General features: G+C 43.2%; 9 protein-coding genes across 12 annotated transcripts in view; 6 read left to right on the forward strand and 3 right to left on the reverse strand.

The window, feature by feature from the left end:
- tsnax (translin-associated factor X) overlaps positions 1-6,438 on the reverse strand; it is an 11,374-nt gene extending 4,936 nt beyond the window's left edge. The window contains exons 1-4 of the mRNA XM_079512228.1: positions 6,098-6,438; positions 3,552-3,629; positions 3,349-3,463; positions 3,097-3,227 (exon numbers count right to left, since the gene is read on the reverse strand). Coding sequence (XP_079368354.1) covers positions 3,097-3,227; positions 3,349-3,463; positions 3,552-3,629; positions 6,098-6,113 — 340 coding nt within the window. The 5' untranslated portion in view covers positions 6,114-6,438. The remainder of the gene's footprint in view (positions 1-3,096; positions 3,228-3,348; positions 3,464-3,551; positions 3,630-6,097) is intronic.
- Positions 6,439-10,636: 4,198 nt separating this feature from the next.
- On the forward strand, positions 10,637-39,870 carry egln1a (egl-9 family hypoxia-inducible factor 1a). Its single transcript, XM_079511776.1, has 5 exons — positions 10,637-11,795; positions 28,822-28,941; positions 38,844-38,980; positions 39,136-39,203; positions 39,326-39,870. The coding sequence occupies exons 1-5, from the start codon at positions 10,992-10,994 to the stop codon at positions 39,379-39,381; spliced, it is 1,185 nt and encodes a 394-aa protein (XP_079367902.1). The 5' UTR covers positions 10,637-10,991; the 3' UTR covers positions 39,382-39,870.
- Positions 39,871-40,131: 261 nt separating this feature from the next.
- gpr137ba (G protein-coupled receptor 137Ba) lies at positions 40,132-53,439 on the reverse strand. 2 transcript variants are annotated; one of them, XM_079512465.1, is made up of 8 exons: positions 53,412-53,439; positions 48,896-49,433; positions 48,159-48,208; positions 47,353-47,575; positions 44,962-45,108; positions 44,069-44,197; positions 43,799-43,920; positions 40,132-42,579 (listed from the first exon to the last, which is right to left on the reverse strand). In XM_079512465.1, the coding sequence occupies exons 2-8, from the start codon at positions 49,280-49,282 to the stop codon at positions 42,459-42,461; spliced, it is 1,179 nt and encodes a 392-aa protein (XP_079368591.1). In that variant the 5' UTR covers positions 49,283-49,433; positions 53,412-53,439; the 3' UTR covers positions 40,132-42,458. The 2 variants fall into 2 exon arrangements, with proteins under 2 accessions (XP_079368591.1, XP_079368590.1); XM_079512464.1 differs by lacking the exon at positions 53,412-53,439 and having other exon boundaries at positions 48,896-49,590.
- Positions 53,440-58,080: 4,641 nt separating this feature from the next.
- Positions 58,081-85,144, forward strand: nid1a (nidogen 1a). Its single transcript, XM_079512713.1, has 20 exons — positions 58,081-58,402; positions 66,373-66,675; positions 67,063-67,289; positions 67,689-68,014; positions 68,175-68,315; positions 68,547-68,798; positions 69,116-69,316; positions 70,317-70,556; positions 71,466-71,603; positions 72,817-72,945; positions 74,438-74,581; positions 75,873-75,992; positions 77,110-77,328; positions 77,987-78,165; positions 79,653-79,779; positions 79,920-80,091; positions 80,229-80,386; positions 81,247-81,370; positions 83,024-83,136; positions 83,942-85,144. Exons 1-20 carry the CDS (start codon positions 58,196-58,198, stop codon positions 84,061-84,063), a joined length of 3,642 nt encoding a protein of 1,213 aa, XP_079368839.1. The 5' UTR covers positions 58,081-58,195; the 3' UTR covers positions 84,064-85,144.
- A 3,795-nt stretch (positions 85,145-88,939) lies between these two features.
- lyst (lysosomal trafficking regulator) lies at positions 88,940-191,638 on the forward strand. The gene is given in 57 exon segments (XM_079513311.1): positions 88,940-89,465; positions 101,969-102,060; positions 108,098-108,296; positions 117,242-117,332; positions 119,025-119,634; positions 119,636-120,872; positions 122,023-122,294; positions 126,497-127,493; positions 127,973-128,134; positions 130,627-130,783; positions 132,911-133,143; positions 133,738-133,804; positions 135,178-135,287; positions 137,386-137,539; positions 138,083-138,307; positions 138,529-138,688; positions 139,932-140,105; positions 140,493-140,653; positions 142,817-143,007; positions 144,155-144,400; positions 144,673-144,846; positions 148,778-148,927; positions 149,478-149,615; positions 150,891-151,089; positions 152,502-152,633; positions 153,172-153,683; positions 154,365-154,561; positions 155,269-155,452; positions 156,247-156,416; positions 157,178-157,408; positions 159,146-159,312; positions 160,140-160,292; positions 161,514-161,705; positions 162,214-162,446; positions 164,473-164,682; positions 166,545-166,721; positions 167,501-167,577; positions 167,722-167,910; positions 168,536-168,681; positions 169,707-169,803; positions 170,378-170,439; positions 170,772-170,827; positions 171,546-171,698; positions 172,347-172,591; positions 173,560-173,626; positions 176,307-176,463; positions 179,085-179,225; positions 179,457-179,674; positions 180,537-180,767; positions 182,279-182,468; positions 182,662-182,798; positions 183,840-183,938; positions 185,684-185,823; positions 186,194-186,291; positions 186,615-186,771; positions 186,903-186,974; positions 188,356-191,638. Coding segments are annotated over 57 exon segments (11,709 nt in total). The 5' UTR covers positions 88,940-89,384; the 3' UTR covers positions 188,495-191,638.
- A 9,442-nt stretch (positions 191,639-201,080) lies between these two features.
- On the forward strand, positions 201,081-207,615 carry gng4 (G protein subunit gamma 4). The gene is made up of 2 exons (XM_079512188.1): positions 201,081-201,186; positions 207,088-207,615. The coding sequence occupies exons 1-2, from the start codon at positions 201,085-201,087 to the stop codon at positions 207,214-207,216; spliced, it is 231 nt and encodes a 76-aa protein (XP_079368314.1). The 5' UTR covers positions 201,081-201,084; the 3' UTR covers positions 207,217-207,615.
- A 7,241-nt stretch (positions 207,616-214,856) lies between these two features.
- On the forward strand, positions 214,857-228,132 carry b3galnt2 (beta-1,3-N-acetylgalactosaminyltransferase 2). Its single transcript, XM_079513020.1, has 12 exons — positions 214,857-215,161; positions 215,840-215,954; positions 216,893-216,993; positions 218,717-218,916; positions 219,246-219,341; positions 219,640-219,750; positions 219,872-219,950; positions 221,628-221,811; positions 222,441-222,566; positions 222,789-222,948; positions 223,440-223,496; positions 225,853-228,132. Exons 1-12 carry the CDS (start codon positions 215,044-215,046, stop codon positions 225,988-225,990), a joined length of 1,485 nt encoding a protein of 494 aa, XP_079369146.1. The 5' UTR covers positions 214,857-215,043; the 3' UTR covers positions 225,991-228,132.
- A 9,571-nt stretch (positions 228,133-237,703) lies between these two features.
- On the reverse strand, positions 237,704-261,318 carry ggps1 (geranylgeranyl diphosphate synthase 1). Its single transcript, XM_079513312.1, has 4 exons — positions 260,924-261,318; positions 257,970-258,058; positions 256,777-256,847; positions 237,704-240,241 (listed from the first exon to the last, which is right to left on the reverse strand). The coding sequence occupies exons 2-4, from the start codon at positions 258,040-258,042 to the stop codon at positions 239,453-239,455; spliced, it is 933 nt and encodes a 310-aa protein (XP_079369438.1). The 5' UTR covers positions 258,043-258,058; positions 260,924-261,318; the 3' UTR covers positions 237,704-239,452.
- A 2,264-nt stretch (positions 261,319-263,582) lies between these two features.
- The window catches only part of arid4b (AT-rich interaction domain 4B), a 68,492-nt gene continuing 43,716 nt past the window's right edge, over positions 263,583-288,358 (forward strand). For all 3 annotated transcript variants that reach the window (XM_079511602.1, XM_079511603.1, XM_079511604.1), the window contains exons 1-3: positions 263,583-263,777; positions 266,777-266,819; positions 284,550-284,660. In XM_079511602.1, coding sequence (XP_079367728.1) covers positions 266,814-266,819; positions 284,550-284,660 — 117 coding nt within the window. In that variant the 5' untranslated portion in view covers positions 263,583-263,777; positions 266,777-266,813. The remainder of the gene's footprint in view (positions 263,778-266,776; positions 266,820-284,549; positions 284,661-288,358) is intronic.

Consider the following 288,358-nt stretch of genomic DNA (forward strand, 5'->3'; position numbering starts at 1 on the left):
TAGTTTTGCACGGAAAAACACTACTTTGCCTAAATTCGGCCGCCACTTACTTGCCCAAATGTTTTCCGTGTTTTTCGTGCAAAACTAATGCTTGGAATGGATTCAGAATCATGAAAACACCCTAGTTTGACATGTCACATGCTACTTAAAGGATGATGGAATTTGGAAGTTTTACCTTATATAGGTTGTCTATGGTGTGGTATACAAAAATGGCCATAACTTTCTTTTCAAAGTATGCCATGACATCACAGGTCCTCTGTGTAGGGAGGCTGCAGAGAGCTGCTAGCTGGACCAGGCTTAACAGCTTATCAAAGTGCCGCTTTATCCAGGTTATCAGCTGCAATTCTGTTCAAATTTAGCCCACAATATCTTTAATGGACCTTGTTCAAAAAAAGAAAAGCCATTAAACATGACTGGAGACTTATAGTCCAGTGAAGATTATCAGCTGCAGGGCGAGAGAGCACGTACACGGAGCTGAGTCACAATGAATGAAGTAAAGACAATTAAAAAATATATTTTTTAATTTAATCAAACTTTAATTGATGGGAAATGCCACTAGTCACGTCGTCAAGGGATGCAGCAGTGACTCTTGAGTGACCACAATCTAAAAATGACTTCCCCAGCTGCTAGATAACAGCCAGTCCAACTCCCACTAATGTTTTCCTCTAAACTTCACAGACATTTTGGCTACTCTTGCAAAAACTGATATAGTTGATTCTAGTGGGAAAACAACTTTATCAGAGGGCGTGTCCAGTCCACCACGTCAACGGCATCAGTGAGCATACATGTAGTCACTTTCTCACACAACCATGTGGGCCCATCATTTGACAGCAGAACTAAACCACAGAGGGTGAAAAACTGAAAAGGGAATATATTTAATATTGACACAAATATTTCGTAGAAATGAAATACACACTTTAGGTTTACATTGATGGATTGAGACTACAGATTCACATGGATGGGTGTCCGTGGTTACATGTGCAGAATGTTAACAAAAGTCCTTCATACCTAAATCCCAAATGTCCTTGGACTGCAGGAATGTCCAATAAATTGAGGATGACGTTTGAATGCCACAATAATTCATATCACCTATCATCTATTTCTAACTATTGTTGGAATAATACATTTGGGAACCAGTGGTCTACATACCCTCCCCAGACCAAACAGTGGGTGTCAGCTGTGACAGGGACTTCACTATACACATGACGGCCGTGCGTTTGGAAATACCGCACTGGAGCGCACTTGCCTATTAGTTTGCACTGCACAGTGCGCTCAGTGTGCCGAACGCGTAGCCTGGCTAATAAGCCAGACCGAATCAGCCGTTGGCAAAAAAAGAATTGCCTGCTGGCGGATTACGGTCTGGAGAGGCTCAATTGTACGCCCATTTCCTACACCAGAGAACTGGTGTGGCCAATAAGCCTATCTCACAGAATTTCCCCGCCCCCCTTAATACGCCCCCTTTCGGGGTTAGTGGTGATAGCGTGACGTCACTCCATAGACGCTTCATGTTAACAGAGGTAATTTAAGAAGTCTACAACTTTTGTTTTCTCAAGGTAAGGTTTGTTCTATCTGTTCGAGCTGATTTACCATATTGTTTGCTTCATAATAATATTGGTCTGTCACATTTTTACATTAGAAAATGTACTTAGATTCTCCAGAGAAAAAAACGTGTAAATGCTCATGTTAAAGTCACCACTATTTACCGGAAGTGGGCGTGAAAAACGGGCTGTGAGATAGGCCTATCGGGACACGGTATGCAATATGGGCGGGCTTTGGTACAGTGACGTTCAATGCTTGAGACCTTTGACTGACAGTAGCTCTGACCAATTGCATCAAAGAGAAAATGTTTGAACCCGCCCCCCGGGAAACAAGATCCATACACAGCATCTCCAGACTCAAATACCACACGACAGTGTGATTTGAGTCTGGCTTATTAGCCAGGCTACCGAACGCGCCCGGCATGGGGCGAGTTGGCAGTGACTAAATTGGGAGAAAATATGTTTTTAATCCAAAGTAGAGAGGGTTTTACATTTTAGCTTTTTGGAATGCAATTCCTTTATTGTTTTGCTTTTTTACCCAATTTAGTCATTATGCCAATTATTTCCTCCCCACACACACATTTGAGTGTTGGCACTGCTTTTGTAGGGTTTGGGTACTAGAGTTAGTAATGTCCGACATGCACACATGGCCAGTTAAGACTGTGGCGTCCGCGTGCGGTGCCACTCAAAGTTGACTACTGGGTTGGGCTGCTTGATGCAAGGGCCAACCCCTGTTATGTCTGGACTCTGGTCCAGATATAGTTGGCGGCTGATTTCATCCGTGTGCGAGTAGACGCTCACTCAACAAAGCCGCCGGTTGATTCAAACCCACAACCTCTGCAGTGGTAGGCATGCACTTTGCCACAGCACATCCGGAATGTAATATTTTAGCCTTTCCATGGGCTGGATGATCATTAATGTTCATGGTAAAATACCACAATTGTTTTCTACTCAAGTCTGTGTCTCATAGGAGGGCTGTGGGCAGTTCAGAAACCCGTCCACCAGTGACATCATCATTAGGCAGACTTTTTTTAAACAAGATTTTTGTTTTTAATATAGATTTTTATTATCGTGAGAACGATGGCTTCCATTTTCACAAATAGAAAGTCTGCAGTTCCTAACTTCCTATTAGCTTGGATTCCCCATCGATGAGGTCACTGGTGGACGGGTTTCTGAACTGCCCACAGCCATCCCATGCAGGGGTGTCATAGGGTATCTGAAGGTGGGGGGATGAGTGTGGGGAGGGGATTCCCCACGCTCATCCCCCAACGGGACGAAATTCATTTTGGGGGGAGGGGGGTTCGACCTAAATTGAACACAATCAACGGCCAATAGACTTTCATATAGGGGAAACCGAGTTGGCCAATCACAGCGGGGCTTTTCTAACTGCGGTGGAATCATGCTAACGCATCGCGGACATCCAAGCGGGGAAAAAACAACAAAACAGACAGTCAAAGTGTGTGTGTGTGGGGGGGGGGGGGGGGGGGGGGGGGGGGGGTTTGAGGACCAATTATATGAAGATATGTTGGTTTTCTTTGTAGGCTGTATGAAAACTCACCTGGGGTGAAAGCTCTGTGAAATTGATGTATGTCCTCTCCTCTCAACTCCTCAGCAATGAGACCAATCTTCTGCCTCACTCCATCCAATTTTTCATCGGCCTCCTTCAAAATATCGTCGGGATCTGGTACACTACCAATTAAAGAACAGAAGTACTTCATCTAATTGAGAATCAAATGAGTCAAATTCCACTTCAAATAACTGTAATGTAATAGACTATAGATTTTATTTATTTTAAATAGGAGAAAAATACCTTGTCACTCTGTGCAAAAGAAAAATGGTCCTCTTGCTTTCAATGGTGACGTCTCGACTGATCTTGACAAGTCGTTCATATTTATCATGTTTTGTGTCGAGCTCCTGTTGAAAAACTTAAGAATGGGCAAAATTAGATTAAAAACTGCATCCATAGCTAAAGTGCAGAGTTGTGGATGAAAACTGGGACTATGTTCGTGGTACCTTTGAAGGAAGCAATGACAGGTGAAGAGATGTTGAGGTCCTGCAGTGCGTCCGTTCTTTTCCGTGGACATTTGTCACCTGACATGACGAGAAAGTTAAAAGGTTGTAAGTGTCTCCGCAAAAAATAATATTAATATGAATTATTAGTAAGGCTGTCACGATTCTCGATACAGTATCGAAATCACCAACCGACTCGCGATATTTCATTGCATGCGCACGTCCGTCCGTTTATTCACCCCGGAATGTTTCTCGCAGGACGAGTTTCAGCTTGTCGGACCTTATATGCCAGTGCACCAACCAATCATTGCGATTGCAATTTGCGACAACACCACACCCAAATTCACCCAAAGGAAGAAGCCGTTTATATCGCCGTTTATATAGTATGGTTGTGTACAATAGCGGAGTGAAACGTTCCATATGAGGCTGCCTGGAGTCTGGACTGGACTCCACGCTATGGCTGCTTCAACATGTCTCATGTGGGCAGCGGTGGCCGAACGGTTTGCGGAGCGGTCTTGATACCGGAAGGTCGCCAGTTCGAATCCCCGGACCGGCACGTTAAAATTACCACCGCTGAAGTGCCCTTGAGCAAGGCATTGAACCCCTACCATGAAATGTTCTATGAGCAGGGTGTGGCTGTAAACAAGCATCTCGAGCTTAGTCCACTTCCCTGGGTAAACAAAGAACTTTACTTTGCTTTGCTTCGCATCGAGACGAGGACCGCAGTGCGAAGCTGTGTTCGGTGCGAGACATGAGGCAGCCAGCGTGGAGGCTGACGCCAGTCCAGCCCATGGAACCTCTCCCTGAGGCTGCTACATTATAGTGAGCTCCTTTAGTGGGGCGAATGTCAGTCCTCCAAGTAGGAGTTACCAGCTAGCACCCCTCAAAAACAACAACTAGAGGCAAAAACAACAGCTAGCGGCTAGCGCCAGCCGCCCCTCAAAAACAATGTTTTAATGCTTAATCTTTTGTAGTCACTATTCATTGATTCACTGGCATACCTTTGAAAAAAATGTTTCTCACTGTTCAGGTCGAATATTGATATGCGATTAAAATGTGATTAATTGAGATGAATTAATTATAAGGCCTCTAATTAATTAGATTCACATTTTTTGAGTCCCAGCCCTATTATTTTATTTACTTACTTTTATTTTATTTAGTTACTTAGAGTATAGCTTAACAATAATGTTGTCATCTCATCATCTTAAAGAAACATCTCAAAATGATGTTAGGACATAAACCCAAAGTTTATATTGTTGATGGTATTCTCATTCTCATTTGTTATTAGTCAAATAAAAGTGACTGAATCGAATCGTGATTCGTGACCTTAGTATCGAAAGTTGAATCGAATCGTGGATTAGGAGAATCAACATTTTGCCTAGCCCGTCTCCGGACCCCCCGGGTTGAGCTCCTTTGGACCCCTAACCCGTAGGGTCCGGTCTCATCGACTTCAAGCGACGTGCTCATTTCAATACGCAGGCTGACTTTACCCTCTCCGACGGGTCTCTGCGCTGTGGGTATGACGCTGACATATTCCAAAAGAAGCATATAAGAGCTATAGGAGACAACGAACCCTCTGACCCCCCCCCCCCCCCGCGAACGGCGGAGAAGCCGTTAAGTATTTTTAATGTTTGTTAGACCGTTTTGGCAGCTCTCTTCCTTCCTTCCTTGACTTCCTTATTGACATCCCATTGTACCGCCTCCAGCACCGTGGCTGGCTACCTGCGACAGAGGCAGGAACGCGCAGATAGCCAGTTCCGGCGCTGGAGGCGGGACAATGGGATGTCAATAAGGAAGTCAAGAGAGAATGTCAGAGCTGCCAAAGCGGTCTAACAAACATTAAAAATACTTAACGGCTTCTCCGCCGTTCGCGGGGGGGTCAGTGGGTTCGTTGTCTCCTATAGCTCTTATATGCTTCTTTTGGAATATGTCAGCGTCATACCCACAGCGCAGAGACCCGTCGGAGAGGGTAAAGTCAGCCTGCGTATTGAAATGAGCACGTCGCTTGAAGTCGATGAGACCGGACCCTACGGGTTAGGGGTCCAAAGGAGCTCAACCCGGGGGGTCCGGAGACGGGCTACATTTTGCCTTATATTGGTTGTTGATGGTACCCAAACTTTCAGCAGCTGTTAAAAATTCCCCTAGGGAGATTGAATATAAATCAATGTGGGATATGTTAGTAGACACCTTTACAAACACAATGGTGAAGAAAATTCTTGGTAAGAAATGTATTCCCAGATTTAATTAGGGTCCCCCGACTATAAACATACGCCTCTTCAGTACAAATCCTTTAAACATCCCCCTCCCCCATTAACATTATTTACCATTAGAATAAGTAAACAAGCAATCAAAAAAATGTGAATTCACACAACATAATTGCTATCAAACAAAACTATGAAGCGGCTGAAGCCTTTCATCTTTAACCATGGTTCACATGACGCTCGATTATGAGTCTTGACAGCGATGTTTCAGGGCTAGTGCACGCGCGTTGCCAAAATCACGAGGGCTGTAACGTTCAGACTCATACACTGTAAAAATGCAGAACATACCTTCTTGTTTACTCATGTTGCACTTAAAACTATATTGAATGCAACTGTTTGAACGTTGTAAGTTAATGTTACAAGATGTGCTAAAGATTAGCTGCTTCGGCTACAAATGAAAAAACAATCAACTAAAGCTGGCGAGTTCAAATGCCTTGCTGTAATCAAAGCTGATTTTGGTCGCTGAAAACATGTCTGATTTTTCAGGACATGTGAATATTGTCTGGCACATGTGAGACAAATCATTGATCGAAAATATAGCCTACAGAGCAATACTTTGTAGCATATGCGTTTTAAATGACAGGCATGTACAGAGAAGACCTCACTAGTACTGTGTGGGCTTTTGCGCTGTTCATTTGCGTAGGAGAAACGAGTAGTTGTGAGAAATGCATTTTGGGAGATGTAGTAGGCTAGCAAGGCACATAGCTATGGCAAGGCAGAAAGTCAATCTCTTTGGAAAAGTACTTTTTTAAACTTAAGTAAAAGTAGATACTGCAATGTAGAAATACTCTGTTATAAGTAAAAGTCCGGAATACAACATTTACTTGAGTAAAATACAAAAGTATTTGCAATTCAAACTGTACTTTAAAGTACCAAAAGTATAAAGTACTCATGCAGAATGTCCCATTTCACAAGGTCTCATCCGCTAATCGGCCAGGAATATTTACCAGTGAATGAATGAAGAATGAATGAATGAATGAATGAATGAATGAATGAATGAATGAATGAATTTATTCATTTCCGTGTCTGGCTGCCTTTCGCAGCCCACCCCTTGGGATTATTCAGACACACTTTACAATACATTATATTTCCTGTGCCAACACGCTGACACCAAAATATTACATCACACCTGTGTGAAGTAAGTGGTGCAACTCCGTGTGGGGGTCCCCGGGGGGTCCCCGGAACTTCCAGACACGCAGGAACGCACCCAGGGGGCCGGGCCGGTTCCGGGCTCCGGTGAGCTGCCCCGCGTCCGAAACGGTTGAGAAATTACAGTTACCGCGTGGGGGTCCCCAGGGGGTCCCTCTACTGTACTGTACTGTACTGTACTGTACTGTACTGTACTGTACTGTTACACCTGAAATCATCATATATACAGTTATGTGTGTGTTAGGCTGCACAAACAAGGCTCCAAACTTCCCAAAACAAACTGGTCAGGTTACTACTTGGCCTCACTCCATGAACCCAGCTCACCCCTGCCCACTTTGACAGGCTGGAATGGCTTAGGGTTGACGACAGAGTACAGCATCTTGCAATGGGTCTGGTCCACAAGATTCGTTGCAATGGGTCTGGTCCACAAGATTCGATACACCACCAAGACATGGTACCTGTCTAAATACTTCCTTAATGTCAACGAAGTCCACACCCACAAAACCAGAGGGAGTTCAACAAACCATGTGCAACCCAGATTCGGCACAAACAAGGGACTAAATTAATTTCGCTCCTATGCCACCAAAATATGGAACGCCCTACCAACAGTCATTAAGACATGCAAATCCCTTGACTCCTTCAAAACTGCTCTCAAAGGGCACTTACGGACCCCTGCAATTCGAAACTGCCCCACGTATAATATAAAAATGTATATATATTTTGTCCCCTTTTTACCTCATGATTTCCTGTTTTTGGCTATATAGAAGTGTATATTCGTACGTCTCTAAATGTTCTGATGAATTGAAAATGGTGGACCCTATTGTAAACAAGTGTAATGCTTTATGGTGTCGTCCACTCACAGTTAACAGTTTTTGTATTGAGTTGTAGCCTACTTGAAATGTACTGTAATTCTGCACTGTCAATAAATACTTCAATCAATTAAAAACAACAGTGACACTTTGTTTTGAAAACCAACCAAATGCTATTTTCGGACCCAGACAGCCAGAAAGCTACTTAATGAAGTGGTTGCACCACTTAAAAATAAATATCACACCAATGTATATAAGTGCATCCTACAGTAGGCAACTTGAGTATGTATAGGCTATAGCCTATACTCCTACTCACTTGTTATTATATTTATTATTGTGTATTCCATTGACAGGCCCCAACACAAGCTTTATGAACCCCAACTGTTTTAAACAGCAACTGTGATTCAATTTGATTGATTGATTGATTGAAGTATTTATTAACAGTTTACAGAATTACAGTACATTTCAAGCACAACTCAATACAAAAAAACTGTTAACTGTGAGTGGACGACCAATAAAGCAAGTTCAATTCATCATAACATTTAGAGACATACAAATATATATAGCGAAACAACAGGAAATAATCATCATAAAGGAGGTAAAAAGGGGTATAACTCTACTATAGTATAGACTATAGTCTTTTAGTGGCGCAGACAGCCTCCATCTGCCTTTGCAATGCAAATTGCTCCAGGTATTAGTATCTCTACGCCTACGCGAGGCTAATACGAGTCCATAGGCATGGGGGGAGCACAGGCGGGGAGGGGACTCTTGCCAAAGTGTGTACGTGCCGCGCACCTCGCACCTAGTGCCAACTGCTCTTGAGGACACGAAACACCAAGCCCTGCTGGGCGGCTGTAGCATGTAGTCATGTACACACTAGTAGCCTGCTGCGGCGGCCGAATCTATTTTCCGTCCATTCAGACAGCGATTTGTCATTTGTAAATACAAAAAATGCTTTGGAGATCATTTCAGATAATAATAATAATAATAATACAAAAGGGAGAGAGATTAATGACTTGTGAGTTATTGAAAATAAGATCAGGTGCCAAATTAAAGTTGTTTTTCGTGGATATCAAACTTATATATCGTTAACTAATAAACATAATATTATTTTGTTTGTTGTGTGAATGGAATTTCACATATGCACATCTGGAATGAGAGGGGGCTGTGCCCATAGCTGTGACTGTGACGGCTGCCTGTGACTGGATCTGACGTTTCCTGCTGCTTCATTTTACACTCCGTGGTACGACGGTGTCGCTCGCCGAAATTCGCAGATCTACAAGCTCACAGCGTATAGCAGCCGCGACGAACTCGTGAGCATGCAGATCTACTATTTTCCGCGAGCGACACCATCGTACGGTGAAGTATCAGGGCTACAGGGGGCGGGGTTTGTGTGGATCCACATCAGTGTTGCCAGGTCTGCTTATTGTAAGCAACTTTGGGCTTGTTTTTCTGTAGCAGGTTGCTTTTTTTTGGCTTGTTTGTGTAATAGTATACTAATACTAGTAACAGTGTAGTTGCCAGGGCCGGATTATCCATATATAGGCCGTTGCGTGGAGCTGCCCTGGGGCACTTGACAAGGACAGGACAAAGATTTCAATTCACCACTGGTAGAATGTGTATCTTTTTCATATTTATGCATTTTTATGTGTGTGTGACTGTGTACATGTGTGTGTGTGTGTGTGTGTGTGTGTGTGTGTGTGTGTGTGTGTGTGTGTGTGTGTGTGTGTGTAATATTCTGTTTGCATTCATGTAATTTATTGTACTGGGTTCGATCCTGGTTCAGGATAACATTACATTATATCAATGTGCCTCACATGGTGTACTGTATTTTGTTCTTACGGCCGGCACAGAGCCATAGAGTAAGACAGAGTTACAACATTGAGGGTGCAGAAAACAGCCTGCGGTCATGTGGTTCATATACTCGCGCAAGCCCATAGACTGATTAGACTCCAAAGCATTCCGTAAACTTCAGGGACAAACCAGTCTATGTAGAAGAGCCTGGCCCCATGAAGTGAACTGAGTTGTCGTAACTCTGTCTTACTCTATTGCTCTGGGCTGGCCCAGGCCGAGCTGTGCTGTGCCAATTGCTGCGGAAAATGTTATAGGACCTACAGGTATATGTGTATATTGTGTTCTATTGTGGTTCTATTGTAACTAACTCAAAGTTAGCAGTGGTTCAGGGCTGGCTGGTAACCGCAAGGTTGCCAGTTCGAACCCGGGCTCCCCCAGAGTTAGTGTCGAAGTGTCCTTGAGCAAGACACTGAACCCCTAATTGCTCCTGATGTGCTGGTTGGTGCCTTGCATGGTTTCCGCCGCCATCGGTGCATGAATGTGTGTGTGAATGGGTGAATGCAATGGAATACTGGACAGCAATGCACAATCTATGTAAAGCGCCTTGGATAAAGGTGCTATATAAATGCACCATTTACCATTTAAAAAAATTATCTGCACAAGGGCCCTCGTGGGGGTTAATACGGCCATGCTAGTTGCTTATTTGGGCTTGTTTCCTATAATGTTGTAATGTAAACCCACCTCACCTGTGATAAACCAGTGGTTCTTAAACATTTTCATGGTCAAGGACCCTAGATTAATATGTATTTTGTCCACACAGACCGTCCCCCCATCTGAAAATATATTGTGCCCACCCAGGGCAAAGATTTGTGTAGTTCAAATATTCCAAAATGACTAGATTTCAGTTTTTCTTTTGTGTGTGTGTGTGTGTGTGTGTGTGTGTATAGCACATTTACAAGCTCACAAAAAGTCGCACTGCGCACTTGTTGTGAGCTTGTAGATCGGCTATTTTCAAATAGTCCGTAACCATGGGGCTTGTTTTATTTACAGACCCCTGGTTGCTTATTTCTCTCACAGCGTCTGGCAACACAAATCCACATCGGCGTGGGGGACGGGAGGGCGCAGAAGCACAGCGCCATGCGACCGAGTCGCACCGATGACTAAACCCCCGAAAATCTCCTCCGAGATTCGCGACCTTGTCGAAAATGCGCTCGAGTGGACTTATTATTTGATACCCTTTGATTAAAACGAAAGAAGGCGATGACGGGGCGCACGGTTTCAAGTTGCGGGGGGAGCTGCTCTCTTTTCCTCCTCGGAGAGTGACGGTGGCGTAGCGTGGCGGAGGAGGAGGACTGTGGACAATTTCCAAAGTTCTCGTCTGTTGTAACAGGGGGTTGGAAATTAAAGGCGCAGTGCGCACCTTTTTCAAAATGTCAGACGTGGATAGCAGCACGCAAAGTGCGCTGGAGCTGGACCGGGTGGAGCGAGAGCGACAGTATTGTGAACTTTGTGGGAAGATGGAGAACCTCCTGAAGTGCGGTCGCTGTCGAAACTCCTTCTACTGCAGCAAGGCGCACCAGAAGCAGCACTGGAAGGAGCACAAGCTCATCTGCAAGGAGCCGGACCACAAAACGCAGGGTTTAAAACCACAACAACAACAACAGACGCCCGAACAGGCTACGCCGCCGGCCCCGCCGCCGCCGCCGCCGCCAGGGGACAACGAGGGACAGGAGGAGCGCTGCGAGCAGCGCGTCGCCCCGGCGGACACTCCGGACAGTGCGTCGCCGAGTGGCGAGAGAATGAAAGGGTTTATTACGAACGCAGAATCCCTAGATTCCCTACGGGGTGGTGACAAAGGGGCGGCGGGTGACTCTGACAATTGCAAGCCCAATGGGGAGACCAGACCATCTGCTCAGAAACTTGCCGTGGAATATATTGCCCCGTGCATGGCCAAGCATGGCATCTGTGTTGTGGACAACTTTCTGGGATTAGAGACGGGGAAGTCTATTTTAGACGACGTGAAGGCCCTGCATAAAGCTGGCAAGTTCACGGATGGCCTGCTCGTCAGCCAAAAAAGCGACTCCACAAAAGACATTCGAGGGGACAAAATAACGTGGATAGAAGGGCGGGAGCCAGGCTGCGAGAAGATCCGCTTCCTAATGAGTCGTATGGATGACCTGGTCAGACATTGTAACGGTAAACTGGGAAACTACACAATAAATGGAAGGACGAAAGTAAGTAGTGTGCAGCAAAACTCTTCCCAGAAACCGATTAGCATATTCGACTTACACTGCTTATTTACAGGGAAAATACCGTTATATGCTAATATAGTGCCGTTTGGGTGCAGGTGTTTTGAAATTACTTGGGATATAGCCACACTCAAGTGTAGAATTCAACTAGATACTTTGTCAGAGGCGCTGATAGATAGGTGATGCATGTCACCATGTGTGATGGCACACTAGTATGTATTTATGACTGTGCATCTCAACCTTTCTCAACGAAACTATGTATAGGCTAAACCTTTTTATTTATATTAGTCTGACCGGTCAGAACAATAGGTGCTCTCCGGCCGGCCACAAGTCCACGTGTGACCAATGCTATGAGTCAGCGCTGTGCTGTGCTTCCCACAAGGCATCTTGTGTTCACTGACCTGCCCTGACGTTGCTGTTACATGCCCACCACAGCCAGGGGGTCTAGACTAGAGCGGTGTCCTGTCCAATCCATACAGCTGACACTGACAGGCGGATATTCCTGCTTCACGACACTTAAAAAGCCAGACTTGAATTCATTTTACTAATAAATAAAATACTTATATTTTCAGAATACTTTCAGACACATTGAGCATGTCTTGATAATTGCCATATTCAACAGATTTCCTTCATATTATTTGCCATTATTTAATGAAATCCTGAGTTGATTAATAACTTAATATACACATTGGGGAGTTTAATAAATTGCTCAGTAGTTTATTTGATCTTTATTTATGCAGGTTAAGTCCCACTGAGTGTAGCATAGGTTTGTTTGAGTTGAAACATTTATTTTGGGCATTCAAATACGTAGAGGGAGACGGGCAACCAAAGGCAGAGACATGCAAGACAAGACGGGTCAGAGTAGTCTTCATGCTCACAGGGAGCATAGATGTTCTGTGTGGCTGAGCCACCAGACAGACACCACAGATTCGTTTAGACTAGACCTGTACGTGCCTGTCGGCCACCGGCCTACTTCAGAACGATGCAACTTGGGAACCTAATAATAACCCGTTGTCAAACTTGTCATAGCACCTGTTTTAACTATGTGTCTGTGTCCCCTTTGTGCCCATACTGTATAAGTGTATATGGAGATATATGTATCTGTCTTTCTGCCTGTGTCTGATGTGCAAACTGACTGTGAAAAGTGGACTGGTTAAGTAATCAATTGGCAGGTGTGGGGTTGCCATGGCACTCAATTGGCTGAGGCAGAGGCTGGAAATTGCACAGGTGAGGGGACACAGGTGAGGGACAGAGCCATTTGTGGTCTTTCTGGTCAACCGTGTGTCCCACAGACTTGAGTGGCACTGCACTCCCTGTGGTGGTTTGGAACGCATGTGTCGAATTTGAAGTGGGTGGGGCAAACGGTTCTCGAGTTACGTGCATCACACACACGCACGCAGACAGACGTGGTGCATTTATAGAAGGATGTTTCACTTTCATTACCAATAAGTTATCAGTACTCAATACTCGGTAACGATACGGCAGCCTTGAGTATCGGTCGATACTGATACATATCCGTTACCAGCGTGTATTTCTGTCTCTGATATCAGGCAGGCACTAGCACACTTTTTTGTGATATCACTCAAAAGGAGAACACAATATTCTTCCCCAGAATAATAGTCCACACGTAAAACGGAAATGAGAAGACCCTGTGTAACAACAACACAGACACTTTTAACATGTCTGTAGTGGAAAAATAATAAAGCCAGTAGTCTAGCTATAATGTGATTGATCTCATTATCAATCACAGTGTCTTGCTCAAGGACTCTCACTCAGGGGGTGCCTGGGATTGAACTGAAAGCCACTGGTCTGAGTCACTCCCGGCCCATTTTCCATTTCATCTCGTGCAGCCCTAGCATAAAGTAGTAGTTAGCATGAAATATTAATATTACAAGATGTTAAACGATGTCCTGAGATCCCCATCAAGTTATACTGTACATCAGCAAACCTTTTTGGCCATGCACCCTCTGTTACCTCCTGACCTTGCTGACGCCCCCCCCCCCCCCCCCCCCCCCCCCACATGCACATATATGAACCTGAATATGGCATATACTGTATAAGCAGCATAGGCTATATTCTGCATATACTTGCCATATATTGGCATAATATGTTAATATATTTAGAATAAAACCATAGCACCACCTTTTCATGTTGCGCACCCCCTAGAAGGCGCTCGCACACCACAAGGGGTGCACACACCACAGTTTGGGAACCACTGCTGTACATCATAGTCATAGGTTCAAATGTGAAAATATAGTTTTTGCTTGTTTCAAAATGTTCTCTTATGACAAAAAGGTGCCCGCCCGCCCCCCCACCACCCAAAACATACCCAATCCTAGTGAAGAGGGGGGGATATTGGCATAACTAACATAACAGTGTCAATGACATCGCTTTACTGTCAGGTGTCTCTAGTAGGAGAGATTTCCGCTTTCTTAAGGAAACTGACATTTGACCTACATTTTATAGAATCATGTAAGTAAGCAAGAGGAAGTCAGTCATGTGATGACAGCTCCCTGGCTGCTACAAGCCACTATAGCAATGGCTGTAGGATTCAGTCGATTCTTACAAGTAACGTTAACATGCAAGGCACACACTTTTATTTATTTTTTAATACAAACTAAATAACACAGGTCACAGTCTTGCGGATACTGATAGACCAGAAGCTATCTGGTATCACAGTAGTCACAGCAGACCTCCCAAAATGATGAATTTGCATGTTCAAAACATATAAAACCGTATGCTTAATTGTCCCGAGAATCTTAATTGGTATGTAATTGTACAGTCTGTGGATCACTGTGATATACATGCAATTGTGATTGTCTTATAAATATGTCTGTCGCAGTGGGCACAATAAGAACAGTGGGTCAGTAGTAAAACTGACTGCTATAATGGCAATAGTCGAGTAAAAAAATGTTTTACGTTCTACTAAATTCCAGCATATGATTGTCCCTCTGTTTACTAATGCCATGGTTCTCCAGGCAGTCCCTGGCCATGTTCCAGGTGTGGCCTTGAGAAAGAGGTCTCCTGTTTTGACTGCTTGCAGCTGTAGAGCTGACTGAAAGAAGACAGCAGAATCAGGATGAGGGCATAGCTAACGCCTGAGATAGACAGAGAATACCTGCCTAAAGCAACCGCTTACTACAAAGTGACTAAAACAATCATGGCTACTACCCTTCAAGGTTCAGCCAGGGTGATTTATGCGAACAATACAACAGGTAGGTAGCATGATTGTAGGCAGTGAAATTATGCAGTGCTTCATGCTGCCAAACCCAACATTAGAATCCTTGCCACAATATCAAGGCCAAACTCATTTAAAACCACCATTATGTGGCAACGTTTTAAACTTGAAGTGTGATTGTTGCATGGGTCTGAAACTACTATCACTGATCGTTAAGTAATAGTATATCAGTGACTATGATTTTAAGGCCCTCACACACTTTCCTGACGTCACGAGTGTCAGAAAGCATGTGTGTGTGCGCGAGCGGTGTGTACAAGGCCGTCGGTGTGTCGCGTTCGACAACCGAGACAGCGCTGTTGGTTGTCATCCGTTGATAGCAGTGGTGTGGCAGAGAGGAGGGCAGAGCTCTCTGGATGACTGTTTAGCCTTGCAAGGACGGGGTGGGGGCACTTTCGTCGCAATGAAGGTGGTAATGGCGGTACATAGACACACAGGTGCGTGCGTGCGTGCGTGCGTGCGTGTGAAACACCAGAAAATGTTCCTTGAAAGAAAATATAGTGCTTAATGCTCAAATGCATGGATAAACAACATTGTTTTTTTACTCACTATGACTAGGACTAATGCTCCGTCGGAATTACGTGAGCTCCCTGTTTTTTGAGTGGTGCTGTTTTTTGAGTGGTCCCCCTCCCACCCCCGGGGACCCCCACATGGTAACTCTGTTATTTCTGTACCGTTAATGACGCGGGGCGGCTCGCCAGAACACCCTGGGTGCGTCCCCCCCCCGGGAACCCCCACACGGAGTTGCACCACTCACTTCAGACGGGTGTGATTTTTACTACTTTCCATTGGTTCAATACTTTCTAAACAACACACAGACGTAAAGGGTGTTCAATAGCACTGATTTATCAAAAACCTTAAAAATGTAGTTATGAGGTTTCCTCCCGACAGCAACGATATACTAAACTAGATATCTTTGTCTCCACCAGGCCGAAGGCATGGGAAGAGAGTATGTTTTGCACTCCGTCCGTGTGTCCGTCCGTGTGTCCGTTCGTCCGTCTGTGAACAGCTAATCTCCGGCACCGTTAACCCGGCCGATGCCAAATTTTGCACACACACTCCCTGAGTGCCAACGATGAACCTCTGCCCCAAAATTTTCAGAACGGCCTGTTATAGCGCCACCAGGAGGCCGCTTTGTGCAAAATAAGTTTTTGGACAGTACACCTACAGAATTTGTCCAAACATCACGCAAATTGGTACACAGTCTCTCTAGAGCCATTCAACAAAACGGGTCTTTCAGACTCCATCCTGATTGGCTAAGATTGGCTTCCAAAGTTCGCAGGACTGCTCAGTTTCAAACAAAATGCTGCAAATCATGAACACATCGTGTGATTTCCGTGAAATTGCGCACGCACATTCCCACTAGGCCGAGGAAGAAATGCCACGTGAACATTTTCAACTCAGCCTCATGGTGGAGGCCGAAAAGTGTTTTTACCTCCAACTGCACGGATTTGTGGATAACTTTGTATGCCAACTCCCTAGAGGCCAAGGAAAAACCTTTGCCTGGAATTTTTCACATCTGCTCTTTATAGTGCCACCAGGAGGCCGACATATGTAAAGCACATTTTCTAATATTACTCCTTCAGATGTTATCCAAATTTCACGCAAATCAGTGCTCTCCATAGTCATGTGATCAAGACGGGTTTGTTTGATTTCTCATAATCCACCTTCATTGCCTACAATTGGCTTCTAAACTTTTCAGGAGTAGCCCGCTTTGTACCCGTTTTGTACAAATCGCCACAACTACTCAACGCAGCGTCCGATTGCGGTGAAACTGTGCATGCATATTCCCACAAGGCTGAGGAAGAAATGCCACTTGACAGTTTTCAAATCAGCCTCATGGTGGCGCTACAACAGGCCAAGCCGTGACACACACACACACACACACACACACACACACACACACACACACACACACACACACACACACACAAAAAAAACATGTTTATATTACTCCTAAACATTTTGCCAAACATCACACACTCCTATCCTCCTGGTGGAGACCTGTGCACAGAAGGGCACTTTTTCTAGTTCACTTTGTTTTCACTGTCGTAAGACTAGTGCTCATTCTCCAACAAACCGATGGGACAATGAATGGATACAGCATAGATTGACTAGATTATCTATTAAAAATGATGATGATGATGATTATGTTTGACTGGATGAGCACAAAGCTTGTGAATTCCTGTTAATAGTCTAGATATTGCTCAATAGCTGAAGCAAATTGACATGATGGATGTGTGTGCGCACTGTGCTGCAGGCACGTACAGTGGTGGTATTTATCTTTTTAACTAATCAACAACATTACATAATAGCGATACTATAAATACACAGTAGGCATGCGTTTAACATCTAGCCATGTGTCTGTCCTGTAAGTCCCCTGCTGTGCAGTTGTCAGTGTTTTGCTATGGTTTGTCAGTTTCTCTAGTGATTTTGAATTCATGAGATTGTGCAGTATCAATGCTGCAAGCCCTGCACCGCAGTTAAGCCTGCAGGCATCATGTTCATGTATTTCTTGTTAAGCGAATGTCAAGCTTTATTCAATTATTGGCACCTTACCAGTCAACTGTGCAGTGAGTAGAGACTAGAGAGCTGCATTCAGCAACTTTTTCCACACCTTTCACCCAACTGATCTTCCGACTTCACTTCACTTGACTCACTCTCTGTGGTAGACTAGACGGGACAACAAAGTTTGATGTGACGCACGGTCGCACGCTTAATGAGCTTGTTTTCTTTGTCTCCTTGTATTAATGAGGCAGTGTTGTAGCAGTACACCAGGCCTCTAGTCTGTCTGTAGCAAGACCCATGCACATGACTTGTGCCATATGGCCTTCTTATTCTTGCAACAATTATCTTAATTATTGCAAAATGAGTAGCCAATTGTATTTGTATTGTATTTGTTATGCCAATGAATTCCTCCCTGCACACTACTGTCTCTGTGTTGTCAACTTGTCACTGCTGTTGTACCCTACTGGCTCACCTGCCAGTGAGGAGCCCCCCCCCCCCCCCCCCCCCCCCCACCGGTCAACACACCTGGGGACAGGTGCCACCCCAGCCCGTAGAAGTATGCAGTGACAAATATCACCATGACATGTGTTGCGCAGTGACAAATATGACCCTCCCCCCGCCCGGCTCCCCTCCTCGGACTCACCATAGTGGATTCAAACACCTAGGCTCCGGTTGTGGGCAGGTACTTTACCACTACGCCCCCCGAACGTCCTTAGCAATCATTCTATAATTGATAACCTTTTTTGATTCGTTGAAGTTTCTTAAATATTATATAAATATATTTTGTATTTTTTAATATCATATGATCAATTCGATTAATCCTATTTTATAATTTGCTGTACAACAGTGTAATGCAAACATATTGATTTGAAATCTACAACTTGTGAGCTTATCTGCAATGTTCAATATTTGTTAAGTTATTGTTGTTTAATGTTTTGCCTATGACATGCCCAAACTACTAGGGATTGATTATTGATCGATAATGTTTTTGATTATCAGTTATTTGTTATAATTGATTAAATCTATTGGTTTGATTAGATTAACTATTGCACCTAATCAAGAATATCATTGATCAATGAATACAATTCTTCCACTGTGCTTAGCACAGGAGAATGAACAAGATGAAACACACCTCTTGGGTTGGAAATAAGCCTCCTCGTCCCAAGTGATTTCCTTAGTTTCTTCCTTTTTTACACTTAACCAATCGAAGAGAGGAAACCAGAGGCCTCTTCATCTGTGTGGATCTCAGTTGTAAGCTGATTTCATTGGATGCCTTTTAGCAGCCCACTCAGTTCAACTCATGTGCACTTTATTGTTTTATCTTTTGTTTTATAACGCGATATATTTTTTTCAGTGTTTCAAATTGCACAGATTTTAAAATACTCGGCCTGTACTATAATCTTACCAGTGTTACCTTGCCGTGTCTGTGTATTTCTCCTGTGATGTACAGTACAGACTGTATCTTTCTATTGTTCTTTGTCTGTCTGTCAAAAGAAAAGAATAAACTAGGTCAATAATTTACACAGGGAGTTCCTCGGTTGGCTGCATCCCTATCTTACTGATAAAACAGCAAGCTATACTAGGCTGGGCTCAAACTGTCACGATTCCCACACTCCCCAACACTGACTGTGTAGGGTCTCTATCCCAACTGTTTGTACTCATGTTTGGATAAGCATCTTTTCCGTTAAGCAGTACCCTCAGAGCTTTCCCTTTGTCCTTCCCACATTCAATGCTACATCAATAATTCAATATGCTTACCAAATTTGAACTGATGACATTACATTACTGTCAGAAATGTCTAGAGGCAAATGGCCTGTCAGCACAGATTGAGGATGTTTATGATTTTAGATTTAGGTTGTTACAGTTCAACTTTTAGCAATATGCCCAGCTTCAGCAGCTTCTAACGATACATTGTAACAGAGATACGATACACATCACAATTAAATACATGGTTGACGATACGATACATGGACTTTATTGGTTCATTCATGACGATACATTTCAATGATTTAAAATCGATACAGTAACTATTTGGCAAAGAAAATGTGTGGATAGTGCAGGTTTTTTTACACTTTATTATGGATATAAATATGTAAACACAGGGATTCTGTGGCAAATACATGGACATTGTATTTGAAGAAGTTTTCTAACTATAATTCACTCAGTGTCTGAAACACTGTCGTAGCTCCTCACTGGATGCACCAATCACTCTGACTTTTCACACAGGCATTGACCATAATATTATTTCAATTTGACAAATTATTAATTCATAATTACTTTATTACTGAATTAAACTTTCCCATCGACTTACATGGGACAATGCGAAAACTCGCATCAAGTATTTTTCTCTCAGAAACCGTCGGAGCTACAGTTACACTTGGAGGAGAGGTTCATAATAATTATTAAAATTAATGTAATAAATAATTACATCAGTCAGCCTCATGGTGGCGCTATAACAGCCCACTTTACATTTCGCCTTATAACTCTTGCACCGTAGGTCGTACAATCAAAATCTCACTTTCCCTGCATTCCTTGGGTCATGACGCATCTCCCATGTAGGCCACGCCCATTTGCGTCAGGATAGATTTTCCGCCATTTTGACTTCTCTTCAAAACACACTTTTTGCTCTTCCACCTACAGCTTTTGTGCAAATCTCACAAATATCGGTACACATGATCTCTGGACCTATGAGATTAAAACACCACAGGCAGAATTTCCATAGTCCATATCGTTCGGCTGTAATCGGCTTCCAAAGTTAGTGGGAGGGGCCTGTTTTACCAAAAATGACAGAATATGAACAGAATGTCCAATCCACCCCAAATTTTATTCACATGTCGAGGGTGTTTTAATCAACGGAGAGCCCAAAGCAATTCCATTTTCATCCATAGGGGGTGCCACAAATGTGGGGGAGCCACATGTGGAGCCAACCACACTTGGCAATTTCCCCAGAATTGCACCTTTCCTGTACTACTTGCGGGTCCATTATACATACCAACAGTCCTACAGTCATGAGTCCGAGACCCTAACCTAACCCTGGACGCCACGGTGAGATTTAACCCACAGCACATGTCGGGAGCCACAGGTGATTTTAAACCCGCAGCACAGGTTACTACATTAGTCCGACGGTGTTGTCGGACTAATGACTGTAGGACTGTTGCAGAACAATATGATTATGTTTGTATATCGACATAGTTGTATATTTTAGTTAAGTTTTGCTTTAAAAGAAGAATATATATTCAAAGATTTGCACAAATTTTCACGTTTTTTCAAAAAATACTACAAGTTTGTTCGTATCATGGCACGAAGTCAAACGCTATGATCCTGGCCGTGTCTTTTAGCGCAAGTCCCACTTAGCGTAGCGTCACCTTCAGAAAACCTGGTTTCTATTCAATTCATTGCTCAGCAATTAGATCCGGTCTATAGCCCGCCTACTGTATTATAATCAGTACATCAGTATGTCAGTAGAGAAGACGCCAGCCTCCACGCAGCCTAACAAGACATGGACCAGCTTGTGAAACAAATGTCGCCATCCAATCATCACCACTGTGAGTCTTGCTCATTTTTGCTGATATTTTATAGATAAAACTAGAAAAAGTGCACAGGTCTCCACCAGGAGGATAGGAGTGTGTGTGATGTTTGGCAAAATGTTTAGGAGTAATATAAACATGTTTTTTTGTTTGTTTGTTTCTTGCAACAATTTTCTTCATTTTGTTGAGGAAATGCAAAGCCAGATCACTCATATCATCTTGAGGATAGAATTCTGGATGAGCAGGACACTCCGGGCTACTCCTGAAAACTTTGGAAGGCAATCTTAGCTAATCAGTGTAGAATCTGAGAAATCCAACAGGCTCGTCTTGATCACATGACAGAGATCATGTGTACCGATTTGGATGAAATCTGTGCACTAACATAAACAATGTGTTTTGCAGAAATCGGCCTCATGGTGGCGCTATAACCGGCAGATGTGGAGGGATGCAGGGAAAATGTTTTTCCATGGCCTCTAGGGAGTGCGCATACATAAGTTGTATACAGATCGATGCAGTTATAGGTGAAAACAGGAATTGGCCTAGTGGAAATGTGTGTGTATTGTGGCATTTTGTTCGAAACGGACTAATCGTGAGCTTTGGAAGCCAATCTTAGCCAATCAGGATGGAAGATGGGAAATTGTGCAGATCCGTGTTGATCACATGACTATGGAGATAGTGTATACCGAATTGTGTGATGTATGGATAACATGTGTACGAGTTATCTACAGAAATGTGTTATGCCTAAATCGGCCTCATGGTGGCGCTACAACAGGCATGGATCGGGCCAACGGTGCCGGAGATTAGCTGATAACGGACTGACGGAAGGACGGACACACGGACGGAGTGCAAAACATACTCTCTCCCCATGCCTTCGGCCTGGTGGAGACAAACATACTCTCTCCCCATGCCTTCGGCCTGGTGGAGACAAACATACTCTCTCCCCATGCCTTCGGCCTGGTGGAGACGATGATAATTTGCTAAACAATTGCTTCATAGCGTAACATTTTACTACCAGTTCTTATTGCCAACACATGTCAATAGCTTCACATTTGCGATGCGACGTTGGGAAATGGGTCAATTATGGGTCAATTATACCTAAAATTATACCCATATAACGTATAGCTGACGCAATATATCATGTACAAAACGTACATTCCTCGTACAAAGCAAGACACTAAAATGTGAAGATTAACTCCATAAACTGAGCAAAAACAATTCAATTCAATCAACACAACTGCAGATTCTAGGAGGCTCTTCCAGGGGAGTCCAGGCTACGGCTCTATTGTGCTGTTGTCCATTCCATCCCTGGCAAAGTAATGCATCCCATCGCTGAGAAAGCTTTCACTTTCCATCCTGACCCAATGTCAAATTGAAACCGTCTGAGTCTGGTATGGTTTGCTCTTCCTGTTCTCTCTCTCTCTCTCTGTCATTGCCCTCATTCATTCTGTAACTCTCTGCTGTGTGAATGCCAGTTGGCCTCTAAAGCGGGTTCTTTGGAATGTAAACAAATGGCATGGCTAGCGGGGTCAGCCTCCTAATGAGGGCCACCAAGGAACGCGGAAGGACATAAGCAAGAGGAAAGGAGGCACAGACAGGGAGAAAGGTCAGAGGTCAAAGTAGTGCAGGAGGAAATCCTCCAGGCTTCTGACGCCTCTTATCTTCCATTGAGGAAAAAGTGCTGATGGTTGGTTAAACCCAGTCCTATAAATGCAGTATTTCCTGCATATTGGTAGTTATATATGGGAAGGAATATTTTTCAGCTCTTTATAAGTGATAGCAAAACCTTTATAATGTGAAATGGTATAATTTATAGGAAGGGGATCAGCATTGTCAGGATTCATGCACAGTAAAATATGTTAATTAATTTAACTTTAAGGAGTGTACAAGTGTAACCAAATGGATCCATTTGAGGTTTTAGGATCTAAAAATAAAATCCAGATTTTTTTTTCTCTGAGGTAAAAGGAATTCATGATTGTTTAAAAAATTGCAAACAAATAATACGGGGCACGGTGGCACAGTCTGTAATGCTGTCGCCTCACAGCTAGAAGGTCCTGGGTTCGAATCCCGCTGGGCATGCTGTGGGTGCTGGGGGCGTCTTCTCTCCTCCGCGTCATCAGTGCCCATACCCGAGGCGGGGTTGGTGAAAGGTCCTTTCTGTGTGGAGTTTGCATGTTCTCCCCTTGTCCCCTAGGGTAGGTACTGTCACAAAAACATGCAGTAATCCTGGTCTCTAAACTGCCTCCCCCTGGCCAGCCGGGGTGCCTAATGGAGGAAAAAGGAACTGGTCGGAATAACGTGTTCCTTCCACGTGCTACGTCCGACTGGGGAAACTCCCCCTTGTCAGGTGAAAAGTAGCAGCTTGGACTCCTCATGCATAGAAGGAAGCATGAGGTCAGTCCGCTGCCCCCCCAGGTTGGCAGAGGAGGTGTAGCGCCCAGGATTACATTAGATAATTGACATTGGGTGAAAAAATGGGTTGCAAAATTGTGGGATAAAATTGCAAACAAAGGTGTAGTGAAACGGAAATGGTGGGCATTCTATTTTGAAGTTTCATCTTTAAACGTTGGCTCTGAAGTTTCTGAACCAATCAGAGCATTGCATCCCTCCAGGCTATGGGTCCTATACGTCCGTCTCATGCACAGTGGTTTGTTTACAAAGTGACGAGAGACGGCAGAAAAGCCAGAGGATGTTTTTCTAACCTGTACACAACCTATATACATATTTTAGCGTGATGATTCGGTTGAAGTCATACAATGTCTGGATGTCATCTTCAATTGGATTAAAAACAGAGGATTTCTGTAATCGGTAGCACTGTTCTGACGGACGCGCAGATATGGGAATCAAACTGGTGAGCTTCATTTTTATTGGCTTTTATTGATGTGGCCCTCAACACGTCATCACGGAGCACGTTTTTGTTTTCAAGAAGTAATTAAAAAAAGATTGTTATGGACTTTTGCTATAAAAACACAAAAATGGCATCCATTGTTAGGTAAAATGGACTAAAATGGACAAGGCAAAAATGGTGAAGGCAAACGTTTCTGAACGTCTCATATCCTGCAAGTTTCTGCATGCTGAAAATAGCAGATCTACAAGTTCATAATGGACTCACGGCTGCGATGTGTTGTGAGCTTGCAGATCAGCTATTTATACTAGGGAGATGTGGACAAGGCAGTGGGACATGTCCCGTGTACCAGCACAGGTACACGTACCAGTGGTTGTGTACAGTCTAGTCTAGCGTAATCACTGAAAACACCAGACGTCCATAGCAGTCACGCGGTGGATAGACAGACATACGTTGTTTGTTGGCGGTCTGTGTGTTCAGAAGGTCTCTGAGTTCATGTCTGAGTTAACTCTGTTGTTGTCGCTCTCTTGGGAGGTCAGGGAGTTCAACACTTGATTAGTGCCTGACACAGAAATGATCTAAACTGGGCCGGGCGGTTAGCTCAACTGTCTGGGCACCTAGGCTGCTGAGCCAGCCTGACGGCGTGCCGCGGGTTCGACTCCCGATCCCGACGGCCTTTGCCACGTGTCTTCCCCCATCTCTCGCCCCATTTCCTGTCAGTCTACTATCAATCTATCAATAAAGGCAGAAAAAGCCAAAAACTGGATTTAGTAAATGCTTATCACTTGAAGCAAAAATGTTAGTTTTTTTTAAGCTGATTTGTAAGGTGATTTTTCCCTAGACTCGTATCTATGTCCATATACCACCGGTGCTTTTCATCAGACAGTTGAGTTTGGCAACCGTATTTTAGCACAAGCCCCACTTGGCACACCCCCACATGTCCATAATTAAGCATGTGCTGGAGTGTTTCCTGTAATGGTTTAAGCCGAGCCCTGCTCCGTGTTAAGACGAGGGGATGTTGCTGCCTCCGGGTTGTGCCAAATATCAGCGATCTCACACCTTTGGCCATTACACCCTACTCTCGCATCACGTTTGCACGAACACACTCTTCCTGGCGAAGACGAATATATTTACACTTTATGGCCTCCCGAGCTGAGCAGTGAGGGGGGGGCGTCACTAGCAGACTATTGGCCAACCTCCCTCACGCTCTGCACGTAGCAAGACCATTAAGATTACTGCTGCCTCTGGAGAGAGGCCAGGAGTCAAAGTTTACATCTGTTGACTGTCTTCTGCTCCCGCCCAACCTCTTCCCTTTTCTCTGTCAGTGCCTCTGCCTTTCTCTCGCTCACACGCAAGCACAGTACGTATGGACACACATGCAGGACCTCTAAACGGCATAGTTTGTCTGAGTGACAGGAAGCCTTTTGTCAGTCAACATGCCCCTCACCCAGCTTGAACCCCAGGAGTGCTACAGCAGGCCCCACCCTTCTCTCTCTCTCTCTCTCTGTGTGTGTGTGTGTGTGTGTGTGTGTGTGTGTGTGTGTGTGTGTGTGTGTGTGTGTGTGTGTGTGTGTGTGTGTGTGTGTGTGTGTGTGTGTGTGTGTGTGTGTGTGTGTGTGTGTGTGTGTGTGTGTGTGTGTGTGTGTGTGTGTGTGTGTGTGTGTGTGTGTGTGTGTGTGTGTGTGTGTGTGTGACGTGCTTGTGGAGACGTGCTTCATGGAGTAGTTTGTCAGGCATTTTCACTGAAGCGTGACTCACACCCAAACTGGATGTGGGATGTAGTTTTTTTTGTTTTGTTTGTTTGACACAGTGCTGATACTATGCATTCCGGTGATAACCTGCATTGTTGGAAAGATGCAAGAGAATTGTGGAATTTGACACTTAAAAATTTAACGACGGTACCCCCAACAAAGGAATGTTGATAATAAACAATCCGTAATAATAATAATTCAAGCCCGTCTAGCGCCACAAAAAAAGAAAAAATCCCCCAAATAATAAAAGAATAAACATAAAAAAAGTGATGATGATAATATTAAACTTTATTTGCACAGTTCCTTTCATACAGTACTTATAGGTGAAATATCTTTTATGTTAAATAAGAAAAACAAAACCGCTAACTGGGACAAAGAAAATATGAGAAGTGGTGCTATATAAAGGCTGTGTTAATGTTTATAACTTATACATGTTGTCATACACATGTCATGATAATACCGCCAATGGCCTTTGCTACCTGCAGGTTTGCAGCTAAACAAATTAAACTGCTTGTTGACGTACAACTCTGGCAAATGGGGTCAATCAGATTGATTCTGACTTTGGTCCAGGACGGTGAAGACGTTTAGTCTGCAGTGCTGCATGTATTTATAATAACCTTGCTATGGTTTTGTGGATCCAAGTGCCTGGAAGAATGTGGGAGAACTCGCCCATTGTTTATCATTATGACTTGGTATATGGGGGCTGAACTGACTGGCTGCCCTTAGTGCCCTGTATGCAGGGACATGGGGTATATGGGGGCTGAACTGACTGGCTGTCCTTAGTGCCCTATATGCAGGGACATGGGGTATATGGGGGCTGAACTGACTGGCTGCCCTTAGTGCCCTGTATGCAGGGACATGCAGAGAGTGGTATATGGGGGCTGAACTGACCTTAGTGCCCTATATGCAGGGACATGCAGAGAGTGTTACAAACAGTGGCAGTGTCTGAAACCCCTTAAGAGGGCACTTTTGGACAAAAGATTGCGAAAATGGCAGATCTACAAGCTCACAATGCGTCGTGCTGCGACACGTTTAGAGCTTGTAGATCAGCTATTTTCGGGCCGCAACCCAGCACTCTTTATCTAATGGAGATGCGGTGTAACGACATGGATTTCGAAACAAATTTGTTCAACGCAAAATTCGGCGTTCCTAGTTCAGGATACTTTGGAAAAAAGCAATTCTCCTGAATGCTGCCTTCCGGCATGGCATGGAAAGGAGTGGCATTTTTTTTTCACCGTAGTAAATGCCTGGAATTTATGGTGCATATGCATGGTCTGGAAAGGACAGTTGTTTTGACGGGTAAAAGGGCAGGGGCTCAAGCCCCCTTTGATGTCTATGTGTGCACGTCCCTGCCTATATGCACTTTTAACATTGTGGCAGTGCCGCTGTAACGGCGCTGTTGCACTCCTCACTTCATCTCATCTCATTTGCCTGCTTGGCGCTGAAGGAAAAAAAGACAAAAAAAAGTTGAATCAAATCTTTTAAAAATCAACAGGACCTTTAGAACAATTAGGATATTTCCCGTGTGCTCATGTCAATCATGGGGGGCACAGACAGCTGAGTGGTTAAGGCACGTACCACATAGGCCCTTACGCCTGACGGAGAGTTCCGGGTTTCATTCCCCAGCCCGACAGACCGTTGTTGCATGATGTCACTCACTCCCCAACACTCTCCCTGTTGTTTACTGTGTCTCGTCACTGTCAATAAAGGCAGAAATATGATATATACAGTTATACACTAGTCTCAATACCTGTCATTTCCACCCACCGTCCATCCGGGCTATGGGACTGCAACCACAATGATCCCATAGTCTGCTTTGTCACACTCTTTGTATGCCAATGGTCAATGTGTGTGTGTGTGCAAGTTGAGGTCCGTACTATGATCAACCCACTGAGGAGAGAACGCGGTTGAGGACAGACGGGTTTCTCAATTTTATTGTGCGTTTATAGTAGGGTAGTACTAGTAGGGTATTAAAAAAATCATGATGTGCTGGTATTCTGTATACATTCAAGAGACTACAAATATATGAAAGTACTTTATGGAACTTGGATGGACATTTGTAAAAAAAAAAAAAAAAGAAGAAAAAAAAACAGATCTACAAGCGCACAACACAATACGATTTAACTGCAATCACACATGTAGATTGGCTATTTTATAAACAATGTTTTTAATTATTTGGATTATTAAAAAAAAAGGAGTGGACCTCGTATGGAACCCTGGGTGCTCCAGTCAGAAAATAGACTTGCTTTGGGAATGTTAAACCCTGTACACTTTATTGTGTACAGGGTCTGTGACAGTGCACGTGCCGTGCACCCACTCACTATTTACACCACAGGTTTACAGGGGCTTGCGGGTTGAATGGGTTCAGTGCCAACACCCAAGCAGATCATGTATGAGCTTATTAGAGCAGGAAACTACAAGGGGAAGTTGACATGCACCACATGTCTCCGGTTTATTTTCCCGCTGGTTCAGAGTTTATAACATAGTGGCCGATTTGTAACTGAGCCTCCTGGTGACAGCCGGCACCGTCCTTGGCGTGTTGATAATTCATTGTCTTTGCCTCCCAACTGACTGACTCGTGCACTCGTGTCTGCATCAATATTTCCATCCATCTCCATGCAGTTCTGGTTAGAGTTGCCCCGATACCATTTTTTCAGACTGAGTACGAGTACAAGTACTTACTTTGTAGTACTCGCCGATACCTAGTACCGATATGAGTACTTTTTACCCACTTCTCATAGATACAGATGGATCTCAGATCTACACTTGTCAGTTGTCATTTATGCTTGTAGATCGGCTGTTTTTGGTGATTTTCTGCAGTATTGGGTCAGACTTGCTCCCGTTGCATTCGTTCAGCCTAGTGTCAATTGGATGTTTTGGTACTTGGGTCAAAGTATCAGGGCCGGTTCTGAGTACCGAGTACGAGTACTTGAGGGTGGTATCGGCCCGAGTAGCCGATACCAGTATCGGTATCAGAACAACTCTAGTTCTGGTAGTTCTGCATCTTGCTGCCCAAGTTGATTGATTTCACGCATACCGGGCGGTACATAACAAGTTTCCCAATTCCAGTAAATGTAATTACGTGCTTCAATGAATGTCGGTCTGCACATCCTTTTCTAAACATGGGTTTCTTTTTTCTGTTTTTCAGGCAATGGTAGCGTGTTACCCAGGAAACGGGACCGGGTACGTGCGGCACGTGGATAACCCCAATGGAGACGGAAGATGCGTTACATGCATTTACTACCTGAATAAAGATTGGGATGCCAAGGTATGTGAATGGATTGTGCAGGGGGAAATAATCGTCCTCAAAATCTAATTGTGTCGGTCCGCTATATCGAGTGCAGGGGTTAATGCTAACGGTTGCCCGAGTGCCCGTGGAAAGTAAATAAAACGTTCGGGCAAGTTTGCTTTCAGGTTGCCTGACGGGCAAGTAGTGCATTCTGTCTTCATTAAATATTATTAGCTATTCATATCTGAAGAACAATGCAACTTTTTTACAACTGGCAGTTTCAGTCATTCTGTTTTTTCCAAGTGACTGTTGCCACTCGGAAGTTATCGATTAGATTTAACATTGTTATTTTTTTCAAGCATTTTTTAACCTATTATTTCATAATGGTAAATGTACATTTCGGGCAAGTGGTCATGACCTTTGGGCAAGTAGAACATGACCTGTACTTTGGGCTCTGAGACCTTAGTATAGTGTCAACCCCCTGAAGTGCCAGCTGGATCTTGTGTACCGACCAAGTGGGCCAAATCTCATCTTTGTCACTGATCCCTGACCCTCCACTTCCCAGCAACCCCCGCTTACACTCAAGCCTCACTTGCCAGGTCCATCCTACACAATTCCACCATAATGGATGAAGTGGAAGTCAGTACGTGCAGCTCGGCCACTCTCCCTTTTGATATAATCCCATTAAAACACAGGGATCCTGCTAATTCAAGCCTTGCTTGGATAGCAACAGAAAGAACTGTGTTTTTCACATCGCTCATCCTCCGCCAGTCAATGTCATGGAGGCGCAGTCGGTCAGGTTAATTAATGAGATGTGTGCCGTGCAACTTCATTAGGCGTGCAAATATGCTGCCAGAGCACATTGTAGGCATTTGCAAAAACACTTTCAACCTTTTTGGAATGTCATAAGCAAACATTTGTAAAGATTTGTAAATGGAACATCTACTTGTACATCTATTGTCATTAATCCGACACGTCTTAAGACGGTATACTACAGACAGACAAATACTTGATTTGACCACACCAATAATTCAGAAAGAGAAACCATCACTAAAAGGACGTACATTCACGATTGCCTAAACCTTTTATGATATTATGTTTTTCTTCTTTTGTTCAATGTACATAGTACATACAAAACAACCCCCTTTTCTCACATGTTCAATGTACATAGTACATACAAAACAACCCCCTTTTCTGGATTTCCAGTCCAGTAGAAAAATCAGATGTTCAAGAATATATATATTTTTTTCTTCTTTTTCTTTTAGATACTAGAAAACTATTCAAATGGCTTCACAAGCGTGTAGTGAGCAAAAAACAGATGTAATCAGTTTTTCGCCTAAGCGTTGTAATACACATTTTATTGTGCATCATTCCGGTGCTCCCAAGCAGGTCAAAATAAACACTCTGACCCAGGGGAAAGTGTTATTATGAAGCCTATCGAGATGCAAGTCCCCCACACCATAGGTCTTCTGTTAGTCTCATGTATTTTAAAATGGAGGCTGTCACCACCAGAATAGTAGAGGAGGGGTGCAAATTGCAACAGGTAATCGAACTAACCGATTTTATTATAAAAAAAAAAACTAATGGGGGATTTTGGGGGAACATGTTTACATTTCTCTTTTTTTCCCCTGACGATTCCCAGCTCACCACACTTTGCAATTAAATAAGGCTAGTCAATTAGTAATTCAATTTTTTTTAATTTGGTTTCTGTTTTGTTAGACTTTCTTTGGTTAATTCAAAAAAACGAAAAAAAAACAAAACGTATTAATTATTCGATAAATTGAAGAAGTAATCAATAGAATCTTTAAGCAAAGAATGGATAGTTGCAGCCCTACAGAAGTGTTTGCTATATCTTGCATTAAGACACCAAATTCCTTTAGCCTTTTTGAGTCAAAGGTCACTGGCTGAGTGGATCAGGAGCTACTAGACGTTTTGACGCAAAACAGGATGCTCCACTTCAGCAAAGAACCATAGTCTTAATAACAAAACCAACAACTGTAAAATGGAACAATTGTGTTGAGTGTTTGTCTGAGAGGCCAGTGACAGGAAAAAAAAAGGCACGTAGGTATGGGAGGGATTGCTGTCTGCAGCCCCCCTGTCAGATATAATACTCGACCTCAAGACCTGCTTAGGGAATTATCTAATTACAGGAAACACTTTTTTTGCCTGTAGAAGTGTGTGTGTGTGTGTGTGTGTGTGTGTGTGTGTGTGTGTGTGTGTGTGTGTGTGTGTGTGTGTGTGTGTGTGTGTGTGCGTGTGCGTGCGTGCACGCTGCAGTGCATTTACAGAGGAGGATGGTCATTATAGGAATCATCTCTGAGAATTCCAAGAATTAAGGCGAGATCAATGAATGTGTAGCTTTTTGCAGAGATCCAGTTTTGCATTTTTTGTCCATAATTTATACAGTATCTTTCTATTAATATTGACAGGCCCGACCATGGTGTGTGGCCAGCCTTGTCAGGGGTCTCACATACTACTACTGGGTCCACGGTCACCTGCCACAAATATTAATCAGTGGTCTGGCTAGGACTTGTTTCCCCACCTTGAATGTATTTCCAAATTGTACAGTCTGTCTGTTTTGTTTGTATTTTGGCCAGTAAGTGGCATGCATTGCGCAGTAGGCAAACAGAAGCGTAACCTCAGTGGTCCTTACGCTTCGCCACCTTCGCCACCGTCCCCTCTAACTCACTTTCCCCCCAACCCCTCCCTCCCATCCAAGCCACGCCCCCCCCACCCCTCGCCACCGTCCCCTCACACTCACTTCTCCCCCCAGGCGATCCCAGTCTGCTATTAAAGTTCAACTGCATGCAGTGGTGGAAAGTAACTAAGTACTTAAAGTACTGTACTTAAGTACCATTTTGAGGTATTTGTATCTTTACTCTTTACTTGAGTATTTCCAATTTCCAATAATTTTACTTCTTCTCCACTACATCTCAGAGCCAAAATTTGTACTTTTTCTCCACTACAATTTTTTGGAAAACTTTAGTTACTAGTTACTTTGGCAATTTTAATTTTGATTAGAAAACATACATTAACCACTACAACCCTATACATTTCGGCCATTTGAAAATAGCCGATCTGCAAACTCACAATGCGTCGCAACGCGACACATTGTGAGCTTGTAGATCGGCTATTTTCAATAGATTTTGTACACATTTTGAACTTGTGGAATGATACATTCTACAATATGAGTACTTTCACTTTTAATACTTTAAGTACATTTTGATGACGATACTTTTGTACTTTTACTCAAGTACATTTTCAATTCCGTACTTTTACTTGTAACGAAGTACTTCTAAATTGCAGTATTGGTACTTTTACTTAAGTAAAACAATTGAGTACTCTTTCCACCACTGACTGCATGCGGGAACACACAAACACATTTGTATATTAAGTTATACTTGCATCTACTATAGGCCTATACCTAATTACCTATAATATGTCCCGTAGCAATATACACACTTTCCCTCTATCTGTGAGCAACTCCTCACAAATAAACAACCCCTTTCTCGTGGTCAGAAATCCAATGTGAGTGGGATTAAGAAAACACTCCCGCGCAGGGCTCTACTTGGCACCATTGTGCTCGGTTCTCCCCTTGGTAGGCTGTTTCATCGTCGTTTGTGATGATGACGCCTATCGCCGTGGTGTCGTGATAACGGGCCTGTTTTGCTACTACTGTACTAAATTATGTATCTGTCACATTTCTCATATTCCATTCCGATTGGCTAAGAAGTGTGCTCCGAGGTAGGAGTGGGGCGATAATGGGCACAATACGATATCTATTCTGTAGCGATATTAGGTCCTCGGTAACGATTATATCACGGTATTCGATATATTGCGATATACAATATATTGCAAGAGATTTCATCAACGATATATCACGATATCTGTCACTTTTTTTTGTGTCACAAATTTGTTTGGGTCACAAACTGGCCAATAAGTACATGGATCTTGCCTCCTCCACACAGTAACTTTGGAACTTGTCCACAACTTGTCTGTCCACAACAATGGAATGGTAGTGGGTACTAACTAATTAATCATCACTAAAATATGTAGTGAAAATGTAATTGACAAGAAACAAATAAAATAAGATGGACACATTAAAAGTGCTGAGCATAACATGCAATGAACCTGGACCGATTTCAGGTATTCATCACCAACTTGTTTTATGTATTGTAAAGTTGGACTCATTTTATTTCGCAATATCGATATATTGGCACACCCCTACTCCGAGGAGCACACTCATCATCATAATTCTTCGACCGCAGTCAAGAGATCATGGATTTCACGATGCCACGCCAGACTTTCCCGTCCTTCATTGCCATCCCCAGTTCCTGCTTACTGTGTGTCCCTAGCAATGACATCAGGGAACGACAGTGCTACCTCTGGTCTGCTTTGAGGCAGGATTCCAGAGAAGAAGGGAAGATATAACCTCATGATCAGCTCTGTAGCAGTGGCCGGCAAACCGTGTTCTTTTGGATCGGACTAGTGAAGAAACACGGGGAAGGTTGCCGTATATTAGATTAGTCGATATTATATTAGCAGCACACTACTAAAGTATGTGGGTTTCCAAGTTAAATATGTTTTGGAGCACAGACCATATCAGTATTCTCTACTAGACCATATCAGAACATTTCTAAACAAGTTGATCTCAGTCTAGACACATTATGCACATCATATCAAGCCATAACCTAGTCAGGGAGGTCAGAAGGCCACCTATTGGCCTAACGTGACAATTGGCTCCTGTCCTCTGTCTTGTGTTTGGTGTCACAGGTGCAGTAAAAGTTATTAGCGTGCACAAGTCTTGCCTTTTTATAGAGGGAACTGAATTAGTTCTACTACCTTCTTTGCTTTGGTGTGTGTGTGTGTGTGTGTGTGTGTGTGTGTGTGGAGACTCTGGAGAGTTTTAGTTTTTCTTTGTTTTTGTTTATAGAACTAGGTTGCCTGGATACTGACTCGCTGTCGGAGAATCAGAATGACATTGCTTTGGAATGTGCAATTGCGTCACTATTTAGATTTTTTACAACAGAATTTGTTGCAATCCCACTGTATGCCATTTCAAATGTAGACAGTTTGTTTGTGTGCAGTTAGTGTGTTTGGTGGTATTTAGACGATGCACGTCGGTACATGTATTGGGTTTAAATGAACGCCACTTCCTGGGATTGTGTATATTCATTATTGTAGGCATTCCACAGCAAGGTCATTCAACTGATTGCTAATGTTCAAGGTCATGGGATGGCCAGCTGGCCAAAACCATTCTGGGTTTGCTCCAAATCCATGCAGGACAGTACGACTGCGACGGGTTTTGAGCTTGTAGATCGGCTATCTTTGCTATATTTGAATTGAAAACCTGCATGCATTACATATGCATTTAGTTATAGTTATGTTAACTTTATGAACTGTTAACATAACTACATTGGACACAAAAAGACAATAACATTTTAATACTAGTCATTTAATACTAGTCATGAATTAATTAAAGCGGGTTTGGAATTGTAACGGCTCTGAAATCAATACTATATCAGTATTCTGATATTAACATGCGGGCCGCATTAAGTGAAGGTGGGGGCCGCATGTGGCCCCCGGGCCGCCAGTTGCCCACCCCTGATCTAATGTGTTGCATACTGAACATGTGCTAACTGTTCGTTTGCCTTAATTAACCACTTACAGGAGCACTTCACCCAAGATTCAAGATTGTGACCAATACGATTAGGAATAGGATTATATCTTTTGACAGGTCTCAAAATTGACCTTTTTGTACTTTGTAGCACTGGTGCTACCAAGTTCAAAATTAAGGAGCGCCAGAAAGAATGTAGGAGCACCCACCAAAATGTAAGGAGCACCAATATGTATAATGCAGTTGGATGGCAGAGAGCGCCCGTTTTGCTACAATCAACTGTTTTGGTCTCACTACAGCAATTATTTGCAGTGGCACTCATGCTCACAATTATATATTTAGGTTGCACAGATTAAAATTCAGGCACATTTGCGACCAAAACAGTCGCAAATTTTAGCCCTGCTTGATCATCTTAATTTGTGAATATGATTGAATATGATTGTTTAATTTGATTGTCAATATTATTATATTCTAATAATATAAAACATAGTAGCCTTAATTAAATGGAGGCTGCAGGTTTGTCTGTGCTTAGGGGGTTATGATTCTATATGCCCACCACAGGGCTCTGGTCAGGGATGACAGCGATGGTGGCATTTATGGATTTTATAGAATGTTGATAGTTGTACAAACAGACAGGGTTGGCATGGAACATACAAACAGACAGGGTTGGTATGGAACATACAAACAGACAGGGTTGGTATGGAACATACAAACAGACAGGGTTGGTATGGAACATACAAACAGACAGAGTTGGTATGGAACATACTTCCTCAAGAACACATTTTGGTCCTCCTGTTTGTCTGTAGCTGCATGTGAACTGCACGGTAGACACAACTTCACAACTGTGGTCCTGAACAACTGAGTGCTCATGCAGAAGCCTGAGCTAAAATATAAACTGGGTCCTAAATAATGGCTATTATAGGTGCCTGAAAAGGCCTGTACACAAAGGCAAAAATTTAACTATAGGGAATTTTGTACAAATAATATTGACAATATAATACATATATTACTGTATATGTTATGTATTATATGATTATTAATGACAAAAACTGCTATAAGCAGTAATATGTCAAAATGTTAATGACCTTTTTGACCTTTTTTGGTATTCAGACTTTAGTATCTGTAACACATCTAGGGGCCGCAATCTGCATTCAAATACTTTCCTAGAAGCTTTGTCATTGGTCGAAAAAAACCCAGTCGAAATAACTAACCAAACAGGAAGTAGACAGGCAAATCGACCAATGACAAAGCTTCTAGGAAAATCTTTGACTGCAGATTGTGGCCCCTAGATGTGTCACAGAGACTAAACATTTGTGGGAGTGTTTTACTCATTGCTGGCTGTCTGAATACCAAAAAAATAAATAAAAACACCCATTTGAGCAGTGCGTTTGAGCGCTGTGTTCTTATATTGAGAATTTGTGCATCTTTTGTTTCACAATACGTTATTGTAATATCAATGGTACTCCTTGAAATATCTATCCCCCCAGAGCACGGGTTGGGTAAGTTCTTCTCTGTTGTTGAGGTTATTAAAATATGTCTTTGCCCAGCTAAGCCAGTGTGCGTGTGAAGAGAGAGGAGGGCCTATCATATCAGCTGTGTGAAAGTTGAACAGTCATACTTGCCGCAATCTGCTTTTTCACTCCCCAGGTCCTTTATCCAGCCAGCACATTTTTCCTGTGGGTTATTCTAACCATCCCTGTACAGGAAAGCCATTCCCTGTCGCTGCTTCCTATCCTGAGTTTTCCCCCTAGCCTTTGGAGAGCTGGACAAAGCCTTTTCCCTAACATTGTCATCTCTGAGTTATTATCACTCAGCAGTCCTCCTAACGTATGGTGTACTTGAATAGTTCCATCTAATGCATGGGTGGGCAACGATGTCGTCCTCCTAATGTATGGTGTACTTGAATAGTTCCATCTAATGCATGGGTGGGCAACGATGTCGTCCTCCTAACGTATGGTGTACTTGAATAGTTCCATCTAATGCATGGGTGGGCAACGATGTCGAGGGCCCTCCTAACGTATGGTGTACTTGAATAGTTCCATCTAATGCATGGGTGGGCAACGATGTCGTCCTCCTAACGTATGGTGTACTTGAATAGTTCCATCTAATGCATGGGTGGGCAACGATGTCGTCCTCCTAACGTATGGTGTACTTGAATAGTTCCATCTAATGCATGGGTGGGCAACGATGTCGAGGGCCAATATATCCTAATGCATGGGTGGGCAACGATGTCGAGGGCCAATATATTTCCACACTCCAGACGGCCACAGTGCATATTATCTTTTTTGAACTTTGTTGGCCACAGTGCATATTAGGCTACTGTCGTAGCAAAAATAGCCGATCTACAAGCTCAAAGTGCGTCGCAATGCGACGGGTTTTGAGCTTGTAGATCGGCTATCTTTGCTATATTTGAATTGAAAACCTGAATATCTTTTTGCTATTTTTGAATTGGAATCCTGCATGCATTACATATGCATTTAGTTATAGTTATGTTAACTTTATGAACTGTTAACATAACTACATTGGACACAAAAAGACAATAACATTTTAATACTAGTCATTAAGTACTAGTCATTTAATACTAGTCATGAATTAATTAAAGCGGGTTTGGAATTGTAACAGCTCTGAAATCAATACTATATCAGTATTCTGATATTAACATGCGGGCCGCATTACGTGAAGGTGGGGGCCGCATGTGGCCCCCGGGCCGCCAGTTGCCCACCCCTGATCTAATGTGTTGCATACTGAACATGTGCTAACTGTTTGTTTGCCTTAATTAACCACTTACAGGAGCTATCTTCATATAATTGGTCCTCACTAATGCTCATTATAATATGGAACCAGGTATGGTCATTTCAAACAAGATTTGACTTCTTATTTTATTTTATTAATATTATTTAAAGACCACTTTGGTAGAGGTTTGGGTTGTGTAGTTACCTTGTCATGATGTAACTATGTGGACAATAAATTAAAAAAAGAATTGCTCCAGTGATTAGAAATTGATAATTCAAAATATGCTCCTCGTTGACTTACATTGTACGCTGAAACCGCTCTCAAAGTCACTTTTAGTACGTAAACAAACACAAACAATGTGGTCTTGCACTTTAAGCAAGAACAATGGCTTCTATTATAGCATGCTAACTTTAAAGGAAGAGAAAGCCTGCCGTTTCTATTAGCTTGGATTCCTCATTGTCATGATGTCACTAGTAGGCAGAATTCTGAACTGTCCACAGCCCTCCTCTGAGACAGGGTAGGAAAATAATTGGTACCATGTTAATGAGCATTAGAGAGGAGAGGACCAATTATATGAAGATGGGTTGAACATGGATAAAGTGGTCCTTTAAGCAGGCAATGTAAGAAAATAGTTGCTCTAGAAGCTCACAGTGTGTTGCAAGCTTGTAGATTAGCTATTTTTGTGATATTGCCCGTCTTCACCTATGATGAAATACGCAAGATAAGGCAGGATGCCAGGTTGAAATTGGTTAATCCATTCTGAATGGGAACCTCTTTTGGTGTTTTAAGCCTTATGTTATACTTTAGCTATTGAAGAATAGCAGATCTACAAGCTCATAGCTTGTAGATCTGCTATTTTTGAAAATTGTGAAAATGTGCCTCAAATCTTTGCATATATATTGTGTGAACATTTTTAACTCAAATCTTTGCTTCTGGGAGGGGGGTCCCTGGAACAACATATTTTCCGATGGGGGTCGGCGGCGAATTTCATATAATCTTTGGGGTCCTTGACATGAATAACTTTGAGAACCACTGACATAGAAACATAGGTTTTTCAGAAAACTGTCAAGATTTAGACGACTTTTGTAGAATCGTCCTCAGTTCTAAATGGGTTAATGCACGGTGAATTGATCACACGCCAAATCCTGGCAGTGCAATGTAAGCTCTGTCTGTATGCCCATATCATCAGTGCAATGTAAGCTCTGTCTGTATGCCCATATCATCAGTGCAATGTAAGCTCTGTCTGTATGCCCATATCATCAGTGCAATGTAAGCTCCGTCTGTATGCCCATATCATCAGTGCAATGTAAGCTCTGTCTGTATGCCCATATCATCAGTGCAATGTAAGCTCTGTCTGTATGCCCATATCATCAGTGCAATGTAAGCTCTGTCTGTATGCCCATATCATCAGTGCAATGTAAGCTCTGTCTGTATGCCCATATCATCAGTGCAATGTAAGCTCTGTCTGTATGCCCATATCATCATTCCAAAATCTTCTCTCAGCATCATTTACTATGCAGCAGCTTCTTCCCATGCAGCATCCTGATTTGTTCTCACAATGAGGTTGTTTCTCTTTGTTCTGGGGTTCCAGGAACATGGGGGCCTTCTTCGAATCTTCCCGGAAGGAAAGGCCCAGTTTGCCGACATTGAGCCCAAATTCGACAGGTTGCTGTTCTTCTGGTCAGACAGACGGAATCCTCACGAGGTCCAACCAGCTTATGCCACCAGGTCAGTTGCACTTAAACACGTCAAGACTGTCCAGCCCACTTGAATAAACTGCATGAAATGGATATAGCGTGCTGTCCTGTCCTGAAATGATTGTGTTTTACAATACACCGATCTCTCCTTATCCTTGACAAACTGTTCTGATTACCCATTCACAGGTATGCCATCACAGTGTGGTATTTTGATGCAGATGAACGAGCCAGGGCAAAGGAGAAATACTTAACGGGTAGGCTTTGAGTGTGTATAAGTTCAATGTTGATGTTTTTTTTGTTGTGTATTGCCCTTTGAGTACCGTTTCCTATTATAACCGGTGACTCTATTTCTCTTTGTGTGTGTGTGTGTGGCCAGGTGCTGGAGAAAAAGGAGTGAAGGTTGAACTGAACAAACCATCAGATCCTAGCTAATGGGACGCCTGTGTGTGTGTGTGTGTGTGTGTGGGTGTGTGTGTGTGGGTGTGTGTGTGTGTGTGTGTGTGTGTGTGTGTGCTGAATGAGACACTGGGTATAAATTACCCATCTGTGTTGAGAAAGGAAACAAACAGTGATTTTTCTATTCACTTTTCTTCAAATCTGGGTAGCAAAACTGACTTTGAATGTGATTACGTAGTAATCCAAGGGACAGCTTTTTTTTCTCCCTTCCTTTTGCCTTTTTCAGTGAAGAAGGAGCATAATTAAATAAAAGAAAAGACTCCAGACAGGAATTGAGACCAGAAAGACTGTTTCACCTTCCATCATTTGCATAGTGGGTTTTTGCAGTTAATTCCTTTATGGTACAGTGTTCTACCAACGCTTATTGTGTCAATGTTTTTCACATGATAAGCTGTCTTAAGCTTTGTTCAAATATGCTTGCGTTTTCGATAAGTGATCTGAATAAAAAAACAAAACACAAATTTATTCCTGATAGTGATCTCGTTGCTTTTGGTTGTTTTCAAATGACTGTGTGCTGCTGTGTCTGCTGCCCTCTATTTTTGATTTGTTGTTTTGTGTTTTCTGTGAGGTTGCTCATGGTGGTATAGTTGGGCAGTTCTCAAACCATTTTCACGTTAAGGAGTCGGCTGAGAGCACAGGTGTTACCGGCATGTTAACGGTAAGCAAGGCAGTATGTGTGAATAGTCTATGGTAGCTTTTTTTGCTTTCTTTGCACCCAGAGAAAGTCCAGTCTCATCCGAGAATTCTATAACCATCTCCGCAAACTGCATTTAGTACCTATTTGAAATGGTGAGTTGAGTTCCTTCAGCAGCAAAGGGCACTCCAGTGCATGCACTGACTTGGCGTTGTTGGGCAAAGAGGATTCATCAGGTGATATCAATAATGATTTACTGTACACTATATATGGATTGTTTTTAAGCATCTGGATGCGATGGATGGCAAGCTCTATACAAACGTGGAAGTAACCTATCATGAGTGTATATGTGTGTGTTTATATGCAATTTATTGAATTCAAAGTTAAACCATTTTAAACTTAAGTATTTATTGTATTATATGAAAATATAACTTGTAATCTTAGAGTCAGGGAGACTCAAGTTTACAAAGTTAAAGGAGAATTCCATGCTAGAAGGCTTTCTTACATTTATGTGTAGTTGAATTGAATGGGGCATTGGGGTGTTGTGCTAATTCGCTTATTTCCATCGCTCAAAAAAAATGTTTTTGTATATATCCTCTCTTCATAATGTAAATAGTATCCCAAGTGGCACACTTTACTACTTATTTTGATGCAAATAAGCAAATTAGCACAAAACCCCAACCCCCATTGAGGGCTTATATTAGGGGAAATAGCCAATAATGCACTTTTGCACAAAATAACACCTGGACCTCTTTGGTGGGGACGTAACGACTACAAATAAAGGTCAGAAAGCCTTCTAGCATGGAATTCTCCTTTAAGGATAGTAATGGTGATTCATAACCTATGAAATGACAGTTGCATCAGGGACGATGAATAGCTACCACCTTTGTCGGAATGTAAAATAAATGCCTGTATAGTAGAAGAAAGGAAGAACTATCTGCCACTAGTATACATGTAGTAGGCCTATATAGACCGCTAACCCTAGGTTAACAAAGTTATTGTAAACTAACTACAGTCGGATTATAAGTCAATTGGCTGCTTAGGTTTTTACAAAAATGTTAAATTCCACAATGCCATTGCATCATTGTATTAGACTGTACTCCATATACCATGTTAACATGATGTAGACAGACTACTGTAGTCTTGATTGGGTCCAAAATAGAAGTATCGCAGCGAGCAGCGCCATCTCGTGGCGGTTGTTAAGCATGCCACATAGAGAGAGAGGAGTGCAGGTTTTGATGATTGTTAATGGACAATGAGTCAATATATCTGCACGGCAGCACTGCGCAAGGCAGGAAACACGACTTTTGGCTATTCAACTGGCCGTGTTGACTCACTTTAGTACATGTATGTACTGTATGTATGGCCTGTTTGGCTGTTGGGACAGAATAGAGCTTTCTCTGCACTCGTATTTTTTGTAATGTTATCCATTTACTTAACCATATAGGTTTATCCATTGTAGATTCATCATGAATCGAGTAGAATTAATCATTCGTGCCATTTATTGTAATCTTACTATTTCGTTCTGCTAAACGCCTAAATGTTGTAGAAGTAATTGTAAGAAAACTAGAGGTTCTCGCCGCTACGCGACCCTCCACATCTAGCCTTATCCCTAATCTTTTTTAATACTACATTCACATAGTTTGGGCCGGTATGAGTCCATCACAGTCACACCACCGATCAGATTCATATGCCCGTGCTGTATATGGAGATCTCTGTCACTCCTTGTCCTTTTAATGGCCATGTATGGAGATCTCTGTCGGTCCTTGTCCCTTTTATGCCACATGGAGATCCCTGATGTCATCAGTATTATGCCCATATTTGGGCATACCCCCTTTTGTGCTGACTAATTGAGTTTGCGCCTGATGATGACGTGAAGACCGATTGAGGTTAGACAACACACTCCGTATTTGGTGATGCGAGCGTGACACGTCACCTGCCCGCCGGCCAGTCCTCCCTCAAGCTGATTTGAATATAGGATATTCTGTATTTTGGGCAGAGAATGCATTTGGTATTTCTTCATAAAACTAAAGAGTAGGCCCTACTACTACAGTACATGACTATGAAATGTCCTAAAACATGACATTACATACAAAGATTACAGAATATATTAAGAATTATCCAACAAACTATATACAGTACAGTGTGTGTGTGTGGGGGGGGGGGTGTTCCAGAGTCAGTCCAGAATATATAACTAATTTGTACAAAGAGTGTGCAAGTTAATGTGCCAAGAAGAGGACCGTATGCAGTGGCCGTGCGAAACGGTTTACTCTGGTGTACAATTTGTTGTACGATGGTGTACACGGCTGGCATCCCTGTGTGCATCAGTCTGAGTGCCCAGGGAAATCCGCAGCCATGAAAAGAATGTGCAAAATAACAAAATGCCACAGGTAGGTCAGAGAGGGAGCCATGGAACCCATTAGTATGGATTCAGCTCTTCTGGGGGAGGCAGGGGGAGGTGAGGAGGAGGCTCTTCCCCGCCGATGTAGGCTGTGATACTGCTGCTCCTGCTCTCCCAGTCATAGCTGTCTGCAGACAAACTGGCAGAGAAACGAATGCAAAGAAGACCATGAATGAAGCCTTTTTAACCTCCCCGGCAATGTATGTTTGGTCACACTATCGGAAGACAAAATGGAGGCATGGAAGTGGAACCGCCTGTCCCCCACAGAGAATCAAACCCTGCATATCAGAATATAGAGCGTCGCAGTCCCGCCCCCTACCATGGCCCAGGAAATGAATCCCAATGCATTTTTCCCATAGACATTTCAAAAAGTATTTATTTAAAGACGGTTACGCCGCGGACAAAGCCAACTCGAGTCGTGACAACTCATGACAACACAAACAATATTTTGGACCAAACAAATAATTACAAAGAAGAAAAACAACAAAAAAAGTGTTGTAACCTGCCGTTTTTTTCTTCTTTCTAATTATTTGTTCGGCCCAAAAAATTGTGTTTGTTGTCATGATTTGTCACGACTCGAGTTGGCTTTGTCCGCGGCGTAAACGTCTTTAAATAAATACTTTCTGAAATGTCTATGAGGAAAATGAACGGAGAATCATTTCCTGGGCCATGGTAGGGGGAGGGACTGCAACGCTCTATTGTATACAATGACTAGAGCGTCGCAGTCCCGCCCCCTTTCATGACAACGCCAGGCCCAGGAAATAATTCCCAATGCATTTTTCCCATAGACATTTCAAAAAGTATTTTAATTAAAGACCTTTTAAGCGTCGTACAAAGCAAACTCGAGTCGTGACAAATCATGACAATAAACACAATATTTTGGACCAAACAAATAATTACAAAGAAGAAAAACAAGAAAAAAAGTGTTGTAACCTGCTGTTTCTTCTTCTTTCTAATTATTTGTTCGCCCCGAAAAATTGTGTTTGTTGTCATGATTTCTCACAACTCAAGTTGGCTTTGTACGACGCTTAAAAGGTCATTAATTTCTGGGCGGGAACCCCTTTTGGTGTTTTACCCCCTCAGGCCGGGAACCCATTTTGGGGTTCTGTACAGTATTCAAAAATGTAAAAATGTTGATGCTGCTATATAAATAGTAGCATCAGAAAACTTAGGTCAGGATTTAGAGGCGTTTTTAGAATCGGCCTCAGGCCTAAATGGGTTAAATAAATACTTTTTGAAATGTCTATGAGGAAAATGAACGGGGAATCATTTCCTGGGCCCTGGTAGGGGGCGAGACTGCGACGCTCTATACAGGTGCCTTTTTAAACCTTTAGAGTAAAAGGATTCTGCAAGTGTACCTGGCTTGGATGTTCTGGGGGATGATGCTCCAGGCCAGGTCGTCATCGCTGTCATAGCGGCGTGGGTTGTCAAAGAAGTAGGCTCTGGATGAGAAGACATGACCTGGGATTCCTGGTCCGCTCTGCAAGCCAAGCCAGAAACCAAACACACAAGCTACAGTATCAACACAGTCCAATCCTCAATGTGTGTGTGTATTTATTCATTTGAAACTCTGAGAGCTTTTGTGCCCTCTCGGAGTTAAATTAAATTAAATGATCAGCATAACTCACTCTATCTTGGGCAGGCCGTCGGACCCTGAAGAAAAAGACCACCAGAGAGGTGGGCAGCAGCTCCCATACAAACAGGATCACTCCAAAGACTACATAGCCAGCATCACCCAGGGTTGACCGCAGATCTGCCTGAAAGACAAGTAAACCTCCACACATTATACACAACATGGCTCAGTCTAGACACTAAAGTATGTACAGTATGTTCATGGAAAGTATTTTAAAATTGACATAATTTAGACAACAATACTATACTAATATAAAAATGTTGTTTGAACCTTGGCATTTTTGTATTTAGTGAAATGTTGGTGTGGTGACCGACTGCACAATACTTTGCTAACAAAGTCCAACATATATAATACAAGTAAAGGTAATACGTTATAATTCAAGAAAGCTAGTAATATGTAGAAAATGTAAAGAACCTGATAATGGTGCAAATAAAATGCATCAGTATACACAGATACTGTATTGGTGTGGAGAAAGATGGCATTATAAAATTACATTTGGAATAGCATCATCCCTCGGTTACCGAGATAGGATGTATGTAGGCTATATCTTTTATTTATATATATATATATATATATATATATATATATATATATATATATATAAATGTTATAGAATTATGTTTTTTTTGTGGCTTTCGCCTTTATTTTTATTTTTTTTATAGAGGGACAGACAGTAGGCTGACAGGAAATGGGGAGAGAGATGGGGGTGTGACATGCAGTAAAGGCCGTCGGGATCAGGAGTCGAACCCGCGGCACACTGCCAGACTTGGGCTACCGGCCAAGGTGTCTGGACCGCTGAGCCACGGCCCAGGCCTATGTAGGCTATATCTTGATAGAAGTTGCAGCTAAAAGGGACAATATACACAGAATACAATACAGTAAGTGTACCTGGTCAGATACATTGTACCAGTCATAGTCAAATGAGTTGATGCCCTTGTTGGAGAGACCCAGGACCACTAGATTGTAGCAGGCCCTTGATGCATACATGAGGATGACGGTGGCTCCTATAGCGATCACCTGGCACACTGATGTCCCCTGTAGAGGTTTGAAACACAGCCACATACATGGGTCACATTTTCAAAATGACACCCGAGGACGATTCTACAAAGGCCTTCTAAATTCTAACAGTTTTCTGAAAAACCCCATGTTTCTGTCAAGTGGTTCTCAAACATTTTCATGTCAAGGACCCCCCCCCCCCCCCCCCCCCCCCCAGAAGCAAAGATTTTAGTTAAAAACGTTCGCTCTGAAAGAATATATATTCAAAGATTTGCGCCACATTTGCGCGATTTCTCAAATAGATCTACAAGCTCGTAGCGCGGGACTCGGTGCCGTGCTACAAGCTTGTAGATCTACTATTTTTCAATGGCTAAAGTATAACATAATTCTTAAAACACCAAAAGGGGTTCCCGCCAGTTGAATTCTAGTATTAATTGGTAGAGCCCTCTAGTGGGCAAGCCAGTGTCATGCAAGTATTTATATGGCCATATCCATTATTGTCCTCGTAAAAATTATGACTAATTTGTGCATTCTGTTTAGTTTTATATTGGATTGTTCTCTGATAATTTAACATTAATGCATATTAAAATGATTAATGTCGGAAAAATATTATTTATAATAATATTATTTATATCATAATTTATATAATAATAGTTTATTAGTCATGAGTTTATTTGTGGACTAATGTTTACCTGTAAAGAACACTGGAATCATAAGTGTATAGTTCATATATAGTTTCCTCTGCAACTAGTACCAAAGTGTAGGCCTACATTGTACAACGGTTTATGTGCTGATGTTCATAATTCACTACTGAGTCCTGTAATCAGGTTCTGATAGTGAATGTAGTACACCTGATGACAACATCTTGTCATAGCTTTTAATTTGAATTAAGAACCATTATGTAAAACTGGTTGTATGATATGATACATTTAAATAACAATTTCAATTTGGTAGTTGTCATAGGGACTATAGCTTTACATGAGATCAAAGTTATGGTACTTTTTAATGGGTAGAAGGTAGCTTGGATCTTGGAATGATAGAAACGAAGAAGAATGAATCCCCCAAACTGTAAATATAATACAACTCGCAAGAGCCATATTGAAATTTGTTTTATTTCAACGGCTTTCTGCTCAGGCAGTCGATTAGAAAACCTTCCACAAATCAATGGTTACAGAACCATGCTGTTTGATTCCTCAAGCTTACAATGCATGTGCAGTGAATAAGTTCAGTCATGCACAGACAGGCCCCATGTGGTGTTGCTAAGGAACACTCACTATCATGTGGAAAGCATAAATTATATGAAGAAGTGCATCTCCTAAGAACATTCAACATCCTGCAGGTACTGTTGGGGGGGGGATATGTTTAACAGCTCCCAAATGATTCCTTCCCAGCAAGCCAAATGACGTCATGATAACGTTATGATGACGTCCTCCAGTGACCCCGGTGACGTTCAGAACTAGGCCAGATCACAGCCCATGTGATCTTTACGTCATTTCCAGGATGTCTTCACTAGTTTAAATAATATAGCTTATTCTGGGCCAGATCTGACTAGTTATGATATGACTTAAGTTGATCTGGCCTCGATCAGACTCTCTCTGATTCATCCAGGGACGTCCGTCTTAGTGGGTAAAATTTATGTTGGTTGAAATCAGGTGATATTCTGGGTCAGATCTAACTAGTCTTGGTTTGACTTGATCTGGCCCCAATCAAGACGACACTAATTCGTCCAGGTCCTGACCGTGCTTGCTGGGTTTCCTTATACTTCAAAGTAAGCGACATGAACCCTAGTTAACCAACACCAGGGATTAATTTGAGAGCTAAAAATGACCAGCTCAGTGGCCTTGTGGTTAGAATGTCTGCCCTGAGACTGGGAGGTCGTGGTTCGATCCCCGGCCGGGTTCGATCCCCGGCCGGGTCATACCAAGCCTCCCTGCTTGGCACTCCGCATCAAAGGGTTGGATTGGGGGTAAGTCCCTGCGACATACTAGCGTCATGTCCAGGGGGTATACTGGACTTGTACATCAAGCTGCCTCATGCTACAGAAACAGGAGATAGGCTCCTGCCCTATGGGCCACATGGCTTCGGCAAGGCTTAGCCTGTTTTATTGGTTTTACTCTTTTAATTGTTTTTCCTAATAAAGTTGTCCTTTTTCTTGTTCCCCCCCCTGGCCCCAACACATGTAAAGCGTCTTTGAGTGTCATGAAAAGCGCTATATAAGTCCCAGATATTATTATTATTAGCCTACTTTGCTAAATATATCTTATTTTTTACACATTTTCTTACCTTGGATTCCAGGTAAATGTTGGCCAGTGACATTTTGGCAATCTTATAAAGGCACAGGGAGAGTGAGACGGCACACAGGACAAACAGCGTGTCATTAATGGTCACCCTGACCAGCACGATGGTCTGTGCCCTGGCAGTGGCCATCTTCACCAGGATGGCACACGCCAGGTTGACCACCAGGAACACCAGGCTGATGACCAGGAAGAGCAGGTACAAGGGAAGTCTATAGGGATCAGACACAAGATTATTATTACACACTTTTACATCCTATAATATATGATATTACACACTTTAATCATGCAATATGTTTTGTTTCAATCTTTTTATTTAACCCATTTTGGGGCGGGAACCCCTGTTGGCGTTTTAACCCATTTTGGGCGGGAACCCATTTTGGTGTTTCAAGCATTGTTATACTTTAGCTATTGAAAAATAGCAGATCTACAAGCTCATAGCGCGCCACCGAGTGGCGCGCTATGAGCTTGTAGGTCTGCTATTTTTGGAAAAATTGTGAAAAATCTTTGAATACGTATAATTTAGCGAGAAAGCGTTTTTAACTAAAATCTTTGCTTCTGAGGGGTTCCTGGAACAACATATTTTCAGATGGGGGTCGGTGGCCAAATACATATATTTTTGGGGGTCCTCAGGTCTACAGTAAATGGATTAATCACACAATTTCATAAATTGTCCATGAAAACAAGTTAAAACAGTCAGTTAAACAAATACTACTGAATTACATAATGATAAGATGTAATGTATTTTCTATTTTCCCTAAAGTTCACTAAAGACTTTCTAATGATTGATCTCACCTGTATTTTAGAAGTTCTGGTGTATATTTGGACTTTGCTTTGAAAACAACCTGTAGAAGGAAAACAATCGTGTCATGCAAATGCGTCACGGGGTTCCGGAGAGTCTGTTTCACTTCTGTATTATCTCTCCTAAGAGAAACTGCACTTCCTAGAAACAGGAACTTCTACTTTTAAATGCTGCCGAGTGTAGATACACAGTTGTCATAACATCATGGTGTACATTACATATGTACATGGTGTTATGCTTTGTGGCCTGGCTTGACTTTTGTGCTAAATCGCCGAGTTAAATCAGTGCAACTAGAAGTGTTGTGCTAAAAATAAGCATATGAGAGACACTATAGAAGACAGAATGTGTGTTTTGCTGTTGGTATTAGATTGATTAAAACATAACACACCACACAACCATTCACTATAGTTAGGTGTAGTATATTGCATTGTATGTACTTTTAATTACAGCATTTAAGCCAATACATCATGTTGTCCCTTAACCTTGGAAAAGCAAACGTTTTGTTGACATATGGTGATTAGTGAGGGATTTGTGAAGTGTATTAGGCTACATCTTAAGGTAAGACTGCATAGCTACCCAGAATCCATACTTTGTCTGTTTTGTTGACACACGGATGAGGATGAAATTAGTGAACCCCTAATCTCTAAACTCTTAGAAGATTATACTTGTCAAGGCAAATAATACAGGTGCAGAAACCTGATATGTGTGTGTGACGGTGTATACCACTCACCTGTGCAAAGTAAAGGTTCATGAGACACAGGGTGAAGAACTGCAGGCAGACAGGAAAGCAGTAGAGGAGCCAGAACAGAAAGGGGTTCAATTTGTTCGCCGCCACAAAGTTCTTGAAGTAGAAAGAGAAGAGCACGGCGCGAAGGGCCGACCACAGCAGGCACAGGAACAGAAACACCGTCTGGTAACTGAAACGCTTGTGTCTGTAACGCAGGACCAGCCACAGCTGGATGTAGATGAAGATGAAGAGCAGAGAGTAGAAGACTGTGTACACCACCGTCAAGCCCAGGGTGACATAGACAGGCACTGCCGGAGTGAGGGTAGGGGGAGGTAGAGACTGGTGGTCCCCCTGCTGCAGCAGCTCTGTCTCCCTCACAGGGGCCTCCATTGCTGGCTCTCCCAGGCCAGGAGAGTTGAGAAGAAAAGCGGGGGGGCCCACTCCTCGCTGCCGGCTTCCGTCCTCACACACAGCCTGCTTAGCCTCCCCTGGCTACAGCGATGCACACACGGGCTGCAGCGTGCATAGAAGAGGGGAGAGCCTTGAGCAGGAAGAGGAGAAAATGAAAAGGGGCAGAAACGCGTGGTGTGAATAGAGGTGTCAGGAGCAGGGGGGAAAAAAAGGAGGAAAGCGGAGGAGAGGAGAGGAGGGGTGAAGAGAATAGAGCTGACTTCCTGCTGCAGCGCTTTGCGAGCCAGAGGCTCAGGCACATGATCAGCATTGAGAATGAGCCGTTTGTGAGGAACAGTGGAGCAGGAAGCTGCTCTGCGCTGTAGCTGGGAGTTCAGAGGGAGGAGGAGGAGTAGTACAGTACCACCTCCCCCTATATCCATTACGTTACGCTACGCATCAGCTGACGCATTCTACAGTACCTTTAACCCTCTGCTGGAGCTTCCCAGACTACGGTGAATCTCCCAAGAGATGCTCTCACTAAGTAGTAGTGATAATAATGATAATAAACCTTATTTGTTTAGCAACTATACTGTATTAGATGGGTGACAAAAAAAATATGTGTGGAGAAGGTCTTATGGCAACTGTATACAGACATGTGACAAAGTAAATAAAAAACCTGTGTAAACATAATGAATGAACAAGGACATGCTTCCCTATGTACTGCATGATACACCCAGCACTGCCTCAGAAAATCCCTGGGGGTCATCAAAGACCCCACACAGTCTGTTCAACAGTGTTGTCATCAGGGAAGAGGCACAAGCAGACTGAAGAACAGTTTCCTCCCCCAGGCTATAAGACTGCTAAAAAAATGAACATCTTCTGTGGTATTACAGCCTTGTATGTTGATCTGGGGTTTTAAACCTTATTTTAGAAATGTTGATAACTTTAGTATTGTTTTTATTGTGCATTATTGAGCCCCCCAACCTATGTTTTCCACAGTGCATCTACTCCTACTCCATCCTTGTGACAAAGAAATAATCTATATAGAACTTCTGGCAATGAAAGGTATTGACTCTACACAGCAGGAATCACCATGTTGATGTGATGTATATTCTTGTGTATATGTATGTTTATATACTCATTTATATGTATGTTTATATATATGAATGTGTAGGTGAATGTATGTATCTAAGGACAACATGAATGTATGCACTATGCAGGTAGATGGATATCCATCAGTCTACATGCACTTAAATATGCAAATGAACTCCAGGGGTAGGGCCCGACAAGCCTATGGCTTCTCCCTAGCCCTTTTTCGGATATTGGACAGGACATAAGCAACGGACACTCAAAAGAAGTAGAAAAAGAAAAAATGGAAATGTGTTTTATGTATGAACTGTATGTCCACCATTCCGAAAATAAAACTGAACTGAACATAAGCAATGGTGACAATGAAAGGGGCATTATTCGGTCATGGGTGGCAGCAGGAGCAGAGACTACTTAATGATTCAGAATCTGAATCAATAGCAACTGTGGCTAAAGTGACATATGCATTTTGAATTGCATGAAAGACATCTGTAAAATACGTTGAGCTCAGAAGCACACATTTGATGACTATGATGCTCATGCATTAGCGCATTATGTAAGGGAAAAACTAGAGTAATTCTTCCTGTTGACTGAGAGTGCCACTGTCAGATTTGATCAGACTGTCAGCAAAAACATTCTAAGTCCCCTTAGAAGGAACAGTCACTGTAAATCAATACAACGTTATTTAGTGATAACCTTTATCTTGTGAAGAAACACTTTTATCTTGAATGGAGTGGTCTCTTCTAGGATAACAATGCCTCCATGCATCCATAGAGCATGAGGGGTAATTGAATAGTTTGCCAAGTAAAATACATTAGGTGAATTATGCTATAGCCTTCGCAGTCAGTAGATCCCAACCCAATTGAACACCTATGGGTGTTTACATTAGATAGACAGCACAGTGCTCTCAAATGAGGGAATATCTTTTGGAAGAATGGTGTTACATCCCTCCAGCAGAGTCCTGGCACGGTGTGGTGGTGGTGGCCCATATATCGTGTAGGTGCTTGAAACTTGCCAATGTTCTGTATGGTAAAAGCGTGTTTCAGAGAAAAATATTATGTTATTGATTTATGTTATAGTCAGGCACAAAATGTGACTATGCTAAGACAATGTGTGTGGAGTTTGCATGTTCTCCCTGTGTCCTCTAGGGTAGGTACCCTTACAAAAAACATGCAGTAATCCTGGTCTCTAAACTGCCTCCCCCTGGCCAGCCGGGGCGCCTGATGGAGGGGAAAGGAACTGGTTGGAATAACGTGTTCCTTCCACACACTACGTCCAACCAGGGAAACTCCCCCCTGTCAGGTGTAAAGGAGCAACTTCAGGCATGAAGGAAGCATGAGTTCAAGTCCGTTGCGCTCCCCAGGTTAGCGGAGGGTGTGTAGAGCCCAGGATCACATTAGATAATTGACACAGGGGTGAAAATGGGTTACAAAATCGTGGGATAAAAAAATAATAAAAAAAAGACAATGGCTGAAATGTGTTTAAATAAGCTGATTACTTCTGACCAAGTTAATCACAGGTCCAATGAAATGTGACTCTATAGAACTTGGTTTACCCAGAGGTTCAGGGTCTATTATGCTCCTCAGCATAATAGCACAGAGTTTGTTATGGTTGGTGGCAGACTAGCAGTGTGGTTTGTTTTTGTTTTCACAGGACTGGGGCATGTGAACATCAGGGTAACCTTCGAGGGAGGTCGCCCCAATTCACATATGACTCTATCGACACATTTTTCATTCTACACCCCCCCCCCCCCCCCCCCCCCCCCCACTGTTTTTATTGTCTTGGGGACTTAATGGAGACTACAGTGTACAATTCTGTGTTGATTTAAAGGGGGCGTACATGATATGTTTTTGTTTAACAGTTAAAGCTCTACATTTGTTATCGTAATCATTGTTATAGAGTGTTTGTTCAGTGACAGGGGATTCAGCATCTCTCCAGCTCTTTAGTAAACCAATTTTATCCATGAGAGAGAGAGAACCCCACCACAAAGATTCTTCGTTTGTTTAACCACTTCCATTTTCTCTGGTTTATCCTCTCTCTCTACCTTTAACTCTGGGCGTGTACAAATACAATCAAATGGACTCATTTTAACACTTGTTACAAATTGCTAAATTATCTCTTTTATTGTGTAGAGAATATTTTGAGACAAAATACGTGTACTGTATATGTGTTAATTGTGTTCAAAGCATTCACATGTGGTCAAACATGTGACTGCTGTGAGGAATTTTGTCTGATAAAATATGAGTGGAAAGAAGAAATTGAAAACATCGCCACCAGCCTTTCTGAGAGCAAAAAGCAACATATGAATGAAAGAACGATACAATTATTCTGTCCCTCTGCGTCATAACATTCCCTACTACTGTATAGCCACATCTGACCACCACAGGGTACTGGTTCCCAGGCAACTTGGACAGAGAAAAACACTCACTCAAACATTAGCAGGTCACAGTTAGTGACATCACTGACCCCAGGTTAAATAAAACCCCTTACTCACTGTAACTCCAAACGAGAGTCATGTGTGTGTGTGTGCATCTTCAGCTCAGAAACATAAATACGTGTATCAGAGATCATGGGCTAGAAACGGAATGTTACCGACAAGCATCTGCATGGTGGGCGGCGGCAGTGGCTCAGGGGTAGAGTGACCGGACGGCAACCGCAAGGTTGCCAGCTCTAACCCGGGCTCCCCCAGAGTTGGTGTCGAAGTGTCCTTGAGCAAGACACTGAACCCCTAATTGCTCCTGATGTGCTGGTTGGTGCCTTGCATGGTTTCCGCCGCCATCGGTGTATGAATGTGTGAATGGGTGAATGTAATGCACAATCTATGTAAAGCGTCTTGGATAAAGGCACTATATAAATGCACCATTTACCATTTACCATGGTGGTGGGCTACCAAAAGTGAGTGAGAAGATATATAGCAGCCAGGAGAATGAGGCCGATCACTGCTAGCACAAACCAGGAGTTTGCTGCCATGCAGAAAGCTTGTGCTATTATGGGAGCCAATTACACACGGGCATCGACCACAAAGGCATCCCACACTTACCTAATGTACTGTATATGTGGACATACAGTACAAAAGAAAGAGATGCTGGCCGGATGTATGAAGGATCCAGATGAATGGAGACGCTGCTGGAGGGCTTAGTCTGAGGGCGGCCTAGAGAGATGAACACAATTATCAGTTTATTTTAACCACACGTATTCTGGGCATATCATAATAGGTGAACATTGGTGAAAACTACAATACAAGCTCACAACATCGTGAGTAAGTTAGAGAGCTTGTAGTTGTACTACCTTTGGTGGAAAGATTTGGAATAATAACCACATGACGTCATGGGGGAATGCTGAAAAGGGGGGAGGAGGGAGGGGGGGGGGCTTAAAGCAAACATTAAAAGTCCATAGACATGGCTGCACATGACGTCATGTCAGAAATCCATACGTTAGATGGGCTAACCCCCCCCCCCCCCCCCTCAAAAAAGGAAGGGACCATGTACAAAAATATATACTCCTGGGGGACCCCGGTCAATGACGTATACTGCAGGGGTGCCCAAAAGGTAGATCGTGATCTACCAGTAGATCACAAAGGCTGTGCAGGTAGATCACATGACATATGGCCATAAAAGTATATATAATTTAAATGTAAAAAATAATAATTTGCCACCTGCCTCTTGAATTAAGGTGACTTGATTGATTGACATCAAAAAGTGCCTGTCAGCTCAAACCCACAATGTAAGACTTTGTTTTCAAGTGTGTTGCTCACAGATGTCAGTAGCATTATACAGTTATATTATATTTTTAAACCCCTACCAGTTCCATTTCCTCCCCTCTATTCCTCAAGTGCACCGCTAGGTACATACAAAAGAAATCAGCAATGGGATAATACTGTTTTTTGGTGGGTAGATCTTGTTGAGCTCGTCATTTTGAAAGTCAAACAAGTGTGGGCACCACTGATATATAGGGTTTAAAGGGGCATTCCACTCATTTTCAACATTTTACCATGTCATTAACATACCTTAGAGCTGTTGTGTGGAAATAATAAAAAAGTCCCCCCTTTCTGTGTTTCCTAGTATGAAAAGTATGAAAAAAATCATTAACATGGTTAAACACATCTTGATGACATCATCAAGATGTGTTTCACCATGTTAATGATTTTTTTCAGACCTCCAGTTCTAGAAAACACAGAATGGGGGGACCTTTTTATTATTTCCACACAACAGCTCTAAGGTATGTTAATGACATGGTAAAATGTTGAAAATGAGTGGAATGCCCCTTTAAACCCTATATATCAGTGGTGCCCACACTTGTTTGACTTTCAAAATGACGAGCTCAACAAGATCTACCCACCAAAAAACAGTATTATCCCATTGCTGATTTCTTTTGTATGTACCTAGCGGTGCACTTGAGGAATAGAGGGGAGGAAATGGAACTGGTAGGGGTTTTAAAATAATATATAATATAACTGTATAATGCTACTGACATCTGTGAGCAACACACTTGAAAACAAAGTCTTACATTGTGGGTTTGAGCTGACAGGCACTTTTTGATGTCAATCAATCAAGTCACCTTAATTCAAGAGGCAGGTGGCAAATTATTATTTTTTACATTTAAATTATATATACTTTTATGGCCATATGTCATGTGATCTACCTGCACAGCCTTTGTGATCTACTGGTATATTAATGACATAGTAAAATGAGTGGAATGCCCCTTTAAGTGGTTAACTTTTGGATGAATATTGAGTGATGTCATTAATATTCCTTTTGACTTTTTGTACTGACAGACATACTTTCATTCATAAAATATTGATTTATCTTATTTAGCCTATACATTATAGTACAATTTTAAATCTTAATTCAAGAAACCAAACATTCCAAGTCCATATCATAGCCACAAGGTGGCACTCTAGAACTGTATTTGACTCTACAAGCTATGAAGTGTGTGTACTACAGTGTGTAAAGAAGAGAGACACTGTGGATGTGAATATAAACAGTAAATATACTGTATTTTACAAACATGGAAATAGCTCTACACTGATTCACAGTTGTTCCAAACCCAGTGTATACAGAAGATAGGTCTGTCTAGCTAGATAGCTAGCTAACTCAGTGTCAACTTTCAAATCACTTTTGAAAACATATTTGTGGCCTGGGCCGTGGCTCAGCGGTCCAGGCACCTTGGCTGGTAATCCAGTCTGGCAGTGTGCCGCGGGTTCGACTCCCGATCCCGACGGCCTTCACTGCATGTCATCCCCCCATCTCTCTCCCCATTTCCTGTCAGCCTACTACTGTCTGTCCTTCCATACAAAATATAAAATAAAGGTGAAAGCCACAAAATAAAACATTAAAAAAAACATATTTGTACACTAAAGCCTTTCCTTAGATTCATCATGTTTCTCATTTTTTCATGTCCATGTGTATATATGCTTTGGTTCTATTATTGTCTTATACTGTCTATTTTATGCATTTCTTTGATTGTTGTTGGTTATCCCTTGACACTGTAAAGCAATTTGTAAACAAACAACGTTTTCGAAAAGCGTTTTTCTTGGGTCTGTATAGGCAGAAAAGTGACGTTTTACAAGGCAGTGGTTCCCAAAAAAATGTCATGTCAAGGACCCCCGAATCGACATTTATTAGGCCACGGACCCCCATTTGAAAACGTATGCCTGCAGTGACCCCGATAAGAAAGGATTTTTACGGCTCTAGCACTGTGATTCCGAAACATTAATTTCATGGACCCCCGCAGTTTCACACGCATTAGGCTATACGGACCCCGATTTAATGGCATTTTTATCTCTGGTACCCCAATTAAATCCACTTAACTGTTAATTTAACTCTGAGAGGGTACAAATGGACCTGGTTCCATTTGTACACTCATAGTTACAGACCCATAAGGGTCCATTTGGTTCCTAACTATCTCTAATTTAGATAGGGACCCCCCTGGAACTCCCTCAAGTACCCCTAGGGGTCCCCGGACCCCACTTTGGGAACCCATGTTTATGAGGCAATTAATTGAACCAAAACAGAACCAAGTTCCACCCATCCAGATTACCACCAGCATGCCCCTCATTATCCCAGCTGGGGTCGTGTCTGATACCCATTGTGGCATGCCTCTCTCTAATGATTAGTGTATGGTACAGTGCCTTGTGAATTGTTGTCCTTTATGCAATGTTTGTTTCAGTCAACGTGGCCTGCATGAGGGGCCTATTGGCAGGAATTGGTCCATCCTCTGATGATGACCATGCTCTGATGGCATCTTGGCATGAGTCCAAAATCTCCCTAATACAGACAGGTCCAGTGTTGTGTTTCTGGAGAAACACTTTGGAACCTGCCAGCTTGAAGCCTCCCACGCACGCACGCACGCACGCACACACACACACACACACACACACACACACACACACACACACACACACACACACACACACACACACACACACACACACACACACACACACACACACACACACACAGGGGCCCTGCATTCTATACCTATATACCTAAATTAAGATTAAGCAACACAGAAAATGGCAGAAATGCATCTTATGGAAAACACTTGCTTGAGTGTCCTATCTCGTCCTCATTATATCCACAATAATCTATTCTGATAATATTCTATATGCACATAGGTGTGTGTGTGTGTGTGTGTGTGTGTGTGTGTGTGTGTGTGTGTGTGTGTGTGTGTGTGTGTGTGTGTGTGTGTGTGTGTGTGTGTGTGTGTGTGTGTGTGTGTGTGTGTGTGTATCACGTGTCATCACAAATTGTGAGCTCAGACCAGAGCAAGAACAAACAGAGATAGAGGGAGAGCAAAAAAACAACCCATTTCACTGATGTGTCATGAAGCAGCACATTGTCAGCAGGCCTACAATATAATAATATTATATTATTATAATAACCCCAGCAACGCACCACAGGGCAAGCTGATATTTGCCCAGGCCCAGTGTTTTTTCCTTTCCGCTTTGTCTATTTATTTTATAGAGGTTATAAATTGTCTGGACAAATACGACCATATATGGGCATGATGCCTGCATTGCCTGACACTGACACACAGGCCATATATGGATGGACAGTCCGATAAAAACACAAATCACAAAAATGCTGTGTTGTAAAGCTAGGCAATTCTGTGTTGTGTGATCAAGCGATCATGCAAGAGCTAGTGAGATCCTGCTTCAGCCGACGTCGGACCAAAGAGATATGCACCAGGCAACCATGCAATTATACTAACCAATCCAAACCAATTAAGCCTATATTGGTCCTCCTGACAATATAGGCTACCGGTAGGCCTAAATTAGGCCGCCTAATTGAAAATAATTCGGAATAAATTATTTTTCATTTTGGTGATGCATACTTATAATGTCTGACTGACAAAAACTGAGAGCCAAAACTGCTTAACAGCATACAAACTGTCAAACATGGTAGGCCTATTAGCTAGCAAAAAAATAAGCTATCAGTGCAATGTCGCACGCCATTCAACTTCAAGTGCCACTACTAGAGCTAAGCTCGAGCCTCAAGAGCACACCAGTTTTGAATCAGTGCAGTAGAATTTAATTTAGGGGGAAACAAGAAAAAGGGAAAAAAAGCACAGAGAGAGCAGCATACTTATCATTTTTTTCTTTCGAAGAATGTCTTATTTGATTGTCCGCGCCCCTCTGAACTCCGCCCCGTGGTGTGTGTGTGTGTGTGTGTGTGTGTGTGTGTGTGCGTCTACTTCCACTGACTGAACTAACTGTCTGCACCACAGAGAGAAGACTGTGCGTCACTCTCCGTGTACCTGGCTTTGAGAGAGCTGCCGACTGACTGCCCAGCGGGTTGTTCTGAACGCTGACAGACAGACACAATGGCTTGGCAAAAGCACTGCTGCGTCGCCTGGTGTGTGTCTCTACTCGGACTTCTAGCCTCCGTGCGTGGCATAACGCGGACAGAACTTTTCCCGTTTGGCTACAGCGCCAGAGACCAGCTACTGGACCAGGGGAATGACCAGACGCACCAGCTTTCCTTGGACAGCCCCGTTTTGTTTTATGATGGAACTTTCGAAAGCATCTTTGTAAGTTTCCACTTCACATACACTAGCTAAACTTTCTTCATTGAACACAATACAACAACCGAAATGCGTATGAATTGTTGCAAGGGTTGTTGTTGCAATGTTGCGCTATTGCGCATCTAAGCTGTTAAGCACCCAGCCAGGACCCAAATACACTGACATCACAGCAGCCTGTGTGTCATTTTGAGTTATCTTATAACTCATTTTGAGTTAAATGACATTTGAAAAGTACAGTGTCTATAGCCGTACTGCCGTAGCTATTTGTTGGGGGTGCATACTTTTTCCCCTGTTACTTTTGAGAAATTCTTATTTGTTTATCATAGGCTACTTGGCTGGCTCCAATACCTTGTGGAATGCATGTTTGGCCGCGCATTCTCACAGCTTCCCCAGGGGTTATCGTTTGACTATTTGACCATGACCAAGCCGGGCCAAAGTTCTTAAGTTAAAAGCCCCTATTTTGCAATCCATCTAAAATACACACACTCGTGATTCTGTGTAAATTCTAGTGGAATTAGTGTTGTTAATTCACTTTAGCCTGCTGTCATGTGCTGCCAAAAAGGCAAAAAATAAGTGCTCTGATATCAAAACACACAGATTTTCTAACCATGTCAAAAATACATTTGTGTAGGTTCTGTGAGTTTCTAGAGATAATTTGGAAATCTTAAGATTGTGTCCTGTGTATAGAATTATTAATGGCAATGGCAACATTTGGCCCAAAGCTGCACTGCTGTGTTGTGTGGACAAATAGCCCTTTATCCCCTGTGCTTCTCCTTTTCAAAGAAAAATGCTGCCTCTTTGTTCTAATTGTGTTGTAGATTATATGGACTGTGATTATGCTATCGGAGTGTAATTTCATACAATAGGTATTTCCATTGAAATCAGGCATTCTGTATTTGCCCCAGACTCCTGTGTATTTTGAAGTAGAGAGGCCCATACCATTGCGCTCTATGACTAATACCTTCATAGTTACTCAGTTCTATCTTTTACTGCATGGTCTAAATGGTAACACGGTTAACTTGCAGGCAGACAGTCATGTCAATGTTGAGTTAAAGGCAATTCCATCTCTGCCAGGCCCAGAGGCGTATCTACAATAAGGCGAGGGCAGGCGGCCGCCTGTCCAAATCCATTTCTCGCCTGGCCAAAATCCATACAATGAGAAAAAAGATGACAAGACCTGAGAACTATTAAAATGGACAGCTGATTGGCCGTTGCGGTAGAGCGCGACCCTCAATCACCCATTGGACTGTAAATGCATGCCTTTCAGCCTTTATATCCCACTCGTCTGGCATGCAGGTATATCTCTTTGAAAACCTTTAGTGCTACGATTGTGCGGGGGGAGACGACAATTAACATATCTTGCCTGGCCAAAACGTAATTCCTGGATACGCCACTGGCCAGGCCAGAACCAATCCGTGTATAGGTGGGCCAAGGGCCCAAAGCAGACACTACGACTATCCCAAATATTTCAAATTATGATGGCGTTATACCAGGTCGCTTTACATTTTGGCCTATAACTCTTGAACCATATAGGTCGTGCAATACCCCCCCTGAATTCCTTGGATCATGACACAACTCTCCATATATTATAGGCCATGCTCATTTGCGCCTAAACTAGATTTGCACCATTAAGCACTTATGTAGCACTACTACAGATTTTCTCCAAAACTCACACAAATCGGTGGCATTTATCAACATAAATCATATAAATGCCATTTCCCCACACAGCTTCCTTGGGTCCTGGCAGCTGCAACTTACACAGCCCTGGGTAGGCAACCCGGCCAGCCTGGCAGAGAAATGAGCACCGCAGACCACCCCTTTCTAGTTGATGGCTGAATTCAAACCCTAATTCATCGTATGACAAATAGTGAGAATAGCTGATCTACAAGCTCATAACGTGTTGTGATGTGATGCCTTGTTAGCTTGCAGATCTGCAATGTTCACTATTTTTGAAAAAAATCACACTCTTGTGAGGTGAGGGACGCTCTTATCATTATACATCATCATTTTCTGTCCTCACTTTTTGAGGGGCACTAGCCCCTGCCTTAGACTAGAGTATATATTAATAGAGACGGCACCGGATTTCTCCTCCCATCCACTTGCATTAAGTTGCTCAAAAGCGCATGGGCGATTTCACTCCTCCTTCCGGGTAGGAACAGAGTGCATTCTGGGATTGATTGGGCCAAACACATGAACGTGCTGGCCGTTGACTATCATTGCACACGTTCAGCGTTCACGTGTCATCATGAACGTGCGCAAAGATAGTCAACGGACCACTGCGTTCATGTGTTTGGCCCAGCGCTGCAATACCAAATTTGGCCACTATGTCCATTTCACCTCAGGGTTTCCTCCGGGTGCCGTCTCTATTAATATATACTCTAAGGCCCCTGCCCCCTGGTGTGTGTAACCCAAAATGTGTCCTAACACAAACATTAAATGCCATTGACAATGAATTGTCAATTTTGAGTGTTTGTGTAAACACAAACATTGCGTAACACAAACATTGAAGACGAAGGTGAGGACGCATATTCTGATTGGCCGGAATGAGATGATGTATGATGATGTACGATGATAAGAGCACCCCTCAATTCACACGGGTGTGACCTTTATCGCTATGGGGTACACATAGCCCCTTTCGGGACCCTCGGTTACCTTTTCTGAATTTTGGACGGCGGTTACCGGTGTCCAAAATTCAGAAAAGGTAACCAAGGGTCCCGAAAGGGGCTAGGGGTACACACAGACACACAAAGCTGGGCATAGGATAAAATAAATAATAATAATAAAATAAAATAAAAGGTTATTGTGGGCCAGCAAATGTTTGTAATTCAGTCATTACAGAGTTGAGTGGGACCTTTAAAAGTTGAGGGATTCATTAATTGATGAAGTTAGACACAATCAGTATTATGCGTGTCTTAAGTACCAGGTCTTATTACTTAACTTAAGACCTGGAGGCGTGGTCAAAGTTGTTTGGCCACTCAGAATAGCCACATGGCATTGATCACGCCTCCAGGTCTTAAGTTAAGTAATACGACCTGGTACTTAAGACACGCATAATACTGCCCAATATGTTTTTTGGGGAGTGTAGAAAATAGTTTTGTCTTTGCAAATCACAAAAAGACACAGCGTTCATGATTTGAGGCGTTTTGTTCAAATGAACCACTCCTTTAAATGCCAATCTTAGCCAATCAGGATGGAATATGAAAAAAATCTGTCTTGATCACATGGCTATAGAGATAGCGTGATGTTTGGACAAAATCTGTAGGACTGTAGAAATGCACGGCAGAGGGTTTTCCTTGGCCTCTAGGGAGTGTGTGCAAAGTTTCACATCGATCGGTCCAGTTATAGGTAAAAAAGATCACACCTGTGTGAAGTGAGGGGCGCTCTTATCATCTTATAACGTACAGTATATGACGTAAATTCTCCATTCATTGTCAACGGGAATTGACAATGTGTAATTGTGTAATTGACTTTGTGTAGAACAAAAATAGCCGATTCGCTCGCTCTTATCATCGTACATCATCATGACATAACATCGATTTGCTCAGACACATATGACGTAAATGCTCCATTCATTGTCAATGGGGATTTGACATTTGCTCGTCCAGGGTTGACGTGAATTCTCCATTCATTGTCATTATCATTTAATGTTTGTGTTAGGACAAACATCTCCTATAGGAGGGGCTAGCGCCTCTCAAAAATGCGAATCTGGGACAGATGTTCTGCTCTGGCATCCAGGGAATGTGTGTGTCGTTCGGGCCAATGGTGCTGGAGATTAGCTGTTCACAGACACACGGACGGAAGGACAGACAGACAGGGGGCAAAACCAACTTCGGCCTGGCAGAGACAATAATGATATGATACTATTATAATAATTATTAAAATTGCCCCAAATAGGGACACCAGGCCCAGGGTTCATGTGGTTAACCACAGTGTTATTGTTCCTTCAGCAAACAGTATGTTCAACTTTACCATTTTGAGAGTGTGTACTTCAAGCCCCAGCTGCTGGAGGAGAAGAGGGAGTCTCAAAGTCCTGGTTAAAGCATTAGGGCTGGCGTAAAGTGTAAAGCAATTCATTCTTCATCATGACAGGCAGGCAGACTGGGAAGCCATTTATTTATTTATTTTCACTTGGAGAGTTAGTAGGCCCCAATTAGGCCTGCATCACTCACCACAAAGATATTTCTCTGCTGCAGTCAGGACAGCATGCAGAATTCTTTCATTCATGAGGTCTATGAAACACAGCCAGTGCCTGCCCTGAACTGTCTGTGCCCTGTGGGGGAACAGTAATGTTTCATTTTTTTTCCTTTGGAGCAGAAACTTTTAACATGACGAAATGTTGTACTTTCTTGGATAATTGTAGGTTTCATTGTCTCTCATCCACGAATGTGATTTGGATATTGTGCCATATGAATGGCTATATGTATGACATACACTTTGGTATATTAAAGCTGCAGTCCATAACATGTCCTACTTTCCCCCACCAGGGATTTGAACCTTTTCTGCCGCATGATAGACCAAAATTCCATCGCTCTTCAAAGGCAGAATACCTATTATTATGTATTGTGTGTAAGAGCTTCAGGTAGTACTATTTGTCAACCAGTAGTTGTCCTATAGAGCATCGCAGTCCCGCCTCCTACCATGGACCAGGAAATGAATCCCAATGCATTTTTCCCATAGACATTTCAACAAGTATTTATTTAAAGACGGTTACACCGCAGACAAAGCCAACTCGAGTCGTGACAACTCATGACAACACAAACAATATTTTGGACCAAACAAATAATTACAAAGAAGAAAAACAACAAAGAAAGTGTTGTAACCTGCCGTTTTTTTCTTCTTTCTAATTATTTTTTCGGCCGCAAAAATTGTGTTTGTTGTCATGATTTGTCACGACCCGAGTTGGCTTTGTCCGCGGCGTAAACGTCTTTAAATAAATACTTTCTGAAATGTCTATGAGGAAAATGAACGGAGAATCATTTCCTGGTCCCTGGTAGGAGGCGGGACTGCGACGCTCTATATCCGACACCAGGGTCTAAATATCTCAAATGCACAGTACAGTAGGTAGGCCACCTCCAACCACTGCAGATGTGCTAGGTATATTGTTTGTATTAATGTTACATACCATACAGATTGGCTAAAATAATGTGTGTTGATTAAAATAAGTTTTAACATTTACGATCAATAAAAGTAACTACACAACACTTTGCGTTTAGACTGGGGCAGTGTTGTTCAAGTTTCTTTTAAAACGTTATTAGTTATAGTTACTAGTCTGAAAAAGTAACTTTACTAGTTACTAAATCATGAAAGTAACTAGTAACTAAAAATAAAGGTTTTACATTTTTTTAAAGAGGTTTTGAAACTCTGTGTCTGATTGGCTTACCCTGGAATGTTACCCTACGTTGACCAATCATCATCGTTATGATGACGTTATGCCACTTTCTCTTTCTCATATGGAATGTGTTTCACTCTGGGAGCGCACTCAGCGCACCCTGTCAGTTTACATGACAGACTCCACCCTGTCAGTTTACATGACAGACTCCACCCTGTCAGTTTACATGACAGACTCCACCCTGTCAGTTTACATGACAGACGTAACGTGGGTAACTACTAACTCACCCATTGAAAACACAGTAACTATAATGGCGTTACTGAATGGCAAAGGGCAATTAGTTACCTTTATAGTTAGTTACCACAAAAAGTAGTTGTGTTGCGTAAAGTAACTCGTTAGTAACTAGTCACAACACTGGGGTCACACCACCAGAACGTTTTCCCAACTCCATCCTGTGTCTTGGCAGGAGCGTTCTGTCATGAAGGTTTGTGTGCAATAATAATCTGCTGGATCTCGGAGCCTGGCTGTCAGGGGCAAGGACAGGAAACGGTGTACTATGGCCTGTATTATACTTAGTCGCACCACGGTGCAGAGCTGACCTAAAACAGCTGATCTAAAAGCTCTCAACGCGTCGCATCTGTGACACGTTGTGAGCTTGTAGACCAGCTATTTCCGGTGTGCGACACTATATTACGACAGAGCATAAATCAGAGCACATGGAACTATAACTGGCCAGTGTTCTGGTTTTCCCTCTCTTGGTCAGGAAGTGGAGGAGGCCCTTGTTGCAGAGTGTGTTTTTGACATGAGCCCAGCTTCTTTCTTTTTCTTTATTTTTTTCTTCTTTTTGTTTTTACAAGCCCCGCATGTGTTCATGTTAAACTTGTGTGTAAAACAGTGTGTGAAATGACATCTTGTTTGTTCATTAGTGCCTGTTGTGGGCCATAGCAGCTGACCTGGATCATTAGTCTAATGAGTTCGAAATAGAGATAAAAGTGGGTCACACAGAGTTCGCCTCTGTGGGTGCGATATATGCCAGTTTCATTAGAATGAATATTTTAAAATCATATGGTGTCACAATCAACCACCTGTGATCTTATTAACGGTCGGAGAGAGCCCAGTTTAATATTCTTCTCACTGTTCCATTACTATTTATTTAGCCTATTTATTCTTAAATATTTGACTCTCTCTATAGCTCTAACATACTTTCACAGAGAAACTTTGCTCAAACCTTATTTAAAATGTTTGCCTTCTTTGGGAATATCAAATACATTTTGAAATATTTTATACAGTTTGAAATATTTAATCCAATTCAACTTTATTTATAATGCACCTTTAAAAATGAGTTGACAAAGTGCTTAAATACATACACAAAACACATACTTGTATACAAATCTCAAAGATTATTCTTAAGACATATTTTAAAAACAGGTAGTGCCGGCCAACATGACATCATGGGGGGTCAACTTGTTCCATAGTTTGGGGGGCTACAACTGTCAGGGCTCACTCCCCCTTGTGCTTGAGACTCGTCTTAGGGATGACAAGCAACAACTGGTCCGCTGATCTGAGAGGACATATGTTTTAAGAGGTGCATATCTTTGGTCCGACGTCCTAACAGTCCAACACGCAATAGTCTACCCCAAACCCTAACCGCTAGTGATGTGCGGGCCGGCACGTTGCCCGCAGGTCCCGCGGGGCGGGCGGACGGTTCAAGGTTTTCAGCGCAATTATCGCGCCGCGGGTGGGGCGGGTCACCCCCCCCCCCCCTTCCCCTTCCCCCAAAAAAGGAGAGAAAAAAGTATTCCGGTATACCTGCTCTCCTACTCCTCCTGCTGAAATCATCAGCTTGTTCTGTTGTTCATCTTATGCTTATGAAAGGGGGCTTAGCCCCTGCCTTTTTGACCATCGGAGAAAAGTGTCATCTCCGAAAAGTGTCATCTCCTGAACTGCATGTTAAAACAATTCCCCTCTCGGCTCTCGCCCCTCTGAGGCTCTGAGTCTGAACCTGGCCGTCATCAGCGCAATGAGCGCATCTGCATTAAATCGTTCTTAATTGAGCCGTGCAGGCGTGGAAAGTGCGCACACACAGAATCATAGGATCTACAAGCTCACTATGCGTTGCAGGCGAGCTTGTAGAGCGGCTATTTTGGATGTGCGGTACCGCTGCCGCGCAAAAGAAAAATAAAGGTGCCTCCTCCCCTCTCTCTCTCGAAAGCAACTGAAGTAAACTTGCTGTTGAAAAGCCGGTCGTTATTTTGTTTTTGCGGTCCGCGGGGTCTGCAGGTTATTGTTTTGCGGGGCAGGTTTTGCGGGGCAGGTTGGTGCGGGCTGGGCGGGCGGGTTATGCAAAAAAGCCGGCCCGCGCAACACTACTAACCGCACGTGGAAGGGCACATGGGTGAGTCTTAACCGGCCACCTACTGTATGTGTCGTAACCGGCCACGGTTGAGTCTTAACCGGCCACGTATGTCGGACTATTGGTACGTTGGACTAACGTATGCCCCCCTGTTTTAAGAAGGTCAGAGGTGCAGGTGCATAACCCATAAAAGAAAACAGAAGACTGGGACTGTTTCTACAGGCTAGCTAGTCAACAGTACCAGAAAGTCCAGTTAATATTGCTACTATATAACCAGAGTTTATTAAATTTCAGATCAATACCAATGGTTTCGTTGCCACGGCGCAACCATCCAGCGAGTCCACATATCTTGGCAAAATGCCCCCAACGTTCGGAATGATTGCAGCTCTGCAAGGCGATCTGGACACCAGCGATGGCGTGGGGAAGGTTTTCTTCCGCCAGGACAGTAGCCCAGCGATCCTGCAACAGGCAGCCGACTATATCAACAATGCTTTTCCAGAGGACGATGAAGTCAATCCCACCAACGTGATAGTGATCACCTGGGTCGATGTCACCACCCATAATGCCCCAAACAGAGGAGATGGCATTGACAACGTGGTGAGTTTATAAATGAAGAGACGTTTTTTGAGTTGTACCTACCTGCTCAGGTGTTGTCAGATGTCCGTTTGTGAGGTCTGTTTAGTGGTTCTCATCGTGGAGCCCGCTCCTTGATTCAGGAATTGATAGTTAGCTTTTTTTACTATTTAAAAAAACCTTTTAAAATAGTTCAAATAGCCGATCTACAAGCTCACAATGTCTCGATGTGTCTGGCTATTTGAACTATTTTAAAATGTTTTTCAAAATAGTCAAAAATGGCAAATACGTTTAGGGATAAGGGTGGCGCAAGATGGAGCCCCCTACATACAGTCTGTCTTTTGATGACTGCGTTGCATGCCTCTCATTGTGATTGATCATTTATATCCTCTTTTATGTTTTATTACACAGAGAGACACCTTTCAGCTAGTGATTGCATCCTTGGAGACCGCCTCGTATGCCATTGTGCTTTACCCTCGTGATGGGATACGCTTTGCCTCCACGCCAGTAGGGGACACTACCGTGCCCATGCAGGCTGGGTTCAGTAAAGGTCTGGTTAAGGGCTTCCTGTTTTCCAGCCAGGGCCCTTATTACCGCACCACTACTGAGGATGAGTCAACTGTCAGGGCTTTAGCGGAGTAAGTGTTTTCACTACCAATTATCTAGAATACAAAAAACGCTCGCCCCTAACCTTATTCCTAACCTTAATCCCAATACAAGAGTACAAGAACCGCTGGGGGCGAGTGTGTTTTGGGGCGAGCGTTCCGGTTACCCTTGGGCACACTAGTGATTTGGGCTGTGAGGATATTGATGAGATTTTAATGATAATATAAGTTTACATTAAAAAAATGAATACTATACTAGTATAGTATAGAATAGTATACTACGTTAGTTCCATTGATCCAAGCCGGAACACAATCAATGGCCGGGTTAATTCACTATTATCTCAAATATTTCACTAGCTAGACAAGGTTATAACTAAGGTTGAATGACTGGAAGATATTTCCCCACCTCACACCTTCCCTTTCCTTCCCTAGGGAAACCAACTCTGGTGTGCGAGGTGTGTGGGTATACGAGGTGGGCACATCTCCGTATTTCTCCAACGTGGCTCCGGGCGAGGTCACGGACCTGCCAACTGAGGGCTATGCGGATGCCCCACAGCGGAGGGCCCCCGAGGGCTATGCGGATGATGCTTTTGACTCGCAGAGGCCCGTATACCACGGGGAACAGCAAGTGGAAATCCCTCCCTATGAACCAGAGGGCCAGATCTTAGTTCACCAGTTAACCCATCATCAGCAACCCAACTATCAACCTGACGATGCTGAGGTGTTGGAGGTAGAGGATGGAGATATAAATGTTGATGGTGCGTCCACAAGAGCAAGAGTTTGACATATTCCTAAACGCTACTTTCAAATGCACATTTGTCTTTATCAATGCAGTAAAATACTGTATTAGCCGACACAGGTATCAATTATTTGCCATAGCTGTAATTTTCTTACTCTGACTATTGTTTACCCTTATAGTGTTTTCATACAACTTTGGGACATGTGCTAACAGTGGAAAGAAGTGTTCCACCTTTGCTGACTGCAGGGACTACTCTAGTGGTTACTGCTGTCACTGTAGGCCAGGCTTCTATGGCAATGGAATAACGTGTGTGGCAGAAGGTAAGGGCCTTTCGTTTGATATTGTGTTAAAAACTGAATATTGAATTATACTGAAACTACCAAAACTTTAATATCACACAGACTTCACAGTCTAACTGGGCTCTTTCGGCTCTCGACTACACTACATCAGTATAGATACAGCCTATGTGTTAATAGAACTAGAGTGACAATATGTTAGCCTGGCTCCAGCCCTGAATCCAGTGTCAGGCTAACAATAATGTGTCTTTGCAGGGAAACCCCAGAGGATGAATGGCAAAGTTTTTGGAAAACTGTATGTGGGCAATTCCCCTACTCCAGTGGAATTCAGCAGCAACGATCTCCACTCATATGTGGTGGTTAATGACGGACGTTCCTACGTGGCCATCAGCGACATCCCGGAGGACGTTGGTCCCTCCCTCATGCCACTGTCGGCCCTTGGTGGCGTGATTGGGTGGGCCTTTGCTCTGGAACAACCTGGCTTCAAGAATGGCTTCAGTATCATTGGTGAGAGAAAAGATTTCTGCCAATGGGCCCATGAGTGGGTGGGTAGAGGTGACAAATTCCAATAATGTGATAATATGAATTGAATAACATTGTAATTAGATTGTTTCGTACTACCATAAAAAAACATGTAACACTGTTATTTGCAACCACACTGTGCAGTTGCAGTTCCACTTAACTCTGTCCAGCTTGAATTCCCCTCACGTTACACCAAGCTCAGAGAGAGTGGACGGCCGGGCCAAAGTTCATTCAGGGCCGACATGTTTGTCTTAGTGTCTCAACAACCTCCTCCTACTCTCTCTCTTGCTGTCTCTTTGTAGGAGGGGAGTTCACACGCCAAGCCGAGGTGACCTTTCTGCCAGGGAATGAGAAGCTCACCATCCGGCAGGAGTTCAAAGGCATTGACGAGCACGACCACCTGGCGGTGAGCACCACGGTGGAAGGGCGGCTCCCCGAGGTGCCTGCCGGCTCCACCGTGCAGATCGACCGCTACTCTGAGATCTACCAGTACAGCAACAACTGTGAGACGCAGACGTTTTATAGTTTTTTATTTTCATTTTTCAACATTGTCACAAATCTTTCAGAAATATGGCCAATCTACAAGCTGACAACGTGGGGCATTGCTTGTAGATAAGCTATTTTCTTATATTGTCCAAAACCAAAATACTAGGGTTAAAGTGGTTAAAAACCACACTATATACTGTATACCTGGGGCACCCGGGCACAAAGTACATTTCTGATGATAGTAGCAGTCTCTCTCTCTCTTATGTTGATCTGTATTTCACATTTTACCATCTGTTTGAGAACGGCGATATGGAGAAGTTGACATGATTAATGTCATGACAGCCAAACAAAGAAAGAAGTTTTACATTCACAAAAGATTACGGTTTGGATGGGAATATTTCTCCAGTAGCATATATATTCATGGACTATATTTTCAACGTATCCGTTCGTGGTGATAGCCCAACATATAGAAAACTGCACAACAGATAAACTGCTTGTTTGTTATGTTAACCCAATAACCGATCTTGTAGGTCAACAGTTTTCACTTGTCGTATGACCAAAACAGTGGGTCTACTCATTTTCTAATTTAATGGGTCTCTCTCTAGTCTCTACCCATTTGTGGGTCGCAGACACATTTTTACGGGTCCCATTATTCTTTTTGTTTCCTACATTTTTTTAATCATTATTTATTTTCAGAAAACATCCCCAAAAAAGCTAAAAATGTCATGACTTAAAAACAAAATTCAATTACTTTTTCAGTAATTTCATGAAGAAATCAAATTCAATCAAATCAAATTCCATAACTTAGAAAACAAATGTTTAAAAATTAGTGTAAATATCCGATCTACAAGCTCACAACGTGCCGCAAAACGCCGCCTTGTGAGCTTGTAGATCTGCTATCTTCACTAGTTTGGGCCCTTGGACAAACGGCTAGCTTAATTCTCTTTTGGGGTCTTGAGCTAAAACGTTTGCGGGAACCAGTGCTGTAGACAGAGAGCATTCCATCCTCTCTTTCAGTGGTCACCTCGTCCTCCACGCGGGAGTACGTGGTCACCCTCCCCGACGGCTCCACGGAGAGCAGGTCGTACCAGTGGCGCCAGACCATCACCTTCCAGAGCTGCCAGCACGACGAGGCCGCCGCCGGCGGGGAAGTGCGGCCCACCCAGATGCTCAGCGTGGATCAGGTCTTTGTGTCGTACGACGCCAATCAACACCTCATCCGCTATGCCATGACCAACAAGATCGGCGATGTCAACGGTGAGGTCATCGGGTTATTTTTGTCCCTCTTTAGATTTCCTGTTTTTTTTTTTTGTCTGTTTCCACTTCCTTCCTGGCCTGGCCTGCTACAACCTCCCACACCCCCGCTCCGACTATGAGGCTGATCCGCTATTAGGACAAAGTGGGAGTGACTGTGGAAGGTTGCTGTGACTGCGGTGAATTAGGCCTGATTAACACAGATCCACAATTTCATGAGCCTTCAAGAAGGGGTCTCTGGTACAACCTTATATTTACCAAAAATAGAGTCTGTAAATACACAGCAATATGAATCCAACACATTATTGGCCAAAGATCTTCTTTCTTTTGTGTATCATCAGATGGCCAACTTGAGGGCAGCCATGCCCTCGTCTCCGGTCCTAAGTAAAAAAGGCCAGCTTCTGAGGGTGGGCTGTATAGGGGGAAGCTTGTGATTATGTGCAAAGGCTAAAGATAATGTGTAAACAAAGTAACAACCATTTACTTTACACGACACTGATGATGGTGCTGTCAAATGAATCTATGAGGCCATCGAGGCTGCAGAATCACACAGGCAACCCCACAAGCACTTCAAAGTAAATCTGTGGAATACTTCTAAGCTGGTCTCAAATCAACGGTCAACAGACACTAACAAGACACAATGGTGGGCTAGCTTTGAAAGCCTCTTATCAAGTTGCATGGAAGGCTTTCTTAAATAATAATAATAATATGCGACACAGTGTTATACAACAGTAGTAGGGGTCCCTGTTTCAGCTCTCTCTAAGCGAAGAGATTGAAGTCCTGCTGCTGACTATATTTGGCGCACAACATAAATCGGCCATTATCATTTCATCACACAGGTGGCATGAGGATGATCACGATTTACTTAACGTTTTTGCTAACAGCATCCTAACATGCATAATCCATGTCCAGGAGGAGAGCCAGAGGAGAACCCATGTTTCACTGGCAGACACGGCTGTGACACCAGCGCTATCTGCCGACCCGGAGAAGGGGTCCTGTTCACCTGCGAGTGTGCTGCAGGATTCACTGGTGACGGTCGCACATGCTACGGTATGATTCTTGGATACGAGGAAATGTGAACGGACTTGCGTCAGTCTGAAGTGCTGTTGGCCCAAGATCCGCTAAACATTCCCGAGAGTCTTGGGAATTCATTCATTGTTTAGCAATAGAATGTTGATTTTGTGGGTTCCAGAAATGTCCCAGTGCCTTCCAGAAAATGTCCCAGGGTCTTTTTGTCTGAATTGTAAGTCAGACAAAAAGTCTGTATCTGTCCAGAGCCATCATTCTCCCATCAAAATAAGTGGCCTTCCTTCCTGGGGAACTGGGTACTCTTGTTAATTAAGACAGGAGGTCACACTGTAAACAGAGCCTAGTTCCCATTTGTCTTTATGGTTCTAGACCAAATATTGAATCAAAGGTCAACGCATCCATTTTGGCATTCACTCCCACCACACTATCTATAGATTTTAGCTTTTATTTGGGCTAGAAGCCAGACAGGAAGGGCTCCAGGGCACATGCAGTTGAAGCAGGAAGGATGTCTTTCAGATACCAAAAAGATCTTGAAAGATTTGTAATTAGGAAATCTGTAATTAAGATAGTAACGTGCATTTGATTTACAAAGACAGACTTCAAAGGTCATAGTACTTTTAAGTACTGAGAGTACATTGATGTTGGGGTCACGGTGGCACAGTCGGTAGTGCTGTCGCCTCACAGCTAGAAGGTCCTGGGTTCGATTCCTGCTGGTGATGCTGGGGGTGTGCTCTTTCCTCCACGTCATCAGTGCCCATACCCGAGGTGGGGTTGGCAAAAGGGCATTTCTGTGTGGAGTTTGCATGTTCTCCCCGTGTCCCCTAGGGTAGGTACCCTCCCAAAAAACATGCAGTAATCCTGGACTCTAAACTGCCTCCCCCTGGCCGACTGGGGCGCCTGATGGAGGGGAAAGGAACTGGTTGGAATAACGTGTTCCTTCCACACGCTACGTCCAACCAGGGAAACTCCTTGGTGAAAAGAAGCGGCTTGGACTCCTCATGCATTGAAGGAAGCATGAGATCAGTCCGTTGCTCTCCCCAGGTTGGCAGAGGGAGTGTAGAGCCCAGGATTACAATTAGATAATTGACACTGAGTGAAAAACTGGGTTTTCAAAATCGTGGGGAAAATATAGTAAAAAAGAAGAGAGTACATTGATGTAACATGTGAATATACTGTACATACACATGATGATGTAAAATGTACTACAAGTGATTTTTGTGTGCATTCCTATCAGACATTGATGAATGCAGAGAGCCTCCTAAAGTGTGTGGGGTCCATGCCACCTGCAACAACCACCCAGGGACATTCCGCTGTGAATGTGACGACGGCTATCAATTTGCCGGTGATGGGCAGACCTGCGTCGGTAAGTGGTGTTTATGTCCTGCCAAGTAGAATTACTCTGTGTTCTCAGCTGGTGGTTTGATGTAAGCATAGAAACATAAAGTATAATAAAATGCATTAAAATATCAAGTGGATAATTAGGTGAACAAGATGTACTTACAAGTATGCGACACACTTTACCTAGTAGTACCTACAGTATGACCTACTTGGGCAAGGTGGTAAACTGGTAATATAATTTGATATGAAAAATAACTTCAGGTTTGATTTGTGTGTGTGTGTGTGTTTGTGTGTGTGTGTGTGTGTGTGTGTGTGTGTGTGTGTGTGTGTGTGTGTGTGTGTGTGTGTGTGTGCGTGTGCGTGTGCGTGTGCACGTGCGTGCGTGCGTGTCTGAGACTGGGTATTTTTTTCTAAATAATACTAGATGGGGGAGTTTACAGCATCAGGAATATTCAAATAGTGTCAGATAAGTTGGCGTTTCTGTAACAAGGACGTTTTTTATGGGATGGGGTTGTTAGCCCCACGCCCAACCCCCAACCTGGAGGGCCAGGTGCTGCTTTTCGTCCGGCCTCTACTCTAGGCCGATCAGATAAGTTGCCAGCTGCACCATGAAGTTAAACCAAGTTAATGGCCTATGCACTCTTCTGGCATTGAATGTCTCGTGCTATGATGCAAATACACCCATGTAGCACTTTTGGAGTCTAAAACACAGCATGACAAATATTTGCCAGTACTCTTCAGGCCTGGTCTGGTCTGTTCTCCCTGCCTGTATGCTCTGTTTATGTGACACATTGATTTAAGAAACACATGTGAGAGCAGTCTTTCCTTCCCTTACTCTGGTTGTGCGTAGATTTGGAACAGAACCAGCATCTGTAGTCCTTCAACTCTTCTTATTTATGGGGTAAACACTGTCATGTGGCATCAATCAGAAGGGATGATGTGATGTCTCATCACGTCCAGATGTATTACGTTACATTTGACCAGTCTCAGAATGTGAAGTATTCACACACTTCACGCACTAAAGGTTACCTGGTTACTGGAACTGTTGCCAGATTTCGGGGTCGGATGCCGAGTCCTGACCTAGACGACTGATTACTGATGTTTTCATAGATACAAGTTTTGATTAAAGTTTATATTTGAGAACATTTAACTTAATAGCAAATCTAAAAATATATAAAAATAACTTTTTAGAGAAAATAGTAAATTGTGTGTGTGCGTGCATGCATGCGTGCGTACGTGCGTGCGTGCGTGCGTACGTACGTACGTGCGAGTGTGTGCGTGCGTATGCGTTTATGTATATAACATTTAACTTTACTTATAACAGACATCAAGTAAATATACAAAATGCTTTATTTTATTTAACTGCTTTTTGAGAAAGAATTACTCCCCTGCCTCTTTCTCCATGTTTGCTATAAAAAGGCTCATTCAAGGCTTGTTCAAGCTATAGACTTTACATTATTATGTAATCCATCATTTATATGAAATATTCATGAACTTTCTCTCTCTTTTCTCTCTAGAGGTGTACCGACCTACGGACCATTGTGAAGAACGGTCCCATAACTGTGACATCCCTGAGAGAGCTATGTGCCGCTACGTTGGAAACTCTGACTATGTCTGCTCCTGCCTGCCTGGATTTGAAGGAGATGGCAGATCATGTATAGGTACAGATTACAGACCAGAGCATAGGGAATGACATCAGTACATTACTGGTACATTGGAGTGGCAGTGACTCAGGAGGTAGAGGACCCCTTCTGGGAGCCAGCTCCTCCTGGCTGCTTGTCGATGTGTCCTTGAGCAAGATACTTAACTCCTAACTGCTCCTGAGTGATGAGTAGGTTGGTTCTGTGCACGGTTGCCTATTGCCTTCACTGCCAGTTTATTTAAAACACTTTGTGTGAAGTGAGGGGCACCCACTGTGGCCTGTTGTTTTTCAGAAAGCCAGACGTTGGAGGGAGGGGCTAGCAAGGGAAAATAACCGATCTATAAGCTCTGTTCTGAGTTCCCAGAACTCAGGATTAGTATCTCCTGAGCAGCGCCCAAATTGGGTACTGAGAACCTTATCTGAATCCGATCCATAGCTTATGAAAACATATCCAGAACCCGACCGTGCACAGCATGTTTCTATTAGTAGAAAAGATCCATGATATTGTCCTTCTAATGAATGGGGAGACATTTTTTTATTAGTTATTACATGGACTTCATGGATTTCATGCATGGACTTAAATAACTCCTTGATGCAACATTAACTTACAGAAAAGTTGAATCAAGCGACTTTAAAACGACACATGTGAACTTTATGCTATTTTCCTCCCATTTTGAACATTCTTTTAAGTTTAGAAAATGTTAATGACATGTCAAATATGGTCAAACCAGGTTGAAAGTGGTTAAAGAGGTTCTTGTTATTGTAGCATTTCCTATATAATTTATCATTTGTGCAATAACATTAGATTCAACACACACAGTTCAGCTTGTTTATTCCCAATGCAAGGAGACTGAGGCAAAGATTACTAAAGCAGCTGTTGGAGAGTAACACAGGGGGGAAATGAGGGCAGTTAGGCAATGTTTCTAGTGTGATTCAACAGTGGGACATAAAAAAGCAGATGGACAATACATCTGCTGAGGTCCAGTTCCAACTTCCAACATAATGCTGACCTGGCACAAGCTCCCATTCCCAGCAGCACTACTCATTCACATTTTCCATTCCTTCCACACTTTATCTACATACTACACACTCAAGGGCCAGTTTTGGGGCATGTCCTGAAAGTGCTCATTTGGATCATGTTCTATATCCCTTTTCTGGCTACGGAACTTGTGCGTCTTGTCAAATGTCCTGACCATCTGTATTATGTATGTGATATTTTAGCCTATTTTGTGCGCAGTTTCATTGTTGCTTGTCCTTTCTCGTAGCCCTCATACTCATACCGTTGCCTGTTTGTGTTTCCCTGCCTGCAGACATAGACGAATGCACAGTTGACAGGTGCCATCAGGACGCTGTCTGTTACAACACTCAGGGATCGTTTACCTGCCAGTGCATGCCAGGTTACTATGGCGATGGCGTCCAATGCTCCTCAGGTAAGAGCCTTGGAATAGAGCGCCGAAGTCCTGACGTAACTCGCTCATCCCTTCGATTCCCCTGGTTCGCGGAAGTCATTTCTCTATGGAGAATAACATGGGCTCATCTTAAAATCGTTTCATATAAGTGTTGTGGTCCAAAAATAAACAAGCTGTCTCGGCGTTATTGTCATGGAGGTGTCTCTGTATCGTTTGCAACAGTCAGTCACTCATATATGATACAATCTGTTTCTAGCGAAAATTTAACTAATTCAGTAGGAGTAACATTAGCGTTTTTTCTCAGTCAGTTGATTCTTAATATCCATATGAGTGAAACGGCCAGGTGACATGTTTATTTTTCAAACACAGTTCTTATATGAGGTGATCTAAAATCCCCCTATGGGGATTATAATGCAAATAAAAAGTACACAAACCTGTGGATTTGCACCCTCTACCGATATTGACGTCAGACGTCGGTGCTCTATGCCATCCCTTGAGCTGGCATCTTGCTTGATTATACAGTGTCCGCAATGCCAGGCGGTTCAGTTTGATATCGTCATCTTACTGAATCAGTCTGAATTTATACACATTTATTTTAGATGTCCGTAATCGATTTGATGGTATTATAGAGAGTTTGAGGGTATGCGTTTTCTTTAAATCTGCATCCATAGCTTTCATGTCCTACTCCACAAAGAAGGTTATACAATGCAGCTTGCATACAACAGTTTAGTATACAACATTTGAGCTTGGTTGCGAACGAAGTGATTGCGAACGAAGTGAGCAATTACTATAGAAGCCGGCCTAGCTTGTCTGTCTGTCTGTCTGTCTGTCTGTCTGTCTGTCTGTCTGTCTGTCTGTCTGTCTGTCTGTCTGTGTGTGTGTCACGCTGTAACACCACCCGCCCGCCACCAGAGGGCTTGTGTGTGTGTGTGTGTGTGTGTGTGTGTGTGTGTGTGTGTGTGTGTGTGTGTGTGTGTGTGTGTGTGTGTGTGTGTGTGTGTGTGTGTGTGTGTGTGTGTGTCAGACTGCCACAACAGCTTTGTCCGCTTCCCGCGTTTACGCGTCTTACTTGTGTATGTTATAGTTAGGGGTGCGTAGATTCATTGATCTTCCTTGTTTTGTTGTTTTTTTTCTGTAGAGAGGACCAAAACACCATGTCAAGAACACAGGGACAGACTTCTGGCCTCTCTTCCTCGAGGCCCCAGACCTCCAGTCGGGCAGTTCATCCCAGCATGTGACGAGCACGGGGCTTATGAACCCATACAGTGCATGGGCAGCACAGGACGCTGCTGGTGTGTGAAAAGCAACGGGCAGGAGATCCCTGGGACTCGCTCTGGGCCTGAAAACAGACCAATGTGTGAGTGTCCATGCACCCTGGCATCCCTATTTTGGAAACAGTAGGAAACAATTGTCTAAAATAGCTAAATTAGCAGATAGACAATATCGGCTATTTTTGCAGTGAGTACAATGAAGCGTGAATTAAGGTTCAAGTGGTTAAATCTTTTCAAAACTATGTTCTTCAAGAAGGTACCACTCTGAGTATTTCCAATTTCCAATACTTTTACTTGTACTCCGCTACATGATGTCAGAGGAAAATATATTGTACTTTTACTCCACTACAATTATTTGAAAACTTGAGTTACTGGTTACTTTGTAGATTTTGATTATTATTACAAAACATATACATTAGCCACTTCAGCCCTACTGTATATACATTTTGGACATTTGAAAATAGCCGATCTACAAGCTCACAATGCTCGTGATGCGACTGTTTTTCAAAATACTTTTATACATTTGAAAACTTGAAATATGGGATATTCTGCACAATGAGTACTTTTACTTTTGGTACTTTAAGTACCATTTTGCTGCCAGTACTTGTGTACCTTTACTCAAGTACGTTTTGAATTCCGGACTTTTACTTTGCAACAGAGTATTTCTATATTGCAGAATTGATACTTTTACTTAAGTAAAAAAAATGTGAGCACTTTTTCCACCACTGGGTATGTCTTTGGTAGGTATTGACCATGATGGTGATGGTGGGCGGCCGCCTGTGGGACCCTCTCCCAACCCTGGGGTTCAACCTCCGGCGTCAGGAACACACTTATTGTTCTCTCAGAGTGGCAGGATAGAGCACATCCCCCTGGAGGGATACGACATGAAGAAAGATGACGCTAAGGCAGTCCTCCATCTACCTGTAAGTTTGTCTAAGGCCTCACTCAGACCTTTACTGCATTGCTGTATGCTTGTTGGATGAATGTTGTGTAGTGTCATGGCCGCCCCAATGCATTTACAATGGAAGTCACATGGTTTGAGGACTACATTTTGGACTACAAGCTGTTGTATGGCTTTCGGCTGTGTTTCGACTGCGCCCCTCCCCCTCTTACAACACAAGTGTTGTGTCAGACCATGCATTGGGGCAAGCTGTGTCACACCCTTTGTATACAGCAAGCATACAGCAATCTGCAGCGACCGTGTGAGTGAGGCCTAATAGTTAAATACCCTCTAACTATCAGGTGGAATTTCTGCACGGGAGCAGACGCTAGTCCGCATGTCGGACTAATGCCCTGTCTGAATTACATGTGGTCCCCGGATGGCATAGCCTTTCATCTCTGAAGGCGGTTTCATTATATTGAGCTTGGATTGGTCAAGGTTGTTCGCAAACATTGCAATGGAACTCGTTGTACCCTTGTTTTTCCCCCTTTTACAGTTATTTTATAGTAGAATTCAGTTTGTCTGCATGTACATACTGTACTGTTACTGTGTGAGTCTATCTGCAAAAAAAAAGTTAGGTATTGCTGAAGCATTTATAAACATTCCTATTTATTTGGCCAAATGACGTGTACACCATCACAACAAGTAGCCTACATGTACGCAAGTAGTCAGGCTGAATAGTGTGGCTTCGCTACTTCGTTCACAAACTACATGCATAGTAACTTACTTTCTGTAAGTAAAGACTGGACAGGGAAGCCACGCCATTATAAATCTCGATTTGTTTTTGTTTAGACTGGGTATTGTGAAGTGCTATAGACCAGACACTGGTGGTTTGTTTGGGAATATTTCACTGTCTGTGTTTGGGTCCATCTGTGGTGTGGCAATATGTTTCTCATAAGGCCATGACTGTCCAGTAAACACTTTGGCTCTCAAGAGGAAACAAACATTATTTTGTATTACAGTTGAACTCTGCCACAGAGAGTTTGAGAGGATGATTCTCTGATATCTATCTGAAGCATGTGTGATTATGAAACCTGTACTGGAGAAATGAATCAAACCCTTCACAACCAGGGCGATGTGTGGGTTTTCTCTCTAGTCAGCTCAACATCTTGCTCCATTCTGTTCCTTTGCCGGTAATTGCTAGTCTGTATAGCACATGATTTTCCCATCGGCCACAGGAGACCTAATCGTTATTACAGCCACATGGTGACATTTGTTCTAATTGCGAACCAGCAGAGCACCACTGGAACTATAAACCGCATTTCTTGTTACACATATCTCCAAACCAGCTGGTCTGAAGTTTGACGGTGGTGTGGGTGGTTTTAGGATTGTGTTTGTTTGTTTTCACATTATGTCTAGACGTGAGAGTGTGAAAACACCGTCCCCATCTGTTGAGTGTTTTACTTCTCTGACCGTCCTGCATCAAACAAACTGCACTTCAAAGATTGCTGACTGTTGACCTCTCCACAGGACAAGATCATCATCGGAGTGGCCTATGACTGCGTGGAGAAGATGGTCTACTGGACGGACATCACTACTCCTTCCATCAGCAAGGCCAGCCTGGAGGGTGGAGAGCCCATTCCAATCATCATCTCAGGTGGGATCAAAAGTCCAATGTTTCAAAACTGTCTCATCAATGTATTGCTCTTCTCGGCTGCTTGGTCAATTTAATTGTACATTTCGAGATTGTGTAACAAATTAAGATCATTGAAAATTCAACATATAACCTCTCCACAGATCTGGACAGTCCTGAAGGCATTACCATCGACCACTTGGGCCGAAATTTGTTCTGGACAGACTCCATGAAGGACCGAATTGAGGTGGCCTCCCTGGACGGGTCCCAGAGACGTGTCATTATAAATACCGACCTCGTGAACCCTCGTGCTATTATCGCTGATCCCCCCAGTGGGTAGGTAACATTTGATGCTAATGTGAACCAAAATATGCATTTGTATAAGCAAGGCATCCCTTGAAATCTTTCGCAGTACCACACTCTTTAAATAACTTTAAATCCATAAATGAATTGCAATCCTGTCACATCAACAGAAACCTATACTGGGCTGACTGGAATCGAGATGCCCCAAAGATTGAGACCTCTTATATGGACGGATCCAACAGAAGAGTGCTGGTCAAGGATGACCTCGGTCTACCTAATGGCTTGACGTATGACCAACAGAGCTCCCTACTGTGCTGGGTGGACGCAGGTTAGTTTCACACTGGTTATCTACTGCAGTGGTTCCCAAACTTTTTCATGTCAAGGACCCCCAAATCAACATTTATTAGGCCACGGACCCCCATTTGAAAACATATGCCTGTGCCAGTGACCCCGATAAGGGAGGATTTTTACGGCTCTAGCAGTGATTCCGAAACATTAATTTCATGGACCCCCAGTTTCACACGCATTATGATACGGACCCCCCGATTTAATGGCATTTCTATCTCTGGTACCCCAATTTATAATGTAAAACCACTGTTAATTTAACTCTGAGAGTGTACAAAATGTATAGCCTGGCTAATAAGCCAGACTCAAATCACACTGTCGTGTGCCAGACTCAAATCACACTGTCGTGTGGTATTTGAGTCTGGAGATGCTGTGTATTGATCTTGTTTCCCGGGGGGTGGGTTCAAACATTATATCTTTGACGCAATTGGTTAGAGGTACTGTCAGTCAAAGGTCTCAAGCATTGAATGTCACTGTACCAAAGCCCGCCCATATTGCATACCGTGTCCCGATTGGCCACACCAGTTCTCTGGTGTAGGAAATGGGCGTACAATTGAGCCTCTCCAGACCGCAATCCGCTGGCAGGCAATTTTTTTTTGCCAACGGCTGATTCGGTCTGGCTTATTAAGCCAGGCTACAAAATGTACACTCTCAGAATTACAGACCCATAACGGGTCCATTTGGTTCCAAACTATCATTTAGCTGGGGACCCCCTGGAACTCCCTCAAGTACCCCTGGGGGTCCCCGGACCCCACTTTGGGAACCACTGATCTACTGCATGTGGTGATGCGTCTATGCTTTATCAATGTCTTCCTCATAACGGATGTAATCTCCTGTATGCAGGGACACATAAGTTGGAGTGCATGAATCCTCAGCAGGGCGACCGCAGGACCATTATCGAGGGGATCCAGTATCCCTTTGGAGTTACTGCATATGGGAAGAACATTTACTACACTGACTGGAAGAGGTATGTATGGCTCTATATGTCGTATACGTATATGGTAAATGGTACATTTACAGTATATAGCGCTTTTATCCAAAACGCTTTACATAAAGGGCTCCATCTTGCGCCACCCTTATCCCTAAACTTATTTGCCATGTTTTACTATTTTGAAGATCATTTTAAAATAGTGATACATGTTGTGAGCTTGTAGATCAGCTATTTGAACTATTTTAAAAGGTTTAAAAAAAAAAAAAGGCAAATAAGTTTAGGGATAAGGGTTAAGGGGTGGCACAAGATATAGCCCAGATTGTGCATCACATTCACCCATTCACACACATTCATACACCGATGGTGGAGGAAACCATGCAAGGCATCAACCTGCACATCGGGAGCAATTAGGAGTTCAGTGTCTTGCTCAAGGACACTGCCGCCCAGCTGATTTAAATATATAGCCCTTTAGCCTGTGTAGTAAGTTTCTTTTCTTTTTTTTTGCGGCTTTCGCCTTTATTTTATATTTTTTATAGAGGGACAGACAGTAGGCTGACAGGAATTGGGGGAGAGAGATGGGGGGGGGGTGACATGCAGTAAAGGCCGTCAGGATCGGGAGTCGAACCCGCAGCACACTGCCAGACTCGGGCTGCCGGCCAAGGTGCCTGGACCGCTGAGCCACGGCCCAGGCCTGTGTAGTAATTTTAACGTTATTAAATTATCCCACAAAAATTCAATGAATGAATACTTTAAAATGATAACAATATTTGTAAGTGGCCTGCAGGCATTACGCGTTACAGCATCAAACAGAATGCTTTATGTATGATTAAGCGTATCTGTGACGCGACTAGCCTCATCTATCAAGGTGCCACCTGGTGTCTGTATTTTAGAGAATTTTTTGACACTGACGAAGGCCTGCGCGCCGAAACGCGTTTGTCTGTCTGGTATGACTGCTGCTGCGGAGCACATTGATCATTAAACAAAGACTCTTACTCGACTGGATGTGCGGATTTTATTCATTTTCTATATGTATTTTAGAGAAAACATTTCAGAATTTTTCTAAATGTTCGAAAATGGCCTATTCACAAGCTCACTGCGTGTTGCAGTGGGACGCGCTGTGGAGTTGTAGATCTGATATTTTGACCATGTGACACCATCGTACGCCCAAGTATAAAACAGGGCTTAAGTGGTTAAAGGTCAAGCAGCTTCCACGCTACACTGAGATCTTGATGTTCTGTCAGCCTGGCACCAACACCCCCCCCCATCCCCCCCCCCCCCCCCCCCCCAACCCCTCTGCAGCTTGTTCTTTTTTTTCCTCCCCATGTTTCAATCTATGCATGTTTGCCATCGGCAAGGGGGCTGGCGGGGGCATTTGGAGGGGTCAAGGAGGCTACTTAAAAAGTGACAGCTGCTTGCAATTTCTCCGTTTCTTGAGTGTCTGTGAGTGACCTGTTGCAGGGCCTCCCTCTGATCTCACCAGGGATTCCACCTCCCCGGGGAGGCTGGACACTTGAGCAGTACTAACACAAGAAACTATGTCGGTAAATTTAAGAACCATAGAGCCTAAACCGCCCCCTCCCCCTCCCCCCCATGATATACCTGTCTATGACATACACACAGGAAAGCAGCTAATATTTCCCAAATGTCGGATAAGCCCAGATTGCTAAATCCTTGTGTTTGTTCTAATAGAGATGCAGTGATTGGTGTGGACTGGTATACTAAGAAAGAGACAGACGAGTTCCACCCTCAGAAACGGACCAAACTGTATGGCATCGCCACAGCCTACGCCCAGTGTCCTTCTGGTATGTATAGTACAGTGTGCCACTTATACACTTTCAATCTGGCGTCCATATTTTTTCATTATATGCAAAACTTTAAAAACATATTTTAAAATAGCCCCTCAACGTGTCACGAATGTTGCACGTTTTCAACGTTTTTAGAATTTGTTTCCAACTTTTATTTAACCAGGTCAGGCTGATTTCTGAATATTGTTTTCAGTATTGTGTATAATGTCTAGCTGGGATTAAGTAAAATCCTCAGCGTTAATTGAGAGCGTACTGTACTAATGGAACCACATGGACCCAATTGTGCCTAAAGGGCAATTCTTAGAAAATGCATGGCCCGGGCATATTTGGAGGTTTGAGTCAAGCTTCACCATTACCTATTGCCATGAATCTTGTGTGCCCTGTGGAGCTGCTGATGCCCTGTATCATGACCTCTGTGAAGGAGATTACAGTACAGAACGATTGCTGGTTATTCCCCCCCAGTGTGAAAGAAACAGGGGATATTCCCTAGCCAGTATATTCATGGTGAAGTGAGGACGAGATAGCAGCCACAGACCTCATCCTCATAACACCCTCCTCCCACCAGATAAGATTGCATAAAGCCAGGGAATGCAGAGCCAAGGGGCCCCTACAACATCTGGAGTCTGCTATGTGGTTCCGCCCCAATTATGCATATCTGTTTAACAAATAAAGAGCAGGATGTTGCCTGAAGTTACCTCTTCTGGTGCCGTTTGTTCAATGACCTCTTTCTGAAAACGATCATTTATTTCATGTCCCGCCTTAAATTTTTTAAATAAAATTGTGTCATATTATTTCCTGCCAGGACAAAACTACTGTGCTGTGAACAAGGGAGGCTGCACTCACCTCTGTTTAGCGACACCGTCTGGCCGCTCCTGCCTGTGCCCCGACAACGCAGGGGGTGTGAGCTGCGTGGAGGGACACTGAAGAGAAGACTTTACCACTTGAACCCCAGCGTCCCTATTCTGGGGGCCAACATTGGGCAAACATTAGCCGATCTGCAAATAAATCTATTTTAAGTGAAGATATTTAGTATAGAGCGAAAAACAGGAGGAGGCCTAGTAGAGCCCATGGGGAATCTGGTCAACTAAAGTATAGGGTTTAAGTGGTTAAGGGTTCAAAGGTGGCACCATTTTAATGTCTGATGGCAAATTTAGGTGTACTAAACTGTAGCTGTTGAAAATGCCACTGAAAACCAGAGGTGGACTGCTGTGCCTTGCATCACTCGGACCCCTTTTCTACCGGTTGGTTCCCAATGGGAACCAGCTCGGTTCTTTTTGGTTCTTAGTCCATGAGCCAGAGCTCAAAAATTGGAACGTTAATTATGAATTGAGTGGGCAAAACCTGTATTAAATTGTTTATAGGATCAATATAAGTAAATTAATATATTATATTTGTTTTGCATATTTTCCTATATAATGCCTCATTTGCATATTACAAATTAAAAATGTGTAATACAATAAATCATTGTCTTCATGTAAGTAATCAACCGGGTAAGTTTCATGGTGATAGGTATGGTTTTGCACACTCAATTCATGATTAATGCTCCAATTTTGGAGCTCTGGCTCATGGACTAAGAACCAAAAAGAACTGAACCGGTTCCCATTGGGAACCAACCGGTGGAAAAGAGGTCACAGTGTTATCCTAAACAGGTCTACTCTTTTAAAGAAAATCCCTATTCCTATTATACATTCACAACTGCTTTAAAGAAGTGTAAATATAAACACCCTTTACTCAATATTTTCCTGAGTGCACATACACTGATGAATATCTCAAGGGATGAATAATTTAATGTGAAATTAATTACAAATTCATTATATTATAACAGGTGGTGGTTGATCAGTCTGTTACATCTCATGTCAGTTCTGTTACTTTGTGTCGTGTTTGAATTATGCCATAGGCTAACTCATGGAAGTATTATAGTTAAAATGACTAAAAGGTATCTATTCAAGCTGCTGCGATGAGTTTACATGCTGTGCAACTAATCAATAAAACATTTTTGTAACAAGTGTGTATGCAATGCCTTGTGAATGTGGTACTACCGCCACCATGTGTTCACTTGGGTAAATTACAGATGTATTTCTTTTTGGCAGGTTTCTCGGTTGCACTGGCTTACGGTAGCCTACTTTACACACTAACTCAATGACTCTGAGGGAGTTCCATGGGGTACCCAGCCAAATGAGCAGTACTTTAATTTCACTATAGTGCAAACAATTTAAATCAAAACACAGTCATATTCCAACAGATTTTATTATATCAGTGGAATCCTTTGAGTTTAGGGTCCGGTCCATGGCCTATTTAAACTCCATTTGCAGGTCCGTTACATGAAGTGAAGGTTTAGGGTTAGAAGAGGGTTTGGAAACCCCTGTATAGTATAAGCCAAGTGGGGCTCACTATTTGCATTGAATCCCAAAATGTTGATGATGAATTAATTCCAGTGAGGAAATCAATCGAAGTGAATATACCCTTATCATTATCACCATTATAAATTGTATGTAGGCCATCTGATCTTAAATCCAAAGACATATCTATGCACTGAGAGATGGCATAGTCTATAATTGCAGTTTTGTAAAACATAACCCAGTAGGCTATAAGCTTATAAGTTATAATATGATTATGCGTACAATATCATACGTTTCAAGGTTTCTTTCTGATTATGTCTTATTATGTAGACATAGGCTACATAAATGTAACATTATTTTGTTTGGGTTCCTATAGACACTTTAGCAACTATTAGGGGTCCTTGGCCTGAAAAGTCACCAGATTTGACCAACCTCCAGCTTTTCACAGAGGAGAAAAACTGAATTTATTTATATTTGATCCAAAATGCGTTAATAGCAGAGGCAGACTCTTCACATACTAGAGCATTTCTGAAATAAATATCAGAGCTGAAATCGACATGTAAATATGAAATAAATGCTTAAACATGTAGCTAGGTGTAATGTTAGAGACCACAGAAGTGAACCTTTCAAGTAAAGCCTGTTTTCTCAACTTGCTGTTTTCTGCAAGACATTAACATTACTCTATAAGCCACATCTCCAAAACTGGTGGTCAAACTGAACAACCAATATGTCAATTTAAGCTATGATTCCCTGCTTTCATTTGACAAAAAAGTCCCTCAGTCAAATTTGGCCATTTTTAATATTAAAGACCCCTATATAAAATAAAAAGCCACTGAGAACTGCAACAACATTATACAGCCATAATGTGGTGTAGTCCATTTTTAATATTGGTCGTGACTTTTCTTTCTTTTTTTTTTTTTTTTTTTTAAGAAATAACAAAAAAAAAAGATAAAACATTATTCAAAATAATTTCAGAAATGTTCAAAAACAATTCTATTAAAAAAAAATGGAACAAGAGGAGCTTGAAATGAACAAAGATCTTTTATTTTGGGAATGGCATTATAGGGGCACATGATGACATTATGGAACACATTGCATTGTGAGTACAAGGAATTAAGGACCCCAATAGAAACAAGCCATAGGCTTTATTGGGTTTAAATCCTCTTAGCAGAGCTTGTATATTGAACTGTACTTTCTTGTTTAATAAATTATTAAATCAATCAACCTTATACATCGGCTATTTTTTATTTGTTTTAATGAAATGAATAGGGTAATAATTTCACTTATGGTTGCTTTATATTGCACAGTTACACACACACACACACACACACACACACACACACACACACACACACACACACACACACACACACACACACACACACACACACACACACGCACACATTTTAATGACGTCATATGATAATACGCATTAATCTACAGAGTTGTACAGTATAGCTATAGCTTGGCATAGTGGGAGGAGTTAGAAAGGGGGCGGTGCAAATGTGACAGGGATCAAATGACACACAGCAGCACTTGCTGCCTGCTGCTTGACATACTGGCTAACGGATAGCGGCTTTAAAGAAACTGGAATTGCATAAGGTATGTGGGGATTGGGGAAATATATGGACACAGAAAGATTATGTCAGTCATATAATGTATTATATAGTATCTAGGCTGTGTCAGTATATCTGTGTGTTTAAGTTAGTGTGTTGTGTTGCCTTCACCTACACAAACAGTTGTGACAGCAGCCAGATGCGATGCATACTCGTGTCATGTATCTCGTGTGTCAGATACAGTAACTCACACACTTTACACTGGTTTTATTCAGACTGTCAGACATGTTATTTGGACTGCAATGCTGCTGGTATTATGGATTTTGTGTGATTATTATATTTATTAAACGTTTCGCTTGCGCTTGCCTTTACATTCTGTAACCCAGCTGTGTCAAAGGAGGAACAGTATCGTATTTGGACTTCCTTTAGGCCTCTTTCAAAATAATGATCTTCAAGACAAACTTCAGCACCAAAGGACTTTGGTGTTTCAAACTATGCCACAGAATACATTTCTGTGGCATATAAATAATTAACCTCTTTAATCCAATAAATAGTAATAATAATAATAATAAAACTTTATTTGTATAGCACCTTTTATGACATGAAATGCAGCTCAAAGTGCTTTACAGAGCAATGGAGAGGAAAAAAAAGAAAAGAAAAGCAAGGCATAAACATTAAAAAACAAGAGCAGTAATGCAATACAGTGAGGACATGAATAACAAAACAATTAAAACAAATCAATTAAAAGCAAGGGTGTAGAAGTGGGTCTTGAGCTGTGCTTTAAAAATGTCTACAGAGTCCTCCTAATGCTGGTTAGGTGCTGTAGGCTATGTGTCATGATATTCTTTCCTTGAAGTAGGCTGTGTTAAATATCTCTCTACTGTCTGTAGGTCTAAATATTCCCATAGCAATGCAAGAGTTTAGTTAACAAACTCCCCATCTCTCCAGCTCTTTAGTAAACAGAAAATACATGTTCAGGTCACGATACCAATTTCATTCAACCAGGACAGCGAACTAACATGCCGGATAAACAAGAGAAATTGGAGGTGACCAAACAATTATAATAGCAGACAAAATTGGAACCAGGGACACAAACTCATAGATAATGCTTCATCCATCCATCTTCAACCGCTTATCCGTAGTCGGGTCGCGGGGGCAACAGCTCCACCAGATTAGTGACTTCCTCCTGGGCCTTCCAAGGCCAGTGAGTCGATGTGTTTCCTCCAACTGCGCCTTGGTCTGCCCCGGGGTCTCCTCCCAGTGGGACGTGCCTCGAGGACCTCCCTAGGGAGACGCCCGAGAGGCATCCTAACCAGATGCCTGAACCACCTAAGCTGGCTCCTTTCCAGGCGAAGGAATAGATAATGCTTGTGGGATGAAATTGTTAATTAACTCACCTGTCATGAAAAAGTATTTTACATTTACTAAAGCGTTGGAGAGACGGGCAGAGCCCTTACTGTACAACACTATAGCAAAAACAATATATATTGAGCTTTAAACCTATTAACCTAAAAATATCACGATCCGTAATCACTATTCAGTATAAAGTCGTAACCTACACATTGCAGTATGTTACAGGTAATTATTTAGGGGAAATGTAATAGGTTTATTATATTTAATCTTCACTATAGAAATGTAATTTAATAGAATAATGCAACCTGTAATAGTAAGGTTGTAGACAGTACCCGGTATTCAATTTAAGGCACATATCCTTTATTGTCATTTGAATGAAAATAAATACGTGCAAATACAGAAACCATCATCAAACGGCAATACTGAGTGACAAATGGATTTCAGAGACTTGACTTGGGTTCTTAAACATAATATTCTGTATGTCTGGAGTCTCTGGACCATTATTTTGAAGGCAGAAATACTAAGTCGGAAGTGGAGTAGCTTCAATCTACGGGCAGCTATAGTCTGACTCTTGCAGGATGCTAACTAGCTGTAGCTTTCCACCCAACGGTGTGTTTGGACTGTTCTCGGTCGTCAATGCGACAGGAGGACTGGCAAACTTATTGCATGACTGGTCCGTTATTACCAGGAGGACCCTAATAAATGTGCACTAATTCCGTGTTGTTAGAGTCCAGAGTTGTATATATTTTATTATCAGCACAGTCCTTTTGATAGCTGTTCGCATTATGTTTCTTTCTCTGCAGAAGGAGCCAAATATAAAAGTGGCAGCAGAACAACCCTCGCATTTGGGAAAACATGGATCTACTATGAATGACTTGGTGGAAGCTTTCGACTTTGTATTGTTGTTGGACACACTGGATATATAAGGATATACCACTTTTTTAATTCGTGACTTCTTCTTGCCATCCTCTGTGGCTGAGTCCTTTCTAAGCAAGACATGGCTAGTCCACACATGGCTGAGCTGTCATTCGCATGGGAGAAGTACATGGACTGTCGACTACAAGGAGCAGAACTACAGGTAAGAACTTACAAGACACGTGACATAATGCAGGAATCATCATGCACCTGCCTGTATATATAGTGTATACGCCAGGCGTTATTAATTTGTCCATTTAACTTTTTTATTAACACTAGCATGTCTGAAGTAAAATGAGACAGAAGTAGCATGTGCTTAAATTCATATTTAGAATTTTTTTCAGATGTCAAAAAATTCTGAGATGATGGAATGGTGATGGATGATGATGGTCATGGAAGGGAAACTTTCTGAAAGCTTTATGGGCAAAGATGATTAACTAAAAAAACGGTCAAAATGACCTCTCAGACGTGCTAGTGTTGGGACAAAGTGGTTGTTATTGTGCTGTCAAAATGGTCAGGTTTAAGTGTAAAGTAAACTATCCTCCAGGGGGTGTATTATGCAAAATTAGATGAGTAAATAAAGAGAAAAACCTTTACTTAAGTTGTGACAACACATATTTTTCAGTGGATAAATGTTGAAGTGTGTCAGCTCAGTTTCTTATGGCTGACTGTGGGTTTAACTGTCTTAACTGCACACATGTGTATCACAGGTTAGGCTCTCACTACATTCTAGATGCAGAGTAACATAATTGACATAATGTTGACTCTTTCACTTATGTTGGCCCCATCTGTGACCTCACCTACTGTATGTGACTCATCCCAAGCTATACACTAATATATATCTCATATTAGAAAATGAAGGCCAGGCTTCACTGCATTTAGAACTGATACAGTGAATGTAACAACAATAATGTAAAATGTTATGTTATGTTAAACAAACTCAACTGATGCATGCGGTCAGTGCAAGCAAGCATGAGTTTGACTCACAATGACTGACTGCAAAGTAGACGAAGCAGGTTTCAAAAACAGATTGCACTTTGTTCGTGTAGATCTGGGATTGTGGGGTTTTTAGTATTTTCCCCCACACATACATCAATCTCTAGGCAGAATGTTCTGTAATCCCCATCAGGCTGCTGTTGCAGTTCCCTGCTTCCCTTCCTCCCTCCCCCTGGGCTGGCCCTCTATCTGTTCTCTCTCTCCCTGTGTGAACTAACAGCAGTCAGATCACGAGACAGAGATTAGGATCGCACTGCAGATCCGCTGGTGATGTGTCTGTCCTCCACACATTGATGTGTTTTTATACCTATCCCTTCCCCTCACACTCCACATGCAAAGACCTACAGTTATACAAATACAAAGACATACATACATACATACATACATACATACATACATACATACATACATACATACATACATACATACATACATACATACATACATACATAGGTATGCGGTCTAGTCTAACTGGGACTCAGGGGGGTGGACGCCTCTGCCTTGCATAGTCCCCAGTGAATAGGCAGGTTGCCCTTCACTGGTAACCTTACTTTGGATTTTTTTTTAATATATTAAGGTATTGTAGGCTGGGATTTTACAAAAAAGCCCCCCTTTTAAATACATACAGACATACAGACAGACATACATACATACTTATAAGGTATGCCATCTGGTGGCTAATGAACCAAACACACATTCTCAGAAGTTGAAGCAGTTTTAGAGGACCCACTTTTAGGCCAGTGCAACAGAGCATGCTTTTGCCTTTTTTAAAACCTTACCCATTTTAACCAAATACATACATACATACATGCATGCATATATAATGTATGGAAACATATTTATGTTTCCAGACTATTACTGCTGTTCTGTCTACCCGCCCCGGGCAGGGTTGCAGCCTCTTGATTTCTCTCTCTGAGCGGTGCCTCAGGGTTAGAGTGGCTGGATGGTAACCGCAAGGTTGCCAGTTCGAACCCGGGCTCCCCCCAGAGTTAGTGTCGAAGTGTCCTTGAGCAAGACTCTGATGCTCCTGATGTGCTGGTTGGTGCCTTGCATGGTTTCCGCCGCCATCTGTGTATGAATGTGTGTGTGAATGGGTGAATGTAATGCACATCTATGTAAAGCGCCTTGGATAAAGGCGCTATACAAATGCACCATTTACCATTTACCACTATTTAAAAAAAACTACAATTGCCCAATTATGCTCAGACATAAACCAATAAATAAACTCTCTTGGAGGAGCAGCAGCCTCCTGGCTTTCTAGGCTTACTGTTGGATGCAGTATACTCAAGTCAATCAAGTCAATAAGCTGAATGGTTTTATGGCTTGGTGCCCAGTGTTTCTCTTATAATTGTACAGGCCTGGTGGTTGGCTACCACGCCAACAAGAAGAACCCGCATCAGGCCAGCTGCAAAACCCCCATTTGTTTTGCCAAAAATAATTATGCCACAACACATATCCATTCATTTAGAAAAAATGTGGCGCTTAGTATTGTGTAATAAATGCAACATACTCTCCTTGTGATGATCAGTTGTTTTAAGTCTTGCCTACAACAAAACATGTAACATACAAATAATATAGATTGAAGACTGCATGCTGTGCCCTCCCACCACATCATTATGCCATCCTGTGGGCTGTGGGTAACTTTTAGCTCATTCAAAACTCCAGATTGAAGCGTTTGTCACATTGTTTGGTTCATGTTCGTGTTCTACGGGCTTTTAGTGGCCTTGTTTCAAGTACTTCATTGTCAAATGACATGAGTCAGTCCATGGCATTTTTATTTGAGTAAATTAAGGACTGGTTTAACAGCCTTTTGTGTGAAACTGAAAAATGAATACTTGATCTTTACTGTCAGCACCATCCTGTGCCTGCTGAATGTTCTGTAATAATTCTGCAGTTTAGTCTAAAAGCTTTTAATTTATTTTACAGCTCATAAGTGTCAGTTTTTCAATACAACTGCCTGACTGTGGAGCCTTGGATCAAGCTTCAGAAAGGTTGAATAGTTTTGGTGATCTAATATAATTTTAATAACAACATTGACAGTATTTCCCTCAAACATGTAGTCATTAGGTTGCTAATCTTCTAGGTGTCTGCTTTACATTCCTTCTGTAAATCTCTGTTTAAAGCAGATTTGACTTTTTGAACAAGTTATGTTGTAGCCTTGCATAACTAGCCTTAAATGTGATCATGAGCTCAGAATTCAACTAACAACACAAAATGTGTGGGTTGGCTTTGACAGGCTACAGGTATTTGTCAGTGTAAAATGTTACACTGACAAAAATCTTAAACATTCAAGCATCTTGACATCTAATTTACTGCATCCACAAAGTCGATTATTAAGGCCCAATTATTAGTTGCAATTTGCAAATACAAAAAAAACAAAACATGTTTTTCCTAAGTAAGCAACTACTTATGATTTAAGTTGTTGATACAACTAGTTATTCAGAGAATACAATAGTCTCTACTTCTTTTGCTGAATTCACCATAACATAGGTGGCTGGGTTTTGTTTTGTGTCGCCTATGGTCCATGCATGATTGAAGACCATGCAGTCTTGTCTTGTGTTCATCACACAATTTCTGATCCATGCAGCTGATTATCCTGATATTATATTTCAGTGTTATCCATGTGCTGCTGTATGAAAAGTCTGTGACAGACAATAACGACTCACTGGCTGACCACAGCCTGGTCATGTCCACATCAGCTTTTATTGTTCAAGCCTTAATTTGAACCCTCTCCTTCGAGTCGTTCTTGGTCTGTCCCAATTGACTTCATCATGAATAATTCATATGTCTGTGTACCTCTCAGAGTCAGATTTCCCAACTCTTTCCGAGTTCTTTTCTAACCAGAGGTTTATTGTGGGTACAAGTCTGATGATCTGTTCAACACAAACATCCTTTGTCCAGTCGTCCACTATGTAAGAGACTCCAAGACAGTCCAGTTCAGTCTACTAGGAAAGGAAGAGAATCCAAGAGAGTTGGTTTTGTTGAATTGTTGGTGGGGGGAATACAGTCACAAATTGCTTTTCCCTGGAAACGGCAGCACGGGAGAGTAAAGTCCTCATGCATTTTCGTTTCCTGCTTAATTGCTCATGCTTCATTGAGCCTTACTACTGTTGAGTGCAACAGTGTGTGGACAAATAACACAAACAAACATGCTTTGCGGTTGCTAACTGCTGGATATCTGTGTCACAAATACTACTAGTCTGTAAAAAAATAGAAGTCTTATTTGTGGAGTTATTTGCTCCTTCTATGTGTTTGTGTGTGTTTGTGTGTGTCTGTGGAGAATGGCTCTGGACTTTTCTTCACAGATTGTGAGGAAATGCGGAACGTTAGGGGCTCCTCATGACGCTCATCACCCAAATGTCAAATTAGATCAACAAGGACCAAAACCGGAAAAAAACGTTACATAAGCACCCTGTCCCCTGTCTCACGAGGACAGGATCGCATCACAACTTCCCCCGCCTCTGTCCAGTTGTAGCTTACCTAATGACCCATGCAAGTTGGGGAGAGAGAAGTCTGTAGTGTAGTGGGTGACTCAGCCAGCCGACTCATGACCAGAGCGCGCTCATGATCAACGTGGATCAAGAACCTATTAAAGCAGCATATATATAAGTAAAGTCACCGCTATCACAATGAGGAGTGTTTGAGGAACCTTGAAATACACATCCTCTTGAGTTGCAACTGACATTTAGGAGTTGCAACTGACATTTAGGATGGTAAAAGACCACAGAAGGAAAAAGCCTGAACTCTAGTAAATTAGCAACAAAGGGAGTCTACCAACGTGCCTCAAGCCCGGAACGGCTGGTCCGGTGCATCACAGGAACAAGGACACATGTTGCAGAAGGAGGAAAGAACACTGGCACAACACGGACATTTTAAGCCTTTTTATTAGGTGCTAGTATACAAAAACGACCAACGTTTCGACCTATGCTGCCTTCATCAGTCATAAAGGTGTCAGCATTTAGGGAGTCTTTAAATACAGGGTAGGTGATGAGAGCTGGGCTATCAATGAGCCAATGATAAATGGCCATGTTACATGTAATAACCACATACTGCAGTGCCAGCAGTCTATACAGGCTATGGAAAAAGATCTGTGTAACAGTTAATTAAATAAAGTAAAACAGTGTATCAACCATATAAAAGCCATGATTTTTTAAAAACATTTTATAGGAACAACAGTGAACATACACAAATAAGGGCCATGAGGCCAAATATATAAAGAAAGGAAATACAAGGGCACATTGAAAACATTACAATAATACACTCGGAGCAAGAAGTACTTTTTATTTGCATTGTAATCAGGGGATTTTAGATTGCCTCATATAAGAACTGTGTTTGAAAAATAAACAAATCATCCAGGCCGCTTCAATACTCAACTGACTGAGAGAAAACGCTATTGTTACTGCTACTGAATTAGTTATATTTTCGCTCCAAACAGACTGTATCATATATGAGTGTCATAAGTGACTGTCATAAACGATACAGAGACACCTCCCTGACAATAACGCAGAGACAGCTTATTTATTTTTGGACCACAATGCGTATAGTAGACGATATTAAGATGAACCCATGCTATAAAATTACCACCTGTGAACCAGGGGAATCGAGGGGATGAACGAGTTACGTCAGGACTTTGGCGCTCTATAAAAAACATGCTGTCACCTTTATGACTCTGATGAAGGCTGCATACTGTAGGTCGAAACGTTAGTTGTTTTTGTATACTGGCACCTAATAAAAAGGCTTAAAACGTCCGAGTTGCTCCAGTGTCCCTGAGTAAATTAGCTTTTCATTTGTTTTTGTTTTTACGTTTAGTGAATTCATTTCACGTATTTATTTATTTAATCGTGTGATTCATCTGTAAACTGTTCATTGTATTTTAAATCCCCAGGCAGTGCCTAGCCCTTGACCTCAAACAATTTAACATGTAATATGATATTACAGGAAATTAGAATGATGTGATTGTATTACTCACCACATGATTAGATTTGTGCATTATAAGGCCTGTCCTATTGTCCCCAAGTGTGTGGAAGATTAAATAATAAAGTAAACTTTTACACAACCACAGAGCGCTGGTGACACACGTCCTCCACTCCATCTAAAAAATGTCCATCTTTTTGAGGGGCACTAGTCCATCCTATTCACAGCTTTGTGTGTACAGTAGGTTTGTTTGAGCACGTGTTTGTGTTTGCAGCATGGAATGTGGTGATTTGATTGGCTGTAAGAGCGCACCTCACTTCACACAAGTAAATTGTGATTTTATTGTTTTCCCTTCTTTTTTGGCAGTTTAATTTTTATTAAATAGGGAGCATTTTTGTCTCCACCAGGCCGAAGGCATGGGGAGAGAGTATGTTTTGCACTCCATCTGTGAGTCCGTCCGTGTGTGGCTGTGTGCGTCCGTCTGTCTGTCTGTTACCAGCTAATCTCCGGTACTGTTAACCCGGTCGGTGCCAAATTGTGCACGCACACTCCCCTCATCGTTACACACTATCTCTATAGTCATGTGTTCAAGACAGATCTGTCCGATATTTCATATTCCATCCTAATTGCCTAACATTGGCTTTCAAAGTTTGCAGGATTGGCCCGTTTTGAACAAAAAGCCTCAAATCATGAACTCTGCGTGCAATTTACGTGAAATCTTTCACAGACTTTCCTACTAGGCTGAGGAATATATCCCACCCTTTATCCCACCAACAGGTGGATTTTTGCAAAACACATTTTTAGAACAAAATGCCTCAAATCATCCAATTGCCATCCAAGGCGTAAGAAGAAATGGCACCCTTTTCACATTGGCCTATTATAGCGCCACCAGGAGGCCACAACCTGACCTGCCCTGTTGGAGACCTGTCCCCCGAGGGGCACTTTATCTAGTTAAAGTAATTGGCTGTACCACCAGGCACCCGGTCCCTGATCACCTGTTATTTGAAAGAAAACTATTAAGAAAGTAATTTTTCCACACAGAAGGTCGCTTATGTATTTTCAGCTGAATTCATACAGAGGTGAGCTGAGAATGTACAGTAGGCTTGATTGATTGAATAATGTATTAACAGTTTGGAGAATTACAGTACATTTCAAGCACAACTCAATACAAAACTGTTAGCTGATAACCTGATCTGCTCTGGTGGAGACCTGTATTAGTCCTTCAGATTTTATCCAAATGTCCAGCCTGGTGGAGACCTGTGTCCCGGGGGGCACTTCTTCTAGTTTTATATTAGTCCTTCAGATTTTATCCAAATGTCCAGCCTGGTGGAGACCTCCCGAGGGGCACTTTATCTAGTTTTATATTAGTCCTTCACACTTCTTCTAGTTTTTCATCAGTTTCTTTCCTGTTTTTTCCCTTCTTATTCTTACCTCTATGCTGTCTCTTCTTACAAAATCACACCCGTGTGGACGGAGTTGTGCAACTCCGTTGGGGGTCCCCGGAAGTTCCAGACCCACAGGACCCACAGGCCCAGGGTACTGGCCCAGTTCCAGCGAGCCGCCCCGCGACCGAAATGGTTGAGAAATGACAGAGTTATCGTGTGGGGGTCCCCAGGAGGTCCCTCTACTGTACTGTACTGTCACTGTACTGTACTGTCACACCCGAAATCATCATATATACAGTTAGTGTGTTTGTGTGTGTGTATGTTAGGCTGCGGAACAGTGACACTTGGTGGTGAAAACCAACCAAACGCTATTTTCAGGCTCGGACGGACGAACCTAGGCAGCCAGCCAGGGACACAGCCAGGGACCCAGGGACACACATAGCTGTCTATAGGAGTGGTTGCTCCACTCAAAAACTAAATGATGGAGCTCACATGAAAAGAAGAATTTACACCGGTAAACCTGTGGAAAAGGTTGATTCTGAGTCTGAAACGTCACATATGGTGTGAACCCAACAGAACAAAGTGACATATTTCCAGTGATTCCAGATACACGATTATTTTCATCACGTCCTGTGTGAACACACCTTAAGATATTCATGATGTCATAACAGAATATCAAAGCACTGATCTCGGAGCACTGTGAGGAGTTGATTAGCGTACCAATCTTTATTCAATCATCAGTATTGGCAATCTGCTCTGTTATCAAATCTCACCAAACCCCTGGCTCTGGTTTGTGTGAACACGGTACTATGAGGTTAGAGCCTCAGAGGGGGAAAAAACATCTCACTGATTGTGTCTTATCTTATCTCTAACCACTTAGTTTCACTTTTACTTTAATGAGAAAACACAGGCATTGGGGGACTTCTTTTAGGCAGTGCGTCTCGTGGAGTTATCGTGGAGCTACACTGACGGCAAAAGGGAATATATATCACTGAATATATGTAAGACCTTTGTTTTTTCTTTTTAACAAATGGGTAAGAAGATCGTTTTTAAGCTATCGGGTTTATTTTGAGTGATTAAAAAGGGTATCTTTGAAAAACAAAAAAGGTCCCGCACACTGTCAGACACTTGCCAAAAAGTTGCTCTTTATTGGGTCGACGTTTCGGTCGATTAGACCTTCATCAGGACAGACAATCGACCGAAACGTCGACCAATAAAGAGCAACATTTTGGTGTGTCTGACAGTGTGCGCCTGTGCGGGACCTTTGCTTTGTTTTTCAAAGATACCCTTTTGCTCTATTGCCCTACGCACCTGTCACTAGCCTTCTGAGGTGTGCATCGGCCTTTTGCTAAAAAAAATATTTGGAGTGATGCCATTGATTGATGGCAAGGCTTCTACTCACTGCTATGCTTGGTTATTCATTAATCCACTCACAAAGCAAATCAATTACGATCTATCTATTCTGCAAACCGCTCTCCCCCTTTTTACCTTTTTATTGTCATCTGATGTAACATTCATTTCTCTCACCATATTATGTTCTTCCATGTTTTGGCCCTGCTGTCCTCTCGTCTGTCTCATCCATGCATTTCTCTTTCTCTTTCCCCCCTTCCTCCTCCTCCTGTCTCCTGCGTGATCTTGTCCAGCCCCCTGGTGTGCAGTGTGACCCTCCCTGTCCCTCCTCCTCCCTTGAGGTAACTCACTGCTGTTCCCCGGGAGGGGAGGAGGGCGGCGGGTGGGCTTCCCTCAGCTGCTGAAGCCCCACCCTCCTCTCTGCCCCCTCCTTCCTCCTCCTGCCCACTGACTCTGGTGAGTGTGTGTGTGGCTGTCTCTGTGCACACTGTAACTGTACTCTCCTCCTGTCACTGCTCTGCATCACAACAACTGTCATCCATTGTAACATTTTTGTCATGCAACTCGTCACTGTCGGGCAGAAACCTCACATTTCATCTTTTTATGGGTTTTGTTCTCATAGATTCTATTTTTTTGCATCTTGTTTGCAAGTAGGCTGTGTAAAGGGCCTTTCAAACGTGAAGCGATATAACGCACCTATAGTTCATTTCAAGACCTGCGTTTTTGCGCAGAGCAGTCGCGGTGCGACAACGCAAGTGTATTTACGTGAGCGCCGCCCTGTGAATTTGTTGCGCGTGTGCTCGTTTCGTGCACACACACGCCCGCGACTCACCAGACCTGGATTTTGTTTAGCTTTTTTTTTTTACGCTTGCGTTGTTGCGCCCCTCTTGAAAGGCCCTTAAGAGTACCATTTTTGTTTTTGTTCCCAGTTACTCAGACATTGTTGCAGCAACGATAAGACGAATGCCCTATTGTTTATTTTGACAGAGTTGTGAAATGGTAGTGAAAGTAGCTGATCTAAAGGAGCTTGCACACTGCTGCGTTTTTCTGAAACACGGTGGAAAAAAACGGCGTCTCTCTCAGAACTTTGTTCCGATATTGGGGTCTGAAAACACAGCGGTGTGCGGGGACATTAATGATTATTTAACCAATGAAATGATTATCAGGAGCTTTTGACTAAATAATAACTACATTGGATCCATTTGGAAGCTCAACACATAGACGTTTTCTTTTTTCATTTTCTGAATACTAACGGTTTCCGAATTAACGATGTGTACACACATGCACACACACACACGCACGCATGCGCGCGCGCAAACACACACACACACACACGCACACGCACACGCACGCACACACACGCACAAACACACACACGCACACACATGCGCGCACACACACACTCACACACGCGCAAACACACACACACACACACACACATACACAACGCCTGTATAAAACTCATTTGGATGTATTGATTTTACAGCCCAACGCTAACTCTGAATTGCCATACAAACACAGGAAATCAAATTAGTTGATCTTCCACTGTGGTTACACAGAGGAAGGAAGCTGACTCACTCACCCAACTGCTAAACAGTTTCGATATGAGAGATGTGTTGTTGTAGAAAGTGGTCAGTTACGGTCAGGATTCAGGAAAACTGAGAATGTCATGGTCAGGTCAAGTATGGGCACACAAAATGAAATGGTTACAAATACCTGGTGCTTTCTGTTCAGTGAAGAATTATACCATACCTACATAAATTAACAGAAATGTTTCCATAGATTGCTTAGTGTTCTGTGACTTTCTAATACAAAACAATTATTAATTACCAGCTGCATTATTTATTATTATCTGCGGGGGTCCGCAGTTTCAGCACAGTAGTTTAGGTAGGAACCAAAATTCTCTAAGTCGCTCCACACGTCCCAAACTCTTCTCCCTTCTGGCTCCAAAACTGTGGAATGCACTTCCTGTTGCAGTCAGAACTGCAGCATCACTCCCAATCTTCCGCCGCAGTCTGAAAACCCACCTTTTCAGACTCCATCATGGCCCATAGCACTTACCCTACCCCCTTAGATAGCATTTGATACAGACTTTTAGCATGTTATGTAGACAGCACTATAATTGCATTGTATGTAGTCATAGCACGTCATAGTACATATGTATAGCTTAGTATAGCATATCTGTATAGTTTCATTATATAGATATTCCACTGTTACGTTCTTAGCTTACACATGTTTCATGATAAATGCTTTTTATATATGTGATGTATTCCCATGCTTTTTGTTCTTGCTTAAGGTAAATCGCTCTGGATTAAGAGCGTCTGCTAAATGCCTAAATTGTAAATTGTTTGTTTCCGCCCGAACATATTTGCCATGCGCACATACGTCAGCCAATGAGAAAACCAGCTGGACTAGCTTGCACATCGATTACAGAACAGACTCAGCTTACTATTGCATAGTAGCTGGTAAAAAAAGAAACCATTAAATAAATAAACCTACAAAGAAATACCGTTCATACATTGTACAGTAAATTGAAGACATGAGAGTGCCAGAGATGAGCACTCGGTTGAGCACTTGGTTTTTAGTGGGATACATTGTAAATGTCAATTGGCATCTATTCTGCATTGAGCGTAACTTTTTTTTTTGCTTGGCTTTTAGCTTTGCATTTATTTTTTAAAATGTTGTGTTGCAGTCTGCCTTAAGACTGATCGGTCACATATATTTAGTTTTCCATGACCTGCTCCATGCGTGGGGTTATTGTAGAACAAGACCAGACTACGTGTAATGTGCCTGGTAGTATTTGCTATCTCCTCTTCAGCTTTGTGACCCAGACAGACAGTGCAGACGGATCAGTGAGGGAGTGTGGCGGCGTGGGTTGAATGAATCCAGTCAGTGGTGTCAGATTAGCAGTGACACAGAGCTAGCATCTCAGTAGATCCTCCTGTCCAGCATATATCTCTACGGGGATAAGGGGTGGGGGTGGATGGACAAGGGCTTGTGGAGATCCCATTATGCCCAGAAGGTATTTACACGCTCACGCCTCACACAGTAACAACATTGGACTTAAAAGGGCTTTTCCCAACCTTCAGGGGTGTGTGTGTGTGTGTGTGTGTGTGTGTGTGTGTGTGTGTGTGTGTGTGTGTGTGTGTGTGTGTGTGTGTGTGTGTGTGTGTGTGTGTGTGTGTGTGTGTGTGTGTGTGTGTGTGTGTGTGTGTGTGTGTGTGTGTGTGTGTGTGTGTGTGTGTGTGTGTGTGTGTGTGTGTGTGTGTGTGTGTGTCTAGAAATTGTAACATGTGTATGTCTTTTCCTCTTGAGTTATTTGTAAAAGAGAGAGCGTGCTATGTGTGCTTGTGACTGAGTGATGTTACCACATGATTTAGTTATAATAAAGTCATTAGTTGTTATTCCTGTTGGAGTCCAACCGATGACATATTTTTGGGTCCAATGGCGATCCCTATTTTGGAGTCTTAAACCACAGTTTACTTTGTATACTTTGTCAAAAAGTGCTACAGTACATTTTCAAATCAATTTGAAAAACATAAACCAATATTAATGTTTCTATTTGAGAACATTCACAACATGTTTGTAGATTGGCTAATTGTAAACCTTTGAAAATATTGGCCTATAATGACATTCCCAAAATAGTGGTTACAAATCGGACACATAATTGCTGATACCGATGTGGTCTAAAGTCAAATATTGTCTGGCTGATATACAGTATCTGCCAAATCGTATATGGATCCGTTTAATCCCTGTAAAAACATAGAATAAACGTTGACAGCGTTTATGTGTACCGTATATGTGTGTGTGTAAACGCTACATACAGTGTGTGTAGTGTATACACACATTATGTGATACGTGTTCTGCATTTGGTTCTGTGACGTACTTGAAAAGGAATGCTCACTGACTGTATATTTCATTGATTGTTTTTCTGCTACTCCTTGTGTAACATCCCATCATTGATTGTTTTTCTGCTACTCCTTGTGTAACATCCCATCGTTGTGTCCTCGTCTCTCGTCAGGTCAGCTTGCAGTGTCTGGAGAACTTCCTGTGTCTCTTCCACTGTGTGCGGCAGCTCCACGGCCACGGCAGTAAGGATGCTCTGAAGTTCTGGTAGGTGTTCACTCTGTTCACTTCAATTGATACATTATAAGGCAGTGGTTCCCAAACCTTTTCATGTCAAGGACCCCCAAATTGACACTAATTAGCCCCGCAGACCCCCATTTGAAAAGATATTCCAGGGACCCCCATGAGATTTTACGGCTCTAGCAGTGATTCTCAACCCATTTAATTTCAAGGACCCCCAGTTTGACATGCATATTAGTCTAGAGACCTCCATTTAATGGCATTTCTATCTCTGGGACCCCAATTTATATTGTAAAATCAATGTTAATTTAACTCAGAGTTAAATTAACATTGATTTTTTGAGCTGGGTACCCCCTGGAACTCCCTCAAGGACCCCTGGGGGTCCCCGGACCCCACTTTGGGAACCACTGCATTAGGGTCCTCACTGCTCTTTAATACAATTCTAAAGTGCTTTATAAATAACCTTAGACGGTACAGTAGAAAAAGAGTTTCATGAAACATGGGAATGATCCATCCATGATGTCACTCTATAGTCTATGCCATCAAATGATGTCAGAACTAAATCACTCAAGAACAGATGGGGAAGATTTTCACAAAATCTGTTGGGAATGATCAGTGTGCTTGCTTAGATGAAAATACTAACTTTGGATTGAAAAGGTCAAACATTTTCATTCAATTCGTCTCTTGATGATGAACTTTTGGGTTGAAAAGTCAAATAACTAGGTCACAAGGGCAAAGGCAAAATTGTATAATTACTCATATGGGATCTCTTGACAGTTGGCATAGTGTTGGAGGAGGTATGCACTCCACTGACTGAAGCTTCTAGTGTGATACTTGCACTAACTGTTTGAGCCACCAGATTGCCTGCAGGGACCTCTTTAACAAGGCACATGGAGTCATGGATAGATCTCACTTTTGGCTTACTGTGGGTAATTACCACAGTAGGTACCACAATTATTGCGAGGTCGCGTGCACGCATCCGCCTGGGTGACGGCAGACTGCTGTACTGTTCTGTACTGTACTGTACTGTACTGTACTGTACTGTACTGTACTGTACTGTACTGTGCGTGCACTGGCGCTTTACATGGGCGGGTCAGATCAACAACATATGGAATTAATTCTGTACTGGCCATATATGGAGCGTGTCTTGAGTGTACAGGGTTTGATGAGGTCAGATCAACATATGGAATTGGGCAAGTGCTGGCGATTGGCATGGGGGGTGAGATCATCATATGGAATTAATTCTGTACTGGCCATATATGGAGCGTGTCTTGAGTGTACAGGGTTTGATGAGGTCAGATCAACATATGGAATTGGGCAAGCGCTGGCGATTGGCATGGGGGGTGAGATCATCATATGGAATTAATTCTGTACTGGCCATATATGGAGCGTGTCTTGAGTGTACAGGGTTTGATGAGGTCAGATCAACATATGGAATGTCGGAACAGGAAGGACGGGTGGGGAAGGATCAACATATGGAATGTCAGAACAGGTCAGCTCCATATATTTTCCTTTTTATAGAGGAATAGGTATACAGTAGGCTGACAGCGCTCATGGAGTGAATTTTCATTTTTATGCTGACGATACTCAGCTATATCTTTCTGTATCCCCGGATGACCCCTCTGCCCTTGACCCATTGTTTACCTGTCTATCCAGCATTCCTTCGGTCTGAGTTTGAACTATTGCCCTCAGGTCGTCGGCTGAGGGTGCCCACTACAAAGACTAATCGGTTCAAACTATCCTTTGTCCCGGCTGCTATTCAACTGCTGAACAGTGAATGTCATGAATTCTCTGTCTCTAGTGCCCTGTTCTTAGATCTAAGTCTTGTATTGAATGTTGTTGTTGTGTGTATTTTTTACTATGATCTGGCTGCAAACCAATTTCCTGCAAGGGACAATAAAGCTAACCTTGAACCTTGAACCTTTACATGCTGGATGAGTGAGAACTTCTTAAAACTATACGAGGACAAGACAGAAGTTCTCATAGTTGGTTCAAATGAGCAATAGGTTCAATAGGCTCGCTTCACTCTTAAAAAAATGTAATTCAATGTAATTTATTTGATACTGAAGTAGGCCTAAACATGTTTGTTTAATTTCAAAGTTTTTATATTTAAATGAGATGAAGAAAGTCCCTACTCACACCACATTTCTCTGCGAATGGTTTTACTACTGCCACATGTCGACAGGTGTGTGTAGGCTAAAGAGGCTTTAGGGAAACAGGTTTGTTTATGTATTCATGCAGGAGGCCTTACGTGCGCAATGAGGACAGGTAATAATAAACTTTATTTATATAGCACCTTTCATGCCAGAAATGCATCGCAAAGTGCTTTACAAGGCAGAGAACAAACATATAAAATACAATCATATAAAATATACCCACATATACATCAGCAAACGAGCAGAAACGAAATAAAGTTGAGCCAATTAACAATAGCAAAGGGCATAAAACCGGCAGCAAATCGAGCAGTTCAATATGACAATAAAACAATAGCATAGATAGAGCATAAAACCGGTGAGTAGATGAATAAGAACACTCAATTAAAAGCAATAGTGAAAAGATGAGTCTTGACCTGTGCTTTAAAAATATCTACCGAGGGAGCCTGTCTAAGCTGAAGTGGAAGTTTATTCCAGGCCGTCGGGCCGTAAAAGCAGGCACCTCGAGCAGGCACGCACCTGAGGACCTAAGATGGCGGCCTGGGACATAACTAGGCAGGCATTCGAGGAGGTAGGAAGGTGCAAGACCATTTAGAGCTTTATATACAAGTAAAATAACTTTAAAATCAATCCTAAAAACAACTGGGAGCCAGTTTAATGAGGCTAGAACTGGCGTGATATGCTCTCATTTTAGTTCTTGTTAAAACCCTGGTATGGCTGTGCTCTAATCTAGGTTGTCTATTTCTATGTTGTTGTGTTTGACAGTGTTTCCCAAAAAAGTACATAGTGTCTGATTGGCTGCCATGCAGCCAATTAGGCCGCACACAGGCTTCTGTTTGCGGCCTAGAGGGGTGTGTTCAAGCTACATTCAACACAAAATGTGCTGTAGGTGTCCATGTGTTTTGAATATTGTATTGAATTAATTGTCTATTAAATATTTACAGAACATTGCCTTCCGAAATATTTTCATGCTCAAATATAATTATATTCCTAGTCTGCTGCCTTCCTTTGGTGTTATTTGTCTGCATATTTAATTTTTCATGTGCAATATTTCTCAAAAAACCTCTAGCTGATCAAGTGTGTGGTTGAGTCTCTAGGCTTAGCGCGGCTATTTGAATGATCAAAGCATATCTGTTGATAGTGGTTTGTGTGGTTGGCTAATGAAAGATTCCATGGACAACACACCCTAGTTCTACCTTTAAGCGGGCACCAGATAACTTTCTACTTGTTTCATTCGTCAGAACATGGAGTACATTAAGATAATTATTAAGATAATAAGTATTAGTTGTGGTCACAGTGTTGCCCAACGTTGGACACAATGCAGCCAATGCATAAATGCAATAAAACTATGTTCACCTTTTTACCAACCGTTTAGTTTGATTTCTGTCCAGAACCTTCTCAGACATTTTCATAAAGTGGCCATAAATCTAGATATATTATGTAAAGGGGATTAAAATAATGTCATGAATCGATTCATGTAGGGATACACAGACACATGTAGCTTTAATGCTGCTATGTGATAGCATGTCTATTACAGCCTCTTGGCTGTGACTCTGAACATTTTAAGTGTGAACTGTGACAAAAAGATTTTCATTCAATTCAAATTTTGTAAAGTGAAAGGAATTTGTAAGATTGAAAGGATATCAAATATGCATCAAAGATTTTATATTTTCAAATGGTCCTGATGCAGAAGATGAGATGAAGTGAACATGAGTGTGGGTGTGTTGAAAAAGTGCGGGTGAAAGCCGGTCATGTCCTAGTAGTGTATTCAAAATTGTCGACAACTGTGGATTCATTGTCACTGGCATATGTATTCACGTTCACAGTCAGGAGCCATGCTTCTGTTGAGATCTGAGATCTCATCCTATGGTTTTCAAAGTGCGGTTCAGGATCCTTGAGTTTATTGCAGAAAGTCTCCGTATAAGGAAGGACTTGCAACTTATCACAGCTCTAGCACTTGTATTTTATTAAGCTGCCTCCTCCTAGCAGACATGGGTGTCCCATAGTTTATGGAAAACCTATTGTGGTGTTGGTAGTGTCGAGGTCTTGCAGAGGGCAATGGGGGCTTGTCCATATGCCTGAGGCCAGTCCCAGTTACCATGTGACATCACATGCTTTCATGTGATACGCTGATCAACTCCAAATCTGGAAAGCTTCCATTTGAAATTCCAATTTAATGGAATTTGTGCTGCAGAACAGAAAATGCAGTCATCGCTCCTGTGAGGAGGTATGCGGACACAGGCCGTAGAGCTACAGTTAACCTTGGACTATACACAGCAAGATGAATGGAATAAAAGTGCTGGTGGTTCCAATATTTGGTGAGATGATAATGACTGTATTATAGTTATGCAACTTATGTTTTGTGATTATGGCCTTATGTGGGGAATGGAATGGATGCGTCTTTAATATTCCTGTTAGACTGGCAATGAAATTTGTCTTATTCTATTGTAGTAATGAGATAAGAGCATTAAATCGACAATTGCAGAAATGTAAATTTATTGTGTTTGTTCTTAGTAGCAAAACTGTGACTATTTTGTCATAATATAGGGGTGTGTGTAACCAAACCAATTGAATGGGGAGGTGATTGAGGCGTGTGTAACGCATGATTATGTTTCAAATACAGTAAGTCTTTGCGTGGATGGTTTAGTTAGTGAAGCGCTAGGAAAGTATCAATGTAGCCAAATGGACCTAATGTCCATTTACATTTGTACACTTTCTGAGAAATGTATACATGAACACAGGGATTTAGCTTTAGCTATATTAGCACAATATAGGCTGCAGTAATTTCAGGCTTGGCCTACATGGTTGGTGTAAGATTGGTGTCCTAAGGTCGTTGCTGTCTGGTGGAAACCTTGTCGATCGCCTATTTTCACTACTTGTGTATGACACTCTTGTGCATTAGTAGGGTATAAATTTACGAAAAACCCCCCACAAAAAGGTTGAAATGGAGATACAATGTTTCTGCCCGACAGTGACTAGTCTGTACTCGTGTGTACTTTATTAGTGTCCTTCCCAAGCATTTCCAAAACATTGACCGTGGCCCGCCGTCGTCAAGCGTAATTATTTTCACATGGTCCAACTTTGTAGGTTTCTAAACAAACTAAATGAAATGGACTGTGTGGAACACTGGGTCGTACGCAGGACGTTTGGGAGGATCATTTCTGCTGATGAATGATGAATCCCAGCATAGGGCCATTAAGTTTGGTGCTGTCAATGTACGTCAGAAGAATAATGCAATTTACAATGCAATTATTTTCTGTCACGTGGTGGCCCTTGCCATGGCACCCTAGCCTAGACATAATTTTACCCTTGGGGAAAACTAATTGGGGTACCCTGCTGTAGAGAGTAAATGCATAATACATTTACATATACATTACATTTAATTAGCAAAATTCTGCTCGGGAAGTTGAGTCATTTCCAGTGTTTCAAAACGTTTCCCTCACTAAATGCTTTCAATTGCATTTGCAATCTTAGGAGTTACATCCTTATTATGGATGTCCCAATACACATTTTTCGTTCCCGATCCGATCCCGATACCACAATTTCTGTGTTAGCCGATACCGAATACCAATACCAGTGTTGTGATCTCGTGTTGTGTTTATAGCTATCTAGCTATATATCTGGTGTTGTGTTTATAGCTATCTAGCTATATATCTCGTGTTGCGTTTATAGCAGACTCCTCACTCAAATGTGCACTTGCAGTTTGGGCAACTCAAAAGCAAACTCCACATGCCCCAACATTGTATTTACCTGCCATAGTGTCAACCCCATACCCCTGTGTCGGATCAGTGGTTAGACTGGCATATTCGCCGATACCGATATGACCCGCTATGACAAATAATGGCCGATACGATACAGTATCGGGACATCTCTAATCCTAATGTTGAATGTTTGTTTCTCCTCACTTTTAGCTCAGACATGAGTGGCGCCAGCAACACTCTGGCGAGGGAGTTCCTGACTGATGTACATCAGCTGTGCAGCGCGGTGGCCCAGAGGGCGGAGACGCGAGAGGACGATGAGGAGGAGAGTCACATGGTGGCGCTGGGAGAGTACCTGGTCAGGGGACGCGGCTTCCTGCTGCTCAGCACCCTGGACTCCATCATTGACCAGGTCAGATGTTAGGGCCGTCGTCACCATCTCTGTCAGCTTGGCAGTGGTGGGAAAAAGTACTCGATTGTTTTGAAAACAATGCAACGCATTGTGAGCTTGTAGATCTGCTATTTTCAAAAGGCCAAAATGTATTTAGGGCTGAAGTGGTTGATATGATATGATATGATAGGATATAGTACTTTGTCAGTTTGCACTGAAATTAGTTTTGCGACCCAGCGGCCTTGTATGCAACACATATACACACATTTGACATAACACAAGACAAAAAATACAGTTACATACATAGAAACATAAGGCCACAGAGCAATGTCCACAGCTCAGTCTAGTCCTGGCCAAAATCCTGATTAAGCCTCAGAGTCGACTGATGGACAAAAGACCTTCAGTCTGACCTTATTGTATGCTGGAACACCATATCTCCTTCCTGAAGGCAGCAACCTATACTCTCCATGCAAAACATGGCTAGTATTAGACGTGATATTCCTTGCTAACCTTAGGATGCTGTTATCATACAGTACGTGGATGTATAGAACCTCTGAAGTGGTTAATGTGTGTTTTGTAATAATAATCAAAAATCTACAAAGTAACTAGTAACTAAAGTTTTCAAATGATTGTAGTGGAGTAAAAGTATAATATATCCAGAAGTAAAAGTACAGAACATTTGACATACTGAAGTAAAGTATAAATAGCTCAAAATTGTACTTAAGTAGATTTTAGGCCTAGGCTAGCTCTGGTCCATAGCTCTAATGCGTTGCATTTAGAACTATGTTACTCTCGACTTCCGCCGCTCGCATGAATGCAGACCAGCCTCTCGTCTTTAGCGTAAATAAAAAGAACGTTTTTGCTACTCACCAAAACAAAGGCGGGTTGTGTCATTAGAAAGCCTACTTTCCTTAGTGGAAGCACTCTGAGCCCCCCACCACACGTATAAACGGTACTTTTTGGCCAGAAAGGGATTTTTTTTTCACAAATATTGTTTGAGGCAATTCTCTGGGCAATATCGGTAGAAGTCGCAGTGGAGTAACTAAAAGTATTTCTTTTCCGGTGGAAACAAAGGAAAGTAGGCTTTCTAATGACACAACCTGCCTTTGTTTTGGTGAGTAGCAAAAACGTTATTTTTATTTACGCTAAAGACGAGAGGCTAGTCTACAAACTCTGCATTCATGCGAGCGGCAGAAGTCGAGAGTAACATAGCTCTAAATGCAACGCATTAGAGCTATGGACCAGAGCTAGCCTAGGTCTATGGCGTAGTTCCTTTTACAGTCTCCTGGCTTGGTTGCTCTGTCAAAGGCTTTATCCAAATAGGCTACTATACTGACGTCTAAATGTGCTCTTGCTCTACTGCAGCAGCACCAGGGCTGAGGTTGAACTGAAGTCAGTTAGAGATCATTGTTTTTTTGTTCATCTTTTTACAGCACCTCCATTTCTATGGTATTTTCCATGGACTGTTTCCATGCCTGCTAAACTATCTTCCTGAAAGACTTATCCATGGCAGTCGTTCAAGCTTAACACATTGATTATTTACCCTTAATGGTCTTATGCACATTAAATGGATGGTTTACATACACGTAAGGTTACATTTTCATAATTTAACCCGAGATAGTTAACCACTTAAACCCTAAATGCTTCGTTGCCCGGTGTCCCCCAGGGGTCTGTCTTATATACCCACTCCTTTTTCCCCTCTACACTAAATATCATATAGTCGATCTACACGCTGACAACGCGTCACGTGGCAGCGCTTTGTGATCTTGTAGATCTGCTATTTTTGCAGAATGTTTGTCCATTTATTAAGTGGTACAGTAGCTAGTCTCTGCTTGGGGGAATTTACTCCTGGAACAGATGCACAGTTAACTTTATACAAAGCTTAAAAGCTACAGTATTAGTGACCAGTGACCTAGTGACCTTACCAGACAAGGCTGCCTCACATGCAGGAGGAAGTGATAGACAGGCTGTGGCCATCTGTGCAAACATTGACCTAACAATAGCCAAATACAGTGGCCTATTATATTGATATTATATTGATATTGTGTGACATGAGACTTGATATTGTGTGGAAATGTTGATATTGCCCCCCCCCCCCCCCCCCCCCCCTTTACAGAACCGAACTAAGTTTTTTTTTCGGCTGTAAAATAGTGAGAGTATCAATCGGCCCTTAAGGCAGACAGATGTTTTGGTGAGGAAGCAGTCCTACGAGGCGGAGGCACATTGGTTTTTCTTATAAGGGCAAATCTTTTATACATTATACGGTACAGTATGAGAATTTGCGCTTGTTTTTGCCATGACATTAAAGGAGAATTCCATGCTAGAAGGCTTTCTTACCTTTATTTGTAGTTGTTACGTCCTCACCAAAGAGGTCCAGGTGTTATTTTGTGCAAAAGCGCATTATTGGCTATTTCCACTACCATAAGCCCTTGATGAATTGAATGGGGCATTGGGGTGTTGTGCTACGTAATTCGCTTATTTCCATCGCTCAAAAATCTACTACTACTCTACACTTTACTTCTTATTTTGATGGAAATAAGCTAATTAGCACAAAAACCCAACCCCCATTCACGGCTTATATTAGGGGAAATAGCCAATAATGCACTTTTTCACAAAATAACACCTGGACCTCTTTGGTGTGGACATAACAACTACAAATAAAGGTAAGAAAGCCTTCTAGCATGGAATTATCCTTTTAACAGGAATCAAAACAACTATGTAGGGGGAAAACGGCGGCCATTCCATTTCTTATAACGTCCATTTCTATTCTGTGACATTGTGTTGTAAGCATGCTATTTGGGTGACCATTTTAACTGGTAGGCATGGGTTCATCCACAGAGGCAGGTATTGTTCCATGTCTTAATTGGGGACAGGCTCTGACTGACCCCAGTGTTACTGTTATGCAGACAGATCTGTGTCTACACACTGATACTGACGCCTCGGTCGACATGGCTGCGCCAGCACACACCAAAGCCAGTGTGCGCGCAGCCTGCTTTTAGGGTTGCAACCATCCATTCTCTTCTTTGTGATTATTCTGTTGATTACTTTTTCGATTAATCAAATAGTTAAGAAGCATGACTTTTGGATGGAGGGGAACTGGTCTGAACTGGTAGGAATAACGTGTTCCTTCCACGCGCTACGTCCGGTCGGGGAAACTCTCCCCTGTCAGGTGAAAAGAAGCAGCTTGGACTCCTCATGCATAGAAAGAAGCATGAGGTCAGTCTGCTGCCCCCCCAGGTTGGCAGAGGAAGTGTAGCGCCCAGGATAGATAATTGACACTGGGTGAAAAAAATGGGTTACAAAATTGTGGGATAAAACATTAAGTTAATTTCTTTTCTTTTTTTTTTTATCAAATCAACATGATGAAATTCTAGTAGATTTTTCGTAGACTAAATCGATTAGTCGGGTTTATTCACTTAAGCCCCTTTTAGTTGGATTAACTGTTGCACCCCTAATGGTTAGACATGCCAATTAGGCTTGTACATGTTGGTATAAATGGTCTGATTGGATCAGACGGAGCTACTGTAAGGGCCGATTCATACTCCTATTTAGTCCCGGAAAAAAAGGTTGTTTGGGGAAAGGTCCCAGACCTCAAGTTAGTTAGGTTAGGCTCTATAAAAGTCAATTCATACTCCCTCAAGGCTAGTGCCGAAGTGGCTTGTAAATATAGGAGGTCCTTGACATGGATATCTTGTGGCCGGGAAATGAGCCTCGCACCGCGGATACATAATCTGACTGACCCTCGCTGGCACGGTGCGTCCTCCTCCGTGGGGGGGAGGGGGGGTGGGGGTCGGAGTGTGTGTGTGTGCGTGCGTGCGTGCGTGCGTGCGTGCGTGCGTGCGTGCGTGCGTGCGTGCAACACGGCTCGTTAAGCACGCAATGCGTTGTGGGGAACAGAGGCATCTTGTGTTTTTGTTTTACCTGACTGTGTTGTTTATTTGTGTAGCCTAGTATAGGGTTGTAATTATTTTAGACTGTATATTTTTTTTATTGTTTAAGTTGAGAACGAATGTGAGAGGAGAGGAGAGGAGCAGCAGGTCTGTCAACACAAGCATTTGGAAGGTGGCGAAGTTGCGTCTCTTCCAAAACTACCGGTGTTTTCTTGGCTTCACGGCCGACAAATTGAACTCGAAGCCGGGCTCATCAGAAAGTTTCAGTTGCACTGTCACTGAAGCGCCGACTTTAGTACGGTTCCCGCCTCGAATGACGTCACATTGTAGTCTCTACGGAACCGAAACAAGGTTTTTTTCCGGCCGTAAAATGGTGAGTATGAATTCACCCTTAAGGTGTTTTGGTGAGGAACCAGCATTGATCTACCAGCATTTATCAGCACTGTATAATTAATTATAAGTGGTCATTTTAACTCTGAGAGTGTACAAATGTAACCACATTTTGGTTACATTTTGTACACAAATAGGTTAATGAACACTGATAATTTTACTGTGTAGCCTCCAGGGGGAAAGATGGCACCGGCTTTGACCATATTATTGAATTTGACCCTGTGTGAGCTTAAAACAAAATGGAGGGAAAGAGACATCTTAATTTTTCCTCAGATCTGATGCCAAGGCTTAAACGTGCCGTCTCTAAGGGTTTTCATTATCTCTCAAACTTTGTTAGACATAAATATATTATGCTGTATCTGCTGGTAATTATGGCAGTACAACCCAAAATTGCAAATATGTCAGTTACGTGTATGACTGAGTTTGTCTTTCGATTTCTGAAACCATCTTTTAGGAGGGAATCTTGCTTTCTTATCAGTGTCGTATTTTCTGTGGCCAAAAAGTCTCCATTAATGGGAACAAAATATGCCACCTTATGGCAGAGTGACGGCTGCATTATTGGATGGTAAATGTGTAATTTCACAGATTGTTTGTCAATGAAACTCCCACATGGCCATTGTGCTTTATCTCTTGTAATGTCACTTATTGGCTGTCCACAGATTGAGCTGAGAGATATTGTGCTCTGTTTCAAAGTGTGCACTTTAGTGGAGAAGCTTAACCCATTTAGATTAGACCTGATTCTACAAATACCTTCTAAATCCTGACAGTTTTCTTAAGGACCCCCAAAAATATATGTAATTGGCTGCCGACCCCCATCTGAAAATATGTTGTTCCAGTGACCACCCAGAAGCAAAGATTTGAGTTAAAAATGCTCGCTCTGAAAGAATATATTCAAAGATTTGCGCAACATTTTCACGATTAAAAAAAAATAGCAGACCTACTTTCAATAGCTAAAGTATAACACCAAAAGGGGTTCCCACCCATAATGGGTTAATGTATTTATGTAGAGCCGAGTTTGCACACAAAGATCCAGTTATGTGTCATTACAGCTGCGATTTGAATAAAGGGTTAGTCCTTTGTACACTGTCAACAACTAAGTATTCGGGTCAGTTCACTTTAAACCAAAGAAGTTGCCAATTGAAACTGTAAATAACAAAAAATCATATATCGGGTGGGGATCTTTCTTTCATTGCATAAGATACTTAATACTTAAGATACTTAATAAAGAAAATACTTTGCCATAATGATCTCAGTTACAGTAATAGTAATGCTATCCTCTCAAAGTATTACTTTCTCCATCTGTGTGGACCACTATTGTATTATACAATTGTGTTATGTAATGTATGTATATCGCAGAGCACACACAGTTAGATCGACGCATAATCCACGCTGTATATTTCAGATGGATTAAAATCCATGAATACAAATGTACGCTCATGTTGAGTGAGCTTGTTAGAAGTCCAGGGTTCATGGCATTGTGGTGATGAATCCTTGCTTCCTGTCTGGCAAACCATGTGTCTGACCACTGCTGGCTATGATTGGATGACTAAGGGACTTCTGTCTCTTTTATGCTTTCCCGTCAGTAAGGGGTGACGTGGCACTTCATCAGGAGTGTTAACTTAATTTGGGAACGTGTCAAAATGGTCCTGTATGTGGGAACATCTTTCTATTCCTGTCCTGAGTTTTGTCTAGTTTATACTCGCACAATGGTGTGTCCTGTACTGCAAATGGCCGATCGTCAAGTGCGAGCTTATACGTAACTACCTGTCAGTGGGGAGTGTTGGCTGGGAGGACTAGTAGAACTAAGGCCCTATACGTCCTCTCTGGGGGGCGGGGGTGGGTACTACCTGTCAGTGGGGAGTGTTGGCTGGGAGGAGGAGTAGGACTAAGGCCCTATACGTCCTCTCTTATGAAGCCTAATTTATACTTGGTCGTATGATCCCACTCTGAAAATGTACAATACCCCCCCTTTTGATTTACATCAAAAGGACATGTGAGCTCAATCCCACAATTCAACATTTTGGTTTTAAGATGTTGATATTCATTTTGTATTAATCCTTAGGACCCTAAATCACACCTTGGAAAGCATGAGTGTCTATTTCAAACAAAGTGTTTTTTAGTATTAGGATGTTGGTATTCATTCATCAGCCAACACTCCCCACTGACAGGTAGTACCCCCCCCCCCCCCCCCCACACACACACACAGAGAGGACGTATAGGGCCTTAGTCCTACTCCTCCTCCCAGCCAACACTCCCCACTGACTAGGACAAATAAACAGGGGGGGGGGGGGGGGTACCACCTGTCAGTGGGCTAGAAACATTAAAGAGGAATGTGCACGGAGGTGCGGCCAGGGCTCCTGCAGGAGGTTTTCACATGTGCAGTGTAAACAGGAACTGCGATGATGGAGTGTTCCAGCAGAGGTGCTAGAGGTGCATGAGAGTTGCTGACTATAATAAAAAAAGAGAATAGTACAAAGTTGATTTTGTTATAAAGGACAAGTACATTTACTAAATGTTAATGTTTTTGTATATTTTCTTTTGTGGATTTTCCATGTTCTTGTGTGTCAAACTTTTATTTTTGTGAAATGACAAAGGAACATGGATACTGTTCATTCAAGTGCTGTGGATGATATAAAACATTTAAAAAGGGAAGGGTGGCTGCTGTTTAATTCTCAACTGTTCTGGATCTCATTATTTACATCACAAGTTATGAGCTTTCTATCTAGCACCTCTGCTGGAACACTCCATCATCGCAGTTCCTGTTTACACTGAGCATGTGCAAACCTCCCGCAGGAGACCGGGCTTTCCATGGTGTGATTTGGGGTCCTAAGGATGAATACAAAATGAATATCAACATCTTAAAACCAAAATGTTGAATTGTAGGTTTGAGCTCACATGTCCTTTTGATGTAAATCAAAAGGGGGGGTATTGTACATTTTCAGAGTGGGACACCATCATACGACCAAGTATACATTAGGCTTCATAAGAACAACTCTGGATTTGACTGTGTTTCTTATGGCAACGGAGCAGCTGGTACCATGTTTCATTTGAATAGACGGGACACATTTACATGGAATACATACATACATGACACAACAATATGCTGTTGTGAGCCCCATGGTGATCTGGCACACTTCCAGATAATGTCTTGGGGGACCCTGCTAATGCACTACAATTAAAACCTGGCTCAAATTGTACTTTACATTAATCCTGAACCAACAGTCAACTGATTAGCCACGATGACACATGATTCATCATCATGGATTCATTTGCATTGTGTTTATCATGTGATTGCAGGACATACGTTACGGCGATAAAGTTTATTTATAATTCACACGTGAGGGAACAAATTGTCTCTCCCTGGTGAGGAATGCCCTGGACCACAGCGGGGTCGTGGAGGACTTGGAAGTTGATTCAGGGAAGCGCTGTGTCATGTAGACGTTACATTGCCCCCACACCGCTCGCTGACACCCGTCTGACATCTGCATACGGGGTAAATCCAGGAAACCGTAGTGTAGTCCCACCTCTTTCATTTTGTTTAGATCTGCGAGGGTCACAGAAGGCCAGGAAAAGTGACAGACACTATGTTTGTATATAAAGCTGCAATCGGGAGCTTTAACCATTAGCTGTTGAAAAATAGCAGATTATACAAGCTCATAGCGGCGCTACAAGCTTGTAGATCTTTTTGTTTTTTAATCGTAAAAAACGTGTGCAAAGCTTTGAATATATATTCTTTCACAGCAAACGTTTTTAACTCAAATCTTTGCTGCTGGGCGGTCCCTGGAATAACATATTTTCAGATATATGTAATTAGTCGGCGACTAATTACATTTTTAGGGTCCTTGACATGAAATAGTTTGAGAACCACTGATTTAGAAACTTTTCAGTAAACTGCCATGATTTAAAAGACATTTGTAGAATCTGGTCTCAGGTCTCAATGAATAAAGCATTTTAATTAATCTGAATGGTGATATAACTTTGTAGTACATCTGCAGTGGTTGGGGGGGGGGGGGGGGGGGGGGACATTTGCCAAAAGTAACAGATCTAAAAGCTCACAGTGTGTTGCAAAAGGAAGCGTTGTTAGCTTGTAGATCAGCTATTTTCGATAGCTGATCTTAGTCCAGTTTACCAAGTCTAGAGGGTTTAACCCATTCTTTCAGAACGTTTTTAACTCAAATCTTTGCTTCTGGGGAGGTCCCTGAAACAACATATTTTCAGATGGGGGGTCGGCAGCCAAATACAGATAATTCTAGAGCTCCTTGACATGAAAAAGGTTGTGCACCACTGACAAAAACATTTAGAAGCCTTTTTATTTTTTGAATCGACCTCAGTCCAAAATGGGTTAAGTGATTACAATGACGTGATGTGCACAAATGGAGGTAGCAAAACACTAAGTGAAGTTTGCTCTGTGAACGGACTTGGTGTCTGGGTCTATAAACGGTCAAATTCCTCAGTGTTAATTGAACTCTGAGCGTACAAGAGTGGAACCAAATGGACCCATAAGAGTGTCCCGTTTGCATACTCTTCTCCGAGTTAGAGCGTGTGTGCCGAGTGGGAGTGTTGTAGGGGCGTGACGCGGGTGTGTGGCTAGAGAGAGAAGCAGGGGGGGAAAAGTGTGTGTGTGTGTGTGTGTGGCTGGGGGAGATTCTAGAGATAACGTCAGCATGTTTTGAACCCACTCTTCAGGAGCTGACCTGCAGGGAGGAGCTGCTTACCTTGCTGCTGTCTCTGCTGCCGCTGGTGTGGAAGATCCCGGTGCAGGAGGAGAAAGCCCCAGGTAACTAAATAACACTCACACTGACACCATTACGACTCTGGTTATCGAAAAGATATCGATCTCAGTCCGTCCGAGCTCACAAGCAAGGCTTGGAGATGGGCTATTTTCTCCGACGGAACACATTATTTGAACCGTGTTTAGTTTAGTAGCGTATGGGTGAACATACAGTACTGCTGCAGAGTGGTTCATAACATGAGCACTGCATCCCACACAGGCAAGAATTAACATGCCTTTGTCACAGCTCAATCAATCTATTCTATTGAGCTTCAGCACTAGTCTCTGTTTTTAGTTTTGTTCTTTGTTTTTAAATGTAGAAATGTCTGCATCATTTTACAATGTCTTATTTGACTATACTGTGTCGAGCACTATTAAGGTTGATGGGAATGCTCTAAATGATGATGATGTTTTTTCACCGCGTTGGCTGAACAGTCCATGTGATGCTCCTTCATCAAACGACGCTCATTCCACTGTTTTATTCAGTGTGGGAATTGAATTAACACCATGAACAACATACATAGTACATACATGGTAAAATCGTCAGTGTTAATTTAATTAAGGGTTCTTTGGGTTCTGTTTGTAAGTTGGTCAGTTGCTTGTCATTTGGTTTTTGTGAAGCCTGATTTCAATTGAAGATCTGTGTTGTTGAGTTTAATTGAAGATTTGTAGTTTAGAATGTCTGATCTCTAGTTTAATTGAAGCTCTGTTCTAACATATACAGCTTACATAACAGAAGACCACTGATTGCAGTACGTTCTCTGTGACCTTCGGATGACACCGGCATTTAGTGTAGAAGTGTTAATCCTTTCTAACATGGAGCCTAGACATTTCTACCTTTATTAATTTGTATATGTGTGTACTGATTTTGTTTTTAACAAGCTGGGAATAGCTGCCCTTTATGTAAATGAACCTTACAATACTCATCTAGCGCTATCTTCATTAGTTTAGTTAGTACATGTTTAGAACAATCCAGTGTTTATTAGGCTGATGCTAATGGTACATTAACATGATATGACTTTGCAGCGTGCCTTAAATCTGGTGCGGTTTAAAATGCATGTCTTCATTTATTCTTTTTTGACCAGATAATGAATAAATGTAGTGTTTGTGGAAACATCAATTGATTTTAGTCAAAGGCATTGGTTTAATTTAGCATTCAAATCATTTTCCACTGGTTGGTCCTTTTATTCAACTGCAAATACAAAGATTCACTTGAGAAAAAAAAACACGTATTTTTAAGATATATAGTACAGTAAAGACTGACAGCAAAGCCAAGGGTAGAGATGAATGCGATAAATTGCGATAAATGCGATAAATTGCAGCAAAGGTCATGACTTGGACCTAAACAAAGTTTTACTGTCAGTTACTATACGGTCAGTATCTCTATGTGTACACTACAGTATAACCCCGAGCCGTAGAAGAAGAGAGTGGCGACACACTTTCATCTCGCCGCAAAGCTGGGTGCTATGGACTATAGTTCCAAACATTGGAACTATCCCATTGAGATAGAATGAGCACTTCCGCATTCCATTGTTACAATGGGAGTTAGCGCTAGTGTCGTCACTCTCATACTAGATCACGCTGGCTAAACGTATTTGCACACCAAAAATGTCCAGCCTCTTTCCCTTCCTGAAGCACTTCTAGATCAACATACCTTCAGGCTTTGTGATGCTGACTGAAATGTGTGTTTGCCAACAGATTTCACCCTGCCGTCCTTGTTGGAAGTGTTCCTTAGCCGGGAGGTGAAGGCTATCCCTTGCAGAGAAGGACAGAAGACGGGCACAGATGCTCAGAACTCTGATAAGCGGGCACGCACCAGCAGCGGCTCATGGAAGTCACGCCGTTCGCGCAGAACCGCGCAGAAATACTCTGTGAGAGATGCACGCAAGTCCCAGCTTTCTTCTACCTCGGATTCAGAGGGAAACTCTGAAGACAAAGCCGCACCAGGTCAGGGTGGGGTGCGGAACCGACGCTCTCACGGTTCCACCATCCGCGTGAGTGGTCAGCATCATCGCTCGGAAGCATCGCAAGCAGCGCCCGCCGCACCAGAAACCATGAGCGCGCCTTATCTCCATCCGCGGGCCCCCGTCGCCTCCCAGATGCTGGACACCGAAACGCTTACTGACCCGGCCGCAATGTCCATTTTCAATCGCATGGAGAACTCGCCTTTTGACCTCTGTCATGTGCTGCTTTCTTTACTAGAGAAGGTCTGTAAGTTTGACATGAGCATCAACCACAACCCTGGCCTGGCAGTCAGCGTCGTGCCCACTCTCACCGAGATCCTGACGGAGTTTGGAGACTGCTGTGGGCCAGGGGCTGGTGGAGGAGGAGGAGGAGGTGGGGGGGGGCGGAGGAGGTGGACCCGGGGCAGAGGAACTCGCAGGAGGCTGGACGGAGGAGCCCATTGCCCTGGTCCAGAGGATGCTCTTGCGCACCATCTTACACCTGATGTCTGTGGACGTGGGACAGAGCGAGACCCTGCCGGACAGCCTTCGACGCAGTCTTACAGACCTCCTCCGAGCCACCTTGAAAATCCGCAGCTGCTTAGAAAGGCAGGCTGACCCGTTCGCCCCTCGGCCCAAGAAAACCCTGCAGGAGGTCCAGGACGACTTCTCCTTCTCCCGCTATCGCCACAGGGCCCTGCTGCTGCCGGAGCTGCTGGAGGGGGTGCTGCAGGTCCTGCTCGGCTGCCTGCAGGCCTCCGCCCCCAACCCTTTCTTCTTCAGCCAGGCCCTGGAGCTCATCCATGAGTTTGTGCAGCACCGCGGCCTGGAGCTGTTCGAGGCGACCGTGCTGCGCCTGGAGGGGCTCAGCCGCACCATGGAGTCGGAAGTTGGCGGCGAGGCCGCCGAGAGGCTGCGCGGCCTCATCGCGGGCGTCCTCAAGATCGTCAGCGCCGTCAAGAAAGCCAAGTCGGAGCAGCTGCACCAGTCGGTGTGCGCCAGACGGCGCCACCGCCGCTGCGAATACTCCCACTTCCTGCACCACCACAGAGACCTCTCTGGCCTGCCCGTCTCCGCCTTCAAGCAGGCCGCTCGACGGAACCCCTTCGAGGAGGAGGGGAAGGAGGGCGATGTGGTTCGGTACCCCGAGCGGTGCTGCTGCATCGCCGCCTGCACCCACCAGTGCTTACGACTGCTGCAGCGCCTCTCCCCGAGCGGGCCGGCCATCCTCCAGGTCCTGGCCGGCGTGCAGGCGGTGGGCATCTGCTGCTGCATGGACCCCCGCTCGGTGGTGGGACCCCTGCTGCACGCCTTCCAGGCCCCCGGCCTGCGCAGCTACCAGTCCCACGTCCTGAGCGTCCTGGCCCGGCTGATCCTGGACCAGCTCGGCGGCGGTCAGCCCTCGGAGAGAGCCAAGCTGGCCTCCTGCAACATCTGCACCCTGGACAGCAGCCAGCTGCCGGGCCTGGAGGAGACGCTGCAGCAAGGCGAGCCGCCCTCCTCGGCCTCCCTCAGCTTCTCCTACCGCTCCCAGGGCATCCTGCCCAGCGGTGGCGGGGCCGAGGACATGCTGTGGAAGTGGGACGCCCTGGAAGCCTACCAGGTAAGAGTTATGTTTAGTTGAGGACATGCTGTGGAAGTGGGACGCCCTGGAGGCCTACCTTACCTGGTAGGCCTCCAGGGCATCCCACTTCCACAGCATAACAGGTTTAGTTGAGGACATGCTGTGGAAGTGGGACGCTCTGGAGGCCTACCAGGTAAGAGTTATGTTTAGTTGAGGACATGCTGTGGAAGTGGGACGCTCTGGAGGCCTACCAGGTAAGGGTTATATTTAGTTAGATTACGAAAAATGTTCGTCGACTACCTTTTTTTTTTCTCTGACGAAAACGAAATAAAAAAAAATATAAAAACTAAGCTACGATGACTAAAACCAAGACTAAACAAACTACGATTTCCTCAACAAATAAAAACTAGACAAACCTTTAGGCATGGACTAGTGGAGAAGAGATCCAGTAGAATTAAATAAGAGACATTTTACATGCTGAAAATGGCAGATCTACAAGCTCACAGCGCGTCACACCGCGACGCGTTGTGAGCTTTTAGATAGGCTATTTTCAGCATGCAACCAAGTGTAAAATCAGCCATTATGGCCCGCCAAATTACAACTAAAACTAGACTGACGTTGCGCTTGAATTTCATTGGCTATCGCCTAATCGCCCGCTATCGCCGGACGATGTCGAACCGAGAAGATGATTTATTTTTTGTCTTTTCGGTACGACGTTCCTCCTCCTATCGCCTGTTCGCCTGCCATCGGCAGTAGTCGCCGGGTCCCATAGACAAATAATGCACTTCCGGAAAATTCGTCTGGTCTGTCGCCTGCTGTTAAAACATTCCAGGTGACTAAAATATGACTAAAACCTAAATGATAGTGTCATTCCAAAGACTATGACTAAAACTAAAAAAAAATGTGCTGTCAAAATCAACACTACTACAACACTACTACCCCTGCCGTGGCTCAGGGGTAGAGTGGCTGGATGGTAACCGCAAGGTTGCCAGTTCGAACCCGGGCTCCCCCAGAGTTAGTGTCGAAGTGTCCTTGAGCAAAACACTGAACCCCTAATTGCTCCTGATGTGCTGGTTGGGAGCCTTGCATGGTTTCCGCCGCAATCAGTGTATGAATGTGGGTGTGAATGGGTAAGCGCCTTGGATAAAGGCGCTATATAAATGCACCATTTACCATTTACCTTACCCAGGAGCTGGTGTTCGGCGAGGACCACCAGCTGAGCCAGCAGATCGCGGGCCACGTGTGCCAGCTGACGCTGCGGGGCAACGCCGTGGTGCAGTGGCAGCTCTACACGCACATCTTCAATCCCGTGCTGCAGCGCGGCGTGGAGCTGGCGCACCACGCCCAGCAGCTGGGCGTGTCCACGGTCTGCAGCCAGGTGTGCAGCTACCACACCCAGTGCCTGCCCGTGGAGGTGCTGCTCGTATACCTGCAGACGTTGCCGGCGCTCCTCAAGTCAAAGTAAGTAAGCGGCGGTTTCTCACGCAGAACTGTGCCTGTATGTGCCTGCTATAGTGAAAACCATGCTTCTCTCCTTCCAATATCATTATTGTTGCTTTTAAACCCAATCCCCTCCCGTTTACACTAGGCGGGATCATGAGGCCAGTGCCAGTCAAATGCACAAAATACCACAGTAGAAGAAGAGATCCCAGGTCAACCAGGAAGTGTAGCCCCCCTAATATTTGTATTCATAGGAGATAATTAGGCTGCGGTAGACCGACAATGAGCTGTTTTTGTCCGCATGTAAGAAGAGGGAATAAAAACCTTTCAAACACTCGATTTTGGCTCATTTGGAACAGAAAAAGGACAAATAAGCGGGCGTGCACGCGCGTGCACGTTGGATACGTATGTAGGCTGTCAACATGTGAGTAAAAGCAATTTTGTAATTGCTGGATTAAATTACATAAAAGAAAGACGGATTTTTACGTTCTGGCACAGGCGGGAGGTGGAGAATAAAACGGAATCCCACGTTCTTGGCATACATTCGGTTAATCATGTATTGGTCATTGCATCCAATTTAAAGGACAACTTTGTTTTTTAGAGAAAGTAAAAGATGAGACAAGTTTAGCTATTTTTGACAGCTAAAATCAGCTTTGACAGCTTTTCTTTTACAAAATTTGACGGCAATTTCTTTTTTTTATTTGCTATAGTCTTACTAGACTCCAGGAAATTGCATCTGGCAGCTGGAAATTGCATCTTGTTTGTGCTGGCTTCGACTTTGTTAAGACATACACATTTTAAATGATAATGAGTTTATTTGTTCAGTGCTTTTCTAAACAGAGTTACAAAGTTTTTTACAGACATGTGAAAAACGGCAACCAACCGAGAAATAAAAACAGCAACACGTTATCAACAGAATAAACAATTTACAGCAGTAGAGGTGCCAATTAAAGGCAAATACAGTAGTTCCTACGACCGTGTTTATAAATGTATTTGTAGGAACTCATTTGCTGGGCCCTGGTTAGCAAGCATATACACATCCTTACAACTACAATACAGTGTTGTTTTCGTCGAGACGGAAAATGTTCGTCGACTACCTTTTTTCACGGACGAAAACTAAATGGAAACTACATGAAAACTAAGCTATGATGACTAAAACTAAGACTAAATATACTGACGATTTCGTCAACAAATTAAAAACTAGACTAAAATGTTAGGAAGGGACTAATCACTAGTGGACAAGAGATCCAGTATAAGTCATTTTACAACCCACAACGCGTCGCGCTGCGACGTGTTGTGGGCTTGTAGATCGGCTCTTTTCAGCAAGTGAAAAAAACTGTCATTACGACGGCATCAAGGCCCGCCTAAACACATTTTGTTCGACTAAATCAACTAGATTTTGTCGACTAAAATCTTGTGACTTCCAGGTGAAGTCACAAAATGTGACTAAAATGTGACTGAAACTAAATGAAAAATATTCAAGAGACTATGACAAAAAACAACACTGCTACAATACTTGCTTTATTTAGAATTTCAAGGCAGCCATTTGTCATTTACAAGTAGCCTGATTTGGCCTCTTGTGTATGAACGACAAGTAGCGTGTGAGCTTGTAATGGTGACGTGCTGCTGTTGGCTCAAATTCGCCTGAGGCAAAAACACCCCACATCATTTCTTGTAGCACAAGTCAAAGTGACTGTCGACTAGCCTACAATATGCTGTGAGCATTGCATTAATGACATGTCACTTTAGTCTAATCATTGTTTGAGTTCCATGCCTTTTAGCTAGAATAGGCATTTGAAGAATATTGGATCCTACTTCTGATGTGCTCTCACATGAGCCAAGTGTATAATTAGCCAGGCCCGGGTCAGTCTTCTTGTTGTCATCAGACCCGTCTCTCTCTGAGTCATTGCTAATTGATGCTGTTAAATTATTGATCACAAACTTTTGTCAAGTAGGCGAGGCAGAACATTATTGACGGTTTATATGACTTGCTTTGATCATGGATAGTACTATATGTCGCAAAGGGATGTACTTTATAATGTGTCTCTTTATAACCCTATAAAGTTAGCTGATTATAGCAAATTGTCTTTTCTTAGAATTAATGTCATATTAATTTGATCTAGGATTGGTGGTAATGGCATCGGTTGAGTGTGTTAAGTTCATTTTGTTTGCGAGGCATACTATCTTTAGCAGGCCAATTGATTTCCTCATTTGTTCAGCTCTCTGCTGGCTTTGACAAGCTTTCAGACTCTTCATAGCCAAATGTTACATGAGAGACCTTCTGAACAGGAACTCATTTCACTTTTAAACTGCCTGTGACTATGCAAAACGAGCCCCTTTTTCTTTTCTTTTCAAAATCTTTTTATTTAGGTTTAGTTACAGATTCTTAGAAAAATAAATAAAAATAAAACATCAGATTTTACACAAGAGTACAGCCTTCAGTGGTCAAGTGTAGTCAGTTACATATAAGGAATAGGTTAGACCGCTCTTAAGTATCAGTGACGCAGAGGTAAACGGATATAATAAAATATAAAAATAAAACTCAATCCCCTATCCCACCCTCCCCCACCCACAGTCCCAAGGACAAAACTAGGCCCTTTTTAGTCGGGACATCAGGTTCTGTTCTTATCATGAACAACAACAGGTAAATGACAGTGAAGTTGTATTCCTGTACTTTAATTACAGTTTGGTTATTAGGACATGCCCGACTTCATGCTCCCTTTCAGCAGACTCTGGCCAATTGTATCCATGATGTTTGTAGACTGACAGTTATGTACATATGTCACATACTTGTGCAAAGGCTTGATTACTTTAGCTTTTACATTATAACCCAACAAGAAAAGTGTGCATTTGCAGTAGGGATAAGCCTTAGGTATGATTTAAAAAGAGATGGGGCTTTTTAATAAAATTTGAATGGATTTAAGTGATTGAATCGATTCTTCAAAACAAAGCCTTCTTAATTTTCGTGCATCTATGTCACACAGATCCAAAAGCTTATTACCAGTTAATGAGAAAGGACATGAAATATGAGCTGGAGCCACGTGAATGACAGGTGAACAGAGAGAGCCAAAAGAAGGCACATACCAGACTAGATACGCTGATCAAATTGCAACATGTGACTGATAATTCCAAAACAGTAAAGTGGTCACAGGGAGCACCACTAGCAAAATGATTCTCTTCACTATTTTCTGTTGCTGCCATGGTTCCCTGTGCACAATAAAGCATCACAGGGACGTGCACACATAGGCATCAAAGGGGGCTTCAGCCCCTGCCCTTTTTTCCATCTGTAAAACAACTGAGAGACTGCCCTCTCCAGGCCACGAATGCAGCATTTACTATGGTGAAAGAAATGCAAAATGCCACTCCTCTCCTTTCCATGCCATATACCGGAAGGCAGCGTTCAGGAGAATTCCTTTTTTCCGAAGTAGACTCCTGAAATTGAACGCAGTATTTTGCGTTGAACAAATTTGTTTAGAAATCCATGTCGTTACACCGCATCTCCAGTAGATAAAGAGTGCTGGGTTGCGCCCCGAAAACAGCAGATCTACAAGCTCTCAATGCGTTGCAGTGCAACGCATTGTCCAAAGGTGCCCTCTTATGGAATTTCAGCCCCTGCCCCCTCTAACACTCTCTGCACATCCCTGAAGCATCAGATCCTGTAGTAGTCATGTGCTTGATCTTTATCTGCATCACACAATTCCACCACATTTTCATGGAACTTGCGTGATCGCAAGAAGGCTAATGGTTTCTTCTTCATGCTGTACTTCTGTTCCTCTGATATGGGGAAAATAATGAAAAGAGGCATTATTCTGAAATCCTCAGACATGAATTTGTTCTGATGTAATGTAGCAAAATAAAATAAATAGGGAATTTCAGTGAGAAAAGCATTGAATGAAGTAAAAATCACATTTATTGTTGTACCATAATTAGGAATGAGATCAAATTAGTTTTTACTGAAAAGACTGGGGTAGTCACTTTCATATTACATAGTTTGAAGTGAACCATTTTTTTATATCAATACAATTTTGAACTTTCTATTCTAACCATAGTATTTCAGAATACACAATATGCCCTTTGAAGTGATTTCTTTCTAAACAAAAAAAGATGTCTGCTTGGCTTTTGTGTTTATATTGGAAAAGTGGAAAAGTATTTGAAAAATATTTCACAGTGCTTGTAGTGCTACCTGAATGGATTCTAATTAGTCTTTGATGTTTGCATTGCAGGGTGATCAGAGACCTTTTCATCAGCTGTAATGGGCTGAACCAAGTGACGGAGCTCATCTACCTAGACCAGACTCGTTCTTGGGCTTTGAAGGTGTTCGAGACCCTGATACTGGGCGTCAGCGACCAGCATGCCGATGGAATACTCCAGGAACTGGACAGTGCTGATGCCCAGGAAAGGGAGGCCATCCTGGGCCTGGCTGAGGAACTGGGGTCCCGGGGGAGTAGCGGAGACGGCCCGCAGAGTCTCAGCAAGTTCTACGAAGGCCTGAAAGAGGCTTGCCCCTCCCGCCAGAGAGGCAGGAGCGGGCCGGGGGCCGCGCCGCCGGGGCGTGGCCGGGCGGAGACGCACCTCAACACCATCAACCTGTTCCTGTGCGTGGCCTTCCTCTGCGTCAGCAAGGAGGCCGACTCCGACCGCGACTCGGCCAACGACTCCGAGGACACGTCCGGTTACGACAGCACGGCCAGTGAACCGCTGGGCGGGCGGTTGCCTTGCCTGTCGCCGGACAGCGTGGTTCTGCCCTCCAAAGAGCAGGTGCGCCGGGCGGCGGACGTCTGGTCGGTGTGCCGCTGGATCTACCTGGCCAGCCCCATGTTTCAGAGGCAGTTCTTCCGACTCGGAGGCCTGGACGTGTGCTCGCGCCTCATGGCCATGGTCATTCAGAAACTGACCTCCAAGACCAAGGACGGGAAGGCCAAGAAGAAGAGAGATGGCAACAAGGGCAAGGCCAGCCCGTCTATTCCTGAATCCCCTGCACCTGTCGTCACGACTCCCGCTGAGCCCGGCACTACCTCACTGGGGGTGGAGGAGACGAACCCCGACGCGGCCGACAATCTCAGCACTGGCCCGGCAGAAGGAAAGGCCAAAGATCCAGCGAAGAAGCTAGAGGAGGAATGGCCCCTGCAGAGCATTCGTCTCCTTGAGGCCCTGTTGGCCATTTGTCTACACAGCGCTAACTCAGCCCTGCAGCGCATTGAGCCCGAACTATCCTTTCAGGTATAATAATTATATCATTCTTTATGAAGCTCGTGGTGAGCTCTCACTCCATAGGCTGTTTCAAACTGAAAAAGGTGAATGTTCCAACCCATAGGGAATGGGATTTCCCTTCTGCTTCCTGGATACAACATTTTAAAAAGCATTTGATTGTTTGGTCAGTTTTTATCTAGCTAACGTCTCGTAGTTACTATGGTGAGGGAAAGAAGCACACAGGGAGAAGTGATATTGTGGGCTCTGTGACCCTCTCTGACCCTTTTCAAATTGTAAGCTAATGTGATAGCTATTGTGTGTTTAGCCACAAGATAATAATCACAAGATAATATTAACCCACCAACAGCTGACCACGGGTCCCAGTGTTTTGCCTCCTAGCAACATGCAAACGTTTTGGATGAAACTCTCTATTGTACGCTGGCTTTGTGTCGACCTCTGACTAAACGCATTGACTCGAGCGTTATTTGGGAATGTGTCTTTCCTTCCAGCTCCAGTCAGTGGAGGAGACCCTGTGTGAAGTCAGAGACCAGCTCTCTCGCTCTGGGGTGGTGAACTCTGACCTGGCCGTGCCTCTGTTTGACTCTCTGCTGAGAGTGGCCCTGGCTGAAGTGTCTTCTTGCCCCGATCTCCCCGAGGACAAGCAAGATAGGGTAAGCTCTGACTTGATTTGGTGAGAGTCTGTAGACCAGGGGTTCTCAACCAGTGGTCCATCGACCACCAGTGGTCCTTGAGGATGTTCCAGCCTTCCGGGTGGTCCCAACCAAATGGACCCTTGTAGATCTTTTAAATCTCGAGAGTCTAAAATGAAACCAAATGGACCCTCACAGGTCCATTTGGTTTCATTTTACACTCTCAAGAGTTACATTATTGTTAAACATCTGCATTACTTAATTTGTAATTTGTCCATACATAAATAAATAAATGACCATATACAGTACGTATCGTCGGTGACGGGCGGAAATATTGCATGTCAAAAAGTCACAAGGTCTTCTTAATACAAAATAGTAGATCTCAAGCTCACAACGTATCGCAATCGTGCGATGCGGATAGGAATTTTTAAAAAATCCAAAAAAGTAGCACATCCAAAAATGTTATAAATGCCGGCGGACAAAGTACTCACATTTCCATTTCTTTATTGGCGCACACCAAAAAGGATTGCTTTACGCGTTTCGGCTATGCAGCCTTCATCAGAGCTTGTTCAGCCTCTTTTTAAAGGCATGAACACTACTTAATGTAATGTCTCTAACAACCGCAGGGGGAAGGCTGTTCCATGTTGTAATAGCAGAGTGGAGAAAGCTCCTATTAAGACCCACAGCTGGGTCTCAACCCTGGGTCAGCTGGGTCTGTGTTTTTGCAGCTCCCAAACTTCCAGGTGATAGGGACTAGGGAAACTAGCCATCAAGGCTTTTTTTGTATTATGCTTTATGTTTGCAAACTGTTTTTTGTTTTGTATTTTTTGAGGATACATCTACTGGCTTATATACAACTAAACCCGTTTGTAAATGTACTCATTGGTGAGTGTAGATGAGTACTACAGTTTCAAACGACAAACAACCAGGCCGGTTATGTAGGATGTCTGGGCCTTGAGGTGTTGGAACAGCAGTGTTCCAACTATAGTTTAGAGCTTGTCTATTTATTTTTAATTTAGAAGCCTATTTTCAAAAAGACGAAAACTGTTTTTCTTCGCAGGAAGAAAGGTTGACATTTTGGTTGAAATTGCTTGCTTTATCCATGAAAGTCATAATGGCGTAGTAGACAACATAAATGATCTTTTATATTTGCTGGGTTGAAGTCATCTGACGTTTTGGCTGAAGGTCACACTGCAATTATTGTCTGCCTGTTAGTGGGTGACTCCTGCCTTAGATGGGTTTTCCATAAATAATTTGTAGGCATGTAACGATATATCGTATATCGATATTAATCCCGACGATGTATATCGATTTAATAAAAAATAAAAATCGATTTTCCAAAAAAAATATTTTTTAGAGGGGCTAGTGAATTATGTTGTGTGTGATATGAAATGTGAGATTTAATCATATTCCATCATATTCAAGTGCTTTTGGAGAGAAATGAGAGACTGTCAGACCATCACTACTTTCAGTAGTAGAAGCCTGCAGAGAGCCACTTTACTGTGTGTGTGTGTGTGTGTGTGTGTGTGTGTGTGTGTGTGTGTGTGTGTGTGTGTGTGTGTGTGTGTGTGTGTGTGTGTGTGTGTGTGTGTGTGTGTGTGTGTGTGTGTGTGTGTGTGTGTGTGTGTGTGTGTGTGTGTGTGTGTGTGTGTGTGTGTGTGTGTGTGTGTGTGTGTGTGTGTGTGTGTGTGTGTGTGTGTGTGTGTGTGTGTGTGTGTGTGTGTGTGTGTGTGCGTGCGTGCGTGCGTGCGTGCGTGCGTGCGTGCGTGCGTGCGCGCGCGCGCGCGCGCGCGCGTGCGTGCAGAATGGGTATATCTAACAGAATGGGGCTCAAGCGTCTTATGTGCTATTCCAAAAAGGGGAGATCATCTCATGCTAAACCTGGGATATTTTCCAGCCATTTCCCTGGGTTGCATTCTGTGCGAGTGCATGTTTGCACATTTGTCCATGTTTATATGTGTGCACACTGCACACACACACGACTGACTACACAGTGGTGGGAATGGCTGTGTGAATGCCTCACATGTCAGCTGATACCGTCTTATGACTAAAATCCTGTAATCTTGTATTCATTCAAACAATCTTTTCACCATTCTGCTGCTGCAACCGGAGAACCGTTGCTTGTCCTGCCGAGTGTAATGTACATGTAGCATATTTTGGTCAAGTTTTAAATTCTGACTATATGGCCTAAAAAAAGGATAGTTTGCACCGCGTTGGTGTGTGTGAGACAGTTTGTCTTTTGCTTTAAAGAATGGGGTAAGCTCTTAATGAATTTGTCATTTTGCAGATGGCTTTAATGGATCGTATTGTGCAAACTCCAAGTACTTCTGCTTTCAGGCGGCTGTCATCTTACTTATCACCTCTGTGCCTCTCTCTCTCTCCCTCCCTCTCTCTCCCTCTCTCTCTCTCTCTCTCTCTCTCTCTCTCTCTCTCTCTCTCTCTCTCTCTCTCTCTCTCTCCCCCTCTCCCTCTCTCTCTGTCTGTCCCTCCCCGCCTCCCTCTCCATCTGTAAGAAGCTGCAGGTGTTGGTGGAGAGCGTGGCCCCAGCGGGGGACCTGTCTGAGGAGGTAGACGAGGGACAGAGCTGTAGCGTCAAGCCCCTCGGGGAGGAGGAAGGTTACGACGCAGACAGCGAGAGCAACCCCGAGGACATGGCCAAACAGGAAGAAGGTATGCTTCCACTGACAGCACGCACGCACGCACGTATGTGTATCATAACAAATAAAACAAACTCAGAAGAACAGCACATTAGAATCCCGCACTGCACATACAGTATAAACTCCACACACTCTCAAACACACTTATTTACGTACAGTATTTACTCATTCCTGAGCATCCCTTTACCGTAGCTATACATCTCACTGATGGATATTATTGTCCTCCTCTGTACCATTTGCTTCATTTGTATTTAGTTTTATTCCATGTCTTAAAAGACTTTACAGTTTGAAATTAATTGTGTCATAGTTTTCTTCCCTGTTTACTTCCCGGAGGTTATTTTCTCACATTTTGCTTCATGCCCTCAATCCCCGCCGTCTGCTCGTTGTTTCCACCGGAGACAAGAGTTCAGCCGTCTGGAGATTGATGGATCCTAACGTTGTGTATTTGACTCCAACCCCCTTAAGCAGCTAATGATTTAGCCCTGGGAAACCGTTAAAAAGTATGTTCTCTTCCCCATTACTGAGATGGATCTGTCTGTACTCCTAGGACTGAGATTCACCATCGGTTGTTTTTGTTTTTTGGGGTGGACAAAATAGCAGTCTTTACAGTACAGTACAGTACGAGGCTTAAAAAACATCCAAACTGGCAAAGATGAGTAGCTTCCTGGACGACGCGGCAAGACAGAATTTGCCTTTGCCTGCTTCGGAGGACACGCGGCATTGACCACAAACGGCTAGTTGTATAGTGTGTGTGCGATTCAGTGCGAATGACAGGGCAGTAAATGCATGGTGTGGTTTATTCTCGTGGTCAGTGGACCCCCCCCCCCCCTCCCCTACCCTCTCTGGTCTGCTCTGTTCTCCTTTCTGCTCTGTGGGTTTGGTTAAGACTCTGTCCTTATAACTCCCTCTATTTTGTTTTAATCTCTTCAGAATGGACTCTTTGTTTTGCCCCCCTCAGATGATGTAAGGTTGCTGCACTCTACAGCCTCATGAGCTGAATCTTGTGACTTAAGTAGTATTCTTGCATGCGCGCACAGAGACGCACATACAGTACAGTACACCGGTAGTACACCATGTCTTCTTTCCCCCTCACTCTATATTCTAAACATTGATTGTACAGTATATCCATCAGCCTCAGTGTTCATTGATCCCCAGTGCACTGTAGGCTGAGCCAACAGTGCATTTTGTCAACGTAAGTTGCAGATGAGTAGCTAGGCGGACATTTTCAGAATGTGTTTATCCTTGGTGTTTTTCGCCGTGTGAAATAGCACTGTAAATGTGTTAAATAATTTGTTTTATATTAATGTATTCGCTTGGATACCCCCTTGAAAATAGTACATTGGATTGATTGGTGGAATCCAAATTTATTTCCCCGGAGTGCAGCAGAATACACCGGACGACCAGTTGAGCAATTGCTGTTCCATAGAGCACATTGGGGCCGTGGACCGAAAGCAGGGCCATTTCAATTGACTACAAAAATGAGAGCTGCGGATAACTATGTTGGGGCGTCGTTGAACTTTTTTTTAAATGATTTATTCAGTGCATTATATATTTGAATGTGTGCGACATGGAAGGGAGCTCTGCGTGAGTACATAGGAAGGGGGAAGGAGAGCGAGCGAGGGAGGGAGGGAGAGGGAGAGAGACCAAGCCAGCTTCATTAATAAAGGCACGTCCCAGAAGCCACGTGAGAGCCTGCCGGGGCTGCTCTCTCTCCTGTAAATCATGAGGAGACTCCCTCCCATGCTGCTGCTGCTGGGAGAGGCACAAGACGGAAACTAATTCATTTTTATGAGCGGCGATCGCGCCAGAGATTGAAGGTTGTGGCTTGCGCAGGGGGAGGTCCCTAACTGACTGCGGAAAGACTCGTACGTATGGGGGGGGGGGGGGGGTCGTCACGTGTGTGTCGGTTTCAAGTGTTAGCTTTTGGGGGGGGGGATTTGTTTCAATATTTTGGTCGTATGGACTTCTTCTTCAACCCAAGCCCCCAGTGAGGCTCTCCAACGTTGAGGCGCTCGGCCCTAGTGGTAAGAGCGGGGACTGCAGGCGGACCCGTGGAGTTATGACGAGGAAACAGTCTCTATCCTTTTAATACTCTATGCTTCAACCCTGTGGTGTCTGTGTGGTGTGGTTTCTGTCTCAGGGCTGAAGGCGGAATCGGACGTGTTGCACAGCGAGTTCGGCGGTTCGGCGGCGGTGGGGGGGGAGGGCCCCGTGGGGGAGCGCGGCGTGCTGCTCTTCCCGGAGATCTGCATCATGGAGCTGCAGCTGCTCGCCACCGGCTCGCCCGACCTGGATGTTCTGAAGCACGTGTTCCACAGCCTGCTGGGGGCGGTGCGCGCCAACCCCCACAACGCCTCCCTGCTCTACGACCAGGTCCTTTAATACTTCTTCTTAAAAAGATAATAACAAAATATCTTCTACAGCAGTGGTTCCTAAACAGTGGGTCGGGACCCATTTGTGGGTCACGGACAATTATTTTTTTAACCTGACTCCGCCAGCTGGTGGCAGCAGTGAGTTCCTCCTCCTGCTCCCATCTGGTCGTATTGAAGCGCTGCCACAGTGCAAATGTAAACACAACCTAACAGGACTACAACTCGAAATTATTATGGAGATATCATCATTTTTGTCACGCTGCTTCCGGGTTCATCATTTCTGCTTGAGAGAGCCCAAATCCAGGCATGAGGAGGGAACTTGTGAACTTAATACAGCTGCAGAGTCGCAGAGTCAGGTTAACATTTTTTTGGGGGGGTCCCTACATTTTTCAGATAATTAAAGCTGCTATAAGCAATAATATGTCAAACTTTTAATAACCTTATTTATTTTTTGGTATTCAGACAGCCAGCAATGAGTAAAACTGCCAAAAACAACATCAGATTCTGTCTGCACTTGCACCTCTCTCCTCCCAGCTGTGTTGTAAGTGTACAGTATGTACAGTGTGGATGATGACACATGTTCTGGTCCACACAGGGCGGAGTCAAAACCATCCTCTCTGGTTTCCACAACATCCTCAGCCAAACGGATCCCTCCTTGACAGGTTTGTCTCATTGTTTTTAGAGTTGTTCCGATACCGATACTGGTATCGGCTACTTGGGCCGATACCACCCTCAAGTACTCGTACTCTGTACTCGGAACCGGCCCCGATACTTTGACCCGAGTACCAAAACATACAATTGACACTAGGCACGCTGAACGAATGCAACGGGAGCAAGTCTGACCCGGCCAACACTGCAGCAAATAGCCAAAATCAGCCGATCTACAAGCATAAATGACAACTGACAAGTGTAGATCGGAGAACCATTTGCATCTATGAGAAAAAAGGGGGTAAAAAAATAAGCGGTACTCGGTATCGGCGAGTACTAAAAATTAAGTGCTCGTAATCGGTCTGAAAAAAATCGGGACAACTCTAATTGTTTTGTTTTATTTTAGTTGTGGAAAGCCAGAATGCTTTGTCCGCCAGCCACAGTTACTGATGGACTTCAAACTTCATCAGCCAGTCGTTTTATATATTTTACAAGAATTTATAAAATAGAACAATGATTACTGGTTAAATGGGAATACACTTGAATGTGCACATACAGAAGTACTGTATTTAGTAACTGGCAGACGTCCTAAAGAATGGCTAAAACAAGAGAAAGATTATGTATTTAAAGGGATAGTTTAGATTTTTTTTAACTTAAGCTGTATGAAATACTTACCATTAATATAGTGGTTGCAACTGTATTAATTGATTGCCCGAGTCCCGTGGTGGGAGTTCTGCTCTGGTTTTGGTGAAATATTAAGTAATTCCGGTCATTTTGTGGGGGCACTGGGGCCACACAGTAAAAGTTAATTAATTCACAAAACTAACGTCATTTGTATTGTTGACCTATTTATAAAATATTAGCGCAACTTTCGTTCAACTTTGACCCCTCTATCACAAGGAACTATTTTGTGGGCGTAGTGATATGGACACAAAAAACATAGTTTCGTGTGATAGAGGGGTCAAAAATGAACAAAAGTTCACGAAAATGAACGAAAGAAACATGTATCATTCTGGGTAGCATTTGATAAACAAGCTAATTTCTAATCCATATTGAACGCCTCCTCTGTTTTAGTTAACTTTTATTGAATTACAAAACTTGAAACCAGGGTGAAGCCAAACAGACATTTCTCGCCAGTGGATAATAAAGTTATCTTGCTCTCTCTCTCTATCTGTGTCGTGGACCATTCTGAATTGATGTTATTTTGTTTTGTTTCTCCACCACCAACAAGGGCTCACGCCGGCTCTACTGGCTGTGGGAGATTAATAGTTCAGAAGGAACACTCTGTCTGCCTGGATTTGTTAGTATTTCTGTGTGTGTTGCGTGCAAGCCTGTGTGAACGAGTTGAAGTGTTATTGCGTAATCATCTTTTCATTGGCCCATCCAGATTGCCAGACTGTCCTAGTGGAGCTGCTGGTTGCCATGGTGATCCGGCGAATCACAGCCGAGGAACTGGCCCTGTTGATTTTGCTCTTCCTGGAGAAAACACCTCCGACGGTAAATTGCCAACCTTATCATTCACTGAACAATCAACAGGGTTCGCTCAGTGCTGATCATTCATGTTAGCGTTCTGTCACACACTGTTGACATTGTTGGCTTACCGTCACTGTTGTTACACCATTGATTAAGGCCCATAGTGTTTGTTTATCCTTAAAGTTCATAACATTTGCACCTTCAATATTTGAAAGAATCTATTTTAATCAAAGTTTCTTTATTAACATTTTCAAATCACATATGGGTCAAATAGAAAATAACATACAAAAATTAGTATTTTACCCCTCCCACCCACCCCAGAGTTCCCGCTCTGAAAGAGCCACAACCCCGGTATCTCGTACCATTAACAAAAGATCAAAATAAAAAATGTTACATACAATATTTGCAAGAATCCTGAACATAATTTGTTCTGCTTAGAATGATCAGACACAGCCGCTCTGCCTCGCTCCTGAGGAGCCGTCAACACATTCTCTCCTGGGCTGTCTTCACTTCATCAGAATCATAATTAGCACCGTTGTGTCGGGAACCAATGTGAGGCTAACTAGTTATTACCACAGAGCTGTTGTTAATTGGAATCTGACGACCAGCCAACTGTTTTTAGAAATCAGATCCGTTCGGGGACCCCCAGGGGTACTTGAGGGAGTTCCAGGGGGTCCCCAGCTAAATGATAATGTGGAACCAAATGGACCCTAACGGGTCCATTTGGTTCCATTTGTACACTCTCAGAGTTAAATTAACACAGATTTTTACAATATGAATTGGGGGTCTCAGAGATAGAAATGCCATTAAATGGGGGTCCGTAGACTAATGCATGTCAAACTGGGGGTCCTTGAAATTAAACGAGAGAATCACTGCTAGAGCCGTAAAAATCTTCTCATATGGGGGTCCCTGGCAAGTTTGGGAACCACTGCGTTTTTTAGTGTGTTTTACTCGGTACACCAAAGCTCTATAATACTTTGATAATGACAAATAGTGACAAGAGAGACGATCAACAGCTTACTGTATACAGTATGTAAATGGAAGGCAGCATATTGCAGCACGGCTTGCCTTTTCAAAATCCTCAAGTTAACGGTTTGATCGTAGGATCATAAAGCCTGGTTTTATTCTGTACTTTCTGTGACGCACTGGTGTCGCGCACAGAAAATAGTACATCTACGAGCTTGCAAGGTTGCGACACATCGTGAGTTTGTAGATCTGCTATTATTGGTGCGAGACACAATCCACAGCCAAGTGCAATGCATGTAGTGTATGTTGCCTGCGCTGTCTCCTAGATGCCTGTTTGTAAATAGTACAGTAGCATGTCATCATTTATCATATTTACTCCCTGTTGATCTCTATGCTTTGGAGTCTCTCTGGGTTACTTGAGGTTTGATGCAGAGCCTTGGACGGGCGGTCCAATATATACATTTTAACACTTATGTGGGAGTGGGACTGCGGGCCTCGGGGAGCACACACACACACGCGCGCACACGCACACACCATCACCATCCATCCATTTTGACAGCAGCTGTTGCTAGGCCTTGCTCAGAGCTCCCGGACATGTTTTGCCTGCATCCACTTCCTTGTTTACGGGCAGACAAAACTTTCTCTTATCTCTGAATCTACGGCGCTCTCCATGGTTTTGATCAGAACGCCCATGTCCTCTCCTAATTTATGACTTAAACGAAGCATCTCGTTTGTAATATTAACGCTTCTAAAGATAGATCAGAGGAGGTAGTGTGAGGTAGTAATGGAACATTATACCTTCCCGGTTTTGGGGGGAAATGGAAGGCGGGGTTTTTCAGAGTAAAATGGGCCTCATCTGCTTGGCACTCTAATGCCTTTATTCTGAAAAGTTCTTTTTTTAAGATTTTTTTTATGCCTTTATTGATGGGGAGCAGTGGTCAAACAGGAAAGGGGGAGAGAGATGGGGAGTGACATGTGGCGAAGGCCGTCGGGCTCGGGAGTCAAACCTGCGGCACGCCGACTGGCTGGTTTGGCAGCTTATAGGTGCCCAGACGGTTGAGCTAACGCCTGGGCTGGCAAAATTAGTGTTAATAAATCATTTAAAAAAAAAATGTATACATGACAGTTTCCCTCGATCTTCCTCGTGTGCTGCCAGGAGATCCTGCTGAAGGGCATCCTGCAAATCGTGGAAGCCAACATGCAAATGGAGCCTCTCCACTTCCTGTCCTTTCCCATAATCCTCGGGACCTCCACGCCGGGCGGAGGGGTGTCACCGGGTTCCAGACAGAGCGGCGCTGCGGGGGCCAAAGGTCAGTGGTGGCAACTAAAGTGACTTTAGTAGGCTACTGTACTTAACCCATTTAGGCCCGACGTCAAAAAAAAAAAAAAAAAAAGTCTTCTAAATCCTGACAGTTTTCTGAAAAACCTCATGTTTCTATTTCACGTCAAGGAATTCTGGGCGGGAACCCTTTTTGGTGTTTTAAGCATTATGTTATACTCTAGCTATTGAAAAATAGCAGATCTACAAGATCTGCAAGCTTGTAGGTCTGCTATTTTTCAAAAAACGTGAAAATGTGGCGCAAATCTTTGGATGTATATTCTTTCAGAGCGAACGTTTTTAACTCAAATCTTTGCTTCTGGGGGGGTTCCTGGAACAACATATTTTCAGATGGGGGTCGGCGGCCAATTACATATATTTTCGGCGTCCTTGACATGAAAATGTTTGAGAACCATTGACATAGAAACATAGATTTTTCTGAAAACTGTCAGGATTTAGAAGACATTTGTAGAATCGTCCTCAGGATAAGTAAAACATGTAAGTACTTTTTTTTCCCCCCCACCATTGGACAAAGGCGTGGGCCTGCTCTGGAGGGGCAAACTGTCACCCGGCCGCAGAGAGGGCGGCGGCGGGGAGTCTCATCGGCCCAGCCACCTGCGCACCTCTCCCTGGCACGTGGCCCCGCTCCATCTGCCCCTGGTGGGGCAGAACTGCTGGCCCCACATGGCCAGCGGCTTCAGCGCCTCCGTGTGGATGAGGGTAGACGAGGCCGAGGAGAAGGACTCGGAGAAAGACAAAGGTAAGAGTAGAGCCAAAATCTCAGCCACTCGCTCGCTCACTCCAGCATGGTGGTGTTACAGTGAAATTGGTGACCTGCTATAATAATAATAATAATAATGTCAGTGTCCGAATGTAAATTGTTGCAGTTTGTATAATAACAATTTGAAAACGAGGCGAATCGGCGATAAGAGGGTTTCTGCATGACAGCAACTATATGAATCCATGTTGCTGATTCTCCAGAGGAGGGGAGTAAGGCTGCGACAGCTGAACCCCATCATGGTACCTCCCTGGCTGGGCAGAGGACAGTGGACGAGAGCCTCATTCACATTCTCTCCATGGGCTCCAAGGCTCTGATGCTGCAAGTGTGGGCTGACTTCTCCACAGGATCACTCACATTCAGGTGAGAGCCACAGTGGGTGGAAATGTCCATAAGAAGAGTACCGTATATATCAGTGGTTCCCCAAACTTTTTCATGTCAAGGACCCCCAAATTGAGACTAATTAACCCAAGGACCCCCATGAGAGATTATTTTATGTTTAAGGACCCCCAGTTTTACATGCATTTAGGCTACGGTCACGGACCCCCCATTTAATGGCATTTCTATCTCTGAGACCCCAGTTTATATTGTAAAATCAATGTTAATGTAACTCTGAGAGTGTACACTCTCAGAGTTACAGACCCATAAGGGTCCATTTGGTTCCAAACTATAATTTTCCTGGGGACCCCCTGGAACTCCCTCAAGGACCCCTGGGGGTCCCCGGACCCCACTTTGGGATCCACTGGCATATATAAACGAAAGAAAACAAGAGTTATAACAAGGTGCTGTACAATGAAAACGCGTACAAATAAATCCCTACATAAAAATAAAAACGGAAAAGAAACGACAAATGCTTTCTTTATCACCAAGAGAACGTCACCCTTAGTTTTTAAAGCATCGGTTTGGTGATAGAAGGCTTTAGTCAGAACGACCTGAGAGATCTCACCGTGTCCTGAGGGCACAATGATTCAAATATGTAAATTGGGTTCAGCCCCTGTAGGGCTTTATTTGATTAAAACCATTTTAAAATAGATTCAGCAGTCAATGAGTAACCAGTGTGCGCTGTGCAGCAAGCACTGTTGTTACGGGTGGCCTGCAACGTGTGTTAAAACGACAAAAAGCAGCAGCTGATAGTACACAGACTCATGATTGAGAGCGTAAAATGAAACCAAATGGACCCGTACGGGTCCATTTGGTTTCATTTTACGCTCTCAATCAGGCTGGTGAACAGTGTGAATTACAGTGATTCAAAGTTTCTATTCATTCATAGTATTCGTATAGTACACTACAGTATAGCAGTGCTTGTTGACTTAATTGCATGGAAGTTAAATGCATGCTTTGGTGTTTTAACGAGTCAACGACACACGGCACTACGTATCTCACGACATACTTCTGAGTTTTGTCTATGACATGCCAACAGCATCGACACAAAACGTAAACAAGGAAGTGAATGTGGATCTCGTGCTTTCTCCGTTCTAACTTGTTTGTCTTCCCGGGCCAATTAGAGTGTGCGACGCTTTCTCCGACTCCTAAATTGGCTCTCTAATTTGTCTCACTGCTTAAGCAGTAACTTCCAGCATGTAACTAATCATGGCCTTTCTTTCAGGATTTGTATAGACCCGAATGATGAGATCAAAGCGGGCCTGTTGGCCCAGGCCCAGTCTGGTGAGGGCGTGCTGAAGCCAGGCCCGTGGCAGCACCTGGGCTTTACCTACACCCAGCAACCCGAGGGCAAGAAGAACATCCATGGATGTCTGGTGCTTTGGGTGTGTGGAGTCAAGTAAGAGATTAATAATAATAATAACAATGATTCATAATAGTATTCATAGAGCCTAGCCAATACCAATTTATTTTGTCCAAAAGTATTATAATGGTGTTGTGAAGTCATTCTTAAACAAAAATAAATGTCAATGGCTGGGTTTCCCAAAGAAATGTTGTGTTGCACGTAGCTTGAACACACCCCTCTAGGCCGCACACAGAAGCCGCACACAGAATCCATTGCGTGGCACATCTATGCACGGAATATCTATGTTCACAGTGAAAGGGGGTGTTGTTGAGAAGAACCACACGCATACTCACTGCATATTTCCTTTGGGAAACCAAGCCAATAACATCTAAAACGACAACTTAATTATGCTAACTCTGCGTGTGTGCGTGCGGACAACAGGCGGTGTGAGGTGTCTCTGGACTACACGCTGCCTAGGAAGTCCAGTCTGTCGTCGGACAGCAACAAGACCTTCTGCATGCTGGGCCACTGCATGCCCTCGTCTGAAGAGCTGCTCAAGCAGGGAGCTCGCTGGAACATGGGCACCGTTCTCCTGTTCAACGGTAGGAGTCAGTGGTGGTGGAAAAAAGTACTCATGTTTGTTACTTAAGTTAAATGATCAACACTGCAATGTAGAACTACTCCGTTACAAGTAAAAAGTCCCGTAATTCAAAATGTACTTGAGTGAAAGTACAAATGTGCTGGCATCAAAATGTACTTAAAGTACCAAAAGTAGAGTACTCACTGTGCAAAATGTCCCGTTTCATGTTTTCAAATGTCTACAAGCTCACAATGTGGCGACGCATTGTGAGTTTGTAGACGTATATAGGGCTGAAGTTTGTAATGTATGTTTTGTGATAATAATCAAAGTAACTAGTAGCTAAAGTTTTCAAATAAATGTAGTGGAGGAAAACTACAATATTTGCCTCTGAAATGTAGTGGACTAGAAGTTTTTAATACTCAAGTAAAGTACAATTATACCTCAAAATGGTACTTAGGTATACAGTACTTAATGGTAGGAGTCATCTGGTGTTATTCTAGCTGGAAGCATGCCTGTGATAAGCCTTAATCTTAACTCTTAATCCCCCTCAGGCCAGCCTATATATCACCTTCATGATCTATCCCCCTTTTTATACCTTTTAAGTGCATGCTCGCCATCTGGCTTAAATCCCCCAAGTTATTTTGCAATGGGGCCTCAATGGTGCGCTCTACCGGTAAATGGATGCCTCTGATTTCTTTTAAATCGTCCATTTCAACATGCCCATCAATATCTAACCTTCTCTTTTACAGTCTTAATTCAGAGGTGATGCCCCTGACATGTTGGCCACTTTAAACCCTATTGCCCCTTACATGTTGGCCACTTAAAACCCTATTTTATAATAGTATGATGGTGTCAAAATGGCCGATCTGCAATGCATCGTAATGTGATACACGGTGAGCTTGTTTGTGGCTTGTAGAGCTTTTGAAGACGTTTTGCCTATACTAATGACTATACAAAATAGAGATGCCAGATTGAAAGTGGTCAAACGCTGCCTCTCACGTACATGGTGACGTTTTGTTTTGTAGGCCAGTCTGCTTGTGCGTCTCTTTGCAAGGCTGTTGCCAATGTGGCATTCAGCATGCTGGAGATTCTCTGCATTCCCCCAAGGCAGTCATACAGAACTCTTCCCTTGTTGCCTCTAATTGGCCGTGCAATGTGTGCATGACCTCGCGCGGCCATGCATTCTCAACCTGTGAACCTCTGGTGTGGTTGGAACACATAACTCCTGGTAATTGTACCAGAGGATCATCAACACCTAGCCGATGACATACAGCGGTGCTTCTCAACCTGTGGGGTCCCCAGCTGACAGTGAAGTTTTTAAGGACCTTTTTAATTTAAGTACGAATATGTTCGTACCCCCCAGCTATGGGACGTTATCTGCTAAGTACGGACATACCCCCCCGTTTACACCATATATGAAGCGGTTGAGACGAAAGTCAGCTTTTAACACCCGGGTATTTGGAACCATTACATCAGGGCACCCAGCGATTTGCAGCTTCAGTGCTTATTTCAATGTTGCTCCGCGCCAAGTAGCTAGATGTTACACCCCCGAGGGGATCGACAACAACAGGAAGTATTATTACTTCTAACGCGACAAGCGACGGGACGCGATGGGCCGTCAAAAACACAATCTTTGGTTAGAATTGGAAGCATTGATTTAGATTAGATAGATAATTATTTGATAGGACAGAGACCTCTGTTTTTGCCGTTCGGAGTGTTAACATTGGTCTGGTTGCTTAGCAATGCCCCTGTCACCCCAGGCACCAGGATTTATGCACACGGCCCCATAGACTTCTTAAATAAAAAAAGAAAGAAAATCAGAAACCTTCTTGAATAGACTTCTTGAATCAAAAATAAAGGTTTTTCAGAAAACTTTGGTTAGGATTTAGAAGGTGTTTTTAGCATCAGCATTAATTGCCTGTGTCATAAGATGATTATCTTGTGGAACAAAACGACAACGTGTTAATTCCATAAGCCTTTGTTTACTTCAGAGATTATTTTCTTATCCAAACCCCAATTCAGAAATTCCTTTGGCAGTCTGCAGTGGTGAGTTCTGCTTTGGCCTGCCCTATAAAGAGACTGCAGCACTCCCTTTCGCCTACCTTTTCTGGGGTGGGTGGAAAAAGAGACTGATCACGTCACATGACAGTTTTCCCTTCCCTGTGTGTGTGTACTTCTTATTCAGGTTCTCGAATAGGATCCGAGGAGGCCTTCTACCTTTACGCCAGCGGGCCTGACCTCACCTCCATTATGCCCTGCAAGTACGGCACACCCAGCGCCACCTTCTCCAAATACGTCACCCAGGAAGGACTGAAGTGTGAACACGTACGGGAGCTGCTGATGAGGAACAAAGACGTGGATACGACAGCACTCGTTGTAAGGAGGAGGAGGAGGATTATTTATGATCATAGAATGGATTGAAGTTCTCAGTCGCCACGACTGATTTCAGTCATTTGTGATTCCATAGAAGTCAGCATTACCTTTTATAGAAGTGTGTCCTGCACCAAAAATAGGCTATCGCATTGCGACGTGTTGTAAGCTTGTAGATGGCCTATTTTTAGTTGTAAGTTATTTCAGTCTTCAAGAAAACCTTCACTGCACACTGAAAACATAACATCCATTCATGTCAAAATTAGAAATTTGTTATTGAAGAAAGAATCGAGACAGTATTGTCATGTTATCACTACTTAATTTACCCAGTGAAATATATAATTTAGGAAGCCAGTCCATACCAAAGTACGGGGATGGCCTTGCCACAAAAATGTTCAATTGAGTCTGTGGCCAAATGTCAATTTTGGGGTCCTTGATATGAAAATGTTTAATGAGAGACCTTTACTCTAATCACAGAATCAGATTTTTGTTTGTTTATAAATTGGTATTCAATTATTTTTTCCCAATTCAAGTTCTAGTAGAGTAACGATAACATATCAAGCAATTTCCAGAAAACGTAATTAAAATATGAAACATCTCAAACACTCCTTGTGTTGGGGGCATGGTGACACAGTCGGTAGTGCTTTCGCCTCACAGCTAGAAGGTCCTGGGTTCGATTCCCGCTGGGGACACTGTGGGCGCTGGGGGCGTGATCTCTCCTCCTCTCCTGTTCATCAGTGCCCATACCCGAGGCGGGGTTGGCGAAAGGGCCTTTCTGTGTGGAGTTTGCATGTTCTCCCCGTGTCCCCTAGGGTAGCTACCCTCACAAAAAACATGCAGTAATCCTGGTCTCTAAAACTACCTCCCCCTGGCCAACCGGGGCCCCTGATGGAGGGGAAAGGAAGTGGTAAGAATAACGTGTTCCTTCCACGCGCTACGTCCGGCTGGGGAAACTCCCCCCTGTCAGGTGAAAAGAAGCAGCTTGGACTCCTCATGCATAGAAGGAAGCATGAGGTCAGTCCGCTGCCCCCCAAGTTGGCAGAGGAAGTGTAGGGCCCAGGATTACATTAGATAATTGACACTGGGTGAAACAATTGGTTGCAAAATCGTGGGATAGAAATGTATTAAAAAAACCCTCCTTGTGCTTGGACAGGAGTGTTTGGCGGTGGTCTATGCTCCGATCAGTCCCAGACTCTACACCATCTATGAGCCCGTCATCAGAATGAAGGGCCAGGCTAAGACGGTGGTCACCCAGCGTCCGTTCAGTTCCAAGGAGGTTCAGTGTGGCGCGATGGACCCCCACTCTCTCAGGACCTTGCTCCCCACCGAAACCCAGGGCTTGCAGAGTGTTCTGCACAAGATTGGAGGCACCGGAACCTTTGTCTACCTCTTTGCACAGGCAAGATATCCCCCTTTTTTTTTTCTCCGGTCAAATCTGCAACCTGTGTTTTTTTGTTTTTTTCATGTCCATGCTGTGCTGTTTTGAACAAACATTTATAAAATAAATCTCCATTTCTTTTGCCAGAAAACATGTTGAGTTGTCGGGAACACTATGGCTCACTATTGCTCTTAAAGACGTGAAGTTATACAAACTTTAATTTGCTGGCAGACGGTGTTCCTAGTTGGCTAATTGATAGTGTTTTTGGTGCGTTCTCTCTCTGTACCGTCCAGGCGGTGGAGCTCAGTGACTGTGAGACGACTCAGGCCCTGGCCCTGCAGGTGCTGCTGTCCCTGTCCAGGATCAACCAGCACCGCATCCACGAGATGGAACGTTACCATGGATACTCCATGATCCACCAGGTCCTCATCAAGTCCAAGTGCATCGTAGGATACCACATGCTGAAAGTGAGTCACAGTGTGAGCAATTTGTTTCTCCACGCTGTTTCCATGTGTGTGCACTGTACACACAGTACACGCACTGTACGTGTACACACACACACACATACACACACACACACACACACAGTGGTGGCTCAGGGGTAGAGTGGCTGGATGGTAACCGCAAGGTTGCCTGTTCGAACCCGGGCTCCCGAAGAGTTAGTGTCGAAGTGTCCTTGAGCAAGACGCTGAACCCCAAATTGCTCCTGATGTGCTGGTTGGTGCCTTGCATGGTTTCCGCCGCCATCGGTGTATGAATGTGTGAATTGATGCACAATCTATGTAAAGCGCCTTGGATAAAGGTGCTATATAAATGCACCATTTACCATTTACACACACACACTTACTTTGTGGGTTGGTGCTGTGGTGTTGCTTTTTCTCAGACATTTGCAGCTCTGTACTCAAGCGGACATACGGACAGACAGACACATAGCTGTGCGTTGGAGACGGTGTGCCACCGCTCAAAAACAAATAAAAAATAGGCCTTAAGTGACTAAGCTTAAACTGTATAAGACAAGCTATGGCTCTTAGCTCTTGGGCATTTATACTCAGTAGATCGGCTCACTGACAATGCCGTGAGTCATTAATGATGTGGTGTATACTGTTAAAAAGAGGTCTGCTGCGCCAAGTGATTCTGTGAGACGTTCCTAATTACGACCACATGAGCCAAACAATCTGGCGCGCAGCGCAGTGCTTGTCTTACACAATATAAAAGTGTAGTTTCAACCGCAATGTTTATCGGCAATGCGATTGATGGATTCTTAAGTTTGACTCGCTGAAGCGGTGCTGGCATGGCTGGCGCCAACTAACAGGCGCAGTGTGTACTGTGCTTGAACTGTGAAATGTGCCATGGGGAAATCCAGACGGATGAAAATAAGTGAAGTAAAGAGTTTCTGAATGTGAATTTTATGTCTTTGAAAGTGTAGAATTCTCTGATGGAAACCGCTAGTGGGAATAGCAGGCTTGTTGTTTTTGCAGTGGAGTTTAGTAATGCGACTACAATTTTATTTTCACAATACATACTTTTAAAGAAAGGAAACATATTTTACGTCTACAAGTTGCCTCCCCATTTCCAGCAAAAACAATTGCAACCTAGTACTTTACTACTGTATAAGTATTAATCCCGGTGTACATATATATACGCCTGTACTATGTCAGCAACTGTTTGTACCAGTGCAGTACCACACCCACTTGGGAAAGTTTGGAGGTTTGCATATTATGGGCAAGTATTAACGCGAAGCTGATTGAGAGAGAAACACGCATACCCAGACCGAGATTTGTGGTTATATGGATAAATAAAATGGGAGAAAAATACAATATATATAATTATATATATATAATATATAAATATAATATAAGTGCTGAGTATTGAACTGGACATACTTCGGTTAGGTTCAGCACATTAGCTGGACTGCAGTGTTACGTTTGTTGACTAAGACTAAAAGAATAAGGGTTTAAGACTAAATGGTGTGTTATTCAAAAGAAATATTCTGAAAGAATTAACAATGCTGGCCTGTGTGTACCATGAAATTATTCCATCTTTGCGAACCGTGGTGCCACCAGGACGCAGTTTTCTGAACCAACTGTTGTTGTCTCCACCAGGCCGAAGGCATGGGGAGAGAGTATGTTTTGCACTCCGTCCGTCCGTGTGTCCGTCCGTTCATGTGTCCGTCCGTCCGTCCGTTACCAGCTAATCTCTGGCACCGTTGGCCTGATCCATGCCACACCTTGCACACACACACTTCCTGGATGCCAACGATGAACCTCTGCCCCAAATTTTCCAGAACGGCCTGTTATAGCGCCACCAGGAGGCCGGCTTTTGTAAAACACATTTTTTGCTATTACTAATCGTTACACAGTATCTCTATAGTCATGTGCTCAAGACGGATCTGTCCGATATTTCATTTTCCATATTCCATCCTAATTGGCCAACATTGGCTTTGCAAGTTTGCAGGTATATTTTTGCAAAACACATTTTTGGAACAAAATGCCTCAAATCATCCAATTGCCATCAAAGGCAAGTACAAATGGCACCCTTTTCACATTGGCCTATTATAGCGCCACCAGGAGTCCACAACCTGACCTGCCCTGGTGGAGACCTGTGCCCCGAAGGGCACTTTTTCTAGTTTGACCCTGAGGCTGTGGTTGCAATCGAGCTGGTTGACCAGGTTGTTTTGCTGAAATGTAATCTGTCCGATTGGATTTAAGACAGACACACGGCACCTCTGGTTTTGTTTCGTTTTGGTGTGTTGGGTTTTCAGATCCAGTAGTAGTGAGGCCACAGCCACTGAGCACAGCAAAACGCATGTTAGGGGCGGCGGTGGCTCAGGGGTAGAGTAGAGTGGCCGGTTGCCAGTTCGAACCCGTCTGGGTTACAGAGGCTAGTGTCGAAGTGTCCTTGAGCAAGACACTGAACACCTATTTGCTCCTGATGTGCTGGTTGGTGCCTTGCATGGTTTCCACTGCCATCAGTGTATGTATGAATGTGTGTGTGAATGGGTGAATGTGATGCACAATCTATGTGCCAATCTTGTATAAAGGCGCTATATAAATTAACCATTTACCATGTACTGTATGTATACTTGCGCAATTATACTCACACACATTCATAATTTCATACTTAACCACTTTAACCCATGAGCTGTAGATCTGCTATTTTCCTGCAAATGTTCACCTATTATTGCATGCCCAGAATAGGCATAGTAGGGTTCAGACAGCTTACACTCCCACACACATTCATACTGAAAACATGGACAGCTATACTTGCACTTCTAAAGAGTGTGTCTATTTGCATATTTGTATTGTTTTCACTGCAAACTAAATACGTTTCAAGCTGATTTGACACTGGATACGAAAAGTCACACTGTCATCACTTTGAAGTGAAAAACATTTCATGTTTATCTCAAAACGTATTTGTGTTGTTTACGACAATACTGAAAGCACTGCGCCGGATGTTAATGCAATTGAATGTTAACCCATTCATGGCGGGAACCCCTTTTGGTGTTTTAAGCATTATGTATACTTAACTATTGAAAAAATAGCAGATCTACTGTACAAGCTCATAGCGGAGCACCGAGTGAAACGCTACGAGCTTGTAGATCTGCTATTTTTGAGAAATCGTGAAAATGTGGCACAAACCTTTGAATATATATTCTTTTCAGATTGAACTCAAATCTTTGCTTCTGGAAGGTCCCTGGAACAACATATTTTCAGATGGGGCGTCGGCGGCCAATTGCATATAATATTTGGGGATCCTTGACATGAAATAGTTTGAGAACCACTGACATAGAAACATGGGTTTTTTTCCCCAGAAAACTGTCAGGATTTAGAAGGCATTTTGTAGAATCATCATCAGGTCTAAATGGGTTTAATGCAACCGGCTGTAAGATCCGAGTGCTGCTCTGCTACGTCAGTCCCGAAGGAGTGCCAAGATTTATGTCCAACCGCAGTGGAGCCGGTCAGTTTAACAAATGGCAGAGCTTGATCAATAGAGACAGGCTCTCTCAGGGGGAATGAACAGGCATTGGTTTTGACAGAGCACTCTGAGTAGTACTCCATTAAGCACAGAGATAATGACCATCAGTATGTTTAGTGTTTTTGATGAAATTTGACAAGCACTGTGCTAGTAGAATGTATAAAAAATAGAAAACGGATACAGTATGCGCAATATACACAATGAGCTATATAAACATTGATGACATTTATTTGACAAGTAATACATAAAAGTCACACCGGTGTGAAGTGAGGGGCACTGGGTCCCATTTTTAGAGTCTTTGGTATGACCCAGCTGGGGATTGAACCCCAACCTCCCAGTCTCAGGGCGGACGCTCTAACCACAAGGCCACTGAGCTCTGCTTGCGTAAGTAATAATACTGTGCTTTTGTGATCTCCCTCCCAGACCCTGCTGGACGGGTGTTGCAGTGGGCCTATCCTGACTCTGGGGGAAGACGGACAGTTTCGTTTGGATGCCGACTCCACCGCTGTGGTGCAAGATATCAGGCTCCTCTCCGAGGTCCTACTGGACTGGAAGATCTGGGCCAAAGCTGAGGTAAAAACATACATCTGTAAATACCTTAGGCCCAGGTTCACACTGGCAGCCCAAATCCAGCCCGATTCTGATGTGTAGCCCTATCGAGATTGGAGTTGCATTGTTTGCATGCAGTCTGAACTGCACAGCAGATTTGAATCACATCCATTAGCCTTGTTCAGACTGCATTAAACCCATCAGACTCCAATCTGGATAGGAAATCAGATTTGGGCTGCCAGTCTAAACGGGGCCTTAGCATTTCGTTGCTGTCGAGCAGAAATCTTTTTTCTCCAATCCCCATACAGTATATCCATTTTTGGTGATTTTGTTTTCCTCTTTCATAAATGAATGCCCTACTTTGTCATACATAAAAAAAATAGCAAAAAAAAAACCTCACAACACGATGCTTTGTGAAGAGATTCATGCAGACCATCTGCTATCTTTTAACTATTTTAAAAGTATCAAAAATGGAGTTATGAGGTTTCCTCCGGACAGCAATGTAATGGACGTTGATATGAAAAAGGCTTGAGAACCAGATGGTACTAAAGAGTAGATGTTGTGTTGCCATCAGTGTGGAGTGTGGGAGACGCTGCTCGCTGCCTTGGAGATCCTCATCAGGGTGCACCACCCCCAGCAGGTGTTCAACATCCGCCAGTTCCTCAAGGCCCAGGTGGTGCATCGCTTCCTGCTCACCTGCCAGGTGTTACAGGTCAGCGCCGTGTCCTTCCCAAAAATGTTCACTGTTCAAAATATATGGGTGTAAAACTGTAAATACATTATACGCATACTGTGCAGTGCACACGATCATATTGCAGAAGTAGGATGTACACAGCACCTTCAAGCACATCAAAGTGCTATGACTAACGTACTAGGGCATTCACGTCTAGTCATTTTTACTAGTTGACTAGTTGCCTAGTTTACTAGTCGACTAGTTGTTTAACTACCTATTATGTAAAAAAAAAATATATATATATTTGTACATTTAAAAACTGTGTACATTGGTGACTACAACTATAATCTACCTGATCTTGAGGCCTACAAAACAAAAACAAAAAAAATCAACTAGTACCAACAAGGTCGACTAGTGGTTTTACTAGTCGACTAGTTGAATAGTCGACTAGTTGCTTAATGCCCTAGTGTAAAACTGTAAATATATTATACGCATACTGTGCAGTGCACACATCATATTTAGAAGTAGGATGTACACAGCACCTTCAAGCACATCAAAGTGCTAAGACTAACGTACCCACTTTGCTATTTTTCGTACTGTTGTTGTTGCTATTCGTTATTATTTCATTGTTGCCTCCGCCGTCCGTGAGTGTGTTTGTCCGTATGTCCGTCCGTCTGTGCACAGCTAATCTCCGGCACCGTTGGACAGATTGAACAGTTACTCCTACAGATTTTGTCCAAAACGTCACGCAAATCGATACACTATAGTCATGTGATCGAGACGGATCTCTCATTCCCTGAAGAAGACCTTACAGGTCGAAACGTTGGTTTCTGTTCATACATTTCCAGCATCGTGGCTATGAGTGTGCAGCCTTTTTCTTCTTTTTCATTGTTCATCGCCTTAGGCCTTTTAGCACCTCATTAATATTGGTGCGCCCTTCTCCTGCCTATTTATCGAGACGGATCTCTCTCCATATTCCAAACTGACTGCCTAACATTCGGACATACAGGAGTGGCCTGTTTTGAACTAAATACCTCGAATGCTGAACGCAGCTTTCCGATTGCTGTGAAACTTGCACATTCCCACTAGGCCGAGGAAGAAATGCAAACCTACGCTTTTCAAATCGGCCTCATGGTGGCGCTCTTGAACTGTACTGTAGGTCATACAATGAAAGTTCCAAGTACCACATTTGCGGGGCTTGCTCCGAGGAGCACACCTTTCCATTTATTGTGGAAACAAAATGACAATAAAGTAACAATAAAAACAATCTTGAAAACTTTGACTGAGACTTTGGTTGTGCATGTTGTCTTTCAGGAGCACAAGGACATGCATCTGATTAACATCCCGCAGGAAGTCTGTCTGTCATTCGTCAAAATCATCCAGGAAGTACTGGGTTCTCCGCCGGACTTGGAGCTGCTGCGATTGGTCTACAACTTCCTGCTGGCTGTCCACCCGCCCACTAACACCTACGTCTGCCACACCCCTACCAGCTTCTACTTCTCCCTGCACATAGGTGGGTTGGCCTCGTAGAGCGCTGTTGATTTCGTCAACTAAAACTAAGACGGAAAATGTTCGTCGACTACCTTTTTCCACTGACGAAAACTAAATGGAAACTAAATGAAAACTAAGCTATGGTGACTTAAGACTAAATAGGAAGGGACTAGTGGACAAGAGATCCAGTATAAGTCATTTTAAACTTGGTTGCATGCTGAGAATAGCTGATATACAAACTCACAACGCGTTGTGAGCTTATTTGATCAATTATCAATTATTTTAAGCCTAGAATCAATGACCATAACACCTTTTGATTCTGTGAAGAATAAACAAAATGTTCCCCCCCTGTTTAGCCGACGAGACCGAAAATCTTTAAACGTTAATAACTCTTGATCTAAATCATAACGTCTAATTTAATCATACCTCCCGTTGTTGCCGATCACCTCTAGAGTGTTTTGGCTACATTTAGCTGCTACAGCCACATCCGGGATAACATCCGGTCCGTTGGTAAAAGTGCATCGCTACTATAAATCGCCGGGCGCTATGATTTAATGGATTAAATAACCCCGGGCGATCGGGGTGTTAAATGTAGTATATTATTATAAAAAAAAATCACAGAATCAAAGGTGTTATGGTCATGATTCACCAGGATCCTGGATGGCTTGATTCTAGGCTTAAAATAATTGATATCAATATTTTTGTAAATCTCTATGGGGAAAAATGAATGGCCGATTTTTCAGTGTGTCCAGAAAACCACACCCACTGCTATGCCCTATTCCTGTAATGAGTTCACAGTAATTCTCTGAGGAGAGAGAGAGAGAGAGAGAGAGAGAGAGACCTGCTTATCCATTAGTCGATTCATTAATTATGGAGAGTGGCAGCACTATTCCCAAGTTGTAATTTGGCATTGGGACAACTGGTTTCTCTGTGTGTCAGATGGTAAACTGTACCAGGAGAAGGTTTAACTGGTATCTCTGTGTGTCAGATGGTAATCTGTACCAGGTGACGGTTTTAACTGGTTTCTCTGTGTGTCAGATGGTAAGCTGTACCATGAGAAGGTTTTAACTGGTTTCTCTGTGTGTCAGATGGTAAGCTGTACCAGGAGAAGGTTTAACTGGTATCTCTGTGTGTCAGATGATAATCTGTACCAGGTGAAGGTTTTAACTGGTTTCTCTGTGTGTCAGATGGTAAGCTGTACCAGGATAAGGTTTAACTGGTTTCTCTGTGTGTCAGATGGTAATCTGTACCAGGTGAAGGTTTTAACTGGTTTCTCTGTGTCAGATGGTAAGCTGTACCATGAGAAGGTTTTAACTGGTTTCTCTGTGTGTCAGATGGTAAGCTGTACCATGAGAAGGTTTTAACTGGTTTCTCTGTGTGTCAGATGGTAAGCTGTACCAGGAGAAGGTTTTAACTGGTTTCTCTGTGCGTCAGATGGTAAGCTGTACCAGGAGAAGGTTCAGTCCATCATGTACCTGAGACACTCCAACAGCGTAGGAGGCAAGTCTGGCTGCAGCTCTGTGATGTCTCTCTCCCCCACTGTCTTCATGGACGGTCCCTCTGAAGGTACATTACAAATACGTTACAAAAAGATACATTACAGGACACAAATCACAGAAACAGACAGGAACAAGAACATATCCTCTGGCTTACCGATTTTGGTTTAAATGCAGTCTGTTCTGCTTTTAAACCAAAATCGGTAAACCAGAGGATATGTTCTTGTTCCTGTCTGTTTCTGTGATTTGTGTCCTGTAATGTATCTTTTTGTAATGTGTTGTGTCTGTCTTGTCTGTATCTTGAATGGTGACTTCATGGACGCAAAACAAATTTCAGTGCAAGCTGACAATAAAGTTGTATAATCTGGGGGCCCCCCAAAATAATTTGGCGACAAACCGAGGGGTCGCGACCCCCAGGTTGAGAACCCCTGAATCTACTGTACCAATCTAGTAATATAAAAATGAAGCTATACTGTTGCATGACTCATTTCCAACGTAACCAAACCACTGCCTAGTTCTATACTGTTGCATGACTCATTTCCAACGTAACCAAACCACTGCCTAGTTCTTTCTAAAAGGTTCATTGATTTTCTCCACATCACCACCAGGCCACCTACACCCAGGCCCTTCCCCTGAACACGGGGCCAACGGTCAGACCCTACTACGACCCCCTAGCCTGGCACCATCTCCATACTCTTCCCCGACACTGGCACCTCGACGCGGCCACGGCAGCTGCGGCGAGATAGGCGGTGGCGACGGAGGAGGAGGTGGCGGGGCCTCCCTCGCCACGCAGCTGCAGCAGGAGGCCCTGGGCAGCACGGAGACGCTCAAGAGGGGCGTCGCCGGTGGGGGGGGTGACGGCGACCAGCTCCTCAGCAGCTGCGAGTCGGCCAAAACCATCTGTGACTCCAAAGACAGCGGCGCCGGTGGCGAGGCATCGCCGGTGCCGGCGGTGGCCCTGAGCGCCCCCTCCATCAGCGTGGAGGAGGACCGAGACGAGGCCGCCACGGAGCTGGACAGCCTGGCGGAGGGCAGCCTCGGGGTGGCGGAGTCCGAGGACCGCTTCGACTGGGCCAGCGACGAGGCGGCGGCGGCGCCGCGACGCCCCGACAGCCTGAAGGCATGGATTTAAAAGTTCTCAGTCGGCCACCACGACTTGATTTCAGTCGTTTTAAGGATTCCATAGAAGTCAGCATCTCCCACTGAGCATTATTTTAGGCTATTAGACGTCTAAATTGCCGTCTACAAATGGGTTATAAATGGTCTAAAAATGAAAGTTGGCGTTGAAACAACGTCATAGACTAAAAAACTGCTAATCAAAGTCTAAGCTAAGCTTATACCGCAAAAAACTTTGATTTTTAGACCAGTTATAATCCATTTTGAGACAGACGTCTATTACTCACTTGCTCAGTGGGATGTCTTCTATACAAGTGTGTCCTGCACCAAAAATAGGCGATAGGTGGAGCCACAACACTAGCGCCGTCGTGTGCCCTACAGTACACACTTACACAATATGTAAAATTATGATGGTTCGGTAGCCATAATAACAGCTAAGCTGTTGAGGAATTTGCAGATTGAGGCACTAACGACTGCGGTTATGAAATATCTGAGATCATTTAGGGTTTTCTGGCAGACTGAGGCCAGGTGGGGTTTTCCAAATCACCCAAATCACTGAATGCTCCTTTAACTATCTGTCTGTGTCCCTTTTGTGCCCATACTGTATATGGAGATATCTGTAGTATGCAATACCTGTTGTCATAGCACCCATTTTTACTGTCTGTCTGTGGCTGTGTCCGTGAAGGGCATCCAGTCCTTCCAGAGGAGCCAGAGCAACCTGGCCAGTTTGGGCCTGGCGTTCCCGGCTCCCAACGGCTCCCTGCCCGTCGGCCGCTGGCCCTCCACGGCCGACCGAGGCTCCACCCTGCCCGAGGACTGGGAGAGCTACACCTACTCGCCCGGGTACGAGCGGGCCCACAGCAAGAGCGACTCCAATGACCGGTACAGTACACTGACACTGCTTTGCTTCTCTGATGGTCCTGCACAGTAGCAGCTACAAGCTGGTAGATCTGTTGTTTTTGTCCATAGACTTGGCTGCTACATGACGAGGTGGCAGCCAAGAAACAAAATTAGTTTGTGTATATATTTTCGTCTTTAAGTCCTCTGACTTAGACCAGGGGTTCTCAACCTGGGGGTCGCCCCGATATTATTTTGGGGGGTCTCCAAATTATTTTCAATAGTTTTTTTTTGTTTTGTTTTTTGTTTTGTTTTTGCAACTGAATGGCTGGAAAATTGGAAATTTAGAGTTTACATAGTACACACACAGTGCATGCATAAACTTTCCTTAATGATTATATCTGGTTTCAGTATTTATTTATGATGGATTTTGACTATTATTAAGGTTATTGTAGCGGCCAATTTGTATTGGTGGTGGGGAGGGGGGCATTTTTGGTGGTCCTCAGCCAAAAACGTTGAGAACCCCTGACTTAGACTGCCATATGACGCAATCTTCAAACGCCATGATTGATTGTTTGAAATTTGTATTCACAGTACGTAGAATGGGAATAGCCATGGATTGGAAGGGCTAGCGCCCCCTCAAAAAACCCCACTAAAACTCCCTTTAAAAAACTAATTAAAACTAACCTGAATTGAAAACCTAAAAGTCAAAGGAATGGGAAACATTGTGATGTATTGCAACGTTGTGGCAGCAGGTCCAGCACAGAGGACTGCCTGGTGCTGATCTGCTGTGGCCTGTACGACCTTCTGAGAGGTGTCCTGCTGCTGCTGCCCGACCTGATGTTGGAGGAGGTGATGGACAAGCTCATCCAGCCCGAGGCACTCATCGTCCTGGTCAACCACTCCTCGCCTCTCATCCAGCAAGGCGTCATGAAGGTATACCGTCTGAAGGTTCAGCATATCGGGTTGGTTTTTGCCTTTGTAGATGTTTTGGGTTGGACTTTATTTAATAGACCAGCACCACCACCCCTCCACACGCACGCACACACACGCACACACACGCGCACACAATCTTTTCAAATTTGTTTTCACTTTCACAATCTAAGGCAGGGTTCCCCAATAGGCGGCCCGCGGGCCATTTGCGGCCCGCGGAGCGCCCCCTTGCGGCCCGCGGAAGAATTTCAAGACCTCGACCTCACACGTGCGGACTCGGCCCCCAGCCTGGTACCCTAGTCAAAATATGGCCCTCGAGGAAAATTAATTGGGGAACCCTGATCTAAGGGTTCATATGGGATAAAATGTGACCCCAGACAGGGGCCAACATGGAGACAGAAAGTCCCCAATGAGTGAGCATTGAGGAAGTGAGTGTACTGCATGTTTCTGTGGTTGAGTGAGAGATAGGACAGTGTTTTTGGTCAGCGAGCAAAACAACTGGAAGAGTTCAATATCAGGGCAATATAACAAAAAAACTGTGTCACTAAAGCGCCCTCAAAAAGGCATTCTTTACTGTGATTATGAGAACTATTACGATGGTAACAGTACAGTATAAGGCTTTCATATGACGATTACAAGGCTCTAAAATGGACATTATCATTAACCTAATTGTATCAGCCATTATTCTACAGTGGGCTAAAACAAACTACACACTACAGAAGATTAATACAAATGTCTCTCTCTCTCTCTCTCTCTCTCTCTCTCTCTCTCTCTCTCTCTCTCTCTCTCTCTCTTAGCTGCTGGACGCCTATTTCAGCAGAGCCTTCAAGGAGCAGAAGGAGAAGTTCCTGAAGAACCATGGCTTCTCCCTGCTAGCCAACCAGCTGTACCTGCACCAAGGCAGCCAGGGGCTGCTGGAATGCTTTCTGGAGATGCTGTTTGGACGGCCGGTGGGCCTCGAGGACGAGTGAGTCATTGGGGGGGTCTGCTGTATGACATCGAGGGGGTGGGGGTGGGGGGGTCTAAGAAGGCACTGTTTCCCCACATGTGGGTCACGGACACATTTTTTACGGGTCCATTTATTTTTTGTTTTCTACATTTTATTGTTTTACTGCCGAAGCCGCAATATCGTATCTGTGTATGCAAGACCCGTTGTCTGCCGAAGCCGTGATATCGCAGCTTTTTAAGCTTCTTTATCAATATGAAACGGCTAGGCTGAAAACCAACCTTTAGTCCTGTCCCGGTTGCTAGACAACGCCTTTGTCACCCCCAAAAAAACTAAAAACAACTAAAAACAATCCCAAAAAAGCTACATTTTCATGAATTGAAAACAAATTAAATTATCTTTTTCAGTAATTTATTGAAAGAATAAAAGAAAAATCTAAGAAATTCCATAAATTGAAACGATAAAATTTAAGAAGTAGTGAAAATAGCCAACAAATGTTGTGAGCTTGTAGATCTGCTATTCTTCCTGCTATTTCTGAACATTTTTGAAAACACAAAACTCACAAACTCTTTTTGGATGGGGTCGTTGCCCTCGGCGGTTTGAGAACCACTGATCTAAGGCAGGGGTTCTCAACCCGTGGGTCGCGACCCCTCGGGATCTAAGGAACTACTACAGAACTAAATCTTTTCATCCCGTTTGGCCAATGATGAATAATTAACTACTTCATTTGAGTTGTGATTAATGGCCGTCAAATGGGGTCTAAATTCCTCTTCTTCACACAGTCTGGACCTGGAGGACATGGAGAACATCTCGCCGTTCAGGAAGCGCTGCATCATCCCCGTGCTGGGGCTGATCGAGAACTCCCTGTACGAGAACGCGCTGGTGCACAACATCCTGTGCATGCTGCTGCAGCTCATCAACGCCTGCCCCAAGCTGGCCGACATCCTGCTGGACCACGGCCTGCTCTACGTGCTCTTCAACACCCTCTCCACCCTCAACGGCATGGAGAACGGGTGAGTCATTCTATTACGTCCTCTTCAACACCCTCTCCACCCTCAACGGCATGGAGAATGGGTGAGTCATTCTATTACGTCCTCTTCAACACCCTCTCCACCCTCAACGGCATGGAGAATGGGTGAGTCATTCTATTACGTCCTCTTCAACACCCTCTCCACCCTCAACGGCATGGAGAACGGGTGAGTCATTGTATATCGGTGGTTCCCCCCCAAACGTTTTCATGTTCAAGGACCCCCAAATTAACTGTAATTGGCCCGCGGTACAGTGGGAGTTTGTTCCACGCCGTGTGGAACAAATTATCTTTTAGCTGGGGACCCCCTGGAACTCTCTCAAGGACCCCTAGGTGTCCCTGGACCCCACTTTGGGAATGAGGATCAAGAACCAAAATATTGTTGGATTTATTTTTGAATGAATTATTCATCTTTAATGCATTTTTTTGGTTAGTTAGAACATGTCTAAAAGAAGCTAAAATCGAATTTATAAGGTGATAGCTAAATAAGTGTCATAATCCGATTAACCCTCTGTAACACCCAGCGTTGTAATAACATATTTTAATTAATTAATTACATGTTTTAATGTTCTTTTTTCACCTAAACGTCATCATTGATGTTCATTGCAATACCATTGGTCATGATATTTGCATATAAATACCCCCCACAGAGACAGAAATTCACAATTAAAAATCTCTGGACTATAGATAAATAACTGTAATATATAGTTTTTTGTGATCATTAGAATGTCTAGAACATGTTTTATTTATTTATTGTGAAATTGTTTACATAATCGGCCTCAGTTCGAACCGTTGAGCCGTGAATTAAATGGTGGATCACATTAATTGGTCTAACTTCATTGACGTGTGGAATAGAAGTGGCTGACTGACTCCCTGTGCTTAACCCTGTTTGGGCGGGAACCCCTTTTGGTGTTTTAAACATTATGTTAAAATGTAGCTATTGAAAAATAGCAGATCTACAAGCTCATAGCGCGCCACCGAGTGGCGCGCTACGAGCTTGTAGGTCTGCTATTTTTGAAAAATCGTGAAAATATTTATTTCAGAAAAACTGGAGGATTTAGAAGATTTTTTTTTAATTTCGAGGTCAGGCCTAAATGGGTTAATGTTCCCCTTGCTCTCCCCATGCAGCATCCCCCTGACTGACTCAGTCTCTCCCCATGCAGCATCCCCCTGACTGACTCAGTCTCTCCCCATGCAGCATCCCCCTGACTGACTCAGTCTCTCCCCATGCAGCATCCCCCTGACTGACTCAGTCTCTCCCCATGCAGCATCCCCCTGACTGACTCAGTCTCTCCCCATGCAGCATCCCCCTGACTGACTCAGTCTCTCCCCATGCAGCATCCCCCTGACTGACTCAGTCTCTCCCCATGCAGCATCCCCCTGACTGACTCAGTCTCTCCCCATGCAGCATCCCCCTGACTGACTCAGTCTCTCCCCATGCAGCATCCCCCTGACTGACTCAGTCTCTCCCCATGCAGCATCCCCCTGAACGACTCAGTCTCTCCCCATGCAGCATCCCCCTGACTGACTCAGTCTCTCCCCATGCAGCATCCCCCTGACTGACTCAGTCTCTCCCCATGCAGCATCCCCCTGAACGACTCAGTCTCTCCCCATGCAGCATCCCCCTGACTGACTCAGTCTCTCCCCATGCAGCATCCCCCTGACTGACTCAGTCTCTCCCCATGCAGCATCCCCCTGACTGACTCGGTCTCTCCCCATGCAGCATCCCCCTGAACGACTACAAGCTGCTGGTGTGTGACATCCAGCAGCTGCTGGTGGCCGTGACCATCCACTCCTGCAGCTCCTCGGGTTCCCAATACTTCCGCATCATCGAAGACCTCATTACCCTCCTGGGCTACATGCAGAGCAGCAAGATGCGCCGCACACGAGGTGAGGCAGGGGACTGGAAATGTATTCACTCTGGGGGAGAAAAACATGATTGATGTGGCCTTACTGTACTCTGGCAGCTACAGTATACCGTGGTTCTCAAATGGGGGTATGCAGAGGAAGTAAAATGTGCTCATGTCGCTCTAAATTTCAAGTCTTTCACTCCCTTTCTCATTTGTAATGTTGTGTTCTTTTCATTCAAGTTTTATTTATTCTCGAAATTACACTGAGTAATCAAACTCATTTTCAGTGTCGTCGAGTAATACAATCACATAGAAAAACATCACAATACATCAGAAGACCAGGGAAAGAAAAACAAAGGGTATACATGTGAATTACATAAAAAAGCTAAGACCAATTTGAAAACGATCTAAAAACAGTTAATATATTCTTCAATTCAATATATTCTTCATAACATTGTCCAAAACGCCTATTCAGGATTCAAAATAATGTTTTTGCTACTTTGTATGACACTGCAGTACGGCAAAATAGGGCATTCATTTACCCCCAAAAAAAAGTATAAATATGGAGTTATGAGGTTTCTGCCCGACAGCAACGTGTGTGTGTGTGTGTGTGTGTGTGTGTGTGTGTGTGTGTGTGTGTGTGTGTGTGTGTGTGTGTGTGTGTGTGTGTGTGTGTGTGTGTGTGTGTGTGTGTGTGTGTGTGTGTGTGTGTGTGTGTGTGTGTGTGTGTGTGTGTGTGTGTGTGTGTGTGTGTGTGTGTGTGTGTGTGTGTGTGTGTGTGTGTGTGTGTGTGCGCGCGTGTGCGTGCGAACCACTGGCATGAAATGTCTGTATAAATTGCATTACAATCCCTGATTGTTTCTCCAGAGATGGCAGTGGCTCTGCAGTTCCGTGTCCTCCAGTCAGCAATAGAGTTCATTAAGACCACAGCCAATCAGGATCCACAGAAGCTGAGCAGCTCTGTCAACGTGCCCAGCTCTCCGCATCACGCCATCTACCAGAAACGCAAGAGCATTGCAGGTATGGCGGCCATTGTCGGTATTGTCCCTGTTTATTTAACAGGGACAATACAAGAAACAATGTATCAAGTTGTAAAAACATGAAACCGTTGCATTGTAGTTGTACATAGGGTTTGTAGCCAAGGCTAATTTGCAACCCAAGTCCCTGGTTAGGCCTTTCTATACAGCTAAACATCTACCTAAAACAATCTTTTACAACTACACATCTACCTAAAACAATATTTTACATACAAATATAAATGCATCTAATCTTTGCGAATTTGTTCTTTTGATTTATAATGTGAATAATGTGAATTTGTTCTTTGTATTTGTTTTTATTTTGTTCTGTTTTTTATTTTAAATTGTATTTTTAGTTGTACATTTGTATTGTATTTGTTTTATTCAGGACCCCAGGAAGACTAGAGGCTCAGTCATGTGTCTCTAATGGGGATCCTTCAATAAACATAAACATAATCTAAGTACAAGCAATAACAGTTTTAAAATGTGCCTAACGTATTAGTGTTCGCACCTCGGGCCTGATTTCAACCAGAGTTTAACTTCATTATTGAACATTTCATTTGATGGAGTTTGTCCTGTGAAAGTGTCTCACCGCTGTGTCTTCCCATCCCATTCCCCCCCGACTCAAAAGGTTCCATCGCCATGAAAGACTCCATTATCCCCCGCCTCCCCAGGCAGCACTACTGCTCCTATGGCCAGATCCCCCTGTCCCCTCCCTTCAGCTTCCTCTCCTCGCAGGATTCCCCCCTCCCCTCCCCCTCTGGATCTCCGTCCTACATGTCAGGTAGCCGGTGGACATCCCTCTCCGCGGAGGAGGGAAAACATCTTCCGTTCGTTCGACGGGACATGTTATTCCCTTTTTGTTTTGCAGTGAAACTCACCCTTTGCCCCGGTCCTCAAACTGGGGGTTAATCAGCCCAGTACAGTACCTCTGTGCATTACTGGTGCCCGTGTGTGTGTGTGTGTGTGCGTGTGTGCGTGTGTGCACGCGTGTGTGTGTGTACTGTATGTGTGTGTGCGCGTTAATTAGCAGATATGCGCGCGCATCTGCTAATTAACTGTTGAGAGATTTCAGCACAGATGTTGTTTTGATTAGTGAATCTTTCTAATCATCCAAGCCTGGCGATAATGATTCATAAGGTCGTTGCATGACTGCGCCCTCCCTGAACTTTTGAAATGTCACCTAATGCACTTCTTCTTCGTTGCGCACTTTTTTCCCCCCCAGGCCGACGTCGGTTCTCGCTGGCCCAGTCCGACTCTCTCCTCACCCGCATGCGCTCCGTGGCGAGCGACGAGCTGAACCAGATGATGCAGAGAAGGATGAGCCAGGAGAACCCCATCCGAGCCAGCGAGACCGAGTTTGTGCAACGCCTGCAGAGGCTTGTGGTGCTGGCTGTCAACAGGCTCATCTACCATGGTACACAGCATTGACAGTGTCTTATTCTTGGGTATACAGTAGTAGTGTTGTCTACAATGTACTCTGCAATGTACTCTAGGTGGCCTAGAGCAGTCATTACCAATCACTGGGTCGGGACCCTTAATATTTTGTTTTTTATTATAATAATTAAAAAAAACTGTCCCAAAAAAAGCTAATGTTTTCATGAATTAATACCAAATTAAATGATTTTTCTAAGTAATTTCTTGAATAAATAAAAGAATAATCCATACATTGAAAACAAAACACTTTTTTCCCCCTTGGCCCCTAGAGATTATGATGACCTCTGTGTCAGGTTCAACCCCTCCAACGGTATTGTGGAGTCGGGTGTCTTTAGAGTGGGTGCATTTTGGGGCAAGACAACAGCGCCAGTGCCTCCTAGGTTGATACGAGTGTCGGCAGTTCAAGTACCTGAAATAAATTCTGCTTCCCGTCTTTCGTTTTTGCTCAGCATTTTTTGGTGTTGTCCTCCCCCTTTTTCTCGTTGTAGAAGTGAGCGAGGACTTCTACGACCTCCTGAACATCCCCGACTCCCCAGAGCAGATGTCGGGCTACCTGCTGACGCCCGACCCAGGCGACCAGGCCCAGGACGAGGGCAGCAGCGGCTCCACGCCCGCAGGCTCGGCACACTCGCCCATCCCCTTCCCCCTCCCCCCCGCCAGCAAGAAGAGCTTCCAGAAAGACATCCTCAAACTCATGATGGAGGGAATCAAGATTAGCCTGGTAGGAATTGTTTTTGTCTTCTTTTTTTTTTGTGGCTTTCGCCTTTATTTTATATTTTTTATAGAGGGACAGACAGTAGGCTGACAGGAAATGGAGAGAGAGATGGGGGTGGGGTGACATGCAGTAAAGGCCGTCGGGATCGGGAGTCGAACCCGCGGCACACTGCCAGACTTGGACTACCGGCCAAGGTGCCGCTGAGCCACGGCCCAGGCCTGTTTTTGTCTTTTAGCCTTTTATTTTAGTTCATTGTGACCACATTATGAACCCTAGCATCCAAAATGCCTACAAGCAGTGTTTATTTCATCAGCCATTACGACGGCATCACGGCCTGCCAAACTGTAGATTTAGTCTACTAAAATGTCATGACATTTAGTCGACTAAAACTAGAATAACAATAAAACATTCCAGGTGACTAAAATGTGACTAAAACTAAATGAAGTTTCATTCCAAAGACTATGACTAAAACTAAAATTGAAATTTGCTGCCAAAAACAACACTGTCTACAAGCTTGCTTGTACATCTACCGTTTTTGGTGAAGATTTCTTGGGTTTAAGTTAAATCCTTTTGGCGGAGACGGCTGGTACAGTAATGAAGAATTACTAGCAGTATCAAACAGTAATGTCCTTTCCTATTGTAAGGAGCTTTCTCTGAATTACTAGCACTATCGAACAGTAATGTCCTTTCCTATTGTAAGGATCTTTCTCTGAATTCACCACACTAGGGATTGTGTTCACAATGTACTGCATACCGGTAATTCTACATGTTGAATAACAAGCATCTGTTAATAATGTATTCTATTAATAAAACACTCGAGCACTAACTAAAGTGTGCAGTTTCAGTCCATATATCCAGTCCGACCAGTAAAGGGCTGTTTGTTGCTGGTTGTTGTGGCTCCGCAGGCAGTGGTGGAAAGTAACTAAGTACTTTTACTTTTACTTAAGTACAATTTTGAGGTATTTGTACTTTACTTGAGTTAGTATGTCAAATTTCCAGTACTTTTACTTCTACTCCACTACATCTCAGAGGCAAATATTGTACTTTTGACAACTTTAGTTACTAGTTACTTTTACAATTCATAATTATGATTATTATTATGAAACATATATTAACCACTTCAGCCCTATTTAACATTTCGGCCATTTGAAAAATAGCAGATCTACAAGCTCACAATGTGTCGCAATGCGAAGCATTGTGAGCTTGTAGATCTGCTATTTTTAAAAAAATGCTTAAACATGAAACTTGAAACGGGACATTCTGCATAATGAGTACTTTTACTTTTGGCACTTTAAGTACATTCTGATGCCAATACTTTTGTACCTTAACTCGAGTACATTTGGAAGGGATGCACAAGCAGATTAGACACACCAACGGACCGACATGCTGGAACCAACATGCGCTGCAAGGGCCAACATGCGCTGCTCCCGTGCTTAGGTTAGGGATAGGTTAGAGTTTAAGGTAGGTTGTCGGTCTGATGACAGTCTGACCAATAATAGTATGTCGGAACTAAACCCTGTACCCCATTTTGAATTCCGGACTTTTACTTGTAACGGAGTACTTACTATATTGCCGTATTGCTACTTTTACTTGACCCATTCTGGGCGGGAACCCCTTTTGGTGTTTTAAGGATTATTTATGTTATACTTTAGCTATTGAAAAATAGCAGATCTACAAGCTCATAGCGCAACACCGAGTGCCGCACTACGAGCTTGTAGATCTGCTATTTTTAGAAATCGTGAAAATGTGTCGCAAATGTTTGAATATATATTATTTTAGAGTGCACGTTTTAACTCAAATCTTTGCTTCTGGAGAGTCCCTAGAACAAAATATTTTCAGATGGGGGTCGGCGGCCAAATTCATATCATTTTTGGGGTGCTTGACATGGAAAACCTTGAGAACCACTGATATAGAAACATAGATTTTTCAGAAAACTATCAGGATTTAGAAGACATTAAATGTCTTCTAAATTAGAGTTAAGTGGGTTAAGTAAAACATTTTGATTACTTTCCCCACCACTGTCCGTCCGCAGGGCAGCACCGGTCGGGGTGGAGCCCCTCACCAGCAGTGGCGCAGGATCCTGTGGTCGTGTCGGGACACGTTCCGCGTGCAGATCGGCCGCCTGCTGGTCCACACGCTGAGCCCTGCACTGCTGCTGTCCGACAGGAAGGAGGCGCTGGAGTTTGTGTTCGACGCCAAGCACTCGGAAATCCTCAGGGAGAGCCTCAGCCCAGGTTTAGAGGTGAGAGAACAAAGCTCGAATTGTCTCTTAATTGCTCTAATTATTATTAATACTAATAACTTGAATTTTATATAGTGCTTTTCAAAAAAAACAAGTGTCTCTTCAGCGCAGACTAATAATCGAATAATTCAATGTCCAAACATTGGGTCGTGACCGCATTTTGGGTCATCACGGACACATTTTAGGCATTGTTGTGAGTTAATATAAATCTTTCCTACTCTATTTCTTTTTTTAAATTAGAACAATTTTCAAACATTTTACAAAATGTAAAAATGTCAGAATGATTTAATTTTTTTAGAATTTCAGTAATGTTATTTTTTTGTAGAAACTAATTTATTTACAATAGTGAAAATAACAGATCTATAAGCTGCTATGTGCACACGTTGTGAGCTTGTATATACCGTCTATTTTCTCTATTTTTGAAAGGGGGCTGAATTGGTTAAGTTTGGGTCCGGGGGAGACACTACGTTTATACTTCATAGACCTATTTTTAGGACTTAATGGGTTAACACAATCAGTCTGGGCACAATCGTGACCAGTATTGTAGATTGGAGAGTCAAAAGCTTTATTTATATAGCCAAATTCTGAAAGCAATAGTTTTGATTCAAACATACTTCGGCAGTACTGAGTGAGTAAAGCGGGTTGAACTGTACAGTACAGTGGACTTCTGACATAATCCAGACTGATGTTTCTCCATGCTCTCCATCAGCCCCGACGTGACGTTGCCATGGAAGCCTTCGGTCGCGCGTGTGTGTGTGTGTGTGTGTGTGTGTGTGTGTGTGTGTGTGTGTGTGTGTGTGTGTGTGTGTGTGTGTGTGTGTGTGTGTGTGTGTGTGTGTGTGTGTGTGTGTGTGTGTGTGTGTGTGTGTGTGTGTGTGTGTGTGTGTGTGTGTGTGAGCTTGTAGATCTGCTATTTTCAGCATGCAACCAAGTGTAAAATGACTTATACTGGATCTCTTGTCCACTGGTCCCTTCCTAACATTTTAGTCTAAAAGGTTTTTTGTTGTCTATGTGTTGATCAAAAAAAATGGAATCAATGAAAAGTAGTAAAAAGTGCTTTGGACAAAACCTCTTGACTCCATTGGACCCTCAAACTGTCTTCTAAAGCAGACAGGGTCCAATGGAGTTAACCCCCTCTCCCCCTCTCATGGACCCTCAAACTGTCTTCTACAGCAGACAGGGTCCAATGGAGTTAACCACCTCTCCCCCTCTCACGCAATGAAGCACAGCACCAACTTAGATGAGGCAGTATTGCTTTGTTTTCCAAATATACGGTTTTCTTCATTTCCTGATTTTTGAGTTGTGCAACCACTCCCTTACGGAGCTGTGTGTGGGTAGGTGGCTGGGTGCGTCTGAGCACGAAAACAGCATGGTTGTTTTTCACCACCTGTGCGCAACCTAACACACACACAAACACACACGCACATATTAACTGTATATATGGTGATTTCGGGTGTGACAGTACAGTACAGTACAGTAGAGGGTACAGTAGAGGGAACAGTAGAGGGACCCCCCACACGGTAACTGTCATTTCTCAACCGTTTCGGACACGGGGTGGCTCGCCGGAATCGGGCCGGCACCCTGGGTGCGTTCCTGTGGGTCTGGAACCCCCCCGGGGACCCCCACACAGAGTTGCACCACTCACTTCACACAGGTTTTTTGGTTTCTTTCAGCACGGCCCTAAGCTGGCTCTCTACCTGCACGAGATGATCATGGATGGTTATTGTTTCTTTCAGCACGGCCCTAAACTGTCTCTCTACCTGCATGAGATGATCATGGATGGTTGTTGTTTCTTTCAGCACGGCCCTAAGCTGGCTCTCTACCTGCACGAGATGATCATGGATGGTTATTGTTTCTTTCAGCACGGCCCTAAGCTGGCTCTCTACCTGCACGAGATGCTGCACGACCACAAGGACAACCTCTCCAAGGAAGAGCAGAGCGCCGTGGGCATCTTCATGACCTCGCTCAAGCTGTGCGGTCATCGATGCATACCGCCCAACGCGCCACACAAACCAGAAATGCTCAAGGCTATCAAAGAGGTAAATGCACACAAAATAAAGGTCCCCTTTCGAATGGGCAGCGATTAAAGATGAACGTTCGGTGAAAAGGAAGGCAATCCGCACACTGACCTAGAGCCAGTCAGGTAATACCTGATGAAGACCCACACGGGTAGCCAGTGGTGTGCACAGATAGACAGTATTAGACACTAGGGGGTGCTAGAGCACCCCCTGCCCTTTTGGCAATGTGCCCTTTTGAAAGAAAAAAAACAAAAAAAAATTGTACACTGTACAGTATGTGGACCATGGTGACATTGATCAATTCTTGATAAAAAGCTTCTAATATATTATTTAGGCCCCACAATATATAAATCTCACACTATTAAGGCAACCGGCCGGTTCCACACGCTGCACAAGGTGCCCTTATTTTGACTTGAGCACCTGCCCCTCTAAATGTCTGTGCACGCCACTGCGGGTAGCAACATATTTTCTTCTCTGCAAATAAAGTCCCTGGGAGCTCTGTCTAGATCTGTGTTTTCACTGTACTGTACATATCTTTTGTTCAGCACCTGTAGCATGTTTTGAGATGTGCGTGCTTCCCTTTGGACTCTATTCCTAAAGATGAACATTCCTCATTAGATGAGCCTCTCTAAGCGTTCCGCAGCCATCCAATGTTTAACAGTACTGTGTGCTCCTCTAAATACCACCACAGCCCAAAGCCAGTCGGTTTTCTAACTAGGCCAGGGAAACAATATTCTACCTCATGCATTTCAGGACCAACTTGTCCTCGAGAAACGACTTGTGATTTTCATTTAATCTAGGAAAAGATCAAGTACGAGGGAGAGGAGAAGACCAGCAAGGCGGCGTGGGAAAAGAAAATGTCCAACACGCAGAGAGGGTGAGTCACGTTGTATTCCTAAGCTGCTGCGTTGGTTTTCCTCACAGTGCAGATACCAGCAGAGTATTGGTTGTTATCTGCTTTTTTCTTTTCTCGATGCAACTGTTCCATCCATTTGTTTCTGTCCTCTGCTGCTGACTGCAGTCTCATGCAGCGGCTAGACGGAAAGTCAAAGGACATTTCCAAGATCGCCGCCGACATCACCCAGAATGTGTCTCTGCGGCAAGGCATGGAACGGAAGAAAGTCATCCAGCACATCAGAGGTCTCTACAAGATTGACCTGAGTGCCAGCCGGCACTGGCAGGAGCTGGTGCAGCAACTCACACATGACCGGTGAGCGCCAAAGGGCTGTGTAATGAGCCAACAGTACGTTTTAACAGCGGGGTACAGACAGCCTGGGTGTATCTATTTTCCGGAAGTGCGTTATTATAGTCTACGTCTACGGGACCCGGCAACTACTAGCGATAGCGAAAGTCAGAAAAGTCGGGGGAGAAACGTCGTTCAAAAACATATTTTAACTTTTGGACGACGTCATCGTCTGGCAATAGCCAATCAAATTCATGTGTTGCTTTGTTTGCCCTCCACGCGGAGCGGCGATACGTTTTAATGACAGCAAGAACTACTACCACTAGGAGATTTTTATCGCCCAGAGTCGCCGCTGTTCGCCCGCTGTTAGAATGTCTACATGTCGTCCTTGGGCAAGACACTGAACCTGCATTGCCTCCAATGAGTTGGTCGATGTGAGCTCGCCACCATTGGTGTGTGAATGTGGGAAGTGAGGACGCTGGCGTTGACTGTTCACCTCTTCACCTCCCAATGTATGAATGAATGTACCATGCTTTGAGCACTTGGAAAAGTGCTATAAAAATGCTATTCATTATTATTATTATTATTATTAAAATAAGCTCTATATGAGAGCTATAATGGAGCGTTATGTTGAACTGTGTGTGTTTTTTAGTGCCGTTTGGTACGACCATACCTCCTACCCAACGTCCTGGCAGCTGGACCCCACTGAAGGACCCAACCGGGAACGCCGGCGGCTGCAGCGCTGCTACCTCACCATCCCCAACAAATACCTTCTCAAAGACAGACGCAAGGCCGAGGGTAAATACATACAAATACCTTCTCAAAGACAGACGCAAGGCCGAGGGTAAATACATACAAATACCTTCTCAAAGACAGACGCAAGGCCGAGGGTAAATACATACAAATACCTTCTCAAAGACAGACGCAAGGCCGAGGGTAAATACATACAAATACCTTCTCAAAGACAGACGCAAGGCAGAGGGTAAATACATACAAATACCTTCTCAAAGACAGACGCAAGGCCGAGGGTAAATACATACAAATACCTTCTCAAAGACAGACGCAAGGCCGAGGGTAAATACATACAAATACCTTCTCAAAGACAGACGCAAGGCAGAGGGTAAATACATACAAATACCTTCTCAAAGACAGACGCAAGGCCGAGGGTAAATACATACAAATACCTTCTCAAGGACAGACGCAAGGCCGAGGGTAAATACATACAAATACCTTCTCAAAGACAGACGCAAGGCCGAGGGTAAATACATACAAATACCTTCTCAAGGCCCGCCAAAATACATTTTAGTCGACTAAATAAACTGTAGATTCAGTCGACTAAAATCTTATGATATTTAGTCGATTAAAACACGACTGAGAACAAGACTGACTTAGTCTTAGTGATAGAAATTTGCTGCCAAAAATAACACTGATACAAATACTGGGCTTCCGGCGAGTTTGGCCGTGTGTCATCGTGACCGTTGGGTCTGATGCCTGTTATTGTGTCAGACAGTCCTCCATCTACTCTGGTAGCGTCTCGTTCATTGTCCTGTACTGTACTGTGCCTCCTCCTCTGTGGCCGTCTAGACGTTCATTGTCCTGTACTGTACTGTGTCCTCCTCTGTGGACGTCTAGACGTTCATTGTCCTGTACTGTACTGTGCCTCCTCTGTGGCCGTCTAGACGTTCATTGTCCTGTACTGTGCTGTGCCTCCTCTGTGGCCGTCTAGACGTTCATTGTCCTGTACTGTACTGTGCCTCCTCTGTGGCCGTCTAGACGTTCATTGTCCTGTACTGTACTGTGCCTCCTCCTCTGTTGCCGTCTAGACGCTGCAAAGCCTCCGCTGTCCTTCCTCTTTGAAGATAAAACCCACTCGTCCTTCTCGTCCACTGTGAAGGACAAGGCCACCAGCGAGCCCATCAGGTACGATGACTCTGCCTCTCGCTATTTCTATCCTGCCTTTCTCTAAACACGGTGAAACCACACGGAAATGCAGATGAATGTCAATGATATGATTCCTCCACTGTTGCTAGTGTACCGGTGACACTAAAACGTCTCAGATGTGTGGAGTTTGCATGTTCTCCCCGTGTCCCCTAGGGTAGGTACCCTCACACAAACATGCAGTAATCCTGCTCTCTAAACTGCCTCTCCCTGGCCAGCCGGGGCACCTGATGGAGGGGAAAGGAACTGGTTGGAATAACGTGTTCCTTCCACGCGCTACGTCCAACCAGGGAAACTCCCCCCTGTCAGGTGTAAAGGAGCAACTTGGACACTCATGCATGAAGGAAGCATGAGTTCAAGTCTGTTGCTCTCCCCAGGTTTGCGGAGGGTGTGTAGAGCCCAGGATCACATAAGATAATTGACACAGGGGTGAAAAATGGGTTACAAAATCGTGGGATAAAGAAATTATATAAAAAATAAAAAAATAAACTAAAACGTCTCAGCTCGAGTTAATGTATTTCCTTGCATGGCTTCAATGTATTTTTTTAATCCTTAGGTTCACCCGGCGATGCGTTAGTGTTGCCCCCTCCAGAGAGACAGCAGGGGAGCTCCTTCTGGGTAAGACACTGGCAACCCTCACAGTTTGCTGTACACAGAGGGCTCTATTGTCCTCCCATGCTAAACCCCTTATCCCTAAAATACTTTGCCTTTTTTTTACTATTTTGAAAAACATTTTTGAATAGTTCATCTAGCCGATCTACATCGACATGTAGCTTGTTGTAGATTGGCTATTTTAACTATTTTCCTACAAGCTCATAGCGCGGCACCGAGTGCCGCGCTATGAGCTTGTAGGTCTGCTATTTTTCAATAGCTAAAGTATAACGTAATGCTTAAAACACAGTAGTTTTGTTTTTCAAAGTTCACCAAGTCCGAATCATACTGTGTTACAGGGAAGTCTGGGATGTACTTTGTGGAAGACAACGCGGCTGATGCTCAGGACAACCAGGTAAAGTCACACAGGACTGTGTAAAATAATGCTTATCATCATCACCTTTATTTATACTCTGGAGTACAATTGAGGGAAAGCCCTCATTTTCACTGTAGCCGAGGTTACAATTACAATACAAATCAAAAGTACATCCAGTACACCTTATATATAAAATCAGGGTAAATTACAAAGGAACTTCAAGCAGAACAGCTTAAAGTTGTTCATATATAAAGTTATACGTCTCGGATGGTGTGATGATACTGCATTATGAGAGCTTGTACATCAGCTATTTTTGGAGAACCACTGTTCTAAACCACTATTGCAAAATGTTCTGGAAAAACGTGCGTTGATAGCTCCAATCTAAAATGACACGGACGCATTAGGGCTTTAAGCAACTAGTCGACTATTCAACTAGTCGACTAGTAAATCCACTTGTCGACCTTGTTGGTACTAGTTGACTAGTACCCGTTTTTTCTCCCGTTTTTGTAGGCCTCAAGATCAGCTAGAATGCTAGATTATAGTCACCAATGTACACAGTTTTTAAATGTACAAATATCATAAAAAAATGTAATTAAACAAACACTTTTTTTTTACATAATAGGTAGTTAAACAACTAGTCGACTAGTAAACTAAGCAACTAGTCAACTAGTAAAAATCACCAGAAGTGAAAGCCCTAGGACGCATGCTTTGCTTCCCCTGGTTCTTAATGGGTTTTTAACTAACGTCTTTGGAACAGAGCGTTCACGGCGAGACGGAGGCGGCCTCGTTCTCCTGGACGTACGAGGAGATCAAAGAGGTCCATAAGCGCTGGTTTCAGCTCCGAGACAACGCTGTGGAGATCTTCCTCACCAACGGCAGGACCCTGCTGCTGGCCTTCGACACCACCAAGGTACGGCATGGTCACAATAAGCAATTGTGGAAAGTAACCAAATACATTTACTTAAGTACTGCACCCATTTAGACCTGAGGACGATTCTCGTGATAGACTCCTGCCCTATGGGCCACATGACGCACGCACGCACGCACGCACGCACGCACGCACGCACGCACGCACGCACGCACGCACGCACGCACGCACGCACGCACGCACGCACGCACGCACGCACGCACGCACGCACGCACGCACGCACGCACGCACGCACTCACTCACTCACTCACTCACTCACTCACTCACTCACTCACTCACTCACTCACTCACTCACTCACTCACTCACTCACTCACTCACTCACTCACACTCTCTCTCTCACACACACACACTCTCACACACACACACACTCTCACACACACACTCACTCACTCTCACTCACACACACACACACACACACACTCTCTCTCACACACACAAAACAACAGCAGGTGTCTGCAGTGAAAGAGTCTACATGGGCGGGGAAAATGAAAAATGGTTAACGCATAAAAAATAAAAATAAATCTCCTCACCCTTCTTTATGTTTCTGGGCCGTACTACGTGCTGCACAGTTCAACCAAATCTCATCACCCTTCTCTATGTTTCTGGGCCGTACTACGTGCTGCACACAGTTCCGCGACGACGTCTACCACAACATCCTGACCTCTGACCTGCCCAACCTGCTGGAGCACGGCAACATCACGGCGCTCACGCAGCTGTGGGGCTCGGGCCAGATCTCCAACTTCGAGTACCTCACGCACCTCAACAAGCACGCCGGGCGCTCCTTCAACGACCTCATGCAGTACCCCGTGTTCCCCTTCATCCTGCGCGACTACATCAGCGAGACGCTGGACCTGCAGGACGCCGCCATCTACAGGTCGGCACGCCACACAGCACTCCGTTCATGTACTCAAGCCATTTTAGACCTGACGTCGAAATTTAAAATACCTCATGTTTCTGTATCAGTGGTGCTCAATATTTCATGTCAAGGACCTCCAAAAATATATGTAATTGGCCACCGACCCCCATCTGAAAATATGTTGTTCCAGGAACCCCCAAGCAAATATTTGAGTTAAAAACGTTCACTCTGAAAGAATATATATTCAAAGATTTGAGTCACATTTTCACGATTTTTCAAAAATAGCAGACCTACAAGCACCGAGTGCCGCGCTACGAGCTTGCAGATCTGCTATTTTTCAATAGCTAAATTATAACACCAAAAGGGGTTCACGTTCAGAATGGGTTAAGCCATTTAGACCCGATGCCAGATTCTAAGAATCGCTTTTAAAACATGACAGTTTTCTGAAAAGCCCTACAGTGTGTTTCTAGAACACAGTTTGCCGGCCACTGCTACAGAGCTGACAATGAGCTTATATCTTCCCTTCTTCTCTGGAGTCCTGCCTCAAAGCAGACCAGAGGTAGAAAACTGTCGTTCCCTCTGATGTCATCGCTAGGGACACATGCATCAGTAAGCAGGAACTGGGGATGGCAATGAAGGACCGGAAAGTCTGGCGTGACTGGCATCGTGAAATCCATGATCTCGACCGCGGTCGAAAAATGATGTTTCTATATCAGTGGTGCTCAAACTATTTCAAAATATGAGCTAATCAGATTTATTTTATGGGCTTTTCAGACTATCATGAATAAGGTCAGATGTGGTTAATTGACACATTCTCTGTTCTTGATTAATTCGATGCTCTTCTGCACAAGACTTAATGGATCTCCCTCCTCTTGAGTTAAGAAGCGCTCATCATTCATCATCAGTGCAACACGAGCCAGCATCCATCCATCCGTTATTTACTGCTTTTCTCTTCTTTTCCTTTGTGCCTCGTGGTCACCCTGCAGGAACCTGATCAAACCCATCGCCGTCCAGTCCAAGGAGAAAGAGGATCGCTACGTGGACAATTACAAAGTACGCCTCAGCTATAGTACTATGAAGTGTTGTGTTGCATTACCGAGAGCTCTGAGAGACTGTGTGTGTGTGTGTGTGTGTGTGTGTGTGTGTGTGTGTGTGTGTGTGTGTGTGTGTGTGTGTGTGTGTGTGTGTGTGTGTGTGTGTGTGTGTGTGTGTGTGTGTGTGTGTGTGTGTGTGTGTGTGTGTGTGTGTGTGTGTGTGTGTGTGTGCGCGTGCGCGCAAATTTTCTTTTTAGTCATAGTGTTAGTCTAGTTTTAGTCGACTAAATATAAGATTTTAGTCGACTAAAATGTATTTTGGCAGGCCTTGATGGGGTCGTAATGACGATGCCGATCTACAAGCTCACAACGTGTCACGCTGCGGCGCGTTGTAGACCTGCTATTTTCAGCATGCAACCAAGCGACTAAAGTGACTTGTGTTAATTTGTTGACTAAATTGTCATCATAGCTTTAGTTTAGTTTTTATTCAGTTTTCCTCCGTGGAAAAAAAGGTATTCGACGAACATTTTTCGTCACAGTTTTAGTCTGACAGTGTTGTTTTTGGCAGAAAATGTCTATTTTAGTTTTAGTCATAGTCTCTTGAATAGTTTTGATTTAGATTTAGTCGCATTTTAGTCACATGGAATGTTTTAGTGTTAGTCTAGTTTTTAGATTTTAGTCGACTAGATTTTAGTCGACTAAATCTACAGTTGATTTAGTTGACTAAAATGTATTTTGGCGTTCAGCCCCACGTGAGCCGTGGGGCTGAACGTGGTTTCGTCAGATAACGTTTCTTTCTCAACTGATTCTTGTAGCTTGGGGTCACCACATGAATTCAAGAGGGTGCCCAGTGATATCCCTTGGGCAAATTTATCACTGGGCACCTAACAAATCCCTGAAAATAAAGTTTTATGGTATTGCATGCAAATTACTTGGTCTAAATGCATCAAATTTGCTTTCTACATGTGTTTATGAATGTGGATAGGCACAAAGTATTAGATTTATGATGAATGCATTATGAATTAATGCAAATCCCATAAAATATATCGTTTGAGATCTAAAGTCATCAATTTAGCTTTCTAGAGTGTTTATCAATGAATGTGGACATCAGAATACGGCATTTTTGCAAATGCAACAAATTTGCATTCCAAAATAAATGCTTATTTGGAAGTGGTCATGTCCACCACACCTCCTTTCCTATGAATTAACTCACTTATTACTTTATTACACTTATTACTTATACTTAATTAACACACTTTATAATTGCACAAATGTCATCTGGGGCAGGTCTTTAGGTAGATTGGTAGGGTTCAGTGGCCTGATAGATCTGTCTTTTTCCATCCAAACTACTCTCGGTCTCATGCTGGTGGAAGATGCCCATCAACATTTTGCCACAAAGTGGGGGATCTACATTCTCAATTAATCTGTTGGTTGGTGGTGGTAGTGCAGCTGGTTTGAAGTACATGCATGACCTATCTATTTATGGGTTGAATCAGTGGGGTGAGAGCGGCTATCTTTGGGAGAGCTTTTGCTCTGTTTGTCTGTATGGATATACTGTTGTATTGTTTGTGTAATGGATGTATTGTATGTACTGTTCATCTGTGTTGAGGACCCCCTCTAAAATGAGATGATGCATCTCAAGGGGCTTATCCTTTCAATAAAGGTATATAAATTAGCATTCCATCCTCTGTGAACATGGCAGTTAAGACTGGTACCAGCTCATAGGCAAGGGCATCCTCCACATGAACATCACAATCACTAGACAAGAGTACCGTTGAATAGATAGAATTTAGGTCATACACTTTGGAGTGTATCATTTGAATGGATTTGGCTGTTGTTGCCACCATCTTCACTTTAGATGGGATGGTCTTGTAAAATACCTTTAACCATGGTCTTTTCAAAATCTTTGTGTCTACATTGTGTCTACATTGACAACTGGTGTGATGACCACATCATGTATGAATACATATTGGAGAAAGTAATGAAATCTCATAATGCTATTTTTGGGGGAAATGTTCGGTGGATGTTTGGTGCAAGATGCCCAAGATAGATGATCTGAAAGGGTTAATATGCAACCACCTGATAATAAATATGCTACAGTCTCAATTTGACTTGGTTATTGTGCATACAATTTAATTCTCAAAAGATATATTTGATGGCATGTTGGGGTTTTCAGGGATGAAGGGGTTAATAATGTGCATTAATAAATCATGCATTAATCACACATTTTATACATTGTGCATCTCCACAAACACTGTAGAAATCAAAGTTGATGCATTTAGACCAAGTATTTTGCATGAAATACCATAAAACTCTATCTTGGGTGGATTTTTTGTGTTTCGGGCATTAAGGGGCTAATAACTAAAAATGCCCAAGGGATATCACTGGGCACCCTCTTGAATTATTAAGAGGTGCCCCAAAGCTACAAGAATCAGTTGACAAAAAAACTTTATCTGACGAAACCACGTTAAGCCAAAAATCACCCATTGGTTCCTGGCATGCAACCAAGTGTAAGATGACTTATACTGGATCTCTTGTCCAGTGTCCACTAGTCACTTCCTAACATTTTCATTTTCATTTAGTTTCCATTTAGTTTTCGTCAGTGGAAAAAAAAAAGGTAGTCGACGAACATTTTTCGTCTTAGTTTTAGTCGATGAGGAAATCAACATAACAAGTGGTTGTGTTTCCCCCTCCTGCAGTACCTGGAGGAGGAGTACAGGAAGGGTGTGCGTGAGGACGACCCCATGCCTCCCGTGCAGCCCTACCACTACGGCTCCCACTACTCCAACAGTGGCACGGTGCTCCACTTCCTGGTCCGCATGCCGCCCTTCACCAAGATGTTCCTGGCCTATCAGGGTGACTACAATGACCAACCGTCTTAACCCATTTTGGGCGGGAACCCCTTTTGGTGTTTTAAACATTGTTATAATTTAGCTATTGAAAAAATAGCAGATCTACAAGCTAGTAACGCGGCACTCGGTGCCACGCTATGAGCTTGTAGATCTGCTATTTTTCCGCATTTAGATCTGCTATTTTTCCGCATGCCGCCCTTCACCAAGATGTTCCTGGTCTATCAGGGTGACTACATTGACCACCGTCTTAAAACACATTTATACCTGAGGACGATTCTAAAAAAAAATGTCTTCTAAATAGACAATAATATTGTCTATTTAGAAGATTTTTTTTTTAGAATCGTTGATTGAGAACGGCACAGAAACAGTTTGTTCAGAATATTATTCTGAAAAAACTATGTTTCTGTGCCAGTCGTTCTCAAACAATGTCATGTCAAGGACATGACCAAAAATATATGTAATTGGCCGCCGACCCCCATCTGAAAATATGTTGATCCAGGGACCCTCCCAGAAGCAACGATTTCAGTTAAAAACGTTCGCTCTGAAAGAATATACATATATATATTTTCACGATTTTTCAAAAATAGCAGATCTACAAGCTCGTAGTGCGGCACTCGGTGCCACGCTATGTGCTTGTAGATCTGCTATTTTTCAATAGCCAAAGTATATCATAATATACCACTATACCACTGGTTCCCAAAAAGTGGCTCGGGACCCATGTGTGGGTCGCGGTACACATTTTTATGGGTCCCTTCATTTATTTATTTTTTGGTTTACTATACATTTTGTTTTGAATTGTTATTATTTCAAAACATTTTCAAAAAACATTCCCAAAAAAAAGGAAAGTTTTCCATGAATTAAAACCAAATTCAATGATTTTTGTCATTTGATGGAGAAATAAAAGAAAAATCAAAGAAATTAGAAAGCAAATGTTAAGTAGTAAAAATAGCCGATCTACAAGCTCATAACGTGGCTCAAAGCGCAAAGCTAATCTCTCTTTTGGGTCTCGGCCTGAAAAGTTTGGGAACCACTGCTCTATACTTAGTACATGTGACTTGAGTTGGCTTTGTTCTTGGTCTGCTTTTTCCCCCCTCTGCACACCAAGGGCTCCATTTTCGTCACCGCTAAACCCCTTATCCCTAAACTTCTTTGCCTTTTTTTTACTATTTTGCAAAACATTTTTGAATAGTTAAAATGGCCAGTCTACAAGCTCACAACGTGTCAATGTAGTTTGGCTAGTTGAACTATTCAAAAATGTTTTTCAAAATATAAAAAAAAGGTAAAGAAGTTTAGGGATAAGGGGTTTAGCCGTGACGAAAATGGAGCCCCAAATCTCTTGGCCTAAAAGAGCCGATCTACAAGCTCACAACCCATCGTGTTGCAACATGTTGTGAGCTTGTAGACCTATGATTTTTGGCAACTAGCGATGCTAGTGTTCACCACAAATAAAACAAAAGACATTAGTGATGTCGTCTTTGTTTGTCTGTATGTCTTTTTTTATACTGATAACCCATGTCTGTTTAACAAAAGATAACTTGTACTTTGTATGGCTCTCTGGATAAGAGCGTCTGCTAACTGCCTAAATTGTAGGTTGATCATTGACGTTTATCTTCGGGGAAAAAAGCTTTTAGCGTCATTGAGTTCCACCTGTCTGCATCATGTCGGCAGCTCTATCTTGGAACCCTTAATGTGCTAGGTCTAATGGAGGAACTCAGATGTGACTGTGTGATACTACAGCACTGTGGTGGTGGTGGATCATATGTGACCAGATTTGACTGAGAGCCTGCCATCGCGCAAAATCCAGCTTTTCACCAGAGGAGAAAAACATTTTTTTTGTTTTGTTTTTTAAATGAGTTATTAGAGGGTATGCGTGTGACATCATCATCAAACCAGGAAGTTATGCAGGAACGCCTACTGAGTGGCAAAAAACTACTTTCTGGCCTTGACAGCCCATACATCCACACAGAAAAGTCTTATCTGATTGCATTAAACAACATTAAACAATGTTAAACTCACTTTGCCTGTTGCTTTGCTACTCGATTTGCCACTCGATGTGCCATTCACTTTAAGCATGCGCATACTCTCTATTGGACAGGCAGACTCTTCACATACTAGAGCGTGTCTGAAATAAGTGTCAGAGGTGAAATCAACATGTAAATATGAAATTGCTCTATAAGCTATATCTCCAAAACTGGTGGGTCAAACTGAACAACCAATATGTCAATTTGAAGCTATGATTCCCTGCTTTCACATGACATGAAAAAACGAAAATTCTAAAAAAATCCAATGACAGTCCCTCAGTCAAATTTAGTCACATATGTATTATTATTAACCATGAAAACATGTTCTCTCTGATGCTGTGAACCCTCTTTATTTCGTCCAAATACTGACCAGTTCCCTGTCCAGTGTCACTTCCTCTAATATCTTTCTTCTTGTCATCGACTTTTTCCTTCATCTCTCCTCTCGCTTTTGAGCCTCTGAAGTGCACCATCTTGTTTTAATGTGGTTGTAAATGAATGCGGCTCAGCGAACAAGCTTCTCTGAGAGCCATGAAAGGGAAATCTTTTTCAATCAGGGGAGCCGAATCTCTAATTAGTGTTGTGTGTGTGTTTTGGCCCTAATCAGACCAGAGCTTTGATATCCCGGACCGGACCTTTCATTCCATGAACACCACATGGCGTCTCTCCTCCTACGAGTCCATGACCGACGTCAAAGAGCTCATCCCGGAGTTCTTCTATCTCCCCGAATTCCTGGTCAACAGAGAGGGTAGGAGTTTAGATATTATTTTTTTACCATTCTTTGAATCGATAATTTCTATCTTTAACCACTCTTGGAGCAGAAATGCAATGTGAATGAAACATGCTATGAGCTTGTAGATTGGGTATTGTTTGACGGCATTGAATTCTCTGAACATTCTTTTAAAAATGCACACGATACTTTTATTCTTTTATTTCTTTATACATATATATTTTTTTCTTCCTCATTGTGCCTCTGAAGGCTTTGACTTTGGGGTGCGTCAGAACAGCGAGCGGGTCAACCACGTCAACCTGCCGCCCTGGGCCCGCAACGACCCGCGACTCTTCATCCTCATCCACCGGCAGGCCCTGGAGTCGGACCAGGTGTCCCAGACGCTGTGCCAGTGGATCGACCTGGTGTTTGGCCTCAAGCAGAAAGGCAAAGCCGCCGTCCACGCTATCAATGTCTTCCACCCAGCGGTAAGTAGTGTCTTCCACCCAGCGGTGTGGAACTCTCTTCCCCTGGCTGCATATCAGACTGGCAACCTCAGTTGATGACTTTAAGAGGCGGCTAAAAATGAGCCCCCCCCCCCAGAAGCAAATATCTGAGTTAAATACGTTCGCTGTGAGTTAAAAAAAATAGCAGATCTACAAGCGAGTGCCGCGCTATGAGCTTGTAGATCTGCTATTTTTCAACAGCAAAAGTTTAAAATAATGGTCAAAGTGGTTAAAAGCTTAAGGTGACACAGATGCGTCCTCGCGTCTAAATGGGTTAACACGTTGCTCATTTCCTAGTCTTAGTGGGGGGTGGAGGAGGGCTAACGCCATCGCATTATTATTGGAGATTGTCCTAAAATACATCTCATCTTTCCTGAAATGGGACTCTGAACCCTACCACACCCGGTCAAGTAATTTCCCCAAATTCAAGGTACCAAAAGTTAACTCTGAACTAGGTAAATAAATCTGCCTTTAGCTTCTGTGGCCCTAATACATGGAACGACCTACAAAAGACATTAAAATTGACCACATTGGTACCCTTGCATCGTTTTAAAACCTTGGTGAGCATACAGACCCCCACAGTGTGTAACTGTTTTTAGATCATTTTGAAATTTGTTTTAGCTTTTATTTGAAATTTGTTTTAGCTTTTTATTTGTAAACCTACCGGTATGTAATTTCACATGCATACCTTGTATTGTATTCTTTGTTTTTATTTTCCTGATCTTCTGAATGTATTGTGATGTTTTTCTATTACTCGACGACACTGAAAATGACAGTGTAATTTCGAGAATAAATAAAACTTGAATTGCTAACGTTCTAGTTTCACTCCCTCTTCCCCCCTAAGACGTACTTCGGCATGGACGTTTCCGCTGTGGAGGACCCGGTCCAGCGCCGTGCCCTGGAGACCATGATCAAGACTTACGGCCAGACGCCCAGACAGCTGTTCAATGCCACCCACGTCAGCAGGGCCGGACCCAGGCTCCTCATGGATGGGGAGCTGCCTGCAGCCATGGGTCTCCTGGTGCAGCTGGCCTTCAGGGAGAACAGAGAACAGGCCAAGGAAATAGTCTTCCCGGTAAGCTATTGTGCCAGATGGGCAACTTTAACTTAACTTAAACACAATCAGTGCCACCTGTTGGACAGAGAGTGTTGTGCAGGTGCCAGAGAAAGAGGACAAATAAAATAATAAATGGGCGTGCGCACGGTCCGTGTGCACGTCGCGTGCACGCCGGATAAACATTTGTTTAAAAAAATATATATATATATATATATATATTTACCACAGACGAAAAACAGTTTAAGTCCAAATTTCAGACTGACCCCTCCACGAAAAAGCCTCGTTGTCCTGACCCCTTATCTATCATTTATACATTATGGATCAATAGTGTGGACTTTTGTTCTGTTATTTTGGACTGTTATTCGTCTGTGGCATATAATATTATTATTATTAAATAAAAACGTAATATTACGTTCTGACAAAGGAGGGTTGTGCTGCTAAAAACGGATCAAAACATTTTGGCACAGAATGTGTTAGAATGTGTCAGTTTGTGTTTGCATTAGGCCACGGACCCCCTTAACTCTTGACAGTGTACACAATCAAAGAGTGAACCAAATGGACCCCATGGTCCATTTGGAGGTGAGGGACATCTCTCATCTGAGGTGAGAAATGTCTGTATTGCAGTAATTGGGAGTTGGTGCACCTCAGCAAGCGTTGATGATAGGCACCATTAGATGATTAACACCAGCCATTCCGAAGGAGTCTCATCATGACAACCAGTGGCGTGCACAGATAGACACTAGGGGGTGCTAGAGCACCACCTGCCCTTGCCCTCTGGACAGCAATGTGCCCTTTTGAAGAAAAATAATAATAATTGTACAGTATGTGGACCATGGGGACATTGATCAATTATTGATTAAAAATAAGCTAATATATTATTTATGCCCCAAAATCTATAAATCTCACACTTTTAAGGCAACCGGCCGGTTCCACGCGCTGCACAAGGTGCCCTTTTTTCACGTGAGCACCTGCCCCTCTAAATGTCTGTGCACGCCACTGATGACACTACACTCGCAGTGTAGTTCCCTAAGTGGGGTCCGGGGACCCCCACGGGTACTTGAGGGAGTTCCAGGGGGGACCCAGCTAAATGATCATTTGGAACCAAATGGACCCTTATGCGTCTGTAACTCAGAGAGTGTACAAATGGAACCAAATGGACCCGTTAGGGTCCATTTGGTTCCATTTGTACGATCTCAGAGTTAAATTAGCATTGATTTTACAATATAAATTGGGGGTCCCAGAGATAGAAATGCTATTAAATGGGGGTCCGTAGACTAATGCATGTCAACTTGAAAATCACTGCTAGAGCCGTAAAGATCTTCTCTTATGGGGGTCCCTGGCATATCCTTTCAAATGGGGGGTCCACAGGGCTAATTAGTGTCCATTTGGGGGTCCTTGACATGAAAAAGTTTGGGAACCAGTGAGCTACAGTATAGCACAACCTACCATTGTTCTAGAAGTGTAATAGAGTGGATATGATTCGGTGGGTTTTCTCACATGAAGTCCATCTATCTACCTTGTTGCTGCAGAGCCCACTCCCCTGGATCAAGGGTCTGAAGTGGGGTGAATATGTGGGCTCTCCCAGCGCTCCAGACCCAGTGGTATGCTTCAGCCAGCCCCACGGGGAGAGGTTTGGATCTCTGCTGGCTCTGCCCACGCGAGCCATCTGCGGCCTGTCGCGCAAGTTCTGCCTCATGATGATTTACAGCAAGGAACAAGGTATCATATTGTTTGTTTTCTGATTCGTATATTTAAGAGTGCTGTTGTAAAATGCCGACTTGTATATTGTTGATTTGTGTTCTGTATTGGGCTACATTGAAAATGAGGGCCTGCCCCTCAATTGTACTCCGAATTGAATCGAAAAATAATGGATAGAATGAACACTTAAGACAATAATCAATTCCTATTCCAGGTGTGAGGAGCATGCACAGCACAGACATCCAGTGGTCGGCCATCTTGAGCTGGGGCTATGCCGACAACATGCTGCGTCTCAAGAGCAAGCAGAGCGAGCCGCCCATCAACTTCATCCAGTGCTCGCAGCTTCACCAGGTGGGCTGATCAGTGTTGTTTTGGTCGACTAAAACCAAGACGAAAAATGTTCGTCGTCTAACTTTTTTCACTGACGAAAACTAAGCTATGATGACTAAAACTAAGACTAAATATATTGACAATTTCGTCAACATATAAAAACTAGGCTAAAATGTTAGGAAGGGACTAGTGGACAAGAGATCTAGTCATCAAGTCATTTTACACTTGGTTGCATGCTGAAAATAGCCGATCTACAAGCTCGCAGCGCGACGCGTTGTGAGCTTGTAGATCTGCTATTGTAAAATCAGCCATTACGACGGCATCCAGGCCCGCCAACATACATTTTAGTCGACTAAATCACCTGTAGATTTAGTCAACTGAAACTAGACTAACACTAAAACATTCCGGGTTGACTAAAATGTGACTAAAACTAAATTAAAACTATTCAAGAGACTGCTGATGATGGACCTCAAGTTTGACTCCCAACAAACTCACCCATGTTTAGACATTTTAGATGCATGCGATATCACAGGAATGTACTATAAGTGGACTCAACTACACCATAAATAACCTTGTGTCACCAGGCTTTCCACCTCGGAGGAAAGCCTGGTCTGTGTTACAAAATTGCTGTGTGAACCGGTCTGGTGCGGATGATATCGCTACGTCATGTTGTAGTATTGTTTTGTAGTCGTCAGGCAGGAACAATCAATCGGAACTTCCTTTTCCCTCAAACCGGAAGAATAACAATAAAAGCCTGCAGCTTTTATTGAGAAAAATCGGTTTGAGGGAAAAGGAAGTTCCGGAAGATCAATGACTACAAAACAATGACTACAACATGACGTAGCGATATCATCCGCTCCCGAACGGATCATAAACCCGAAAAGGAATGCTGCCCAGTACTGATTGCAGAGCCCCCCCCCCCCCCCCCCCCCCCCCCCTTCAGTTCAACTAACGTATCACTTGGCTACATTAGTTAGTTTACTCACTGTGTGTGTGTGTGTGTGTGTGTGTGTGTGTGTGTGTGTGTGTGTGTGTGTGTGTGTGTGTGTGTGCGTGCACCAGGTGACCAGCTGTGCCTGGGTGCCCGATAGCTGCCAGCTCTTCACGGGCAGCAAGTGTGGAGTCATCACCGCCTACAGCAACCGCTTCACCAGCACCACGGTGGGTTACCATGACAACGCCCCCACACTCCCCTGCTTCCTCTAATCATCCACCTCCACACAGCACCAACCCACCCACCTTCCATTATCCCCCCACCCTCTTCCACCCACCAACACCTCCACCAGACTGCCACGCTCTGCTCTCTGTGCCGGCTTCATTAGACGTTATCGTCCCTGTCGGGCAGAAAACCTCGTATTTACAATTTTACAGATTTTCTTTTTTAATGAATTCCCCTGCTTTGTCATACAACTGTGTAGTTGTAGCGAAAATAGCTAAATCTACAAGCTCCCAACTGGAGGTCTTGTAGACAGTGGTTAACCCATTTAGACCTGAGGCCGTTTTTTCTTTTTTAAAGGGCTTCTAAATTCTAGCAGTTTTCTGAAAAACCTATGTTTCATCAGTGGTCAGTGGTTCTCAACCTTTCCATGTCAAGGACCCCCGGAATTATATGTATTTGGCCGCGGACCCCCATCTGAAAATATGTTGTTCCAGGGACATCCCCCAGAAGCAAAGATTTGCGTTAAAAACGTTCGCTCTGAAAGAATATATATTCAAAGATTTGCACCACATTTTCATGATTTTTCAAAAATAGCAGACCTACAAGCTCGTAGCGCAGCACTCGGTTGTAGATCTGCTATTGTAGATCTGCTATTTTTCAATAGATAAAGTATAACATAATGCTTAAAACACCAAAAGGGGTTAAGTCAGTCTGTGGGGTTGTATACATATTGAACCGATGAAAAGCCAGAGCTTGTGACAAAATAATAGCTACATTGGATCCATTGGGAACACAGGTCCGTCTGTCCGGCGGTCCGTCCATCCGTCCCCCCCACTCACTCCCCTTTCCTGAAAAGCAACAGTTTTTGGACATACAAGGTTTGCACCCGACAGCGAACGATATCACGTTGCCGTAGAAACGCATCCATTGAGCCACTACGAGTAGTGGGAATTATTGGTCTGGGAGTTCAGTCATCAAAGGTTTATGAAGCTTTCATGGCTTCCTATCAGCAGACAGCCAGGCTCTCGCTCTGTGTAGCCATTGATTTGATTAACAACCTTTTTCCGGAAATTTCTATGACTCATTTGTGCACACAAGTGTCTGTGAGGTGAGGTGTGGTGGTGGTGGTGTGGTGGTGGAGGGGGGGGGGGGGGGGGTGTAGCACTTAGGCCTTATTTTGTACTTAGTCATGGAGAAGGGTGTCGCATGGCGGAAGTAGAGGACTATAAGCTCCGAAGGCGTCGCGCCATGAAGCTAATTATATATCGGCTATTTTTGAAGGAAGGACATCCTCAAAACGGGGGACACCCAAGTGATTCAATGCACACACACACACACAGGCCCCGATTAACCCATTTTGGGCGGGAACCCCTTTTGGTGTTTTAAGCATTATGTTATACTTTAGCTATTGAAAAATAGCATATCTACAAGCTCTAGATCTGTAAGCTCTCCTATACCGCATGCATTCTTCCTGCCTTCCTCTGCATAATGGTTCCTGGTTGTTGTTATGCACCGTTTGCTCCCACTGCCACCCCAGGCCGGGGAAACTCCCCTCTGTCAGGTGAAAATAAGCAGCTTGGACTCCTCATGCATAGAAGGAAGCATGAGGTCAGTCCACTGCCCCCCTCCCCCATGGGTGAAAAAATGGGTTACAAAATGGGATAAAACTTAATTAAAAAAAAAAGAAAGATGAAAACTACAAAGGTGCGCTCATTAGAGATATAACTGTTTGTTTGATTTGTTTTAGCCATCAGAGATGGAGGTGGAATCTCAGGTACATCTGTACGGGCACACAGGGGAAGTCACCAGCCTGTTTGTCTGTAAGCCCTACAGCATCCTCATCAGTGTGAGCCAAGACGGAACCTGCATCCTCTGGGACCTTAACCGGTATGTTGTATGTATGTGTGTACAACACAAATCCTCACTCAAAAGGTGTACAAATGGAAGCAAATGGACCCATATAGGTCCATTTGTACACTTTCAGAGTTAAAGATGGAGTTCCGTGATTTTTTACTTTTTCTGTTTTGTCTGTGTCTATCTATGGAGTTAACATTACTCTAATAGACCCCCAGGTGTGGTTAGAATATTTAAATATGTCACTCTAATAGGGGGATCGGCATTCCATCTTCAGCCACATGCACAAAACCACCTGAATTCACATGCTTGGTATAAGTGTATTGACAACGTGTTATGCTTTTACCTTGTTTGTATAATGTCTGTAGTCTAGTGTATCCCTGAGCCTGTTATGTCATTCCAGGCTGTGTTATGTACAAAGTCTGACGGGTCACAAGAGTCCTGTGACAGCAGTGTCCGCCAGTGAGACCACAGGTGACATTGCTACAGTTTGTGACTCAGGTGAGAAACGCATTGTGCTGTGGGATTCTTTAAATCTATATTCTCATCCCTATTATTCTGGGCGTTTTAAGCATTATGTTATGCTTTAGCTATTGAAAAATAGCAGATCTACAAGCTTGTAGCGCGGCACCGAGTGCCGCGCTACGAGCTTGTAGATCTGCTATTTTTTTTAAATCGTGAAAATGTGGTGCAAATCTTTGAATATATATTCTTTCAGAGAGAACGTTTTAACTCAAATCTTTGCTTCTGAGGGGTTCCTGGAATATCATATTTTGCCTGTATACGACCTCAAACATGGTTTCTGTTTGGATGTGTATATGCAGTGGGCGGCGGCAGTGACCTGCGTTTGTGGACGGTGAACGGCGACCTCATTGGCCACGTCCACTGCAGAGAGATCATCTGCTCCGTGGCGTTCTCCAATCAGCCAGAGGGCGTGTCTGTGAACGTCATCGCTGGAGGCCTTGAGAACGGCGTGGTCAGGTAAAGCTGTGATTTATTTTATTGTGCCTTCACATTTTGAATCGGTTCGTTCTTTGACGTCTCAAGCTCTTGAAATATCCCCCCCCCCCCCCCCCCCCCAATGGATTACCTTATATTTTCCTCATGTTCAGGCTTTGGAGCACCTGGGATTTGAAGCCAGTGAGAGAAATCACCTTCCCCAAGTCCAGCAAACCCATCATCAGGTTAAATTAATTTTTATATTTTTCACACAGGCCTTTGTTTTCATTCCATGTCTATATACTGTACCTGTCTGCTGCCATTTCTTCAGGCTTGTACATCTATAGACTCAGAGTTGATATAAACACCAGGAGCTGTTAATAGTGATTATTGTGCAGAGATGACTCTCTATTCAGTCAGTGTAGCATTGATGGACCTAAATGTGTGTGGGATGGGGTTTACTCAACAATGGAAGCATTTTTGTAAGATGTATAATGATTCTAATTTGTACTTCTACTTCAAAGACAAAAGAATGGTGGTTTTACGGACCATTCTGTATTTTTGCCTCCAGATGGTTACTATGATGATCATGTTTATGCTCATTACTTACCCAAGATTATGTGTTAAAGTTATATAATTGTTTTTCTTTTCAAAAGGTAGCTTATTTTAAATAATATCTATCTATAAATGCACCACGTCTCTGTCTGTATGTACGTGTTTACGTCTGTAATGCACGTACCGGTAACTCGAAAACCGTTCGCCCCACCGACTTCAAATTCGGCACATGCGTTCCACGCCCCCACAGGGAGTGCAGTGCCCGCCACAAAAGGCCTCTGCCCGGGCTCTGGACAGGGCCCCTGCCCGGGCTCTGGACAGGGCCCCTGCCCAGGGTCCATATATGGAGCTGGCCTGTTCTGACATCACAACACTCCATATTTGGGCATGCCTGACACAGAACTCCATATTTAGGAATAAAGGGACAGAGAGAGACAGATACAGAATTCTCCATATATGGTCATAAAAGGGACACAGACAGATGGGTGGAATGGGTACTCTGACACGGGGACAACGGGTATTGCATGGATCTCCAACCATAGTTACACGCATCTCCAACTTGCATCGTTCCAAGTAGGCCAGTGCCCAACCGGCACCGCTCTAGTAATTCATAATTGCCTATGAAATGTCATTAATCCTAGACCGCACATTCTCTGATCCTGAAGACCTTCATAGGGCTACATTTGATCATTATAAACTAGGCCAAACAACAAGTCTTCACATACTGTAAGTGTAACTGTGTTAACTAGTATGCAGCAGTGGAACCTCACAAAGCAAGACAGAGCTTATGATTTAAAGATACATGAAGCCCCTCCCTGCACCAGAGATAAAGCACCAGTGCGGTACAGGTTTCCCTTCCCAGTTGAATGATGCTGTGTGACTCATCCACACTACAGTAGTATGGAAGTGAACCAACTCAGAATCCAGCTCTCTTAGTAAGCATCCATGTTAATTCTGTCGTCGATGCTAAATGGTTTTACGTGAAGTAGTGCAAGTCGTTTTTCCATTTGGGGGCTTGATGTGGCCGTCCGTTCCTCTTAACGCTCCCGTGCTCTCGTCCTTTTTCCTCAGCCTGACCTACTCGTGCGACGGACACCACCTGTACACGGCCAACAGCGAGGGCACGGTGATGGCCTGGTGCCGACGAGACCAGCAGCGGATGAAGTTGCCCATGTTCTACTCCTTCCTGAGCAGCTATGCTGCAGGCTGATGCCTCCCTGAGGCGGTACACTGTGCTGTACCCTGACTTTTACGGCTCTCTCTCTCTCTCTCTCTCTCTCTCTCTCTGCACCAGCCTTACCAAGAGCAATTCCTCCTCCTTCTCCTCCTCCTCCTCCCCCCAGGGAGAGGAAGATGTGTCGGCATGACCCAGACAGAAACCTCAACACACACACACACCCTGAACTACCTACCCCAACCTCGACCTAAAGCCATTCCCCATCTAATCAAACTCTACCAGAGCCACTCCCAGACTAAAGCAATGATATGAAAATAGTATTATATGTATATATATTTATAGACCTACTTAAATGGAATGGGTGGACAAAGATGGATGAATTTTGGCTGAGGTTGCAACAGACACTTTAATACAACATGGATTTTTGGATGTTTTCGTTTCGTTTGTTGTTTTTTTGCTCGATTTGTCTTTTTCTCCTCCTCCCCTTGTTTGGTTTTGCGCATTTGAGTCCTTTGTGTTTCCTTGTCATGCGATGACCCCTGGGCTGATATTGATTGAATGTGGGTGTTCCCGGTAAGCTGCTATAATAAGACTGGCCAAGGGCTGGTCGGGTCAGATTCTGAAGCACGAAGAGCCCCAAGTCTGACCTCCAGAGTGCATGTGCCTCCTGCATGCAGCAAGCGTTGCCTGACAGATTGTTGCAAGAGGCTCAGAAAGCACCTCGTCTCGCTGAGACGGCAGTGTGACAGAGAGCGAATCCCTTCGTTTTGGCCCTTGTGGGACTGAGAACACTATTGTCTGTGTCACTCAAATATGAACACACTAGTCTGTTTATTCAAGTCCTGTGACCCTTGAATCTCTGTCTAGATTAGAACAGTTTAGGCAGGGGAAAATGGGGAGTTGGGATGTTTCTGGGTTTTAATTGAATGACTTGCCCCAATTTGGGTGTTTTGTTCCGTTTCTTTGCATGGCAGAATGATGTTGAGCTTGTGCGATTGTGAAAACTACAGCTGTTCCATTCTTCATATTAAGGCCAGCTTTGTCCTCGACCACGATTATGATTGAACCATCGTGTCCTCTCATTTCCTACTGTCTTAAATTGTCTCCCAAATGCACTACACAACATGAACCAACTTCTCGAAGATCACTTAAGTTCATTGTTGACAGCAGAGAATAAAGCAATGATGGAACAATTAGCACCATCTACACTGTATGTGACCCGGCATTCCTTGTTGCATGAGATTATCTAACTTCAGCCGCTGTATCAGCTGAGCCTGAGGTTGGATAATGAGGGTAGCGATGAATATTGCGTGATATTTTATTTATCATAAATCACATGCCCATAGCCTTCTTCATCCACATTGAAAGTGGTATTTGATTGACACTTTAATTTAACAAATAGATTCGCATTACTGTCGGCGAGGAATTACCCTGGCTAATGAAATGGTAGTCCTGCTAGGATTACCCGACAGACAGACAGTGTGGGGAAGGAGTTGGCTGAGACCATGGCATATATGCTGCTCGCTTGCCTCGCTCTTATTTGTAAGCAGGCATTCTGTGAACCATCGACGGTCCGCTAGCTGTTTTCCCCTCTCTGTGTTTTCAACGTTTGGTTCCTTTTGTGCCCGGATGAAGCTCATGCTGATTGGGCATGTATCACCCCTTCTATTCTTAATAATAACACCTCACCCAGGGAAAATAAAGGCTGGGAATGTGATAAAGTATGTTGTTGTGTACCCCACACAGAGACATTCCTATGGCTATGAGAACCTGAACAGAGTTGCACAAGAACATGAGGGGATTTTCGGGCCAGGTCATCTTAAAGGGTGTCCTGTTCTGCCGCTCCGAAGATTTTTGAGGTCCAGCCTGTTGGTCATTGAGATTGGTTGAGCATCTGCTCTCACCTTCCTTGCTTCAGGCAATACAATTATTGATCAATAAGAGGAAAGGTCTCATCTGCCTTTCTTTGGGGGATAGTAAACGGCAACAAACCGCTATACCACGTTCATTCCATTCTCTCGACCTTCTGCACGTTCAATGTGTTTCATATCGTCTGTGTGGTCTTTAACTGAAATGGAAGAATGCAAAGCACTTTTTTTTCCCTCTCTCTAATTTTGTTTTGGCCTCCATTTCATCTTAGCCAGTTAACCGTGGTTTGACAATGAGAGGCATCGCTTTCAGATTTCATTCCATCCATTGACACATGCACATAACCCAACGTAAGGTATAGAGTCTAGTCTATATGGATTACCTCAGTCTGAGATGGTAATTATTCAGAAAATATATAAAATTAGCTCCATCATTCTAAAATGGCAGTGATAAGCATTCATGTTTGTTTTGCAGAAATTCAACTGCAATGAAAACATGCGTGTGTTCAGCTCAGCAGGGTCCTTGGCGGGGTTCCTAACATTGTACATTTCACACCTGTGTTCAACTCAAAATGTGTTTACAAGAAAAAGGGAAAACGTCTTTATCATTTCTGGACTATATATACTTAATGCATTGTCTGTTACTTGATTTTTCCTTCTGATTCAGCTGCCCTGAACTAATGCTGTGTAGTTTGTGCGACACACCTGTTTTTTTTAAAGAAAACAAGCAGGGACGCAAGGATGTTGCTGTTTGATTACTCCAAGGATGTTTACAGTGCTCTTATAATGCTTGCTTATGTACATACGTGTGCTCCTATATGCCTTTTTCCGCTCTCAAAGTTGCATCTCCAGACTGTTGTATGGTCTCCAGACTGTTGTATGGTCTCCAGACTGTTGTATGGTCGTCTCCAGACTGTTGTATGGTCTCCAGACTGTTGTATGGTCTCCTCGAGCATCAGCAGGTATAGAAGATTGTATGAATGATATTTTGAAGAAAATGACAAAATTGCAGGGAGGAAAATAGGCTACTAAAAGATTTGTCTTTAATATGCTTTCGAACACAGAAGGAAATATTGAGTGTTATTTTTCTGTTGATAAATTAAGCTATGCATAATTTAAGGTAATTGTCTTATGTTACTTAATGTGTATTGATCCCACCCCCCTCCCCCTCATTGTTTGCCTTTCTGGACTGGTTTATGATTTGGCATCCAGGAATTAAGTCCTGATGCCATTTTCTGTTTGTTCGTTTTCTTTTTTGTATGTATGGATAAACCAAGTGACCAATATTATAAATACATATATAATATTTAAGAAACTTTTAGTTGACCTGATCTGTTTTCGTCGCCTTATACCTGGACTATTTGTCAATTATTGTGTAATGTGGGACAACAGTGTGGGCCGTGGGGGGAAGGAAAACAAATCGTTCGTGTTTATTCAGGTTGATAATATTTGTATATGAAGATTCGTCGATAAACGCCTGTCATTAATTATACGAACTCATACCTGCTTGGACTATAAATCAGGGGGGGACCCGCCCGACGCCGGTGATGTCAACGCTCTGATGTATTTGTGAAATGGGGAAACCTCAATCCCAGCCAGGCTGTCGCGCTCGCCGCTCTGTAAGAAGAACGCTGCTTCGCTTGGAGTTGGAGGAGGAGGAGGAGGGGTGTGATTGCGTTTCTCACTACCAGAATTGCCCACTACTTATTTCTCTAAGCCATATTTTTTTTCTAGCTGGTGGTGGGCGAAAGCTACTGTAGGCTGTACTAGTAGCGCCTGTGTATATTCTCAGACTCAGCAGCAGCTCCTAGCCCTGCATGGTCTTGTGATTGAGTGGTTCCTGCCCCATATTCCACCGTCATAGCGAGGTCCCCCCTATGCTGCATGCGTAATCACTCTCCAAATCCTGCCGTGCGCCGTGCTGCTCATTTTGGATTGATCATCCTCCAGTCCTGAACGGAATATGCGTAAACGCACCATACCTTTCGGGGCGAGACACCACGGCAGAGCAGCACGCTGATGAAACCACGGATGAAAACGACGTCCTGCCTGGCTATAATAATCATCTGATCTGTACAACAGCGAGGGGGGTTTTCTCTATCAGTCTCCCGTTTCAGTTTTTTTTGACAGATCTCTTTGTTGGGTGGAGTCAACCCGGAATTATCAACATATTGGAAACATTGGGACGCACATTTCAGGTAGGTGGCGTGTGGCCAACATCTGCGCATAGCTAATCAACCGATGGCTGAAAGATATTTTTTTGCTTTATTAATACACAATTATTTGATCATGTAAAGAGCCATTTTATGCACACACAAAAAAAACGTGTTGAACTCTGATCATGTTTGGTTTTCTGTTCCACCCAAGGGCCGCACATCGCATGGGGTATGTCTGGAAATTAAATCCTATGAGATAAGATTACATGATGATGCCTATTATTCAAACATGACCATTCACAGCGCCACGGCTGCCCCGGTAGATTTGGGTACCATGTTATATCCTATATATACATAATATATTGCTCGATAACGGCCATATACAGGCTGAGGATGAAGTGAAAAGTGGGCCTGGTGGTTTGAGATGTGATCAAAACGTTGTAAACTGGCTTTATAGCTCTTTAGGGTTTTATTTGCAAAAGGAAATCTTCTCGCCGCCCACCAGCCTTTGCATAGCATCCGTAATGAGTTTACCATGCATTTGAATGCAGCTTATGCCGATGCAATAAACATCGTTGCAATACCGTGATTAATTGATGCGAGTATAGCTATACATTGATGATGATTATACCCCCAACGAAATATGTTTGTGCATTTAAAACGTTATTCGATTTTATTATTGATTATTGACTATCATCCGAGAGGCCTATATGATAAAGGCTGGAGTTGCTTGAGCTACAGTTCCGCCAGCCAGCCCCAGGCATAGCCTATACTGTAGGCTATGTGTTTATTTTCAGATATGAATTAGGACGCCTATATGCACCTGTAATTTCTTTTTACCCTGGGTAAATATAGATTTCATTTCATTTCATTTCATGCATTTCTCTCCAAATTGTCATCTGCGAGTGAGGTGGTCAATGAACATATATATAGGGCCCAGGTGAAGAAATCATGCAAGATTGAATTTGCCCCTATAGCATGGATACTTTGACTTTAAACAACCAGAACCAGCTGGGTGCAATGCAATGGATAAGACAAATCCACCTGCATACTGTTAAGCTTTTAAAAAAGTGGTCTTATTATGTGGCAACCGGCAGGTCCTGCCCGAGGGTGTGATGATGGACCAGTGGACGTGGTTCACAAAGTCAAAGGGTTCCTTTATCTTGATGTGGTTCAATTTTCTTTTTTTAATCCCACGATTTTTTCACCCAGTGTCAATTATCTAATGTAATCCTGGGCACTACACTTCCTCTGCCAACCTGGGGGGGCACTGGCAGCGGACTGACCTCATGCTGCCTTCTATGTATGAGGAGTCCAAGCTGCTTCTTTTCACCTGACTTTCACAGGACTTTCCCCGGCCGGAAGGAACACGTTATTCCGACCAGTTCCTTTCCCCTCCATCAGGCGCCCCGGCTGGCCAGGGGGAGGCAGTATATGGTTTTTTTTGTGGCTTTCGCCTTTATTTTATATATTTTATGGAGGGACAGACAGTAGGCTGACAGGAAATGGGGAGAGAGATGGGGGGGAAGACATGCAGTAAAGGCCATCGGGAGTCGAACCCGCGGCACACTGCCAGACTGGATTACCAGCCAAGGTGCCTGGACCACTGAGCCCAGGCCTAGAGACCAGGATTACTGCATGTTTTTTGTGAGGGTACCTACCCTAGGGGACACGGGGAGAACATGCAAACTCCACACAAAGGCCCTTTCGCCAACCCCGCCTCGAGTATGGGCACTGATGACGCGGAGGAGAGAACACGCCGCCAGCGTCCCCAGCGGGAATCGAACCCAGGACCTTCTAGCTGTGAGGCGACCGACTGTGCCACCGAGCCCCAAGGACCCCCAAATTGACACTAGTTAGCCCGTGGACCCCCATTTGAAAAGATATGCCAATGCCAGGGACCCTCTCAACCCGTTTAATTTCAAGGACCCTCAGTTTGACAAGACTACGACTCCCATTTAATGGCATTTCTATCTCTGGGACCCCCAATTTATATTGTAAAATCAATATTAATTTAACTCTATCAGGGTTAATGGTTCATTTTGTTCCAAACTATCATTTAGCTGGGGAACCCCTGGAACTCCCTCAATGACCCCTAGGGGTCCCCGGACCCCACTTTGGGAACCACTGCTTTACAGGACTGTAACCCTGAGTGTACAAAATGGACCATAGCCTATAGGCTACACTCAGAGTTATGGGGGTGAGAACCACTGTGATCAGGGACGTGCACACATAGACATCAAAGGGGGCTTCAGCTCCTTTCCATGCCGGAAGAAAGGCAGCATAATAGCATTCAGGAGAATTGCTTTTTTTCCCCGAAGTCTCCTGAACTTGAACGCAGCATTTTGCGTTGAACAAGTTAGTTTAGAAATCCATGTCGTAACCCGCATCTCCACTATAGCTAAAGAGTGCTGGGTTGCGCCCCAAAAATAGCTGATCTACTCGCAGCTCGATGCATTATGTAGATCTGCTATTTTCGCTATTTTTGTCCAAAATCTTATGGTATTTCACGGTGTTCCCCTCTAACACTCTCTGCACGTCTCTGACTGTGATAGTCCTTTATAACATTCCCCCTTTGTGGGGTGAGTGTAGTGTAGTGTCCTTTGTGGGGTGAGTGTAGTGTAGTGTCCTTTGTGGGGTGAGTGTAGTGTAGTGTCCTTTGTGGGGTGAGTGTAGTGTAGTGTCCTTTGTGGGGTGAGTGTAGTGTCCTTTGTGGGGTGAGTGTAGTGTAGTGTCCTTTGTGGGGTGAGTGTAGTGTAGTGTCCTTTGTGGGGTGAGTGTAGTGTAGTGTCCTTTGTGGGGTGAGTGTAGTGTCGTGTCCTTTGTGGGGTGAGTGTAGTGTCGTGTCCTTTGTGGGGTGAGTGTAGTGTAGTGTCCTTTGTGGGGTGAGTGTAGTGTAGTGTCCTTTGTGGGGTGAGTGTAGTGTAGTGTCCTTTGTGGGGTGAGTGTAGTGTCGTGTCCTTTGTGGGGTGAGTGTAGTGTCGTGTCCTTTGTGGGGTGAGTGTCGTGTCCTTTGTGGGGTGAGTGTAGTGTCCTTTGTGGGGTGAGTGTAGTGTCCTTTGTGGGGTGAGTGTAGTGTAGTGTCCTTTGTGGGGTGAGTGTAGTGTAGTGTCCTTTGTGGGGTGAGTGTAGTGTAGTGTCCTTTGTGGGGTGAGTGTAGTGTAGTGTCCTTTGTGGGGTGAGTGTAGTGTAGTGTCCTTTGTGGGGTGAGTGTAGTGTAGTGTCCTTTGTGGGGTGAGTGTAGTGTAGTGTCCTTTGTGGGGTGAGTGTAGTGTCCTTTGTGGGGTGAGTGTAGTGTCGTGTCCTTTGTGGGGTGAGTGTAGTGTCGTGTCCTTTGTGGGGTGAGTGTAGTGTAGTGTCCTTTGTGGGGTGAGTGTAGTGTAGTGTCCTTTGTGGGGTGAGTGTAGTGTAGTGTCCTTTGTGGGGTGAGTGTAGTGTCCTTTGTGGGGTGAGTGTAGTGTCGTGTCCTTTGTGGGGTGAGTGTAGTGTCGTGTCCTTTGTGGGGTGAGTGTAGTGTCGTGTCCTTTGTGGGGTGAGTGTAGTGTTGTGTCCTTTGTGGGGTGAGTGTAGTGTTGTGTCCTTTGTGGGGTGAGTGTAGTGTCCTTTGTGGGGTGAGTGTAGTGTAGTGTCCTTTGTGGGGTGAGTGTAGTGTAGTGTCCTTTGTGGGGTGAGTGTAGTGTAGTGTCCTTTGTGGGGTGAGTGTAGTGTAGTGTCCTTTGTGGGGTGAGTGTAGTGTAGTGTCCTTTGTGGGGTGAGTGTAGTGTCCTTTGTGGCGTGAGTGTAGTGTAGTGTCCTTTGTGGGGTGAGTGTAGTGTAGTGTCCTTTGTGGGGTGAGTGTAGTGTAGTGTCCTTTGTGGGGTGAGTGTAGTGTCCTTTGTGGGGTGAGTGTAGTGTAGTGTCCTTTGTTGCTCTCACAAGAATGATGCTGGCAAAAGGATTCAAGATAGAGGGTTTATTTGTCACTCACTGATAGTACAGTGAAATTATCATGATGGCACTGGCAGAATGGCAGCAGGCCATGTTCTTTTTGACTTTGAGTGGTGTAAACCACTCCTACAACTGGCTTTTGTGTGCAGAAAAAAATGAGCATGGTTGCTATGTTCAAAATAATTTCTGACGTAATTAAATCACACCCGGGTGAACTGGATGACCGTAGCAACCATGCTCATTTTTTCTGCACAAAAAAAGCCAGTTGTGAAATCACATCCGGGTGTGATTTCATTACGTCAGACATTACGTCAGACCACAGCTGATCATGCTATATAAAACCTTACACCACTCAGTTCACACGGGTGTGATTTTTTTATATATATATCATGGCGGCCCCCTACAGTCGCGGCCCACCGGGAATATGCCCGGTACGTCCTATGGCCAGTCCAGCCCTGACAGTGGCCAACTTGCCTGCTTAAATTCATGTTTGAACAAGCACACAAGTATTAACGCGAACAAGAAGGCACTGGAGCAGCTCAGACGATTTAGGCCCTTATTTTACACGACAACGTTTCGATGTGTCAATTACATCTTCGCCATGACCTGACGAAGATGTAATTGACACATCGAAACGTTGTCGCTTTTTACCTGCACCCTGTTATAATAAAATAAGGGCCTAAATCGTCTGAGCTGCTCCAGTGCCTTCTTGTTCGCATATATATGTCCTGCTCCTGAGATGCACCAGACTGGCCTGCTATAGGCTAGAGGCGTGGCTGGAACTCCCTTCTACACAAGTATTAACTTTAGATTCTTAATTAAAAGATGTCCATAGGCATTGAGCGGTGAATGGATTCAAAACATAATTTCCGTATAAATAAATAAATAGGTGCTTAGCTGCTTTAAAGTTCCATGTCTGAGAGCACATAATGGTTGTGGCATGGAATGGCTCCTTAGCCTCCTTCAAGGAGGACTGGAGGCTGCTGGTGCTTTTTGGGGCCTATGAATGCAGTGCTTCTCAAGTCTCAACCTTTACTGGATCAAACACTGGATTGAACACTTGAACATCCCAGAAGCTTTCCCAGCACGGCTGCCGTGTCGAGTGGTATAAGACGGGAGCCGCGTGCATTTTCAGAGCATGTTATGATCAATCGACTTGAATCAATGGAACTAACGTAGTACACAAATTCCTATTTTTCTGTTTCACAATAAAAACTCACTTTTCAAGGTTTATTATCTACCGGTATTATCATTATTTTCTCCACCAGGCCGAAGGCATGGGGAGAGAGTATGTTTTGCACTCCGTGTGAGTCTGTCTGTGTGTGTGTCCGTCCGTCTGTTAACAGCTAATCTCCGGCACCGCTAACCCGGTCGATGCCAAATTTTGCACACAGACTCCCTAGATGCCAACGATGAACCTCTGCCCCATATTTTCCAGAACAGCCTGTTATAGCGCCACCAGGAGGCCGACTTTTGTAAAACATTTTTTTTTATATTACTCCTCCAAAAATCCCGCAAATCGTTAAACAGTATTTCTATAGTCATGTGTTCAAGACGGATCTGTCTGATATTTTATATTCCATCCTAATTGGCTAACAGTGGCTTTCAAAGTTTGCAGGATTGTGTGTGTGTCTGTCCGTCCGTCCGTCTGCTAATCTCCGGCACCGTTAACCTGGTCGATGCCAAATTTTGCACACACTCCCTGGATGCCAACGATGAACCTCTGCCCCAAATTTTCTAGAACGGCCTCTTATAGCACCACCAGGAGGCCGACTTTTGTAAAACACATTTATTTTATATTGCTCCTCCAGATTGCAGCATGCAATTTACGTGAAATCTTTCACAGACTTTCCTACTAGGCTGAGGAATATATCCCACCCTTTTCACATTTAGTCCATGGGCCCAGACCAGAATTTTCACTAGTGAGGGACATTCAAGGTGTCAAATGCTATCATTTTTTTTAAAGGTCTATATCCCTAGATAATATTTCAACATGATAGCAGTTCCTAAGTGGTAGCTTAGTTGCAGTTATCAGCCTTCAAAGACGCCTAACTGTTTTTTGAATAAAACACGTCATACAGAGGGAAAAATTAAGAATTATCTGTCTTTCACTCAATTTAATCAATGAACATCATCATAACCATCACTGTCATATCAATATCAATTATTCAGTATTCATCATCTTCATCATTATCATCACATATTCAATCAGTTTAATTTCATCTTCCTCCTCTTCCTTCTGATTGCTACAGGTTTGTAGCTTGCACATTTCTGTGCACTTTAATTTGTTGGCAAGGCAGGAGCAGTCTGAAAGCTTGCAGGTCCGTACACACTTGCAGGCCATAAGTTCCAGCACAGCCATTTGTGCTGGTGGCCCCCGCATCCAGTCTAAAATCAGCATAGCTATAAGAATAAGAGATGTCATATGTCATATCAGTTAGGAGCCCAAATGACTATGAATTTCAGATTGCTGGGCATGGGGGGTCAGATCAACATATGGAATACATTCTGTACTGGCCATATATGGAGCGCCTTTATTTTCAGGCCTGTTGAGAACTCTAGTTTTTGCCGGCTGCTGGGCAATAACTTTGCGGCAGGCCCGTCTAGAGTTTGAATGGACACTTGGACAGGTATCGGTCAAAAGGGAGACATCGAAGAGGAAGGACGGGTAGGGAAGGATCTGAACACAAGGCTGCCGTACTTTATACCTCATACTTTAAATGCTTAGTATGAGGTATAAAGTACAGCAGCCATGTGTTCATAAAACAGAAAGATTGGGTATTGGGTAAGACTGACATTATGTATCTTTCAGGACCTTTCACTGCTTCGTCTCAACCATTACTCAATGGCTCTGGTCTCAGACCCTGTGGTGGATATTTTGACATTCCGTTTTTTGTTTTGTTTTTGGAATGTTGCCACTACTGTTGGACCAGCCATAAACTAAACAGGTTCATCTCGATGTTCTGCATCTTTGTAATGTTAGTGTTAGTAAAAAGCATGTAAAAGAGTAACGTTTGACTTGAGGCAGACTAACATCAGTCACTCTACCGTTCACTGTAGTAGAAGAGGTGCGCCTGGTTAGGGTTTAAACCCTGCAGCTATGTCGAGTCCGCCTACAGGAATTGCACAATGGTAACAGATGAATTTCTATACATCACAAACAGACTCACCTTTCTAAGTTAAGTAAAGCAAAGTTATAGTAATTTCTTGTGTTGGGGAATATTTAGCCAATTATGCTAATTTATTACTATAGGCCTACATGTTTATATACTTTTATAACATACTTTTATATGTCATAGCATTTGTGTGTGTGTGTGTGTGTGTGTGTGTGTGTATAATTATAAGTGTGAATAAACTTAATTGTAACATATAACATCTACAGTAAACTGCACAAAATCCTACTCTGCATATAATGGGAGTTAATGGGGAAACAATGATTGTCCCAAAAAGGTATTAAAGCTATCTCATTTGAAAAAGCTATCATGTCTCAAAGTACTTATATGGACCCACCAAACAAAATGGTAGCAAATAGATTTTGCCACCAAAAATGTCCCTCACTTCTGGTCTGGCCCATGGACTTTTTTTGGCCTGTTATAGCGCCACCAACAGGTGGAGTTTTGCAAAACACATTTTTGGAACAAAATGCCTCAAATCAACAATTGCCATCCAAGGCGTAAGAAGAAATGGCACCCTTTACACATTGGCCTATTATAGCGCCATCAGGAGGCCACAACCTCACCTGCCCTGGTGGAGACCTGTGCCCCGAGGGGCACTTTATCTAGTTTAAAATCTTACTGTTTTGACAATTATTTTGGGGGGTCGACTTGCAATATCCTCACATCACGGCCCATAATTGGCTGTTGATCGTGATGTAATTAAGATGGGTTTTCAGGTTACATGTATACATATATACATTACCTTTGCACCCGACATTGAAACACATCTTAATTACATCACCATAATTTTTTACATTTTTTCATTACCTTCATTAACTTTTACCCACCCAACATTTTATAGAGGGGGTGATAGTAAGTTCGTAGAGGTCGGCAGTATTTGCGTGCAGTTCTAGTTATGTCTGTGTCCCTTTTATGCCCATATAATAGGATCTCCATATATGACAATCACTGACCTCATTTAGGATCTCCATATAGGAAGATCACGTCACTGACCTCATCAAACCCTGGATTTGGGCCCTGTTCGGAGCCCGGGCAGAGGCTTTTGTGTTGGTTCTGGACAACCGGCGATCCGACGGACTCGACATCGGGCACTGCACTCCCGATGGGGGTGTGGAATGCGTGTGTCAAATTTGAATTTGACACTGGAGTTGCTGGGGCGAACGGTTCTCGAGTTACGTGGATTACAGACGTACACACAGAGAGACAGACCTTTATAGATATGGGAGGGTGGTATTGTGCAATTTGCCGAAAATAGCATTTAGTTGGTTTTCAAAACCAAGTGTCACTGTTGTGCAGCCTAACACACACATACAGTACATATTAACTGTATATATGATGATTCCAGGTGTAACAGTACAGTAGAGGGACCCCCTGGGGACCCCCCCACGGTAACTGTCATTTCTCAACCGTTTCCAGACCCCACTTTGGGAACCCATGATATAGTCAACTGGCTTTCATGTGTGCTTTTGTGCTTCCATTCCAATGGCAGGAGCAGCATGAAGGACGGCAGCATCACTAACAACAGCACAGCCAGCATCTCCCAGGCCAGGAAAGCAGTAGAGCAGCTGAAGATGGAGGCCTGCATGGATAGAATAAAGGTACTTGACTTTATATCTCATTGCTGTGTGTGTGTGTGTGTGTGTGTGTGTGTGTGTGTGTGTGTGTGTGTGTGTGTGTGTGTGTGTGTGTGTGTGTGTGTGTGTGTGTGTGTGTGTGTGTGTGTGTGTGTGTGTGTGTGTGTGTGTGTGTGTGTGTGTGTGTGTGTGTGTGTGTGTGTGTGTGTGTGTGTGTGTGTGTGTGTTTGTCTGTCACTCCATGTTTTAGATGACTTGAGTGTCCAGCGGTACAATCAATCAGTATGGTTGCTGAACAGTTTGAAGTCAAACAGAATTATGTATCATCCTAAATGACATTAGCCTGTCTCTTAAGGGCTTTCAGTTTAGCACAGAGTCAGGTATCTAACAGTGTATGTATAAATTACCATCAAGACTGGACCGAGAAGCCACACCATTGTTATACTATACAGTAGGCTATCACTATGTCTTGTAGTAAATAGCAGTGTGTAATTAAATAGCTTTATATTTGTATTATTTATCTAAATTGTAGTTCGACCTCTACCTCCAAAGCCACTGCCACCCCAAGTTCTATACCCATTAGAAGCCGGTTTAAATTGAACCAATTTAGGTAACAGAGGTCATCAGATTGTCAAATAGGCCGTATGCATTGGGGTATTCAGAAAGTATAATAGACACAACAATGAGACAGAGACCACAACTCAGATCTAAAAGTATATTTTTTAAAGATATATTTTTTGTGGCTTTCACATTTATTTTATTTTTTATAGAGGGACAGGTTTTCCCGAATATTTGACGATGGGATTCTCAGATTGACAGTAGGCTGACAGGACATGGGGAGATAGAGATGGGGGGGGGGGTGTGTGTGTGTGTGTGTGTGTGTGTGTGTGTGTGTGTGTGTGTGTGTGTGTGTGTGTGTGTGTGTGTGTGTGTGTGTGTGTGTGTGTGTGTGTGTGTGTGTGTGTGGTGTGGGAGGGGGGGGGGGGGGCATGTGTGCGTGTCTCTCTCTCGCCTTCCTGTCTCTTTGAATTCCATCTCTCTTTCTCAAAAAGACAATTGGCCTGCGTCATATATTTTCCTCTGCCCTCTATCATTTGTCTACCTGTGTTGGATCATTGTCAATTGTCTGAGATTGTGTAGGATTTTCCTGCTGCAGTCGTTACAGTATATAGCCAGTAGTAGGCAGTAATATTAGGGTGTATTTGGCTGAAGTCCCTGGTAGGTCTAGTTGGAAAGAGTGAGGAATCAGCTGACTACAGTATGCCAAGTCCCTGGTTACCTTGCTTAACAGTGTTGATGTTCCCAGTTGAGTTGCAAGTCCGATTGCAAGTTACAATATCCAACGTCCGAAAGCTGCATGTGATGTGATGTGAGGCAGCATGTTGGAACAGAGTTTGGAAGTTGGAACTCACAGAGTTGGAACGCACCATGCTTTTTGTGGTCGCCTGCATGAATGCACACACACTCCCTGGATGCCAATGATGAACCTCAGCCCCAAGTTTTCCTGAACGGCCTGTTATAGCCCCACCAGGAGGCTGACTTTTGAAAAACAAATCGTTACAAATCGTTACACACTATCTCTATATGTGTTCAAGCCAGTTTGCAGGATTGGCCCGTTTTGAACAAAAAGCCTAAAATCATGAACACAGCGTGCAATTTACGTGAAATCTTTCACGGACTTTCCTACTAGGCTGAGGAATATATCCCACCCTTTTCACATTGGCCTGTTATAGCGCCACCAACAGGTGGATTTTTGCAAAACACATTTTTGGAACAAAATGCCTCAAATCATCCAATTGCCAATTAAGAAGAAATTATACCCTTTTCAAATTGGCCTATTATAGCGCCACCAGGAGGCCACAACCTGACCTGCCCTGGTGGAGACCTGTGCCCTGAGGGGCACTTTATCTAGTTCTTATTATGTTGTATTTAATTTTATTATAGAATGGATTGTAATAATGTATTTTCATGTACTTAATCTTGTAGAATGTATTCATGCATTTACGTTTATTTTTTGTATGCATTTTATATGGACCCCAGGAAGACGAGCTGTCACCCTGGCGTCAGCTATATGGGGATCCATTCAATAAACAATACACAATATGGGGCTCCACTGGAAGACTTCCTTCAATAACTAATAATAATTACACTGAAATACGGCATTCCCAAACGCCATCCCAAACACATTCCATCCGTATCAAATTTGATATCATTCTGTGCGTTCCCCTCAGACAGCGAAGACGTGGTATGGCCCCCTTGAACTGTTTCCATGCACAGCCTACTATTTGTGCAGCCAGAGGGCTGGTTTCATCATTTGATTGGAATTATGCTGCTCATGTGCTCGGGAGTGATTGCCTCTGGGCCCGAAGCGGTTCTCTCAGCATTATATGCTACATGGGCTGGATACTTGCCACCAGGGACGTGCACACATAGACATCAAAGGGGGCTTCAGCCCCTGCCCTTTTACCCGTCTGTGAAACAACTGCCCTCTCCAGGCCACGAATGCAGCATTTACTATGGTGAAAGAAATGCAAATGCCATCCTCTCCTTGCCATGCCACCCCAGAAGGCAGCATTCAGGATAATTGTTTATTTTTCTCCGAAGTCTCCTGATCTACAAGCTGTAGATCTGCTATTTTCGCTATTTTCACTCTCTGCACGTGCCTGCCTACTTAGCACAATACATGGTTGTGTACATGGAACTGCCTAGTTGTGCCTAGTGCAGCCTAGTACTAGGGTACTAGGCTGCACTAGGCTGCAACTTGAGATCATGCAGGGGCTTACTTGTCGTCTTTTAGTGGTGTACTGTAGCATCGTCATCTTTATCCTTGCCCACCTTGTAATGTTCGAGTTCTTCTCTATTTACCTGGCCGGTGATTTCTTAGCTTAAAGTCAAGAGATCATTGCCATTGTACCATTGCTCATACTCGTCATCGCCCCCGATCATTTTCACTGTCATATACTACTGTCTAAAAAGTCAATTTCCTTCTCATGCTTTACTGGTGTTGCCAACAGTTCAAGACCATCCTCATCCTCATCCTCATCATCATGACGATGACATGAATGCATTGTGTTATTGTATGAAACGGAATTAGTTATTGAGTTGTATTGATATCGGCCATATGACAACGTCTCACGTCATCATTTATTGCACTAAACAAACATTAAAAGTCCATAGACTTGGCTGTGACATGACGTAACTTCGGAAAGCCATGCATTGGAGGGGCTAGTGCCCCTCAAAAATCACAAGCGCCTTTGCTTGCTTTTGTAGCCTACGTCACAGGGGTGGCATGCTGATTTTTGAGTGGTGTAAACCACTCCTACAACTGGCTTTGTTAGTCTGTGCAGAAAAATGAGCATGGTTGCTATGTTCACCCTGTTCACCCGGGTGTGATTTCATTACGTCAGACATGATTTCATTACGTCAGACAGGCTATATAAGACCTTACACCACTCAGTTCACACGGGTGTGATTTCTTTTTTGGGGGGGGCATGTTGATTTGTGGGGGCTTGCTGATTTGTTGGGAGTGGCTAGCGCCCCTCAAAAAAGGCAGCGACCAGCATAAGTTATTAACCACTTCCAACCTTAGTACCTATTTTGGGCATGTCATTATGCGAAATAGTGACAATAGCATATCTACAAACTCATTACTCACGTTGTGAGCATGTAGACCGGCAACCTTTGGCTATTCGCCGTACGACAAAGTGCATAACTTAAGTGGTTAAGAGAGTAGAGGAGGAAGCTGGCTCCCTTGGCCCGATTCTCTAAATTTAATTAAGAGAGATCTGACGAGGGGAAGAGACAAGAGCAGTCTCTGTGTGGCTGATGGAGGGATCACCATATTCTCATTAATTGCTCAATCAGCCAAAGGAATGTGATCTGTGCTAATTAGAAGGCCTCTCTCCTTCCATCATGAGGCTGCACAGTAATTACAGCCGGCCCTGGTCCTATAATGACATACCATGCACTACTACTTTACTCCTGTGGAGTCCTACATGTACATGTACTTAATAATCTAATTGTTGTCCCTTTACTATGACAATAATCCAATTAGGCTGTTTTTGTTGTGTAACAAGAGAGGGTGTTGTTATATTTCTTGTTTGCATTCAGTCAGTCTCGGTCATTGATTGCATATGCGTCCTGCTCTATTGGGCACAACATCACTTATCTCCTTTCTAGGATTAATTTAGCTGCTATTTACATTTTGGGGGACCTTTTTATGCAGTTATGAAGGAAGAATTATAAATATATATCTGGCTTGATGGCGGTATTGTGTGACACTTCTGTTGAACATGCTTACTTATGTAGCCTACAGCAGTGGTTCCCAAACCTTTTCACGTCAAGGACCCCCAAATTGACAGTAATTGATCCGTGGACCCCCCATTTGAAGAGATATGCCAGGGACCCCCGTTAGAGAACATTTTTACAGCTCTAGCAGACAGTGATTCTCAACTATTTTAATTTCAACAACCCTCAGTTTGATATGCAATAGGCTATGGACCCCCCATTTAATGGCATTTCTATCTCTGGGACCTCTCTGTGTGTTCATTTAACTCTGAGAGTGTACAATATGGAACCAAATCCATTTGGTTCCATTTGTACACTCAGAGTTACAGGCCCAAAATGGTCCATTTGGTTCCAAACTATAATTTAGTTGGGGACCCCCTGGAACTCCCTCAAGGACCCCTGGGGGTCCCCGGACCCCACTTTGGGAACCACTGATGTACAGTATGTGTGTACGGCTGTACACCACTTAATAATTTGTAAGTGGTGTACAGCCAATATATCGGTACTACACTTGTTACACACTATTATACACTATTTAAATAAATGTAGGATTTCATTTTCATATATTCACGTGTTATTATAGTTGTGCACGCACACTATTTTTATAACCCTTTATTTATTTATTTATTTTTCATTTTTTTACACTGTACATTGTTGTCCGGTGTCCCCCAGGACTCTGTACTAGGCCTCCTACTTTTTTCCATCTATACCGAATCCTTTTGCCAAAACAGCTGATCTATAACCGTCGCAAGCTTTTAGATCGGCTGTTGTTCGCCCCAGAATAGGGACACTAGGATTCATGAGGTTAATGTGGCTTTATTCTCTTGAGAGAAAACTATTGGGTGAATTGAACAAGCAGACTGGACATCAGATGGCCTCTGACACAGCTGCTCCCCTCCATAACCTCCCAGTTCAGACCACAGGGGAAACCCACAGGTCTCCCCCCTTCTCCGCTCCCTCCATTGGCTCCCAGTTACTGTCCGCACATAGTACAAAACACTGATGTTGCCCTACAACGCAAACAAGGGCATGGCAGCCCAATATCTTCAAAGCCTGATCCAACCATACAAAAACCCTCCCACTCACTCAGATCAGCTAACACAGGGAAGCTGTGAAAACCTTACCTTAAGTTGTATCCAGGACAATGCTTGACAAGTCCCAGACTCTTCTCCCTTCTGGCTCCCAAACTGTGGAACAAACTCCCCATTGCAGTTGAAACTGCAGACAGTTTTATGCCGTAATCTCTTCAAACTCACCTCTTCAAACTCTACTTTAGTCCGTAGCACTTGCTGTAGCATTTTTCCCTAGCAGGCCATCCTTGTCGTCTTGTGCAAAGGTTAAAATGTAATTTAGATGGCATGCTATTTAGACAGATACCAGGTGCATTTGTTGACCTGGCATCCTATAGTTGGTAGTTCAGTGTACATATTAACCTTTTTGATATTATGTTTATGCTGATACTTCATAGGTTCTTGGTTTACCTATGATGCTAGGTTACCGAGAGGCACCACAGTGACTACACTGTCTATGCCTAACCTTGTGTTCACCTTGCTTACTGTAATGCCTAAATTGTAAAATCCGGTATCCTTGACCTTACAGATGATCATCAGTCTCGGTTATACCTTTCTCTTAACGCAGGTATCCAAAGCGGCTGCAGACCTGATGGCATACTGTGATGCCCACACACGCGAGGACCCTCTGATCGTACCCGTCCCCGCCTCTGAGAACCCCTTCCGAGAGAAGAAGTTCTTCTGCAACATCCTCTGATGACCTGCTAGGTCAGAAAGTGCAGGATCAGGCACAGCCGTTGCCTGGCTTCTCTCGTTTTCACCACACCTGAGAGCTACTGGCCAATAGGCGTTGAGTTAGATGTTGCCAGGTGGACACTGTTGTTGGTCAGCTTCTGTCCTGGTGGTGGCTGAAGGTTTTCGGGGGAGTCTAGCTACCAAACTGGCAACCCATCGAGCGTGTCATGTCTTGTTAAATAGGTTTGTTATTGCTTTGTTATTAGAGAACAGCCTTGCTCAGTGCTTAATGAGATAAGAGATGCTTTTGTTTTGTTATTTCCTTTTTCTTTCAACGTGCTAGCTAGACTTTACATGCCTCAGGAAACGCTAATCTGCCCAATCTTTTATAGTTTTAAAGATTTTCCCCTCTATCCTTTATCTAAAGAAATTTTACCTTGTGCTTTATGTTGTTCATTATTATTATTAACTGGCAGTTCTGTCTATTCTTAGCAGAAGTTGTTATTGGTATAGAAACTTGTTTCTAGATATGTCGAAACCTTTCATCTAAACCCTGTATGATTAATTTGCTATTCTATTTTAATTTGGTTCTAAATTGATAAAAACAAATATATCCATGCTGCACTTCAGTTGTGCAAACATTCAAATTACAAATGGGGGGGAAAAGAATAGCCTCTGGATGGCAGCGTTGCCTCACATCATGAAGTATTTCAGTGAATGCAAACATAGAGCGAGAGATGATCACCACACAACAGGCTCTGGTACAAAAGTATGTCCTATACTTATTGAAGCAAAGGCAACCGCGGTGATTGAGCATGCAGTGAGCTGCACTTTTCAGGGTTATCAACCGTGCACAACCCTCAAATCGAGAATAATTCTTGCTGTGCCTCCCTCCTCCCCCCACTCTGTGTTTATTCATTTAGCCATGGCACTATAGGCTGCTCATGTACAACAAGCCACATGCTAGCTCGACAAAATCTTTTGAGGTGTCGATCGTGTTATCTTGTTCTTCCCCTTCTTCCCCTCCCATATCTTCTAACATCGTAGTTTGTTTCATGGGCATGTTTCCTGAGCCTGATTCGTCTTTTGCCTGTCCTAGAGTGAATGGCAAGGCCTTTGACCATAATGCCAAACCGGAGGCCTGCATGTTTCTCTGCTCCTCGCTGGCAGCCCCTGTCTGTTCTTATATGAGGCCGTCAGTCTTTAAGCTTGATTCTATACTTGGCCATGCGAAGGTGTTGCATGTGTGGAGATATAGCTTGGTCCAAAAGCTTTGCGCTCTGAAGCTTGTAGATCAACTATTTTTGACGCTCGACACCTTCAAAGGAGAGTATGTAAATGAAGCGTTTGAGTGTACAGTACGTTACAGTGCCAACTCCTGTGAGAACAGTGTATTCTTTACACTGGTATCCCGCAGCCTTTTTGTTTGTTTGAAAAGAGAAAAAGAACAGAAAAAAGCACACTCAAATATTTCCTTTAAAATCGTAGTTAAATAGCATTTGCTAATTTTTACAATGAATTGTTATGATCATAAATAATATAATTATTATCAGCAGTATTATTGAATATTCGTTGCACAGCACTGACTACTACATGACGTGTAGTGCTACTTAAGCTTGTATGATACTAGATAAGAAGAAGAAAAAACCCATTTATAAATCATGCAATTATTGATACTATCTTGGAGTATTTTTTAAAAACAATGACAAGGGTCGGTTTACATGTTATATGATCCCTTCTGTGGTTCAGGTTTTCTGCATCATTGAACAGTTTTTGATTTCTGTAACAGTTAAAGATGGAGTGCCGCGATTTTTTTCCACCCTAAAACATGATCATCAGGTCTTATTGTTATATAAGGAGGTATAATTTTTTCAAAAAAGTGTACAGTATTTGTTAAAATGTTGTTTTTATGTGGGCACGCCCACCAGTTCATTAAGTATGCCTGGTTTGCCTGGTGGGTGGTGATGGGTGGTGATCCACCTGAACTGAAGCCGCATCCACAGCTGTAGTTGTATGATAAAAGGGGAGGGGTTAGGGGAGGGGCTGATAGTGTGATGTCACATATTACTGTTTATTTCATTGGCCCGTTTGACTGTCAAGGGTTCAGCCTCCAGGAAGAAACCCTAAATACAAAGTTAATACACCATTGCACATAAAAACGACTCCAGGGTGTCTATGAAGTACTGTCACCTCATAGACACATGAAAAACTGGAAAAATACAAAACTTGTGGCACTCCATCTTTAAGAAGAAACTAACATCTCCTGGTACTTGAATAGCCATCTCATTTAGGAATCATGCTCCTTTCCTACCGTGACAGTGACACCGAGACAAGAAATTGGATTCTGCTCAACCTGTTTTCAGGTCAATAATAATGTGTCTTTATTTCCTGTCTTAAAAAATATATATATAATAATATATAAATAAAGAAGAAAAAAAAATACAACAACCTGAGACTGACCTCAGGACCCACTGACCTCATCTCGAAGATGGTGCCAAATCTCAAACAAGAAATATGAAGAAGTTCATGTATGGCTAGAGATGAAAATTGCATGGATTTATTTCTATCTATAACAGAGTGAACTGATATGAAAATATTGCCTCTTTGTAGTCTCCTGGGTGCTATCCTGCACACAATTCTCATTGGGGTCCAGATATGTTGACCTGTGCAGCTGTATTGATGAATGTTTTATTTTTATTTTTTTTGGAGGGGGGGGGGGTTCAAAAGCAGGTTTTGTCAACCCTTTGATGGATCAAACAAATTAAAGGAAACAGCAACCCAAAACGTGTTGCGTCTATTTCTGTAACATTGCACCATCATATGTCTCTCTCTCTCTCTCTCACTCTCTCTCTCTCACCATGTTAACTTATCTGTCCAGTGTGCACCATCCATCAAATGAAACATAGGCTTTGTGGTGTACAGTGGAGACCTCTTGTGGTTAAACCATACCTGCCAAAGTGCCAACCCTCCAGCATTTTTTTGATTGATTGATTGAAATATTTATTAACAGTTTGAATTTTAATTACAGTACATTTCAAGCACAAACTCAATACAAAGACTTAACTGTGAGTGGACGACCCAATAAAGCATTACACTTGTTTACAAGAGGGTCCACCTTGTTCAATTCATAAAAACATTTAGAGACGTACAAATAGACACTTCTATATAGCCAAAGAACAGAACAGGAATTCATCATAAAGGAGGTAAAAAGGGAAAAGAAACATATACAGTGAGGGGGGAAAGCGGTGGGTGGTGGGGGGGGATTCAGATTTTACGGGGTCCAGTTTGGAATTGCAGCCATGGGTGCCCTTTGAGAGCGTTTTTTTTTTTTTTAGATATTTTTTTGCGGCTTACGCCTTTTATTGGTTTTTGAAGGGACAGACAGTAGGCTGACAGGAAACGGGAGAGAGATGGGGGAAGACATGCAGTAAAGGCCGTGTCGGGCTCGGGAGTCGAACCCGCGGCACACTGCGACTGGATTACCAGTCGGGTGCCCAGACGGTTACGCCACCGCCTGGGCTTGAGAGCGGTTTTGAAGGAGTCAAGGGATTCGCATGTCTTAATGACTCCTGCTTTTCTCCTGTGTTTTCCTTTTTACATGGTCAAGAGAGGGAATGTTACTCTTTTAGGCCTACTGTCGCTTAATGTATATTGTCTGGATAAACTGCAGTCCCAGTGCACACTGCACACTGCACACTCATATAAAGAGATGGTCACTTTTATAGTAATTTGTGGTTATTGTTAAAGATGTCTCTTATTGATTCAGTTGTCAAATCAATTTATGTAGGTCTACTGTACTTTTACCTTTAATGGATCCTATGTTAGTTTGATACTTATTTGATACGTATCAGGCTTTACTATCTTTAAAAGCCTGATAAGTAGGCTCCCCAAATCCACCAGAATCAGAAGAATACTGGAAATTACATCTACTTTGTTACAAATTACTGATCTACTGATCGCGGAAGACTAACTATAGTCCGGCAGCCGACAGGCTTCTTTTGTTTAAAGTGGGACATTTGGTATATATTTGTATTGGCCTAAAACATTGTCTATATACATTATACATGCATTCATGAATCCACTTGCTGACCGGCTGTTAGTATTGGGCAATCTTTTTTATAGGGGTTTCTTGTGACCCTACCATTAACATCCTATGGCAGGCAAAAATGTCAACATTTTCCTTTTGCTTTAAGTACCTTGAACTGGAGAATCTGGATTGGTCCGATGAGCTCAGGAGCTCACTAGCCGAAGAAGCATGGCTTGGCTTTAAAACCAAATTTACATCAGTACTAAACAACATGGCTCCTTTGAGAACCATCAGGGTCAAAACCCGCTCGGAGCCATGGATGAATTCGGACATACTGACTGCAATGAAAGCCAGAGACAAAAAATGCTCTGAACTTCTTAAATGCAAGTCCAAGCTAGCCAAGCGCTTCGACAGTGATCTCCAAACCCAACTGGGCATCCTAAAAACCCAACGTAACAAGCTAAGAAACAGTGTAACTGCCATGACCAAATCAGCCAAAAGTAACTTTATCAATGATAAAGCCGAGGAAAACAAAAAACAATCCTCGGGAGCTCTGGAAGCTACTAAACAACCAACTAGGCTGTGGTCAGAAACTAAAAACATAAACATCAAATCGAATGACACCCTCATCACTGACAAGCTTGATGTAGCCAACTACTTAAACATCTTCTTTACAAACATTGCAACAACGCTGGTCAACAAACTGCCCTCCCACTCTGGGCGTTTTGGTGTAGAGCACATCAAAGCCTTCTAGGTGTTTGTAAAGATGATTTTAAAATGGCAATGGTAACAACTGAGGAGGTACTTAAAAAACTGAGTGCCATGACAATATTCCCTCCAAATTTCTCAGAGACTCAGCCATTTCCATAGCTCCAATCATCACCCACATAGTAAACCTCTCCATCAAACAGGGACAGGTCCCCCAAGATTTTAAACTGGCCAAAGTAACCCCCCTGCACAAGAAAGGGAGTAAATTAGAACCCGGTAACTACCGCCCTATTTCTATTCTAAGCTCCATCTCGAAAGTGATGGAAAAAATAGTCTATGAACAGGTTGAAAAGTATCTTGCCACTAATAAATTAATGTACGAGTTCCAATCTGGTTTCAGAACATCCCACTCCACTGACACATGCCTCCTCTATTTGAGCGACCACATCAAACACGAGGTGGATGCTGGCAAATACTGCGGCATGGTCATGCTGGACCTCCAAAAGGCTTTTGACACCGTGAACCACTCCATACTGGTTAACAAGCTAAAAGCTATTGGTTTTGATAGCACATCAGTGAGCTGGATGCAATCCTACCTGGAGGGGAGAGAACAGATGGTGGAGGTGAACGGAACACTGTCCCCCCCCCCCCCCCCCCCCCTCCGTGAGCTGTGGCGTTCCACAAGGAAGCATATAGGGCCTTTACTGTTCCTAATATATGTAAACGACATGACATCAGCTTGTGACTGCAACTTGTTCCTGTTCGCAGATGACTCAGCACTGCTGGTCTCGGACAAGAACAAACTGCAGGTTGAAAAGACCCTCAGCTCTGAACTCGGTAGAATCTGCACCTGGCTCGCTGATAACAAACTATCCTTACACCTGGGAAAAACTGAATCCATTCTCTTCGGATCAAATAGTAATCTCAGCAAGGCAGATGGCTTCTTGGTTAGAGTGGGTGACAATATTATCACACGAAAAGATGAAATTACCTACCTAGGTTCCATCCTGGAGGCTAATCTTTCCGGTGATAAAATGGCCACCAACGTAATCAAAAAAGTCAATCAAAGAACAAGATTCCTTTACAGGATCTCCTCACTGGTTAACAAAAACACCTTGAAGACCTTAACAGGAGCCCTCGTACAAGGTTTCTTTGACTATGCATGCACCTCTTGGTACCACAGCACCTCCAAGGCCCTTAAAACAAGGCTCCAGACCTCCCAAAACAAACTGGTCAGGCTCCTACTTGGCCTCACCCCCCGAACCCACCTCACCCCTGCCCACTTTGACAGGCTGGAATGGCTTAGGGTTGACGACAGAGTACAGCATCTTGCAATGGGTCTGGTCCACAAGATTCGATACACCACCAAGATACCCATGTACCTGTCTAAATACTTCCTTAATGTTAACGAAGTCCACACCCACAACACCAGAGGTTTGTCCACACCCACAAACCATGTACAAACCAGATTCGGCACAAACAAGGGACTAAATTCTTTTCGCTCCTATGCCACCAAAATGTGGAACGCCCTACCAACAGTCATTAAGACATGTGAATCCCTTGACTCCTTCAAAACCGCTCTCAAAGGGCACCTACGGACGGCTGCAATTCGAAACTGGCCCCCGTAAAATCTGAATCCCCCCCAACCGACCCCCCCCCCCCTTTTTCCCCTCACTGTATATGTTTCTTTTCCCTTTTTACCTCCTTTATGATGAATTCCTGTTCTGTTCTTTGACTATATAGTAGTGTCTATCTGTAACGTCTCTAAATGTTTTGATGAATTGAACATGGTGGACCCTCTTGTAAACAAGTGTAATGCTTAATTGGGTCGTCCACTCACAGTTAACAGTCTTTGTAAATTGAGTTTGTGCTTGAAATGTACTGTAATTCTGCAAACTGTTAATAAATATTTCAATCAATCAATCAATAGCATGTGATGTGTCAAACTAGGGGTTTTTCATGATTCTGAATCCATTTCAAGCATTAGTTTTGCACAAAATACACTCCTTGGGCTAAAAGCAGCCATAGCCATACACTTGCCCAAATGTTCCCAAAATGTGCTGACCGTTTTAAGCCATAGACATGGCATTTTGTCTATTTGTGTGCATATTTTGTATTTTGTGTATTTTGTGCAAAACTAATGCTTGGAATGAATTCAGAATCATGAAAACCCCCTAGTTTGACATGTCACATGCTACTTAAAGCAAAAGGAAAATTTGACATTTTTGCCTGCCATAGGATGTTAATGGTAGGGTCACAGTAGCTATAGTTAGTTGCATGTATTGCAACACTGACAGAGATGACCATTATAGGCCTCATAACATAACATGTCAGCATCAATTGAGTTTCTACTCCCATCAATAGTATAGAGATCAATGGCATCTTTATACTTTTCCCGGTGATGGATAAATATAAATTATTATTTTTATTTATTATTATTATTATTTTACTATATCAAAGCTAACCAAAAATCTAATGTAATATATACTACAAATATAATCGGATATGCCCATTACATTCCAAAGGACGCTTCCTCTTGAATTATTTATTTTCTACCGTTATAATTGAACACTAGCTGTGCTGTGCTTGTGTTCATCTCTTTGACTCCATGTAATGATCCGCGTAAAAATGGCATGTGGTGTGTGTGTGTGTGTGTGTGGGTGTGTGTGTGTGTGTGTGTGTGTGTGTGTGTGTGTGTGTGTGTGTGTGTGTGTGTGTGTGTGTGTGTGTGTGTGTGTGTGTGCGCGCGCGCGCGCGTACGTGTACTGTATTGTACTGTACTGTCTCTCTCTCAGAGAGAGAGAGAGAGAGAGAGAGAGGGAGAGCCTTTTGGTTGGCCTATTGAAATGGTACTTCATATCCCAGAGTTCATAGCGTCCAAAGCTGCTCCTCCGTTCCCATTGGCCCAAATCAGCTTCCAGCACAAGAGGCAGACATGAGACGGTGTTGTTGAGAACAGAGAGAAAGATACAGAGCAGAAATGTGTTGCACGCACAGTGACACCACCACACTCCCTCTCGTTCCGCCCAGGAGAAGGACCGTGCGAGCCGGGAAGGGAATCCAATGTCAAGTTGTTGAAGGCTGGGTTGATGTGCGCGAAGGAGTCCGTGATCCATGCGTAGCCTAGTGTTCATTCTTCTGCCGTGTGCTGTCGCCGTCCTGGGGCACTTCTTGTGGTTGACATACCGAACCACCAGCAGCACCACCACCTCGCCGGAGAACAAGCATTCTGGTACTGTGTCTGTGACTCTGTGTGTGTAGTGTAGTTGTAGTGTAGTGTGTGTTGTTGGCTTTATTTTATCATCATCACCACCACCACCACCCTCGCAACTTTTCACATGCATTCCAGCTCTGGTCCATAGGGCTATGGACCATATTAGGGCTATATTAGTGCCTTGGACCAGAGCTAATGCATTTCCAAGTAAAGGAGTAAAGGAGTTGACGTTGCTTTTCATATGTTCTCTATGTGGATCTTGAGTTGTTGAGTTGTGAACAGTAAATGCAATGCAATGTAGCCTTCTACCCTCTGATCAAGACTATCATAGATGTATTATTATTTTTTTAAGTCTGACTTTTATTTTTGTGTCATAAGATCTATGCAAAATCAAGTAATACTGTAATATAAGAAATGCTGTTCTTTCAACAGTTCTCTAATGCTGGGCGTTGCTGGGATATAGCTTTAGCTTCTTGCAACCAAATAGCAAGAGAGAATCCCAAGCCAATATATGACACTGACACATACCCTAATCAAATTCATTACTTTCGTGTGACACACGTTAATACAGGTAGCATGTCTGCTTGAGAACTTAGTTGCACTAGTCTAGTACGGTTATTTACATCTCATCCTGTGTTTTGGAATCTTTCGTGTTGTGCATGTCCCCCCCCCCCCCCCCCCCCCCCCCCAATTCAGAGAACTATGATGTTTTGGTGGGAGTCCTGTCAGCCCGACACAACCATGACCTCCGACAAGTGATACGAGAGACCTGGCTGGGATATCTCCAGAACCACCCTCACTTTCAACACAGGTTATAGCCTAGTACTACAGTACCTCTTCCTCCGAGCAAAATTAATATAGACCTATTGACTAAATAAAGCCTTTACGTATATACCAATATATGTTTATTTAGTTTTAATTTCCCCCTTTTGTGCCAGGGAAACAAAATACATCTTCAATACAACAAATGTTCAGAATCTACTGCTTGATTTAAAAAAGAATCTACTGCTTGGTAGGCAGCAGGCTGCAGTAAACCAAACATAGCCAACGCAAAATGTATGCTTATCAACGACAGATAAATATCGGCTACTGCCATCGGATAATATCAGTTTTATACCGATACCGATATTGACCGGTAACGGCAATGATATGTGGCCGATACATCGGTGCATCCCTAATTAACCCGTTTTGGACTGAGGTCGATTCTAAAAAAAAGAAAAGAAAAAAAGAATCCTAAAGGTTTTCTGAAAAACCTATGTTTCTATGTCAGCACTCAACCTTTTTCATGTCAAGGACCCCCAGAATGATCTGTATTTATTTGGCTGTGGACCCCCATCTGAAAATATGTAGTTCCAGGGTACTCGGTGCCGCGCTATGAGCTTGTAGATCTGCCATTTTTCAATAGCTAAAGTATAAAATGATGGTTAATACACCAAAAGGGGTTCCCGTCCAGAATGGTTTAAATTGGCTGCTCCTCGAGTACTGTTATCTTTAGCAGACTAGTGAGCTGCCGCTATTATTTTTGTATTTATATTTCTTTCGCCCTTACGTTACCTCCCCACCCAACTGATGTGAGCACAGATATGGCGTGATGGCCTTTAAGCAACCTCCCGTAAGTAACCATAGTAACGGGGTGTATGCGGATGGACGGACGAACAAGCTTTTTGGAAATGAGCATCTTGTAATGTGACCTAAGCTCGCAAAAAAAAAGCACAGACGTGAATGGAATTGTTTACCGCTTCTGTCTAGGGTGGGGGTGAAGTTCATTGTGGGTGAGCATGGATGCCCCATTCCAGAGGAGGACCGACAAGACCCCTACTCCTGCACCCTCCTCAACCTTACGCAACCAGGTACTGCTTGATTTCTACTGCGTCACTCGCAGCTGAAAACAAGTAACAACATATTGACACATATTTATTGCAGTGGTTCTCAAAGCTTTTCATGTCGAGGACTGCCAAATTACTGTATGTTTGGCTGTGGACTCCCATCTGAAAATATATTTTATAGGGGTTAAAAGTCATTAAACAGATTTTGATGCAATATCTAATTCTGCTGGGGGGACCCCATGGAAACACCTCAAGGACCCCTGTGGGTCCCCCCCCAGACCCCACTTTGAGAACCACTGCACATTGAGCCTTAAGAATGTGTTCAACAAGATAGACCTGCATGTGTTCACTGCACTTGGTGATCCAAATGTAATAGCATTTAGAGAGAGCTGCTGCCTATGGAATTGTTTGCCTGGGTGGGCATACATCAATACTGCGGAGAGCACACCGGTAGGAGAATGAAAATAATGTAGGTTCAGGAAAAAAAAGAACCTTATTCACGCTCGCCCACCACTCAAGGACACCGTTGGGTTCCCATTGATACCCAAGGCCACAGCAACAATTCTTTCTCCCACTGACTCAACCCTTTGTGCTGCTAATAACGCCTTGATTTGTGTTTCCAGTCATTTCTCATATAAACATATTTTTCATAATTAAAACGCATGCAGTTTATGTGGACAATTGCTTTAACTTGCCCTGATATTCTCTTCCGTATATATGAACAGCTTATCTGTTGCAAAACCATGTGTATTTTACCCTTTGGGACGGGTTGGACAATAATTGTGCTGCCTTCATGTAAAGCAAATCATTGTTCATCCAGATGGGCGTTTTTAGTTGAATTTGGAGTTACTTTGCTGTTATTTTTCCCCAAGATCTTTCTCTGTACTGCACTGTTAACAGATGCCAGTGTTGACATGATGTGTCTCAGAGGTGGACAGGAATTTAGGGAGCAGCTTTAGTGTGAGATGTTATTGCGACCATAGGTCGCAGTTTACTATGAAAACTTCAGTCAGTCGGTTAGTTGGTCGGTCACGCCTCCATATATGGTCACGCCTAGTCGTGACATCACGCCTCCATATATGGTCACGCCTCGTGAGTGTAGAACTGAATAAAGAACTGAATAAAGCCCATGTTTGTAATGGTGTAATTTGTCTGTTATTGAATTAATTGGCATAATCAAAATGGCCTATGCCAAGAAAAGCACTTAGAGTTTTCAATTTCTTACTTGGTAAGCAAAAAGGAAACACGGCACTTAAAAGTAAAAGCATCTCAAGTAAAAGCATCTCAATGATTATCAATGAAAGAAACATTTGATAACCCACTTTCTGTCTCTGTTATTCTCTCTCCATCTCTTTCTGTAATTGTGTTTTTGTTTTGGAGTGAACAGTAGAAAGGATCTTCTGCGGAAAGCTCACTTTTAACAGCCTTGTACTTTCCATTGATCTCCTGGGTAATAAAATGGCTCTTTTGTAATTAAGAAAGTGAAGAAACCGCACTGACAAATGGAGGCTGGCTTTGAAGACTGTATCCCCAAGAACTGACTTCTCAAATTGCTGATGATGTAACTTTAATAGAGCATGCAAAGAATAAAAAAAGAATGCAGGCTTTTGTCTTCTGAGAATGCTGTCCTCTCTCTCATCACCTAATCATTTCTTCTCTCAGAGGATAAGCTGTCGGCATGTTTGGGATAACATTGTTGTTCAGTAAACCTCCAGCGCTGACTCCCAGACTTCTCTCTCTCCGTCAGTGGCAGAGCCGAGGACGGAGATAGAAGTAGTGAGTGTGACCGACCCGACGTTGCTGACTCCCACTGAGGTGTCCGCCCTGGCGCTGGACTTCAAGGTCCTCCATCCGGTGGTGATTACCAGGCTGGGTGTGTTCTGCCGCGGACCCAGTCACGAGCTTCGGGGAAATGTGACGGTGAAGCTGCACCAATTGGACCAAGAGGTGACTAATATTGCTGTTGTTCATTTCCGAGGTACTTTTGGTGGGAATGGCCATGCTTTGTTCTGTTTACTTTAGTCGTTATTGTGCTTTATATCCAATTAAGAGACAATACCCTGTTCGGACTGTTGTTATTTCAAAAGACAAATTGCTTGTGGTGAAATGACTCTCACCAAAGTGATTGGATGCAGTCCAGTGGCTTACAGTGTACTGTAGGATTTAACAAGAGAAAGTGTGTATGTGCGTGTGTGTGTGTGTGTGTGTGTCTCTGAGAGATGCAGTATGCCCTCATCATCACCTAATGTGACATCAGATACTCTGGTGTGTTGCAGGAGGCTGTGGTGACTGCCCGCTTTAGTGGCACCAGCACAGGGGCCATTGTGAATGGGGTGTGGTACAAGCCAGTGGAGCAGTTCATTTTACCCAAGGTCAGTTCTCCACATTCAGGTTATTTTTCTTTCTTTTCAAAATATTTTTTATTCAAGTTTTTTATTTTTTTACAGAAGCCCAGGGGCAAGCATAAATGTCATTAAGTCACAAGTTAATTAAGTTCAATCCCCTATCTATGGTCGCACCCCCACCCACAATCCCCAGGACAGTTGGAAAGCAGTCTGAAAATAATAATAATAATAATAATCAGGAAAAAATGATTATGGCAGATAAAGTAACGATTTCTTTTTAGATTTGGGCGTGATTGCGTGACACACTAACCTCTCTCTTTTCCAGGGCTTTGAAGGGACACTGGTCTGGGAGAGTTTGGACACTGCTGGATTGACCACGGTCAACTCCTCCTGTGTGCAGCTCAATGACGGAGGAGGGCTTCTCAAGATGTCATCTGTGAGCGTTGTGGAGTTTGAACATATAAAGGGAATAATAAAAACGTAATTGAAATTTGGGATGTATTAAAAAAAAAAAAAAAAAGATGACCCATGCCATGATTTTGTTTTTCAACCCACAGATCGAAGAAGGGATATTGCCTCACAGAAGTGCCCTTGGCTTTCCTGGGTTGGCTGGAGGGTTCACCTTCACTATCTATGGTCAGTCCGGTGGCATTTTTATTCTGATGATGACCATAATACAAAAAAAAAGTGTGTGTGTGTGTGTGTGTGTGTGTGTGTGTGTGTGTGTGTGTGTGTGTGTGTGTGTGTGTGTGTGTGTGTGTGTGTGTGTGTGTGTGTGTGTGTGTGTGTGTGTGTGTGTGTGCTAACCCTATTAAATGGTGCAACCTTGTCTCTAATTTGATGTATATTCACTGAGGACATGTTTGAGGTCAGAGACTGTTGTACTTGTTTCCTAGTCTTAGTACCGTATGCCATTATGGTGGGCTGATTCTCAAGGGGTTGGCATACAGGTTTTGACCTTTAAAGTAACGGACAAATGTTTTTTTTGTAGTATAGTATTACAATACTGTGAAACACTTAAGTAAAACAAAAACAAATCACACCCGTGTGAACTGAGTGGTGTAATATAGCCTGTCTGACGTAATGAAATCATGTCTGACGTAATGAAATCACACCCGGGTGAACAGGGTGAACATAGCAACCATGCTCATTTTTTCTGCACAAACAAAGCCAGTTGTAGGAGTGGTTTACACCACTCAAAAAAAAAGGATACTAAAGAAATATTGTCTAATGTCTACACAGAAAGGTTTGCTTTTTGTCTTTTTGCAGACATTCAATGTGGTGCAATCATTACATACAGACCTGTTTCACCCCCCCCCCCCCCCCCCTATCATTATGGATAACATAATCAAGTTAGAATTATAATAATTATAATAGGACCTTTGTGTCCTTTTTGAAAGTTATTCACTGTAAGAGAACATTTTTTAAAAAAAAAGTAATTTCATCTGAGATCATTTCTCTTTTGGCTTCAGAGCTCTTGCTTTCACGCCAAGTGGATTTATTTCCCACCCTCTGCCTGCAGTATTATCTTTTGTGCCTCTTATATATTTGTGTGTTTTGAGTTCATGTACAAAAATTCAATCGAACACAAAAATAAAACAATTTAGGATCTGAGCTTTTTATGTTCGCTTTCTTCACATTTTAACCACTTCTCCCTCGTGATGACTGTCCATCTCTCACTACCACCTGTCTGTATGTCTGCCTTTCTGTCTGCAGTGGTGGAAAGTAACTAAGTACATTTACTTAAGTACTGTACTTAAGTACAATTTAGTTCCCTGGAACTACATATTTTCAGATGGGGGTCCACAGCCAAATACAGAGTCCTTGACATAGAAAAGGTTGACAGAGAACCACTGACACAGAAACATAGGTTTTTCAGACAACTTTTAGGATTTAGAAGGCATTTGTACTGTAGAATCGTCCTCAGGTCTAAATGGGTTAAGTAAAACATGTGAGTACTTTGTCTGTCTCACCTCCTCCTCGTCCTCCTCCTTTGACCAGACAGTGGCCTTGTGGTTAGAGTGTCCGCCCTGAAACTGGGAGGTTGGGGTTCGACCCCCGGCTGGGTCATACCAAAGACTGTAAAAATGGGAACCAATGCCTCCCTGCTTGGCACTCAGCGTCAAAGGGTTGGATTGGGGGGTCAAATCAACTAATCGAATGATTCCCGAGCGCGGCACGGCTGCAGCTCACCACTCCTTGGCTGCGGCTCACTGCTCCAAGAGATGGGTCAAATGCGGAGAACAAATTTCAGGGCGGTAACGTGTGTGACAAATAGTACGACTTTGACTTTGTCCCCTCTGTCTGTACCAGACGGAGAAGGTCTGTCTGGGCTGCTCCAGGGCCGTGCAGCGAGGCTGGAGCTCCACACCTCACGGCTGACGCAGGAGGACTCGTCTCTGCAGCAGGAGAGCCGCAACCACGGGGACATTGTGTTCGTAGACGTGGTGGACACCTACAGGAACGTGCCTTCCAAACTGCTCCAGTTCTATAAATGGTACACCACCAAGTAACAGCTATTATACAACAGGTCGTTTCGAGGAAGCAATCTGATTGGTTGAAAGTTGAAACAGCCTTCTAGCCGTGGTTCAAACGAGCACCACTCCACACCTAATCAAAACAAAGAATTCAGCTGCTCTGTTTTCCCAGAGAGCAAACTTGGTGGCTAGGCTAGCTAGTTTATTGGGACATTTGTGGTCGTGACTACATCTGTCATTTAAAAAATATGTTTTTAAGGGTAACTGTTGTATAATTGCAATATTACACAAGAGGGGGTGGTTTAACGTCATTAATGCACGCCTGCGATGCTGCAGGAATGAGCCCGCCGGGCGAGTTCCGAAAGCAATTAAATGAATCTACCCAACGATAGCCTGGGCCTCGCAGGAAATCATCCAACATGAAATGGAAAATGTGCCGTTCATTTAAAATGACTTGTCGGGTCGCCCTGAATAATTTGGCCCGAGAAATGCTTTGGTCGTAGTTCATAGTATGAAAACGATCCATAGGGGGGGGCTTTAGAAGTGTATTATATATTCTCCAAACCCCTACCGTTCTTTATCACTGGTATTTTATAGAGATAGAAAAAAAAACTATTAATTAAGGTTGCAAATTCCTTCTCTCATATAGGGCTGTGGGAAATGCTGACTTTAACCTTCTCCTGAAGACGGATGATGATTGTTATATCGATGTGGACTCTGTATTAATGAAGATAGACCACAAGGGCCTCAAACGCAGCAAATTCTGGTGGGGGAAGTAAGTAGAACGCAGTGTCTCATTGACCCATCTGTCTGAATATGTTGACATTGTGTATTGCTGTCCTCCGTTGAGTTTGTTGCCAACCAAGTTCTGAACACTGTCAGGTGGAGTTAAGACAGTGGTAACTGGGTTAACGCTGACACCATGTGCATGCTGTGCTGTGGTTAATATAAATGTTTCTGTGAATGTGTAGCGATGACACATTTCTCCTGAAACTAGTTTCAGACAGAGCTGGGCGGTGGATCGCATTGGGAAGTGGCAGGAACTAGAGTATGCCAGTCCGGCCTATCCAGCGTTTGCTTGTGGCTCGGGGTATGTGGTTTCCCGTGACCTGATTCAGTGGCTGGCCACCAACGCTGAGAAACTGAAGGCCTATCAGGTAAGCTGGCCGGTGTTGAATAACCCGTTTAGACCAGAGGACGATTCTATAAATGTCTTCTAAATCCTGAAAAGTTTTCTGAAAAACCCATGTTTCTATGTCAGTGGTTCGCAAACTATTTCAGGTCAAGGAGCCCCAGAATTCTATGTAATTGGCCGCCGACCCCCATCTGAAAACATGTTGTTCCAGGGACCCCCCCAGAAGCAAAGATTTGATTTAAAAAACGTTCGCTCTGAAAGAATATATATTCAAAGATCTCCGCCACATTTTCACGATCTTTTCAAAAATAGCAGGTCTACAAGCTCAACAAGCTTGTAGCTTGTACGAGCTTGTAGCTATGAGCTTGTAGATCTGCTATTTTTCAATGGCTAAAGTATAACATAATTCTTAAAACACCAACCGGGGTTCCTGCCCAGAATGGGGTAATGATGAAGCAAACCTGACCATATAATACATGGCAGAGTGATAAGTGGGTATCTTTGTTGTCACAGGGGGAAGATGTGAGCATGGGCATATGGATGGCTGCTGTTGGCCCACAGAAATATCAGGTAAGCCCAGGAAAAAGAATCATGTGTTGGACTTCCAATTCTGACCGTAATCATAGGTGATGATACAAAAACGCATTTGGAACAGTGTGGCCAATTTGGAATGTCTGTTATACTGTATGAATTTCATTGAATTATTTTTGCATTATTGGTTGCATGACCATTGGTAGCATATAGCACACTGTAAAATCATGAGTAAAAAACGGCTAATACTAGAACTTTCAGGTTGTGTACAGACTACAGAGTGAGATGGAAGGCTGAGCATTGATGAAGTGGCGTGTTTAAAACATCAGAAGTTCAATTCAAACATATCACAGTTGATTTAATTTAGAATATAATCAGCGGAAATAAAAAATACGAAAACGAGAAGGATAAGGATAAAAGAAATCATGCCGATCCAACCAAAGATGGCATGCGGGGCCGGTTAGCAGAATGCCACATTGTGAGGACTCAACAACAGGACGGTTAGCAGAATGCCTCATTGTGAGGACTCAACAACAGGACGGTTAGCAGAATGCCACATTGTGAGGACTCAACAACAGGACTGTTAGCAGAATGCCTCATTGTGAGGACTCAACAACAGGACGGTTAGCAGAATGCCTCATTGTGAGGACTCAACAACAGGACGGTTGGCAGAATGCCTCATTGTGAGGACTCAACAACAGGACGGTTAGCAGAATGCCTCATTGTGAGGACTCAACAACAGGACGGTTAGCAGAATGCCTCATTGTGAGGACTCAACAACAGGACGGTTAGCAGAATGCCTCATTGTGAGGACTCAACAACAGGACGGTTAGCAGAATGCCTCATTGTGAGGACTCAACAACAGGACGGTTAGCAGAATGCCTCATTGTGAGGACTCAACAACAGGACGGTTAGCAGAATGCCTCATTGTGAGGACTCAACAACAGGACGGTTAGCAGAATGCCTCATTGTGAGGACTCAACAACAGGACGGTTAGCAGAATGCCTCATTGTGAGGACTCAACAACAGGACGGTTAGCAGAATGCCTCATTGTGAGGACTCAACAGGACGGTTAGCAGAATGCCTCATTGTGAGGACTCAACAACAGGACGGTTGGCAGAATGCCTCATTGTGAGGACTCAACAACAGGACGGTTAGCAGAATGCCTCATTGTGAGGACTCAACAACAGGACGGTTAGCAGAATGCCTCATTGTGAGGACTCAACAACAGGACGGTTAGCAGAATGCCTCATTGTGAGGACTCGACAACAGGACGGTTAGCAGAATGCCACATTGTGAGGACTCAACAACAGGACGGTTAGCAGAATGCCTCATTGTGAGGACTCAACAACAGGACGGTTAGCAGAATGCCTCATTGTGAGGACTCAACAACAGGCGAACAAAATTCTGAGCTAAAGCAAGACTCCAAGGCGTTTAAAAAAAAAAGTGATATTAAAGGAGAGTTGGTCGAGTTCAAGCCAATCATGAATAAGCAGCTTCTGAACAATATGTAAGCCAGGACGAGATGACGACACAAATCGTTGAAATAGAAACGTGGAGTGCAGAGGCTAATGTGGCCATTCGTTGTATGTACAAGATCAGCAGAAAACTAGAGGACTAGTTGAATGACTTGGAATCAATCAATTTACCTCAAGTTAAGATTTGCATTTGCTTATGAATACTAATCAATTGAAATATAATCCAAAAGTATTAAACTTAAAATACCCAGAAGTATTAAACTATTACAAACAGCTATATACAGACACCTAAAGGGAAGTCATTCATTAAATTGACCTGTAACCAAAAAACATCGCATGGATGCATCTGGGACGTATCCTCAGTGATGTATCCCAAGGTCATTGGGGTTTCGGGTCTCTCGAACATCATACCGCTCACTCAGGCGACCCAGCCGGGGTGATCAAGTCCCGACTTACGTCCCAGTAGCTACCCTCGATCAGTCCCATTAGGGAAAGACCAAGGCCACACAATCTGTTGGAACTACTCCAGAACTACTCTGCCAGAGCTGGGAGGCACCATTCAGGACTAGGCTCTGTGGGTTGACTCCTGTCCGGGCCCCTCCTACGTCTCACCAGGTCCACTCCTGCTCTCACCAGGCCCAGGACCTGTGCGTTGCACCAGAGTCCCATCACCAGACACTAAATATTATTATGACGTATTATAGAAGTATATAGAATAAATTGAGAATACAACTGGCAAGTTAGTGGTGGTCCATCAGACAACACATTCAGTTTTTTGTTTTTCTGTTCAACTAGTTAGTCATTTCAGTTGATATTTGTATCTTGATTCATGAATGTGTTTGATGTACCATGAAAATCCAGTAAAAGGGGAAAAACGACATTGTAGTGAACTGTCTTCTGCTCTGTACTTTTTCTAGGATCCTGGCTGGCTGTGTGAAAAGGAGTGTTACCTAGACATGCTGTCATCCCCTCAGCACACTGCTGAAGAGCTGCGGATCCTTTGGGCCAGGAAGAGGTCTTGTGGAGACCCGTGTGGCTGTCCTTGGGGTCATTAAGACACAGCTAGCCCACAAAATTGAGGGTAAAACATAATGGACACTGTTGTTTTTTGAGGGGCGCTAGCCCCTCCTATATTCAGCTATTAGTGTAGATTTTCATCTTACACAAACATTAAATTCAAATTGACAATGAATGGAGAATTTATGTCATATGTGGACGATAAGTGTCTGATAGGGCTGTTTATCTTTGGGTGTCCCACGTTTCGATTCCGATTCTTGGGGTCACGATTCGATTCTCAATCCAAAAACGTTTTTATCTTTTTATTTATTTTATTTTATTTTATTTTTTATTCAAAAGCATTTTTTCAGATTCAAAACGATTCTCTATTCAATACATAGGATTTCATCACGATCTACTCCAGTCTTGTGGCATGAAAGCAGCGTTCATTGCTTAAAAAAAGCTTATTGTAAAGGTTTTATCAACTGAATGATGTGAACACACAAAGGTAAAACCAAGACATGTACAAAGCGTTTTAACTTCTGACTGAGTCTGACATTCAGTTACTTTTTCTCACTCAGTTACCAGAACAATGCATTCAAGTAAAAACGGCTGTAAAATGAATAAAATTGGTAGGCTTAGGCTAGCTGGTAGTAAAAATGCACACATGCAAAGTATGCAGAAACCCATAATGTATTGCACAGGTTGAACTCAATCACTTGTTGTGCACAGAGACTAGAGACACACTCACACTAACGAGTTGCCTTGATGCCTGTTGCCTGTCAATGAGGGTCAGCTGGCTCCTCGTTGACAGACACACCTCAGCTTTGCTGAACTGAAGTGACTACAGTAACTTGAATCGGCGCCATGGTCAGAGCTAACAGCGTTGTCAAGCCGTCATGCCAGAACCAACACTGGTGACTGCTGTAGACGAGACAGACGCTGTCATCAAGGTTGGTCTTAATCAAGTAAAAATAACCAATTACATTGGAATGATGGCTGTGTGTCAGTGTTGACTTAAAATGACGTTGGATTTTCCCATGGAAATAGGTTGGAGTATGTATTGAATGTAGTGAGTGACAGTTCTGCCTGATATGAAACACCTTTTTAACCTCGTTTATGCCCTATGAACGTAAAATAGCCTATTCACCAGCTTAGCGTGCTGTGAGCTTGTACAGCTCGTCTATTTTCTCCATTTGAAAACATTTTCAGCAGTCACGTACTCGTCTGTCCTTGAATCATCTGCTCAGTCTGAGAAAAGAAAAATATCACATCGAGCAAACAAATTCAGCAGACAGTGGAACTCGACACTGAATTTCGATTGTGGATTGTGCTTTTTTTTTAATGGTGTTTTAGAAGTTATTCGAATATACTGTGACAGGAATGGAAGAGGAGGTGGGATTATGTGCAATATGTGTAAATGTTGTTCACACTTGGTGAAACAACGAAGACAGAAATAATTGACTAAAGCGAACTCAATGCCATGGTTCGTGAAGTGTGGTAATGCCAAAAGTGTATGGCTTTAAAGTGAGATGCTGGCATTTTAAAGATTGATTACATGTTACATTTGGTCTTTGCTACATTTTGTAAATTATTCTCTTACGCTTTTCATCCTCTTCACTGTTTGTAGACAAGTCTTCTCACCAACACAGGGTTTCTCTAACACTGTAACTATTGTTGTGCAAATAGTGGCTTTGCCTTAATGTATTTGTTAGGTGTGTGATACATCATGTTAACGATTTGTGATATCATCAAGGAATATTTTCAGAGTGGTGGACAAATCATCGTATTTCCAACATGACATTTTGAACATAAATGAACAGTGCTATAACTGAAGACTGAGACTTTGAAATAGACTCGACTATATTCACACTGGTTTTATGAAACCCCTTCTGGGGCAATAAAAGACACCTCACAGAGACTAAAATGTTCCTTTTGATATTTATTTTCGACACTTAAGGTTATCTAAAGGGAAGCTGCGATATGTATAATGGAGAGACTAGCATTTACTGCTGACTTCTATTCTGTGTGCTGCTCTATTATTCTAGCTGTACTTTCTGTGAGAGTCGGCTACTTTCTCAGACAGTAGTGTTGTGCAGTCAGCTCTGCACCACCACAGTCGGCAAACACAAATGTCAGTTTTTCTCTACTTCAAAGGTAAGCCAAAGCACTTTGATGTCTGTTAGTGATAGTTTTATTAAGACTGGGTTAGGACACCGTTTGAATGTCAAGCAGGAGACAAATTGATCTGTAACTCTATCAATCACTGGGTACAAAGCAGCCTTGCCATTGGTTACATACCAAGTAGCAGCTTTATTGAAAGGTTTAGGTGCGGCAAATGTAAACCAGTATTTTAGCAAGCTTTTCCCCATTATGCATTCACTGCTGCAAAGGTCCGTTTTTATACGGCTGCCAAATCTTTGTGATGGGATTTGTTTTTGCATGAACCAGTTGAACCCTAGAATCCCTTTTCTGAGAGGAATATATATATATATAGCCAAAGATAGCAGATCTACAAGCTCACAACGCCTCGCGCTGTGAGACGACGTGAGCGTGTAGATTTTCAGCAAAGCGGTTTGGTGTAGGTGAAAAAAGAGAGCAGACAAGTACAAAATATGAGGGTTTAAGTGGTTCTGAAAATACAGTCTATGAACGTCTATGAAACCATCTATTAAATCTATGAAAAAGTTGAATCTGCATCACAGTTTTATACTAGTGGGCTTCATCTCTCTCAGCTAAGGTCTCAGCTAAATCCTGCGCCATCCTCCCTTTCGCTGAACAGCATGATAATGGAGTCCTATCCTGATCTGTGTCACATTTCTAGATGAGGAAAGCAGTTTGCGTTTCCCCGTCAGCCATTTTCAGTGATTTGTCTCCGTTGCTTTCCGTTGCGCTTTTGAAAGAGAATCATGAACACACCAGGAAGAACTGGAGGGGGAACAAAACTAATTTCAGCTTTGCTGCCACGTCAGGTGTCTTTGATGAGTGCTGTGAAGGTATTGTCACACACCATAAACCTGCCATGTCAGGTGTCTTTGATAAGTGCTGTGAAGGTATTGTCACACACCATAAACCCTTTGAGAAGTGCTGTAAAGGTATTGTCACACACCATAAACCCTTTGATAAGTGCTGTGAAGGTATTGTCACACACCATAAACCCTTTGATAAGTGCTGTAAAGGTATTGTCACACACCATAAACCCTTTGAGAAGCGCTGTAAAGGTATTGTCACACACCATAAACCCTTTGAGAAGTGCTGTAAAGGTATTGTCACACACCATAAACCCTTTGAGAAGTGCTGTAAAGGTATTGTCACACACCATAAACCCTTTGAGAAGTGCTGTAAAGGTATTGTCACACACCATAAACCCTTTGAGAAGTGCTGTAAAGGTATTGTCACACACCATAAACCCTTTGAGAAGTGCTGTAAAGGTATTGTCACACACCATAAACCCTGGCCAAAAATGATCCAGATACAAATCCTCTGCCTCTTATCTTCTAACTCTAGGTAATTCTATACATACTGTACTTATACAGTATGTATTTATAATATACATACATACATTGTATATCACATACACATAGTCATAGCCTATGCACACTGTAGAAAATAGAGATGCAATAGTTTTTTGATTGATTTATTAACAGTTTGCAGAATTGCAGTACATTTCAAGTACAACTCTATACAAAAACTGTTAACTGTGAGTGGACGACACCATAAAGCATTACACTTGTTTACAATGGGGCCCACCATTTTCAATTCATCAAAACATTAAGAGAAATCATCATTGTGTGTTTGAGTAATGCATAATTGAGTAAGTAGTAACCTTTATCATTTGTGTGCTAGTTATATTATTATGGATGTATCATTTGGTGGTTCAATTGTGTGTTTTGGTTGATTGTTTTCCATTGTTCCATAGCCTTACATCATGATGGAGACATCACCTCATGCATCTCCATCATGATGGAGACATCACCTCATGCATCTCCATCATGATGGAGACATCACCTCATGCATCTCCATCATGATGGAGACATACCTCATGCATCTCCATCATGATGGAGACATCGCCTCATGCATCTCCATCATGATGGAGACATCACCTCATGCATCTCCATCATGATGGAGACATCACCTCATGCATCTCCATCATGATGGAGACATCGCCTCACGCATCTCCATCATGATGGAGACATCACCTCATGCATCTCCATCATGATGGAGACATCGCCTCATGCATCTCCATGCCATACCTGTATTATGCTCATATGATGGAGACATCGCCTCATGCATCTCCATGCCATACCTGTATTATGTTCCATAGCCTTACATCATGATGGAGACATCACCTCACGCATCTCCATGCCATACCTGTATTATGCTCATATGATGGAGACATCGCCTCATGCATCTCCATGCCATACCTGTATTATGTTCCATAGCCTTACATCATGATGGAGACATCACCTCACGCATCTCCATGCCATACCTGTATTATGCTCATATGATGGAGACATCGCCTCATGCATCTCCATGCCATACCTGTATTATGTTCCATAGCCTTACATCATGATGGAGACATCACCTCATGCATCTCCATGCCATACCTGTATTATGCTCATATGATGGAGACATCGCCTCATGCATCTCCATGCCATACCTGTATTATGTTCCATAGCCTTACATCATGATGGAGACATCGCCTCATGCATCTCCATGCCATACCTGTATTATGCTCATATGATGGAGACATCGCCTCATGCATCTCCATGCCATACCTGTATTATGCTCATATGATGGAGACATCACCTCATGCATCTCCATGCCATACCTGTATTATGCTCCTATGATGGAGACATCGCCTCATGCATCTCCATGCCATACCTGTATTATGCTCATATGATGGAGACATCGCCTCATGCATCTCCATGCCATACCTGTATTATGCTCATATGATGGAGACATCACCTCATGCATCTCCATGCCATACCTGTATTATGCTCATATGATGGAGACATCGCCTCATGCATCTCCATGCCATACCTGTATTATGCTCATATGATGGAGACATCACCTCATGCATCTCCATGCCATACCTGTATTATGCTCATATGATGGAGACATCACCTCATGCATCTCCATCATGATGGAGACATCACCTCATGCATCTCCATCATGATGGAGACATCACCTCATGCATCTCCATCATGATGGAGACATCACCTCATGCATCTCCATCATGATGGAGACATCACCTCATGCATCTCCATCATGATGGAGACATCACCTCATGCATCTCCATGCCATACCTGTATTATGCTCATATGATGGAGACATCACCTCATGCATCTCCATGCCATACCTGTATTATGCTCATATGATGGAGACATCGCCTCATGCATCTCCATGCCATACCTGTATTATGCTCATATGATGGAGACATCACCTCATGCATCTCCATCATGATGGAGACATCACCTCATGCATCTCCATCATGATGGAGACATCACCTCATGCATCTCCATCATGATGGAGACATCACCTCATGCATCTCCATCATGATGGAGACATCGCCTCATGCATCTCCATGCCATACCTGTATTATGCTCATATGATGGAGACATCACCTCATGCATCTCCATGCCATACCTGTATTATGCTCATATGATGGAGACATCACCTCATGCATCTCCATCATGATGGAGACATCACCTCATGCATCTCCATCATGATGGAGACATCACCTCATGCATCTCCATCATGATGGAGACATCACCTCATGCATCTCCATCATGATGGAGACATCGCCTCATGCATCTCCATCATGATGGAGACATCACCTCATGCATCTCCATCATGATGGAGACATCACCTCATGCATCTCCACGCCATACCTGTATTATGCTCATATGATGGAGACATCACCTCATGCATCTCCATGCCATACCTGTATTCTGCTCATATGCTGCCATCATTGAATACATAGTTGCTAAATTGCAGTGGTGGAAAGTAACTAGTACTTTTATTTAGGTACTGTACTTAAGTACAACTTTGAGGTATTTGTACTTTACTTGAGTATTTCCAATACTTTTACTTCTACTCCACTACATCTCAGAGCCAAAACTTGTACTTTTACTCCACTACAATTATTTGAAAACTTTAGTTACTAGTTACTTTGGAGATTTTAATTTTGATTAGAAAACATACATTAACCACTTAAACCCTATACATTTCGGCCATTTGAAAATAGCCGATCTACAAGCTCACAATGTGTCGCAACGCGACGCATTGTGAGCTTGTAGACCTGCTATTTTCAATATAGATTTTGTACACTTTGAACTTGTACATTTTCACTTCCGTACTTTTACTTGTAACGAAGTAGTATAAATTGCAGTATTGGTACTTTTACTTAAGTAAAACAATTGAGTACTTTTTCCACCACTGCTAAATTGTATCCGTCTGGTCCACTGGTCGTAATACTCTGAAAGGTATCCTGATGCCTGAAGTGAATTACCCAGCGATTACCCAGCAAACGGTTAAAATATTCTACACGCACTGTACATGTCGACTAAAACTAAGACGAAAAATGTTCGTCGACTACCTTTTTCCACTGGCGAAAACTAAATGGAAACGAAATAAAAACTAAGCTATGATGACTAAATCTAAGACTAAATATACTGACAATTTCGTTAACAAATAGAAACTAGACGTTGTTAGGAAGGGACTAGTGGACAAGAGATCCAGTATAAGTCATTTTACAATTGGTTACAAGTGTATAATCCGTCATTACGGCGGCATCAAGGCCCGCCAAAATACATTTAGTTCGACTAAATCAACTGTAGATTTAGTCGACTAAAATATCATGACATTTAGTCGACTAAAACTAGACTAAAATGTGACAAACTAAATAAACTATACAAAAGACTATGACTAAAACTAAAATGAAAATGTGCTGCCAAAAACAACACTGGTGTGCATGTTGTGAAATACTATCAAACAGCCTACCTTTCCACACACCACCAGTGCAAGCCTTTTGTTTGTTATTACCGCCCCTGTTGTTATTACCATCCCATATTTGCCATTATGTGTGAGCCTGAGCAGTGCATGAAGATTCAGTTTGATAAATCTCAAAACCGTGTCGGAGATATTATGCTGTCTGTCTTTGATGTCTCCAAATCTGAGGCCATGGTTCTCAGCAGGAAACCGGTGGATTGTGCAGTCCGGGTAGGGAATGAGGCATTACCCCAGGTGAAGGAGTTCAAGTATCTCGGGGTCTTGCCGAAATTAGTTTTCTTCGACGGGTGGCTGGCATCTCCCTTAGAGATAGGGTGAGAAGTTCAGTCACACGAGAGAGACTTGGAGTAGAACCGCTGCTCCTTTGCCTGGAAAGGAGCCAGCTTAGGTGGTTCGGGCATCTGGTTAGGATGCCTCTCGGGCGTCTCCCTAGGGAGGTCCTCGACGCACGTCCCACTGGGAGGAGACCCCGGGGCAGACCAAGGCGCAGTTGGAGGAAACACATCGACTCACTGGCCTTGGAACGTCTCGGAATCCCCCAGGAGGAAGTCACTGATGTTGCTCTGGAGAGGGAAGTCTGGACTCTGGAGCACTCTGGTGGAGCTGTTGCCCCCGTGACCCGACTACGGATAAGCGGTTGAAGATGGATGGATGGATGTCTGTCTTTGAGAGAGTGGTTCATGACTATAGCCTACTAATTGAACTGTCCTGGACCATAGTTATGGAATTATTGTTGTATATTCTGCCTTCAGCAAGGCTGATAGATTACATTGATCTCCTCCAATTGTATTACAATTGGAGGAGATACACTGTATAGTGTATAATGCCCATTTATTTTTCTTTGTTTTCCCATCGACAAGCATTCCAAATCAGTACAATATCTCTCATCCATTGTCTACACTAACGATACTATTGGCTCCTCCCTGGTATATATTATTTTACAAAATGAGGAAAATATGGCACTAAAATGATACAATTTCAGAGCATACCTATTTGCACGCACATCGACAGTGGGTGCTGGGCCAATACGGCAGTCATGGAAGGAGGGCAGGGCCCACACACCATCTTTAGGCAAAATAATTACTTTATCAGACTTACAACGTTTCGATCTCACATGATCTTCATCAGGTCAGTAGGACCTAAAATGATGCAACACATGTAGTGAGACATTAAGGGATCCATTTTCGTCTTATCCCTAAACTTCTTTGCCTTTTTTTTACTATTTTGCAAAACATTTTTGAATAGTTCAACTAGCCAATCTACATTGACACGTTGTGAGCTAGCTTGTAGACTGGCCATTTTAACTATTCAAAAATGTTTTGCAAAATAGTAAAGGCAAAGAAGTTTTGGGATAAGGGGTTTAGCGGTGACAGAAATGGATCCCTAAAAGGGCCCTATATTTTCGTCGGTGCTAAACCCCTTATCCATAAACTTCTTTTTCTTTTTTACTATTTTGAAAAACATAGTTCAAATAGCTGATCTACAAGCTCACAACCTCACAACGTGTCAATGTAGATTGGCTAGTTGAACTATTCAAAAATGATTTACAAAAAAATAAAAAATAAAAGGCAAAGAAGTTTAGGGATAAGGGGTTTAGAGGTGACAAAAATGGAGCCCTATGTTTCAGAGTAGATAGGACTGGCCCAGATCCTTGAAACGGGAGCTCCAGCTTTGCTAACTGAACACTACAGGCTGCTGTCAATCATCTCTCATTCAACTCCCCCCCCCCCCCCCCCCCCACCCTCCGTGTGAGCTAAAACGAGAAGGGAATCATTTATTCATGATGTCCAGCATCGAAAACTAGGATCCCTGTCTGATTATGATTCATAGGAGGTGAGAGTTATTATTAGCATTCATATGTACCGGTGTGGCAACATTCTGATTCCCAATTTTAAACCACACACACCACAACTTTTCTGATTTACATGCAAATCACTTTTTACTACGGTATGGCATGACCTCCATATTCTGCAAACATTTGCAAAGCAAATCTGTTTAGCATCTGAAACGGTTACCGTATTCCAGATAAAAAGATAAAGGTCAAGTATTGTTGGCTGGGTCTCGTTTCCACAGATGGATGGTATTATAATTGCACATATACAGACCAATCTTTGAGAAAGGTGATGGGCCAAAGTGATGAGAATGACAAATGAGTTATATTGAGTTTCATAAGGCCACTTGAACCTGGTTGCCCTCTTTGATTCAGTCACATTGGACATAATTAATAATTACCACAGTAGTACTTGTGCGGCGATAATTACCTCAGATATTTGTGAGCCATTTAATTGCCGTCTTTCTGCGGAAAGTGTAGTATGAACCTGATCATCCGTTCAATAATGAGATTCTCAGAAACCACTCAACCACTTGATGTACAGTAAGTTGATTCAATTCTGTCTGTATGACAATGTTGTAGTCATTTCAATTTTGCTTTGTATGGCTGGCCTTTAGAGAAGTAATTCTTTATGCACAATTACTTGTTTCTGGAAGTCTGTCAAAACAGTTCCACGTACAAAGAGTTTTTAATTTAGGAAGTCATAATATTGGCATAATGATGCATTCTAAAGTGTCCCAGGAGCTCCTATTGTAAACTAACTAACCACACTGTCATGAATATTGTTTTTCAATCAATAAGGACAATAGTAGACCCATGCATACAATCTCCTCTGAAAATATTAGTTGTAAAATTATTGTGGGCAGTAAAGCCATTCAATGATTTTTGGCTGAACCAGCAGTGACATATAGGCCTTACTGACTGAGTATGTCACTGATGAAATGGACTAAAGCACTGCAGAGCTATTGTTCCTCCAGGCTATGGGATGTCCAGGCTTTGTCTATGAATTGATTGCATAGGGCCTAAATGGAATCAAGACCGCAAGGACTTTTTTGGTGCAATCCCTTTTCGACGAGTGTTTGACTGTACTCTGTTGCTGTTGTAACATTTCTGTCTAATAAACGATTCAATCAATCAAATCAATCCATGTCCATCCTCTGTCGTCCTCCTGGAGGAGACTGAAACAGAAATGTTTCATCGTAGGATGCTTATGCTTATGGTTTTTAGCAATACTGAACTCTCAAAAATGTATTTGTCTTTGTAATGAGGCGTTTATGCACTGCAAATCTGCTATATATGTAGTTGTCTGTTCTTGCTGACGCTGTCTCAGTAAACTTGAGGAAAAGTTGCTGTTTTTCCTTACATACTGCACTTGTGCACAACCATCGTTGTGCGCTTTCGACCACAATTTCCAACCCTAATTACTAATTTATTTCCTATAGTCGGATGTCGCTTTTGTCTCTGTTCCTATTGAAACACTAGCCAGTCTGTCACTGAAGCTGCTGCCATCCATGCTCCAATTACAAACCCCCTTTCATTGTCATTTTCTCTTGCCATCTTTGTCCAAAATCTCAGCATTTTTGTAACCAAGGAGCATGATAGGATGTTTGTTACTTCACTCATTTATACAGGTTTATCCTTTACTTTGAAACCCATCTGTAGATGATAGATCAATTCTCTCATTTATAATACGGTTTATTGACGTGTGTGTAATTTTACATGATTCATTTATTGAACTTAAAATAGCACACAAGTACTGATACTGCAAGGTGATAATGGTAAGAATTATCCCACAAAATTAATACAGCTACTCCTTTGAAATGGTTATCATGTTTCAAAGTACTTATCGACCCTACAAACTCTTAACTGGTAGCAAAGACATTATGGCACCTTAGGTGGAACTAAATGCTGGTCTTGCAGCCAGCCAGCAGTAGTAAAGGCTACTCAAGCCTCTACTAACACACCTCAAGCGTGTTAGGGGCATGAACCGTTTGTGCAAATGCTATAATGTATTGCAGTGATTCAGTGATTCCCCCCCTCTATACCCATGGTGAATAAGCCACCATGTTGGGGGAGAGAGACGTTTTGTGATTATTATGGACTAGAAAGGCACTTCATACGCTCTGACTCTTAAATCAGAAATACATTTGCATCAAATGTACCTTATTTGATGAAAAAATTAAAGTCGATTTTATCAGATTTTGGTAGATCAGAGAGACCAATTTAAAGTCCCACAGCGCACACGACTGTCAACAAAACTCTCTGGGACCGATAACAGACTTTCAGCAGGGTTAAAAGCAGGAGATGTTGGACATTATTTAAAATTGGAAGCACATTTGAATTCAAGGTTGTTGATTTTCAATTTGACAACAGACTGCAGGACTGTGACATGCGATTTATGCAACTGCGACCTCCCTTATTTCAGACAAATTAGAAGTAAGATGGGTATACAGCATCAAGCTGCCTTTATCTGAATATTCTGTCCTTATTCCTTAATTGGTAAATCATAGAAGTCTAACTCATGTTAAATTCAACATGTGTAACCAACCATGTTGCTCTGAAATTTAACCTTGAGTGCTACAGGCCAACTGCAAAGCGTATGTGTGTTACAGTTCATATTTATGCGTTTTGTAATAGCTTATGGGTTAGCGCATGTCTATGGGAGGCAGGTGAGTGATATAAGGGAGCACAGCCCTAGAAAGAACCTGGATGTATTTGTGGGAACACACGTCTATCAACTTTATACGTTATACTTTAGCTATTGAAAAATAGCAGATCTACAAGCTTGTGTGGTGCAAATCTTTTAATATATATTCTTTGTGAACGTTTTCAGCTCAAATCTTTGCTTCTGGGGGAGACTGGAACTACATATTCCACGGCCACATACAGATCATTCTGGGGGTCCTTGACATGAAAAAGGTTGACCATCACTCACATAGAAACATAGGGTTTTTCAGAAAACTGTCATGATTTGTCAGACATTTGTAGAATCTAAATGGGTGAATACCAATGCAAAAAAAGTGTTTTAACAGTCATGCAGTATCCATCTACCAAGGGATCATTAGCAATAGTTTATTTGTTATATTATATTATCCCAATGCACACAGTAGATGGTGCTGGTGATCTCCTAAGTACAGCTAACTGTGAAATCACAGCTTATGTTTTATTTCAAGGTGGTTTTATTTAAAAAACGCATATAATAGGGCCTACTAGGTTTTATTTAAAAAACACATATACTTTCAGAAACATAGAATATTGGTTCACAAATGTCATGAAAAGAACTTGTCTTGACACTCTTAAGTTAAGAGGAACTTGAGGAAGGTTTCGAAACTATACCAGAAACAAACATAAGCCAGGGACACACTCGGCATGAGATCTGACAAAGACCAAAACTCAGACAAAACAGAATCATTTCAGAGTTATTCTCAGTTTGTTACATAATAAAATAGTAATTTCAGTGGTAGATGTCTTTCCTACATGAATGGCACTGGCAACATACTTTTCAGAGATTACAAAAATCTGTCTCTCTCACACTCTCAAAAAGGGACTTCACACTGGTGAAACATAATTTTCCAATTGGGCCAATATAAAAAAAATACATTTGCAGTATAACGCCTCCTCACACATACTGTAAGGCTTTTAAGCTTCAATGCAAACTTGTAAGGTTTTCATATCCTGGAGAGAAATAAATAAATAAATAAATCCCCCATCTCAATTCAATTTCTTCCAGTTTGATTGCATATTACACTTACTTGCATACTATACTTACTTGCATACACAGAGGCTCTAGACGATTTGGTGATATGTACGTATGTTAAGTGTTTTTGTGCAACATATCAAAGAGGCACTCGAGCACACAAGGTCGAGGTTTGGGTTTGTGTTGCACCGTCTACAAACACATTGGAAGTAAAAGTTGTGTTTGTACGCGTGCACTGATTTTCATGGTAGACGGGGGCAACCTTTATCTAATTGTGAAACGGTTCACATTCATGAGCCAACACTTGTATAAAGATGGATATACTTTAACGTGTTTAGACTGTTTTATGGCTAATGATTTAGCTTTGGTGACTGTATATGCAATAAAGGGCCCATTGGCAAAGTCAATGGGCCCGTTTCACTAAGCTGTTTACACCCATATTTTGGGTGTAAAAGGAATTTTCTAGTGATGCACCGAATATTCGTCCGCACCAAATAGTGTATGCAATTAATGCTTTCAAAAGTGCTGAATAAATGTTTTATGGACCCATAATAGTGATTATTATTTAAGTTACGTTTTGCCATAATCATGTCTTTTGCCATAAATCAGGTAGCTTTAAGGTACGGCCATGACAGCATGTTAGGAAAAAATATATATTATTCGGCTCTTCGGTATTCGGTTTTCGGCCAAGAATTTCCCTTTCGGTGCATCCCTAGAAATTTCCAAACTTCCCACGTTAGTAGTCTGATTCAGTTATCTTTTTTTTTGTCTGAATTTTGCCGCTCTCTCAAGTCTGCTCGGAGAGAGACTTACATGCTGTATGTCATTAGAATTCCTTATTCTAGACTACTAACATGGGAAGTTTGGAAAATTCCTTTACACACAAAATATGTGTGAAAAACAGCTTAGTAAATCGGGCCCGTTGTCTCAATGGAGATGGAAGGGCTGTGTCCTGAGTGAGTGTTTACGTGAATATTAGTTAAAGAGACTGTGCGCCTCTCTCAGCCTCCGTTTCAGTCTCCTGGTGCATTTTGCTGAGGTGTTTGACCAGGCCCTCCAGTTCGGGGTTTCCCCCGAGGTCTCTGATGAGCCCATACGCCTCGACCTCCAGGCCCCGCAGGGTCTCGCGGGTGTAGGCGAACGAGCCCACCTTCTCCAAGTAGTCCACGCAGTAGCGCTTGATGTCCACGTTCTCCGTGCGCTGCCGCAGGATGTTCTGCACCTGCGTGCTCTCCGGGTGTGACCAAATGGCGTGGATGGTGGGGAAGGAGAACTTGCCCTCGGTGAGGTCCTCACAGAAGCTCTTGTTCTCGCTGTACTCGCGGGAGCTGAGGTTGGCGTAGTCGTCGCGGATCTGGAAGAAGAGGCCCAGCGTGTCCAGCAGGGGCTTCAGGTCGCGCTTCCACTCGGAGAAGAGCTGCATGAGGCCCACGGCCAGGCCGAAGAGGCCGCCCGTCTTGCGCTGCACCATGGCGCGGTACTCCTGCTCGCTGGGACAGGTGTACGTGTCGCGCCAGTGGATGTCCAGCCCTTGGCCGCGGTGCAGCTCCAGCAGCTGACGGGTGAACACCTGCACGGCCTCGGGGCTGCCCAGCGTCAGCACCTTCTCCAGGCCCAGGAAGTAGACGTAGTTGGCGGAGTTGATGACGGAGGGGATGCCGTAGATGCTGTGGGCCACGGGGAAGCCTCGCCGCAGCTTGGAGCTGTCCTCGATGTCGTCGATGAGCAGGCTGGCGTTGTGCAGCATCTCAGTCACCTCTATGATCACCTGAACACGGCGTAACATAAAGATAGCGGTGATTATATAAAGGGTATAGAGTTTAATTAGGATCCCCATTAGCTGGTGCAAAGAAACAGCTAATGTTCCTGGGGTCCACACAGAACAAACGTGACATTCAACAGGAATGACATTTCAGATAATAAATACAAAAAAATAAGAATATTTGACAAAGTCAATTTCCTTCTGACAATTTCATCATCCAGCTTTCCGATTCCCCATTTTCTTGGGGGAAAAAAGCAAGGCAAAGCAAGGAAAGTTATAGTATCTGAAATGTTGAAATAGTAGCTGGAAGCAAAACAATTGAAATATTGTCTATCACTACTTTCACTAGCCAGAAACAGGAACACTAACAATCTGTGTTTTGACAAGAAAAATGCAAATGCAAGACATTTTCATCACAACACAAATGATCCTTTTACACCTTTAAAAGTAAAACTATTACATCATTCAATTTCAAAGCAACACAAAGGCATCATGAATGATTCCATCAAGGATTGTGTTGCACCCTTCATTGACCATTTCAATGCACGCTAACCCCTCCTACACAATAGATAACATAATACAAAAATGATGTTTCTATAGGTCTATAATTAATTTGATATATCCCTCTAAGAGGGCACAATTTGTGCTGGAGGAGTTTGAGAGCCAGAGTGTCTGTCCTGTTGTCGTTTTGTTTGTTTGTTACCATCTGTCACTGTTTAACTGTTTTGTGATGTTTTTTCTTGTTTATTGCATTTATATACTTTATTTGTATTCATCTGGAACATTTACATAATGTATCTGTCAGTTATTTTTTTCGTTTTATACTGCTGTCAATTATATTCTGAAGTTATGTCAAAAATACAAAATGCCTAAGAACAGTATATCTTTTTTTAAGGATTGTGTTGCAGCTAATAGCCAGTAGAGGGTGCCATGCCCTCACAACCCTGCACTATTGTTATCAGATCTAAACGGGCAAACAGAAAGAGGAAGTGGAGTCAGCACTGGAACCGACTTTTCAACAGCTTATTGTAAAACCCATTTTCTGCCTGTCATGGGAGCATATGGAGGGAATAAATGTAAACCATAGGGGGATGTAGTCACATGTTAAATTAATTAGAGGGGACAGTCCAGTGCTCAGGGCACTTTGACCCCCTGGAGAGATGACACGACGCGGGTGGCCTGCTGTGTTGGCGTATCCGAACAGTTCCAACATGACCCCACTGTCAACCTCAACACAAACACAGCCGTGGGGTGCTTGCTTGTGTGCTTCATAATCACTTTATGAATAAATGCTATCCGCAATGAGTAGCTCACCTTAACTACTAGCACTGGATAGTGTTACTAAATACTTTATGTATGTATTCGTTTACATTTTGATTTATTTTCTATTAATGTGCTGATTTATGTTTCATAAGAAGTGATTTTTATGTTCTTGATATGCCTGTGGTGCATATTATTACTTTGAGTCTGGCATTGATTTGAAAACCCTGCCCAAGACCCCCCCCCCAGTGAGGTGTTCCCCTCACTGTATACGTTTCTTTTCCCTTTTTACCTCCTTTATGATGAATTCCTGTTCTGTACTTTGGCTATATATAGAAGTGTCTATTTGTACGTCTCTAAATGTTTTGATAAATTGAACAAGGTGGACCCTCTTGTAAACAAGTGCAATGCTTTATTGGGTCATCCACTCACAGTTAACAGTCTTTGTATTGAGTTGTGTTTGAAATGTACTGTAATTCTGCAAACTGTTAATAAATATTTCAATCAATCAAACTTATCAGGAGACTGATTGAGTCATTGGTGGCACCTGGAGTGGAGAGAGTGGCTCTGGCAGTCCTGTGAACAGAGGGAGACAACTGGACGTACAAACGAGGGTATTTCCCCAAGTCTTGCTTAATTAGTTTCTATTGGATCTTATTGGATGGATACCACTAGCACTACACTGGATGAAATTAACTTTTCTATTGTGGATTATTGGATTTCTTGGATCAAGACTTTCTATTAAAGGACAAACTGTGCGAAAGAGTTAGAGGGTGGTAAGAGAGACTAACTATAACTAACCACAATCACGGCATAGACTGGTTGGCATTTTGCTTTCTTTTGGACATTTGGGTTTAGTTTATGGACAGTGCAAGGACACTAACTGATCTAGTGTAATCCTTTTGAGGACGTTTTATTTGGTTTTGTTTTAGTGCTATAAACCGAGAGAGAGAGATAGTGTTGCACTGTTGCCTGCTAGAGAGAGAGAGGTCTGCTAAATGCTAATTCCCCCACACTAACTCTGTCATTTCTCAACTGTTTCGGACGCGGGACCGCTCGCTGGAACCGGGGCGGCACCCTGGGCGCGTTCCTGTGGGTCTGGAAGTTCCGGGGACCCCACCGGGGACCCCCACACGGAGTTGCACAACTCGGTTCACACGGGGGTGATTTTTAAACACCAATGTCCCCATGTTCAGAGTACCAATGTCCCCATGTTCAGAGTACCAATGTCCCCATGTTCAGAGTACCAATGTCCCCATGTTCAGAGTACCAATGTCCCCATGTTCAGAGTACCAATGTCCCCATGTTCAGAGTACCAATGTCCCCATGTTCAGAGTACCAATGTCCCCATGTTCAGAGTACCAATGTCCCTATGTTCAGAGTACCAATGTCTATGTTCAGAGTATTAATGTCCCCATGTCCAGAGTACCAATGTCCCTATGTCCAGAGTACCTATGTTCAGAGTACCAATGTCCCTATGTTCAGAGTACCAATGTCCCTATGTTCAGAGTACCAATGTCCCCATGTTCAGAGTACCATTGTCCCCATGTTCAGAGTACCAATGTCCCTATGTTCAGAGTACCAATGTCCCTATGTTTAGAGTCCCACTGTTGCACCACTCACTTCAGACCGGAGCTGAGCTTTGTCTGAAGCAGACAAATGTGTGGTCCCATTTACACTCATGTGAAGCCAGGGGAAAAACAAGTGCCTAAAATGTGATCACAACTCCAGTAAACACAGTAAACAGTACACCCAGTAGTGTACTGTAGAGGATTGTGTTTGTCGGAATGTTGTGTGTTACGTATACTGAAGCACATCCAGCTTGATAGTCAAACTAGATAAAGTGCCCCTCTGGGCACAGGTCTCCACCAGGGCAGGTCAGGTTGTGGCCTCCTGGTGGCGCTATAATAGCCTAGGCCAATGTGACATTTCTCAAATGAAGCTCTAAGCACTCAAATCTTTGAGGGGCGCTAGCCCCTCCTATATTCAGCTATAGTGTAGATTTTCATCTTACACAAACATTAAATTCCCATAAACAATGAATGGAGAATTTACGTCATGTGGACGAGCAAATCAGCCATTTTTGTCCTACAAAGATTAAATTCCCATTGACAGTGAATGGGTGATGTATGTATGTATGTATGCATCCATGCATGCATGAATGCATGTATGCATGTATGTATGTATGTATGTATGCATGTATGTATGCATGTATGTATGTATGTATGTATGTATGTATGTAGTTAAAATGGGTAAGGTTTAAAAAAAGGCAAAAGCATGCTCTATTGCACTGTCCTAAAAGTCCAACTTCTGAGATTTGTGTTTGGTTTATTAGCCACCAGATGGCATACCTGGTAAAGTCCAAGCGTATGTATGTATGTATGTATGTAAAAATGGGGGCTTTTTAGTAAAATCCAAGCCTACAACACCTTCTGATATTTAAAAACCAAAGTTAGGTTACCAGTGAATAGCAACCTGCCTATTCACTGGGGACTATGCAAGGCAGAGGCGTCCACCCCCCTGAGTCCAAGTTAGACTAAACCGCGTGTGTACGTATGTATACATACATACATGCATGCATGCATGCATGTATGCACATACATGCATGCATGCATGCATGTATGTATGCATGTATGCATAAGAGCGCACCTCACAGGTGTGATTTTTATATCTATCACAGATTGGTATTGTCACTGTGTGTAGGTGTGTTTGTAGCATGGAATGTGATGATTTGATTGGCTGATGTATGATGATGATAAGAGCGCCCCTCACTTCACACAAGTGCGATTTTTACAATACCTCAGACCGCGGTGTACTAGAGAGAATGTTGGGGCACATAATCATTTGACAGCAGTTAGACAAACCGTAGCCTTGTCCTGCATTTTGAAGGACAAGGCTAATACTATTTTGAAGGACAAGGCCAATATAATACTAGTATGTTCTGAGTCAACAAGCTGGCTGGTAAATCTCATTTCTAAAGTTATTCCACCACGAGGGGGTGCTGTGTCCGACAAAACTCTCCATCTCCAGTATAGAACATAGTATAGTTCTGTACAGAGAAGCCTGAATGAGTATTATGATTTACTTGAAGGTGTTCAACCAACAGGCAAAGGCAATAGTGCTGTGCTGTGCTGTCAGGTATCTGTCTGTCCGCCCATGTGGCTGGCTGGAGTGCTCTGCTCATTTAAAAGACGAGTAGTGTGCCTTGGTAGTAGTGAAAGCTGTTTGTGTGTAGCTGGGGAGCACAAAGACGGGCTCAGTGGGTCGGGCACAGGGCCAAGGCTGGGCCAGTTTATCCTCCAAACACAACCTTTCCCTCAGCAGGGCCCCGACACTCACTCACCCTGCCACCTTACTGAGCCACTCGGGGGGAGGAAACACACATGCACGCACGGTCGCACGCACGCACGCACGCACGCACGCACGCACGCACACACACAGCAGCATGAAGTTGATAGAGACAGACAAGATACCTAAATGAGAAGTGGGGTTATTATTTAGTGAACAGAGTACTACTCCAGGATAATATATTCATTACATGAAGCATTCTGGGAGCTTGTATAATTAAACTTTTCAGTGAGATAAAGGAACCCAGAATACAACGAAGACAGCTAAACAAATCACATGAGAAACAACAATGCCTCGGGTAATGACAATAACAGGGGGGAAAAAATCAAGCCAAAGTAAAAATAAGTAATTTTTCAAACAAGTTTGGAGTGTCTACGTTTGTTGGGCAAATCCAATTATAGCCACAAGAAGCCGCTGCATAACTCCTGTTTTAGTGCCTTTACGTCTCGCTAAGACTTCATTGATTAACACGGGAGGTTATTGGCGGGGAAACTGCCCAAACTATACTCAGTGAACCATTAAGAATGCAAAAACTCCATCACAGCATAGGAGTGCAGACTGACATGGAATAACACCAAAACAGGCTAGTTATTTACATACTGGCACAAGCCTTTAGAGGGGACTAAGTGTTGAGTACTAGTTCTATTGGAACACATTAATTACCTCACCCCCCCCCCCCCCCCCCCCCCCCAATATGTCAATATTAGCAGACAAAATGCCAGATGGGGAGAGAGAGAGAGACTGGCATTCGCAGAGTCACTAATGATGCTCGTTTGCTCACATTAAATGGTAATGATTTCTCTGTTCTGGAGACCACTAGAACAAGAAGATCATTGTCAGAGGTCTCACTCTGCATCTGTCCGCCACACTGAAAATCATGGCAACAGCCAAATGAAAAGCAACATTTAGACGTTCAGAAGAATATGTGATCAGAGTTGAGGGCAGACCGGGCTTACTGAAATGAAAGGTCGACAGGCAGATGATGTGTGCAGGTTGGGAGTTCCCTGCCCCCTCCGTCACCCTGCTCCGACTGCTACACACACACACACACACAGTGTGGAGATGATGCACAGATGGTTTTTTGATAAAGAATGTAATAGCCAAATGAATGAGAGAGTGTGCCACACTGCCTCTATCTTATCTAGAGGCGGAGTCGTTTCCATGGCGGCCACTTCCTGGCAGCAGTGTGCTAATGACGACAGGGAGGGCACTCAGTCTGCATGGGTTCAGCAAGAGTTTAAAGCCAAATATACCACAGCGCTGCCAGAGAGAGAGCAAAGAGGGGAGCCTCTCTTTGATTATAAGTGTACTTAGTGTAGTAGAATATTCCTGCTCCCTCCTCAACTAGCTATTGTGTGGTAAGAACCCACAAGGAAATACTTTTTAAAGTGAACGTGAACTTGTCAGGTTGTTTCACAGGAGCAACCACCTTTCCTAAGCAAGATTCTGCTCGTGAATGAAGCCCACATGCTACTATCTGTATAAAAAAGACTGTACTAAAGTCGGCGCTTCGGTGGCACTGAAAAGTTCTGATGAGCCGAAATCATAAAAGCACTACAGCGGTATTTCCTCATTCATTCTCAATTTCTCATTCAGCTTTGAGTTCAATTTGTCGGAAGCCAAGAAAACACCGGTAGTTTGGAAGAGACGCAAGAAGCCACCTTCCAAATGCTTGTGGCCGGGAAGTTATCAACTTCAATAAAACAAATACGGTCTAAAATAATTACAACCCTATACTAGTATACAAATGAACAACACATTCACATAAAAAACACGAGATACCTCTGCTCCCACAACGCATCACGTGCTTAACGAGCTCACGCACACGCACACACACACACACGTCAAGGACCTCCAATATTTACAAGCAACTTCGGCGCTAGCCGTGAGGGAGTATGAATTTACTTTTATAGAGCCTAACTAACTTGAGGTCTGGGACCTTTCCCGAAACGACTTTTTTTTCCCAGGACTAAAATAGGAGTATGAATCGGCCCTTAGGCTATTTAGAGGATCACAGGTGCAGTGATGAGGACACAGGTACTGGGGGAGGAGACAGTTCTTACCAGCCAGGCAGACAGAGAATCACTACAGTAATTACAATGCAATATCACTGGTATGTTCATTCATTACAACTGTCTGCAACTACAATAAATACAACTAAAACTGGAATCTTTGCTTGCACATCAATCTGATTGTTTCACCGTCTATCCATATCTGTGAATTAACGTGCCATTGTGCCAAAGACGATAGGACACATTGGAAGGGTAAAATTGTCCGTTACATTACTCTTATTCTAAAACAGAAGTACAGTACAACAGCTGAATAAACAGGTCTACTACTCTACTTGAGCAAGGTCTGAAAAAATGTAGAGAGAGAAGAGTTCTATGATGGCAGAGACAGTGTATTAGACCCAATATATCATCATAAATGTCATAATATTGGATTGATTTGTTGTTCGTTTGCTCTATGGGTTGTATATTATGTTATATGGTGTTCATTTTCTTGCCGTCCCTTGGGCCTCAGCAGTGGTAATGGGCTGATGGATGGCACTCTGCCTTCGATCAGCTTCATTACCACTGGTTACCTCTAATGGGCCTACCGGTATTTCTAGCCAACATGGCAACATTCAGAATCAGTGGTTTGCTTTTCTTTTTATGATTGGTCATTCAGAATCAGTGTTGATGATGGTCTGAGGACAGAGACATCCACTGTGTCTCTGTTTTTCTAACCCTTAAGGCTCATTCATAGTCTGGATTTTCGGTGGTGAGGTGACCACCGCTCCGGTGGTGAGGTGACCACCGCTTCGGTGGTGAGGTGACCACCGCTTCGGTGGTGAGGTGACCACCGCTTCGGTGGTGAGGTGACCACCGGAGCTGAAATAACGTTGAGCGGTGGTGAGTAAAAACAGAGATGGGCTGGAGCGGTGGAGGTGGTTTGCTCTTCACCGCGGCTCGTGACGTCATGTTGTAGTTCGGTGGTCACCTCACCACCGAAAATCCAGACTATGAATGAGCCTTAACCCATGTCACTTTTGTATGACTAAGTATTTTGTTACTTCTAATAACAATGACAGCCCTGAAACGTGGATTTTCTCTTGAGGCTTAACAGAGGGAGCTTTCATTGTACATTTTAAGATGCAATCACAGGGATGCAGTGTGTTCAGACAAATTCCAAAGACCACCAGCATCCCTACACACACACAGAGAGAGAGAGAGAGAGAGATAGTTTCTGACTTTCTCTATTTGGAAAGGATACGTATATTAAAAACAACAGGAGGCCTGTTGAACAGCTAATCCTAATGAGATTTGACAGGCTCAGCATTCTGCAGTGGTAAAGGCAGCGGATACATGAAGAGCTGATAACACTCCCCCCATGACAATTAAAATATTTTAATTGATATATGTTTTGGCCATTTTAATTAGGACTAAATATCCATTATAATGTTGTATAATTCAATGACAAGAATGAGACTAGGAATTCCCAGATGCTTTCATGCATCAACAAAGGTGTGGGTCATGACTGTGTGTGTGTGTGTGTGTGTGTGTGTGTGTGTGTGTGTGTGTGTGTGTGTGTGTGTGTGTGTGTGTGTGTGTGTGTGTGTGTGTGTGTGTGTGTGTGTGTGTGTGTGGGGGGTGTAATTGAATTTTGTTCATTTGTCTTCCTTTGTTTAGTTTTGAGGCCAAACTTAAGATAACTAAGAAAATGTGGGCTTTTGAAAAAAAAAAAGGCAATTTTCTCTGAGCATGGCTGGAGAACGGTTTAGTAGGAATGAGAATTGTTTGTGTATATTTTAAGACCATCTGATCTAAACTGGAATGCTCGTTTTGCTTCCTCTCTCTACAGTAACACTACACTGCTTTTTCTGGACAGAATTCAATTTGGTAGAGATGCACTCTAAAAATGGCCTACATGTGCACTGCTGGGTTAAGTGCCAAAAGCATTTACGATTGATCTTTCCCCTTCTTAGATGGGGAAAAAAATAAAAAAACCTGATCGGACTAAAGAGAATTCTGAAATAGAAGCTGATCTGCAACTATACTATACTGCCCTAACTATTGCCAGGGACCTTTACCTTTTCAGATTTAAGCCAATATATACCACAAAGAAATGACGGTGGAATATGTCATTAAGTTGTTGTTTTTTTGTCATACAACAAAATATTAACCCATTTTGGGGCGGGAACCCCGTTTGGTGTTTTAAAGCATTGTTATACTTTAGCTATTGAAAAAATAGCAGATCTACAAGCTCATAGCGCAGCACCGAGTGAACTTGTAGGTCTGCTATTTTTGAAAAGTCGTGAAAAGTGAACATTTTAACTCAAATCTTTGCTTCTGGGAGGGTCCCTGGAACAACATATTTTCAGATGGGGGGGTGGAGGCATATTCATTTGAGAGCTTGGTAATTTGAAGAAGTGTGTTCATGTGTGACATTATGGTTTATCTCTAGATGGCTGTCACTTCCTCTTCTGAGCAGTTTGGGGGTGTGTCACATGATTACCGTTTACACAACAGGAGGAGTCTGGTCTGGAGCATGAATGGAAAGGATCGTAAACTGCAGCCGGTTGCAAGAGCTGTGTGTTTAACCCATTTAGACGTGAGGACGATTCTACAAAATGTCTTCTAAATCCTGACAGTTTTCTTGAAAAACCCTGTTTCCATGTCAGTGGTTCTCAAACTATTTCATGTCAAGGACCCACAGAATTAGATGTATTTGGGCCACATCCACGATTTAAAAAGAATATTTTTCAACAGCTAAAGTATAACATAATGCTTAGAACACCAAAAGGGTTCCCGTACAGAATGGGTTAAGTTCTTACTACAGCAGGTGTAATGGTATAATGGTGTTAATCTAACTCCATGGACCTGTAAGGGTCCATTTGGTTCCATTTGTACACGAGTTCAATTAAATGTGATTTATGATATCACTAAATTAACCACCATGGCCCTATTTTGGGCAATAGCTGATCTACAAGCTCACATAGCAGCTATTTTAACCCATTAAAACCCGGGAAAGGGCTATTGAAAAATAGCAGCTCTAGAAGCTCACAGCACGTCACTTTGTGCATCGTTGCGAGTTTGTACATCCACTATTTTTAAACCATTTTGAAAAATATTGAAAGGTGAGAACCACTGATTTAGAAGGCATTTGTAGAAGGTCTTACCACTCAAACAAGTTGTGAAATACAGCATAGTTGTATTTACATCCACTGACTATTGCAAGACTGACTATGTGCCGTGTCAAAGTTTAACCCATTTAGGCCTGACGTTGAATTTTTAAAAATGACAGTTTTCTGAAATACCCGTTTCTACATCAGTGGTGCTCAATATTTCATGTCAAGGACCCCAAAAATTATATGTATTTGGCCACAGACCCCCATCTGAAAATATGTTATTCCAGGAACCCCTCAAAGGCAAAGATTTGAGTTAACACTTTAATTGCCCGGGGTTATTTAATCCATTACATTATAGCGCCCAGTCGATTTATAAACACAGACCCCTTTTTCGGACGGACCGGCGGAAGTTGTTGATGTGTGTGTAGCAGCTAACAATAGCCACACCACTCTAGAGTCGATCGACAACAACGGGAGACAAGAATAAATCTATCGACACTAGCGACTGGACCGCGGAGCGCCGTCTAACACAGGATCTTTTTTCATAATTAGACGGGATGATTTAGATCGCGAGTTATGAACGTTTTAAGATTTTCGTTTTCATCAGCTAAACAGGGGAGGGATTTTTCGATGACGTCTCACTCTTGCGCGTCACAGAGGATTGCCCAACAGGCGCTCCTGGGCTATAGAGCCATGCGATCCGTTCTCATATCAATAAACTTCGTCTTTTGGACAATACTTCGTCCTGGGCGTCGGGCGTTACTAATAGAAAGGACAAAGAACTTCGTCCTGGGCGATGGGAGTGTTAACACCTTGCTTGCCCGGACCTATTTAATCCATTACTAAAATGTGCCCATCATTTATAGCGCCCGGACCACTTTTACCGGCTTACCGGCGCACCGGAAGTTGTTGTGAATGTCTGTGTAGCAGCTAACAATAGCCACACCACTCTAGAGTCGATCGACAACAACGGGAGGTAAGAATAAATATATCGCGACTAGCGACTGGACCGTGGAGCGCCGTCTAACACAGGATCTTTTTTCATAATTAGACGGGATGATTTAGATCGCGAGTTATGAACGTTTTAAGATTTTCGTTTTCATCCGCTAAACAGGCAGGGAACATTTTCGATGACGTGTCACTGTTTGACACGTCATCGGATTGGGCAACAAGCGCTATAGGCTGTGGAGCGATGCGATCGGTTTTGATATCATTAATCTCCGTCCTATTTCAATCTCCGCCTTGGGCACTTGACCATGAACTTGAACTTGACGGAGATCTCCGCCCTGGGCCTCTTAAAAACGTTCGCCCTTGGGACTTGAAGGGGAGGAAATGTTTTTTCTTTTTTGTCTTGAAGGGGCATGATTTGCGCAATAATACTTTTTTCATTATGTCTGCCCTATGATTCCTAATATTTATATTATTGACAATACAATAAGATTTTGAAAAGAAACAAACGTTCACCCTGAAAGAATATATATTAAAAGATTTGTGCCGCATTCAGGATTTTTCAAAAATAGCAGACCTACAAGCTCATAGCGCGGAGCTTGTAGATCTGCTATTTTTCAATAGCTAAAGTATAACATAATGCTTAAAACACCAAAAGGGGTTCCCGCCCAGAATGGGTTAAAACAAGTAAAAGAAGCTTATACCGTGTGCTAATCATTTCATCCATTGAACATGTGCAAGCGTATAGCCTATACTGTATATGATTGATTCTTTATTTAAGTGTCATGCTTCCGAAGAAGCCCAGCCCATATGGACTTACAGGACACTTTTTACACTTTACATGAACAATTACAATAAACCGACATGACGGTTTGCAAACAATGATCAATTGAATACCAAACTGACACTCCAGATCCTTACGAGCAGATTACATAATATATAACATAAAATAAAATACACCATTAGGCCTGTGACAGGAGACACATGTACCTACTTGTATATGTGCATGTCGCACAGGTAATAATTATGGTATACCGTCGGAAAAAACCTACAGCACTGATGATAACCAACCATTTTCTTAAACTGTAACATACATTTTATACGTACAAGTTTGCATATTAAAAATTAATATGCAAAGGACCACTTTTCAAAATAGCACAATTTTTCTCTACTCAGTCTGTGCCTCATAGGAGGGCTGTGGGCAGTTCATAAACCTTTCCACCAGTGACATCATCGATGGGGAATCCAAGCTACTAGAAACTGCAGGATTTCTATTCCTGAAAAGTTGCAATGCGAGAAGCCATCGTTCTCATAATAAAAATCTTGTTTAAAAAAAAAAAGAAAACCTGCCTAACTATGATGTCGCACAGGTTTCGGCCCTAGTAATGGATTTCCAAATGTCTGTACAGCAACGGAAGACATGAAGTCAATTTGACCAAGCAATGTATTAGAACATCCAATGGACAACCAGCAGCATGAAGTGAAAACTAGAAATCTCAATACAAATCAACTAGTGTGAACTGTCTTTATTCAGCAGTCACAATGCCTATGTTTCAGCTATGCAGTTTCTCAAAGTTTTACAAGGTTCTAAAATGGTGAGGTTACTTAGTTCAAGTACTGATTCCTAAGTAGTAGACAACTAGTAAAACAGAACAGGGTTCCTCATCGCAGAGTTCAGGAAAGAAACATAGTCCAAAACAGAAAAGCCTTTTAAAAGTGGAGACTGTAGTGTAGACAGAGCGTGCATGCGTGCTAGCGATACATCCAGAGGGTAAAGGACATGTTGAATCAATAAGCCATTTTTCATGAAAGCTGCAAGTTAGCAGAAACGCCTAGAGCATTCAAGCATCTGCTTGTTAAAGCCCCAATCCATAATCTCTGCATGATGCCCCATGAGAATTTGCAGTAGATTTGTAACATTTAGTTATTGGATTTTTTTTTCATTACTCTGAAACTGGCTCAGCTCCTCCTGGTTAAAGGATCATGTCTATATGTACTTACTGTATAATGTGATAACAAAACATATGGTTTATGCTGCAGAATTATGCAACTTTCCTTTGCCTTAGTTAAATATACTAGCCCTTACCCGTTGTGAGATATTGCCCCCCCCCCCCCTTGTGGCCGCAGGGGTTACTGTGCGTTTTCGCATTTTTAATTCACTAATAAATTCATTATTAATCATTAATGTGTAAAATCGAAAAAAGGGGCTTCGTTAAGACCTCCATATTATTATGGTCAATGCCTGTGTGAAAAGTGGGAGTGATTGGTGCAGGCAGTGAGGAGATACGGCGGTGTTTCTGACAGACACACACACATTCAGACATTGTCAGAATTATGATTATATATATATATATATATATATATATATATATATTATATATATATATATAGTAAGTATGATAGTATGATGATGATGATGATGATGATGATGATTAACTGCTTTGGGGAGAGATTGAGAGAACTGTCTGCCAATTAGTCAGAGGATATTAATAGAATCTGGGAATACATTTCTTACCAAGAATTTTCTTCACCAATGTGTTTGTAAAGGAGTCTACTAACCTATCCCACATTGGTTTCTATTCAACCACCATGTTCATTTCATTATGCTTTAAGTAGCATGTGACATGTCAAACTAGGGGTTTTCATGATTCTGAATCCATTCCAAGCATTAGTTTTGCACGAAAAACACGTCCATAGCCGTCATCACAAATGTGATGAGGTCAGCACATTTAGGCACATTTGGGCAAGTGGCTATGGCCAAACTAGGGGGTCTATGGCCAAACTAGGGGTCAAACTATAGGGTTTTCATGATTCTGAACCCATTCCAAGCATTAGTTTGGCACAAAAAATACTCCTTGGGCTAAAGACGTAGCTATGGCTGAATTTAGCCCAAGGAGTGTTTTTGTGCAAAACTAATGCTTGGAATGGGTTCAGAATCATGAACCCCCCCCCCCACTAGTTTGACATGTTACATGCTACTTAAAGCATAATAAAATTTAGAACATTTTGCCTTATAATGGTTGTTTATGTACCCCAACTTTCAGCAGCTGTCAAAAGTTCCCCTAGGGTGGTTGAATAGAAACCAATGTGGGATATGTTAGAGTAGACACCTTTACAAACACATTTGGTGAAGAAAATGTATTCCCAGATGACTGATAATATTCCCTGGCTAAATGGTTTTGTTTTGTTTGAAATGTCAGACAAACCAAGTATGAACACTGAACAACAGGTTAACCTGCTTTCTGTGCGCTTCATACATTCCCTTCTGCTCAGACCCACGCTGTGCTACGAACCTCAAATGAATCATGAACGCAGAGTGGGTTCTAATGTAAGTTTTACAGATTAGAACCCAGTAAAACCACTCAGCTGATAGAATATTCTACTTGCATTAGTAGAAGAATAAATGACCTAACCAGAATTTGTATACATACAATAGTACCGTTTTGTTCAACACACCATTTCTCTCCATCCATAAACAACAATACCAGCAAAGATTCCATGTTATACTGTATGTATGTGCGTCTGTTATTTTACAAAAGCATAATTCAACCCATCCTATACTGTTCTAGCCTGACACTGCTGAATTTTCATTTCAGCAGTTTATGGGATGGGCGTTGTCAAAGCGGCAGTCTTCGGTGATTGGTTCATACCAACCAATCAGAATAGTAGGAAAGCAGATGACGTTGTCAATCATGAGGCTATGGCTAACCCGTTTGCTAACCAAACAAATACAGCCAACGAGCGCTACTAGCATGTAAACAAAAGCGGTAAAATATGTCGGATGATAATGTTTATAAAACCTGTCGTTTCTGTAAAGAAACTATTTATCATACGCCGATTTAATAGCCAGATTGATACGGTCGTGACTCGTGAGTCACCGCAGTGGAGGCAGCCATGTTTGTTGTCTGAAACTGTCGAGTGACGGGGCTGATGGCCAATCAGCTGCTGCGTTCGGGTTTTCGAACGACACTGACGCCGCCGTAGGTAGTCACCGACCTGAATCGCCAGAACATATTTTCTTAATGGGCGTGGCTAGTGATTCAGGGCTGGAGCCAGGCTAATACGGCTAATACGGCTGTGGCTCAGGAGGTAGAGCAGGTCGTCCAATGATCCATGGGTCAGCGGTTCGAATCCCAGCTCCTCCTGTCTACATGTCGAAGTGTCCTTGGGCAAGACACTGAACCCCAAATTGCTCCCGATGTGCTGGTTGGTACCTTGCATGGCTTCCGCCGCAATCGGTGTATGAATGTGTGTGTGAATTAAGGCTGTACCCTAGCCCTTTTTTTAGGACTCGAACTTTGGCAGGAATTTTCGAGCGAACATCCGGACCATTTGTTTCTAATTAATTTAAAAAACGATCAGAGCGCAGCGCGTCTCCCCTGCTCTTTATCAATCTCTCTCGTCTCTCCCAACACACACACACACACACAAGTGGCTCCGCGAAAACAGCTGATCTGCGAGCTTGCTGGCAGGACAGCGTAGCTTACTCGTTAGCTGTCACTCGTTCATTTGTTCCACCTGTGTAGAAGCGCATTGACGTGGGCACAGGGCAAAAGCAGAACCTGTGACCGTTTTACTTAACAATGATCAAAGTTCACTTATTTTTAGCAATAGGCTATGTGATGCTAGAGAGCATAGATGCTAATATATTATGGCTGCTAAGAACGGTTCCCTCTATCAGCGATCATGCTGGGGTGTGTGAGTGTGTGTGTGTGAGTGAGTGAGACACGTCAGACATTCCATTCAATGGAACTCTTTTGTTCTCACAGAACAAGGTGAGAAAGGTCAATCACCTCAGCTGCAGGCCAATCACCAAATGAATGTGCAGTTGTGCACGGTAGACTTGAGAGGGACAGAAGAACAAGGAGATATACAAAATCATAACTTCTGACAGGAATGCACTAGAAACCTACTTTTTTTTTTACATGCTCATATCGCATTCTCGCCAAGATATATTTTCGAGTTAATAAAAAAAAGGAAAAAAATAATATTTTTGTTTTAATAAAAAAAATAAAACGAATGGTTCAAGCCCATTAATTAAGATTCGAGTGCCAACCCTAACGAGCGAACATTTGAACCTTGAATGTTTGGGGACAGCCTTAGTGTGAATGGGTGAATGTAATGCACAATCTATGTAAAGCGCCTTGGATAAAGGCGCTATATAAATGCACCATTTACCATTTACCAATACTGTTCCCCAATGTGCTTCTTTAACATGTTGATCTACAATAAAAAACTAAATTCAGCATCACACGTACTGCCTCTAAAATCATCTGCCTTCCAACACCCGAACTCTCAGACATGAACGATAAGCCATCACACACCTAGCACTCACAGTAGTAATGACGCTGATCAGATTATCTCTCAATCATACCTTTATAAACATTACTGCCATCTGGATGGAGATACAGGGCCTATCTAGCCTCCCCTTACCTTTTATCCCTAAACTTATTTGCCATTTTTGAGGGGCGCTAGCCCCTCATATGCCCAGCTTTGTGTGCGCGTGTGAATCTTAGCGATGATTTGATTGGCTGATCACCCCATAGCGACGATTTGATTGGCTGAGCAAAGTACATATTGAGGATAAAAAGTGAGGGCAGAAAATTGAAGATGCCAATTGTGATTAGCTGGAATGACAGAAAAGTGTGAGCTTGTAGATCGGCTATTTGAATTATTTTAAAAGGTTTTTCAAAATTGTAAAAAATGGCAAATAAGTTAAGGTGGTGGTGCAAGATATAGCTCTCCACTCTCCCATGACATTTACAGCACTGAAACAAAGGCTATAGGCTATAGTGCAGGATCCTCCTTACAACTTCCCGGACCAGCAATAATCACAATGTTCAGAATGTTAGCATTGAAATGGCTAGGCTCTTACCTGCAATTTGTCCTCAGGAACATCAAGCCAGTGGTTAAATGCTTGGGACAGTTTTGTTCTAACCTGTTTTCCTGAAAGGAAAATGGAAAAGAAAAGCTCAATGAAAATAAGATATTGCCTAAGAAATTGGCCATCTCTTAAACACTCCCGATTGCCCGGGGTTATTTAATCCATTAAATCATAGCGCCCAGCGATTTATAGCAGCGGAGCACTTTTACCGACGGACTGGATGTTATCCCGGATGTGGATGTAGCAGCTAAATGTAGCCAAAACACTCTAGAGCCGAACGGAAGGTATGATTAATTCTATCGCGACTAGCGACGGGACCGCGGTGGGCCGTCTAACAGGATCTTCTCTAGAATTGGACGGGATGATTTAGATCGTGAGTTATTAACGTTTTAAGATTTTCGTTCTCGTCGGCTAAACAGGGGGGGAACATTTTCGATGACGTCCCACTGTTACGCAACGTCGAGTATTGCGCAACAGGCGCTCCTAGGCTTTGGAGCGATGCGATCGGTTGTGATATCAATAATATAATAATCTTCGTCTTTTGGATAAAACTTCGTCCTGGGCGCTGGGTGTTACTAATTGAAAGGACGGTGAACTTCGTCCTGAGCGATTGGGGTGTTATAATTGCAGAGAAGGATGTGCAGTCAATGGCCCAAATGAGAACTGTTGAAACAGTCAATGGCTGGGTTTCCCAAACGCATATGGTGTAAGACTTCTAGTGCCGCACATGCTCAGATACCCTCATAGGCCGCACACAGAAGCATGTGAGCTTTCGTGCATAGATGTGCCACGCAATGTATCCTGGTATGGTGTGGTAGGCCTTGAGTCTCAGGCCTCAGGCCTGGTATTGTAGGCCTCAGGTCTACCATTCTGAAATTTTATTTAATAATATTTGGACTGCTGGACAGCTGACAGTAGGGGCCTGAGGCCTGAGACTCGAGGCCTACCACACCATACGAGGATACATTGCGTGGCACATCTATGCACGAAATGTCTATGTTCACAGGCTTCTGTGTGCGGCCTATGAGGGCATCTGAGCATGTGCGGCACTACAAGTCTTACACCATATGCGTTTGGGAAACCCAGCCAATATGTTTGTGGATGTCAGTTGTGACTTTTTGTTTACAGGCCTTTCTCAGAGTCGCCACAAAGATGTCCTGCTGTTGCATATCAGAAGAACTTACCAGGCAACTGCAGCAAATATGTGTATGGTTCCAAAAGGATTCGCTCAGAGGTGGTTTCTGTGTCCCTATCCATTGTAGTTCACCACAATCTGTTGGAGGACACAGGATAAAAAGGTCATTATAATTTCTGAGGTGGGCTGGCAGCTGGCTAGACAGCCTCAACCACATAACTGCGACATCCCTGGACTGGTTCATTTCCAGAGACCTGTGCTGCATGTCTTTCCCCCCTCCTCTGCCCTAATTTTCTGATTCTACACTGTCTAGTCAAAACAGTTTAAGGCAATATCTCAAGACTAGTACACTAGAGATGTGACGTTCGTGAACGAGTCGGATCATTTGAACGGCTCTTTGAAAGGAACGATGGGATCCGGTTCACAGTAGGGAGCCGTTCCTTTTTAGAGGAGGAGGGGGGCAGGGGGGTTTCAACCAGGGCCGGTCATGAGCAAGCTGGCGCCCTAAGCAGGATACACTGGGGAGGCACTGGGGGGGACACTGGGGAGGGACTGGGGGGGACACTGGGCACTGGGGAGACACTGGGGAGTGGGGAGTCACTAGGGAGGCCCTGGGGGGACACCCCCCCCCCCCCACCCCCCCCCACCCATCGGGAACGTCGTTCAAAAGAGCCAGTCTTTTGAACGACTCTTTGAAAGGAACGGATCCCAGAGATCCGGCTCCCTTCAAAGAGCCATAAATCCCATCTCTATAGTACACATTTCTACACAATTTTAATCTGAACTAGAAAAGTGTGGAGCACAGGTCTCCACCAGGCAGGGTTGCCTACCCAGGGACTGCAAACTTTGGAGGCAGTCATAGCCAACTGGAATAGGATCTGAAAAATCTGACTTATAAATCTTGATCACAACAAGAGATAATGTGTACCAATTTGTGCGAATTCCAGACAAAATCTGTCACGATAAAGAAGGCATGGATGGCAAGCACAGCCAATTATGTTTGTTTGAGCTTCCAGCCAAGCCAGAAGCACCACAGAGAACTCACTGTGGTGGGTGAGTACAGTACTACTACTTTACTATGCATTTATGCAGCCCTCCAGGAAAGCTTTCATACAAACTAAAATCATCTGGTTAAGATGTCCCCACCATCCCTTGCTTAGCCTTTTATGTTTTTAACCTAGCAGTGATATTTTATAACGTTTTGCTTTGTTGTTTTTTTGCGGCTTTCGCCTTTATTTTATATTTTTATAGAGGGACAGACAGTAGGCTGACAGGAAATGGGAGAGAGAAGGGGGAGCGACATGCAGTAAAGGCCGTCGGGATCGGGAGTCGAACCTGCGGCACACTGCCAGACTGGATTACCAGCCAAGGTGCCTGGACCGCTGAGCCACGGCCTAGGGATGGGTCCGATTAATCGATAATAGGACCCGAAATCGATTATTAAAATTAATCATCAATAATCGTTTTTCCCCCCCGCTTTTTTTAATGAAAATCTGTTGGAAAGGCAATATTCATATTGTCATCCAAACAGGACAGGGCTATAGGCCTACCAAAGTGTGCCTGGGATGTGTCTGTGTAGCTGCATGACTGAGAGGAGTGCGAGTGACTGAGTGCATGTGTGACTCCAATCAAGATACAGGTTTGGAGGATTTAGCCGTTGTTGGGAATAGGCCTATCTCACAGCCCGCTTTCCACGCCCACTTCCGGTAAATAGTGGTGTCTTTAACATTAGCATTTACACGTTTTTTTCTCTGGAGAATCTAAGTACATTTTCTAATGTAAAAATGTGACAGAACAATATTATTATGAAGCAAACAAGATGGTAAATCAGCTCGAACAGATAGAACAAACCTTACCTTGAGAAAACAAAAGTTGTAGACTTCTTAAATTACCTCTGTTAACATGTAGCGTCTATGGAGTGACGTCACGCTATCACCACTAACCCCGAAAGGGGGCGTATTAAGGGGGGCGGGGAAATTCTGTGAGATAGGCTTATTCACCTAATCAGGCCGGGGTTGCTATGGTGATCAATTGGCTCAACACTGGTCCAGGGACCACCAGTGGTCCTTGAGGGGGTTCCAGGTGGTCCTCATCCAAAAGATTGAGTTAGTAACCAAATGGACCCTTATTAACTCTCAAGAGTTAAAATTGTTAATCATCTACATGATAGATCAGGGGTTCCCACACTTTTTTGGCTTAGGTACCCCTTGGGGGTTAGAATGTTTTATTTGTAGGGTTCATTAACAAATTAACATTAACATTAACAAACACGATTAATCGATTAATCGTTAATATTTAATTATACAAATCGATTTTCATTTTGGACACATTTACACATTGTTTTCTTGAATAAACTTTGTTCCTAGTGTTTTATGTAAAGCGCTTTGGGTACTCAGAAAAGCGTTATATAAATTCGAGCTATTATTATATTGGTATAATCCTTGAACATGTTATTGTGTTACTTATTGGAATAAATCATGAATAATGTTCAAACTTCCAACACAAGAAGGAAAAAGCATCATCCTTTGAGCAAATATCCGCTGGTGGTGCATTGATGAGATACGATATGACACTCCTCTAGATGGATTATTCATGGATGCTTGTGGTTCACAAAGTGGGGTCCTTTATTTTGGGAAGGTTTACTTTCACCAGCAAGAAGTCAACCAAAAATAAGAGAGTGACACATTTCAGACCATGTTTGGCAAGCCCCATGTGTGACCTCAGTGCACCTCACTCACCTGCCATCATCACTGGGTGAGATCACACATGCGGGGCTAATAAGGTTTCACACCCTCTCTACTGTTGTCTACCCGGTCTTTTACAGTTGTAAAAGTATATAGGTCTACTACAATCTACTATAATCTAACAACAAATCTGGGTAAAACAACAAAGTGACTTATTACACACACACACACACACACACACACACATACACACATCAGCAACAACAGTGGCAGCACAGTGTGACAGCTCGTGTCATGTTTAAAGTTAAACTCCACCCACCTGAGACACCCGGCGGCTCCCAGTCACGTCACTTCAGCTGATGATCACTTCTGTATTTCCGTTAGCCAATGTGCTAGTTAGCTACGAGGCTAACATTAAAAAAAAGAAAAAAAGGCGGCGCAGGCTTCCGTTTGTGTACCAAATTGAAAGAAATATACATGTGATGTAGTATACGTGTATTGTCTAGGAAGGTACACGATATGACCGACCGTCACACTCGCTTCTTTCATTCCATTTTCGGGTGACACGCACCGACAAAATAATAAGCCAGTTCGCCCAGCTGCGACGTTGGGTGTTCTGTCAGAGAGTGGCGCAGTTTTAGCCGCGCTGTTTGCACTGTGTTGTACTTGTGTGTCATGGGTGTGTGTGTTGAAGCTAGCGTTTCATGAGCGTTCTATATAGGCTCCGGCTCCTCCACGGAGCACGCGCCGCCGCACCACGGGGCTTGAGAACGGTCCGGTTTGTTTGTTGTTCGGAGTCGCCCGGCGAGGTGCTTCCGCACTTCCACAGCGCAGTGGATCGAACCCAGACTCCGCTCTGACGGGTGACCCCGTGAGTTCGCATCGAACGCGCGTTGGAGGCCGGGGAAGTTGGGAAGCAGTGTTCCCGCAGTGTTGCCAGATTTGGAGACATGTCACATAACGTAAGCACAGGTCCATGATGAAAACAAGCCCAAAAGAAGCGAGTACTATTACAAGTTTAAACCTAGTACAATTTGTACTACTGTACTTGAGTATTTCCAATTTATTTTTATTTCTCAGGCCAGAGCAGCTCGTGTCATGTTTAAAGTTGTGGCATGCGCCTGGACCACTTATAGGCCACCTTTTGAAAACTTTTATAGTTATTAGTTACTAGTTACTTTGTAGATTTTGATTATTATTACAAAACATACATTAACCACTTCAGCTCTATATACATTTCAACCATTTGAAAATAGCCAATATCTACAAGCTCACTGCGATGCATTGATTGCAGTATTGATACTTTTACTTATTAAAGTAAAACATTTGAATACTTTTTCCACCACTGACATTGGCTACCGTATTTGAAAATAGCCGAACTCCAACCTCCATCGCTTTGTGAGCTTCTCAGCTTGGTGGAATATTTTTTAAACATTTTAACACAGATCTTGGGTCTATCTATGACACAAATGTTTGAGAATCACAACATTATCCCGCAAGCCCCTAAACAAGTACACTTAGAAACTAGACCAAAATATAGCTGCAAGCAGCGATAAGACGGGGCCAAGCAATAAGAAAAATCACACCTGTGTGAACTGAGCGGTGCAGGCTGCTCAACAACAGCTGGCTGGCTGCAGCCACCTTAGGTCACCCAGCAGTATTGCTGCTGTTCATACCCCAAATAGACCAGACCCGCTTATTGTGTGAATTGCATTATTTTTCTTATTGCTGCATTCCTTGGCCCTCTACCACTGCTTGCAGCTATATATATATATATATATATATATATATATATATATATATATATATATATATATATATATATATAGAAGTTTTCATGCATTTTGATCAAAGACCCTGGGAGGAGATACATTTTAACTGTTTTTCATATCATTCAAAATGACGGGTGATCTAAAGGTCAGAGGTCAAAAGTCAGAACACGAAAGTTGTTCGGCATGAGGAGACACATATGTGTATCAAAGTGTCATTGCCAACGGTCAAACGGTTCATGAGATATGCACGTTCAAAGTTTGCATTTTCAATTGAGTGCTATAGCGCCACCATTTGGCCAATCGTCATGGGCTTCGCCAGAGTAATATAGTAAGAGAGTAATGACACTCCCGTTGACTCTCATTGTAACAATGGAATGCGGAAGTGCTCTTTCTATCTCAATGGAATAGTTCCAGCCATAGGAGCAATGTTTGGAACTATCGCCCATAGGCACCCGCTTTGCGGCGAGATCAAAGTGTGTCACCACTCTCTTACTACATTACTCTGGGCTTCGCATAGTCACCGTTTGGCATGGCCCTCTACCATGTTGACCAGTTTCGCGAAAACGCACGGTTCAGCCAGAACAGCTATTTTTGGCGGAAGGAGGAGAAGAAGGAGAAGGAGGAGAAGAAGAAAAATAACACAAAAACAATAAGTGACCAAAGTCACTTCGTGACTTCTTGGTCACGAAAACTTCTTGGTCCAAAAACTACCAACATTTACAAACAAATTACCCCAAAGTAGCTTATAATAATCGGACATGGCAACACTGGTTGAGGAATTGTAGTCGTATTGACCCTCTGTGGTGTTTACCGTCCAATAGGATTTCGCCCTGCCGTTTGTCTTTTCGTATTTTTCTCTCGGATCAACCAATCATATTCCAGCTAACGTGTTCACCCCGTCGCAGTGTCCAATGGGAGGGTCTCGTTGAGTGCCGAGGCGGGGCTTTGTTGTGTATCTGGTGGTTATGCCTAATTTACACTCCGTCGTACAACGGTGAGTCGCGCGACCCAACACACACCCGATCTACAAGCTCGCAGCCGCGAGCCGAATCTTCAGGAGGTGGGCTTGCAGATCGGCCATTTTCGGGCGCTCGACACCGGCGTGCGACGACATACGAAACCGAGGCGTCAGTCATTAATTTCCAGAGAGGGGAGGGGAGGAGGAGAGATCAGAGAAAGAACTAGCAGCAGCACAGCAGCGGACTCGACGATCTGCAACAACCACTTTACCCGATAGATCTACACACAGTCATACACACACAACACAACATCAACGGAACGGACGACGTTTAATTAATTTTTTTTGTAAACCCCTGGTCAGATTATACACCTAAATGATCCTATGGATTACTAATACACTTTCATCGAAGAACGGACGTGTTTCTCCACTTGACAGCATCGGTAAGAGAAACAGCTTTCATATATTTCGGAGGCGGACACAAAAATGTTATTTCGGATATTTCAGCAGCTTTGGTGATGGCTGTTACCCACCGATACCAAACCTCCAGGTTTAGGTTACTGCTAAGTTATCGTTAACTACATCCAGGGACCGAATCACACAATGCATTTTAGAATAGATGAATGAATGAATGAATTCGGTATATAGGTAGTAACCTAGTAGGTCACTATTAAACGCCTTTACAATCCAGCATCCAAGAACACGGGGGGGGAGAAAAAACACCCAGTAATATAATGAAAAGATGGTAACTAAAGTTACAGACAGACGAATAGAGCCTTCGATCGTCGTTGAGGGGTGGAATGGCTCCTCGTCTGTCCGGGTAACGTAGTGTTGTGTTGTGTGTGTTGTTGAGCGGAGGAATTCTCTGCGAGGTGTCGTCGAATAGAATAGAATAGAAGGCTGTCTGTCTGTCGTAGCGTAGTGCTCCATAATAGGCATTAAAAAGTCACAATATTACTCGACACCTTCGTGGAGCTGTGTTGATGAAGCCCAACATCGCATCCGCCATACCAGATCAGATGTATATTTGATCTAAAATAGTGCACGGCGGTGGTATAGTTTGAGAAAGTGAATTCATTATTATTTCCACAGGCTTTTTTTTGTCCCGTCGCTTTAACGCCTGCTGTCCACTCTAGTCTACTCTACTGTGTAACTTACATTGTACCAGTGAACTCAACCGTCTGGTCCAAAAACTGTTGTGTTGCTTTGCTGATGATGATGATGGTGTGGTATATTTGTCCTCTGTCGCGCTGCTACACCAAACACATGATTATATTTGACATTCTCAGAGATTCACGGTATAGTCAGTCTTCTTGCGTGACGGATGGACGGATCCCTATATCTATAATCCAACATTATTTTTAATCACGGTTGGCTTGGATCGTCGCCGTTGTCACAAATAGTAAACGATCGAGCAAATGCCTGGCATTTTATAGTTGCAGCCGGGCAGTAATAACGTTGTAATAGCGGATCGTTTCCAGTTTAACATATATCGGACACACACGGGGCGATAGTGAGAACACGGACTATTATGTTTTCATTGTTGAGCCAGCTTTGGTTGGTTGGTGGTCTCTGTACTAGTAGGGCGGATGACATTGTAGCCCCCGCGACCCATTCGTCAACCTTTATAGACATAAAAATAACATTGACCGCGAATTCCCGTTTGTCACCATTCTAATCCCCAGTGGGGTTTCGTGTGTATAATTTGCGGTACATTAATATCGTCGCGTTACAGGTCTCTCTCCACTGGCATCATGGTGACCTTGTTGCGAACCGCTCCGTCGATTTGTTCTCTCTTTGTCAGAGAAACCCTGATGTTTCTCAATGGATATAGTCAGCAAAAAACAACAACACTGACCGAGCCCCGTCAGATAAACAAACAGTCGTCTCTGCAAGAGAAAGAAAGGCGACTTCCATTCGAAAGTGCACGGTTACTTTTTCAACTTGCGTTCACATCATGGTCGCGTTGTGTTTTTAGATCAATGTTCTGGGCTTGTGTTTTTGCTGTTGGGAGTCTCTCTCTCTCTCTCTACTCTGCGGAGAACAGAACAGTGCGATGAGGGGGAAGTGAGCGCTCCCTCCTCGACCAGTTTTCCTAAAATAATAATAGTAATAACATCATCATCTCCGGACCGGGAGACAAAATGATAACCAGAACGAGGGCAGGTGAATGTGTGCGATTGTTTGATGCTCGGCTTTCGTTTGCCACACAATGTTGCGTTGTGTTGTGATCCATTGAAGTAGTGCTTCTTGTTGTAGGCAGACTGTCAGCAGCCCCATAAATGGCGTCATCCTCCGCTGTATAGCGTACATTCAGTGCAGTGCAGACAGTGCTGGACACAGTAAAAAAGCCCCCAGTGTTCAAACATTTAACTCCGAGAGTCTACATTTGGTTGCATTTGACTCAAAGTTACAGGCTATTTGTTACATGTTCAACTGCTATTTATTTATTTTGCCACACTACGGTATTTGTTGTAGGCTACACTACACTAGTCAAACCGTTAAACGACCACTAAAGATTCTAGCCTCCTATAGTGGCAGTGCACGATCTGTGAGCTACTTTTATCATCTGTCACCTTAACTCGAATGGGATTCATTCAGGCAGCCCTTTCTGTGAAAATGTCAGTGCATTTATTTATTACAAATGGGTGGTTACTGGTTAGTTGGATATTGATGAGTTACTTTTCTCTTTACTCGCCCCAGGCTGACCCCCCCCCCCCCCCCCCCCCCCCCTGACTACACAGGGCATTACATAAACAGCTTTAAACCAATGATCAGGTTCATGCTTTACTGAAACATGGATATTTGTATGAGTGTATTACATGTGTATACAGGCCCATGTGGTGTGTGTGTGTGTGTGTGTGTGTGTGTGTGTGTGTGTATATGTTTATATATGTGTATGACTATGTGTATATATATATACATCAACCTGTTCAAGTTAACCAATGTAGATATATTACACCCCATTGTGTGCTTAAATGCATCAAATGGAAAGTTATGCCACCGTATAATGTGTTAGTTGATTTGGATTGATGAGTTGTTAACAATGTGTAGCAGCCAGCAGGCAGCTGCAGGTCTACTCACTGCCTGTGTTTTCCATGGCATGCACTGAGCACTGTTGTAGAAGTGATGTCATCATAACAGTAGCTCCTCTGACTCCCAAGTTTGTGCAGAAACACCAAATGATTGCTCTATCACAGTGGTTTTCCAACTTTTTAATTTCAATGACCAACATAACTCTGAGAGTATGCAAATGGCATCAAATCGACCGAAGAGGGTCCATATTGGTTCCATATTGGTTCCATTTGTATACTCTTATAGTGTTACAGACCCGTAAGGGTCCATTTAGAACCCCTTCAAGGAACCCTGGGGGTCCCTGGACTCCACTTTGAGAACTAAGCATCTTTTCTCTTCTAACGTTTGGCTGAATCTCTATTTTCAGATTTGTTACGCTGGTCACCCAGAGGACTCATTGAGAGATGAAGGTACGTTCAGATAATTTGCACATCTCATCTATAGAAATTCGGTTTCAATTAAATACAAATCTCTCCATACTTTAACACAAGGTGCAGGCCACTGTCAATAAAACATTACTGTGCTGCATGATGTTTTGCAAAGAATTACTGATGTTTGCAAACCTCAAGTCTGCCTTCAATGTGCAGTGCACCATTAGATTAGAAAATAGAAGGATGTTTTATTTACATAAAAGTCTTTACTATTTTGATTGCAACACCATTTAATGGCTGGTATTTGTTTGGGAAATAAGTTATTAGATTGTTTCATCTTTAATGAAACAAAATTGTAATACTCATTTTGCTTGTCGGCTTTGAACTTGGCTGCCTGTGCTGCTGTTGCCATGGTAGCCATACAGTATACAGAATCCCTGCAGAATCATTTAAAATCCAATTTGTATTAATTGGTATGACATGATGAGTGAAGCTTGTAGTATTTCTGGTTTTATTTACTTTTTGACATAAGATCTTCAGTCACACTATCCAATATGTAGCAGAGGAGAGTCTGAGATGAGAATGAAAATGTGTTTTCAATATAGAGTACAGTATGTTGTTACATTGTTCCTTGTATTGATTGATGCACTGTACAATACATTCCATGATCAATCAGACCACAGCGACATATGGGGATATAACAATATATTGTGGATTGATCTGCAATGATTCTTTTTTTTACTGAATAATGTATTCATTATGCCTCCGGTGGGTGGCAGTGCATCAGGAGCTGTAGAGCAACCGCTTGGGAATCTGAAGGTTCCCGGTTTGGTCGCTGGCTCCCACTGGCTTATACTGTAAGTGTCCTTGAGCAAGACACCAAACCTCCAACTGATGAGTAGGTTGGTGCCTTGCATTGGTTAACTCTGCCGTTATTGTGAATGGATGAATGTAAACTAGCGCTTTGGACACTATGCCACAATGTAGCAAAGTGTCCCATCATTATTTATCAAAATAATGAATCTGACAGAATAGTAGGAAGCCAATTAATTAGTGTAGACCAAACAGAAACACTGATATGAAACATAAGGCTTGATTTACTGTATTTGAATAATCATCTGCCAGATCAGTGTGGAAAACAACCAGCACACCATCATTTGCCATATTGTTTCATTTTATTTCGTTATAGCTGTATGGTTTTGAGTTTGATCGCAAATTGGTTTACTCATCCTCCTAACACCTGGCTTTACCCTTAATTCTAACATCAAGCGTTGCTGAGATTTCATACTTGAAGGCTGTGATTTCTCTATTTTAGAGCCATTCTAAGTCCTACTGTATACATTATTCTCCTGTAGTTTAGCCCATGTGTGTCAGGATGGATTATTGGCTGGGTGCATAAATATGTTGTCACAAGATCATGACCGTGTTTTGTTTTTCAAGTAGCTTACAAGGCAACCTAGAGGTGTGCATAGTTGAATTGCTTAAGCGGTCAAATTTGCCAACACAGTCACAGACAAACAGACAAGTTTGTGAACTGTCGGGGCTGCTTAGTATGAGCCTGTTGTGGTCAAGCAATGGAATGTCTTGCCATAATGCCCCAGTCTGATAGCATTTGGGTATTGTTGGAATGATGTTGTTCTTCTGTCAGTTTATCCAGTCATCTTGCTCCTGCTCTTGTCCTTTCCTCCGTAACTGAGTTTACTTATGGTAATGCAGTCAGTCAGTGCACTGGTCTAAACACACACTATGAGTTGGATAATTAATGGATTTAGGCCAAGTTCATGCTTCAGTCTGTCAATCGGAAATCCTTATATTTCTACAAACTCCTACATTTAATCATTCCAAATCATCCACAACTTTAGTAGTTTTAGAGAAAAATTGTTTCCAGCTCGCCGTTCAAGCTCAGATGAAATATGTTAAGCTTTCAGTAGACAAGACCTATGATGTTTGATGTTAAAGGGCCACTTCACCCCAACCAGATCTTATTTGAATGATGTTTAGGACACAATAAACACTTTTTTTTGTGCGTGATATGTGTTACTTTTTAGATATGTTAGTATTTCAAAGTGCCTGTGATGTCACAGGCACTGGTCTCACTTTCCCTTTCCTTCCTGGACTACATGTTGTCTCAGTAAGACAGCCTCCCCCCTCTCCACAAAGAGGAGCAGTCCACCAAAGCATTATGGTCATTGTAGGAATTCTGTAATCATGTCAAACCCTAGTCAAACACACAGACTACATAATCTTTCTGGCGATAGGGTGCAAATGTCAAATTGTGCTACTGTTATCTACTACAAATACTAGTTGAGTCACATTGAGTGACTGCAGTTTCTGAAATGAAATGTCCCTTTCAGTACATGTATCCATGCAGTTATGGTGACTGTCTGCTACATAGTAACCCATCTTCATGTTTTTTCCACTCAGGGTTGAATTATATGGATTTTGGCATTCATACTTGAAGCCATATAACATTGTGGATTTTTTAGGATAGAGTTGCCAGGTCAAGAGATACGATTGTGATTCTGTTTAATATGGTCGATTAGAAAATGTGTGTGTACCTTGAGCGATGTGAACTAGACGAAATTTGTATGGGGATTGTATTGAGTTTGTTATTCAAACGTTTCATCATTGAAAACTTTGATAGTCTGACTCTGAAGTGCAAATTGTGTAGACTATAGAGCAAAGTTAAGGGAATATAATAGGGAATTGTGGGCCAAGTTTTGTATCCCAGCTAGGATTGATTCTATTTTGAAGAGGTTCTTTCAGGCTTCCCACAGACGAGAGGATATGTCAATATAGTCAGCTGTGCCATCCTGCCAGGTTTCCCAAGTTAATCATGATGCCAGGCATAAAGTGTGCCCGGCCAGTGCCCAGAGTGCTTTGACTGCAATGTCCCCGGAATACTTCCACATCAGTACATTTATCTCTTTATACTATATGTCTGGTAGGCGGCTTTTAGGACTGATTTAAAGCCAAGTGTTTTAATTTTAGGATGCCAATTGTGGAAGATGATTAGCAATGACAATTGTTAGGTTATTCTTGGATTCTGTAAAGGCTTAGGTTGTGCAGATGGCAGATGGATGTGTATTGCATGGGGGGGGCTATTAGAAGCCATTCCAGAGCCACAATACTATAGGCAAACCTGTCAAGGAACTCAGTCAGAAGCCATATGCAGAGAATTATCATATTTTGGAGTGACATTATCGGGTCTATACTGTAGCCTGCAGAGAATGATCCCTTCTGCGTGGTATCGGGTTAGGATAGAATTTTTGTGAGGAAATTTTGTAGGTAAAATGTTAAGCAAAAGTACTACATTTAAGTTGTTTGATTAATATATAACTTCAAAAGTGCCCACGTCGGAGCACAGATCTCTGCCAGGATGCGTTGAATACCCATGTCTGTGGGGCCCCTGGCAGATCTCCGCCAGGATGGGTTGGATACCCAGGTCTGTGGGGCCCCTGGCAGATCTCCGCCAGGATGGGTTGGATACCCAGGGCTGTGGGGCCCCTGGCAGATCTCCGCCAGGATGCGTTGGATACCCAGGGCTGTGGGGCCCCTGGCAGATCTCTGCCAGGATGGTTGGATACCCAGGGCTTTTGGGCCCCTGGCAGATCTCCACCAGGGTGCGTTGGATACCCAGGGCTGTGGGGCCCCTGGCAGATCTCCGCCAGGGTGCGTTGGATCTGTTATTATATCCGATAAGGCGATAACTTACATAAATCCATCCCGAGCCCACCGCAGCTCAGAGTGTGCACGGTGGGCTTAGCGGTAAATCGCTTATTTTGATCGCTTTGTTTTTGAGTGGTGCAACCACTCTTATAGACAGCTATGTGTGTGTGTCCCTGTGTCCCTGTGTCTGAGCACAGAAATAGCATATTGTCACCACCAAGGGTCACTGTTGTGCAGCATAACACAGACACAGAGCCCAGGGAGGAGAGCTTGTACAGTACAGTACAGTACAGTACAGTACAGTACAGTACAGTACAGTACAGTACAGTACAGTACAGTACAGTACAGTACAGTACAGTACAGTACAGTACAGCACCACTCACTTCAGACGGGTCTGATTTTTACTAGACATATTGTCACATAACTCTCCATGGTGTTTTCTCACGAATGGGCAGCCGTAGTGGGCAATCTAGCCTTAAACCCACCACGCATGCGCTGAGCTGTGGTGGGATTGGGATGGATTTATGAAATCTTTCACCTGTACCACACTTGGATATAATAACATCAGATTAGTTTTTTTCAACCAAGGTTCATGTTTTAGGTTGTTATTAGAGAAAGTAAAAGATAATTGTTATTTGTTTTTTATTTGCTGCATCCTTTCGCGATTTTAGCTATTTTTGACGGGGGCGGGGGCATTCGAACAATGGGCTAAATATGTATTTTTTTTACAAAATGTTATAGTGATTTCTTTTAAATTATTTACTATATAGTCCTACTAGACCCCAGGAAATTACATCTGGCCACAAAAGTAATTTCCTGGGGTCTAGTAGGATTATAGTATATAATACAAAAATAAATCGCTATTAAATGGTGACAAAGTAGTAACAAAAAGTATGTTTTGAGGAAAATGTAAAATAGCCAAGTCAGGCAGAAATGGGCGGGTCCAATATGTGGAGTTGTGTCATGATCCAAGTAATTCAGGGGGAAAATTTGTTTGTATAGCCTACATTTTATTTATATTGCACCTTACATTTGAAAAACAGAAGAAAAAGAAGAACGGGCACTGTGACGTGGCACAGTCGGTAGCGCTGTCGCCTCACAGCTAGAAGGTCCTGGGTTCGATTCCGGCTGTGGGCGCTGGGGGCGTGTCCTCTCCTCCACGTCATCAGTGCCCATACCCGAGGCGGGGTTGGCGAAAGGGCCTTTCTGTCTGGAGTTTGCATGTTCTCCCCGTGTCCCCTAGGGTATGTTACCCTCACAAAAAACATGCAGTAGGCCTGGTCTCTAAACCGCCCCAGCTGGGCGCCTGATGGAGGGGAAAGGAACTGGTTGGAATAACGTGTTCCTTCCACGCGCTACGTCCACCCGGAGAAACTCCCCCCTGTCACGTAAAAAGAAGCGGCTTGGACTCCTCATGCATTGAAGGAAACATGAACAGGAGTGTAGGGCCCAGGATTACATTAGATAATTAGTTTGTTAAAAAGAAAAGAAGAAGAAAAAAAACTTTGAAAAAAGAGAAAATATATACACACATTGTGTGCGTGCGTGCGTGCGTGCGTGCGTGCGTGCGTGCGTGCGTGCGTGCGTGCGTGCATGCGTGCGTGCGTAAGATGCATTTCCTCTCTTTAAAGCCGGCCATGCTGTATTGTCAAGGCAACCCCTGCCAAAGCACGAGTCACTGATATTGAGGTGACTCTGACAAAGAGCTAATTCACTGTGGGATTATTGTGCAGCGTGTGAGCTAGGCTGGGGGGGGTGTAATTCTTTTCTGACTGCATGCCTCTACCATGATACCTTTGTTAAACATACAAGTACATTCATTATGCCACAATATGGTTTTATTATATCATTATTTTTGTTATTTTGCCTAAGTAGTTCTTCAGGCTTACTTTCTATAGTTAGTTTGTGAGATGGAAGTCCGTGTAGCTCATACTGATGTAGCTACACTGTAATGGCCCCCACATTCCTATTATATCCATCACACACAGCTGTTACATTTCTTTTTTATTGTAATATGCTTATAGCCACATTTTTGCATTTCAATACTCAAGGTAGACTAAGGTGAGATGAAGTTTGAAAACATGAATATAAATATCTCTGAATAGGCATTGTGCCAGCTAGGCTGCCAGCTCTGATCACTGGATACAGTGTGACTTTTATTTGAAAGGATAAGGAATATAAACAAACTACAACAACTTCAAATAAATCACCAATGCTTGAAATGACGGCAATCATTACAGCATTATTTCTTTTAAACCTTGTTGTGCCTTTCCTATTCAAGAGTGAAGATTGTAAGTGATTAGTTGGCGGCTATAAGACAGAAAGTACATCTTTTGGCTCTGGGCCAACAGACTGGAGCCTTCCTTTCTCACTGCTGAACTAACGGTTAGGACTTACCTGACCCTGGAGCCTTCCTTTCTCACTGCTGAACTAACGGTTAGGGCTTACCTGACCCTAGACGTAATGCCAGGTCATAAAACCTTCAGACAAACATGCGTAGCACACTTCCCTTTTGATAGCAGGGATGTATTTCAGTAATACTATATACTTCGTTTGAGCCCTCTGGGAAGTTCCTTTTGAAGAGTGGCTCGTTTCGCCGTGGTGTGTTGTGTTGAATCGACTGCTGAAATGTTAATGACCTCAGAGTTTGTATTGAGCAGAACTTGTGCTGTGTGCTGCCGTTGCCAGTGTCATATATTTTCTTCGGTGAGGACAGAATGTTTTCAGCCACGAAATCTTACTGACTCGGACATTCTTGTTTTCTCTGTCCACAAACGTTTGCTGAGAAAGCACAAGCACTTAAAATATTAACAGTAAAATCATTGAATAGTGTACAAATGGAACCAATCCACCACTCTTGTCACTTACAGTTCCATTTGGTTCCATTTGTACACTCTTCCGAGTTTGACTGTGTTGGTTCGCTTCAGACACAGACAAACCGATGGTGATCTACTCTTATGTACTTGGTATGTATGACCTGTGCTGAGACTAAATTGGCTAGAGTACTTCAGTGCCACGATGATCAGCGCGCCATGACCTCTGCCATTTGTTTCATCCTCTGTTGGAGAAAAGCCTCCTGTTCGAGATCATCATTTAAAGCCCTGGGATTATCATTTCTCAGTTTTCTCAGTTGCACTCTTTTAACCCAAGCCGTTTTGACAGTTTAGTTTAGATTTGCCTTTGTTTGGATAGGTATGTCTCATAATAATCTTAACATGTCAGTGAGAGCCGCATTTTTTGTTTTGTTTATTCAAGATTTCAGGGTATACATTATATCAAATAGTGATGTACTTACAGTATATGTGAATGACACCCAAACAGGACATACCAAAAGAAAATAATATGTCTACATATAGATGCCATATAATCACTATAATACAAGAGAATAGTAGGTACACACAACAATATGCAGATTAGTGTGCTAGTAAGAAATTGTATAATCCTACACTAGCAGGGAAGTGGCGGTTTGACAGTTACAAACCGCATATCTTAAATCAAGTTTCAAAGGTAAAACAAACAAGGCAAACACATAAATCGACAAAACAAAACAACACACAACATGGCATGGTGGTCACCCCACAAAGCAGAACATATAATGAACGTAACCCACACATACTGTAGTTCCTCATAATAAATATACTAAAACAACCCAGCTGCGTCGGACTGTGAGATCACGTCTTAGCATGCTCAAGTTCAGGCTTAAACTCAATCAATCTGGAACAGCATGGAACTGTAAATGTAAATGTTTGAAAAGTCACATGTGCTTGGAGGAGTGCATTTTTACACATCAGCAGCAGCACTAGGTGAATAGCCCAAGAGGCGGTCTTAATCGTGCTGCTGCTGCTATAATGTTAACTTTTGTATGCAGGGAATGAAGTTCTGCTGGAGGCTTGCATTAGATACTGCTGTGCCCTGTTCTCTGCATGCCAATATTGTAGGTGAGAGCTGCTCTTGTTAGGTGCTGGAGGTGTGCAGCTCATTACGAGTTGGCACAATGCGCAACACCTCCCCGAGGCACAGGACTTCCACCTCCGCAGGCTTTTGTCAACTCGATTGGTTAAAATCTGAGGGGGAATAAAACCCGCTGTGTGTCGCCGAGAGAGAGACGAGCGTGGGGAAATTAAACTGCAGGGACAGTGTCTTCCAGACACCGGCATATAGGCTAAAAATGATCAAACAATGGAATGGAATTCCCTTTATTCATGCTCTGTAATGAATGCAGGAAATGGAGGGCCATTATCAGTGGAAATAACAAACCTACTATTTGTGTTGGCTTGAGCATGACGAATGTAAATCTGGCCTCGGCAGTGTGTTTTATCAGCCCTCCCTCGTTGAGTTGGGGAGGTCTGGCAGCCACAGCTGTCAAGATAACCCACATGCCCTCTCTCTCCAGCTCTGAAGCTGGGGTCCTTTTCAGAGGAAGAAAAGAACAGGCTTAACTGCAGTAAAAGTCAAAGAGGCTTATTGGTGTGAACGGAAATAAGACAAAAACACTGATGGGGCTATGTACACTACAGTAGCACGTGCCTTGTGCTGCTGCCTATAGTATACTACCAGAGAAATGGTCAGCCGGTGGAACTGGCTTCACTGTGTCATGTAAATGCTGTGTTTGGCCGGGCCAGACTGCGCCAAAAGACTAATGAGGTGTTTATCTGAAGAGGCGGAGGGACTGGAGAGTACTAGCACTCTGCCCCTGGATCCCCATCTGTCAGAACCCCTCTCTCTGCCACAGCATGGTAACAGACAGAGGCTTCTTGCCCCTGTCCTGTCCTGCCCTGCCCTGCCCTGACTGTGACCAGCCTTCAGCTGTTTAACCCATTTTGTGCGGGAACCCCTTTTGGTGTTTTAAGCGTTGTGTTATGCTTTAGCTATTGAAAAATAGCAGATCTACAAGCTCATAGCGAGCTTGTAGATCTGCTATTTTTGTAGATCTGCTATTTTTGAAAAATCTTGAAAATGTGGCACAAATCTTTTAATATATTCTTTCACGTGTTTCACATATTTTCAGATGGTGGTCGGCAGCCAATTACATATATTTTTGAGAGTCCTTGACATGAAAATGTTTGAGAACGACTGACATAGGGTTTTTCAGAAAACTGTCAGGATTCAGAAGACATTTATAGAATCGTCCTCAGGTCTAAATGGGTTAAATACAGATCTTATTATAATGAGCCCTATCTGTGAGCAAAGTGCATGGCTCAGATTCTTTCTTTTATTAAGAATTGTCTTCGTATCAACTGGAGCTGGTGGACGGGGGGGGGGGATGTCACTCAGCAGCATTTGTGCATTTTTCTGCCTGATGTGCTGTTGGGCTGACTCCCAGAAGAAGCAGCTTGGGAGCTGATCATGAGGATAATACAATGCTGTTGGCTGAAGACTCTGGATCAAACAGTGCCAGTGTGTGTAACTAGGACTTAATTTTGCGTACGGTAACTCTCTGGGAAGTGTCTTCTTGTACCAGAGGCATCAGGCAGCACAACACTATGGAGCTACAGGAGACAGTAAAGGTCCCTGAGTGCACACTGCTGCGTTTCTCTGAGACAGCAGGAGAGACTTGAGGCCTATTCATACTCCAGTTGTAGGTGATACGGTAACCCCCGAAACGGTGGTTAGTAAAAACGTAACATAAGCAGTGACGCGCTTACCACCGCAGTGTGACATCATGTTGTAGTTTTTGGTGGTCACCTTATCACCTAAAACTGGAGTATGAATAAGGCCTTTAAGGAGAAAATAAAACCTAAATCCATTGTTCTGATGTGAGGAGATCATGAAGTGTGGCAAAAAAATAAAACCCCAAAAAAACCCACTGCAAGTATTCTGTGTGTTCCTCCAGGAAATGTTGATGTTGTGAAAAGATGACATCAAACTCATTGTTTCCGTCATCGGGCATAATGTAAACTAATGCCCAATGAAACTAAGTAAGCAAGAGTTGCACTTACTTTTTTGAAAGGCTTGTTTATGCTGCGTCAGTCCTCCTACAGGGAGAAGGGTGTTCCCTCCCTTTCGACAGATATTATCATCATGACTGCCAGCCAGCCAAGGTTGACGTAATATGGCATGCAGGCTACTGAGCTGAGCACAGGAGGCACCCCTACGTGAGAAAGCGCTCATATTATTTAGACAACTCTACAGTAAAATGCTGTGTTTATTTAAGTCTGATAGTGTACATGTAACAAAATGTGACCAGCGAGGGTCCATTACGTTTAAAATATATACATGGAAAAAATAATAAATAAATACACCTTTTTGCAGAGCATACCATGTACACAGATTCTTATTTAATGTGTCAATAAAATGTAAAAAAATTAAAAGAAGAATAAAATAATTACACCAGCTTTTGCCAGTAAATGCACTGCCTTGGTCACAGGGCCGCAACTACTACTTATGTTCTTACTAATTGTTTTATCGATTGCTATTTTAAATTCAATTAAATGTCTAATACATAACCGGTAAACGAGTCGAGGTGAAAGAATTAAAGTAGATTTTTATTATTGCTAATCAATTAGTCTAATGAATCTCCTAAACCGTTTGTTGCACAATAGAGCCGCACAGAAATACAGAAAATAGCAGTTAGTTAGGTGTAGATCTGTTATTGTCGGTACTTTTGCAAAGGAAAATCATGTTGATTATTTTTGTAAAATCAATTATGTTTTATTATCAATACAATCAATTTAGTTTTAATAACCGTTGCAACCCCTACTTGGTAATAGCTGATTCAACCATTTAACATTTTTCACTTCGGCTATCAATTCCGATTACCTGAAGCTGACCATAGGTCAGTGCAACGAACTCCACTTGTTCTGCAATAACTTGACTTTCAATTTCTAACTGATCAGTACTTTTAGTTTAGTTTAGTTTAGTTTATTTGATCATCCTTCAGTCAAATACAATATTTACAGACGGTCCTCATTCACAACGGGGTTTACGCTCATAAAGTGACGTTACGTGAGCAGGGCGTGAGCGGACAGGCATTTACGTGGATTCCCACATTACGTGGGAATTCATGAACTTGAACGTGAACTTGACGGTGACGTTGTTTGATCGGAAACTCCGCTAAAAGCTGCGCCAGCTCAGAGGGTCGTGTACTGCTTGCGTAGATTTATTCAGAAGGCTTTAGTCTTCATGCTGAATCAATTAAAAGTCCCCAAATCTCAGATAAAATATGTAGGCCGCATGTGTCCAAAACATTGGTCAGCACATACAAAAAAGATAGCTTATATAAAAGCCAAGTATCACTTGTATGCCTATATGCATGCATTCTAGAAGCAGGTTAGCGTAGAGTCCCATACAGAAACTGCCCCTGCAAGCCCGACACCTTTTTATTTATTTATTAGGATATTTCTAGCATGCGCGATTGCGCTGCTCACTTGACAGCTTTCTACTCGCAGTGCAACGCGTTGTGAGCTTGTAGATCGGCTCGCGCTGCATGTTAAAAAACAAACTTACAATTACAATAAGAACATACACTTAGCTGCATTCTGCACTGTACGAATCCAACGTTGTTTAGTGTAGTAATGCCTGCAGTAGGCCTATTGAAATTGTTTTGTTACGGAGCTCCTTTGAGTCAGTCTGACTGTCGGTATGTGTGTGTGTGGGGGGGGGGAATTAGCCCTATATAAAAAATAGAAGACCACATTAGCCTTGAATGAATGGCATCAGCGTGTTTGAAAGTCGGCCAGTCATATCATAGTTTTAAGCCAGCTCACCTCCACTCGCGCTTGTTCACAAACATGACGGACAGACAGACAAGAAAGGCTGTTGATGATTATTATTGCCACTGTAACTCGCTGATCAGCATGTTGACAAAGACTCAGCCAATTAAAGTTTCACGTAGGCCTAAATGCCTTTGCTGCAAGCACCTATCTGCTAGCCTGGCTAATAAGCCAGACTAATATCACACAACACTGTCGCGGTATATTAGTCTGGGCTGGCTCCACTTAGATTTCATTTCCCGGGGGGCGGGTTCAAACATTTTCTCTTTGACGCAATTGGTCAGAGCTACTGTCAGTCAAAGGTCTCAAGCATTGAACGTCACTGTACCAAAGCCCGCCCATATTGCATACCGTGTCCCGATTGGCCCGACCTGTTCTCGGTTGTAGGAAAGAGGCGTGCTACTGAGCCTCGCCAGACGCTAATCCGCTGGCAGGCAAACATTTTTTTGCCAACGGCTGATTCGGTCTGGTTTATTAACCAGGCTACCTATCTGCCTCCATTTGCGTCGTGGTATTAATTTATAATAATGTATATTGATCACATGCGGACGCCACACAGAATAGCCAACTCTAACCTGCAGCTGAGGAAACATACAACGTAGTTGGATCGGATGAAATAGCCTATAGCCTTTAGTCCAAAAACAAATTAATCCCACAAGAAAAAAAAAGAAAGAAAATATGTCCTGTGTCCATGCATCATGCATGTCCATATATTTGCTTTCCAAATCCGACGGGATTGCAGGGAATCAATCACCGCAGTAGACTAATCAATAGGGCCTTTTATCATTGCCGAGTTTTAATATAGCATTTGGTCGTGTGGTGAACAGTACAAATTAACTTCTTTCTCATTATGTGAAAGTAACTGTAACATCAGTTAACTTATTAACGTTCTGACATTTAACAAGGAGTGAAGTAATGCCTGCCAAGTTGGCAAGTTTCGTTTATAATTATATACATATATAACTCGCGCTGTTTGCTTGAAGATCTGTCCGTGCAGAGACCCGCCTGTCAAAATTAACTGCTCTACAAGCTCATCGCGGCTGTTGCAGGCTATGATGACGTGTTTCGATATTTCCTGTTGCCTTATATGGTGTGTGATGGGCGTTCTAACCAGGCGACACCAGGCGAATCGCTTGGGAAAAATGCGGAAAGGCTACACTCTGCGATCCGCACAAATGAAGTGATTACACCAGCTTCCCTGAATAAGACGGGAGCAAATCGCAGCGTGATCGGACAGAGAAATACGATGATATTTAGTATCTGTTTACGCATACGTTACACTGCGGTGTATTTCTCCTTTGTGAATGAGGACCTAGAAAGGAAGCTGTTACAAAAAAACAAAACATGAAGATGATCAAAAGGAATAGGCAGAAGCTGGAAGCTTATAAATGCCTATCCTACTTGCAACAGAACATGATTCGTAATACTCATTGGCATTGGTACAGAAAGTAAGTATTCTATTCAGAACAGTATTCTGCCTATCCTTAAAAAGAAAATAAAAACACTCAAAACAACCTCTATTAAAAAGCCACTGATACCATTCAGTGATGACAGTTTTTGTTCATCAGTTGTTTATTTGACCTGGGAATAGACTAGCCCAAATGCAATACATGTTAACATTCCCATGTAAATTAAATAAGCAAACAAGGCTAAGTCATAGTATACATTATTGAACTTGGCGTTGTTCATTTAATTTAAATCAAATAAGCAAACAAGACTATATTGAAGGTTATATTATTGAACATTATTGTTCATTTAAAGTAATTTGGCCAAAACAAACAATCTGTGTGCCTTTGTTGTCTTTCTTTTGCAAAACTTCCTCACATCACAGTGCTGGTGCCAGTTTTCTTGATCAGAGATTATTTGATTTGATACTCAATTTCTCATGATGAGATTACTGACAGTGACACCTGGTTTCAATTCTTCTACATTCTCCTACGTTCTTCTATATTCTCTAGAGAGAGTACTTCTTGTAAATGAAGTAATGCAGATGTTTAACAATAATGTAACTCTTGAGATGAAACCAAATGGACAGTGCCAGTTTTCTTGATCAGAGATTATTTATTTGATACTCCATGTCATTACTGACAGTGACACCTGACAAATGCTAACAATAGATTATTTCTTTCCACAAACATTTGCAAACATGACACTGCCTTGTTGAATGACGCCTGGGTAAAGGCCGCTCGGAACCTGTGATTGTGGTGCAAGTTATTATCCAGTGGTGGAACGTAACGAAGTACATTTACTTAAGTACTGTACTTAAGTACAATTCAAATTCCAGACTTTTACTTGTAATAGAGTATTTCTACATTGCAGTATTGATACTTTTACATAAGTGAAAGATTTGAGTACTTTTTCCACCACTGTTAAATGTCTGTGCTGGAGCGGTGAGCACGGAGCATCCTAACTGCCCTGGTGGAAGTCCCCCGTATTGATTTAGTTAATGATCAATCCCGTTCCATCCAGGCTCACAAATGACATCGATGAGAGCGTGCTGTTGGACTTGCCTCGCGTTTTGTAACTTCTTCAAATCAGTCTTCTTGTGCTGTCAGTAGGCCTGTCACAATAATTACATAATCATCTCCTAAATCACAATTCTTTGAGATAACCGACATTGCATAATCATCATAATCATTTCCATGTTGAAAAATGTTCATACATTTTTTTTTAATAGTGGAAATAGCAGATCTACAAGCTCAGGGATATCGGCTATCTTGTCTTTTTTTTCTTTTTTTTTCTTTTTCTTAAGTGAGGATGTGTGTGGGTAGCTGGCTGGCTGGCTGGCTGGCTGGGTATGAGCACGAGCATGTTTTATCCCACAATTTTGTAAACCATTTTTTCACCCAGTGTCAATTATCTAATGTAATCCTGGGCGCTACACTTCCTCTGCCAACCTGGGGGGGCAGCGGACTGACCTCATGCTCCCTTATATGCATGAAGAGTCCAAGCTGCTTCTTTTCACCTGACAGGGGAGAGTTTCCCAAGTAGCGCGTGGAATAACACGTTATTCCGACCAGTTCCTTTCCCCTCCATCAGGCTGGCCAGGGGGAGGTAGTTTAGAGACCAGGATTACGGCATGTCTTTGTGAAGGTACCTACCCTAGTATAAAGTTATTACATCATGTAAGTTATCTTATCTGTCTTATCTGCCCTGTGCAACCTTTGTTTAATAAGCCAAATAGAAATGTAAATTATTATTCATAATGTTCCAATGAAACACGTTAATCGCAATTATTTGAGCGTATTTAATTCAAGTAGAATTTCATAATCGGGACAACTGACAGCCCTACCTGTCTCGGAGCCGTACCAGCTCACAACGTTCCATAACGCAACATGTTGTGAGCTTGTATATATGTGCCCCCAGGATAAGGACACTGAGGCTCAACTAAGTTAGTGGTACTTTTTGGGCGGTGTCCCACAGGGGTCTATAGTGGTTTTCAACCCTTTTCATATGAAGGCCCATTATTAATTCGGCATTTGAGCCACGGACCACCATTTGATGAGATTTAGCCTGGCTCAGACCCAAAACTTTGAATATTTTGTTATTGATTTTGTCCACAATTCCATGATGCTGTTGGCGATCAAACGATCAAAATAACAAAAATAACAATTCTTCTACATTCTCTAATTGTAGAGTAAATCCAAATGGACTAATTTTACGCTCTCAAGAGTTAAAGAGCTATAAGGGTCCATTTGGTTACCAACTCTTCATCATTTAGCTGGGGACCACCTGGAACCCCCCCCGAGGACCACTGGTGGTCCCCGGACCACTGGTTGAGAACCACTGGACTTTTTCCCTCTATACAAAACATCTCTACTAAAACAGCAGATCTACAAGCTCACTATGAGCTTTTACTCTCCACCAAATCTTGGCGACAGAATAGGGACGCTATAGGGCAGTGTTGTTTTTGGCAGCACATTTTTATTTTAGTTTTAGTCATAGTCTTTTGAATAGTTTTCATTTAGTTTTAGTCACCTGGAATGTTTTTGTTTTAGTCTAGTTTTAGTCTACTAAATATCATAAGATTTTAGTCGACTAAATCTACAGGTGATTTCGACTAAAATGTATTTTGGCAGGCCTTGATGCCGTCGTAATGGCTGATTTTACACTTGCTGAAAATAGCTGATCTACAAGCTCAAGACAAATTTCCCTTGTGGACAATAAAGTTGACCTTGACCTTGAAGCTCGCAGCGCAACGCGTTGTGAGCTTGTAGATCGGCTATTTTCAGCATGCTACCAGGTGTAAAATTACTTTTACTGGATGTCTTGTCCACTAGTCCCTTCCTAACATTTTAGTCTAGTTTTTATTTGTTGACGAAATTAGTCTTAGTTTTAGTTTTCATTTAGTTTCCATTTAGTTTTCGTCAGTGGAAAAGTAGTCGACGAACATTTTTGTCATAGTTTTAGTCGACGAAAACAACACTGCTATAGGGTTCAGGTAGTTAAGTTCGTTATCTCCCCCTCCTCCACTCTGGAAATGGCACGTCTGTATCCTCCGCTTCTTTCCAAACCTCTGCCCCTTTGTGTCCTTGAGGCGGAACAGTCTCGATACACATCCAATGATGATACAAGACTCTGCCTTGTGCCTTTTATTAGCTCCACGGTTGTATTCATTATAGCCAGTAGTAGTAGCCGAGTTGCTTTTTCTCTTTGCCCCTCCGAGGCGAATTCTCCCACACCCAGAGCAGATGGTATGCGTTTTTTTTTCTTCGCCAGATGAATCACTCAGCTGTGTGGGTTATGTGTCGGTGGCCTGGTCAGTGTGAAGCATGGTGTCGGTCTGTCCTGACTCCTGGCTGGTCTGTGTGAAGCATGGTGTCGGTCTGTCCTGACTCCTGGCTGGTCTGTGTGAAGCATGGTGGCGGTCTGTCCTGACTCCTGGCTGGTCGTGAACAGTGTTAGAGAGGCAGGGGCTAAAATCCTGTAAGAGGGCACTTTTGGACCAAAAAAATGCAAAAATAGCAGATCTACAAGCTCACAACGCGTCGATCAGCTATTTTCGGGGCGCAACCCAGCACTCTTTAGCTATAGAGATGCGGCGTACAGTATACGACATGGATTTCTAAACAAATGTGTTCAATGCAAAAAATACTGTGTTCAAGTTCAGGAGACTTCGGGGAAAAAAAGCTATTCTCCTTGAAGGTTGCCTTCCGGCATGGCATGGAAAGGAGAGGAGGGCATTTGCATTTCTTTCACCATAGTAAATGCTGCATTCGTGGTCTGGAAAGGGCAGTTGTTTTACAGACGGGTAAAAGGGCATGGGCTGAAGCCCCCTTTGATCATGTCTATGTGTTGTGCACGTCCCTGCTGGCTGGTCGTGAACAGTGCTGCACACACCCCCGTGTGTGAAGCGTGGTGTCGGTCTGTCCTGGCTGGTCGTGAACAGTGCCGCACACACACCCGTGTGTGAAGCGTGGTGTCGGTCTGTCCTGGCTGGTCGTGAACAGTGCTGCACACACACCCGTGTGTGAAGCGTGGTGTCGGTCTGTCCTGGCTGGTCGTGAACAGTGCTGCACACACACCCGTGTGTGAAGCGTGGTGTCGGTCTGTCCTGGCTGGTCGTGAACAGTGCTGCACACACACCCGTGTCCGACAGTCAGGGTGGAAGCGTTCCCAGAGAACAGCCTTGTGTTTTCATTCATAGACGGGTACTCTTCCCGATCAGTGTTGTTTATGTTCATTCCTGTATAGTCTATGCCTGGCAGTGGTCTAAATCTTTGCTTCTGGTGGTCCCTGAAACAAAATATGTTGAGATGGGGGTCAGCGGCCATTGCCGGCCAAATATATCATTTTGGGGGTCTTTGACTCTTTGACATGAAAAGGTTAAGACATTTCTTCGTAAAACCGGGAAAGCGGCCTGGGCCGTGGCTCAGCGGTCCAAGCACCTTGGCCGGTAGTCCGAGTCTGGCAGTGTGCCGCGGGTTCGACTCCCGATCCCCACGGCCTTTACTGCATGTCACTATATGATAGTGACATGCAGTTATATATATATATATATAATATAGCAACATTGGTTTCGAACAGTGGCTCTCAAAAATAGCAGATCTACAAGTTCACAGCACGATACTTTGTGCCTTGTTGCAAGCTTGTACATCTGTTATTTTTTTTTACCTTTGTCTGAAAAATCTTGAAAGTGTTTGCTTGAAATATTGAATCATTTTGAATTTGTTCAAGTCTTCTCTTCTGGGCGTCCCTGGTGGCACAAATCAATTTCAGATGGGCGGGGGGGGGGGTCCTCTGCCAAAGACATTAATACTGGTATATATCATCTGGGGGGGGTCCGACCTTGGCACTAAAAGGTTTGAGAACTATAGTGATTTAGACGGCAGTTTGTAGAATGGACTTCCTTCCTGACCTGTCCTCCCTTCTTTCTTTCTCCCTCTAGACTCTGGACGAGCCCCCCTACCTGACCGTAGGGACGGACGTCAGCGCCAAGTACCGAGGGGCTTTCTGTGAGGCCAAGATAAAGACGGCCAAGCGACTGGTCAAGGCCAAGGTAAGACAATGAATCGCCTTTGTGTGTTTATCATCCATCATTGTCCATATAGTCACTATATGTGTGTGCTGGGTGGCCGTGATGTGTGCTTATTAGAGCCAGACCTTAGAGTATATATGAATAGAGACGGCACCCGGAGGAAACCCTGAGGCGAAATGCCTCAGGGTTTGCGCACGTTCATGATGACACGTGAACGATGTTTCATACGTGAACGCGTGCAATGATAGTCAACGGCCAGCGTGTTCATGTGTTTGGGCCAATCAATGCCAGCCCAGAATGCACTCTGTTCCTACCCGGAAGGAGGAGTGAAATCACCTCATGCGCTTTAGAGCAACTTAATGCAAGTGGATGGGAGGAGAAATCCGGTGCCGTCTATATTAATATATACTCTTAAGAGCCAGACCCATAATATCGTCGATGTGTTGGCTATTATTTTACTTTTCTGACAACCATCGGTATTATTGCGCATAATAATAATGCTATAACGAAAAGATAGGAATCCAAAACGATACAAAGATCTGGCATCGGTTGGGCTCTAGTGAAAAATGTCTGAATATAGTCTCTCTTACACTTAAATTGACTGTGCTGTTGTTTTCTTGGCAGTCTATGTACTTGACCACTCGCTCACCCTGTTGTTGGTCGACTAGAGTTCATGCCATTTACTCCAATCTTGCACTTTGTATTAAGTCACTCTGGGCAATTTGCTAAATGCCTAAATTGTGATCATAGTTTAAATTGGCAAGATCCTGGAATTATCCCACCTAGAGGAGTTGTTGTTTCTCTGGCTGTGGTGATTCCTGAAGGTTTCTGCAGCCAGGTTTACACATCAGAATCAGTGAAGATGGAAACATGAAAATGTTTTCCAAGATCATATAATCACATCATGTAAGGGGGTTGCATAGCTTACATCACGTAAGCTGTGCCTCGACATCTCAATATTATTCAGTACCTTTAATAAAGAGGAAGATCATCTTCATAAAAAACAGTATGAAGATGTTTGCACCACACATACAGTACCGATGATCAGAGCCCAGAATGTTCTACTTTATTCCGTATATTGCCGGCCAAATACATATCACTTTGGGGGGTCCTCCTTGACATGAAAAGGTTTGAGAACCACTGGCCTATAGCCACCAGTTGCTCACATGCTCTTCCTGGCTGCTGAGCATCATCATGTGTCTGTGGCTCTGTGCTGTGCCGATGAAGGCATCGCACGATGCACATCATATACCATCTCTCTCTCTCTGCTTTCCCAGTGGGACTGGAGCATCTGGCTAATACAATAGCGACAGATCACTCATCTTTTTGCCTTTTGCACGAGCATGTGGGAGGAACAAAGACACTATAAGACAGGACGCTGGCTGTTCACCACCGTGTAAACTTATTGTAGTTTCCCTGTACAGACAAAAGAGCAGAGATGTTCATCGCTCTAGCATAGCAGCTGTAATTGTCAAGATGATGAGCCGTTTTTATCTCATGATCCAGCTCAAACAGGTATGATGAATTATACCTTCTATGAGATTCCCGGTTACAAGCCGTATAGGTGTCAACGTTTTTGTGACAGCTCTTCCACTCGTGTCACCATACAGTGTTGAGAAAGGAGGGTTCTTTTTGAGGAAGCTTGGCGTGTGAGACGCGTGCACGCACGCTACTTTGCACAAACATTGAATCATAGCGAGCAATTAGTCTGGGGGTTGTTGTGATTCTGAATATTCCTCCGTAATGACTGCCTCTACGAGCCATTCGGTTCATTAGTCCATTCTGGGCGGGAACCCCTTTCGGTGTTAGCATTATGTTATAATTTAGCTATTGAAAAATAGCAGATCTACAAGCTCATAGCGCGCCACCGAGTGGCGCGCTACGAGCTTGTAGGTCTGCTATTTTTTTTAAATCGAAGAACCACTGACATAGAAACATAGCTTTTTCAGAAAACTGTCAGGATGTAGAAGACATTTTTAGAATCTGATCTCAGGTCAAAATGGGTTAGTCCACTGTCTGCTTGTTGAGCAGAGTAGATGGCTGCAGCATACGGCACTGATTTCTTTCATGTGGCTTTTTAGGTTCTGATGAAATTAAGTGTAGGCAATTTGTTTTTCTGTGATGATAATCTGCACTAATTTATCTGAAACATGAAACCCGCAAATTAACATTATTATATAGCATCCCTAGCATCCCTACAGTATTCTGGGGCAAACATTTGGTGAAACTAGCATATGTACACGGTAGAGTGGCTTGGGAACAGTGTTGTTTTTGGCAGCAAATTTTGATTTTAGTTTTAGTCATAGTCTCTTGAATAGTTTTTATTTAGTTTTAGTCACATTTTAGCTGGCTGGAATGTTTAGTTAGTTAGATTTTAGTCGACTAAATCTACAGTTGATTTAGTCGAACAAAATGTATTTTGGCGGGCCTTGATTCCATCGTAATGACTGTTTTTTCACTTGTTGAAAATAGCCGATCTACAATCCCACAACGCGTCGCGCTGTGACACATTGTGAGATTGTAGATCGGCTATTTTCAGCATGCAACTAATTGTAAAATGACTTATACTGGATCCACTAGTCCACTAGTCCCTTCCTAACATTTTAGTCTAGTTTTTATTTGTTGACAAAATTGTCAATATGTTTAGTCTTAGTTTTAGTCATCATAGCTTCGTTTTCATTTAGTTTCCATTTAGTTTTCGTCAGTGGAAAAAGGTAGTCGACGAACATTTTTCGTCTTAGTTTTAGTCCACAAAAACAACACTGCTTAGTTGGGAACCAGGAGGTTCTCAGTTCGATCCCTGTGGGCTCCCCCAGAGTTAGTGTTGTCGAAGTGTCCTTGAGCAAGACACTGAACACTTGCTCCTGATGAGCATGGGTGAATGTAATGCACGATCTACTGTATGTAAAGTGCCTTGGATGAAGGCGCTATAGAAATGCGACCATTTACCACAATATAAATGCACCATTTAAGAGGTTAAGCTAGACTACAGTCCTGGCAATAATTATCAACTTTCTGGAATTTAATGTAATGTTTGGAAAAAATCTATGAGCCACAGAACAATAAATATGATTTTGTTTCCACAAAAAAAAACTGGTTGATTTGAACGCGTTTCATGTGTTATAGCATTGTCTGTGTTTTACACGATACAAATTCAAGAGAAAACCATATAACTTTCCTCAGTCTGCTTCCTCAAGTTTTGCAGGGGAGGGAAATTACCTAGTATGAACTTTAAAATTGGTTACGGTGGAAGTTGTGCAGCCCTGAATCCGGGCCGTGCTGATTTAGTCGATCATATACGGTTTGATTGATTGGGGAGTCTGGCACTCACCGGCTGTTTAGATTCAAGCTGTCATGCAGTTTAATACGGGCCTGTCGGTGAATCATGGTATCGGAGCTGAAGCTCCTCGGCAGGAGTCTGCAGGAGGGATCAGGTGTTTCTGACATTCACAACAAGTGAAGGATTTAGAGCGCTGGGAGGAGGAGGGGAGCCGCGGCACGGTCCTCCTCATCCACAGCCCTCCTCCTCCTCCCTTCTATTCTGGGGAAAGAGGGAGGGCTCCCCTCTCTCCCTGCCCATCACGGTCCTCCTCATCCACAGCCCTCCTCCTCCCTTCTATTCTGGGGAAAGAGGGAGGGCTCCCCTCCCTCCCTGCCCATCCCTATATGAGGGAAGGGAATTCCTCTCTTCTGCGAGGCCAAGGAATGCAATTATCTCC

The sequence above is a fragment of the Electrona antarctica genome (genome assembly GCF_951216825.1).
Source record: "Electrona antarctica genome assembly, chromosome: 10".
Classification (NCBI taxonomy): domain Eukaryota; kingdom Metazoa; phylum Chordata; class Actinopteri; order Myctophiformes; family Myctophidae; genus Electrona; species Electrona antarctica.

Bases quoted from the DNA above. Each gene is read 5' to 3' on its own strand.
- gng4 (XM_079512188.1), top strand. From the start codon at position 201,085: ATGAAGGACGGCAGCATCACTAACAACAGCACAGCCAGCATCTCCCAG. The intron at 201,187-207,087 runs GTACTTGACTTT...CTCTTAACGCAG, and splicing joins CCTGCATGGATAGAATAAAG to GTATCCAAAGCGGCTGCAGA.
- gpr137ba (XM_079512465.1), bottom strand. From the start codon at position 49,282: ATGGAGGCCCCTGTGAGGGAGACAGAGCTGCTGCAGCAGGGGGACCAC. The intron at 45,109-47,352 runs GTAAGAAAATGT...AAACCTCTACAG, and splicing joins ACATTTACCTGGAATCCAAG to GGGACATCAGTGTGCCAGGT. The intron at 44,198-44,961 runs GTACACTTACTG...CTTGTCTTTCAG, and splicing joins GGTACAATGTATCTGACCAG to GCAGATCTGCGGTCAACCCT.
- nid1a (XM_079512713.1), top strand. From the start codon at position 58,196: ATGGCTTGGCAAAAGCACTGCTGCGTCGCCTGGTGTGTGTCTCTACTC. The intron at 78,166-79,652 runs GTAAGTTTGTCT...ACCTCTCCACAG, and splicing joins AGGCAGTCCTCCATCTACCT to GACAAGATCATCATCGGAGT. The intron at 81,371-83,023 runs GTATGTATGGCT...TTGTTCTAATAG, and splicing joins TACTACACTGACTGGAAGAG to AGATGCAGTGATTGGTGTGG.
- egln1a (XM_079511776.1), top strand. From the start codon at position 10,992: ATGTCAGACGTGGATAGCAGCACGCAAAGTGCGCTGGAGCTGGACCGG. The intron at 11,796-28,821 runs GTAAGTAGTGTG...TCTGTTTTTCAG, and splicing joins CAATAAATGGAAGGACGAAA to GCAATGGTAGCGTGTTACCC. The intron at 39,204-39,325 runs GTAGGCTTTGAG...GTGTGTGGCCAG, and splicing joins AAAGGAGAAATACTTAACGG to GTGCTGGAGAAAAAGGAGTG.
- b3galnt2 (XM_079513020.1), top strand. From the start codon at position 215,044: ATGCGTAGCCTAGTGTTCATTCTTCTGCCGTGTGCTGTCGCCGTCCTG. The intron at 216,994-218,716 runs GTACTGCTTGAT...TCTCTCCGTCAG, and splicing joins CCTCAACCTTACGCAACCAG to TGGCAGAGCCGAGGACGGAG. The intron at 222,567-222,788 runs GTAAGTAGAACG...TCCTGAAACTAG, and splicing joins AGCAAATTCTGGTGGGGGAA to TTTCAGACAGAGCTGGGCGG.
- ggps1 (XM_079513312.1), bottom strand. From the start codon at position 258,042: ATGGATAGGGACACAGAAACCACCTCTGAGCGAATCCTTTTGGAACCA. The intron at 256,848-257,969 runs GTAAGTTCTTCT...TTTTCCTTTCAG, and splicing joins ATATTTGCTGCAGTTGCCTG to GAAAACAGGTTAGAACAAAA. The intron at 240,242-256,776 runs GTAAGAGCCTAG...CGCCGTGTTCAG, and splicing joins TTCCTGAGGACAAATTGCAG to GTGATCATAGAGGTGACTGA.